This window comes from Cucurbita pepo, chromosome 3 (assembly GCF_057944985.1).
Source record: "Cucurbita pepo subsp. pepo isolate OVF chromosome 3, ASM5794498v1, whole genome shotgun sequence".
NCBI lineage: Eukaryota > Viridiplantae > Streptophyta > Magnoliopsida > Cucurbitales > Cucurbitaceae > Cucurbita > Cucurbita pepo.
In genome coordinates this window covers 4,611,391-4,848,823 of record NC_141800.1, presented here as the reverse complement: position 1 = coordinate 4,848,823, position 237,433 = coordinate 4,611,391, and the positions used below count along the sequence as shown (strand labels likewise).

Below are 237,433 nucleotides of genomic sequence, written 5' to 3'. Positions count from 1 at the left end.
ATACGTAACCGGCCAAAAGGACAATATCTGTTATAGGTAGGCATGACTTGTTACAAAGAGTATCAGAGCTAGACACTGGGTGGTGCGTTAGTGAGGACGCTAGGGCTCCAAAGGAGTGGATTGTGAGATCTTAAATTGGTTGGAGAGGGAAACGAAACATTCCTTGTAAGGGTGTGGAAATATCTACCAAGTAGACACGTTTTGAAATTGTGAGTCTGACGACGATAAGTAATGGGCCAAAGCGGATAATATGGTGGGTTTGAACGGTTACACATGCTAACCGTCTATTTGCGAATTGAGTTAGATTATCATGTTGTTTTTTTCTTTTATTTATTAAAAAAAATCATATTTATAACTAAAATTTCATAAACTTCAAATATCAAATGTTTACCATCACAACATATCGTTAAGATCAGTTACAAATTCAAATATTCTTAATTTTTTAAAAAATAGGATAGAGTTCGAATTGAGTTAAAACAGAGAAATTTTGCTTCGTTTTATATTTAATTAATCACGAAATATTTGAAAATCTTAACTTTTAACTATTTTTATTTTTAATGGTTAAAAGAACGAGAAAAAATGTAAATATTAATTAAATACCATACAAATAAATCACAGATGGTAAGTGTAATTATACAAAAAAAAAAGTACAAGTTCATAATGATGTAGTATAGAGAGTTGACCCGAGAAAATTAGTGGAAACGTTATTCTTAGTGGAAACGTTATTCTTTTTGTGAATAGACCGATATAGAGAAAAAAAAATTAAATATTTAATTATGAAAATATATATCTTTAACTAATTGAATTATATTTAGATGAAAGGTCGTTCTGAAGAAATAATTAAATGTAACTATCCATCTCAACTAATATTCATAAATTTTTATTTTCTAAAACATTTTTAATGAAATATCTAAAATTTTTGTTTTATAATTATGGATGAGGGAGAGAAAAATGAAGATATATTATTTTTTTATTTACATTTTGGCCTACCAACTTTCCATAATAATGAAATAACAAATGTAGCAATTGACCCTGTAACCCCAAAGACTTCAATAATTAATATTTAGGCCAATGTGGGGATTTGAAATGGAAAAGGTCCATTCACTCGACCACTTTGTGCGTCTGCAGCTTTGTCTTCTTCCATTGCTCTGCAACCGACAGAGTAATAGGAGGAGGAGGAGGAGGAGAAGAAGAGAGAGAATCCTCCTGCAGATCGGCCGCCGGTGAAATCCTCTATCGGCGTTTCTTTTGAGGTCCGATTTTTCTTCATTGCTATCCGCTACAGCGTTGCCATCATCATCTTCTTTTTCTTCTTTTGCCTTTTTCTGCTCTCTGCTTGCTTTGTTCCCACGGCATACGTTTTCGCTTTTACGTACTTGCGGGGAGGGAAAAATTGATTAGATCTCGTTTAGGGCTTATATTTGTTGTTGTTGTTTTCTTTGATGTATTGATTTCTTGAGAGCTCTGGAGGACGTTAAAGGAACCCTAGCGTTCCTTGGAACGTGTTCTTTTTTTGTCGATTTTGGTAGATCGATTTGGTTTGTAGTGGAAGAAGAAAAAGAAGAACGAGGTATACAGGGTGAATATGCTTTGGTTGATGACAGTATCGGGGGTTTTCTCCGCAGCAATGGTGATGATTGTGCTTGCTCCGGCTTTGCAATCGTTTCCTCCGGCTGAAGCCATTCGATCCTCTCATCTTGATTTTTACCTTCGTTTGCCTCTTGATACTGCCTCTTCCAGATCGTTGAACAGATTCTCCTTCCGAAAGGCATCTACATTTCGCAATGCCGGTCAATGCGGTGGCGGTGACTCGAAATATTCTGGGAAGTTTGGTGTGTGCGATCCGAATTTGGTTCATGTTGCCATTACGCTTGATGTGGAGTACCTTCGTGGCTCAGTTGCGGCCGTCAATTCGATTCTTCGAAACTCGCAATGTCCAGACAGTGTTTTCTTTCATTTTCTCGTTTCGGATACAAGTCTCGAGGACTTCGTTCGATCCACCTTCCCTCAGTTGAAATTTAAAGTGTACTATTTCGATCCGGAGATTGTCCGCGATCTTATCTCCACTTCGGTCAGGCAAGCGCTGGAGCAGCCACTTAATTATGCTAGAAATTACTTGGCTGGGTTGCTCGAGTCCTGTGTGAAGAAGGTAATTTACCTGGATTCTGATCTTATTGTGGTAGATGATATCCGAAAGCTATGGACGACGAGTTTGGGTGAGTGGACAATCGGAGCTCCTGAGTACTGCCATGCCAATTTTAGCAAGTATTTCACAGCGCGTTTCTGGTCTGATGAGAGACTTTTCGGGACATTTGCTGGAAGAAAACCATGTTACTTCAACACCGGCGTTATGGTCATAGATTTGGTTAAGTGGAGGGCTAGTGGGTACACGGAGAAGATTGAATCGTGGATGAAGCTTCAGAAGAGTAATCGCATCTATGAACTTGGGTCACTGCCGCCGTTCCTGTTGGTTTTCGCGGGCAACGTGGCGACCATCGAACACCGATGGAACCAGCATGGTTTAGGAGGTGATAGCGTCAGAGGCAGCTGCCGTGACCTCCACCCGGGTCCGACGAGCCTCTTGCATTGGTCCGGCAGTGGGAAGCCATGGCTTAGGTTGGACTCTAAACAACCATGTCCACTGGACTCCCTATGGTCACCATACGATTTGTACGGATACTCCTTGTGAAATCTCAGAGGATATATGAGGTCGCCGGTAAATTTCCCTGCAGGACTTTTTTTGACTTTTTTGATAAATTTTCCAATTTTAGTCCTATTTCTCGTTGTTTTTCCGTCTCTCTCCAGTTACTTTGTGCTTCTTCTTCTAACTCCATCTTCCAGGCGATGTGTATCCTATTTTACGATTTTTCCTGGGTCTGAAAATAAAAAGGGAAAAAACGGGCCATTCGATTTGTTTGTACAGACTTTGCGTTCTTTTATGAATGGATACTTGATGATGGTGTTCCGTGTATTGAAATTGTCGATAAAGCAATTGTATTTCCTGCTCCTTTAAGCTTTTGCCAGTTTAGAATGATTATATATCAAGTGTAGCCATCCAATCCTTCACACGGTGGTCTTGCCTGAAGTAAACAAGTCGTTTGTAGATATGGAATTTCCTTGCAGGTCCAACACAGATTATTTTCTGCAGCGTTCTAGCGTTCTGGCTCCATTTAAACAACATATTTCGCCCTGGGGAACTCCTCTTCTTATTAAAAGGTACGGTTACCATTCCATATTTCTCTCACTTTTAACTTATTTCAAGAGTTGCTTTTATTGATGCACCAGAACACATAACTCTACAGATATGCATCACTTTTCTCAAGGCTTTTCTGTTCAAATTGGAACTGAATTCTCAGGTTTTAAGCATATTTAGAACTTCTTCATCCTAAATATCTGTTTATTGCTTAGGTCAGAAAGTGTGGTCTACGTTTTGAGAGTAGGAAGATGGGCATCAAGAAAATATTGGGGGCATGTGGGTTTAGGCGTTATGCTAGTGTACATAAATTATTAAGAAGTTATCCCTTATTGCCAATAGTGGACAAAAGGGACCGAGTGGCTGTTTCTATAATACTCCAATGTGTGCCAGCTGGAGGACCAAATTGTAGTATTGGAAGAATCTTAAAGGTTTTCTTTTTTTTTTATAAGAAGTAAAGTCCATGGACTCTTTTGAGTTAAAGAAGCGGATTCGGTGGCAGGTGCTGGTGACTTGTTAACTACCCATTGGTTCAATGTCCTTTCCTGGCCTTACCACACGGGTGGGGTCACACCTCCATTTGTTTTTCTTTAGTCCCTCCCATTTTTTTTCTTATTATCTCTCTTTAGAATATAGCATTACAATTATGGAGCGTAGATTGAAACTTTTAGTTTATGAAATAAATGTTCCTGAGCTCTAAATATAGAGCTATGCTCAAGTTGATTCTCCCAAAATTTATATGCTGTATTTCTATTTCTTTTGCTCAAAATGTTAGCAGAAGTATGTGGAAGTATCAGATTTATCCATCCATTTCGACATTAATACTCTTTTGTCGCTTAGAAAGGAAGAAGTTGAGGAATTTAAAGATAGAACAGCATGTAGGCTGAGGGACCCATATGTGTCCCATTGTTATATGTGTGGGGACCGTTTGTTGCCTGGGCTTCTTATGTGGCTGGCCACATTGGGTAAACTTTACTAATAGTATAATATTAATTCTATACAGAATAGCTCGTACTATACTATATAATATTTTATTTGAAGTTGATATTGCAACATGGTTGTTAAATTACAAATGTAATTTAAGTACTTTTCTCCATGATTGGATTGAACTTCACTGTGAGAATAGTTTTCTTATTTTAGTCTTTTCTGCTTTGTCTTTGAATTGTGGATGGGGGCAAACATCTCTACCTTTCCTCCCTTGTAAGTCTTCTTGCTTGTGCCGTCATGCCAGGCTGTTTCTTGTGCTTATTTTAAGACAGATATATCTTAATGTTCTTTTCTTTGGCCCGTTTTCTTTTTGTTGCAATAGATATGCTTTCGGAGAAAAACAAAAGATAATCACAATCACAGCCGTCGGAGAAATCTATATCCCATAATGGACGGCTAGTAGTGGGGGAAAAAGAAGAAAATGGATGGTGTTGGGAAGAGTAGACTTCGGATCCCTTTACAGCTAGTAATAGCCATGGAGTTGATCTTGAAATGGGGGGACCAAAAATTCTACTATTCTCTGGCTTAATTAGTTTTTTTTTTTTTTTTTTTTGAGCTTTAGATTTCTCACTGAATATTCGTTGTATCTCTCTCTTCCCTCACTTTCAGGCCTGGTCTAAGTGAAGCATGGCCATTTGATTAGAACCTATTTATCGCCCATAAATGTGATGGGAGCATCTTTGCATCTACAATTTAAAGGAATCTTCGGAACTTGTGGAGGATATGGAGGTAATAGCTGTATATGTGTGTATAAAATCTTTTTGTTTTATATATTTTTAAATAATGAAAATGGTGGGTTTTCAAACTAGTTAGTAAAATAAGATTATTTTGTGTCATTAGGTGAAGCAATGGTTTTCTAGGTGGATCCAGTTTATCTTTCATGTCTTTTAGCTTCTGATCATGTGAATAACGATTGTCTTGGGTGGCTTCACGATTATTAACTTTTTTGGCATTAATAGTTAGTAAATTGATTATGCATATATCGATTGATTCTTTTTTTTTTTTTGTCGTTCTTTTATTAGAAACTGGGTTTTTATTATGAGAAATTGAAGAATGTACACAAGTATGCTAAAACACAAACCCACCAACAACTCCAAAGCTAATTCACCAAGTTGGTAACTACAAGAAGTTTGATCATCAAACGTTCATAAAGACAAGTTAAATCTAACCAATCCCAAAGATCCTCCCTAGACTTCTCAAACACTCTAAAGTTCCTAGTATTCCTCTCAAGTCAAATGTCTCATGTAATGGAGGAAAAAACTTTTCCACAAAACTCTTCGTCGTGGAAAGAAGGGTTTAGGTGCACTTCTTCGCTCTATTATGAACCAAATCAAACCCGAATGTCTTGGAAAAATTGACTCCAAAAATGGAAAACAAACGAGCAATCTCACATAAGATTATTGAGGTCCTTTTACTTCTTGCAAAGAACCCACCATTGTGGCTGCAAAACAAAAGAAGAGTCCTTGGAGACAATTCTGAGTGTTCAGTCTCCCATCAAACCTTGTCAACCAAAGAATTTCGTGTTCTTATGAATTTAAACCTTCTAAAGAGAGGAGAGCACAATGCTAGAATGGAGATAGCGAGAAAGAGGGAAGACTATTATAGAGCGTCTTGGAAGGTAGACGGGTGTCTATAACTAGTTAGAAGTTTCACGTTTGTCTAACTAGTAAATGAAGTAACACTAACAATAGATTCAAGTAAATGTTGATTAGCCTTTTGTTATAATCCTTCCAATCAGAGAGTGCGACGTTTAGATCAGGATAGAATTCTAATGTAGCATTATGGATTGGGGATGAAATAGATAAAAGGTAGCTAAGGAGTAGTAAGAGTCCTCTTGGTATAATAGTTGAGCACAAGTTAGATAATTGAGAAAAGGGTAAATCTCTATTAAGCCATTGGAGTATTATAATTCGAAATTTTGCATCTCAATTCATAAAATAGCCATCTCATACAAATATTTTAGGTGTGGTATTATTTTTGGGGGGAAATCATTGTTACTTTACTCAATTCAGTAATTCAATTTTAAACGTAGGAATAATTTAACCTAACAAAAAAAAAAATCAAGTGAATAATGAAATATGTCCCCCTTTCTTCTCCAGATTTGAATTGTTTCATATCTGAATCAACTATTTTCTTTATCTCAAGATCTAAAACGCCTCTATCTGTTTCCAAGTCCAAAAACAACTAACGTCGCAGCAATTATTTGCACCATTTCCTCCATCAGGCCTCTTCCATGACAATAATATTGTAGCAGCCAATTTTTTCTAGTAAGTCGTCATTGGATTATCATTCCATTATTTGTTCTAGGGATTGTATAAGGTATGTTTCAGCCTCCCAATCCGAGAGAGGACGCGACGCGAGATGATGATGGGTCAACCGCGACGGGCGCTGCTGGTAGAACTCCTACTTCCCCCTCGGTGAATAAGAGGAAATCCTTCAATTGTTCTTTGGATAAACTATTGGATTTTGATATGATACTTTATTTTTATCTGCTTCGTGGATTAAGCGGTGAGGGGTGGTGCCTCTCCCACTTATTGGTGGGTGGGAATATATATCTGTGTGAAGTAGTGATGAATTTTTCTTAAAAAGTTACACAAAACATGCCTAGTTTAGTCATGCGTTTGAACATCCTTAGCTGGTTTTTCTCGTCCCCAACCAAACAATGTTCTCTCAGACAGGGATGACTCCTTCAAGACGAAGAGATGCCATTCCTGTTTTGCTCCACACTTAACCAACCACACGGATTTTCTTACCTCATCCCCTTTCCCACCAAACCCCGAATAATGCAAGTTTCTTTCTTGCGATGACAAATTTTAAAACATTAGTTTTGTTGTTCTGTTCTTTTTTTATTTTTTATTTTTTTATTATTATTATTATTATTATTTGTTCTTTCAGATTGCAGAAGAGTGAGAGTGGGACTGATATGATGAAACTTAAACGAGAGAAGAGGTTAAAGGAGAGAGAAAAAAAGGAAATTGTTGCAGAAAAGAATTGGTTAAGACGAATCAAAACACAGGGGAACATCACAACTTCAGCCTTTCCCCATTGCTGGCTAAGTTCACCCATCATTGGACGCCCATTTCCCCATCGCCTTGGATGAAATTTATGACGTTTCAGAGGTAGGCGATGGCGGCGACCTGTCGGAGGAGGATTAAAGGATCGTATCCTCATCATCAGCAAGAACAAATAATACGAAAATGGTTTTATTTTCGTAATTATATTTCACAATCAGAAAATTTAATTGGAGTAGTAAATGGTTGAATTTTGCGTTTCTTGTTTCTTTTTTGTCTCTTGATAAAATGGAGTGTGTAATAATATTACTAAGTAATTTGGGGTAGTAAAAAACAAATATTAACCGGGAATAGTTTGAATTATATAGCAAGTAAAAAAAATTACAAAAGAATTCTTACCAACATCCATGGCATTAACCCCCACAAACAACCCTAAACACAATAAGCCACACAATCTATCTATACTTACTACTACTACTTCCCACAATAACAACAGGAAATTGAGGAGATTCCCATTTCCTAATTTCAATATTCAAGGGAACTGAAACTTCATACGATCTTGTACCCCAGATGGAGGACTAATGTAGACCCATAGCAGCGAAATTATGATCGATAGAAGCCCCGACCATACATAGACTATCGTCGGGACTCGGCCGCGGCGCCCCATCAGCCCTTTGGCAAATGGGTAGAGATGACACAGAACCCAGAAGCTGAAGAACACTCCCCCCACGAGCTTGCTCCATTCTGGAAATGGACTGTACAATGTCTTTGCAACTCCCACTGCAATGGCTATCATGTTCACCAGCATGATTGTGATTGGAGGGATCATCAGAAAGCTCCACTTCACAACGTATAGGTCTGCGAATTCGTCATCTCCGTCCTCCGGTGTGGCTGATTTGGATGTCAATGTGAATGAGATATCTACTCCTGCTATGACTTTCAGCAGGCCTTGTAGCACGGCGGCTGGGTGGGCGCTTGTCCCGCCAATTAGCCAGAATTGCTCGTTTCGCCACCAATCGTGGATTGTAATGCCCGACCACTTGATCTCGAGGATGGCGAGTAAGCACAATGTGATTGTGATGGCTAGTAGGAAGATTAGGAATGTCACACTGAGGGATTGGACTATGAACTGCCCTGAAAACAGAGAAACTGCAGGCAAGAAGCAGTAGACAAGGAGGAAGAAGGAAGTGAAAGGGTACATCCCAACATTGAAGTATGCTACTCTTTGCAAGAACTTCATTCTACGTGTCGCAAACAAGGCATTGTTCCTCGAGAAAAAGATCTCGACCGATCCCGTGGCCCATCGGAGCACTTGGTGAAGCCTGTCAGTCAAGTTGATCGGAGCTGTGCCTCGAAAAGCATCGCGCTTGGTAACACAATACACTGATCTCCAACCTCTGTTGTGCATTCTATAACCAGTTACCACATCCTCTGTTACAGAGCCATAGATCCATCCTACTCTTTTGCCCCACTCTGTCTTGTCTTCATAGAAGCAGGAAATAACACTGATGGCCTCAGCAACGGTGGCAGCGTCTAAAGGTTCCCGGGGCACGGCAAGAGAACCAGCCGGTCGACCCTGATTGCCCTTGCTTTGTAGTTCTTGAAGCAACCTTCCTTGAAACTCTGCAACCGGAATTGATGCAGCCAGAGAAGTAGAGTTTCCGAATCGCTTCGGCATAAGCAAGGACTCAATGTCTGCATCATCGTCGTCACAATCTAGACTGCCTCCATTGATCGGAGCGGCCATCTCATCGTCTTCCTTCTTTGATACCCTCGACTTTCTTAGTAACAGCTTACTTTTTCGAGTACCAAACCAGCCATGGTGCTCTGTAGCTCTAGGAGGACTAAACCCATACAAAGCCGTCCTCCTGAATATGCAGCCAGTCCCCACATACATAGGCCCCTGCAACCCATCAAGAGCTCTCATACTAACATCAAAAAACACAGTATTATGATTCGCATACCGATCATTCGGGTCGATCCCCTCGAATCTTTGCGGGAACTGAACATAACAAATCCGATCACCGCCCCTGTCCAGCATAAAACACATCCCTTCTCGTAGAGCCAAGGAGTTGTATATGTAGTGATCACAGTCGAGATTGAGAATGAAAGGCCCATTCGACATTATTGCGCTGGTTCGAACAAGAGCATTCATCGCTCCCGCTTTCTTGTTGTGATCGTACCTCGGCCGCTTCTCACGAGACACATAAACTAGCATTGGCAATCTGATATCCACCTCTGTTGTGTCAATCAAATTCTCCCCATCTGCTTTTGAACCATAAACTGGTTCTGCATTGGAAGGAGCTAGCATAGCCTGCAACAAGTTGATGAACAAAACATCTTAGCTTTCCTTTCGAGTTTTCGCAAACCGTTGTTCGATATGTCAAACAACTTACCTGAATTATACCAGCATGATCTCCTCTTGAGTGATCAGTATCAGGAGATACCCAAGTTCCAGGCCAGTAAGAGCCATCGGACATCCAAGTTGCCTTAGAGATCTTGATTTGTTCTGAAGGATTGCTACCCATTTCCATTTGCTTCATTTTGGCTCTAAGTTCTTCATGGGCATTATAAGCATCTGATCTTCTCCTTATAGACTCTGGCAATGAGTTTATCCTCACCTTGAATTCATCATACTCTCTCTTCACCATTCTCCTCTCTCTAACAAAATCAAGCCTCACTTTGTTCTTAAGAAAGTCACGCTTCTGTCCGAAGTAAGCCTCGGGATTCCTCGGCTCGATTCCGTGCTTTCGACAGAACGGAACCCACACTCTTGCAAAGCTGGCTGTCTCAGCTAATGCTTCGAATGTCAGGAGAGAACCACCATCATCTGATAAGTAACAAGCCAGTTTCTCCACAGGGTAATCCACAGCAAGGATTGAGAGAATTGTGTTGGCTGTTACAAGTGGTGGTTCTTTCTCAGGATCTGCAGTTGATACAAACACGTCGATTCCCGGAAGATCAGATCGACCCTTCGGGTTTCGGAGATTTGGCGACTCGAAACGATCCTTGAGAACAGAGAGGTCGGTTACTCTGTTTACAGGACAGAGCTTTGGAAGTTGATCTAATAGCCAAGATAATGCAAACCAGAGTTCACAAGTAATGGACATTCCCCATAGCCACATTGCTTCATGATTTGGATGTCTAACTCTCCATGTTAGAAAGAATCCAAGTGCTACTAGACGGATTATAATAAGCAATCTGCCAAAAGAAACAGACCCCTTTAGAAACAGAGCACACTAAATTAAACATCATAAGTTCAAATCAATACAAAATCACCTGTATGGGCTTAGAATGGCAGCAGAAACAGAGACTTTCCGGGTTAAGGGCCGCCGATTCTTCACCCCGAAGTCGGGTGGTTGCTCGAAACCATTTGCTCCAGAGCCAAACCCGTAACCGTCCTTCGGCCACACTGCATTTCCATAGCCATATGTCCCCTTGGTCTCGAAAAGCCACCGGGCATGATCGAAGTCCGGCGGGTGATTCTGAGCTTTGAATGATTTCACCAAAGACAGCCTTTTGTCAAACTTGGCATCCGCCATTGAAGGCAATGGCAAAGCTTGATCCTCTGCTTCATCATCACTAACACTTCTGTAACTCTCTTTACAACCAGGACAACGGCCATCTCCATGGCTAACACATTCCAAATGACAATCCCTGCAAATGTTGAACCCACAATCACATGGAACCGTCGTGTTCCCTTTCAAAGCCTTTTCATCACAGCCTCTCATCCCGCAAACAAGCCCCAATTTGATTGGCTCAGTCGGGTTCGCCAGTGACTCAATCACATGCCCACGAGTCACCGAATTGAAACCCCCAGTGAAAAGAGTACCAGAAATGAAGCTACTCTGCGGCTTCCCCATATTTGAATTTTCCTCAGGGAGGCTTGCTTGAGAGTCAGAAATCGACTGGTGATCTGGGGTTGGAGGAATATGAACAGTGTAAGTAACGAACTCCGAGTTACTTTCTTCAACCGCCTCATCTTTTGACATGGAAACGAACTTTCCACCACTCGACCGGCGGTTTCCGCCGCTAGAGGCTCTGTTTCCTCTGCAACTAAGAGGGGAATTTGGGTTATTTGAAATCGAAGCACGCGAAATCGGACTCGTTAAGCCCATCGATATGATTCCATTGCCGGTTTTACATCCCGATGAGATAGTTATCTTCACCGGAGAAGACGACGGAGAGGAAGCCCTGTTCACCATTTTCTCAGTCAAAACGAACAATCAGAGCCTGTAAATTTTCCCGAGAAAGCTTCTATGACCCAGAAGAGAAACAGAAAAATCAAGGAGAAGGAAAATTGTTAAGAATCCATTGCAAGCTATGGCGGATTTGGAAGTGGGGAATGAAGAAGAAAGGACGCTTGTTCATGGGGGTTTTGAGGAAAATGAATGGCACAGTTCATTCAACGGCAATATTTGCTTTAGATGATAAAAAGCAGAACATTGGGGTTTGGGGGAAAAAAGAGAATTTGAATTTTAACGGTCGAGAGATCTGGACCGTAGATTTGATGTGATCCTACGGGCCGTTCTGACCAAAACGGTCGAGTTGCTGGAAAGTAATAAAGTTTTTTTTAAAAAAAAAAAAAAAAAAAAAAGAAGGGCAGTAAAGTCAAAGATGATTGAGAAGTATTTAAAAAAGATTTTATATTTTTTGAATTTAAAAATGCATATAATAACGTCATGATTTTAATGCAAGGGATACATTTTCAAAACTTGTGGGGCCCACTCAAATATTAAAAATCTGTCATGCATTTAAAATTTACTTTATATTATATATTATATCGGTGTTGATTATCTCATAATTCAAATATTTATAAAATACTTATATTAATTACAAAATTAGAAAATTGCAATTAAATACAAAATTTGAAATTTGAAATTCAGTTTATAATTTAATATAACTTTTCTTTATCAAGCAATTGCATACTGTGTAACGTTCAAACATTTAAAACTTTGTAGTAACGTTCAAATATTTAATGTTTAATAATCATTGACCAAGTATTGAAACAAAATAAAAATAAAAAACAAAATCGTCGCCTGAGAGATTCGAACTCTCGCGGGGAAACCCCATGTACTTAGCAGGCACACGCCTTAACCACTCGGCCAAAGCGACTGTTGTTGACATAAAATCAAATTTAAAATATTTAAATATAATTATATTCCAAAATTGGGCTTTGAGTTGGGCTTAAGACCCTTATTCTTTTGGGTCATAATACATATCAGTTACGAGTGAACTATGCTCGTTATGATAGACAAACCATAATAATAATAAATTTAACGACTACCACAAATATACATAAATTACCAAAAAAAGGTATCTAATTATAATAATAATGTTTATAATAAGAATCATATATAGATATATTATTAATTCAATGGATATACAAATAAATATACAAATAAATATACAAATAAATACACAAAGTTAGAACATTATCTCAGTTTGAGGAAGTTGAGTTGTCATAATATTAATAATGATTAATTCCTTAAAGCCAATACTATTTAATTTAGTGAGATGGGGTGTCGTTTTTCCCGAATGAAGTTGTTTGTCTCTGAAAGAAAGACATTACTCACAAAAACATGGAATTAATTTAAATTATGTTTTTTTTAATTATAATTTTTAAAAATATATATTTTAAAAATTAAAGGAAAATAAATATTTGTGCTTTTTATTTATTTCAGGTTGGAAGAATAAAGAAAATTTTGTAGAAAAAAATGCACGTTGGTCAGGGAATCACATCTCTTCAATTGCTTGTTTTTGGGTTTTGCATAAAATTAAAATAAAAAATAATAATAATAAAAATGCTAAATTTCCAATTTAGTTTGTATTGTTTGAATATTATTTTAATTTGATTCTTTATAACTATAAAAGTTGTCGCTTGAAGTCATGTTTGTGGGTAGTTGAATTCAGTTGGTTGTTCATGTCATTTATTTAAAATTTTATTTTTAATAAAAATAAAATATATGTTTATTTTTAAATATTTAATTAAAAAATTTTCCTCAATTTTATATATATTTTAAAAATTACTTTCCAAATAATTCAATTCAAATAAGTTTATAATTCAATGATTTGGATTGAGTTGATCGGATTGCTCGAAGTTCTTAGTTAGTTCTTAAGTCTTACGTCATAGATTCATTTATTTGTCTCATTCGGAGTCTTATTCATACTTAGGAGTTCGTTCCTATGTTACAAGCCCTTCTCGAGTTATAACCTAGGTTTACTACTAAGTTCAACTTAGGGACATGGTATGAAAGCCATAAGTTATGTTTATTTAACCCTATTTGAGCCTTCGGTTTTCGTACTTAGTTCTTAGGGTTCTTGATTAGGTGTTCCACTAGTCTCCTCTTACGGCCGTCATCATTATCATTGTGAACTTTGTTGTCATTATCATAGACCTATTGCTAGTAGGCCCTCGAAGCACAACGTTGGCGTTCATCTTCCAATCTATAGTTCTCATCGTAATGTTATGGACATTATTCACAAATTCTCTAAAAGTGTTTAGTTGACATCCTCCTAATAAACCCCATAAAGCAAGCAATATAAAGGAGGATGCGACCCTTAATCAAGCCAACGATCATCTATCTATGCAGTCTCTTGCTCTTATTCCAGCAAGATCATGATCATAAAGTGATTGGAAACCCTCTTAACCGCACTCACTTAGGTTCATGCATTTTTACTATTCTACCCTTGTTCTACCAAGTCTCTGCCAACCTAATAGGTTCACTAAAAGGAAATTAACGAGCAAACCCCTTAATAATCCCCATAAAATATAGTTAGTTCTATAATGTTATTCAGATCATCAGCAACTATATCCAATACACGATTAGAACTTAATTTGCAAACCCTAAATCATCTCCATACAACAACATTAAACAACATATACACAAACTTTTCTTCACGAGGGACATAGTACAGTTACCTAAACACATAGATATCTAGTTCGTAGTGGCTTATAAATTTTGCACTAAACGATCATATCTCTAAGATGCTAAACTTCGGAACGACCCTTCCTCTCACACAAAATGAAAATTCATAAATCATAATAACATAAAGAAAGAAAGAGAGCATAATTAGAGGAGCAAAAGGAGAAGGGTCTCTTTATTTATTTATTTATGTTTTTTATTTTTTATTTTTTTATTTTTTTATTTTTTTATTTTTTTATTTTTTTATTTTCCTCCCTCTCATGATGTGTTAAAGGAGTGGGATGCTTTCATCATTCCTTGAAAATGCAGGCTGCCCCCACCAATATTCTTTTTTTTTTTTCTTCTTCTTCTTAATTTGTTTTTTTTTTTTTTTCCATTGATTTTTTTATTAAAATAATAATAATAATGTGGATATTATAAATAACATAAATTATGGTGGAATTTAATATATTAATTTTTTTTTTTTTTTTTTTTTTTTGAATGTAGACAACTTGGGGGATTTAGATTTGGTTATATAATTAATTAAATGAGGTTTAGGCCTTCTAATTTATTCAATATATTTATTTATTTATTTTTCTAAATCTTGTTGACAGCCAAAAATTAGAATGATTATAATGATGGATTGCTTTAGCTTTGTTAATTTCATATAAATTTGGGGTTTTTTTGTAATAAAAAATAATTGGGAATCCTTAATTTGCAAGGCTTAAAGTTAACCTCCAAAAGTTGAATGGATGAACAGATTGATATTATTAAAGAGATGGGTTTGGTAATCTTTTTTATTTTATTTATTTATTTTTAATATGTTTGTGGGATCTGAGGAGACATATGGTGGGAAGTGGGGAATTTAATAAAAGAATTATATTTAGATTAAAATTTTTAAAAATGTAGCCTCCTTTATTTTTTAAATATATTTTTTCTTTTAAAATTCTACATTTTTTAAGTGTTTGAAAAGTGGGTTCGAGTGAGAATCTAGGATAAAATTTAGAATCTATAGGTCTTTATATCGTCTCCAAACTCAAGATAGACATTTTGTTGGTCGAATTAACCCAACCAACGTGACTAACCTGAGAATAGAGTAACAATTCAATCCAACTCTACTCTACTTTTAAAATTATTATGAAGATTAAGAATATTTGACGTTTGTAACTGATGTGGGTGGTGCGTTGTGACTTGCAAATGTTTTATATTTGAGTTTTATGAGATTTTAGTTATTAATGTAACATACAGATGAATATAAGGAATATAGAATCTGTATACCCTAAAATTTATCTTAAAATAGGTAAAAAGTTACACAAATCTTTCTTGGATTTACACTAATTATATATAATAATATTTGAGAGGAAATTGAATTATAAAAAAAGTTTATGGTATGATGTCAAAGGCAAAATAATTATATTATTTTAAGAGAGTGTGACGTTTATTATTACTTTACTCTTGTTAATACTAATTATCATACCTTAACAATATTTAAATTAATATTTTAAGTTCAAATCATATCGTAAAATATAATTATCTAGTCTAAAACTCTAATTATCATAATTAAAAGGTTCGATTCATTCTCCAATTTTTAGTTTATAAGGACCATATTGAAATTAAACTAATGGATAGGGACTAAATTAAAAATCGACTTAATTTAACATAATCATAAAACTTCCCCACATTTTTGCATCTTGATGATAACTCACCATCAAGAATCACATGCAAGAAATAAGTGTAAGTGAAGGGGGGGAGGGAATATAAAATTGCTGTACCTAAGAGGAAAAAAGAAAAGCTTATGAAATGGCCAATGTGATGATGACGCGTGTGATTTTTATTTTATTTTTTATTTTTTTTCTCTTGGTGTTGAAAATGAAGTGGGCTCACTAAAGTCATGAGTTTGCACAGTTCATTTCATGAAGCATATAAAGTTAATATAAAGTTTTGAAATTTAATACAATCATATAGTATAGATATATGAACAGTACATGCACCATTTCCCCTCCCCATGTGAAGCTTATTTAAAGTTTTCAAAAGATATTTCATTCAATCATTTCCATTATTTCTTTTCTCTCTTTTAATTATTATTTATTTTTCATAATTCAACTAATTACTCGTTAATTAAGTTTAAATTAATTTATTTTCACTCCAAATATTTGAGAAAAATAAAAATAAATAAAAGGAAATGTTATAAATTGATTAACCTTGAACCTTATTTTATAACGTTTAAATGTGAATTTTACACTCTTTGAACGTTATATTGTGACCGAGGCGCGTATACACACGCGCTTACAGGTGAGAGTGGTTTATGAGAAGTGTTGATAAAACTACACCTACTCGCTTTGTTGGGAAACCGTGACACGTAAGCAGTTTGAAGGATGTGGCACCAGTTGTCAAGCTATGATTGGTCTTTCACTAAATAATTTTATTCGCCGCAGTTACGAGAGTACGTCTCCGAGTTTAAAATAAAATGAATAAATAAATAAATAAATAAATAATTGAATTGTGGCATGGGCCCACGTAAGACGCTCCATGTGGGCTCCCCATCGTATCCGAAGCTAGTAAGGTTTAACAACGAACCAAACATTTGAATTTTATGGACGTTGAACTGCAGCCTATTTGTTTGGCTTAATTGACAATAATAACCTCGAAATGCCGCCACTTCTTTTTATTGTAATTATTTTTCTTTTTTTAATGCAATTTTGAATTAAGTTCATCTTTTTGCTGTTATATATATGTGTGCGAACGAACTACATTACAATTATTTTACAATAAGTTTTGTGCATTATTTTTAGTTTTAAATTTTCTATTTATTACCACCTAGCTCAAAAGCGAGAATTCAATTGAGCCCGAGAAAATATTAAAATTTTAATTAAGAAATAGTATAATTTACTCGATGAATATCATCAAAATTTTAAAACCTATGTCTCTAAACTTTTAATTTACCTAACTATTGTCCATATCGATTCACAACCAAGTCAATTGATTGGTCAAGCACATACAAGATCGAAGCTAACCTCGATGTTACCTGACTTCGGCATGCTTCGAACTTAGCTCGAACACATGCCACTATTGGTAGGGCCAACTACATTATTAAGTTAATTGTTCTAAATTATTTTTCTTTTGTTAGAAATTGTTTTCAAAGAACCATTTTCAATTGTGAGCGAGACCCATTGCCAACCGCCTCCTAGTTTTTTTTTTTTTTTTTTTTTCTTTCTAAAGTTATCTTTTTTAATATTCTTTTTTCTCTTTTTTTTTAAATAAAAAAGTTACCTTTTTTAATATTGTTTTTTTGATTTCAACTAAAGTAATGGTCCCACATTCCTTCTCCCCTCCCGAGATTTTACCGTTTGTTTATTTTTTTTTTATTGTTTTTTCCATTTGAGGAACGTTGTAGGTCAGTTCAAGTTGAATTATTATTTTATTTCAAAATAAATAAATAAATAAATAATTTAGTAGTGGAGGAACTGAGAGAGTTCTGAACAATTTTGAACCATACCACGAGGGAATGAAATATATTTGTATTTATATTTTTATTAAAAAATTATATATATATATACATATTATCAATACAGTACATAAAATAAAACAAAATTTAAATATATTTTTTTTAAATTTTATATTCAATTTATTATGTAACGAAAATAAAGTAAGAATAGGTTTATTTAGGTATATATCTTTCGGCTGATCTTAAAATAACCATACTACTTTATAATACTTGGTTGCAGTTTAGTTGCGAGAAATATTTTAAACAATAGTTTGTTATCATGAAGTTCGATAATTCATTCTCCAAAGTTTATTCTCTTTTATTTATTTTTTATTTGCTCTCATAATCATAATAGTTTCATCCAGGAGAAATTCAACAAAACATTTTCGTAATTTTAAATGAAATTAATAGGCTTTTTTCTTTTTTTAACAAAAAAAATTCAAACGTCAAAATTTGAAATGGTTTTGTTTTATTTAATTTTTATTTTTAATTTATGTAGGCCTATTTTTTGACTTCTTCAATAATATCCAATCAGACATGCCTATAATGCGACATTTATTTATAATTTAAAAGCGCAGACTAATGGACAAAAAACCTAAGGATCTTTCAAATTATTTAAAAAATAATAATTATTATTTCCGTTTAAAAGCTGTAATGGCGGGAAATTTCTTATTCCGACGTGGATTAATTTATGTAAATTTTAATTTTAATTTATAATTTCACTTTGTTACCACGTTTATGTGTTATTTTAACTTTATGGTCAAATATTCACAAAAAACCCATTTATAAAATAAAATTTTAATAATAATTTTTGTTCATAGAAAATAAAAATATGTATTTATAAATATAGAGATCCATTATCATTTTCAAAAGTTCACAGTTTGATTCACTGCTGTAATTGTTATATATATTTTAAATGAAATTTATACGAATAGTAAAATTTAATTTAAATTATTTTTAAATTATTAAAATAAAAAACATGCTTTCTAAATATATACATAATGTTGGTGGATATTGATGGAAACATAGGGTAGAAATAGGTAGTAAAATTATTATCACTGCCATTATTAATGTTGACATTGTGCCTCCAAAGTTCCATACAATGAATAAAAAGAAACAAATTTATTTATTTGACTGATAAATTATGTTTCGAATAAATACAACTTTACGTTTCGTCTTTAAATATATGAGGATCGAAAAAATATAGATTAAAAAAAAAACTTTAATCAATTACTTTTTTTTTTTTTTTTTTTTTGTCATTTAATATATTTCTAAACTAAAATTTAAAAAATGAACCACGAAAATATGGATTCGGATATGAATAAGTTTCAAAAGAATTTTCAATTTATGAAAATATGGACAAATATGTTAAGATATTAATAAAACTTTATTCTAAAAGTATAAACGGTTTGAATAATTTAATTATATAGGTAGGCAATGATGAAATTACAATCACTTCTAATGGAATACTTTACATTTAAGTATATACCATACACGAAAACTTTCTATTTTTTTTTTTTTTTTTTTTTTTTTTTGCGCTCTAAGCTAGACCATTCTTTGTTTATGCTAATTAATTTTTAAGTAAACAATGAAATTTTTTTAATTGTACGGCAATAAAAGGAAATGGGTTTGATGTTGGATACATGCAATAATGTTGATGTCACTCTGAACATAACTCAATAAATAAAACGTTAAATAACATTCATATAATCGATAGTTCGATCTTCTAATCTCGTCGCTATTAAGCTAACGTACATTAATTATACATTAACATAATTCCTAAAAAAAAAAATTAATTGAAATAATTTAAAAGTTTAATTTTTGAGGAGATGCTTTTGATATTAAAATTTAGTTTCCAAACCAACGGCAAGTGATAATCCATCCGACCTTATTTTAATTAATAAAATATAAACAATTTTTTAATTCCAATACGCAACAGACTAATTATAAACCTTTTAAAAAAAAAAAGAAACCGACCAATTAATTATTGTAAAGTTGAAATATTCCTACGTGGCGAGATCACCCCATTATTCACGTGACACGTGGCGAGGTAATAAAATCACCACCTCCAACCTCTCAAATTTCAATTCCATTTGGTTCAAAATAAAAGAATGCCGCCTCACGCGCTTTAAAGAGCCGTTGGTGGAGGTTCGGTGAAAGGTTCGCTACTAGGTTCGGTGAAAGGTTCGCTACTAGGTTCGGTGATAGGCTCGGTTTTCAGCTTCGAAAAAGCAGAAAGCAGTAGAGAGAGTATTAAAGGCATAAGAATAACAGAGAGGAGAGAGAGAGAGAGAGAAACGCTACTCTTTCAGTATCTTTCTTTGTTCGTAGAGAGAGAAAAAGAAAGCAAAAGCAGGAAAGGTGGAAGCAATGGAGAGCTAATAACAAAGAAATATCAACAAACACCATTACCCATTAACCCCATTTTCCATTACTTACCAACAGCAGAGGATCGTCACTTTTGTGGGCACAGGAAGAACAATCCTCCACTAATAATCAGATTTGAATCCGATCTTTTTGTTTTCCTCAAGGTACCCAAATTCTGATGCAGTGTGGTGTCGTTTGGTGTTGATTTTGAGCCTCTTTTGGGGGGAGAATTCCTTTTCTGTGCGACGACGATCGTGGAATCAATGGAAAGAACGCTGTCGTTTTCAGTAGCATCGGTGGTTGAGGATGTGCTTCAACAGCATGGAAATCGTCTTGGTAATGGAGGAGGAGGCCTTGATTTGGAATCTAGAAGAGCTGAGGAAGCTGGTAACTCTGCTTTTTTCTAATCTTCTTTTTCCGAAATCTTTGGAGTCTTGTGAATCTGATGAATAACTTCGGTAATCAATTCATTGATGTTCGTTTTTCCAAGAAAAAGAGCGCATATGCTTGTATTTTGGATATACATTCTATGAACAAGAAAATTTAGAGTATCTTAATTGCTACCTTTAGAAATCGATGCTACGGATTTGCGATCCTCTGTTTTTTCATCTATTTGATCGTAATTGTGTTCTATACTGAGATTTTTTTCTGGATTGTTCAGTAAGCGTTCCCTCTCAGTATACACAATTGTTTCTGATCTATTCATGTTTTAAAAGCTTTTTGGTGTTTCTTCTCGGAAACTTATTGAAATTAGTTCATTCTTTAAACAAGCATCAAGAAGAAATGAAGCTGCCGGGTGGCTAAGGAAGATGATCGGGGTAGTTGCAGCTAAAGATTTGCCTGCTGAACCTTCAGAGGAAGAATTTAGGCTTGGATTGAGAAGTGGGATTATTCTCTGCAATGTCTTGAATAAGGTTCAACCAGGAGCTGTTCCTAAGGTGAGCCAAATTCACATTTGGGTTTATCCCTTTTTTGGGCTTTATGTGATCTTTTCTCTGTTTCTCTTTAGGTGGTTGAAAGCCCTTGTGATTCTGCCCTCATCCCTGATGGTGCTGCACTCTCAGCATTTCAGTATTTTGAGAACGTGAGGAATTTTCTTGTAGCTGTACAGGACATGGGTGTTCCTACCTTTGAGGCATCTGATCTAGAGCAAGTATGTATGAAGAAATGATGACTTAGTGGTAGAAAAGGGTGATTCGATTGACAAATTTTGTTTAATGATATTTCTTTTTCAGGGAGGGAAATCTGCCAGGGTTGTCAATACTGTTCTGGCTCTTAAATCTTACGACGAATGGAAACAAGGTGGAGGCTATGGAGTTTGGAAATTCGGTGGAAATGTAAAGCCTACCACTACTCTGTCTGCTACTAAGTCCTTTGTGAGGAAAAATTCAGAGCCATTTACAAATTCCTTGTCAAGAACTTCCTCTCTGAATGACAAATCCTTCAATTCATCCAACGCCGAATGGAACAAAACTGTTAGTACTGTGGATTCTTTCACAACCTTGTGTTGTTTTTGTTGCCTTTTTCTTACTCCTACTTTGTCAATTATTCATTGTAGCAGACTAGCTCTCGCTCCATGCTCGTTCGTGCACTTTTGACAGATAAAAGGCCTGAAGAAATCCCAACGGTGATGACTGAATGTGTTCTTGCTTCATGATTAATGGAAATTGTTCTGCTGCTAAGAGCATATGTAGTTTAGTGATCTATTTTGTATGAAATGGAGGTGTCCACAGCTTGTTCTAAACTATGTTGCTCTATCTTGTTATAGTTGGTAGAATCATTGCTAAGCAAGCTTGTGGATGAAGTTGAGAATCGCTTTTCCAGCCTAGAACAATCTTGCTCAAAAGACGTGGTTGCCGCTACATCACAAAGCAACAAGTCGCTCTTGAAATCAGCTTTTGGTGCTAAAAGGGTCTGTTGGTGATCTTTTTATGCTCACACACAGCTATCAATTGGTGTTAGTGCGGTATTTCGTGAATTTACTTACCCTGTTCACTCTTTGTATAGGCGGATGAACTTCACTCCAAAGAGATGGAAAAGAATGAAATAATCCATGAAAACAGTATGTTTGAGCAGCAATCAAAGAGCCTTCTCCTGAAACAGCAAATGATTTTCGATCAGCAGCAAAAGGATGTTCAGGTATGCACTTGTAACATGTTCTTACTAATTGTGTTTTTATTTATTGTTCATCATATTCGTACTAATTTTAAAACACTATTGTAGGAACTAAAACATAAGCTGCACGCTACAAAAGCTGGAATGCAGTTTATGCAAGTGAAATTTAATGAAGAGTTCCACAACCTCGGTAGGATTAACACAAATTTCAGTGGGGAGTAAGATAACTTTTTATCTCATTTCTTAATTTTGGCTTCTTGAATTTATGGTAGGTATGCATGTTCATAGTCTTGCTCATGCTGCATCTGGATATCATAAAGTTCTTGAAGACAACCGTAAGCTATACAATCAAGTGCAGGATCTCAAGGGTAATTTAGATCACTTGTCATATATAATTGAGTTTTCTGTGAATTTTCTGTTGAAGATTATACTATTTTGGTGTTTGTGATGACCAGGTAGCATAAGAGTTTACTGCCGAGTTAGACCCTTTTTGTCTACTCAATCAAATGGTTTGAGTGTCGTTGATCACATAGAAGATGGAAATATTACTGTTAACGCCCCCTCAAAGCATGGGAAGGGACAGAGATCTTTTGGCTTCAACAAAGTATTTGGTCCATCTGCTACGCAAGGTTGATACAATTCAACTTTAAATAGGTATAGATTTTCTAACACATAATTTGACAAATTGTTCTCATTCTATTGCAGTGGAGGTCTTCGCCGATATGCAGCCACTCGTTCGGTCCGTTCTTGATGGATACAATGTTTGCATTTTTGCATATGGACAAACAGGATCAGGGAAAACTTTTACTATGGTATGTATTAAGCTCTTAAACTTTGCATCTTAAAAGCAAGAGCGTGTGAAATTCAGATATGTGCTAAGTTCTTTCATTGTCACATGTCTAGACTGGGCCAAAAGAGCTAACAGAGAAGAGCCAAGGAGTAAATTATAGAGCATTGGGAGATTTGTTCCTTATAGCAGATCAAAGAAAGGAGACGTATCGATATGATGTTTCTGTTCAGATGATCGAGATATATAACGAGCAAGTCCGGGATCTCCTTGTCACTGATGGAACTAATAAAAGATATCCTTCTAGTTCTTCTTATTTATCCTTATGTTTGTAGTCTGTTCATGAAATGCTTTCCTTGACTATTTTTACATTAGAAATTCGCAATAGTTCTCAAAATGGACTCAGTGTACCAGATGCTAACCTTGTAAGCGTGTCGTCGACGTTGGATATCATTAATCTAATGAACCTTGGCCATAGGAATCGTGTCGTAGGTGCGACAGCTCTAAACGACCGTAGTAGCCGTTCCCATAGGTAAAAACAATCCATATATCTTGTGCTGTGGTGTTCAGAATGTGTATGGCTTGACCAGGCACCAGGCTAACTTCATGAATCATCTTGTAGTTGTCTGACGGTTCATGTTCAAGGAAGAGATTTGACATCTGGAGCCATTCTCCGTGGCTGTATGCATCTTGTAGACTTGGCGGGGAGTGAGAGAGTTGATAAGTCTGAGGTGACTGGAGATAGACTGAAAGAGGCACAGCACATCAATAAGTCTCTTTCTGCTCTTGGTGATGTGATTGCTTCTCTTGCACAGAAGAATCCCCACGTCCCTTACAGAAATAGCAAATTAACACAACTCCTTCAAGATTCACTTGGTAAGATGAAAGTTTACCAACTATTGCTACATGTGAGATCCCAAGTCCGTTGGGGAGGAGAACAAAACACCTTTTATAAGGATGTGGAAACCTTTCCCTAGCAAACGTGTTTTAGAAACCTTGAGGGGAAGCCCGATAGGGAAAGCCCAAAGAAGATAATATCTACTAGCAATGTGCTTGGGCCGTTACACTATCAATTCACATGCCAGATTGATTAACAATTTGAACTTTATCTGTAACTTTTTAGGTGGTCAAGCCAAGACGTTGATGTTTGTTCACATTAGTCCAGAACCTGATGCTATTGGAGAGACATTAAGCACGCTTAAATTTGCAGAGAGGGTTGCCACAGTCGAGCTTGGTGCTGCTCGAGTGAACAAAGACACTTCAGATGTTAAAGAGCTCAAAGAGCAGGTTTTGACATTTGATATCATTTAATCTCATGCCATGTCCATACAAGCTTTTGTTAGTATACTCATCATGTAAAGACTTAACTTCATGTCAGATTGCAAGTTTAAAGGCAGCACTTGCAAGGAAAGAGGGGGCACAACAACAACATGCTCAACATTCTGCTTCTGGGAATGAAAAATTCAAGACAAAAGCAAGTGAGATATCACCTTTCCGGCCTAAGAGTCAGGATGTAGATGTGTTGGTTGAACACGCTATCCGCCGTCAGCCTATGGGCGATGTAGGCAACATTGAGGTATTTTTTTTCTTTTTCCTTAATTGAATGAGGCATTTGCTCATATGATCTTTGTTCTTCAAGACTGTTTGTTTGCTGATGATATGCTGAAGATCACTTGATACTCCTTTATTTCTCTCAATATAAACTTAGAGGTCTGTTCCACCAATGAGCCACTTACTAGCCAAAACCTTGGGTTCATCTCCCTCTACTTTGGAATCCATAAAAATATAGTTGAGTGAAAAAAATTTGGTATATGTTAAGAATCACGAACCTCCACAGTGGTATGATATTGTCCATTTTGAGCGTAAGCTCTCAATTTTTCTTTTGATTTCCCTAGAAGGCATCATACCAATGGAGATGTATTCCTTACTTATAAAACTCATGATCATCTCCTTAATTAGCTGATGTGGGACTCCCCACTAACAATTCTTCCATCGAACAAAATATACCATAGACCCTTCCCTGAATAGGCGCCTTTGAACAGCCTCCCTCTAATTAAACCTCGACTCCTTTCTTTGGAATCCTCAAATAAAGTACACCCTTTATTCGACACTTGAGTCACTTTTTTACTACACCTTCGAGGCTCACAACTTCTTGTTCGATATTTGAGTGACATGGTTAAGTTAAGGACTGGGCTATGATACTATATTAGGAATCACGAACCTCTACAATGGTACGACATTATCCACTTTAAACCTAAGCTCTTATAGCTTTGCTTTTGGTTTCCCCACAAGCCCTCATACCAATACTAATGGAGATGTATTCCTTACGGGAGATGGGAGATATGAGAAATGAAGGATGGTGTTCAGTATTGGTGGTTGTGAACCCAAACTTAAACTCTTTCAAAAGTCTCTTTCCCCAGTAAAATTGTCCATGTATTATTTGGTTTTACACTACACTAACATGAAGTTTCACCTCAATATCAATGCTACAGCTTCATAACAATTCTGCGTTGAGACAGAAGAGGCAGAGTTTTGACATGGATGAGCTGTTGGCCAATTCACCTCCATGGCCACCAGTCAGTAGCCCTTGCCTGAACTACAGGGAGGACGATAAAGACACGGCTTCAGGCGAGTGGGTTGACAAGGTAATGGTAAACAAGCAAGACGTAAACCGAATCGAGAATCCATTGGGGGGTTGCTGGGAAGCAGAAAATGGTCACTTAAATGATGTCTTCCACCAAAAATATCTTCAGGACTCCTCCAAACTGTATACAGAACAAGGTTTCAGTATGTTAACTGGAGCTAACCGATTCAACATGGTTGGCATTGATGATATAGACGATATCGACGCTGGAACAAGCGACTCATCCGAGCCAGACTTGCTTTGGCAATTTAACCATTCCAAGCTTACAAGTATAGGCAGCGGAATCGGATCGAAAACAAAGAAACCGAATGGTGGAAAGGCAGTAAAGAGCCCAGAATTAAGGTAATAATAGCTACTAAACTAGCATATATATACTTCATCTCTTGAATATTATGACTCAACTTTAATGGAATTGTGCGGCAGGAACTTGAGTTCTTCAATGGGTCCTTCTCCTTCACAGAAGATATCAAATGGGGTTGGCGCCCTCCCAATGAACAGAAATGGGAGACAACCTGCATCTGCTGAAAACAAACGCAGAACTGGAAATAGAAAACAGTAATTCTTTTTTTTTTTTTTATTCTTTAACAAAACGTGAGGGAGTGTTGATTTCCTTTTTGAGTTTCTTCTTATTATGTTATTGCCATGTTGAAAAGAGAGAAAGGTGTTTTTACATGTCTTTCCACATATTCCCCCTTTTTTAATTGCTGTAATTAATTATTGTAACAGTGAAAAGAAGCAATAATTTCAGTTGCTTTTGTATTGGTTTATTTTCCTGGGGATTTTTAATGACAGAAACTGTATTAACAAAGCTCCACAGTGTCTTTCTGCTACTGTTCTTTGCCTTTAAATTTAATATATTTGTCGCACAACACCCGTCTATGTCTTATTGTCATAACACACTCATTTCGTAATTGTTACGAATGATTTGAATCAAGTTCTTTATGGTTACCTTATAAAATATTTAATCCCTCTTTATAAAGAACATTAATAATTCACTGGATGATCGCATGAAACTTAATCTTAATCATGAGTGAATTATGAATTTCTATATATAAAGGTTTGTCCTTTGATTTGCTGGAGTGAGAATGACTTTTGTAACTGGTTCAATATGTCTGCCATTTTAGGAATTTGACCAAATAGAGAGACAGGAAGATATTTTAACGAGATAGAATCCACGAATTCCCATAATAGGTAATTAGAAGAATAGTTCTCGGGGCGGTTCGTCCTATTTAGATATTCACGATCAAGAAACATTGGATTCTCTTTCAAGTAGGCCTTGAAATGAGAAGGAAGGCTGGAATGCCAACATGCGTCTGTTATTGAATTCACCCGACCCGATAGTATCCCATTTTTTGAACGTCCAGTGTCAAAGTCACGGAATGGGTATGTCGCCAATCCCTAAAACGGATTATGTAATGTATTTTATCTACTGGGTTACGGGTGGACATTTTACCATGAGCTAATTTTGGATTTGAACCACCATGCTCCACCCTCTCACTAGCATGAGAAAGACTTGGTTTATAGTTGAATTATAAACAAATTATTTATCATAAACCATAAGGGTAAAATTGACTTAAGCCATTTTAACCCTTCTGCTGTACGAACGAAACGTTCATTTCTAATTGTGTTTACATGGCACCTCTTTTTTTTCTCCGGTCTAAATTTTTTGGTCTCTTCATGGGAACACAACACATAAGACTTGGCTACAACTATTTATTATAATTGGCAAGGCTTGGAAGGCAACTACCCGTGCCTATCGGCAAGAACTAGGCTTAGCTTGATTAGTAGCACCCGCCCTCTTGTCCTAGAGGCTGGTCGGGCCACGAATACTTCACGGTAAGCTCAATTATTAGATTCATTTAGGCATAATTCACTTAAATAAAATAAAATAAAGAAGGAGAAAAAAAAAAAAAAAAAAAAAAGAAGAAGTTTGAGCTGATGTTTTGCTGGGCCGTCGAAATTGGGCCATCTCAGGTAGGCGCAGACATGAAAGCCACTTCCACTTTTACTTCCTCTAATGAAGTTCGTCAACATAAATCGCCGTAATCTCTCACAACACCTCCGAAGCTCTGACGTCACCTGCCATTTCTCCGGCGCCTTATTTCCGTCCATTCCTCAGTTCTAGGATTCCACATTCCGAAGCTCCGTTGTTAGTTTCCTCTCCTACTCGCAAGATCACTCTCTCATTTTTCTTTCCCCAAACTGATTTTCGCTTTTAGCTCGAAAGAATGGCGGCCGTGTATGTTTTGTCCCGGCGATCTTCGCCTTCGCACCTGTTTGGAATGGCGCGTTATGCTACTACATCATTGAGATCTTACTCCACGTCTTTTCGCGAGGAAAGGGATACGTTTGGGCCTATCAACGTTCCATCCGATAGGTTCGCTCTCTCGTTCATCTGGTTTTTGGATTTAATGAACTAATAGCTGCTTTGCGTTCGATTTTTGCGAAGGAAATTGTGTTTTGTGAATCGTAATGAGTTTTTATGAACGGTGTTGTTGTATTTTAGATTATGGGGAGCTCAAACGCAGAGATCATTGCAGAACTTTGAGATCGGAGGAGACCGTGAGCGAATGCCTGAACCTATAATTCGCGCCTTTGGCGTCCTTAAAAAGTGTGCTGCCAAGGTCCATTCATATCCAAATTAAGTATAATGTGAAGTTTGATTCTTTGTGCTATAGTTCGTGTTTTGCAACGGAGATAAACATGGAATATGGTTTTGGAAATGGATTCTGTTGTTCATCGTAAGTCTGTTTTTTCAGGTAAACATGGAGTACGGTCTTGATCCAACCATTGGGAAAGCCATAATGCAAGCAGCCCAAGAAGTAGCCGAGGGAAAGTTGAATGATCATTTTCCACTAGTTGTATGGCAAACTGGAAGTGGCACTCAGAGTAACATGAATGCGAATGAGGTTAGAAAAACTCTGTTTTAATTTTGATTGTGAGTTGTTGAGAGCGAAGGATTATTTAAGATAGTATTGCAAACGTACGTACCTACGTCGCATATTTTATGATTTTGCATGAATCATTTTCTCTGGAGAAATTATTCAGTCATATTGGAGGAAAGAAAGTCCAAAAGTACTTCAGTTATTAGGGAACATATAAAATTTCAAATTTACATCCAATGGTTATTAGGAAGCAACAAAATTGTGGCGATTGCATCGACAATTTTTCCTTTCTTTTCGATCGGATCTGGTTACCATCGAAATTCTCAAAGGAAGCATCAAAGGCTATGTCACCCTTCTATGTTGTGTCTGTGTACTTATTGACGGTAGGACGGCAGGCATGATGACACATAATACTGAATCCCCTATTATACCACACTCCCGAGGGAAAGATTTGTTTCTCTTGGGTAGTTAGCTTCGGTCGTTAGATATTCTTGAATCTATGGCGATGTTCAGATTTAATTTGCCCCTGAACTCCATAGCTAAAATTCATAGCATTTACTAGAAGTAGGCAGCTCCAAACTAATAGTTATCATGGTTGAATTTAGGATGTTGTAATAGGACAACAGGCCGTCCCCCCTCCCTTTCCTTCGTTGAGTCAAATTCATGAATATAGTCTCTTGTAAAAAGAAATCCTTGTGGATCAATAAATATATATTCCTAAAGTAATATTTGAAATGTCCCATATGAAGTGCAGAACAGAGGGTAATCTGTTAAGCAATCTTCTTCGAATGTCTCTTAGTGTATATTTTGTAAGTGGATAACTTGAATGGTAGAAAATGCGAACCTCTACTCTACAATTAGTGAACATCTTACTTTTGTGGCAGGTCATTGCTAACAGGGCATCTGAGATCCTTGGTCATAAACGTGGTGAGAAGTTTGTTCACCCAAATGACCATGTTAATCGGTCCCAATCTTCTAATGATACATTCCCAACTGTAAGCTTTTTGCTCTACCAAGTTATTTTTGTCTATGCTATTCTAACTCCGTTTCTATAATTAACCAATAAACTCTAGCAGTTTTCCATGGCCCGGCTTCTTTTTTCCATAGTAATTTTAATAGTCATACTTTATGCCTTTATTACTTTGACCATGATACAACTACTTTTACTGTCCCAATTCAGATTTTTTTTTTTCCTCCACACTTCTGATTTCTACCGTTTTCTTTTCACAGGTAATGCACATAGCAGCTGCAACAGAAATTAATTCCAAATTCATACCAAAATTGAAAACTTTACATTCGTCACTAAACTCAAAGGTTTGATGTTTAGGAGAGCTATGCTGCTGAGATTTCAATTTTATTGTTTGCATCATTACATACTGCAGATGATCCAAGCCTAATTTATTTACACAAGTCTCTTTGAGTCGTAAGGTTAGGTCATACTTGTTTGATTGCATGGACTAAGCTGAATGTGTAAAAATGGGAAAAAATTAGGAGATCATAACATGGTTTGGATCTGACTGTACCATCCTGGGTGTAGCCCGTTTTAATTGAGTTGTGTGGTAATAATGTATGTGTTTTTTTACACTCCAAACTCCTACCTTGCAGTCTATTTTCCCTTCGCACTTTCATAAGTTTTTAATTCCTTGTATTACTCTGGTATGATTCCAACAGTCCATAGAATTCAAAGATATTGTTAAGATTGGACGCACTCACACTCAAGATGCCACACCATTGACTCTTGGGCAAGAGTTTAGTGGCTATACCACACAAGTACGCCTTCTTTCTCTTTGTTCTTGTGGAAGTTTCGGTTTCTTATGTCTATTGAAAAGAAGAAAGCATATGAATAATTTTCTGATTGGTGTGCACCTGAACTGCAGGTGAAGTATGGCATTGACAGAGTCTTGCGCACTCTACCTCGAATGTATCAGGTTGCAACAAGTGAAATATTTCCAGATATTTTGTTGGTTTTTTTGTCCATTTTTGTTCTGACACTTTGAATTCCATTTGTGCAGCTTGCCCAAGGTGGAACTGCTGTCGGAACTGGATTGAACACAAAGAAAGGGTATATTCTTTTTGAATTAGTTTGAATAAGAAAAAACTATCTAGTTTTCAGGTGTTGTGCTTGAAGATCAGAAGGATGAACGTATTTCTTATTTTGAGATTGCTATTGTCTACTGTTCAGATTTGATGTGAAAATAGCTGCAGCAGTAGCTGAAGAAACAAATTTGCCGTTTTTGACAGCAGAAAACAAGTTTGAAGCCTTGGTTAGTCGTTGAATGAGCTTCATCTCCTTTTATTTTTTATTCCACAATTTGGTGGTGCCTTCCTTCACACGTGGAACCACGTTTTTATGCTAAAACTTTTTGTTTCTTACCAGGCTGCACATGATGCCTTCGTTGAAACTAGTGGGGCTCTTAACACAGTTGCTACTTCTTTGATGAAGATTGCCAATGACATACGCCTTCTGGGAAGGTTTATGCATTAGTTTTGTCAATCTTGTCTCTTTGTTACTTATTGTTTTTCTCTGTCTAATAGTTTCCCCTTTATTTCACGTATACAGTGGTCCACGTTGTGGTCTTGGCGAACTTATTCTTCCCGAGAATGAGCCAGGCAGTAGTATCATGCCAGTTAGTCTCTCTCTCTCTCTCTGTATTTGGTGGCATGTGCATGCTGGGCTTTAATGACAAACAATTTTTGTCGTTTCAGGGGAAGGTGAACCCTACTCAATGCGAGGCTCTCACTATGGTCTGTGCTCAGGTGGGTACTGTTTAGCATGGTTATGGGGAGGAATTAGTTAGTATAGATCGTCAACTCGTTGATGTTTGCTACCTTTTGTTCCCCAAAAAATTTTGGTCAATCATTCCATGAGTCCACCGCCAACGCATTCTCAGATTCTCAGCGATTAGTCTCATATACGTATTATATTGTCATTCTATAACTTAAAAGATGATATGACAATTCTTGATTTTACAGGTGATGGGAAACCATGTGGCAATAACTGTTGGTGGGTCAAATGGTCACTTTGAACTTAATGTATTTAAGCCAATGATAGCCAATGCTCTTTTGCACGTAAGTTCTATTATTATCTCTTGACCTTTACAACGTCTAGAGATTATTTTCAAATAATGATATCAGAAACTAAATTGTTTTCTGGTTGGTGCACCAACTGCTATGAGATTGTCGACGTGCTTATGGTCTTCAAATGACAGATGTGTGTGTTTATATAATATATAAATATACGTTTACTTATATACATGCACATGAACATACATACACACACATACACACATAGAAATTCTGGATTCATCGAATCTCATCTCCAGTGCTGGCTCTTCATTGGCAGTCATTGAGATTATTAGGGGATGCTTCTGGTTCATTCGAGAAGAACTGTGTGAGGGGAATTCAAGCTAACAGGGAAAGAATTTCGAAGTTACTCCACGAGGTTAGTTTTATATTAATATTTGAAAAATACTGTTATACTACACTGTTTGCATAGAAGATTTTGGCTGATGATTTTTGTGGTTCATTCGATGGCCTGCAGTCACTGATGCTCGTCACAGCTTTAAATCCCGTAAGTGTTCATCAACTAGAAAGCTCTCATTTTCCTTCAGCTTGGTACGTTGTTCGATAATATGTCATTGGCATATTGTCTACAGAAAATTGGTTACGACAATGCTGCTGCAGTTGCAAAGACGGCCCACAAGGAAGGATCCACTTTGAAGGTATGAATTGTATTTATATTTAGGTTTAAATCTTATTCTTTGAATTTTTATGTCAATTCTGTCAGTTATTAAATTTAAGTAGTTGGTTTAACTTATAATCGCCCTGAGTTGACCTAATGGTCAATAAAGACTGTAAATAGTTAAAAGCTGAGGTAGAATAGGTTCATGTCATCATGGTGGTTACTGACTATAGAATATAATATTTTAGCAAGTTAGCTTGGCAGCCATGCTCTGTGAAAATAGTCGAGATGCAGGATTGCTAATCCAAACATTTGCGGATATTGCTAACCCAAACACTCACGAATATGAGAAAAAAAATCATTGAACTTAACATGAGATAAAAGTTGAAAAGGACTAAAACTAGAACATTTGAATAATTGGGATTCAAACATAAATTTTAAAGGCTTCATATTTGATTTCGAGGGTGGTTTTTGTATGATCATGCAGGAAGCTGCACTGAAGCTAGGAGTTTTAAGCGAGGAAGATTTTAATAAATATGTGGTGCCTGAGAAAATGATTGGTCCATCTGATTAGTAAAAGCTATTTTAATAAATAGCCCTTCTGTGTTTGGATCATTGTTTCATCAAAATCATTTTTACAGACACTCTCATTCTTCTCCTTAAAAGGAAAAAGAATGCCCATTTTTATGAGGATTGAAGTGGTTAATAAAGGCACCACAGAGAATTTCTCTCAGGTTGTGCTTTGTATGTTCGGCGGAAATTGTGGTCATTCCTCTTCTACTTTCAAAATATTGTCCAGAAATTTTCTTACGGAAAAATAATTAATAATTTATTTTGGGGACATTGGTTCTTGTGTACCCATTATTGAATCTCGTTGAGATTTTTTTTCTCATTTGAAGGGGAAAATATGACATTATTAATCAATAGGCCGTTTGAGCCCAAATTATTTGCTGTCATCTTATAGTGCAAAGTAGTTAATAAACGTCAGTGTTTTCTTTAGAAATCGTCATTGAGTGCCGATTATACTGTGGATATCTAAAATGTAATTACGACTCTAAACAAGAGGAGCACCTAGTTTATCTCATCAAATGAACGTTTCAGAATGTGAACAGATACATATATATATACACATCCATACATGTATATAATTGTAAGTAATTGTAAAATGTGCATAGCTCAACTGAGGACAAACAACATATTGACAACTGAACAAAGATTTGAATGAGCAAGACAGTTGCAGGGAGTGGAGGAGAACCAATGTTCAGGCTTCAGAAGCTTGGCCAGGCTTCCTAGTTATGGTCCTTTCAGTTTGAAGTCCCAAACTGATAAAATAAACGGTGAGGCCTACCAGTCTTCCAAGATCAATGAAGCCAGTTCTCATTTAGGATTCAATATTCACAAGTTGGTCTCTTTGATCCTGCCAGATGGGGAGTATATATAGCAAGGAGCCATTGAAAACAATGACGTCCCATGTTGCCTGATTACACAGTTCAAGGTTAAAGCTAGGAATGATAATATCTTTATGCATGGGTGGACACATACGTACATGTATACAAATGAAAGTAGGGGAAATTTTCAGTTGCCACGGCCAATTTACTTGAACCTACCTCCACGGAGAAAAAAATTAGAACATCTCTAGAAGGGCAGAAACCTGCAAAATGATGCTCAATAATGACAAAACCTGGAAAACGAATCAGGTTTTTATCATCAAAATGTTGGACCTATGACGAGCAGAGAAATTTTCCTCAGACACCCACATTATACACGTGGGATCCCAATTTTAACAATTCATTTGTTCTTTCCATCATAGAAGACCATGCTCAATAAGCCAGTTTGGACGAGAACTAGTAGCAAAAACAACGGATAAAGAGCAGTAAGAGCCGTGCAGTGCTCGGGGAGTATTTCAAAGGTCCCAAGTATTTAATGGATGCAATTCAGGCATCAGATATTTTTCACACGGAACAACTTATATGTAAAAAAAAAAGGGTCCAGCAAGGCTTGTGAGAATCAAGCAATTTATAGAATAAAAAGAACCAAAAGATGGAACGATTGATAAATTAGAAAAATTATAAATGTAAATCTCTATTCGTCTGGGATTTTGATAACAAGGAAATTTGTCCAAGACAAGAAAAACAACAAAAGTGGTCAAAACCAGTACAGTAGTCGAGGATCTACGAAAAATCAAAAGTTCACTTCTTTGCTTTTTTTGATACCCTGCAAGAGCAAGAAGATTGGTTTATTATATATAAATCAGCTATCTAATTATCTCAAATTAAATTAAGACTTAAATACTTACTGAGTGGGTTGAGACGCAGCAACTGGGGCAGCGGCGGCTGGTTTTTCTCCAGGACCCTAAACGACAAGACCAAGTCAATATTCTGACATGGAGCTTTATGAATGAAGAAGCAGATTCAAGAATATGATACGTACTGAAAAACAATTTGGACTACAAGGATGAATTGATTGAATACCTGGGCTAACCGTTCCTCTCTTCTGGCAAACTTTCTTTCCCTACTAGCCTTGTTCTTTGCTCTCTTTGCCTCAAATTGATCGGATAAAGTCTTCTCTCTTGCCTTCTCAGCCTTTGATTTGTGGATGCTCTCCATCAGCACACGTTTGTTCTTGAAAACATTACCCTTCACCTTCATGTACATGTCATGGTACATGTGTTTGTCGATCTTTTTGGACTCCCTGTACTTGCGGAGTAATCTCCTCAGGACACGCATCCTCCTCATCCAGAGAATCTTGGTGGGTAATCTAGCCTCCCTGGTACCCTTACGCTTACCTATGTGCAACATACATAATTAGTGACAAAGGACCATAAAAGCACTTCACTTGAAAATTCAATGATAATTATGATGATATAATATGGGCAAGAAATGCATAGATGCCATAACATCTAATTCCCTACTATTATTATGTAAACTTAGAAATCTGTTTCCTAAATGATATACAAAATTAATAGAAATATCAAATGATAAATCATATTTACCCATAGAAAAAACATTTAACTGCAATACAGTGACAAATATACAGAAAGACAGACGATTCTTCATCAAATAGACAAAGGAGAGCATTCACCTTGATACCATTGTACATATCTGCCTACGCAACTACATATGCTTTATCGAGTAAAATCTAATAACTATATAGCCTTTGTTCTTTAGGCTGGAAAAGCACTTAAAATATAGTTTTATACTTCTTATCTTAAATTTCTCTACAAAAGGATCCTAATTAGAGCTTCCACATCACTTAATATAGTTTCCATGTCCTGCAAGCAAGACCGTCACTCTGTACAAATATAAGGGTATTCTTCACCAATCAAACTAGCAGGACTCAAAAGAAAAATACCGTATCCTGAGTGACGTCCCTTCCTCTTAGCCTCCTTCATTCGGCGAGCACGGGAACGAGAGTGAATCTTTGTTGGTTTCCTGATAATGAACCCATCTTTCACCAACTTCCTAACGTTTTGACCTGCAACCAACAAACGCCCTTCAATTAACCAAAAACAACAAATACAAAAAAGAAACCGAGCACACATACTAAATGATTTAGACTACGCATCCAGCAAAAAGCAGTATATAGTTGAAAAAGACATAGCAAAAACAATGCGTAGGGAATTAAATAATTTCATGAAACCAAAAAAGTTCAGCCGAATGTTCGTTAACGAATCGTATCCCAATCAAGCAGATCAAAATTAAAACCCAACCCAACTGCTTATGGATACTTACCAAATTAAACAACAAACTCCCTACGATATCTAGCAAACAAGAGCAACTCAATAAACAAGCAGTGTCGGGAAGGAGGATTGAGAGATTAACTGAGATGCTACATGTTTTGGAACTAGATGAAGATTCGCACAAATTCAAAACCCAACAAGTCCCCGATAAGAAAAGAACCAAACAAAATACGAAGCTCATACTGAAAAGTACAGAGAAAATGGAACATACGAGAATTCGCCATAGAGATTTCATTGACTTCATTAGGATCCAGCCAGACCTTGCCTCTGCCGCACTTGAGAACACTAGCGGCAAGCCGCTTCTGAAGCTTGAGCGAAACCATTTCTCTAAACCTCCTTCGCGCTGCTGAAATCCCAGAGAATCGCGCGATTAATTCTTGCGATATTTATATACGAACACTAGTGCGGCTTTTGCCCTAAGGCTAGGGTTTTTGATTATTGGACATTTTTGGGCTTCAAAATGACCCATTAAAACTCTTTTGCGGATCTGAAATACGGACTTGGGCTTTTACCTTTTGGGCTTCATACGGCCCATTAAAACTCTTTTGCGGACCTGAAATACGGACTTGGGCTTTTACCTTTTGGGCTTCATACTGCCCATTACATCTTTGCGGACCTGAAATACGGGCTTGAGCTTTACCTTAATGGATATTTTGGGCTTCAAAAGGGCCCATTACAACTTTTGCGGACCTGGAATACGGGCTTGGGCGTTTAACCTTAATGGATATGTTTGGGCTTCAAAAGGGCCCATTACAACTTTTGCGGACCTGGAATACGGGCTTGGGCGTTTAACCTTAATGGATATTTTGGGCTTCAAAACGGCCCATTACAACTTTTGCGGACCTGAAATACGGGCTTGGGCGTTTAACCTTAATGGATATGTTTGGGCTTCAAAATGGCCCATTACAGCTTTTGCGGACCCGAAATACGGGCTTGGGCTTTTACGACCTCTGATATTGTTTTATCCCAAGGACTTAAAAACTTTTTAAAAATAAAATTAAAAGAGAATAAATAAAATTTGAACCTAATTAAAAATATCTAAATTGTTTGCTATTTAATATGGATCTCTATTTTGAATGAGTCCAACAACTTGACCCTAGTGAAATAAAATAAAATAAATATATGTATATATAATCCACTAGCAACCTAATTGCCACTTTTTATCATCAAATTGAAATTTGAAATTGATTGGTGAAAAAAAAATTCAATCCTAAAATTTTGAATAAGTAAATACAATTAAAATAAGCTAATTAAGTTTTTAAAAAATAATAAAGAAAAAAAAGATTATTCTGGTTTTTGTGACGAATCTACTAGTTGTTGCATTTAAAATTAATAAAAATATATATATAAAATGATATTTTGACGACCATTTAACTTTAATTTCCATTGGCAATAGAAGTAGATAACATCTGTCATTTTTTTTTATTTTTTTATTATTATGGTAAGTAAACATCATCCGATATTATTTCACTTGATTCTCACCATAGGTGGATAAATGGGATGTAATGGTTGAAATTGAAAATATATTTTTTTTAATTTAAATTAATGAAATTAATTACTCTAAATTTTGTACTTTCTTCCCAAAAAAAGATTCTAAAATTTTAAAGCTTTCCATTTAAATAAAAGTTTCAATTGTCATTAATATTTTGTTTTAAAATCATTTTTGACTTTTTCAAATGTGTTTAAACTTATCTATTTATTTTCAAATTTTTAAATATTTTCTTAAAAGTAAAAAAATATTCTTCAAAATCAATGGAATGGGTACTCTTCAATTTTAAGAAAAAATTTTAAAAAATTTATCTACCCATTGTAGTTAATTTATTGTGAAAGAACCAATTTAAAAATAATTATCTGTTGATTGGTTGAAATTTATTATATTTAGGTTAGAAAATCTAATTTTTCATTTTTATTTTGTAATAGCTCAACCGGCTAGCAGATGATATTATAATTTTTCAACTTTTCGTTCCTGGCTTCCTTTTAAGGTTTTTAAAATGTGTTGCTGTGGAGAAATTTCCACGTATTTATAAAAAAGAAAAAAAAAGTTTGATTCTTCTATTTAACCGATATGAGATCTGACAATTCACCTCCTTTATGGTTCAACGTTCTCATTGATACTCGTTTATTTCTTTAATTGATTTGGGACCCTATAATCTACCCTCTTCAATTGGGGAGTCACCCCTTAAGTTGAGAAGAACTAAATATTGTTTATAAATATGTGGAAACAATTTCCCTATCGGACACATTTTTAAAATGTTGTTGAATAAATTAAAAAGATATAGTCTAAAGAAGATAATATTTACCAGCCGTAGGTTGATGTCTTTTATAAAAGATATAAGGATATATATTTTTTTTTTATTTAACTTATTACAAAAAAAAAAAAAAAAAAAAAAAAAAAAATTTGGCGGTGGCAGAGGAGTGGGGGCAGTACAAAAGTACGACACAGCAGCAGCCAGCGCGAAATCTAAAACATGAAACGTACTAGTTTTGTTTGACACATCACCACCACCGCCCACCGTTTGTCTTGACCATAGTTTTATTCTCTCTGACTCACTCCCCACGATTATAACACTCGTTCCCTTCCGCCGCCATGCAAATTCAACATTCTCCTATTTCCACCCTTCCTTTTTCTTTTAATTACAAAACTAACCCCCTCCCTTTACTCCACGTCGGCCTCCTTTTCTGCCACCTCGGACCAACCCCCCCACTCATTCAACCCACCTCAACATACAACTTTATTTTTATTGTTTATTACACAACACCAAAATGGATTCATTTCCTCTGAAATGGTTAATTAATATGTTATTATTCCTTCTGGAAATTTGATAATTCATAATACTCGGAAACCATGAACAGGCAGATCTTAGAATTAGGATTAGGATTAGCATTGTATTCTTGTTTAATTTGGTTGTTAATGAAAGATTATTGATATCATTTATAAATAAATTTGATTAACGAATCTCTTTGAAAGGGACTGAAATAATTGAAAACAATTTCATATCAACAAATTGACATCGTTCAAACGCTGAAAATTACACAAACAGATTCTGAAATTAAACAAGAAAACCACAATTTTGAAACACGAAACTCAAGGATCGACACCGGTTCCAGAATTCACAGAGGAATTCAAGAGAAGTTCTTGGATTATCACAAGTCATTCGACGAAACAGAGCCGTGAAGGCCGCCGTCGTCGTCGTCGAAGCTCCACAGATCGCCCACCACCTGTTCTTCCGCCGGATTCGTCACCGTCGACTGTCCGTCCAGGTACGGAATCTGGTAGAACTTCATGAAGTTTTCGTATGCCATTAACTCCTCTGAAAGCTTCTGCACCTCGTTCTCTTCCTCAGTAGTGGCAACAATGGCGACCTTCTCCTCCGGCTTTTCCTCCGCCTCTTCCACACCGAACTCCACGGCGTTTATGTTCTGATAAACATCTGATCTCTCTGGCGGAGAATAAGAATTCTCCGATCCAGAGGCGGATTGTTCCTCAATCACCGGCGGAATCCGGCTGCCGTTGAAATCCTTAGCCATGAAATTACCGATCTGATTCCGATCCCAGCAGAATTCTCCATACACGGAATTTTCAGGAACACTATGCAGATTATTAGCCCTAATTTGAGTGTGAAATTGAGGATTCGCATTCTGGAGATTACAGCGCGCTTGAATAGAAAACTCATCGTCTTCATTAGGGAAATTAACCTTGGCTTTCTTTCCACGGATCTTCCGAGCTTCACGATCGTAAGCTCGAGCGGCTTCCTCCGCGGTATTAAAAGTCCCAAGCCAGACTCGAATCCCCTTCCTCGGATCACGAATCTCAGCCGCCCATTTCCCCCATGGCCGCTGACGAATTCCTCTGTAAAGATTCTTCCTCTGCCTCTTCTTCGGCTTCTCGTCTGTCCAAGAAGCCTCTGAAACATCAATTTCTCAAAAATTGGAGGCGAAAAAACGACGGAAGTTACATAAAATTAAAAGAAAAAAAAAAGGTCGCGAAATCATACCGGAAGAACGGAGGGGGCGTTTGACGGGAGAAGCATCGTGATCGGGAGGACATTTGTTAAAATCGAACAAGGGGGAGTTTGGCCAAATGTCAGAGGCGGTAACGCGTTGGCCGTCGCGGCGGGGGATGAAGCCGGCGATGAAGGCACCACCACACATGACTGAAACAGAGAGGAAATAGGGATTTGATTGAAATTGAAAAGATTTAGGGTTTAGCGGATGGAGAAAGAAGAAGGGAGGGGAAGGGCGTTTTGTAGGCGCTGGTGGAAGACAGAGGTCACAAAGGCTTAGGAAGCTTCTTGGTTTCACCAACTTGCGTTTGCCTCTGCTCCACGCTTCTTCTCCTAAAATTAAATCCTTTTTAAATAATTTTAATGAGCTGTTAAATACTTGGAAACTTAATTCACTAAATCACTAATTTTACCTGCCTCATTCTTACATGTTTTTTACCCAACACTAAAATTATAAATTTAGTCTTGAATTCTTTAAAATTTACGAATTTATTATAATCTTTTAACTAAATATACAAAAATGTCATAAATTAAGTCATTTATTTTACTGAGGCTTAAGTATTAAGCATTATTGTTAATTTACTTATATTATATTGATTAAAAAAATATTTAGACGGTTAAAAAAAAACGCCTAAATATTGTTGTAAAGAGTCTTAAATTGAGGGCTACTTATGGTATTTATTAATGAAATTTTGTCTGTGGTATTTTACTGTTGAACTGAAGTTCAACGTGGGGGCAGAGTTTAACCCTATTTTACTTCAAATTATGAGTATAATGCTTATTTATTATTTGATTCAAAAGTTAATTAATTAGATAAATATATGAATTTTAAAATTTAAAATAATTGTAATTTTTAATTTAGTTTTTTTTTTTTTAATCTAAAAAGTCATTTTTAGGGAAAATACAAATGTGGCATTTGCCAACAAAAATGGACACAAATTTTGAAAAAAAACAAAAAAATTCTAATTTATTCTTTCTCTGCCCATTCCATTTTTTTAAAAATGTAAATAAATGCATTGTTTTCATAATTTTTACTTGAAATACATATTTAAAATAATATTTTGAGTATTTTATTTTACTTTTATTATTATTTTTTTCTATTTTCTTAATTTAAATTTTGAAAAATGAAACGGTTACTGAGTACATTTCTATTTTCTTCCATCGTTTATAAAAGAAATAATTAATAAACTTATCGAATTTTAGGGGGGAAAATGAAAAATAAAATTAAAGAAAAGCAAATAGAAGGTCACAAATAAGCATTAATATTCTATTTTAAAACAATATTTTCCCCTCAACATATATATAAAATTTTACTTTTTATGAGAATTAAATACTTTTCCTATTCTCACTTCTTTTTTAAACTTTATTTTTTTATTTTTTTTATTTCTGCATTAAATTTAAATATTTTTCCTATTCTCTCACCATCCATCCCTTGAGGGTCTAGCGTCTTCGAGGCAGACCGATTGTCTGGCTCTAATACTATTTGTAACAGTTCAAATCTACTGTCAGTAGATATTGTCCACTTTGACTTGTTATGTACAAACACTTTCAATTACAAGCAAATTGCGTACGTTAAACTGAAAAGGCTAAAAGGCTAGTTTTTTTTTTTTTTTTTTTTTTTTTTTTTTTTTTTTTTTGGATAAACTATTTCATTACTTTACAAAATTAACAGTGACACCGGAGTAAATGAGTGGTGCATGAATAAATCGATATGACATTTGAACGAGAGTGGCCACGAGTATAGAATGACTAATAAATACATAAAATAATTGAAAGTTATTGTCTATATCAACAAAGTGCACTTTACTTTTCGATAACTCACTTATAAGAACTTCATGATTACGTGTGTTTTGTTTTGAGCAATTATATGTTAAGTGATCTCTCTAGAAAAAACATGGTAGAAGGAAATAACTCTACTTTTGATGTCCTCCTAAGAATTTTCCTAAGATGTATATGAGTAAGGACAAAACATGCGAAGAGTAAATATGTGAGATGATCACGGGCACCGAATTCAAATTTTGAATTACATTAACGTCAATTCATTTTGGTTAGAAAGTTAAAAAGAAGGATTAAAATATTGTCAAGCGTGACAAAGAAGAACCAATCTATGAAGCCGCCTCCAAAGTTTACGTGTGTGTGATCTTTACCATATATTTTAAATTATATACTTATTCTATTTCTATTCATTTATTAAAATTTAATGTAGATTTTAAAATTAGTCTTTCACTCGCGAAAATTATTATTATTATTATTTTACAAAATTTGATTAAAAAAATATAATATATCCCAAACTTTGAATATGTTTGAATTATGTTTAGAAAAGTTTGAAAATTTTATTTTTATCATTTAAACTTTCAAATTTGTTGAATGATTTTTAAAAATTTATTAAAATAAGATAAATAAAGTGTAAAATTTCAAGATCATATATGATATTATTTATGCATTTTTCTTCTAAATTAATGTGTAAATGATTTAAACGATATTAAATATTTACGAATATATTATAGTTAGAAGAAATTACAACCAAAATGGACCAAAAAAAAAAAAAAAAAAAAAAAAAAACCAAATGAAAGTAGGGAATTAATCAAGATCTAATACAAACCTAATAATAATAATTTAAACAAAATGGAAGAAAACCAAGGAGGCCGTTGTATTAGTAAAAGGTGGGCACATTCCAAATCCCCTTTGCTTGACTCACTTTCTCTTCAAGGTGGAACTACTAACAACCTCTATATATATATATATATATATATATATCCTTAGCTAAGAACCTATACATATATATATATATATATATATATATAATCGCTAGCTTTCCGATTTTGACTAATTAATCTTAGGTATGTCCTATGATCTCACAGACAGCTAAATAATGTGATGAACACATTCTATTAGTTTGTCACTAATAAATATTAGGTTAAATTAATATAAAAAAACGTTTAAATTTTGTGCTTTGTCTAAAAATTGACTCTAAACCTTCAAAAGTTTCAATAATGTCTTTAAAACACTAAAAAAAAAATTAATTTTGGATTGAGACGGGTAGCTATTGAACTTTAAAAAGTTTACTCTCATTTAAAAAAAATACCTATATAGTTTAAAAAATATCATTAATTCCTTTCCACCTTTTATAAAAATGTTCAAAAAGATCTTTATTGTCGAATGTTTCTTTTAAAACCTTATAAATAATTTCCAAACTTTTTAATTTTATTTTTAAATTTAAAGGTATTAATCCATGGATATTTTTAAAATTAAATTTCTTTACCGGTATTAATGAAACTTTTAGAATTTCACCAATATTTTTAGATTTTTTTAAAAAAAATTGAAGGATATATTTAAAATAAAATATTGGCGATTTTCATTTAAAATTAACGTGTATATATATATATTTTAAGTTTTAAGGAATTTATTTTATTTTATTTTAAAGTTTAAGGTAACAAATGCAAATTTTATGAATTTTTTAAATTAATTTAGTCTAAATATTATAAAACATCTTATTGTGATGATATAATTCTTTTAGGAAAAAAAAAAAGACAACCTTAGCATCTCCAAAATTTAGAAATGTATTTATTTATGTTATATAATTTATGAACTAAGTATATAATTTTGACCTTTGAAAACTTGTCGTAGTCAACGCTAAATATTCAGAGATTCTTTAAGAATCAACGAGATATTTCAGTCATTGATTTGACATTTCTCACAATTTCTCTGTCTACTTTAAGTTTATTCAATTAATATATAGAATGCTTTAATTTAATTGTGTAATTACTTGAAATTAAAATTTTATTTATTTTTTCTTGTAATATAAAGCTATTTTTATTAAGATATTATACATAAAAATATTGTTTCTGTCATAAATTAGAAGCTAACGTTCAATATTTTAATTTAAAATATCAACTTTTAAAAGAAATTTTAATTCTCCGCCGCCGCCGCCATTTGGTTGAGTTTAATGTCATCGCTTTGACATGTTTTTTTATTGTTTTTTTTTTATATAAGAGAATCCAAGTTGCAACTTAGCTTTAAGCTTTAGTTAAAAGGAGCCGTAATGAATTGCAAAACTTAATTTATATCTTCCTTAAAGTATTGGGTTAATTTGGTGATGATTTTGATCTAATCATTAATTAATTAGATATTGATGACACGACCATCAACGTCATAGATGAGGTGTTAGTTTAGATAGCCACAAATAGCTAATAAAAGGTTACTAGCACGAAAAATATATTTAGAAATTTTTACATTTTAATTTTAGTGTGGTTGATGCATAATTTGATCTAAGAAAAATTAAGCTTGACCCCTACCTGTGTTATCGATCAATTACCAGTTTTGGTGCTTAAAATTAGAGAAAAATGACGAATTTATTTGAGAGTACTTTCATCTTAAGCATTTTTTTCTCCATTTTCTTATGGTCTTTGACCTTATTTGTTAGGTCAAATTTCACCCACAATACTTTTATGTATAAAAATATACCCACAATCTTTCCGTTCCAAGTGAGAAAATGAGAAAATCTTAAAATTTTTCTCATATATATTAATGATTAATGACATTTCAACATAATTGAGTAGAAAATTAACTTTTTACTTGGTTTATCCTAAACAATTCTATATTTAATGAAATAATTATTATAAATTTGAGAAAACATAAGAAAACTACGATAAATAATTTTCACACGCTTATAAAACTTCTTTAAGTAAAAGAACTCATATATATTCGAGAAAAAATGTAACACACAAATAGATAATAAATATTTTTTCAATATACTCTTATTTTAAAAAATTACATTATAATTTTCTTACTACTTTCGGCAAAATTTTGGAGAATAATAATTCTACTCATGAGTGATTAGAACCAGATGGACACTAATAAAAAATATAAATTTGGAGTTTTAATTGATACAACACGAGTTTTTCCAAAATTTTCCAAAATGTAAAATACCTTTTCTATGTTAAAAATGTTAACCACGATTAAATCTGAAACTTACCTAGAATTGAGAATCAAAAACATTTAGAAGTTAGAAATAAAAACAATACAAACAATTTCCAACCTGCAATGCGTAGCATCTGCTTATGTTTGAAAATGTATACAAACGCTTAGTAGGAGACCTGAAGAATTGTGGGTAAAATTTGTTATTCTATCCTCAATGGTATCTTTACAGAGTATAATGCCAGCCTTTACCTATTCACTCCTGTTTGTATACACACTGCCCTGAATCCACATACTAAAACTCATTCATTACCAACTTTATTTGGTTTTTTCCACATCATGATACTAACTACCAAAATTCTACCATAAAAATATTATGGAATTTTCGTTTCCTCAGGAACAAAACTTTTAAACTCAAGCCTCCATTTCTCCAATCAAGTAGTTTCCTCATAGGTGTTTTTGGAATTACCCATTCCTCCCTTGAGGAAGTCCGTATCGATCAGCACTCGAGAAATTTTTGGTTTTCCACTGTGTTTGGCCAGCTGCACCCCGTCGACCATCCCAAGACACCCAAGATTGTGTCGACCCTTGCGCACGCATTGACCTGAGAACAATAGTTATGTTGTCAGAGTTCGGAAGATGAGCGATCGGTTCGACCATAAACAGAGGTTTGTGTGAGCGCATAACAGATGCAAGAAACCAAGAGAAAGTTGATGTTATGCATTACCATACTGTCCAGGTTCCCTTCAACATGAAACAACATGACGGCTAATCCTCTTCCTCTATCCATCTCGGCCTGACCATTTTATTCATAATGACAGCTACTTAGATGAGGATAGAGCTAAGAATAAGGAGATGACGTTCAAGAAACATGCAGGAACAAAAATGGACACTCACCACGCAGGAACAAACAGTGATGCCTGCTGCTGCCAATTCTGTTGTAACCTCGCCCATTATGCCTGAAATTATAGCTCTACTACACTTAGTACTTTACAGAGTTTTTGTTAATCAATTCCCCAACAAAAGCCTTGCGCCAGAAGAAATATCTTTGAAAGCATTCTGGATATCCAACAATCACATACTATTTATACCTTATGATACAGTAGGGAGCTTAATGTGACTGACTTACCTTTTCGATCTATGCAAACAACACAAAGCCATTGAATAGAATGCCCTTCAAGACTGTGCCAAGAGGTAACCTTGCTGATTAGCCAACTATCCAAACCAGGCAAGACTTCCCTGTATAATGGTTGAATAATCCTGGCAACCCCATTACCCATCGATAATATATCTCCTTCTGCTTTCAACTTTACATTTACATAGTGGTTATGTTTGCCGTTCACTCTGGGAACAGACACCTTGTTATTTTTTGACTGAGAGTTGTCTTTAATGTTTTTCCGAGTGGATGAAATATCCACCATATCCAAAATTTTCTCCCAGAGAGGCTTTTTTATAGTGGAGACAACTGGCGGTTCTTCTGTCTCACTTTCCTCATCGGAATCAGCAATGAAGTCAGTAATGGTATCTGCTGTTATTTCAGCAGCCGACAGTGAAGCTTGTTCCCTTAAAAACTGCAAAAAGAATGAGATTGTTGTTTTTTTTTATTATTCAGAACAATTTCATTGATGGTATGAAATGTTACCAGAGAAAATAATAATAATAATAATAATAATAATAATAATAAGTCCTATCCTAATGAAGTTGAAAAAAACTTCTCCAATAAGTGTGGTTAAAGAGTAATTCAATCATGTTTACATCAAAATAAAGACAAATATCGTATGTTAAAAAATGGCTTCAAACACCTTGTTGAAGACTCTGGCATTCCATTCGTTGTGATGGGCAAAAGAGAACAAAAGCAAAAGCAATATATCCATAAGGTATAATTCATTATGACCGACCATACCTTCATAATCTTGTGTCTAGCACTTCGTGTTTTTGCATGTTGCAACCATTGTTTATGCCGTTGATAAGCTGATTTTCCAGAAAGTGCCTGCAAACAAAGAAAAATGGCCAATCATGACACCTGTTCATCAGAAGTTTAAAACTAAAATGGTGAAGTTGAAAAATGGTGGGATGAAGTTTGGAAATGTCCATATACGTATCTTATCAAGAATCTACACATACTGGACATACAGTAAACTAATGCAAGCTCGAAAACTAATTAAAAAGTCCCCTACTGCATCTGCAGACTCCATGAGTTCCAGAAAAAGGAGCAAAACACCACTTTCAAGTTAATTTCTCTAAACTCCTGGGCATTTTGCATTATTACCTAGTGGTGCAAATTTCTCTTTCAAGTTAACTTCTCTTTCTCCATGAGTTCCATAATGCCAAATGGTGCAAATTTCTCTTTCAAGTTAACTTCTCTTTCTCCATGAGTTCCATAATGCCAAATGGTGCAAATTTCGCTTTTCACTTCCTCCCCTACTATCACTATTTTTACTTACTTTGAGTGAATATCCAGAAAACCACCTATTGGTTCAAACATGTAATACCTGACCTTGATAAAACTAACATCAAATAAATAAATGAAATTAAAATATTTGAAAAGACTGCCCGAACGATCAAACTTAACCAAATGAAGGGAAAAAAACAGATGGTAAACTGTCCGATTGACAGAACACATCATGCTGCTTGAAGGAAGCTTAATGCATGATCATGACTGTACTAGAATTTAAAACTTCATATTCTTTTCAGGGAAAATATTTCGTGTAACTTTCCCAGAACACATTTGAAAATGTTCGTCACTCTTCTGAGCTCTTGTATCAGTTTCTATAGATTAGAAGACTTTATGCAGTGATTGTAGACCCAAGATGATAAAAATTTTATGTAGTGATTGTAGGCACGAGATGATAAATTTTTTAGTAGTGATTGTAGTCATGAGACGACAAGTTTTAGCTTTGGAAGGCAAGCACATGCACATCTATACATCATACCCTAAGTCAAAATCCAGAGTCAAATACAGTATATTTTGACATTGCAAGTATGTCCTAATGAGTTTTCAGATTTCACTTTTGATATCTTATTAGTGCTCCAGGTGAGATTAAAGAATATTATATTTTCTTAAGCAGCAATTGCTTTATCTAAGGACGCCAAATATCAGCATACTCTAGGCATATGCAGAAAGGAAAAAACAGAAAGCAGCTGTTTTACGCACTAAACTTGTATATATTTTTTACTTATATTTTTTGTTTACCTTTTCTTTCTTGTGGATGTCTTTTAGAGTAAATTAATTCAATCAGAGAAAAGGCAGGGATTAACCAAAAGCTAAAGAGATAGGAAAAGCTTCCAATTGTCATTAGTAATATAACTCAAAATTGCAACTTACATTATATGTGATTATCTCTACAACTTCTGCATTAGCAAGAACATGCGTAGGAGAAACGAGGTTACCATTCACCTACAATGCCAAAGTCACACATGGAAGGTCAATATCCAGTCGATCAAGAAACACAGGCATAATCCATCTGTTATGAGACATATGGAAAGGCAATCTTCCAGTCAACACTTGAAACATTACCTTTGCAGCTACCATCGTGTTACCAATTTCTGTGTGTATCATGTATGAATAGTCAATCACAGTAGCACCTTTAGGTAGATTTTTAATCTGCAGATGTAGATGTTTAAGGCCAGTTATAGTTACAAACTTAATAAGCATGACATAGAAAATGTTCTGATGTTAGCCATTTATACCTCTCCTCTTGGCGTAAAAACAAAGACCCGACTGCCTAATAAATCTCTGGTTACAGTATCCACAAATTCTCTTGAGCTCATGTTACCAACAAACTCCTCTTGCCATTCTCTTATAGCATTGAGCCAGCCAATCTGGAAGAAATCAAAGGCTTCATCCATGAAATTAACAAATCCAGACTAGTTCCTCAAAAGGCTCATCTTAACACCTTGAAAAGTCTACAACCAGGAAAGGTAAATAAATACCCTGAGTGCAATGTTTGCATCACTGAGACAGACAGCTTTCCTTCTTGAACTTCTAGAATTGGGCATAGAACTTCTAACTGGGCTAGTTACAAGCCCACCCCCACAATAGTGAGCAGCAATGCCTCTTTCAGCTATTAGGTCCATCTCCTCTGTTCTGATCTGCCAAAATAACCATTATTTTTATGAACCTCGATATGCAACCACCAACTAAAAATGATAGATTAAGCAATCAAATGTTTTTTAAAGTAAAAGTTTTAGCAAAGAGAGGTAAGCTCAAAAAATAACTTCCCTAAATGCAGTTCAGATGTGAAAAACCAATTGATACTACGTGCTAAAACTAGAATATTTAAATACCTGAACTTCTAGCCGGAACATACTCTCATAAAGGAATGGGATTACAGTTGTGTGAAGACTTTGATAACCATTAGGTTTTGGAGTTGCTATATAATCTTTCATCTGTTATAGAGAGCAGGTCAGTATTCACCAATATACAATCAGGTTTGTGTAGAACCATAAGAGAAGTTGCAGTTTACTCACAGCTCTAGGAATAGGGGTCCATATTCCATGTACCAACCCAAGAACATGATAACAAATCTACAGAAAATACAATAGCGCAAAAACGATGGTTTATTGAAGTATTACAGCAATTACAGGATAACCAACATCATTGAATTTCGTAACACCAAAAATAAACTACCTGCTGCAGGCTACAGAACGGTCCAACACCAATGCAAGGCTTTGGTTGTATGATAATGCGAAGCTGGATATTTAAAAAGAAATGCATATATCATTAACAAGAAGACATGAAACCTGCATCAAATGTCATGTGAAATATTGGATTTTAAAACAAACCTGTGCAATCTGGTTAACCTCACTGATTGAACATTGAGACTTGAGAACAGCTTTATAGATGCTGCAAAATGATAGCCAATGTATTCATTAAGATTCCATAAGAATTCTGAATTTAAATTCAGGACGCAAGATTGCTGTGTGCAAAGAGGTGAAGGAGAAAAATTTCAAGCAGAAACTTAATTGCCTAACGTATCTATGGACTCAAGTATCATTGCAGCACAGACAAACCACTGAGAAACTACTCGTCTGAGAAAAAGAAACCTTTTCTTATCTATATGTATAACCCAACCCTTAAGATGAGTGCAAGTGAAGAAAGTGGAAACTGCAAAGGAGGCATTCAAAGCTATACCTGAAAGACTCCTTACATACAGATCGAACTTCAGTTCTCAGAGTCATAAGGTCTAGGAACTGATCTTCCTGAATCTTCTTCGTCAAAATTTTCTTTGCCTACAATAAGTATGTTAATTTAAACCTTGTAGTTATAAGGAAGATAGCATTTTTAGAATTCATTTAAATATCGCCTCAATGACAAATGATTGTTAGTTCCACAGTTGTGAGAGAGACAGAAATAAAGAATTAGGTATTTCCTACTTCTTGAAAACAAAACAAAACAGTATATCAAAATCAACTAGATTCCATGCAATCCCTTCATATGCTGAAAGAACTTCAATTACCATATCTATCATTGGCTACATTGACCTGTTAGGAATTGGATCAAAAACGAAATCAATCTTTCTTCAATAAATTATTGGTGTTTGACATGTAGGCCGACTTACATCAAATGAAATATCCTAAAGGTATAGTATTGCATATCCATGTTTTTCTTGAGTTCAACAATATAGGGGCGCGATTCAAACTTCTAACCTCTTGTTTAGGGTTGTAACGCCTTAACCAATTGAACTGTGCTTAGGTTGACATTTTCCATTTTGATTTTAGATTCTTAAGTTTATGGAACCAAGGTCCTTTAATTTTTTCCACACCTTCCTTGTACCTCTACTTCTGTAATGGATCTCACATATTTACTTTAAATCGATAATCAATTGTTGATCCCAATCTTGTCTCATTCTCATTCCCATTAAGAGTGGCCTTCAATTTTTTTTAAAGGTTGAAATATCAGTTATTTAAAAAGTAATATTTAGTTATTACTTGCTATAGAACGTTCATTAGTTTGTAAATGATAAAATAACAAGATGCCTAATTGAAATAACAAGAGAAATTAATGAAAAAGATAACAGCATTACCTCTATCAATTCTTTCTCGTGTTCTTTAGAAAGGTCTGCAACTCTTCTTTTGACCTTGGAATAATCTTCAGGATTGGTATACATGAAAGAAAGGTTTTCTAGCTCTGACTGCAATCGTTATCATGGTGCCATGATATAAAAAATAATTTCAAAAGATAGAGCAATGCATCATATGATAAGAAATGCACTTTATGGAAATCAAGTAAAAGAGACAAATGTCATCTGCTTATAAAATTATTTGCAATCTGAGGTAAAGAAACACAACTTAGGAACCAACATCAACAAGTTCTAATTGCAGCAAAAATAAAATAAAATAAAATAAAATAAAAAGGTACAAGCAAAACACAAATAATAAGAATAAGAATAATAATATTAACTGAGAAATAACGGATCATACCTTGATCTGGTACATACCCAGCAACTTAGCAAGAGGAGCAAAGACCTGCAATGTTTCCCTTGCAATGCTGGACTGGACATGAAGCAAAAGTGTTAAATCTAGTACCAAATAAAGGTCAACAACCATATACTCTTAAAAGATAATAAGCAACCTGCTTATGAGGAGGCATGTGTGAAAGAGTGCGCATGTTATGCAAGCGATCTGCTAATTTGACAATGATCACACGGACCTGAAACAAAAGTTCCCTTTATTTTTTGAAAAGCTACATGAAAGAATGACGACATAGACAACAGTAATTACAGAAATATCACCTCTTCTGTCATAGCTATAAACATTTGTCGCAGATCATCAGCTTTTACATCTTGTACTGAATTGCCTTCATTCTTGCATTTCAACTTACCCAGTTTAGACACCTAAATGGAAAGACAGTGAAGATCAATCAAGAAGGTCATTGACCATGACATGCTAAGAGGGTAAAGACCCAAACATCAATAGTAAGACAAAAAGAAAAGAAAAATTAAAGGACCTTAGTCTCTCCTTCAACAATGTGACGAACAGTAGCACCAAATTCCTCTTCTATTTTTTCAAAGGTAACAACATCTGTGTCTTCAACTGTGTCATGAAGCAATCCAGCAGCAATAGTCTCCCAATCTAATTCCTAACATATAAAAACACTCTTTTCAGTCATAGACTGCAAGCTAATTTTCTTTCTACCTGAAAAAGGATACAAAGAACTTACAAGCTCCCCAAGAATTCGGGCAACCTCAACTGGATGAATAATGAAGGGCTCTCCACTACGTCTTTTCTGGCCATCATGAGCCTCGAAAGCAAGCTATACCCAAGCAAAGGGGGGAAAATGTAGGGCCGACGCACCTAAGTAGTTGTACACATAAAAAATTATGCTAAGTTTGGCTGGTACGGTAGCTCACCTTTAGAGCATTATGCACCAATTCCAGTTCCTTAGGTGACAAATAGGAGACAGTAGGCTTAAGGTCCTGAGGTTGGAGAGTAGAAATTAGCGAAACATAAAGCTAAAAGGGATATTCCATCTTGAAGAGTAAAGTATAGAGTCACCACATTCAGCAATTGACAATATGTACCTCCCACAAACCTTCAGGAGAAACCTCGTCAAAAGCATCTGAAGACAAGAATGAAGAGCAACAGAATTTCGTCCTTCTACAAATATCATGAAGCTGACTTGATTTAAGAAATCTTCCAAGGTGTACATGGTTGGTAACTAAATTGGAATACCATCCCCCAACATTCATAGGTTCAAATCTCTGAAATGTACAAAAAAAAAAAAAAAAAAAAAAACAGCCATTGTTATATATATCTATATATATATATATATATATATATATATATATATATAGGAGTTGCGCAGAAGAAATCTTTATCAAGGCATATAAAATAAAAGATAAGAGGCTGCAATAATTTGGCATTAGTTTTGGAATGATGCTAAAGTTCAGTATTTAGTTCGTTGTTTTCCAGTAACTTCCATGCAATAGAATTGGAAGTAATTAGTGTCAAAATAATTCATTGGCACTTGAAACTTGAAAAAGACTTGTTTTACTTCAAAGAAATGTTTAATTGGTATCTGAAGATTCGCTATGATACTTTCTGGCATGAAGGTATTTCTCCGCCACCTTAGAAGAGGATTTGGGTGAGAAAAACTATACCGATGTCAAAATGATAGTACTTCAACAAAATTGCTGAAAGCAACTACGAACAGTCTTCAACCAAACATAAGACTTCCACCATTCACTGTTCAGCCCATATTTTATAAAAAACTAAACAGAAACGTAAAATGGGAAAGGAAAAAGGAACCAAACATGATAACATGATAAGTGGATGACTTCCACAAATGTTCCAAGAGTGGATAAGATACAAAACTCGGTACCTTGTGATAGTGTTCCAATATAGGAGAATCTAATTGACAACGAGATAAAAAAATGTTAACATGATATAATGAATAAAGTAACCTGTTCAGTGGTCAAAATTCGTATAATTCAAGCATAACAAACCACTTACAGAATTGATTCTGCTTCTTTTGCCATTTCTTGAATACAAGAAAGAGGAGCACTGACGAGAATGAGTGGTGCTTGCAAGAAAACCCGTCAAGACCCTCGGAGCCTTCCATGCACACGAGAGAACACTGCAATCATACCGACCACCACCCTCGCCTTTCGAGAATTTACATATATTCACGCATCCTAAAGAAACTACAAATTCAGAAAATTACGCGTCAAAAACACACAATCTATACAGCTAGTAAGCCAAATTCCCCTACTATACCAAGCTAACAGTCAACAAAGACTCCCAAAAGAAACAAAATAAACCTCAAAACCTCTCAAACCACCGGACGCCTATCCTCAAGTGAAATAATCTGTTGCCATTTCCCAAGCAAACAAATACAAAAGTAAAAAGAATTCACAAGTTGTACTGGTGCCATACCTGACATCGAAGGAGCGGATGTCATCTCTAGTGGAAGAGGAAAATCTCATTGAATCCAACTAGCATTAAATTAAACAACCACTCCCGTGGTGGAAGGAAAGCGGAGCAGAAACTCAGAATCGAGGCGGCCACTGGCGAAATCTCAATAACAAGAAGAAATCGCAACGCAGAGGAATCAGAAGAAGGTGTCGGAGCTGTGAATCTTCACGCATCGGTGATAGAGAATTAAGCAAAGGGGATTGAAGCGAAGAAGGCCACGAGATAATAGTGAGGGGAAGGAGAGAGAGAGAGAGGGGGAGAGAGATGATGAGTTCAGCCAAGACCACACAAATGCCGTTCGAGGATGATTTTAATATTTTGTGTTTTTTTCCTTACTGATTTTTCCTTCTTTTTTTTTTTTTTTTTTTTTTTTTTTTTTTTTTTTTTTTATCATTTAGTTCTTTGTTAATGGGCTTAAACAATTATATATATTTTTTTTTAAAAAAATAGGGTAAAATTAATATAAAAATAATTTTCAAAGTTTTCATTAATATTCTTAAATTTTCATAAAAAAATTAAAATGTTTAAAAAATTCTTATTAAATATATAGATGAAATCTTTATTCTATACCTCCCTTACTTTGTAGATCATCTCTCTATAATTATAAAATATATGCAGGCTGTGGGATTCGAACCCACGCGCACTTATGTGCAAAAGATCTTTAGTCTTCCCCTTAATCTCAAAAATTTCTTCGGGATATATATATATTATAGATCGTCTCCCTCATTATGATTAAAAAACATGCCAGGTGTGAAGTTCCAACCCACGTGCATATAGATCGTCTCCCTCATTATGATTAAAAAACATGCAGGCTGTGAGGTTCCAACCCACGTGCATTTATGTGCAGAAGATCTTAGATCTTAAGTCTTTACTCTTGGACTAACCTGCTTCTTTCTAAACTTTAGTCTTCCCCTTAATCTCAAAAATTTCTTCGGGATATATATATATTATAGATCGTCTCCCTCATTATGATTAAAAAACATGCAGGCTGTGAGGTTCCAACCCACGTGCATTTATGTGCAGAAGATCTTAGATCTTAAGTCTTTACTCTTGGACTAACCTGCTTCTTTCTAAACTTTCATTAATATTATTAAATTTTCGTAAAAAGTACTAAAATTCTTATTAAAGATATATATATAGAGATGAGAACAATCCCTCTATGATTTAATCATAGACATGCAAGCTGTGGGGTTCGAACCCACGCGCACTTATGTGCAGAAGATCTTAAGTCTTCCCCCTTAACCTCTCGGGCAAACCTGCTACTTTCAAAACTTTCATTAAATATTATTAAATTTTCGTAAAAAGTTCAAATTTAAAAAATATTATTGAACTAAATTCTTATTAAATATATAGATGAGAGCCTTTATTCTATATAACACGAGATCATCTCCCTCTATGATTAAAACACATGCAGGCTGTGGGGTTTGAACCCACGCGCACTTATGTGCAGAGGATCATAAGTCTTCCCCTTAACCTCTCGGGCAAACCTACTACTTATAAAGTTTTCATTAATATTCTTAAATTTTCGTAAAAAGTTCAAATTTTTAAAAAATATTCATGAACTTAAATTCTCTTATTAAATATATAAACAAGAACCATTATGTATATACACCGGTCAACTATATTTCATTGATCATCTCCCTGTGATGTGATTAATGAGTTCAAATGTTCAAAAAAATATTCATAAACTTTCAACCGTAGCATTAATATCTTTAACCTTGTAATTTATTTTTATATTTATTAGTATATGAATGAGAACCGTTTATATAATTCAACAATTTTTTATTTATTAGATTTTTTTTTTCATTTCAATCGGTCAATTTAAGAACCTAAGTTGAAAACAATATGTTTGAAAATGCAAAAAAAAAAAAAAAAACAATATATATATATATATATATATATATATATAATGAGAAATTAGTTCAAGAAATACATGATAGTATTAAAAGGGAAAAAAAAATTATGTTTGAAAATGCAAAAAATGAGATGAAAATAATATAAAAAAAATGAGAAATTAGTTCAAAAAAAAAAAAAAAAAAAAATATATATATATATATATATATAATGAGAAATTAGTTCAAGAAATACATGATAGTATTAAAAGGGAAAAAAAAAATTATGTTTGAAAATGCAAAAAATGAGATGAAAATAATATAAAAAAAAATGAGAAATTAGTTCAAGAAATACATGATAATATTAAAAGGAAAAAAACAAAAAACGATGCAGGCTGTGGGGTTCGAACCCACGCGCACTTATGTGCAGAAGATCTTAAGTCTTCCCCCTTAACCTCTCGGGCAAACCTGCTAGATGTTCACGCTTCTAAATATAAGAAGAAAATATAACATAACTTTTTTTAATTCTCTCGGGAACTGGAATCATACAATATGAAACTAATATATGATATAGTAATCTAAAATATTTTATACGTGCTTGGTCTTAAGTAACTCATTTTTTCTCTTTACTAGTCCTTCAGAACATCTAGTCAGATTTTGGGTTCATCGACTACGTAGCCAAACTCTTATAAGGCTTAACCAATTTTTAATGCGTTTTTCTATTTTAAGTGAAATCACGCAAATTGTAAGTCGTACTCGTCTTTAAAACATGAGTTATACTTGAAATATCTAATCCGTCTTAAACCCAAAATTTATGTTTTAAAAGTTCATAATTAATATATATTTTTAAAATTTTAGAAAGATGGAGAGATTTTGAATTTTAGTTTTTTTTTTTTTTTTTTTTTAGAAATTAAATGTAGGGGTAAGTTTGGAATTTTTCTCAAATTCTAAAAAATTATTATAAAGACGCGCACACCTTAGTTAATTCGGAAAATTAAAAAATTTAACCATATAAAGTAGTAGTTATTACGGTTATATTCGGATTTAAACCGTTAGTTTAGGGTTTTGGTAGCATTATGATTGTGAACATTTCCCAGCAAAAGCAGAGGCCTAGAGCTGCCCAAAGGAGTGCGCAAAATAGGCTAAAGAACCGACCAGCGGGGCATTAATGTAAGTGGACGGTTCGGATTGCTCGTAATCCGATCGCTCATCTGGAAACCCGTCGTTCTGATCTGGCCCTCCGACCACCGCGCCGACGAGCACGTTAGGGTTGGGGGAATTGGAATCCATGGCGGAGAAGCCGGAGGAGCAGTCGATCTTGGCTGGATGCTCTGCAATCGACGGCAGCGACGAGCCTCTGTGGTGGATTCTCTGCGGGTAGCGGCCGCCATATCCGACCATGTATGACATCTTCAATGGATTCTCTCCCAGCAGGTAATCGATCTACAAGCAGAACCCAAAAATGATTTGAAATTTTGAAAAAGTAAAATTAAAAAATTAAAAGAAAATAATTGAAGAATAGGAACCTGTTTCTGGGCAATGGCTCGTAGAGCATTGGGTGTGATGGTGCGGCCGGCGCAGTGGGCGGTTGTGTGAGCAGAGGTTAGGTACTTGGCATAGGTTAAGAGTAGAAATGAGGTTGAGGTCACATACTGCATGTTGCTGTCACCCATTTTATATAAAAGACCTCCTACATTCATATTCATTCCACTCTATTACTCAATCGAAAAAAATCCTTATTTTCTAAAAAAATGAAAGACGCAACGTAAATCATAGATCAACTAACTCGAACTAACTCGAACTCTTTCAGAAACAAGCTCATAGTTAATAATGTTGCCCATTTTTGTTCGTTATGTATCGTAGTCAGCTCACGATTTTTAAATGCGTCTACTAAGGAGAGGTTTCTATACCCTTACGAGAAATGTTTCATTCCCTCTCCAACCAATGTGGAAATGAATTTTAATATTAAAAAAATACATAAACTAAAATAAAATAAAACGAAGAGAGACCTGGGGTGTATTGAGCAGAGGAGAAAGGAGCGCCCGGTACAAGAGAACATATAAAATTATCAGAATGTCCTTTATAATCACGAAGAGACTTCACATTTTGGATTAAGAAAGCCTGTAAAAGAAACAAAATTCGTTAGTTTTAAAAATATCGATAGAGATTGAAAGTTGGATGACCTATTTAATACAAGAACCTAACCTTGGAAAGAAGAATTCTTGCTCCAACATGCTTATTATCCCAACCAAAAGTGTTGTCAAGCTCTCCACCTCCAAGAATCTGCCCATTCTCTTGAATGTAATTCAAGTAGCTACCATTCTTTGTAGCTCTGTGTAGCCAAGCAGCGCCCCACAGCAGCTCATCCTGCCATTCTCAAACAAACAAACAAATAATCATCTAATCTTCTTCCTTCATTCTCAATTCTTCATAAAAAAATTCAGTTCCATGGTGATAATTTACTTGATAACCAGAGAAAGAGCAGTAGAAAGGGCAGACGAAATCTTTGAGTCCATTGCTGTAGGATCCTCTGTACTTATCACCAAACTCGAACACCTATGTTCAAATCAAACACCAATTAAGGTCGTTTAGTACGGTTCTTGTAACGACTCAAGCCCACCACTAGTAGATATTGTCCTCTTTGGGCTTTCCCTTTCGGGCTTCCGCTCAAAGTTTTTAAAACATGTCTGCTAGGGAGAGGTTTCCACACCCTTCTAAAGAATGCTTCATTCTCCTGAACGGATGTGAGATCTCACAATCCACCCCATTCGGGGCAAGCGTCCTTGCTGCCACACCGCCTAGTGTCTACCCCCTTCGGGGCTCAATCCCCTTGCTGACACATCGTCATGTGTCTGACTCTGATACCATTTGTAATAGTGAAGGCCACTACTAGCAGATATTGTCCTCTTTGGACTTTCTCTTTCGGACTTCGTCTCAAAGTTTTTAAAACGCGTATGCTAGGGAGAGGTTTCCACATCCTTATAAAGAATGTTTTGTTCCCCTCTCCAACCAATGTGGGGTCTCACAATCCACCCCCTTTAGGCCCCAGCGTCCTCGCTGGCACCCCGCCTAGTGTCTACCCCCTTCAAGACTCAGTCTCCTCGCTAGCACATCACCCGATGTCTGACTCTGATACCATTTGTAAGAGTCCAGTCCACCACTAACAGATATTATCCTCTTTAGGCTTTCCCTCTTGGGCTTCCCATCAAAATTTTTAAAACGTGTCTACTTGGAAACGTGGGATCAAAATTGTTGGTTTTCTTTACCCTTATGGCTCTTTTAATCAACAGCTTGGAATAGGAGGGATCGGATGTTCTGAACACTATTGAAGCAGAAGCAAGAGCAGCTGCAGTTTCAGCTGCCACATCAGAACCAGGGGAGTTCCTGTCTATTTTCAACACTGTTCTTGGTGTGTCCATGTCTTCTGGCCTCTCCCAACAAGCATGGTCCTTGTTAGCATCCCCCACCTGCAAAATGACCCGAAATCAAAATCAACCTTGTTCATATTTCCACAATAATATGATATTATTTCACACCGACCTGAACAAAAACAGTGTCCGGAAGAGCAGTGGCTTTGAGGAGATAGTCAGTGGCCCAACGAATAGCTTCTTTAGCATTATTGAGTTCATCTCTCATAACCCCACCAAACTCAACCACACTCCATGAAAGCATGGTGGTACTAAAAGCCATAGGAAACCCAAACTTCACATTATCCCCAGCATCATAGTACCCACCAACCAAATCAACCTGTTATTGTCGTCGTAAATATCCGCTCAAGTTTTTAGATTTTACGATGATTTAACATGATATTAGATCAAATGATTCGACTTACGTTCATTGTTGAGCCATCAAATAAACCGGAGTCTTTCCTCCAAGCCATCTTCTGGCTTGGAGGGAGCTTCCCGGACCTCTGGCCTTGGAAGAAGAGGATAGATTTGGCGAGCGCGTCTCTATAGTTATGAGGGCTAAAACGAGGGCGACGATGGTGGCCGACCGCGGCGAGAGAGGCACCCGAAAGGGTGAGAAGAAGGTGAAAAAAGGTAATAAGTTTGAATGAGAGAGGAGAATGAGGCATGTTTGGTTGAGGTGCAGATGATGGTAGCTATGAAGGAGTATTTATAGAGCAAAAAGGTACAAAGAAAAACGTTTATCTTTTGGGTCAGTTAAGAGTGATCATGAAGTTCATGTTTATGCCAGTGCATTAACAACAAAAAGATGTAATTTTTTTTAAAAAAATTTGAATAAACTAAGAGCTGTGGATGATATTGAAGATCTTTGAGTTCATAGACTAAATCACAAAATGGTTGGGTGATGCCCATAAAATCACTCCAACATTACCAAAATCTTCCCATCCCTTTTTTGTATGACATATCCAACACATTGTAGCTCAACCCATCTTCGATATCTATTCATATATATCCGACATGAACTATTCGGATCGAGTTTCGATTTATTTAGCAACTTCAAGTATTAACGACCACTAATGTATACTTTGGACTTGTCAATTCAACCTCAAGAGAATTGTTTCTGATGTGCGATCCAAAAAGACTTAGTTGACCTTGTAGAGAAGGGGATAGGAGAGGTAGCCTATAGACTCAAGGCTAGACCGACCCTGAGAGGAAGGTGCCCACGAGGGTAGGCACCACCAGATCTTTTAGATGAACTTAAGATTAGACGATTTGTATCTTATCATATCTACTTAAACAATTTAATTTTAAAAAACGAAAAATGGAAACAAGAAGATTCGAGGAACGAACAAGATCGTAGAGAGGTCGGGAATTATATAGAGGACAAAGAAAAGGAAGATGGGTTTGAATTCAAAGATGAAATGGTGAGAAAAAGTGGATGTTTTTGTTAGAAAGAGGGGAGGGGGCTTCCATTTCCATGTGCATCAAATAATGGTTGCTCTCTCCCACCACATGCAGAAGCATCTGCATTTCCATGTTTTCTTCTTCTCTACCTTACATGCTTCTCTGTAAAACACATATCAAAAGCTGACACAAAAAAAAACAAAAAAACAAAAACAAAAAAAAACCATTCCCAGAGTTGAGTCGAGCTCCCAATTGCAACTGTGTTTCTTACCCACAAATTTCTTCCAAATTTGAGACAAATTTCAGAGCAATTGTCCACAAATTTCCTTCAAACTTGTTCCTCCGGCTTCTAAACTAAGTTATGGCTCATCTAAACTAAGTTATGGCTCATGACCCTCGAGATTATGCTATGACCCTCGAGATTATGCTACAGCCCAGATCACCTCATGTCATACCAATTTTGTCGATATGTGTATAACCCATTAGATAAATTACATTACATAGTTCATTTTAAAGATCTGACACTGGACGTTCTAAAAATGGGCTAAAGGTGAATTCAATAATAGTTATTGACATTTCAGCTCAGGGCCTTCTGTCCCATGCGAAACAAAACAATTAGAATTAGGCTCGTCATTTTCGTTATTTCATTGTTTTCGTTGTTAAGGATGAGAAATAAATTGAAATGTTGAGTTTGATGAAACATATAAATTTTTATTAGAAAAAGACCCAAAAGGCATAAGAACATGAGATGGCAATTACCCACAAAACAGGTTTTTTATGTTTCAAAAGCTTATTTAAAGTTTTGATGAAACATATAAAACCACAATAAAAATGGCTTAGCCAGCGATTTGAATAATAATAATAATAATAATAATAATTATTATTATTATTATTATAATTATAATCAGTTCCCTTCACCCTGCGCAATCTTGGAAATGGTCAGCGCAATTTCACAGAGCTTAATAAACACGTCATTCCTCTCCGTCAGCAGCGGTGGGCGCTCGCTGCCCAACTCCGTCCCACACGTGCGGACATCCGTCATGGCTATGTTCACCCATTTCTCCAGGTCCCCATACGCCTTCACCGTCAGCGCCGCAATGGAGTCGTCCAGCTGTTGGGACGCGTCTAGGTACTCGTCGAGGCAGTCCAGGAGAGCCTCCTGCACCATCGGCTTGGCCAGGGTCGAGTCATTGAACATCACCTTGATGCTCTCCGAGATGTCCGAGGCGTTGGAGGAGGCGAAGCGGAGGGCCACCAGGGCTAGCCCCGTCTTGTCCGCCGGGTAGCTGTTGGGGTCCGAGGTCAGGGAGTCCACGCACAGCTCCTTGTGTTTGGTTTGGCTACACATTTCCTCGATTAGGGCCATCCCTTCCTCCACGGGGCGGGTGGCGTCGTGGCGCTTTGCCGCCATGCACAGGCAGAGAACAACCACAATGGCTGAGATAAATTTCATGGCTACTGTTGTTTTTTGTTTTTTTTAAATTTATTTCTTTTTTCGTCTCTTTTATTTATTTATTTATTTATTATTATTTTTTAATTTTTTTATTTTTTTATTTTGGAGGGATGGCGTTGAAGGAAGCTCTTGGAAAATTGTTAATAAATAAAGCTTTTTTTGGAGGTTAAAAATTAAAAATAGGAGGATGCCCGATTCTTCCGCTTATTTTGCTTGCATTTTGTTTCTTAACCCAATTTTAGAATATTTAGTTTTTTTTTTTTTTTTGATCCGTTTTTGAAATTATAATTAAATTAAGTTAATAAAAATATCTTTAAACTTTTTATTTATATAAAAAATATCTAAGTTTTAGATAATTAATAGCATGTTTGAAAGATACCAATTTTAAAAAAATAACATAAATATCTTGAAATTTAAAAAATATTTAATTTTTTTTATTAGTATATGGACATAAATTATTTATCTATTTGGGGTTAAAATAACTCATTTCTTTAAACTTTAAGAGGGTGTTGAAATTTATTATATTCCGTTGAGAATGAGAAATAGAATTGGGATCGGTGTATATTCTCATTAATATTCATAACTTTTAGATATGATACAAGCTAACAACTAATAATTACGCTTAAGGAAAATATAAAATAATTAAATATTAAAAATAAAATAAAATATACTACATACCCATCCATAAGGAAAATATAAACTAATTAAATATTGAAAATAAAATAAAATATACTACAAATCAAATAACAGGGAAAGAATATTAAGATATAATATCTAAGATATATTTCATAACTAATATATTCTTTAAATATTATATCTCAACATATTTATGTGTGAAAATGCTCGTAAATGAAAAAAATTGTAACACCCTAAGCTTAGGAGGTATAAACGATCCTTCTTAAGATTCAACTATATGCATGATAATTAGGTCATGAGATTTTATTGTAGACTAAGGGGACCGAGACTCTAGTCGATAAGAAGGAAAATATGCTCGGAATAGGTGTAAGAATATAATATTTAAAAAAAAAACGGTCAAAGTCATACTAGGGGTAAAACGGTTATTTTGCTCCTAATCCTAGTTTTTTATTTTTATTTGAAATTTTGATATTTAAGAGGAGAGAAAACAAATGAGAAATTGGGAAAGTTTTAAAAGGTATTTAATGAGTAAAAAAAAGAAAACATGACGAGTCCGAAATCGAGAATTTTCTAGATGTTAAAAATTTGATTGTTCGACTTTGAAATAAGAATAAACGCACGTCCCATTAAGGACTAGGACTAAAACGATATTTTACTCTTCTAATAAATGAAAAAAAAAAAAAAAAATCTCAAATTTGAAGTTCAAAAAACTCATTATTCAAGTACCATTAATTATGCGATAGATGGGCATATAATTTTGGGAATTTTGAAAGAAAGATGATAAACAGGTGAAACAATACAACAATGCAAATGGAGGTCAGAATTTGTTGAAGAAGTCATGAATGTGAGTATTGATTTCATGAGGCCTTTCTTCGTGGACGAAGTGACCAGCATCTTCTACAATAACAACTTCCTCCAGCAATGGCACGTCCCTTTTGAATCCCCCCTTATGGATATATTCCTTGGCTCCTTCAAAATGATATGTTATATCCAAATCTCCAACGATGAATTTCACGGGCACCTGAATCTGTGCTCCCGTCCATGGCCCTGTCAGCTCCCAGGTTCTGCAATAAACATCATTTCAACTCATATATCATCCATCAACCATCAACGTTATCCGCTGCCTTCAACAACGTATAGCTAACAATATGTATTTCATTTATAAGCGTAGAAAATAAAGACAAATTGTAACCCTTCAAGCTCACCGCTAGTAGATATTGTTCTTTTCGGACTTCCCCTCAAAGTTTTTAAAACGCGCGTGGTAGGGAGAGGTTTTCACACAGTTATAAAGAATGTTTTGTTCCTTCTTCAACCAAATGTGGGATCTCACAAGCACCTCATTCCGGGCCAGCATACTTGCTGACACCTTTTCCCCTCTCCAATCGATGTGGGATCCCCAATCCACCCCCCTTCGAACCCCAGTGTCTTCGCCAGCACACTATCTAGTGTCTATCCCCTTCGGTGCTCAGTCTCCTCGCTGGTACATCACTCGATGTCTGACTCTAATACTATTTGTAACAACCTAGCCTACAACTATTGTCATCTTTGGACTTTTTCTTTCCGACTTCCTTCAAGGTTTTCAAAACATGTCTACTAGTCAGAAGTTTCCACACTCTTATGGAGAATGCTTTGTTCTTCTCTTCAACTGAGGTGAGATCTCACAATGAATAAAGCATATATACACATAATATACATATACGTATACGTATACGTATACAGTAGCAACTTTAGGTTAAGTAGAAATCTAATGTTGGGTAAGTCGTTACACAAATCAACAGTTTCTTGCCATGAAAATGCATCAGAATTAAACAGAACATGCATTTAATGTCGAAACACGAAACCATTGTTGAAGTTAGAACACGGAGAAGAGTGTAGGATTGGAATGGTATTAACAGAGAACTTGGGATGTAAATAAACATGGCTTACAGGTCAAAAGCGCGATAGTAGTTCAATGCTCCGGTGAAGCCCGTCTCCTTAAATTTGGAAGCATAATGGTTGATATCCTCTTCTGTCAACCAAGATGGAAGGTTTTCTGGCGGCGGGATCGCGCGAAATCCGTACTCTTTAGGCAAGCATGGAGCATGAGTACTTCTATTAGATAGTGTTACCTTGAAGAGTTGAGCTGTGTCGATGCAGAAAAAATCTGCTTCTGCCTCCCCTGGAACCTGTTACAAATCAATCTACACTTAGTTGTTTTAGATGCCATGAATCTATTATAGAACCACAATCAATTCATTTCCAACAAAAATGATATCAGAAATTGCTCTATTAGTTAATAAAACATGGTCAATCAGTAGAACAAACGTTATTTTGATATCAAAGTTCGATATGGCTCTCAAATTTGAGGAAATTGTTGAATCAAACAGATGATGAATCAAAATTCAGATGGGACTCTCTCTAATCTGCAACTTAATGAATCAAGAGAGAATCACAAAAAAGGTCAAAAGGAATGTTCCAATGGCAACTTCTACAAAACTCTGTTCCAGGAAAGTTTGCAATCGCTTGCAGAAGAGAAGAAAAAGTTAGTAAGATTTTAACAGCTTGTAGATCTGAAATTAATTTTGTCAAAGATGAAACAGTCAAAAAGCTGTATAGAACTTTTGAACATGTTAAGAAAAGCAATATTTTAAGGTTTGATTCTTCAACAGTACAGTGATTTCACATAACTAGGGTTTCAATTGTGTATGTGAGTGAGTGCACAGATCAAATCTACACCAGAACAGTAAAACACTACAGCTATGAGCATCAGTAGTAGAAAACAAATCGATTACACTATATATCCAACTACAAGCAACTAAGATAAACACAGAGATTAATCGAAATCAGGACCAAAATCAGCCCGGAATAAAACCAATTAGATCTGTTGTTAGAAGTCAATCAAAGTTGAGATTCACCTGAAACCTGCACATATAGAAATCATCACCATACACAGCTCTGAATCGTTCGATGAAAGAAATTTCCGGATTTCTAGGGAAGAACTGAACACTCAGATTCACCAAGGCCTTGATTCTATCAGGTCTAAACAGGCAAAAGTACCACGCGATGATCGCCCCCCAATCGTGCCCTACAAGAAACACCTTCTCAATCCCAAGCTCATCCAAAGCCCCAACCAAATCGCCGACGATATGGAGCGCAGTGTAGGAAGTATGCGATTCCGGAGAGTCGGTATCGCCATAGCCGCGGAGGTCCGGTGCAATGGCTCGATATCCGACGGAAGAAAGGTAGAGAAGCTGGTGGCGCCATGAGTACCAGAGCTCGGGAAAGCCGTGGAGAAGAAGAACGACGGGGCCTGTGCCTATGGAGGCAATGTGCATTTTGATGCCATTGGTGTTGATGGTGGTGTGTTCAATCGCATCCATGGCAGTTGCTCTCTCTGTTTCACTGTTCAATCAATTTCTTTCCGAGAACTATAAATAGATCGGCGTTGAATGTATTAAGATCATTTTCGCCGGAGAAAGAACGGCCTCGTGAATCACGTGCTTCTCCTTCTTCCTTCTGAAGTCAACATTATTAAATTTTGGTTGTCGATTAGTTCATCCCCAGATTTTTTTTATTTTTTATTGTTCTTTAAAATTTATCTTTAAAAACTACATTTAAATTTTAGTTTAATAAGTACTTATTAGTATTTTTAAATTTCTAAAATAAATAAATAAATAATATATGAGAGTTGAAGGATATATTTTAACAAAAAATGAGACTTAATTTTTATTTTTTTTCAAAACACTAAACCCAGTGTTTAAAAAATACTTTTCAAAACTTTCATTAATACTCTCAATTTTTGTACAATTTCAAAATTATTTTAAATGTTTTTTTTCATTAAATACTACGTTTAAAAAAATACTAACTTTCAAATATGAGATTAAAAAGTTCAGAGATAATTTATGGAGTGAGAATAGACCATAATTTTTTTTAGAGGTAAAAGTGTTAATACTATTTTTAAAATTTCAAAGATATTTTTATTAAAGGTTTAGTTCGATTTTGAGTTATTGTAATTTTCTTTTTGGTTGACGCAATATTATTATTAACTTAGATAATTTCCATATTTATGGGTTTGTTGGAGTAGTTATTGGGCATTGATATTTCATGCTCAGTTTGAATATTGTATTATTCTATTATTTTGTTTACTGTTTATTTATTATTTTATTATTTTGAATATGTTCATATATTTGAGTAATTTTCAAGTATGTTAATTTATTTTACGAATTTTTAAATTTATTTTTCAGAAATTATGAATTTATGTCTTTGTGTCGAATGAAAAACAACTATGGAGAGCAGGAAAGCTATGAAATAACTTTCAATTCTTTTAAATATACTATGACACTTGAACTAAAGAAGGGTGTGTGAATGAATGGGGACCACATGGGAACGAGGGAGATATTGAGGATTAAAAAAAAAAGAAAAAAAAGAAAAAAAAGAAACGGGGCTAAAATAGGGTTTGGGTTGGGTTGAAGGTTTTTTTTTACCCAACAAAAAGTTGTTGGATTGGTAACTCAATCCAACCCAACCTGTATTTTCGGGTTGGATTGTCAAATTTTTTATTATTGAGATAGATAAAATATATTAAAAGTTCACAAACAAACCTAAATCAATATATAATTATTAAAAAAAACAAACAAATTCAATAAAAAAGAAAATTGTAACATATTATTTTAATTGAATATACTCGCTTATACGTCAAAATCCTAGGATCCTAGGCTATTAGAAATATATATATATATATAAATTAGAATATAATAATGTTACAACAATTGGATAATTTATTAAGCATTTGTTTCATATATATATAACTACACAAAGAAATTAAAAATAATAAAATAACACAATTTCAAAATAATAAAAAAAACATGTAATTTTCTAGCGTCAAACTCGGGCGTGAGTCTCATTAGATCGGCCAACTCTGGCAAACTCATTAATACTGAAATAATCTTAATATATTTTATATATTTTTATTTGGCTCGGGTCAAACTCAAGGGTTTTGCCCACGAACCCGAAACCGAACCGATTTAATTCAGGTTAAAAAAAATGAACCCAACCCTACCCGAAATGCTAATCCAACCCAACCCAAACTATAAGGGTTGGGTTGGGTTGGTCCGGGTTGTCGGGCTGAATGTACACCCCTAGAAACGTTTAAAAGAATTAAAAGTTAGTATCTATACTAACAAAGTGCATATTCCTTTTCGATGGTTCAATCATAATAATTCTATAGTTAACTTGTTTTAGCTAGAGTAATTTTATATTTGGTGACTTGTTGAAAATTTTCCTAAAATACATGTGAGTGAGAACAAAATATGTTGAAAGAATCCGTCTTAGTCTATGAAAGTAATCTTGAAATAATGTCTATAGAATATATATTATATTAAAAAAATTATAATGAACCGAAAATTAAACTAAAAAATCTATATATAACACCAAAATGATGAAGCAAAGACGAAAAAGATAATGTGTTGTATAAATGAATGAAGACATTCATACTAAGCGAAGAGAGCCAAAAAAAACGTGTCTTATTAATGGATAAGGACATGCACGTGAACATTATTAAGTAAATTTAAAATGGTATAAATAATTTACTTTTATTAAGTCACATTATTAAAATAATTTCACGTATAATTAATTGATTCAAATTAAAATTTTAATTAATAAGTATCACAACCGCAAACGAAGCCCGGTCTATATAAACCGACCACCCAAACCACATCCCACACCACATCCAACCCAATGGACTCCATCCAGCACATCACCGTTAAAACCAGCGGCATTAAACTGCACGTCGCCGTCGCCGGAGCCGGGCAGCCAGTTCTCCTCCTCCACGGCTTCCCGGAGCTCTGGTACTCATGGCGCCACCAGATCGATTTCCTGTCGTCCACCGGGTATCGAGCCATCGCCCCGGACCTCCGCGGCTACGGCGACTCCGACGCGCCGCCGTCCTCCGACAAGTACACCGCCCTGCACATCGTGGGGGACCTGGTGGGGATGCTGGACGAAATGGGGATTGAGAAGGTGTTTTTGGTGGGCCATGATTGGGGCGCCTTAATCGCTTGGTATTTCTGCTTGTTTAGACCGGATCGGATCAAGTCCGCCGTGATTTTGAGCGTCCAGTATTTTCCTAGAACCCCAACGCCCTTTATTCAAGGCTTCAAAGCTGCTCTTGGGGACCAATTCTACATGGTCCGATTTCAGGTAATTTCCGTGTCCGTCTACAATAGTATCATATTGTCCATTTTAACCGTAAATATTATTTTTTAAATCCATAATCAACCCTTTAATTACTCGATGTCATAATTGAACAGGAACCTGGAAAGGCGGAGGAAGCGTTTGCGTCAGTAGATATACGAGACTTTTTCAAGAACATATTGTCAAATCGTGACCCACGAGCTCCCTACTTACCTGGTGAAGTCAAATTCAAAGGGGTTCCACCGCCGCCGCTAGCACCGTGGCTCACACCTCAAGACATCGAGTTTTACGCCGAAAAGTTCACCCAATCCGGGTTCACCGGCGGCCTCAATTACTATCGTGCTTTTGACCGGTAATAATCATCTTACATCATCAGTTGTTGAGAATTATTGAGTAAAGTAGTCCCACAAATACTACGCTTATACTATGTTTGAGGTGCAGGACTTGGGAGGTGACGGGGGCATGGGCGGGGGCGCAAATACATGTGCCAGTGAAGTTCATAGTGGGGGATCTGGATCTGACGTACTATTTTCCAGGAGCTCAGGAGTACATCCATGGCGGCGGGTTCAAGAGGGACGTGCCTGGTTTGGAAGAAGTGGTTGTAATGAAGGACACCTCTCATTTCCTGAACCAAGAAAGGCCTTCTGAAATCAACTCCCACATTCATAGTTTCTTCAACAAATTCTGTTCATCTTATTCCTCTTCTATGTGTGTATCAAATAATAAGGATTTTAGACACTAGTTGTCTAAATTTCTCTCTCCTGCACTTTGAATTTAGCGGCTCTTAGTATGCATAAAAGTATGATATAAAAAGCATATTATATAAATTTGAGCATAAAATGAGTTAGTTTGATATATGTAAGAGCATGTTAAACGTTACGATCACATTTGTCGATAAATGAACGGTTGAGCTATGATTTGACCAACATTGAGAACATACATTTAGTATGATACAAAACATGTTATAAGAAGATTACTATAAATGTTTGAGCATAGAATGAGTTGAGATGATACACGTTGAATGCTATTATGCATGTTTACTAAAACTCGCATGCACTATCTTATGAACTGAAATTCATAACTAGGTATCTATGTTCAGATCGCTATGTTAAGTCTCTATTTTATATGTTTATGATGTATGCAGTCATACGAGGACAATTAAAGATTCACCACCTAATAATTAATTGTAAACTTGACTCGATTGTCAATGATTCGAATAACCATAAAATTGGCTTATGACTATACTTTGTGAGGACTATTGTGAAGTTTGCTAGGTAGCTTCCTGTAGTGAGCTTGTCACAAGCCGTAGCCTAAGAGTTTCGTTATGATTATTGTTCATAATCAATATTTAACTGCATAGAAAATTTTAAAATAAAATATTTTAAAATAATTGTTTGTACAAATTAATTATAACATTAATGTCTTATTAAAAAAAAAAAAGGTAATTTGAGTTTTTCATTTTAATTGAGTTATTCATTATTTTTGACTTATATACAATAATTTAACATTTGTGATTCAAAACGTGAAATGGAGATTTTATTATTATTATTATTATTATTATTCAAATACATTAAAATAATAAATGTAATAAGTAACTTGGAAAAAATAATAATAATAATATACGTACGAAGTTAATTAAACTCAACGGAGGAACATTAGTGGACTTTTCGTTCAAACTTGTGAGCTTTTTTTTTTTTAAATTGAAAGTTAAAGTAATTATATTTATATTTAAGAGCCGTTTTACAATGACAACCGACCTTAGCTCAGTTGGTAGAGCGGAGGACTGTAGTTGATTGCAGATTAATCCTTAGGCCGCTGGTTCGAATCCGGCAGGTCGGATTTTATTTTTATTTTTATTTTTTTCAATTTTCAATTGCCATTTCATTTTAATTATTTCCCCCACTTGATCCGGCAGGTCGAATTCATCAACGTTTTATTTATTTATTTTATTTTTTTTTCAATTTTTAATTTCCATTTCATTTTCATTATTTATTTTATTTTTTTTTCAATTTTTAATTTCCATTTCATTTTCATTATTTATTTTATTTTTTTTTCAATTTTTAATTTCCATTTCATTTTCATTATTTATTTTATTTTTTTTTTCAATTTTTAATTTCCATTTCATTTTCATTATTTCCCCGTTTGATCCCATTTTTATTTTTATTTTTTTCAATTTTCAATTGCCATTTCATTTTAATTATTTCCCCCACTTGATCCGGCAGGTCGAATTCATCAACGTTTTATTTATTTATTTTATTTTTTTTTTCAATTTTTAATTTCCATTTCATTTTCATTATTTATTTTATTTTTTTTTTCAATTTTTAATTTCCATTTCATTTTCATTATTTATTTTATTTTTTTTCAATTTTTAATTTCCATTTCATTTTCATTATTTATTTTATTTTTTTTTTCAATTTTTAATTTCCATTTCATTTTCATTATTTCCCCGTTTGATCCCGCCGGTCGAATTCATCAACGATTTACTTTTCGAAATACGTCTTTCTATAAATAGTTTATAGGAAACTAAATGAAACAGAGTAACTCAAAAAAATCTAAAAAAACTCCTAACTCCGTCGCAACATGGTGGTTTCTGTCAAAGTGAAATTGTTAATCGAACACGACTCTCCACAATATGATATTGTCCATTTTTAGCATAAACCCTCATGGCTTTGGTTTTGACTTTCCAAAAAACCTCAAACCAATAGAAATAACGTTCCTTTATTATAAACGCATGATCATTCCTAAATTAGCAGATGTGAGACTTTCATCCAACAGAAACGAAGATGGTGACATCGACTGTGGCAGTAGTGGTAGCACCGGCAACACAGACCCTCCGATTCTGACTGCCGTTAATTTCTCGACTAACCTTCTCATAGTTCTAGCCAGCAAGATTCTCATGACCCATAAACCTTACCGCCATGAAACCGAAAATCAACCCTTATCTTATATGGTATTCCGAAGAAAGATCCTCAACTTCATCTTTACAACTTGTATGGAACCTAATTTGTATCTTATATAGTATACATGACCTTTTCATAAATCCTTCTCAGTTAAAAGTATGTAATTATATTTGATATTTTAAGTATTATCTTATCGATAATTCATAACTATATTTTTATTTAATTAATTTATAAAGAGAAAAATATTTTGTAATTTAATATAATATAAATTTATTAATGAATAATTGAGGTACATGCATTTACCTAGAAAAGGGTTATTTTTCTCTCCATGATTAGATCGTGCATTCATTTAAATTTGAAATCTAATTCTTGATTTGACAAATATTTAATCCAATTAAATTAGTCTCATTTATCATTAACCATCCTTCTCTCTTCATTGCACCCTCTTTCGTCATTTTCTCTCTCCCGACTACTAAAACACGTCGTCATTATTCGGCTTGGACTTCGTTACTGTTAGGTTTGCACAACAACGCCCACACTCGATGAAAATGTAAGGAGAATATTGACTAAAGAATTTATATTGATGACTTCACGTACAGTAAAAGAGAATACAGAGAAAATAGGAAGTACATTTTCAAAGATTTACCTGGACCATATATATGGTTCAGTTTACGGTATATATAGCTTTACCAGATTTATTTACCATACTTTATCCGATATAGCTTTACTGGATATAACCGTTGACCAAACTATACAAATTGCCCCTTGCACCATTACGTGATTACGTGTTGTTGTTCTCCTCTTTCCTATAAGTAACTTTTTTTATAATTCAAACTTCGTTTCTTTTTACCTAAAAGTCACAATCAGAACCAAAGGCTTCATTGTGACATTGAAGAAGCAATATACATAGAATCGTACGTCTTCGTTCATCTATGTGGTCCTTCAATTATCATAAATGTTGCATAATTGTAATAGGTCTCGAATATTTAACTCTATAGAAAACTTTAAAACAAAAATATTTTTAAATAATCGTTAATTAATTATAACATTAATGTCTTATTAAAAAAAGGGGGTAAATTGAGTTTTTCATTTTATTTGAGTTATTCATTATTTTTGAGTTATATGCAATAATTGAACATTTGTGATGCATAACGTGAAAGGGAGATTTATTGTTATTATTGTTATTATTATTATTATACATTTAATCTAACGCCGATGGTCAATGATGCGAGACGTGCTGTAATCTGCCACCCAGTGATTAGTCAACAATTTCCACTAATTTATTACAATTTTAATTTATTACTCAACGTGATTATGGGGCAGCAAAATCAAAATGATGGAGAAATTAAAGTATATCTATGACTTTTACACATACAATTTTTCCAAAATAACAAATGGTCGAGTTTTTTTTTTTTTTTTTTTTTTTTTTTTTTTTAATTATTATTATTATTATTATTATTATTATTATTATTATATTTCTAAATAAAATTGTTTTTATAAAATATAAATTTAAATCTAACCGTTACTCCTATCGATTTTTATTATTACTATATTATATTATTATATTATTATATTTTATCGATTTTTATTATTACTAATATTATATTATTATATTATTATATTTTATCGATTTTTATTATTACTATATTATATTATTATATTATTATATTTTAAAATTTTGGTAGTTACTCGTGTACCTTTGATTATTATTATTATATTATTATATTTATAATAAATTTTAAATTTGGGTTATTCACATTCATTTTTATTATTTTTATATTATATTATTATTATATTAAAATAAATAAATAAATTTGAAAAATTTTCTAATTTATTTATTTTTAATCTCTACCTTCCATTTCTCCTACCACAATCGAATGGTCAATATTAATTCTTACATTTTACCACTTTTCTTCTCTATATGAACTCATCAACTTCCTCACACTTTTAACACAACTTCCATAAATTCTCCAATTCTCATTGTTCAAAGTCTCAATTGTTCATTTTATTCATGTTATTCTTAAGAAGGAGATTTTTTTTTATTGTATTGTGAGAAAATAGTTGAGTGTTTCAAATTGTAAATCTACTATTTGAGAGAGTTGTGGTGTATTACTACCAAATTCAAATACTTGTACCAGTTTGATAATGTGTCGTGGAAATGATTTAGTTTGCTCTTGAACTCGTAAAAAGAGCGGTGTAGCGATTTGGCTTTGATCCGTGGAAAGAGTAGAGAAAGTTGTTTGTTCAAATTCCCAAGAAGTACTTGGGGAGTGGAGTAGGTCGAGTTTGATCGAACCACTATAAAACGATGGTGTCATATTTTCTAACTCTTTCCTATTTAATTTCACAATTATTAGTATGATTTATTGCATGTTCTACTCGATTATTGTTTTGACTTGAATTATTTTATTCTAGTAATTATCATATTCTACTTGGTAAAGAGTTTCATCATTAAAAAAATTAATCACGTTTAAACACTCTTATGTTAAAACCCTATTCACCCCTCGAGGGTTGGCATACCGATCCAACAACATTAATAATTAAAATTTTATAAATTTGAAATATAAAATATTCACGCGTAACATCTTATATTAAGAAAGTTAAAATATTATATTATTTTTTAAAAATACTATTGGACGAGTTGGGTTGTAACCCAACCCAAATATTTTTAATATAAGAAAACTATTATACGAAAACAAATTGAGGTTATAAAAATCATTTAAAAATTTTGTGCAATTCCAGAAGGACAAGAGAGAGAAATGGAGAACATAGAGCACACAATAGTTCCCACCAATGGCATCAATATGCACATTGCTTCCATCGGCTCCGGCCCGGCGGTGCTCTTCCTTCATGGCTTCCCGGAGCTCTGGTACTCATGGCGCCATCAGCTCCTCTTCCTCGCCTCCAATGGCTTCCGACCCATAGCCCCTGACCTCCGCGGCTTTGGCGACACGGACGTGCCGCCGTCTCCCTCCTCCTATACTGCTCATCATATCGTCGGCGACCTTGTTGGCCTTCTTGATCACCTCGGAATCGATCAAGTTTTCTTAGTAGGCCACGACTGGGGCGCGATGATGGCCTGGTACTTCTGCTTGTTCAGGCCTGACAGAGTTAGGGCTTTGGTGAATTTGAGCGTGCATTATCTTCCCCGCCATCCTTCGATCAAATTTGTCGACGGATTTAGGGCTTTGCTCGGCGATGATTTCTACTTCTGTCAATTTCAGGTCAGATTTCACAAATTAGGAGATGATTTTTGGCTGAGAACCTAAAATCGATTGGATTATTTGAGTTATAGCTTTTGATTTAACCGATTTCTTGAAATTTCGCTTAGGAACCTGGAGTTGCCGAAGCGGATTTTGGTTCTGTTGATACAGCGACCATGCTCAAGAAATTTCTCACGATGAGAGATCCTCGGCCTCCGATGATTCCAAAAGAGAAGGGATTCAGAGCGCTGGAAACTCCCGATCCTCTGCCCTCTTGGTTAACAGAGGAGGATGTTGATTATTTCGCTAGCAAATTCTCCAAAACAGGCTTCACTGGAGGATTCAACTATTACCGAGCATTTGATCTGTAAGAATATGAACTGAACCCCCAAAACCTATGCTGTTTCCAAGATCTGTAGCTTCTTAGAATTTGGTACATGTATTTTGTGGGTACAGATCATGGGAACTGACGGCGCCATGGAGTGGATCACAGATCAAAGTCCCAACGAAATTCATAGTGGGGGATCTTGATTTGGTGTACCATTTTCCAGGTGCGAAGGAGTATATACATGGAGGAAGGTTCAAGGAAGACGTGCCGTTTCTGGAAGAAGTGGTGGTGATAGAAGGAGCAGCTCACTTCATCAACCAAGAAAGAGCAGATGAAATTAGCTCCCTCATTTATGAGTTCATCAACAAGTTCTGAATCTTCCTCCCTCTTTGCTTCACTGCAAGCTCGTTTTTCGTTTTCATGGCCGCTGCAACAGCTGCAATGGAGGTAACGGCGTGCCTTTTTCAGTTATGTGATACAAGTGTGTTGGCTTAACGCTTATTGCTGTACTTTCACTCCGTTAATTTGTCTCGACTGGATAGTGTCGATGAGAATTATTAGTTGGAACTAAGGTGATGTCACACCTTGAATACATATGATATGTTGGTAGTTGACGATGAAAGAGACTATAGAATAACTAATCAGAACACCTTAGAACTCTACGACATACCTCACGAGATAGAGCGGATGAAAGCCCTGGTAGGAATGAAGGATGAGGAACTATGAAGTTATTGAACCGAAACCCTAAATTGAGCTTTTGGATGATTCTAGTTGAACCTAGCTGATAGTCTAAGAGCATATGACTTAGTGACGTGACATCAAAGTATAAAACAGGACACATGAACTAAGAATCTACAAGCAAGCTACATTATTCCTTTTTAAATGAATATTAAGCGGCATGGTCGAGGCGAGGATGTGTACGAGCGACAGTGTTATAAAGGTCAAGATAAAATTTATCTTAGGTTTTTGGACTCTTACTAGTTTTCAAGGTCTATTTTTAGCGGTCTTTTGCTCATCCTGCCTAATGTCTTTTGCTCATCCTGCCTAATGTCTTTTATATGAAATTGTAATGTTTAAAACTAATTCATAATTAATGCATGCCATCTTAATTATTTCAAATTAGGCATAGTTTTAAAGTTTCACATCAGTTGGTGGTCGCATATGGTCCTGTATTTGGTATTTGCCTAACATCTTTTGATGAATTTGTAATGTTTAAAACTAATTCATAATTAATGCATGCACGTGTTAATAATTTCAAATTAGGCATAGTTTTAAAGTTTCACGTGAGTTGGTAGTGGCATATGGTCCAATCTTTTCTTGGTGGTGGTATATGGTCCAGTCTTTTCCAAAAGGGACCCGAGCCAATATATTTCTTAATTATATTATAATGTGCTATAAATACTCACTTAATGATTTAATTATTAGGTGATGAAGGCGCAAGTGTGAAAGAAATTTCTTTATATTTAACGATCCTATTTATCACATTTCAGTAGGAATGTAAAATGATTTTGAAAATATAGTTTTGTCGTTACACCCAAATAAGATAAAATTCACACCTCGGAAATTTAAATTAGAAAAGAAAAATAAATAATAATAATAATAATAAAATGCGGATAAGCCGTGGCTATGTCCCCGAAGCTTTCTATTTAGACCGAATGCAGCAGAGAGACAGAGAGAAGTACACGGTGGAGAAGTAACAAAACGAAAGCCATCCATGGAGGAAATCGAGCACTCCACCATCGCCACCAATGGCATCAACATGCACGTCGCTTCCATCGGCTCCGGTCCGCCGGTCTTATTCCTCCACGGCTTCCCTGAGCTCTGGTACTCATGGCGCCACCAGCTCCTCTTTCTCGCCTCCAAGGGCTTCCGAGCCATAGCCCCCGATCTCCGCGGCTTCGGCGACTCCGACGTGCCGCCGTCTCCCTCCTCCTATACGCCTTTCCACATCATTGGAGACCTCATCGGCCTCCTCGATCATCTCGGAATCGATAAAGTTTTCTTGGTTGGCCACGATTGGGGCGCGATGATGGCTTGGTACTTTTGCCTTTTCAGGCCCGATCGAGTCAAAGCTTTGGTCAATTTGAGTGTCCATTATACTCCTCGGAATCCGGCAATCTCAACTCTCAGCCTTATCCGGAAATTACTCGGCGACGATTTTTACATTTGTAAATTTCAGGTAAAAGCGATTGAATCTTCGCAGTGTTTTGTGGTTTCTGAAATTGAATGAATCTGTCGCATTAGGCTAATTGATGAATCACTAATTGTGAGATTTGGTTTAGAAACCTGGAGTGGCTGAAGCCGATTTTGGATCTGTGGATACGGCTACGATGATGAAGAAATTCCTGACGATTAGAGATCCAAGCCCTCCGATTATACCTAATGGATTCAAAACACTGAAGACTCCAGAATCCTTACCGCCGTGGTTAACGGAGGAGGATATCGATTACTTCGCCTCCAAATTCGCGAAAACTGGCTTCACCGGCGGACTCAACTACTATCGTGCCTTTGACCTGTGTGAATTTACAAATTTAGCTTGATGAAATAGATTTCTCTGTTCTTATTTTTCTAGGGCCAAGAAACCGATATTGTGTTTTTGCTGATTGATTGCAGAACCTGGGAGCTGACAGGGCCATGGACGGGAGCACAGATCAAAGTTCCTGCGAAATTCGTAGTGGGGGATCTGGATATGGTGTACAATTCTCCAGGTGCGAAGCAGTACATTCACGGCAGCAGATTCAAGAAGGACGTACCACTTCTGGAAGAAGTGGTAGTGATGGAAGGCGCAGCGCACTTCATCAACCAAGAAAAAGCAGATGAAATAAGCGCCCACATCTATGATTTCATCAACAAATTCTGATTTCTGGATGGATACTCAGCTCCTCTGCTTCTTATCCTATCAATGGCAGCACTGCCATAGCAATATCATTTTCACATCCAGTTTCTCTATCTTATCAATTTCATCACTAAAATAAGTTGAATTATAAGTTACTCTTTGAATTCTGAACATTAATTCTATTTAGTCTTTTTGTCTCTAAATTTAAATTAATTAATTTAAAAATTGTCAAAACCCTATTAGCATCCACCAACATAAGTCTCTTACTTTCACATTTGTTTTATATCATAAATTTATTTATTTATTATTATTTCCAATATTTGAGGGAAAAAAAAATTAAATCAATTTCTAATCTGTACTAAAATGATTAAAGGAATGGGAAAAAGGACTAAGGAGGTGTGAAATCAGTGAACACGTTTCACGTGTTGTCTTAATCAAACTTTCTAAGACTTTGATATCGACGTGGTTAGATATTGATGTTTGTATGATGACGCGTGTCATATGTTTGATATGCATGAAATGTTTATGAAAACATGTGACTATAATAAGTTTATGAAATGATATATCAATAATATGCTTGTGGAGTGATATGTTTATATATTGATATGATTATGATGTGTCTGTGATATAATATGACTATGACACATGTTGTGATGTGATGTGCTGATAATACGATATATGTTATGGTGTAACACGTTTGACGATATAATACATGTTTTGACATGCTTTATGATATGATATGTGCATGATATAATATGATATATCAGGATATGTTGTGTGCATGAAATGACATAAGACGATGTATAATATGAATGATACGATATTCAACCCCAATACATGTCTTAGAGGTTTGCTTTGTAAAATGATATGATACGAAGGAAAATTGAAGGGTTGCTTTACATGATTTAATGAATAAAAATGTGGAGATCTCATGCATCAGAAAATTCCTCTTTTATGATGGTAAGAACATGTACGTAATCAGGCAAAAAAAATGATCATTATGTTTATCATAATGCTGCAACTCTGGCAATAGCACTAGAGAACCGTCTGGTGGATCCATACTTTACATGTTTACATCTAACCCCAATAGTATAGGATAGTGTAGTATAGTGCTTGCATCTATCCCCAATAGTGTAGGATAGTACTTACATCTAACCCCAAATAGTGTAGGATACGCCTAAGGACATCCAAACGACAACATCACAAGTCAAGACCATGACACATGCATAAGATAGTTGTATTTAATTTCTTATACTTTAGGTTAGAATATAATGTTACTTTTAATGTTTATTTAAGTCGAGACCATGACACATGTATATGATAATTGTATTTAATTTATTAGAATTTAGGTTAGGGTGGGATGTTTATACTTTTAATGTTTATTTATTTTATTTAATATTTCACTATGTTGTTTTAAAGATGTTTTTGAACACGTAAATCTTATGATGAAGTTTCAAATGATCATTTTCACCTAAAATGATTACGTTATGTATACAGTAGCGACTTTAGCTTAAGTAGAAATCTAAAGTCGTTACATTATTTCTAAATCTTATCTTTCTACGACAAGAAATAAGGTGATCTTCTTAACTTAAAAATACATGATTTTTCTTTTAATTAATCAATGTGGAATTACTCCTCCCAGTACTCACAGAGAACAATAACATATATCTATATTCATATCAAAATTGAGGTCGATATGATGAGATATTTGGATCGGAACATATGCATGCGAACCAAGCAAAGGAAAATGAATGGTGGAAGAACGCGCTCAAAGGGGATACTGGTAGGGGACGACCGGTCCAATCTTGTTCGGTTGAAAATTATTAGGGATTTGTCGATTGATTCATAATTCTCCGACCGATAGAGGTGTACAATTGTACCTTTATGATTATAAGTAGGTCGAATTATGAGACCTACGAGGGAAATGCTTACTAAAGAGAGAATTTGAGAATGTGTCCACATCAGAATGATACAAAATATGAATTGGAACCTATGGTAAATTCCCACCTCGAATACCTATGATTTATACAACAACGATGATGAAAGAGATTAGTGTATAACAAATTAAGATGCTTTAGAACAATAAGATGAAACTTATGAGTTAATAAGCTCACAAGAGTAAAATCCTGAAAACCGACAAGATTTTAGAATGAACTAAGAACCTACCAGCAAGCTATTTGTGCTTTTTCAGATGAAGGTTAGATAGAGCGGTCGAGATAAGAGTGTGCACGAGCTAATAGTCCTCTCTAATCGACAACACAACTGAGCACTCCACATCGAATAAAACCTAATGAAATTTATATTTTTTTATTAAAATAGATCGAAAATAAATTTAAATCATTGGAAATATAGAGATCCAATTTATTTTTTATTTTTAAAAAAGAGAGTAAATAATCTCAAGCGAGGGCTCGTTTCATCAATGGCACATCCAAATTTATTCATTTTGTTCAATAAATTTTCTTCTTGGCTGCAACATCATAGCACGAAGATCGACGGCGTCAATCTCATCGGAGTAGTTCTCCGGCCGGTAGTAGCCGGTGACCGGATCTGGAACCCACGCCACCTTCTCTCTACTCCTTTCTGCTTGTTCCTCCTTCTTCATCATTCCGTCATCCCTCGCCGCTCTTTGCGACGCCGCCATTGCTTCCGCCGTATACCCACGCCTAAATGCAACGTGAAAACCATAATTGAATAACCACAAAGTGAGTCGTTGCGTATATGTATATACATATATATATATATATATACATATATACATATATATGTATGTATGTATGTATGTATGTATGTATGTATGTATGTATATAAGAAATACCTGATGAGAGCGTTAGAAAGTCCATCGGAAACGAGACCGGAGATGATCTTGACGCCGGAGAAGAAGCGAGCCATGGGGAAGATAAAAATTTGAGAATTAAATTAAATTTGAGAATTATATAGAAGGAATATTAGGGAAAATAGAATTCAAATTAAATTTACAAAATATTTATTTCCAATTTTAATATATTCCTTTTCCTAATTTGTTTTATTTCCCTTTCCATTTTGTCTTGTCCTTCATGTAATTACAATAAATCACAAATTTTATTATACGTAAGATTTTCAATTTTCCGTTTTTATTTTTTTAATTTCGAAGTTTTGTCTTTTTTTTTTTTTTTTTTCTTTAAAGAAAATTTCCTTTTCTACCGTTTAGAAATTTCTCGATTTTGGTTCGTTGATTTAACTTTACTCTTTAAATAGTTAACAAAATTATAATGACAATTTATAAAATAATAATGATATTTGCATCAAAATACATTTTTTAACTCGAAATTTAGAGTTTCGGACTTAATGAAATGCTGACTAGACCATCATCTTCCTATGTGGATTGGTGACATGTCAATCTTAACTTAGTTTGAAACTTAATTTTAAAATTGATTATTTTTGATGACTCAGTTTTAAAATTTAAAAATTTGGGTTGAGTCCGGTTGAGAATTTTTAAGACCCAATTTAATTATTCAAATTTAAAAAATTTTCAATTCAGTAATTCTTATTAAATAATGAATACGAGTTAAACATTTATTTATTTATTTTTAAATAAGTAACAACACGTTGAAATTCATTTTTCTGTCGGGTGTCAGGTTAGCTGTAGGCCCAAAAAGCGAAAGCCCAATAAGGGAAAGCCCGAACAATTTAAGCCCACAATAGCTGGCAGGCCACTCCGTCTTCCTCTTCATCCGTAGTTAGGGCTTTCGGACCGACCAGACCCCTGCGAGCGGAGTGACATTGTATGTATCGGATCAAGCCGTCGTTCTTCATGGTCGACTGTCGTTGTTTCCTTTTCGACCTCCTTAGCTTTTCCATTTGAGCATATCTATTTGGCGGACGGAGGTGAAAGAAATGGCGGAGGTCAACAGCACTGGCAATGAAGTTCCTTCGAACATGACCATCTACATTAACAATCTCAACGAGAAAATCAAGCTGGAAGGTATTCTTGAGGCGAGGGGGATGGGGGAGCTTCTTTAATGATCTGAATTATGTTGTGTTTTTTACTGTTTACTCCTTGCTGGAGCAGAATTAAAGAAGTCGTTGAACGCGGTGTTCTCGCAGTTCGGGAAAATTCTGGAAGTGTTGGCTTTCAAGACCTTGAAGCACAAGGGGCAGGCTTGGGTTGTGTTCGAAGAAGTCTCTTCCGCCACTAATGCGATTAGACAAATGCAGGGCTTTCCTTTCTATGATAAGCCTATGGTAATGTGCTTCTTAGCCTTTTCAACTGCGAGAACTTTTATGTTGTTTGTTAAATTCGAGGTTAAGATGAAGACTAAATAAGTGTTGCTGTGAAAATTATCGTTATCGTTCGTATGAGCACTTAATTAATGTAATAAAAATCATAGTGGCGAATGGGAAAGTGCCAATATATTCTCCTGAGCTACGAATTGGAATTGTGTTTGGATTATATTGCGTCTTATCTTATTAGACAGTTGAGATTTAGTTACATATGGCTTCTAAATAATGTGGTTTTGCTGATTATTGCCAAACTGATGGCCTGGTCTGCTTGGATTTTGATAGTGGATATCATTTCGACGAAGCTAAAGAACAATTATTCTTTGATGATCAAGCATGTAACAGAATATGCCCTGAGCCTTCGATCTTGAAGTGTATAGTTCTTAAATATATCCATTGTAGGCGTTTGAATTTATCGACCTGTGCTTTATGGCATTGGTTCTTAATATTTTCAACCGCAACAAGTGGTTGTCAAATGGGGCTTCTGCAAATCTTTTGAAAGTTCTATATTTGTTGAGCATTTCTTGTTTGTAAATCTGGTGGCTAATATCCATATTTTCTTTGCATTTATGAAAATGTGTCATAGGCTTTATATCTTTTTCCATGGTATAAAGTGCAGACAACTTTATATATCATTTATTCCTCTGGTCTATTATTCATCTTTTGTTAGCTGGACTAATATTTTGTGGGAGTGTGGTGTAATACAAAACTAAGTGATGTTGTTTTGCAATGGTGTAGAGGATCCAATATGCAAAGACAAAATCAGATATAATTGCAAAGTCTGACGGTACATTTGTTCCCCGGGAGAAACGAAAGAGGCATGGGGAAAAGGGTATAATTTGTCTTTATTTTCTATTTGACAATTCAAGAAAGTGAAGGAACGTGTTGTCCTATTGCTTATGTAGCAGTGTTTAATCAAAGATTTGTCCATTCTCTTGATGTGGTAGGGAGGAAGAAGAAAGAGCAGCATGATACTAATCAAGCTGGGATGGGTCTGAATCCTGCTTTTTCTGGAGCATATGGCGCAACAGGGGTAAGTATCTCTATTTAATACCTAAACATTAGGTTTTCGAAAATTCTTTATTTTCTATTTGAGCCTTCACTAACTTGCATAGTTGATTCTCCCACAAAGTCAGTTTAGGATATTATGTTCATCTGTTGGTAAAAAATGTATTCCAAGTGTTTCGCTGACGTGATTGTAAACTATAAAATCATAAAGGACAAGTAATAAGAGGTAGAACTTCACTTCTTGAGGCTAATTTTGCTTACTAAGAATGATGCTCTCTCTTCCATTCTCATTTCTCACTCTTTTCAGTAATCTGTATGTTATTCTATGCAATAGGAAGCACTTCATTCTCTTACTCCCTCCTCCTGGTAGTGAAAGTTCATTGTTATTTTTAGTTATTCATTTGGATTTTATCTGCCTTTTTATTTCCTTGCGCAGAGAGAGAAAGATATATATATAGAGAACGAAGAAACGTACCGGAGGGTTATTTGCATTTATTTCTTTTTAGGGTTATTTGCATTTATTTCTTTTTTTCATTTCATATATCACAATGTGATGATTGTTAAAGTATTGGAATTTATAATGTTACTAACGCACAGTCTCTTTCCTTCCCCCCTTCTGAAAATGGTGCAGCACTCTCAAGTCCCTTATCCAGGCGGAGTTATGGTACCAGAAGCACCTGCCCCGCCCAATAGCATTTTGTTTATACAAAATCTTCCCCAGGAGACAACTCCAACGATGCTACAAATGCTTTTCTGTCAGTATCCTGGTTTTAAGGAGGTTCGTATGGTCGAAGCAAAGCCAGGTATTGCATTTGTAGAGTATGGCGATGAGGTACAATCGACAGTAGCCATGCAAGCACTCCAAGGTTTTAAGATGAATCCACAAAATTCAATGTTGATAACCTACGCGAAGAAATAGGATATGAATCTCGTTCTTCACTGTATGGAAAGGCGCTATTATTCGATGCTCAGTACAAGAGATTATTTGTAAGATATGGTCATCTCGTTCTGGCTGGAAATTCTACTCGGCCGTGACTTGTATGATATAATCAGATCAGTTCTCTTAACCAGGAATAGAAGAGATCTCAGATCACAGCGGGATCACAGTGGTTGCCATGATTAGCCGTGAACTCATTCATCATCACATTTTGTTCTCATTTTCATAGTAGTATTTCCTTCTAGTTGTGCTATAAAATAGACCGAAAGTCGTTATAATTAAGAGATTGAAGTGCTGATGATGTTGAGATCTAATTTGGTACAGACTTTATTTTACTGAACAGCAAGCTCTACCGGACAAGATTACAACAATTCCACCGTGCAAGCACAATGAGCTGCTGCTGAAGTGTTGAGGGAGAAATCCAGTAAGTACAGCTTAATTCTTGAACTGAATTTTGTCTAGTATGTAGATTACTCGAGCCTTAGGTGTAGCAGAAGTTTACTTTTACGACATAGCGAGTTCGAGTATGGTTGATATTGTAGATTATGTATTTGTTACATTGGAGAATGAGAGTTGGCTGGAAGAAAAAAAGTTTGTATGAACAAAACATTTATTTAAGCATATGAATCAAAATAACTGTGAAAAATGATGAGATATGTGAGATTAGATTGGCCCTTATGTAGGGTTCGGCGACCCTTGGGTTTCTGATGGCTTCTGTAGGGAGTAGGAAAATGATGATCGGAATAGTGAACCCAAAGCTTATGAAACTTGGATGTAGGCCTTTTATCGTAATAAAATGGAAGTATCTTCTGATATTTGTCCTGTTAAGCTTTGACATGAACTTGTAAGTTCACATAGTTCAAAAGATGGTTGGGACTCATTTTGAAGTTAACCTTAAAGAAATCAACACACATGATTGACTTGAATTCAACACATCCTCAAGTGGCCAGTCTCATTGGAGAGGAGTTTTGAGAGCGAGGGAGATAAGAGGGCATTAGATGGTGTCGCATAAGAGAAACGTTCCAAATTTAGTAGTCATCTTTTCCTATTCTTTCCAAATTTAGTAGTCATCTTTTCCTATTCTTCGACGAAACCCATATAGTTGATCCTCGATGAACGTCACAACCAACGACCTTATAGCCTTTATTTATAATTAGAAACTACATTCATGCAAACGGGCTACATATATGTGATGAAAATTATCCTTTACTCAAAGTCACTGAAAAAAGAAAGAACAATTCAAGCAATGGAGAATGGATGGAGTTCAAAATTTCTTGATAAAGTCATGGATGTGAGTACTGATTTCATGTGGCCTTTCTTGGTTGATGAAGTGAGCAGTATCTTTCATTACTATCACTTCCTCCAGAAACGGCACATCCTTCTTGAATCCCCCATTGTGGATATATTCCTTGGCTCCTGGAAACTGGTAGGTCAGATCCAAATCCCCGACGATGAACTTCACCGGCACGCGAACCTGTGCCTTTGTCCATGATGCAGTCAGCTCCCAAGTTCTGCAACAAAGAAACATGATTTGAACTTGAAAGCATGGAACAATTGTATTGAACTAATAAGAACAGAGCAATCTGAATGGCTAAATCTACGACTTACAGGTCGAAGGCTCTGTAGTAGTTCAATCCTCCAGTAAAGCCTGTCCGCTTGAAAGTGGTAGCAAAATAGTTGATATCGTTTTCTGTCAGCCAAGAAGGAAGGTTTTCTGGGGATGGGATAGAACGAACTCCAACCCCTTTAGGCAGTTTTGGAGGATCTGATCTTCTACTACAGAGAAATTTCTTGAATAACTCAGCTGTGTCAATGGAGGCAAAATCTTCTTCAGCCTCTCCTGGAACCTGTTAGGAACCAATTCATTTTAGTTTCTGCTGTTTATATGAACGTGAAACCTTCTGGTGATTCAATCAAATGGGACTCTCTAGATAACTTAACAAATTAAAGAGAACATGATTCTTTTATATGTTTAAAAGACATATCGTGAGACTTCACATTGGTTGGAGAGGGGCCGAAGCATTTCTTGTGAGGAATTTCTCCCTCGTAGACGCATTTTGAAATCGTGAGGCTAACAGCGATACGTAATGGGACAAAGTAGATCCGTTATAAATGGTATCAGAGACAGACACTGAGTGGTGTGCCAGCGAGGATGCTGGCCCCCAAGGAGATGGATTGTGAGATCCCATATTGATTAACGAGGGGAACGAAGTATTCCTTATAAAGGTGTGAAAATCACTCCTATTAATTGGGCAACAAAGGGATGGATAATGAGGTCCCACGTTGATTGTAGAGTGAAATGAAGCTAAAAGGGTGTGGGATGGATTGTGAGATCTCAATCTCACATTGGTTTGGAGAGGGGAACGAAGCATTCTGTATAAGGGTGGAAACCGAGGCCACTAAGGGGATGGATTGTGGAGGCGACGCCTATAAAGAAAAGGTCATTGTGAGATCTCAAGTTGGTTGGATTGTGGTTGGAAAGGGAAACGAACCATTTTTTTAAGAAGGGTGATGTAAGGGCGAAGGCCCAAGCTATACACAAACATATAAATTTGTACTCTTAAGGAAGAAGGCTAATCAATCATGAGTTAGACCAATCTTATAATTAACCCTCCAATATAAGCAAGTAATACAAATTATATTCACCTGAAACCTGCAAATGTAGAAGTCATCACCAAACGCAGATCTGAAACCCTCAACAAAAGGAATTGCAGGGTTCCTAGGTATGAACTGGACGCTCAGATTCACCAACGCCTTGATTCTATCAGGTCTAAACAGGCAAAGGTACCACGCGATGATCGCCCCCCAATCGTGCCCTACAAGAAACACCTTCTCAATCCCAAGCTCATCCAAAGCCCCAACCAAATCGCCGACGATATGGAGCACAGTGTAGGAAGTATGCGATTCCGGGGACTCGGTATCGCCATACCCGCGGAGGTCCGGCGCGATGGCTCGATATCCGACGGAAGAAAGGTAGAGAAGCTGGTGGCGCCATGAGTACCAGAGCTCGGGGAAGCCGTGGAGAAGAAGAACGACGGGGCCTGTGCCTATGGAGGCGATGTGCATTTTGATTCCATTGGTGTTGATGGTGGTGTGTTCGATCGCGTCCATGGCAGCTCTCTGTCTCGATTTCTCTAACAATTATCGAGAATTGCAGAAGAACTTCCTGCAAGTCCAAGATCAACGGCCGGCACGGTGAGTAATCTTCGAAATCTTCATCCGTTTTCGTCTGATAGTGTGCGTTTCGTAGTGAACAAGATCATTAACCGCATTGAAGGTGGCTTAGCCATCTCCATGGAATGTGGAGTGAAATGACATAGTGGCCCCGCCATTACCAAGAGGGAGCATATGGGAAAATATCTTCCATTTTATAATATATATATATATATATATATATATATTTTTTTTTTTTAAAGTAAAAAAATATATTAAAGTATTATTTTAAAAAGTTATTTATTATTTCTATAATTTTTTTACAAGTTTTTCACAATTAATGAGGATAAAAAAAAAATTATTTGGGGTTTTAATAAATATTTCATAAAGTTTACTATGCATATTACTTGTATTTTGTTATTTTTCATATTTTATTCTTCCTCTATTTTTCTATTTATTCAGGCATTAGACAATTATCTAATTCCTAACGTGTGATAATAATTGTTTATTAGTTCAACATGAATATGTATAAGGTAAGAATTTGAACTTCTAATTATTTGATCGATCATTTATGTCTTGTTTACTTGCCGATAAAATATTTATTATTTTTTGAAATTAATATTTCAAAATTTCAACCGTTAAATTGCAAGGTTACTTTTTTAAACTGAGTTTGAGTTTGAGTTTTGTATCTATTTAGTCCCTACTTTATTTTAAAATTTAAAATAATTTAAATATAATTAATCAATTAAATATAAATTTTAATGTTATTATGAATGGAACTTTATATTTGTATGCATATGAATCTATTTTACTAAAATGTAAAATTTATGGATTAAATTTGAAATAAAAAGATTAAAAAATATAAAATTTTAAAGTTGTGAGACTAATTTTGTAATTTTGAAAAGAAAAAAAAAATATGGATAGAAATTACTTGTTAGGGTCCCGCGAAAATGCTAAGTTCTTTCATTTTTCAAACAAAAATAATGGTTTTCTAAAAGAAGAATTTAAATGAGAAAATTTTGAAGTTTTAATTTGCTAAAACCCTCCACTCCAATCTGAAGTTGAATTGGTTTCAGAAGCTCACTGAAAATTCTGTAAAGCTTGAAGCATTTCCGCCATTGCCAACCTCGAAAAACCCCCAAATTTCTCTCTTCTCACCTCGGAGTGCGCCTCTCTGTGATGCTTTCCTCATTTCGTTTGCTACTTCGTTTCGCAATTCCAGAGTGAAAGACCAAAAATGTTGCATGAACTTCTACTTGCTCTACTGGGTTACACCGGCGATCTGATTATCGACGAAAGAGAGCATTACAATCTTCTAGGGTTGAATCATTTACCTCCCGATGCCCCCATTTCCGGCGAGCCCACGTTCAAGCTAGCCCCTGATATCTCCTTTCTCGAACCCAGCGAAAGGTACGCCCACAATCCACTTCAATTCTGTTCTTTTATACAATTTCTTGATGATGATTTTCTATATTCCGATTCAGGGACTTAATTCAGAGGATCATCGTGTTAGGATTTTACTACAGAGAACTCGACCGCTTTGCTACTAAGTCTAGAAATTTGAGTTGGATTCGTTCTAGTAATGGGTCTTCTTTACCCAATTCTGTGGAGTCGTCTAAAGATAAAACTGAAATCCCCAGTGTGTATAGGAGGGCCATTGCTAATGGCATCGTAGAGATACTGTCTGTTTATAGATCTGCTGTTCTTCATGTGGAGCAGAAACTGTTGTCTGAAACGGTGCCAATTTTGGCAATAGTCACCCAGGGCCTCGATAAGGTTGGTTCTAAGATGATGGATGCCCTTTGTTCTGAACCTAATTTTGTTGTCAATGATTGTAAGATGATGCCATGGATTTGACTTATTTATTGATTGTATTTTATAGTTCTTTGTTCTTTTTCCACCTCTGCATCAACTCGTTCTTGAGATCGAGCGTGACGATATTCGAGGTGGCCAATTACTCAATCTTCTTCACAAACGTTGTCACTGTGGTGTGCCTGAATTGCAGACTTGCATTCAAAGGTATTCAAGTCTCTTCCTGAATCCGAGGCCGCTTTCCATATCCTATATTCATCTAAATTGTTCATTCTTCATTGTAGATCATGTGGCAAGATTAGTTTGCTAGCTACATTTTATTGGAAAAGCTTAATCTGTTAAAATTTTATTTTGTCTCTTCTCTTTTCATATCTTTCCCTCTGCCAAAAGAATAGGCTCCTTTGGCATGGTCATCAGGTAATGTACAATCAACTAGCATCATGGATGGTTTATGGGATCCTTCAAGATAAGCATGGAGAATTTTTCATCAGAAGGTAACTCTAAGAATTGTTGTATCTTATAATAGCAAACATGGGTAGATTGTAAATATATTGTCTCGGACTAAGAAACCGTTGTTTAGAGAGAATAAGTGATAGATAGTCAACCTTGATTTAATTTTTCTTGTTCACATTCTTTTGTATACATTGGGTAATTTTTTACAATCTAGAAATGCACGAGTAATTTTATGATCATCAAATTGCTCAGGCAGGATGGCAGGGAGACTGATCAAGGCTCAGCTGTACAAGTTCTGTCAGAAAAGTTAGGACGCTTATCGACTGATGAATCTTTGACTGATTGGCACCTAGGATTTCACATTTATCTGGTACGTTCATTGCCACGTCTTCTACCGATACTACAGTTTTCTTACTCAACGATCACTGCTTTTCGTTCTTCATGTAGTAACTTAAATTTGAATTGGATTTCAATGGCATTTTCGACATCTTTGTAATTTATCATGGGCTCATCTTGACTGGTTTTTCATCTCCATTTTCTATATGATACATACCATATTCTCACATATTACTTCAATGCTTGCTTACTTCGGCCCTTTTTCTTCTAATATCTATGAGTTTTTGAGTCATCTTGCATGCACATAGACTAATAACCTCACAACGCTCTTCTGATGGGCCTTTTAAATTCTGTTGAAGTGCACTAATGATTGTTGACACATCGTGTTTTGAACAGGGGTTTGAATCTGAACATAATTGCTAACCGATCTTTTCCTTTCTCGCTTTGCTTTCAGGATATGCTTCCTGATTATATTCATATGAAGGTTGCAGAATCAATTCTTTTTGCTGGTAAAGCCATTAGAGTTCTTCGGAACCCAAGCAACGCCTTTTGGTGTCAGGGTGCTGGAAACCAATCACATTCACATATGCCTAGATTACCTCTGAAGATTAAAGGAAATACAAGAAACTTTCCCCTTCAAAAGGAACCTTTTTTTGCCACAAAGTTGACTGGAGAAGAATTGCTTCTGCAATCTGAAGCTGATAAGATAGAAGCCATGCTTTTAGATCTCAAGGTTTAGACAATAATGTCGATTAGATTACCACTGGAACATGGATTGGCTTCAATTTGTTTCCTATCTGCCTATCATAACATCCCTACTTAGATAAATGGCCTTTCATTATGTACAGGAATCATCTGAGTTTCATAAGAGATCATTTGAGTCTGCTATTGATTCAATTAGGGCTATTGCGGCTAGTCATCTCTGGCAGGTTCTGATTATGGAACATGTAGTTCTACTTTTTATTTCATCCTTTTATAATTCGCTAACATATCTCGGCAGCTTGTAGTTGTGCGTGCTGACCTGAATGGACACCTCAAGGCCTTAAAAGACTATTTCCTTTTAGCAAAAGGTGATTTCTTCCAGGTAAGAGATGGACTAATATGAATTTAAGTTCTTTAGTTTATTCTTCAATTATCTTTTATTGTTCGTATATATGTTGTAGAAGACTGGTTCCCGGATTCGGTAGTCGTTAAGAAGAAACTTTAACTGAGATGTCATCTCCACATTTGTTCCCATGTCTTTGTTGTATTCATGTGTTTATATTCTATATCCTTTGCTTGATTTTACCTTAATAAAATATGCTAGAAGACCAATATCTTTTGTTGTTTGAGCTTACTGGTGTTAGAACATTCCTTATTGTTACTTCATATTATATTATGCTGATAGGATGATTGGTTATTCTAGTGTTTTCTTGAGGAAAGTCGCCATTTGATGCGTCTACCCCCTCGCCAGTCGACTGCTGAAGCTGATCTTATGATCCCATTTCAGTTGGTAATTTTTCTTGTGCAACTCGACTATGCTAGTTCTTCATTATTTATGTGATTGCATAAACTTTGTCTCCATAATTCACATACCATGCAGGCTGCAACAAAGACTACAAGTGATGAAGACAGATACTTTTCGAGAGTATCATTGCGGTAAGTTGTTGCTAAATTTATTCCAATTCTAACTATATATATACCTATACACACACACACATTTATATGCACATATAATGGGGAACCAGCTTAGCGCTTAATCGTGCCTATGGTAATCCTTTTCACTTCTACTAGGATGCCATCGTTCGGAGTCAAGGTCAAGTCTGCCCAAGGAGACCCAAAGGAAAAAACTTACACCGATGGAAATCCTGGGGGTGCTCTATCAAATATATCTTCAGATATGTCTCTTGATGGCTGGGATGGTGTTGCTCTTGAATACTATATTGATTGGCCCCTGCAGTTATTCTTTACTCAAGAAGTGCTCTCTAAGTAAGCATTGGATTTTACCTTTTTCTTTTTGGATAATGGGAGTATTAAGGGTCCACTACTTGCATCATGTACATGACCTCACTAATCTTCCCAAGGCTTTGCCTGCTTCAAGGCGAGCTCCAAGAGACAACAAGGGCTTAAGTTACTAACTATGGATCTTTTAGTCGTCCCATTTTCTTTTAAGCAAACACAGGTTACGAGAGAATATCATTAGCTCGGTTTGTGGTGATGTTATTTGCAGGGGTTTAAAAGTTCTTACAATGGAAGCAGAGGCATGTTTTTTGAGTATCCATTGTAAACTCGTATTTTTAGTGTTCTTGGGGGAGTGGGGAGCTTATGAATCCCTTTGGCTTGCTGCATCTTTCAACTGTTGACAAGATGAATGGTTCAGGTATTGCAGGGTCTTCCAATATTTATTGCGGCTGAAGCGAACGCAAATGGAATTGGAGAAATCATGGGCATCCCTCATGCACCAAGATCATGCTGATTTTTCTAAAAATCGCAATGCTCGATTTGATGGTTCGATATCTCCACAGAAAAGGCAACGTTTTAGACAGATGTGGCGTGTAAGAGAACACATGGCATTCTTGATCAGGAATCTTCAGTTTTATATCCAGGTCAGATTTAATACCTTCTATTGACTTCAATGTCATGCACTTGAAATATCGCTCATTATTTGTAAATAAGTTCGTTATTTGTCATCTAGGTCGACGTGATTGAATCTCAATGGAATATTTTGCAAGATCGTATCCAAGATTCTCATGATTTCACGGAGCTCGTGGGATTTCATCAAGAGTATGTATAGTGACTAGTTTTATATGGTTTTCTTAATGATTCGTCTATCACAGCTCGTCTTCACCATCTTTTTTTTTTTAAAACATTTTGATCAGTTGGTTTTTGATGAGCTGATCTTTGGAGGATTCAGAGATAATCTGTTGTAATAAATTGAAAACTTCTGCTAATGCATTTAAGCACCTGGTGCAGGTACTTATCTGCTTTAATTTCACAGTCATTTTTGGATATCGGTTCGGTTTCGAGGATACTGGATGGCATAATGAAGCTTTGCCTACAGTTTTGCTGGAGTATAGAAAATCAAGACAAAAGTTCAGACCCTTCTGAACTGGAGCACCTAACTGAGGTCTAGCATATAGTTTTACACAATTTTATTTCATAGCTCTTGATCAGATATTCCTAAAATGGTATAGATGTCTTATTATGTGATACCATTACATTTGATTCTAGGAATTCAACAAGAAATCAAACTCCTTATACACGATTTTGCGAAGTAGCAGGCTGGTCGGGAGTCAAAGGGCTCCGTTCCTGAGACGTTTCTTGATGCGTTTGAATTTCAATTCCTTCTTTGAGGTAAAAAGTCTCTCTTTTCTTTATTTTTATTTTCAACTCTTAAAGGGCTTGGTAGTTAGGCATCCAAGATATATAGAAATAGACCTCGTCGAAAACTTAATAACTTAAAACCTTAGTTTTCTTCTCGAGCTAGCCTCCGAGTGGGTGAAGCCTCCTCCTTAGAGATTCGTGGGATAGATAGATTATATGAGTATAATTTAAGGAGTGGAACCCTGAATAGCTTGGATATTCCAGAAGTGTTTTCGCGTATGCTTTTAGTTGAATGATGTATCATTTTTGTTGTTCTACAACAGGCCACTGCAAGAGGAGTGCTCAACGTTGTTGGACCACGTCCAGCAGCACTTCCTGTCCTAAATCAACAATAGCACCAATTTCATGTTGCCGATATTCACTGAAAACTCAGATGTGCTCATTTGTGTTCATTTTTGTAGTGTAGAATCATATATATATATATATATATATATATATATAGATTTTGGTCATGGAAGATAGGAGCACTTCGGATGGATATTGCTGGTTGAACCAATCATGGGTAGGATTGATTTTTTGTCTTTGTTGTTATTACAATCTTCATGAACGAAATTGGAGATGGGGTGAAGATTTTCAATGGAAATTTTATAGGGAATTACTTCACGTACCTGTTCTTCCTATCAAAGCATATACTCATGAACTTTGGCTATTTCTTCATAGTATGACATAAATGTCACCTAAGGCATAACTTTTGATTCAAATACAATTCAGTAAATAAGACATTTTTGTTCGAAAGAAAGAATAATAATAATAGTAAATAATATTACAATTACGATGGTGTATTCTTGGAAAAAATGGCTGTACTACGTTTTAATGTAAAAGGTAGAAAATAATAACTTGTGACTATTGTTGCATTGAAATGAGTTCTCTATATTTCTATAATCCAGAACGGGGAAGGCTAAAATTGAGATCACTGGGTTCAGATGATATCTGAAACCTTGAGAGAAGACAGCACCACAAAGATGAGCCAGAGCAACATGAAAAAGATGCACGTAACCCAAGCCCAAAGCCTTGGCCCTCCAAGTTCTGCACCTAATGTTAGACGCCTAAACACAAGCACGGCAATGCAAGCCACCGAAGTCGAAAAAAACACCAGCAATGAGAAGCTGAGGCCTGCAGCATCCTTTATCTTCAGGGGCTCTCTATACGCTATGAAATTGTATGCAGTGTTTATCAGCCATGGAACTCCAATTCCCACGTATATGTTCACTGAATTGCTGCAAATTTGTCAAGCAATACAATTGACCTTTAATCCACATATTGCTTTCAATGTTCCCATTTCTCTTCAAAATCAGGTGAGAATTTCCAGAGATGTACAGCTTTTTCCATTTTCAAGATTCAATTGTTTTCACCAACATATCATATTATGAGAAATGATGGGAAGAAGAACCCTACGGCAATGATTCCAGATAAGGATTTAAGGGAAAAAAGAACTGGAAAGGTTTCCGTCCGGTTCCCCTCTACTTCTAACTTCTAAGGGCTGCCTTTTTGCATCTATATTCCTTAAGAAGATCCAGAATAGGGAATAAGCCCTCAGATTTTCATTGTCTAATTTATCTCCTACCGTTCACACTACAATTAAGGCTTACATCCCAACTGCCTGAGAGAACCCCCTCACATAATGTTTAAATAACACAATCAGCATGACGCCTAGACGTTAAACACAAAGTTAGCAGAAAAGACTTATTTATAACATTTTAAAGGAGAGGATACAAATCAACACCAGAACAAAATTTAAAATCAAGGCCTAGAAATTTTTTAAAAGGATCGAGATTAAATAAACACACTTTGTAATTTAACCTACTATTTATATTTGTCTGGACAGACCGACCACTACATTATTCCACACAAACATTTACATATACAAGAGAATACGAGGTAAAGTAATGGAGTTCGGAGAGAACCTACCTGCAAGTAATGTTCGCAATGGCAGAGTCTGCGGTTGTCTGGCGCTCAGCAGCAATCTTACTAGCCACTAAATCTGGCCAAGAAGTTCCACTTGCCAATGCTGTAAATGCTATGACATAAGGATTTATTCCTGCGTAACACAGAAGATGAAAAAAATCAGAACACCTGCGAGAAAAATAAAATGACATAAAGGAGATGGCATTATTTCCTACGCTATTGAGTCATAATAGCCTTCACCGAAAATAGAGGAAAGTTCATATTTTTTTATTGAACAGTAAGGAGAACCTGAGACACAGCTTATTAGATCTGTGAGCTTAGTGACAATATAAGCTATCCCACTGATGAAAATAAGGGAGCAAATAAAGGCAAGCCATCCATGAGCAATGTGATAAGGAGGTACAAAGGCAAACAAAAGCCTCCACGGAGCAAGAAGCAACCGCCAGCATAATCTTGCAAGTCGTAAATAGATGTTATACTGCTTCTTTGATTCCGAAGTTTTCAACTGACAAAAGGAATCACCAAATAGAAATTTAAAATTGGTTAAATTTCTCCAGCTCATGTAGGAGGATAAACAATGCCCACTCGCATATAACAAGGATGAGTTAAGAATAATTATTAAATAAGTCTGAAGAACATTTGACAATTTTCTTCTGAGTGACAATTAGTGTTTGGATTGTTTATACATAATTCTTGACTTGTCTCGCAGGATAATTGCCATCCCATAAAACTTGGTATAAGAAAACCCTTAGAATAGATGGCAATTGAAATTTAAACTCACGGCTTTAAAAGCAGAGATACTTGCTTCTTTGACAACAAGACCAACCATACTGGTAACCAGCATTCAATTATGAAGCATAATTCCTTGGTAGGCAAGGGAAAATGATCGACTATCATAAAAGCATATAAGACATTACCGAAAGGGCATCCAAAAACTGCTGTTTCCACATTGTAAGCACGTGAGGGTGGTCTTCATTTTCATCCATCTCCAGAGAATTACTACAGGAGGATTCACCGACATCATGTCCAGGAACTTCATGATACACTAGAAGTTGGAGATATCAATATGCAGGCAAAATGGTTTTTATTTTCAAAAAAAGGCAGGTAATATAAAAGGTTGCAATAAATTTTAATACAATTTATTTCCATGAGAAACTATAATTTCATCAAGGAAAGAGAAAGGTTTCCCATCAAACAAAGGGGCAAAAATGGAATGGTATGCTCATGATTCTTATGAATATCTATAAAAAAGATTAGCATAAACTATCAAACTTGTAACCTTAACCTTACACAACAAAAGAGTAACAAAACTTCCAATAAGCAAAAGAGAAAACTCAGAAACATTCTTTGAATTGAAAGTTTCATCATCTTCCTGATTCCTAATATGTATCTTCCTGATTCCTAATATGAATAAAATAATCTCCCATCAATTCCACTCATGAGCATTTTGCATTTGGTAGAACAATGAAAATCAACTGTACAAATGTAAGTGGAGCACTAAAATACAAATTCATCTCTGTAGGGTCATATTCATATTGTTTTGTGATGGGAGATTCTCTTGCAACGTCCTTGGCTTACATCCTTCAATTTTTACTTGTAATAAACAACCAATCAATAAGCCTCACGTACAAATTCTATCAAACTCTCAGTTAGAGCCATAACTTTCTGGCCTCTGGAAACTAATGACAATTACATTCTTACCATCATAAATTTTCACTACGGAAAGATTATGAAGCATTTCAGTTCAGCCTATTTCCCAAACAACATACTGAAAAATGAATCAATTTAACTATTACCTTTCTTATCTTTATCATGGATAGAGAAAATGTCAACAATGCTTCTCTGATCATTTTCATGGGCTTGAAAGTCCTGCTTGCATATAGCAGTCTCAGGTGGCACCCATTCCTCTGGCCTCTGAGTTCTTTCCCTGGCAAGTCAGAATGGAATTTAGAAGCATATTTCCAAAAGAACCTGTCTTGTTTCCACCATCACAAGAAAAAAAAGGGAAATAGAAATAGGAAAAAGGAGAGAGATCAAGCATACATGGGAAGGGACAAGTAGGGCCATCGCTTATCTTGAGCGTATGCATGTGTAAGCAGTAATCCATACTGTAGCACAGTCAACAAAGCTTCCCAAAGAGTTATTACATTTGGAGTCCACACCTAAGAGTACAATATATATCAGCTATGATACTTTGACATAACGCAGTTAGAGTTGCTTCAACGTTAAAACTTGAGATTAAAGAGAAAATACAATACATGTGATGTCAAAAGGGGCAAGAAAAGAGTTAGAGCATCCTACCAAAGAGAAAATGTAAAGTATTACCTCCAAAATAATGTACAGCCAAATATAAGCCCAGAAAGACCAAGCAAGCTCAACTAGCCAAACTCCTATATCAGATATTTTTTTCAACTCTCCTGCCTTAGGCACTACAACGCAAACAGCATGAATGGGAAAAAGGTCGAAAGCAGCAGAACCAACCAGAGTTCCAGGTCCCAGACCTATATTACATTAAGTCAAATAATAAACAAAAATTATTGTATGGCAATAGAGTACCATCCCACACAATCAGACTTCTAGAGAGGGGGAAAAAATCAATAGTTTCTACTCATAATACAAAGCCTTTTAACCCTCATGGCTAAAAAAGTAATAATAATAGTAATAAAGAAAAGAACCCGATGAACTGTACTATAAAGTTAATTTCAAGTGTCAGGCAGAAGGCATGCATAAGCTTTTGGGCGTGAATTGGCTAACCAGATAACATTGATGAATGAAGTAAAATTTAATATATCTTTTTATATGTAAAATTCAAATTTTAAAAAAAGAAAAGAAAACAGAGTTCAGCAAGTTCATTCACTTGAAAGTCCTAGTTTAGAGCTTATGCGAGGAAAGGAAGTAAGTGAATGAACCTCCAGCATACAGGTTGCCAATATTTCGAATAGCATCAATAGTAGCTAAGGATATTTGAGGAAAGCTAGTGCCAAACGCCAGTAAGCTGATATCTGCAATTGTAAAATTCCAGACCTTCTCATATCGAACAATTTTAGTGTTGTTGTATGGATCTATCTCTACCACCTTCCTTGAGTGCTTCACAACATTTTCCATGGACCGGAAAAATCGAGCAGTAATAGCAGACAATCCGATGAAACAATATGCAAGGCCCATAAAATATAGGAATATCCGAAATGCATCCCCAAGGGAAGTTTCACTACTAAAAATTAAGTAGCTTTCACACTTTCCGGTCCCAATAATACTAGAAATTCCGTGTCTGCTTTCTACACTTTCTTTAGCTAATGGTACCATTTTAATCAACTGCCAGACACAAATCCAATAAAGGGAAATCAAATTTAATTGCAAAATATCAATGAGCCTAATAAATAAAGAGCAGCAGCATCCTTTGATGTAAAATGACAACAAATGATACCATGAGAAAAGAAACTGCAAGTCAAGAGTCCGATCAACGCACATTAGTTCTCTTGCAAGACATCAATTAGGACATGAATTACAATAAATACCTTTTCATGTACTGTGACCATCATTCAATACTCCTTTTATACATTGAACAAGAATACAACATTATTAATCAAAAAGCAGTTACTAAGGTCTCAGACAACGTCATGAATGTTTGTTAACTAGGTGTTAGTATCATGGCATCCAAAGCCTTTAAAACCCTCATTCTGTCTAAGACTATGTATCCACAATCTTTCAAATTTTATTTGCTTACTAGGAAAAAAATCTCGAGCGTGAACTACTATGAATTAGTGCTAAACCACCATCAGAGTTCAAGCCCTAAAATCAAAGGTACGCTGGGCTCCCAGCCCACTCAATCTCTCTTGTAGCATTATGCCCTATGCCAAGTAAGCTCATCTTGAAACGCAGCTCCAACTTCTACTGCAGTGGACGATCATTTTGATACAATGTTCCACTTTAGAAAAAAACTCCATCTTCCTGGATCTATCTCGTCAAATGGTGGTAATTCGTCCTTCCGCATGAAAGCTTAGCTCATCATCTTCACCCCCTCTCAGACCATTCCACTCATTTCCCCGCTCTCACCCTCCTAGATCAAAGCAACCAGCTGCTTCCCTTTCATTGAATTCCCTTGATTCGAAGGTCCACCCTTGCATGCTCAGCTTCTTGTTTCTTCAATAGCAGCTTAACTCACCCTCCACTAACATTGTAAAGATCCTTTCAAGCACTGGTATCTTGTACACTTCCACTACCATAGGCCCCAATCATTGCTCTACTGATTTCATACGGTTGTCCATTTTCTTCCCTCTTTACGTGCTCTAAGAAGTGTTGAGATACTACTTGATAAAAATTCATAGTATAGAAGAAGAGAGATGAGCCAAACAAGTTTTCAAGAAACTTTAGTCTCTCCCTAGTCACACAACTCTTGCTTTTCTTTAACGTACCCATGTACATTACAGAAGATTGCCCATCCTATCATGCTAAAGCCCAAAAAGAAACCTAGACATGTGATTTATAGACTCCTAAGTTAACTCATGCCTACCTGTCAACCAATTTTATGCATAACTTGGCTCAGGTAACTTTCACCTAGCATAAACGAAAGGGATTCAGGACTTATCCTTCCTATCATATCCACATGCCTGGAAAAATAATTTGAATACCTAGTTGGAAAACTGTTGGCTACAAGAAAATCATTCCCAAGTAATAGCCCATTTTCCAATCAATGCAGAAAGTATGCAGACGACCCATTTTATGTCGATTAACACAAACTTACCAATTCTTGACAAGTGTCACACATCAGCCATGGATGAACGCTCAATGAGCTTTGTGGATCGATCATTTTTTCAAGTAAGATCCCTGGAGGAAAAAATGTTACTTCTCCAACTCAAGTTTCAGGTCATATCATCCAGGCTCAAACATACTCTACCGACATTCTAATTAGTGTTGAACCCTGCACTATCTTGTTTTTTCTTAGTTCTTTACGGTGACATCGTAATCGATAGCCAGAATGCAGGAGAGCTAACGAGAGCATCATCTTTGCCAGTAAGTAGTGAAAGAAAATTACAGGTCGGTATTTAAAATTGGAAGGTAGTAATTCTAATCAAAGAACTAACAAGCAGTGAAATGTTCCGTCTGCATTTCAAGCAACATAACTTGTAACCAAGCCCATCAGAATTCAGAACTGAGTCAACTATCTTTAGCAACTAAATGAAAATGTCAAAAGGACGAACTAACATGCATCAAACAATCAAGCATGTCAATGAAGATTAATAAAATTAAAATAAATAAATAAATAAATAAAGAAGAGGAAAACTACAGAAACTCAGCACAAATACTAATCACAGTACATTCTCAATAGAATATCAAAGAAACGCAATGACTTAAAATGAAACCACGATCTAATCACGGAAGGGAAATAATAAATCAACGAAGATACCTCCGAAGGAAGATGTTAACAGCAGCTGAGAGTTGAACAGTAACTAAACTAAAGTGAGCGCTACAGTACTCGCCGGAACATCACCGTCCCGTGCTCTCTCCGGCACTGAAGCATCGCCGTCCAGCATCGTAGAGATGGAAAATTGATGTGGTTTGGAGAGGACTGGGAGTATCTACACCATCCATTCGATTGGAAGATTTGACATTATAAGAAATCTGATTTTGTCTCTTTCCTTTCCTCTTCCAACGAAAACGGAAAAAGACAATTTGTAAAATCAATTTTCTTTTGTATTTTTTCTAATGCAAAATTAGTAGCCGACACATTAAAGCATATATTATATAGTTTTTTTTTTTTAAAAAAAATATTATAATTAAAAAAATTAAAATCTAATTCCAAAAGATTGGGCTAAAGGACCAAGATTTAGCGAGATTTAGCCACACATGTGACTTATTGACATGGCTCAACACCCGAACACAGACGTATATGTCATAGAGGATACAAAATCTAATGTAAATAAGTGTCTTATTGACACGGCCCAATACTCGAACACAGACATAAATGTCATAAATGATACAAAATCTGATGTAAGTACCTGACTTATTGACACGACTCAACACTCGAACACATATGTAAATGCCATAGAGGATACAAAATCTGATGTAAGTACCTGACTTATTGACACGACCCAATACTCGAACACATACGTAAATGCCACAAAGGAAACAAAATCTGGTGCAAGTACGTGAGTTATTGACACGGCCTAACACTCGAACACAAACGTAAATGGCATAGAGAATACAAAATATGATGTGAGTACGTGACTTATTGACACCGCTCAACACTCGAACACATACGTAAATGTCATAGAGGATTCAAAATCTGATATAAGTACTTGACTTATTGACACGACCTAATACTCGAAGACATATGTAAATGCCATAAAGAATACAAAATATGATGTATATACATAATTTATAACACGATCCAACATTCGAACACAGACCTACATGCCATCGAGGCACGTAGAGCACAAAACTTGTCTACACTGTACACGAATTTTTTATGTTTTAAATTTTATATTTAGTCGAAATTTAATTGAAAATTTTATTTTAATCTTTTTAAATAATTGTAAACTTAGATAATATAAAAAATAATTATATTGGGTATATTGTGTAACTATTTATCTGGGTAAATTATGTGTACGCATATCCGGCGTGGGAAGTTTTTGTCCATTTATATATATTTCTAATATATTTTTTATTAAAAAAATGTAAAGCATCTAAAAAAAATTCAATAATTTTTATTCTAATTATTGAAAAAAAAAAGATTTATCTATTATTTCATTACATCTAATTTTCTTATAAAATTAGAGTTTTCTGTATAATTTGTTAAATTATTTTGTTAAAATAAAATAGTTGCATTAGACAATATATACAAATAAGATTAGTCTATATTCTTTTAACAAAAAAAAATTATTCTAATATTTTTTAATGGAATTTTATTTTAATTAGTTTGTAGTGTAAATATTAAATAAATTGTTAAAAATATATTACAATGAATTAGAAAAAAGTTGAATTTATTTTTTATCAATTCATTTTAGTTACTTAAAAATGTGAAAACGTTGTTTAAATGAAAATGTTAGTTGAATTTATTTTCACATAAATAAACCTGACAAGTTTAAATTACTAGAATTTTCACCTCTAACTTAATATAATGTAAAGAAATTAAACTATGTACAGTTTAAATTATGAGTTTGTTGATTGAATTTTAGAATATTTAATACATTTTAAACTTTTAATTTTGTATTTATACACCAAATTGATAAAAAAGATTTAGAGATTTAAGACTAATATTTATTCTTTTAACACGATTGATTCTTCTTTTTTTATTCTTTTTACGATTTTAGGTTAAATTAATAAAAATATTTATAAATTTTGTATTTAGTCTCAAATTATTATTTTTTAAAAGTTTTATTAAAAAGCACCTATAAAATTTTAAAAGTAGATTTAACACCTTTACCTTTATGAAAAAAAATTAAAAAATTCTTACGATCAATATAGGGACAAAAATCGTCTTTTGACTCTAAATTTTTTTAATGTTACCTTTTAAAATTTATGAGTGAGTATTTTTCTTATTTTTTTAATAAAAGTTCAAATGTGTTTTTTAATTTTATAAAGAAGTTTTAAAGGCATTTTTTAAATTAAAAAAAAAAAAAAGAAGAATATTGTTGTATTTTTTACTCTTAGTTAAAAAATATTTTTTCAATTTTATTATTATTATTATTATTTTGAAAGTTAGAGAGTGCTTTAAAATAAAATATTAATGATTTGAAAATTTAAAGCTACTTTTTCAGACAAAAATATATAATTCCAACCTAATTTTATTAATTTAGCCTAAATTTTAATCCCCACATTTTCTTTTATTTAAAATTCATAAACATTATTAGTAATTATAAGGGAAAAGTACTTAATTTTGTAGCCACATAATGAATAACCATGTTTAGGCTGAAAAAGTAATTTTAGTTCCTTCATACATTTTTTTATCTCCAAATTTCCTCTTAGACAAGTCAACCTCATATTCATGACAACACAAAACAATGCCCTTGAACTTCATAAACTTGAATATGAGTTCTACCCAATCACAAAATTCAAATGCCAACTATCAAATTTACGAATATGTCGATATCTCATTCAATTAAAGCTCGTGATAGAGGGATTTTACATTTTTGCCAATTTAACTAATTATTGAACTATGCCCATTTTGACGTATACACCATCTGTTGTAGCATGTTTACAGTTTATTTGCACAAATGAAATGGGAAACTTGAAGAAGAGAAAACATGTGAGATCCCATATCAGTTGGAGAGAGGAATGAACCATTCTTTATAATAGTGTGGAAACCTCTCCCTAACAGATGTGTTTTAAAATCGTGAGCCTGATAACGATACGTAACGGACTAAAACGGACAATATTTGCTACTCACAAGTTGAAGTTGTGGGCTTCTGAGAGCCCCAAGACCGAGGATCACCTCTCCAAACCCAAAAAAATGAGACCCATTTAAGACTAGTTAACTGCCCTTGTCAATAGAGTCAATTTTATCCAATATTTTTCTTTATATGTTTAATTATATTAATGAAGGAGTAAGGTTCCTTTTATTTATTTATTTTTTGACCAAAAATTAATGTTTAATTGACTATAGGTTTGAAAAATAGTTCTAAATGGTCCTAAGAATTAAAGTCGATTATTAATTAATTATCGGAGAAGTGTTCGTGACAATATTTATCGATTTTTATTTTATTTTTTATATCTTATTAAGTGATTTCTTGTTTTCCCTCTTGTCCTAATTTGCCATACATCATGTAGGGACGTTAGCATTGAATTACCCATTTTGACGAAGACAAAAAGGACTAAAATTTGGTATGGATTGTTGTGTTTGAGGTTAGGTGACCTATTGATAGATGTTGTTGATCAATAATGAAGAGTATTTTATAACGTTTTTATTACACTATTTTGAATTCAAATATGACTATAGGTTAGTTGTGGAAGACATTAATGTAGTGACTACTTTTTCAACATGTTTTAGAAAAACCCAGTTTTTTCTTGCTTCAATGATTAACAGTTCTAGTGAAAAAAATAATAATAATAATAATAATAAATCTAGGAGAAAAAAAAATGATATTAATTTTCTTTGATAAGTCTTGGTTTGATTTTTTTTTTTTAATTATTCTTATATATTTTTTTAATAAAATTATAAAAAATTATAAAACACATGTGGTACAAAATTGATAATATTTTTCTGATTAATACTCGATGGTTGTTTAGTTAATTTCGTAAAATTGCATAATCCTAAAGGTTCATCGTGCAATTCATCAGTAAAATAAGCTCGATTTGGTCCTAAACTTTAATAACATGCCTCTTATAACACATATCCAAATATACTACAATTATAATTTAATATGATATCTCAACGTATTATTTAGTTGGTTCGGTTGATATTTTGATGGTGGGTTCGAACATTCAAAATTTCATTAAAAACTCCTTAAATTTGCCATAAATCAAGTCAAGAGAGTCAAATTGGTGAAAATGACTCGAAAATCAAACTCATTTTTCATGGGACTTGTGAAATTTTCTTCCTTGTTTTGTTTTTTCAATAATATATTCGGGTTACGTTATGTCCTCCAACAAACTTGTATTTCGTTCTCAATCTCCTCCTATAAGCTGTTTTAGTTCACATATCGTAATAAAACTGGTGAAGTATGGTACATGGAAGCTAAGGGATGAAAAATTCCAAGGAACCATCCACAAACGCGAGAGGATTTAACCTCTAAACTTTCAGAACAAAATCCATCACTAACGCTACAAAACAAATCCGATTCATTTTGAAGGTCCCTCGAATGATAATTTAATTAGGAATTACTATCGATATTATTTATTTCGATTTGGTTTTTAGCATTTGGATTCAATCTTATCCACATATTTGTTAATTTCAAGAAAAAAGAAAAAAAGAAATTGAAGTTTTAAGGGAAGTAGAAATTATGCATTTTTTTTTAAATTTAATTTGGGAATAAATATTGGAGGGACGAGAAAAGATGTATATAAATAGCTTGCGGGGGACACAAGAGAAAAGGCCACAAATCTAGAAGCACTTCCCCTCGTTCCCCGATGTGGGACTCTTCATCGCTTTCAAAATCGTTTCGATTCCCAAAGCGCATCCCGATCTTTTTCTATTATATAAAATTCTAAATTCTCTCTCTCTTTCCTTCTCTCTCTCTCTTTCCTTCTCTCTCCTGTCTGTTAGCGGTTCCTTTGCCGTCTCGATCGGAAAGTTTTTCAAGTCTGTGAGCGCACTGCACGATAATTCTCTGTACCATTATCCGGAGAATCATCTTGAATGAAGCGTAGCCGATCCTGATTCTTCTTCTTCCTTCTGTCTTTCTCAATCGGCGTGCAAAAATGGAGGTCCAATATCAAGAGGTAACTGGACTCTCTCTCTCTCTCTCTCCCTATCTTACTTTATTCGGCTTCGAAATGTTCTTCGATCGCCTTTTCCTTTCTCGAGAGATTCTTTTGTTCTGTATCGGTATTAATCTGAAATGGATGGCTTATTTGGAAGGAATACTTGAGGAATTCCAGAGGAGTCCAGATTTTCACTTGCCGATGGATTCCGAGGCTTTCTTCTCCGAAGGCGCTGGTCTTCCTCTGCCATGGTTGATCTCCCTCTCTCTCTCTCTCTCTCTCTCTTTCTTCAATCGATCGGTTTCTCTCTCTAAAAAGTAGGAGGAATGTGGTGATTATGGCACTGGTGCGGTAATTAATTTCAGAGTTACTGTTTTTGGTTGAGCAGGATACGGCATGGAGTGCAGTGGATTCATGAGAGGTGATAATTACTTCTCTCTCCCTCTCTCTCTCTTTCATTATTGTTCTTCTGTTTCTGTAGTTTGGATTGATTTCAATGCTCTGCTCTCGTTTCCATTTTATTTATTCTTAATATTTTTATATTCATATCAGTCGTAATCTATTCTATAATATTTTTGGTTTTATTTTTCTTTTTGGAATCGGTGACTTTTTCTTCCTTGAAAAATGGAAATGAGGATAACTCTGACGTATGAACTTGCCATATTGAGATGGATGCTGCCACTATTTGAGAAAAATTAAATATTATCGATACTTAGCGACAAAATTTAACTGGGGAATTGGAAACATAATCAGGGATTTGATTAAATTGTCAATAACTTTTACGAAACACTATTGTTTTCATAATTTTCTAGTTTTGGTCCTAAAATTCAAATTCATTTACGAAATAAACGTATCAAATCGAAATTCCTTCTGTTCTGAAGTTTCTGTTTGGTTGCCGAACCACATGAATATTGTTTAAAAGAATGTCTACTTTTTCTAGAGACTAAAATTCAAATAAATTTAAATACATTTTGAAGACTTAAAAATATATGAAAACAAAGAAAAACTAAATTTGATAACATATTTAGCTTTTTAATTTTTTGGAATAGAATAATAATCCATATAAAAATTCACATTATATAGAAATTTTATTGCCTTAAATTCACAGATTATATATATATATATATATATGTATATCCTCCCTGTTCTCCAAACGGGGATTCTCTGTCCCATTTGAGATGAATCTTCACTGGGGCTTTGGACGTCTCTAATTAAGAACCACAAAAAGAACTTAAATTAGGCATAGATACCAAAAGTGGGGTTTTATTTAATATTTTGATGGTTGTTAGGTAATATTTATATTTCTCATTTATGAATTAGTCTTTTGTTATTTTGAGAAATATATGCATTTAATGATTTTTATGATTTTTTTGTTTCTCATTTTAAGGAACTGTTTAGCACTGTACAAAAAAAAAAAAAAAAAAGGAGAAAAAAAGAAGAAAAATTGTTTGGTTTCTTTTTTTTTTTGTTTTTTTTTTTTCAAAGACATTAATTAAAAAGTAAACTATTTTACCTTTGTTAACTTATAAAATGCATATATATACACATACATATTTAAATGACATAACAAATGTAAATATTTTGTTTTAAAAAAATGTTCAATGCCAAAACTTTCAATCTCCAGTTCAAGATTTTGAAGAAAATTGGAAACTATACTAGTTTTATTTCTTTGATAAAAAGGAAAAAAGAAAATAATTATAATTTAAAGTTTTATTTTTATTTAATTTTGAATAAAGTAGAGATTAAGATTAAAATAGTTTAGATGTTCTACAGGAGTTATTATAAAACTATGGAAATATGAAGAAGGAAAAAAGTACATTACTTGTTTAGGATAGTATTGGTAGGTGACGACGAGCATCTGTGAATTGGAAAGGCCAGGATTGTGTTCACATTGGCATTTAATTGCCAGCTGCTCGTCTGAAAATTGTTTTCATTGTTTCAGAAAAAAAAAACATAAACAATTTATTTTAAAAAACTGAACTAAAATTTATAAAACTAACAGCAGTTCTGAAAAAATGTAAACAGAAAAGAAGTTAATAAAGATATGTTTTTTTTTTATTAGCAAGAAAGGGAAACAATTAAAAATAATGATATGATTAGGTACAAGAAATGAATAATTTACTGTGAATTTTGAATTGTGTTTAATAAGCCTTTGAACTTTGGACCGTGTTGGTTTAAATAAGCCTTTTTATTTTCAATATTTCTTCTTTTTATAAAACATTTTTGGAGATATAATTGAAAATTCATACCTGAAGGATTTAAAACTTAGGCCAAGTATAGAGAGAACTTGGGTAGGTGGGGATGATAAATGGTGTTAGTTTGGGAAGGCTAACAAACAATGACAAGTGTCCAACATCAACACAATATTTATTTTTCCCTTTCCCCTTTTTGAACTAACATCTCACCAGATTTATTTTTCCTAACTTAGAAAGCAGATTCACATGCAGCCTCTAATATTGTCATTACCTTCTACCAAAAAGTTGTCCAAAACACCCAACCTTTCCTTTCATAATTGGGTTTCCTCGGAATCAAGTTCATTTTCCTTCAAATCTTTCTTGTCAACGAAAATGGAATTCATTTTCATATCTACTTCTCTCAGCAACCTCTAAGGGAGGAAAACTTGAATCAAACTACACATTGTTTAAATCTTATCCCAACTTTTAAAGTTACAAAAATTTCAAGGACTTGTTTGGTTTGGTTTTAAAGACTTGTTATTTGGAAGGATTTTATAAGCTGCTGAAAAAAGAAGTTGATTGTAGGATGAACAAGGGAAAATCATCTCTAATTTAATTGTGTTACCCACTTAACACTTGAAAGGGTGATATAGGGTGTGGGCATCGGCTGGCAACTTCGGGGTACGCAGTGTTTGGGATAGACTATGAAGGACATGGACGATCCAGTGGAGCTCGTTGCTACATCAAGAAGTTTGAAAACATAGTTGCTGACTGTTATGCCTTCTTCACTTCCATTGCTGGTATGCCAAAACACATATATATCACATCTGAATCACAATAATTCCTCATATTCATAACTTCACTGCTCAGTTTTCCCATTTCCCATTTCCCATTCAAAAACTGTTACTGAATTTCATTAGCTTTATGTTTCTTGAAAATGAAAAATAGCTTTTCACCTTAACTCCCAAATGCCCCCCTCGAGATTCTAAGCTTGTAAGTAATGGTCTACCAGTTGAGGAAGAATACAGAGACAAGTGCAGGTTCTTGTACGGAGAGTCAATGGGTGGGGCTGTGGCCCTTCTTCTGCACAAGAAAAATCCCAGATTTTGGAATGGTGCTGTTCTTGTAGCCCCAATGTGCAAGGTGCATAAATAAATGACCAACTTTAAAGCCTGTTTGGAATGACTTTTTAAGTGTTTTTAAAAAAACGTTTCACTTATAAAATCCTTCCAAATAGGCTCTTAGTCCATTTACTCGTTAGTTTTTTTTTGTTATTGAACTGTAGTAATCTGAAACTGCTTCTCAACTGCTTTAATTAAACATTAGATATCCGAGAAGGTAAAGCCGCACCCTTTGGTTGTGAATCTGTTGACAAGAGTAGAAGAAATTATACCCAAATGGAAAATAGTCCCAACAAAGGATGTCATAAACTCAGCCTTCAAGGATCCCATAAAGCGAGAAGAGGTATATGAAATGCACTAAAAGACATCGTAGAATAGGGAAAATCATTCCATTCAGCTGCCTTCCTAACCATTACATACTTGATTTCTCTTTTAAGCATGCATTTGCCAATATGAACCACTACAGCCCTTCATATTGATTTCTTGGTAATAATCTATGCAGATAAGAAGCAATAAGTTAATATACCAAGACAAGCCCAGGCTCAAAACAGCCCTTGAGATGCTAAGAGCGAGCATGAGCCTAGAAGATAGCTTACACGAGGTTAGCTCAAGACTTTATCCAAAACCATTGAGTACATTACACTACAAATTCTAAAGATTACAACACAATGTCATCTCAAAAACAGGTAACACTCCCATTCTTCGTTTTACATGGAGAAGCCGATATAGTGACAGACCCAGAAGTAAGCAGAGCATTATACGAGAAAGCAGGCAGTAGAGACAAGACCATAAAATTGTACCCAGGAATGTGGCATGGGTTGACATCTGGAGAACCAGATGAGAACATCCAAATCGTATTCTCAGACATCATAAATTGGCTGGACAAGCACGCCGAAGGGGATACGGCAGGGTTTCAACTTCAGTCGACTCGCTCAAATGGTAATGGCGTCGATGAGAGATTCAATGGCCAGAAGACGACCACATTTAGCAATCGAAAAGAGGGTCGAAAAAGTGGTAGTTATCTCTGTGGTTTAAAGGGGCGGTTGCAATCCGCGATGTAGGGGGCGCCATTGTTTATTAAAGATGCTCTCTGATTCTCTTCACATCTTCCTCTGTTAGCTGTAAAATCTTTGAGGGTTCGACTGAATAGCCCTTGAAATTACAACTTCTTAGTAGCCTTTGTAATGTATTCTTAATTGCTACCATGTATGGAAGTAGTCTACTTTATCCACGTTATGATGGGTTTGTTGAATAATTGTGTACCAAATTTGTTCAAAGTCCACAAAATTGTAGAAAGATATCAGAATCCATCATTTTCATTGTTTGGCATGTTTTTTGGTGCATCTCAAAATTCAAAAGGAACAGGTAAAGAGAAACTTTTGCCTCAATCATTTTCATCCTTTTTATTTTTGTTGTTAAGAATTCTGTAATTGATGTGAATGGGGATATGGATCAAACTTACAACACAACATTTTACTCAAAAAAAAAAAAAAAAAAAAAAAAAATCAAAAACATTGTTCTGAACATTCCTAACCTGTTAAATTTCCTTACACAGAACAGCTTCACTTTCACTCCCTTTGCTTCTGCACCCCACCACCTTATACCATCAACTTTAACCATTATACTTAACAGCAGCACAAGAACAACTCCATTTTCGCCAGTGAATTGAATTCATTCTCCTACACGGGATGACGACAACGACTACACTGTCGTTTTGGTCCCGCTGTTGTCCTTATGATCGCCAAAGATACGTTGTCTAAAGTCGGAGACCATGAGCGGGAGACCCTTACGGAGAGAAACTTTAGGCTCCCATCCAAGAAGATCCTTGGCCTTAGTGATGTCTGGCTTCCTCTTATGAGGGTCGTCCTCCGTGTTCGCCCTGTACTCTATCTTTGCATCTGGGTCAATCGTTTCTTGCACAACCTGCTCACACAACATATACATACGACGTCATTGGCACCGTAACGTTATTGCTACATTACTTAGTCCAAAGGAATTGATTTTGATTAAGAGAGGTTCATATTTTCCACCGTTTGACTTTTGTTTCTCTTAGTTTCAAAGTCTAAAAGAGAGAGTTTTTGAGCATTTGCAAGAAAAGGGTACCTTGGCAAGTTCAAGCATGGTGAATTCACCAGGGTTCCCAAGATTGAAGGGTCCAATGTGCTCTCCTTCCATTAGCCTCATCAATCCTTCAACCTATCAAACCGCCCCATCGTCTTATATCAGTTTCAAATCATCGTTCAACCCAAAAGTTTCAATATTAACACAATATGTATCTCGACTTAAACGATCACCTAAGCGAAGTAATGAAGAGAAAAGTGCTTACAAGATCAGAAACATATTGGAAACTCCTGGTCTGCTTCCCATCACCATACACAGTAAGAGGCTCCTTCCTCAAAGCCTGCATTGCCCGAAAACAATTATAACAAAACGCTGAAACGTATATGTGTCCATTGGGTCCCTTAAACTTAAATCATGTCGAGAACTTCGAACGATACTTTTGTGTAGTCTCTATCGTTAACGTCAAAGTCAGAGAAGAAAATTGAGAGAGGTTACCTGGGCAACAAAATTACTAACAACACGCCCATCATCAATGCACATTCTTGGGCCATAAGTGTTGAAAATTCTGGCAATTCTAACCTGTAAAAGTGAGAGATAATTAATAATCAATTGAAAATTTTCATTTTTTTTTAATAAATAAAAAACGTAATAATTAATTAATTAATTAATAGTATAATAAATGATTGTTACCTCAACTTCAGCTCCTCTGTGATAGTCCATAGTCAACGTCTCGGCCGTCCGTTTTCCCTCGTCGTAACAGCTTCGAACACCTGTCATGAATTCCGACAATAACAAATTTACCAAAATGCCCTTCTCTTCAGATCTAGATTCAAACATGGCGGTTCCAATAAGATTTATATTTAACAAAAATAAAAATAAAAACGTAAGTTGAAAAAGACGCTAGTGCCCTTCACGGGTTTAATCCTCTGTGACTCAGGTGGGATTAACAAAGGACGCGTGTGGTTGGTGGGGGCCCGCAAATCACGGAGATCTCTACCCTTATAAAACAAAAAAATATGCTACCAATTTAAACCCTAATGAAATTAGTAAATTACCTTCATACCCCACAAATTTATATCTAATTTTAATACCTTAAATTTTATGTTTATATATTTATTAACTTAATAAATTTGAAACTTGCTCGACATAAAATAATTTAATATATCGATAATAATAACATTTTTAATGTATTTTTTAAGGAACAAAAATACTAATACGAATTTTGAAAGTTTTTAAGCATTTTTTAAATGAGTTATTGAGTATTCTTTTAATTATGGTATTATTGTAATTTGATTTAAGGGATATTTTGGTAATTTAAGCATAGAAAAATTAACGACTTCTGAATCCAGCCGGAGTTGAATGTTTAGACCAGACCAGACCAGCCGCCGGAAAGAACGGCGCAGGTTGAGATATGTGCACGTTAGATATATCATATAGTTTAATGCTAACGTGCGCGGGAATTTCCTTTTTTGTGAAAAAGACCAATTATGAAAAAGGTAAGACGAAGAAGAAGAAACTGACCGATGGGATTGACGTTGCCCCAGTAGGTTTCAACTTGTGGGTGTTGAAGAGGATCTCCATAGACTTCACTGGTACTGGTTAGCAGAAACCTTGCTCCGACCCTCTTCGCTAAGCCCAACATGTTCAAAGTCCCCACCACATTGGTCTTGTGAAATCCTCTACAAACAAAGTTAAGGAAGCAAAACCCATATTCCCAAACAAACAACAAAACCCAATTCTAAAATTTAAATTCAGAGGATATGATTGTCTTGACGGGGTTGAATTTGTAATGAACAGGGGAAGCAGGGCATGCCAGATGGTAGATCTGGTCCACTTCAAGAAGCAGCGGCTCAACCACGTCGTGTCGAATCAGCTCAAATCTCGGATTCCCAAAATGGTGCATCACGTTTTCCTTCCGTCCGGTGAAGAAATTGTCCACCACTATCACACTGTCGCCTCTCTCAATCAGACGGTCCACGAGGTGCGACCCCACGAACCCGGCACCGCCGGTCACTACGATCCGGAGACCCTTTCGCTTCAGCCCCAGTGGGATCTTGCCTCCGGAGTTCATGACCCGGTGGATTTGGAATCCAGCTCGGTGCTCGTACGATGGCGTATTGGACCACCGGGCAAGATCGGTTGGGATCGGGTCGTATCCGTATCCGTAACCGACCCGAGAAGGGGAATTGGAAGAGGGGAAGAGGGTGAAGGCAAGAGTAGCTATACCAATGCCGACGAGGACGAAGAGGAGGCGTTGTTCCCGAAGCATGTAGTGGATCGGGCGGGTCACGGACAGCCATGGCTTTGGGGGTTTTGGGGAATATGCGTCCGCCGGCGGTTGGGTCTCGTCGTGCCCTCTGAATATCAGCTCCGATCCCATTTTTTTTATTTCAATTCCGATCGGAGGGAGTCGAAATGGAACGGAATATATGGGTTTTTCTCTTATCACGGCGGCGGCAACGGCGGAGGTGGGGTTGCCGGGAATGGAGGTCCCAGGCGACGGAGGTGAGAATAGGGGTTGTGGTTTTCCTTATGAGGGAAGTGGCTGATTTTGGGGGTCTTAAAGGGACAGACGTTAGAGAAAAGGGGCTGGATTTGAGTTTAATTACGGAAATGCCATTCATTTGAGTAACGTTTCTGTTCTGTCCCCTCTGTAAAACGCCTCCTTTGAATTTTATTCCAATTTAATCTTTTATAATTTCTTTATATATAATATTTAAAAGTTACATTTTTGTTTTTAGTTTATTTTTTAAAAGGTTCCATCAAGTTATTCAATAAATTTATAAAAATGTTATAACTAATTAAAAAGTAACTTTAAATTTTATATTTAACAAATTTTTTAATTTTCAAATTAGAATCTAATCTATTACATTATTTTATATATATATATATATATATATATATATATATATATATATAATTAAGATAGACTTTCGTATTTAATAAATTTTAAAAAATAAATAAATGGAAAGAGTTATAGTATTATATCTATTAGATACAAAATTAAAAAATTTATAGCACAAAATAACTATAACCATTAAATTTTAAATATTAAAAATTAAAATTTTATAAATTCAAATTTATAATTTAACTTTATTTTTAATGTAATTAAATTAAAATTTTGAATTTTTTATAATTCAATTTCAAAGGAATTAATTTTTACATATTTATTTTTGTTAGTGAAAAATTTTAATCTAAGCAAATAAACTGTATTTGTTACTGAAATAATTAATTTTGATTTGATTGTATTGGATGTCTTTTTAAATTGAATTTATATATTTATTATTGGTAAACTTTTTAATACTTTTTTTCTTTAATAAAGTTTTGATATTTCGTGATTGAGTTTATTCATTTAACAGATTAAAAAATTATTGGTTATTGGTGGACAAATATTTTATTATTTATTTATAATAAATAATTTGTTGTAACAGTTATTTAAAATTTATGATAAATTTGAGATAATAATATTTTGTTTTTTTAAGTTCAAAGAAATCAATGGTTATTTATTTTAGTATTTATAGTTGTGATTTGTTTTGATTTATTAATTCTAAATATTATTGAGCTAACATCGAAATAAAATTATAGCATAAAAAATAATAATATTTAATTGACAAGGGCAAAATGGTCAATTGTCAAATAAATTATTTCCAAGTGTAGAGTCAAGAGATGTGTCACCATATGTAACAAACTTATTATTAGTCATTTATTTACAATAATTTATAATAATAATCCCATGCAAATTTACAATAATGCCATCAATGAAAGTTGACTTTTAGATTAATCTACTAAACCTTCTCCTATATTTAAATAATCCTTTTATTGTAAATAATAATAATAATAATAATAATTCTTGGTTTTAAATATATTCATTTTTAGTATTTTTCTTTTTTGGAATATTTATGTAGAAAAAAACTAAAAAGTGATGCAATTATGTCCATATTATGAATTTTAAGCTCAAATTCAAATGGTTACGTGGAAAATGTAAGGTTTCAACCAATCATAGTCTCAATTTGCTCCACGTGTACAATATTTAACTTTACACCTAAGCAAACTCGAGGACTTTTCAATTATTATTATTATTATTTAAAAAATTTAGTCATTATAATTATATTTGTTCTTACAAGTTAACTCCAACTCCTATCATTGACCTATTTCAAATTTCTTTTTCTTTATTATAATGAGTTCTTCTTTTTCATTTGGAAGAAAGTGAAAACGTCACATTTATATTCAAAAGTAAAGAAAAAAAAATAATGTCTCCCTTTTTATTTGCAATTTAAATTATTTATACGTGGAACAGACTAAGCCTATTGCTAGTAGATATTGTCTTCTTTGAGTTTTTCCTTTTGGGTTTTCACTCAAGGTTTTAAAGCAATGTGAGATCCACAATCCACCTCCATTTGAGTCCCAGCGTCTCTAGCTCTTATACCATTTGGAACAGCCCAAGCCAATGTGGGATCTCTTATCAGTTGGAGAGGGAAACAAAGAACTTCTCCCTAACATACGCGTTTTTAAATTATGAGGCTAACAGTGATATGTAACGGAGTAAAATAGACAATATTTACTAGCGGTGAGCTTGAACGAGTACATTTTTAATAGAAATTATATTAAAAGAATAGAGAAAGGTTTTTATAGGGAGAACACGATCCCCGAATTTCTCGGTCCATGATTTGGAAGAATGGGGTGGAAAAGAAGAAAAGTGTTACCTTGGGAAGGGCAATTAGGTGGAAAATGAGTGCTTTGGAAGCTTTCTATGATAATTATAATTTCATTACCAAACTTAAACCCTATATTTATTTATTTATTTATTTATTTATTTATTTGATGTGTTTTGAGTAAATTATTTAATGTAATTAAAGTGGTGTAAATAAGGAGAAACGGAGATCATGTGCAGCACCACGTGCCTGCAACAAAATTCAGATTAAAGCAATTAGCATTCCAACCAAAGTTTTCTTCACTAAAATTCATCGTATCTTAAATACATTTCAAATTATAATGCTTACTTATTTATGTCTAAATGAATTATTATGTGTTTTAATTGTAAACATTTATTTAAAATTTATTAAGTTGGATTAATATTTTCGAGAATAATTATGGTCTTTTATGTAATTGAATGCCTCTTAATTGATGGGATTAAAGATACATTTTAATAATCTAATGCTCTTCATTGACTTAAAAAATATAATTTAATTAGTTATTTATAAGGATTAACATGGAATTATTCTGGATTGATTTTTTAATCTTAATTAGATTAAATAAATTTTCCTCGTAGAAATAAAAAATAATGTGAGATATTTTATGTATTAAAAAAATATTTATTAGGGGCGGGACCCAGGGTGGAAAGGCAAGGCTTTTTCTACCGAGAATTAGTTATGAAGCAAAGTTGACCAAACTATCCACGTGTCAGTTGTTTATTGCTCACGTTTCTCCCACTCCTCTTTTGAGGCGATTATAATATATAAATATATATTAAAAAAATATATTGTTTTATTTGTACTAAAGAAAAGGTTATTTGGTAACGTAGGAAAAATCCATGACCTTTCATGATTAAACTTTGATGCCTGCACTAACCTATGACCATGTGCCTATTATTTAATATAAATACAATTCAATTACTTCCGAAATAATCTTAAATTATAAATTCAAATTCTCGTAACTAAAAAAGAATTTAAATTTGATCATTCTCGATCAAAACTTTCAACTTTATCCCTATAGTTTTCGCTTGAACTCGTCTTAATTTGATACCTAAGTTCTAAGAACCCGTGAACAAGAAAATGAGAGCATATATATGAAGAATGCTAAACTAAGATACACGGAACCTCTTTAAAATCTCGAATGGAATTGGAAAACGTTTACAATACAACTGCATAAATGAATTTCGATATCTAATTTTGAGAAAAAAACAGATCGAATGAGTAAACTCATGCTTGCTCTCAAATGGACATGAGATATCTAAAGATTAAAAGAACGAATCAAAGTCGAAGAATAAATCAGAGCATCGAACCCTAACACCTTATGCACATTTCATAACCTGAAGCAGATGATGCAATACTATAGTTATAGAGCTTACTGTGTCACACTTAATTTGATGTCAAGAGTGTTGTTATCCCCCTCTGCTGATTGGGCTGCTGCTGGTTCCCAAGTCGCCAACCAAAACAAATACAGACCTCAACAAAGCCACAAGCTAATCTTCTTCATCAACTTCCTGGCCTTCGCTCTCATCTTCACCCATATCCTCATCTTCATCATCACTGCCAGTATTATCTTGATCTTTTTTGCGGTCACTCTTGTTATCCTGCTTTTTCTCACCACCTACACATCACCAAAAGGGTTAATTGAAAATACATTTCCTTCATGAAGGTTGTTTAAGACTAAAGTCCGCAAAAACCAACAGAGCGAGGGAAAATAATCAGAGCGGTGCCAGAAGGGAAAAGATATGAAGATGGGGGAGGATGCTAGGAGGGAGAGCCAAAAGTTTGTACACCAAGAAGAGGAGAACGGATATCATATAGCTCGATTTGCGAACACTAAAAGCGGTAAGAAATTTTCAAGATTACATACCATATTCACTGAAGATGATCCCACCAGAACACAACCCCTCCTCTACTTTAATGAGCTGAAGAGTCAGCCTAGGTCCAATCTCTTGAAGCTTGACAGCACTCTTGGTGGAAGCTTGGTTGACTCTACCGAGATCACTGGCCAAAGTGACTGTCGCTGCTTCATCATCAGCTTCACTTTCTGACCCATAACCAGCCCTTTCAAATAACAGACGAGAAAAATTGTAAGAAACAAATAAGGTCAAAGATAAGAAACATGAGATAGAAATAGAAGTTTAACACAACCCTTTTCATCCCTTCCCATAGTTGGATATCACATAGGGTATATACCAAAAGATTTATTGAAGGCCCTTTTTCAAATCAAATGAAAGAAAATCTTTCATAGTTCTCCTTTTTTCATATTACCCAGTATATACTTTTACTTTTCTCAATAAAGCTTGCTTTTTATCACAAAAACATAGAACATTTAGGTAATTCAATGGCAAACACTAAAAGATGTGGAAAGCAAAGTGGGCTTGATAAAAACAATGAACAATAAACCTCAAGAAGGATACAAAGTGTCTAATAAGTAATATTATAGGATCTAAATCACCAACAAAAGGTGAAAAAAACATAAACACATAGCTTACTTTGTGACAAAGTCGCTCACATCTTGAAGACTCCTAAGGTCAGGAACTTGATGATTCTGAACAAACTTTCTAAGCCTACGGGTTACCCCAACAGGTTGTAATCTGATTGAATAATGTCGAAAATCAATGAGCTTTGTGTCCTTGTTATAATTAAGCAACACAATTCTCTGGCATGATGCAAGCTTAACCTGATACATACAAATTAAATTGATGTTGAGAGGGAAAGAGGAATCCCGTACATCTGAACGTTTAATTGAATAAAAATAAAACTCACTGTATTTATATCAATAGCTGGAAAGATGTTCTGGAACATTATAGTAGTGAGCTTTAGATGCTGATCTCCAGTCCCAAAACCAGAAAGCACAATCTGCCAATAACAAAGTCAGCTGAATGATTCACCTAGCTAATTGCATGAGCATAACGAATCAAATATGGCATCACGTTTCTTCAAAAATGCTCTTTTAGCTTTTATGCTTTGGAAAACATAGTACATTAAAATTGCTCATGAAACAAAGCGAAGGGTGACGTGAGCGAAAGAAACTAATCATAATTGTCAAAACTTTTCCCTTCGAATAGCTCATCAATCATCACACTTACATCCTAGAACCCCATACGCCCAAATCTGCTATACCTTTAGAGAAGTGAGAACATGGACTCTTTGGGCATTTTAGAGTAACAAGTGCATACAAGGGGAGAAAGACTATTACCAAAGGGGGATTCTTGAAAAGGTCTTTCGGACATCTGGGGCGCAATTGTGATTGAGCAATGTCCACGGCAAGCGAATACTCGTGTATCTTGAACGTAAGAGTTGGTCCCTGAGGGGTCCTAGCAACTCGCAAATATGGTGCACTTTCAGTTTTGGAGAGTATGAGAAAATGTGTGACACCCATAGGCCCAGCAACGTTCAAATAGTCTTTAAGATTATTCCGTTTCTTCTCCTGCAAAAGCAATACATACAAGTACGAAAATAAAATGATTTTGCCATGGTATATGAGAAGTTCTAGATATGAACTTATTTCAGCAATCAGCACAGAGCATCAAATCTAAATATCTAAAGGAAGTTTCAGTCACTATAAAGAATAAATAACAATAAATTTGTACCTTAAGATTAAGAGCAGTGTAAGGAAGCATCAATTTTCTCAAATCCATTTGCAGTTGCCTAAGAGGACCAGGCAACTTCCCTCTAGAGAAAACAAAACTTTTAGGGATTTTCTCCCCGGTAACATGATCCACATTAGTCTGCTTCTTCGCCGTGATCGGCTTCACGAACCCCTTCTTCTTCTGCTTCAATAAATTACAAGAAGAAAAAATTAGTAAACACCAGAAGGTCATTCAGTCTATTATTAATATCTCTATCTTCTACCCTCGACAAAAACAAGGTGGACGCAAGCAAACAGCGGTAGCATGAGCATGTGAAGGTGTTCTTACGTTTCCAATACGAGCCATTGCTTGCCAGAAGAAATGATACTTCTGAAAGCAGAAATTTCAGAAGCTTGATGATGAAGAACCTCCGCGCTCACCAAAATCAAATACACATGTCGGCAACCCTAATGAACAAAAATTAAACAGGAGCGAAATCGGTTGATCACTGAACCGAATAGTGAAGGAAGACCGAACCGGTTTGGTATAAAATTGGTTCACTAACCGATCAGGTGAGAGACAAACGGCACGCAGCAGAGCGTGGCGACGGCAATTCAAGATCAGCGGTGGGAACGGCGGCGACGAGAAGAGAGAAGGTCAGAAGGACAGGCGGGGGCCGTATGAGTCGAGAAGGCGAAAGGGGAAGTGAGGAGAACAGTTGGAGAGAAGAGGGTTTAGGGTTTTGTGAAGAATATGAAAATACAAAGCAGAGTTGTTTATTTCCAAATTTCAAAAAATGCCATTGCAGAATTGTTTTTTTTTTTTTTTTAAATAAATAAAATTATTTGTTTATTTATTCAATTACTTCAGCCAATTTCTTCTTCTTTAATAAATTATTTTTTTTAAATTAATGGATATGTTTAATATAAATTAAAAATAAATGTATTTTATATTTAATACATTCATAAATTTTTTACTAAATTTATTTAACTCAATAATCAAATAGACACACATTTCTAAATTTATTGTTATTATTATTATTATATAAATAATAGATTACATTTTGATTATAAAAAGCTGATTAAAAAGGTCAACATGAGTAATGTAATTGAAGGTTAAAATTCTCATCCCTCATATTTGTTATACTAAAAAAATCAAATTAATTACTTATAGCGAGTCCACACAGGTAAGTTGTAATCAAACTAAATGAAAATAGAAGTCACAATATCGAAATGGATTTAAATACACAACACGAACCAAATCAATTCGAGCAATTATACGGGATGAAACTAGAAGTCACTCGACCCAAATGGTTGATTGAGTGAAACATGTAGCTTAAGTGAGTCGCAACTCTACCACGGGTCTAGAAGCCACCTAGTTAAATGATGAGCATTTCAATATTTGAATCGAGCCTAACTAACACATTAGACCTAAAGAAGTCACACTCTCATCGACCTTTGATCGGAGGCACATGCCATAACTAGTAGATTTATGATCGAATTGGATCATACAAAAGAGTTGTGTATACTAAGCTGACTTAAGAAGAATTCGAACCTTTTTTTTGTTTCACAGCTCCGTCAAGACATACAAAAGAAACTTCTTAATTTGAGAACATTTCAAGATAATTCGACAGTGGGATTCTGTTTTCTTCCCTGTAGATGTATCAAAGGTAGTTTTATAGAGTTCATGGCAGCGGTAGATCTATCTACAAAAACATCAACAATCCAGATGCTGTAAACTGCAATTTAAGCACTTTCAAAACTGGGAACCTTTACTTTGCAGTTCAAAATTTCAGGTCTCAGAGGCATACCAGCAGGTAGGAACCATCAACAGCATCAGGAGTATTCACAGTGTTCATCATTGCCTCTTTTCGATGTTTGCTTCACCTTAGGGAATCGACCATTCCACATTCGTGCTTCTTACGACGACATCTATGGTGTGATTTCTGATCTGTAAATGTGTTCTCTCCTACAATTTCTACTCTAGAATCTGCACAGGATGCAATCCCATCAATCATCTCTCAACTTAGATTTGTGAATCAGAAAAAAAAAAAAAAAAAAAAAAAAAAAAAAAAAGAAGGAACTGTATGTGCAGATCAGAAATTCAGAATTGAACGTTCAATCTTCCCATCAGCCGTTTTCGAGCAAAAGGAAGACAGGAAATTCAGATTAAACAGGAGACAGTCATTTAAGGCAGAAGACAGGTAAATGAACTTGCATGTTCTACCAAAAGCAAAGAGGCATTTATTGAGCGGACAGCTGCATTTTCTATGATAAATTATGTTGCTCATCTTCAATGAAATCTACTCTAGGACATAAATTACCTAAAACTGTCAAAACCCAAAAGCATAGATGAAAAGTTAACAATGATGTAAATGCCTAAATGAGATTATGTTCATATCCAAGACGGGTATGAGGAGTCATGAATCATGAATATAACAAAAATACTACGTCCATAAATCATCTTATCTCTAACGCCTTAATTCTACTGCAGAGTTGGTCCGAAATAGTTGTTTTCGAGGGCATTTGATCTTTAGTACAAAGAACACAGAATGATTTTGTTATTTTGTGCGATCTTTTTCAACAAATCCGCCAAAGAAACCTAAATAAGAACATATGTTAATAAGAACACATGTTAATGTCATCAGAGAAAGAATCTCCATGGAGAAAGAACCTCCATTAACTCTTTTCTTGGGAGATCCCACATCGTTTGGGGAGGAGAACGAAACATTTTTATAAGGGTGTGGAAACCTCTCTCTAGCATACGCGTTTTAAAAACTTTGAGGGTAAGCCCGAAAGCGAAAGCTCAAAGAGTACAATATCTGCTACGGTGAGCTTGGACTGTTACAAATGGTATAATAACCAAACACCGAACGATGTGCCAACGAGGAGGCTAAGCTCCGAAGGGGTGGACACGAGGCAGTGTGACAGTAAGGACATTGGGCCCTGAAGGAGGGTAAATTGGAGAGTCCCACGTCGATTGAACAAGGGAACAAGTGTTAGCTAGGACCCTTACCCAAAGGGGGTGGATTGTGAGACTAAGAATGAATATAGTTTCCCGACCATATAATGCTAAACGTCAAATCAAATGTTCATAAACCTACTCAATTCAGATGTAGATTATGCTCTCCACAAAATACATGGACAAGTTTTACAATCTAGAAGCCAGGTGACATGAATCTTAACCATCAAGGTGTCTATAATTACCTCAATCGTTAACTTACCCACAAAACAAAACGTTTTAAACAATACTAAACTTGTAGCTTAACCCATCAATCTGATAAAAATTGTGATCTTTTGAGATGAGCAGAAGAGGAAGAGGAAGAAAACGTACCTCCTAGTCGTTCACCCCATAGCAGCAATCTGGCATCCTCATCCTCCTCATCGATCTCATCACCATACCCGAATTCACCATCTCCACGATAACCAGGCTCGCTACCATAGCCAGACTCGTTCCCCTGAGCATCAAAACCCCCATTAGAAGAACCAAACCCAGAACCCAATTGATCCTTCTCCTCTCTCTCCCTCCTCCTCGAATTCTTCGCTTCACTCACATCCGACGACCAATTCGCATCCCCATTCACAAACAACTCACCGCTCGAATCCGTGCCAACTGCCATAGGGAAGTCCGAGCAGGTTCCATGAGCAGCCGAAGCCCCAACAGAGCAGCATCGTCTCGTTCCGCTTCGATCAGTACTCCGCCCGGAAACCGACCTCGATCCACGCCGTCGCCGCCGCTTCCTAGCGATCAATTGGAAGCTCGGACGCGAGTAACTGCCTCCTGCCGTAATAGAAGGCTTGTCGTCGTCAATCAAACTCAGGCCCGACATGTCAATAGCGTCGATATTGAAAGAGGTAGTTCGATCGGAGAGACAAGGGCGCTTGGTGTGCAGGCCACTGGATGAGTAGTAGGGTTTAGCGCTTGTGGGAGCGGAAGTATGGGCATCGGAATCTAGGGCTTTGGGCAGCTGGAAGGGCCTCCAACCATGGAGCTTGAGAGTACAGGAGTGAATCGATTCGCGGGAATCTAGGGCTCTGCGAGACATGAGGGGAAGAACGGAGAAGATGAATGGGAGTTGCAGAAGGGATGGAGGTGAAGAAGAAAATGGGGTTTGAGGCTTTGAGGCTTTGAGGCTTTGAGGCTTTGAGGAGGAGAATGATCGAGAATTCTGTGGAAGCTCTGTGGGCGCGAGGCTGTATTGATGGACGGGGCAGAATCTACGGCTGCTCCTTCTGCTTGTTTTCTAAGAATCTACATTGAAATCTTCACATTTGCAAATCCCACCATTTTTACTTTGTTTCTTTTTTTTTTTTTTTTTTATAAATATTTTTTAAAAAACAAAAATTTTCTCTAACCTTAAAAAAAAAACACCTATTAGACATTGTTGTCTGAGTTTTATTTTAAATTTATGGACAGATTTTTACACGTTTTTAAGGAATGTTTTGTTCTCCTCCCAATGGAGGTGGAATCTTACCATCCACCCCTTTCGAGCCCAACGTCTTTATTAGCACACCACCTCGTGACTACCCTAATCGACCAATTTATATTTAAACTTTACTGTAATTGAGATTAAAATCATGTTGGGGATAAAGTCATACATTTCATCAATTACCATTTCTCTCTCTTCTTTTTTTTTTCTTTTTTTCTTTATGGAAAGCATCCCGGTAGGAAGCCCAACCACTACATAAGTCGTTGGTCTAGAAAGAAAAAGGGTTAGTGGTGGCTATTTGGAAAAGTCGAGCCAATTGGGTGTCCGGAGAGCAAACCAAAAAGCTCAAATTTGGAGAATGGACCAATCAAATTATCCTAACAATTAATGATTTTTAAGACGTTCGATTTAAATCCATACTAATTGTTTAATTATAACTACAAATGAAAGTTTACAAAAATTAGTAAATTATGCATAACATAAATTATTTCGAACAATTAGTCACAATTATTGGATGTATTCGAATTATTTAAAATTTAAAATTAACTATTTAAATATTATAAAATTGATAAAGAAGAAAATGTTAGTACAATGAGAAACTTTTCAAAGGTAAATACTATGTGTACGTTCAAAATATAATTTAGTTTTGTATTTTATTTTATTTTTTATTGGAACAAAATGTGCGATAAGCTTAATTAGATGATCTTTTTGTTTTAAAAAAAAAATTAAGTATACAAAATTAAATAGAAAGCACCCATATTTTTAATTTTAGGAAAGGTTTAAGGGTAATTTGGAGTTTTAACTTTTTAATAATTTTTAATTTAGTAATTATTTTATGTCTAGAAAACACTTATAAAATTTTAAAAATTTCAATAATATCTTTAAACTTTAAAAAAGTCTAAAAAAAAATACATTTATCATTAGTTTTAGAGGAGGAAAACGCTCTATTTTAAAAAGATTATTAAATTTTTTAATAGTATTTCAAAAGTAATTTTGAACCTCAAAAATTTTAATTAATATTTGTAAGTTATTTTTTAATGTTTGAAAATATCATCACGGCTACCAATGAAATTTTAAAAATAATATTAACACCTTTTACCTAAAGTTTAAAATTTTGTTTATTATCAATATATGAACGAAAACGGTTTATTGACACCTCATAGATTATTTTCAAAAGTTATTTATTAAAGTTTAAAAAGTGTTTTTGAAGTTTTTTTTAGTTAAAAATATTAATAAAACTTTTAAAATATTAACTATTTAAAGTTTTAATGATATTTTAAAGATTTATTTTTTAAGTTTAAAACTATTTTTGAAATGAATGGGAAGAAAAAATATTTTTATTAATTTAATTTTATTTTAAAAACATCACAAATTTCAAACTAAGGTGAGCCCTTTGTCATTTAAAAACAAAATTCCATTTTTGCCACAGTTACCCCGGAAACCCGAACCAGACTCCGATTACATTTTAGTAACTTCCACTCGGCCTCAGCGGCTGCAGCCACACCAAACGCAACTCACAAATCAGAGATTCCGATTCAGTGGTGACCTCGAAAGGTTCAGACGATGGCGTCAGGGTGGGGAATAACCGGGAACAAGGGCCGATGCTACGATTTCTGGATTGATTTCAGCGATTGTATGTCCCGCTGCCGAGAACCAAAGGACTGTACTCTACTCCGTGAAGATTATCTCGAGTGCCTCCACCATTCCAAGGAGGTGAGACCTTCCATTTCCCCTTGCTTTCTTGCATCTATTTCAATTTTCTTCCACATTCTTATGTATAAGTTAGATTGATTGCCTGAATTGGGATTAGATATGTGGTTCCTTGTTCATTAGAGCTTTTGATGCCTAATTTGACCTCGGCTCATGTTTTCAACGTCGCATCCGAAGTCGGTTGCGTGAGATTTGGATTAGGTCTGTTTATATATGCAACTTGTTGATTGACAAAATTTCTGGAGAAATTTGAATTTATGAATACTTGTTTTTTTGTGGCTTTTGATGATAGTGATTGATTAGGGAAAGGTCATGTCATGTCGAAGAAGAAATAAGGTTTTGTGGCTTCCGTTTCCAGTTCCACATAGTTTTTCCATATTTTGATGAACTTTTTAGAGTTCTTATCAACAAGAAAGAATGTTTTAGAGAAGCATGGTGGAGACCTCAGTCTCAACCTATTACATATGGAGTTTTGTGTATAATGAGGGAGAGGGACAGGTCAACTTTATTGTTTCAAGCGAGCAGCTTGCCATACATTGCTTGTGATATAATATGTTTAGGCAAATCCAACCATAGTTCAATGTATAAGATACCAATTAACATCCCAAAGATAGTTTGGTCCTCCACTTTTGCAATGGTTTGAACTAAAAAGAAAAAGTTATATTTTGTTTAGGTGTTTCTGCTGAACCACAATTGTGTGATTTTATGTTTCTGAACGTACATCTTCCCTATGAAGATATGGATCTATATACACTTACTCTAACAACATTGAGTTTTGCCTTCTAAGTTTAATGTGAAGAGTTTGTTTTATTCTAAAAAAAAAATAGTAATAAATAAAATAAAAACGGAAGTGGGACATGTTTATGGTAAGCTGAATATATATATGCTTGATTGTTAAAAGTAAGCTTCTATGCTGTTGGAGTCGATGGCATTCTATCTATGAGCATTTTAATATGTAAACTGGTAGTCTCAACATATCAAGCTTTGCAACTACAGTCTTTCAATATTATCATCTTGGTGATGAAATCCTCCTCCCGAATCATATTTTCATAAGTTGTTCTCTGATACTCTGCCGATTTTCAACTGTTGATTTTTAGCTATTGGGGGCATTTGGATCTCTTTCCACGTCCTAAATTTCCATTTTCTTTTGTTATATCTTTGATAGATCCTTTCTTTCAATGTTCACGTTGTCACCAGCTTTGCATATGTGAAAATCTAAATAAACCTCAGCTAAATTTGTTAGTTTTTATGGGTTTAAATATGTGCAAGACTCTAATATTTGAGTGTTTCTTCAATTCAATCTATTATGTTTTTTTCAGTTATGTCCTTTACATCGGTAAATGTTAGAATTGACTTATGATAAGTTTACATTGTATGATATTTGGTGAGTTGACAAAAATTTAAATTTAGAAAAGGAATCATGGCATTTAAGTAAGGAAATTTTCTAACTTGACCTCCATATTTTTAAGAAGTTGGTAGAAATTTTGACATTTGCATGGTTTCCATTTAAAATTTTTGCCAACTCTCTAAATATCATATCATGAAAGCTTATCATCAGTAAATTTTAACATTTATGGATGAGAATGATATAATTGAAAGTATTAAATCAAAAGGAACTAAGTTGAAACTTTTTGGACGGTAGAGACTAAATTATTGAAAAATGCATAAACACTAGGGTAGTTGTTTAAATTTGTCTTCATTGTTATTTCTAAATGATTACGCCTTATGCATGTGACTTCTGGAAAGCACATGCAACTATGGATAGTTTTGGTTTACAAGAATAGTATTCAACTTACCTTCCCTTGTTGGTAATGACACGCCCTATTAATTTGGCACCGATCATTTGAATTTGAGAACTCCCGTTGCTTAATATCTCCGTGTTTGGTATCAACCCCTTGACTAGTTTACACCTGTTTTTTCCTTTATTCTTTTTCCTTCTCCAGTAGCTTCTCTCTTGATTCTACTTTAATTTATCTTGATGATAGGTGGATTCTGCTAAAATTGACTTTATTTTTATATCCAAACCCACCAAGTAACAAAAATCACAGTGCTAGGTTTTTGTAGGAATATGGTTAACTTTTATTTTCACCATGCAATCAGATGATATTTTCTGATTTTCCTGGGATGTGTTGCTTACTTGAGTCAGAAATGAATCTCAATCCAATCACTATTTTTGGTGCCACCTTATATTGTAATGTTTTAATCGTTCCATGTGTGCGTGTCTGGCTGCTTTGCTATTGCTATCACGTCATATAGATAAGTTTGTTATATCACTTGTACGTTCAGTTTGATTGCTCATGTGGAAAAGGGTAGACAGGTGGATAGTTTTAATTTAATTAATTAATTTATTTTTTTGCATTCTAAAGCCATCATGGGTTGGTTCACTAGTCCCAAGAGCAAGCGGTTATCTTAAATGCATTTGAGGTCTCAATCATGGTTCAAACTTAAATTATAGCCGCCTTCTACCTAACATTCTAGAAATATTTGTCTAGTATCCTGACACAACATAGTACTTGCGATTATTCCATAGAATTAGTCATGCACCACGTCTTTAAAGAAACAAAAAGCTGTTTAGAGTGAGTCGAGCTGGTACTTGATTCTTTCAACTACTAATTTGACCTTGATGAAAATACCAGACATAAATTGGTTAGATTATGTTTGTTGTGTTATTTTTGCTGTTGTCTTTATTAACATATAAATTAGTTAAATGAATTTGTGGAACAAGATAAAAGCAGTTTAACATGTTATGATTGTGACTTGAATTCTAATATTTATTAATTGAGTGAGGTATTCAATCATGATGATCTGGAGGATATGTTTAAAATCATAGTTTACAGAAATCGAACTTCGAAGCTCATGTACATTTTTTTTTGCATCATTTCCTTTTGCAAAATCGCGTTATATCATTCACTTAAGACAACTCTTCCATTTTTGAATAATGAGGTGTATATCTGGACATGGAGCTCAGATTTCTAAGTTGTACCTATCATATTTGTTATTTATCTCTCTACTCAATATGAATATATTAGTGAGTTGATTTATGGAAGGCTCTTAAGAATTACTTTTTTAGGCTTGATAAGAGAATGGTTTCATTGTTAACGAATAGGAACACATGGATAAACATCCAAAATGCTAGTAGGTTGATCTGGTTTTATAAAAAATGATTCTGCCCGCTTGGCAAGAATCCGTTCTAATTCCATTTGTTTGTTTGGGCCATACCTTACAGTTCCAAAGAAGAAACCGTGTCTATAAGGAGGAGAAGCGTAAGCTAAGAGCAGCCGAACGGGAGGCCAAAGAGGGTAAACAAGTTGAAGCTGCTCATGCATAGTCATAATCATCATTCTTCAAAGATTGAAGAATGAAGAATGCATGGACATGCGTTGTTATTTGAACAATTTTTGACTTGTTAATGACAGTCTTTTCTGTCTTTCCTGAATCCGGTATGAAATTCACAAGCCATAACAAGGTCAATTCATCTTATTTCCAAGTTCTAGTTTAATCAATAAGCTCCAAATGTGTGTGTCTGGGGAAGTGTTTGGATTGCTAGTCATAAAGCCACTGGAGATTCCTTTCTTATCAATGGGGTGAAGTGAATGTCCTTACCCAATGCCTTTCACCTCACCTCTCTCATAGATGGACATCTTTCAATCAAAACATGGATTTCAACACCCACCATCACCACATCTTTATGTTGCTTCTTCCCTCTTCTTTTCACCCCAACTTTTAGTAAAAATTCCTTCCTTCAAATATAAATATGTTAGAATTTCAACATTTCTATCAAGGGGCTTAATTCCTTCCTTGAAACTTCAAAAAAGTGTAATCTGGTTTTTACAAGTTTGTGTTTGTAAGTACATTTGATTTTATGTTGCTTTTAATTTTGTGTTTAATAGATATTTGAATTTCAAAAGTATTTAATAAGATATTTTATAAAATTCATTAATATATTTTCGTGTTTAATAATTCAAAAAATAAATTATTACAAAATTGAAAATGTCATTTTAGTTTGTGAAAATGGGCCATTTCAGAAAGCTAGTTTTTTAAGACTCGATTGAATATGAAAAGACATTTATGTCCCGGATCCCAAAAATTAAATTCTTTATTTTTTCCTTTTTATATTCGATTCCCTCAATCTTCTCGAGGCAATAAGAGATTGATTGAATCTCTTTTTTACTTTTTTTCAACTCTTCTCAACTAATGTTCCTATCAAATTTTCTTTATTAACTTTCTTACATTAATTATATTGATTCTTTTATTAATTTTCTTTTCAACGTATTATATTTGAATATGTTCAAAAAAATAATTATGTTTGCATCATCTCGCAAATTAATACCATTGCATTATTAGATAATAGAGTAAGCAATTCAACAGAGAAATGACCTAAAACTCTAACCCAATTGGAGCATGTGTAAAGGTCTCAAATTTGGACTTTAATTGAACCACATGTCTTAATTTATATTGCTTATTTTTTAAACTTGACCTAAAAATTCAAGATATTTAATTTTACTTATAAACTCTCCACTTTCATTCCATAATCTCGATATCATTATGCTCAAAATCTCGATGTCATTCCATAAATTTGGATCATTTTCTCTATTAGGATTCAGTGGATTCAGTCAAAATTAAAAAATTAAGAAAACTAACCTGAATCAAAATTAAAAAATTAAGAAAACTAACAAAGATTCACGCAATAAATTCAATCCATTTTGATGAACACATCATACTAAATTTTATCCAATCAGCAAAAACATAATTAAGAACATAAAAATAATTTTACTGAATGATAACATGGTGGCTAAAATAAAAAAGGAAAAAAAAAAAAAGAAAAAAAAAAGTACATTATTAATTTATTTGTAGGAATTGTCCGTGTTTTTATGATGAAAAGTTGGGGGATTTGTGTGGACGCAAAACCAGAGGGCCGTTTGTGGATGCAAATGGTGAGGACAGTCTTCACATTCGCCACCGACCGCTTCAACACACCCATACTATTCGAATCTCACCCTTTTTAATCTTTCCCAACTACAACCATTTCTTGATTCAATTCATTTCCACTTTCAGAAATGGCGGATTCTGCCTTTTCTTCCCTTCCCGACGACATTCTTCTCAACATCTTCTTCAAGCTCGAAGACGATCCCCGCTACTGGGCTCGATTGGCCTGTGTTTCCACCAAATTCTCCTCTATTATCCGCAACATCTGCTGGAAGAATAAGTGTTCCAAGGCCATCCCCTCTCTCGTTGCTGATCTTGCTATCGGCGGCTCTATTCCCCCCGGTGGATGGGCCTCCCTTCATAAGCTTGCTGTCTGTTGTCCCGGTCTCATCCATTCCGGTGTTCTTCTCGAGAATTCCGATTTCGGCCTCGGCCGCGAGCTTGGTCCTGATGAAAATTACATGAAATTGGTCGCGTCTCACCTATCGGAAACGGAAACGAAATCGAAATCCTCTACTGCTCTATTTGAGGTTAATTCTGATCTCTCTGCCTCTGCTTCTGCTTCTGATTGTGCTTGGTCTCTCTACGATGATCTGTATCTCGATACTGTTTATAATGATTCTGAAGCCTCCGATGTTCCCGACCCCCAAATTGGTGTTACCAAAGTGGAGAAAGGCGTTTTTATGGCGGATAGGGAATTTTATCTCTCGGAGAGGAGAAGAATCAGCAGGTCCATGAAATCGCATTTGGCATCTGGTGTTTGGAACTTAAGCAGGGAAGAAGGAAACAAACTGCTTCGAAGCCGATTTCGCGGCGATTCTCTGTACATTTGTGATTGGCCTGGATGTGTTCACATTGAAGAGAAGCGTAATTACATGATTTTCAGAGGCGTTTTCAAGAACTTCAAGGGATCTCATGTCTGGAGAACGATAAGGGATGGCAATAGGAACAAAATTGATGTGAATTGTGCGTTTTGTTCTTGCAACGAGACTTGGGATTTGCATTCCGCCTTCTGTTTGAGGCGAGTTTTCGGGTACCATGATGATGGAGAGCCAGTTGTTCGAGCTTATGTCTGTGAGAATGGACATGTCTCTGGAGCTTGGACGGATCTGCCATTATACACTTGATTTCACTTCTGGGTTTGCTCTAATTCCTCATTCAAATCCATAGGAACTCGAGAAATACATGGAGGCAATGTTTTGGTAGTTCTTATGTCTATACCATTTTATACCTTGATATCAATATCTTTCCCTTTTGGCCTGTTTTTCATGAATTGGACATGATCTCTGTGCTCTTATATTACTTTCTAAGAGTTTCATTTGAGTTGTACATGTTTCATTTATCTGTAGCTGCTAGGGAAAGATGGGACATAGCATAGCTTTCAACCTTGGAGGATGATGGGGCGAAAGAAGTTGGAAGTTCAAATGGAGCAATCCTTAAAAGATAAGTAGAAAGAAATCAAAACCTTGGTATTTTGTGCGTATAATCTTGTGTTTGTATATGATGAATTGATCTGTTATAGTGGGAGTATTGTTTCCCCTTCTTCATTTAATGAAAGAAATGCTCTAAGACTATGTTCTTAGAGATTTGTAGGGCCAATTGAACCAAGTCTGAATGATCTTAGTATTTGCAGGGTGAGTTTAGGTGTTTTCTAGTGAGAACAAACCTTTCTGTAAGCACTCTTTTCGGTAGAGCACCAAGTAAATAGGCTATCTAAAACTCACTCTTGTCATTGACTCCAAATACCCTGATAGTTCGACCAATGTAGTATGCATTAAACTCGATCCTTAAGTGTTTCGCTCGAACAAAATACCAAATCCAGAAGACCATCTTGACCAAATCCAACCTCATGTTGTCATCTTTTCCAAACTTGTGAGATCCCACATCGATTGGAGAGGGGAACGAGTGCTAGCAAGGACGTTGTGCCTTGAAAGGGTAGATTGTAAGATCCCACATTGGTTATAAGGGGTGGAAACCTCTCTCTAGCAGACCGTTTTAAAAATCTTGTTAAAAATCTTGAGGAGAAACCCAAAAGAGAACCATATCTACTGGCGATGAGCTTAGACCTTACAAACTTGAAAGGTTTATTTGATTTGATAATATTACCAAATGCATCGATGTTAGATAACATTCCATGTGCCTTCATCCCGTAGAAAGGTCTCTATTTGAGTAGAAACCTTTGATGATGCTTCTAGGTTGATGGGAAAACGTGCAATAGATGACTAAACAAAGTTGTAGGCATGCCACATTCAAGGCCAATGAATCTCGAGCGAGGTAGTTAAACCTTCATCGCTCGTACGTTCTACTTTAGTTTTTTTTTTTCTTTTTAGTTAAATAATTAAGAGAGATCTAGTCATTCCCGTCAATGATATATTCGTCATATCTATTGATCAAATATTTAATTAATTTTTTAAAGTCTAATTAATTAATATTAATTATTTATATGGAAAGCCGGCTGTTTGCATGAAACGCACTTAACCTCCGTCGTTTTGCTTTGTAAAGTAATGAATCACGCACAAAAATCCATTGCCTCATTAATTTTTGATAAGTTCTCCGAGTCATTAATAAACAAATATTTTCAATTTAGTCATTATTTAAATAAATAAAAAAAACTAATCTTTTAATGCTATAAATATTTTTAATTATATCATCAATAATTGTTAAATAGTAGAAAAGTCAAAATTTCGGTAATTTCATAGAAATTTGTAGACAAAATTAGGAACTTTCGGATAACCCAGTTTATCTTCTAATTTTATTTATTTATTTTTAATTATGCAGGATTATTATTAAACTTTTTAATAATAGAGACATAAAATAGACAATAATTCTCTATTGAAATAAAAAAAAAAAAAAGTTCTTGGTTTGGTTTAGTTTTAAAAGTTTTAATTATTTGCTTTATATTTAAAAAATTTACTTTTTCTAATTAATTCAAAGAATTACGAGACTGGAGAATCAAACGGTCCGGAAATTTTAAAACATCAAATTAAAAACTAAAATAAATGCTCAAACCCATCAACAAAATAATACTTTTAAATTCGTAGCTCTTTTCCATTTCACACAAACAGAGAGCTTTATTTAGTGGTTCCTCTCGCATTGAAGGCATCGCCGTCGCCATCGCTGTCGGGCTTTACAAGCTTCTGGGGCTTTCTCTGCAGATCGCTTTGAATATAAACTCTAGTTTTGATCCTCAGAACCCAAGAAGAAAGGGAAAAACATGTCAAATTTGGGTCTCATAAATGGGTTATTGTTGCTGATGCTCTTAAAGCCAACAGGTATAGGAGCTGCTGCTGCTTTTGCTGATTCTTATAGCAGATACGATTTTCCACCTGCGTTTGTTTTTGGATCTGGCACCACTGCTTATCAGGTTCTTCTCTCTTTTTCGACCCTTTTTCGGTTTATTTAGTTTGAGATAGAGGGTTTGTTTATAGAAGCTTAACAGTTGAAGTAGCCAAAATGTAAAGGTTGAAGGAGCTGCTAAGCAAGATGGCAGGACACCAAGCATTTGGGATACCTATGCTCATTCTGGTATGTGTATCACTTCTTCTTTTCTGCTCATTTATTGAACAAAATAAGTCATTTTCATGGGGCTATGACTCATTAATGAACACAATTCTGGTTTAAATGTATGGTAGGAGATGGACCTGGAGGAGACGGTGACATAGCATGTGATCAATATCACAAATATAAGGTATGTATTTCATTTTAGCTTACCAAACATGTTTGCTCTCTACACTTTCACATGTGACTGTCAATCATGAACAATTTTGTAAAGATCGAATGAGTTTTCTTATATATGTAGATACACAAATTAACTAGGACCATATGCGTTTATAAGCTATAAAGATGAAGTCGTGTAACACTCCATGCCTAGGATTCAGATTAGGATTTAGAATTTGGATATAACACCTGATGACCTCGACATTCCCCTACATCTACCTACAACATGGTCACGTTATTTATTTCTCATTTCTAAGAGTGAAGATTATCCCCACAAACCAACACGGGTCCTTTCAGCATGTTTTGTCCAGACTCACATGTATCGTAGAAAACTTTCAAAGAGGTCATTCAACATAGAATTGCTCTAAGCAAATCACACTGAACTTTGGAGTATGTTTTGTTGAATGACCCAACATGGGTTCTTTCAGCATACTTCGTCCTAACTCACAATGTGTTTTACTTGAAGCAATTCTATGTTGGGTGACCTCATGGAAATTTGCTTCTAATTAAGGACAAAGCATGCGAAAAGGACTTGTGTTGGTCCGTGGAGATTGTCTTCACTCTTAGAAGCTAAAAGTAAGTAACACGAGTGGCGAAATTGCATTCTTGTTAATTAATTTCTTAGCCCAAGCTTGGTTCATATACTCGATTAGCTTATAAGATCATGTTTGTTAATGTAGGAAGATGTGAAATTGATGGTGGATGTTGGACTTGATGCTTATAGATTTTCCATCTCATGGTCGAGACTTATTCCAAGTAAATTAACAAAAGTCCTTATGCACTAACAAAGTTGTATGCCAAAAGAAAGAAGAAAAAAAAAACTTAGACATATTTTGTTTGTTTCTCAGATGGAAGAGGAGCCATAAATCCAAAGGGGTTAGAATACTACAACAATCTCATCAATGAACTCATCACCCATGGTTGTTGCCCAATGTTTCAATCATAGCTTCTATTCTTATGCACATTTATCTTATGATCTTCTTGAATAGGAATTCAACCCCATGTAACATTGCATAACTTTGATCTTCCACAAGCACTTGAAGATGAGTATGGCGGATGGGTTAGTCCGAAGATTATGTAAGACCCGTTATTCCCCTACATCTCTATTTACCGAACACAAAATATTGCTGGTTTTCTATAACCGTGTAAGTTTGAAAACCTGCATGTCTTTTAATAACTATTAGTTTAAGATTTACTTATACATCCAACGGTTTAGAACTGTCGACCACATCGTGTTGACTGACTTTCCGAAATAATTTCTCCAAAATAGACTTAGGGTGTAACGACCTAAGCCCATTGCTAGCAGATATTATCCTCTTTGAGTTTCCCTTTCGGGCTTCCCCTCAAGGTTTTTGAGAGGTTTCCACACCCTTATTAAGAGTTCTTCGTTCCCATCTCCAACCGATGTTGGATCTCACAATCCACTCCCCTTCAGGGCTTCAGGGCCCAACGTCCTCGCTGGCACTTCTTCCCTTCTCCAATCGATGATGTGGAACCCCCAATCTACCCCCTTTCAGGATCGAGCGTCCTTATTGGCACACCGCCTCGTGTCCACCCCCTTCAGGGCTCAGCCTCCTCAAAGGGGAACGAAATATTCTTTATAAGGGTGTGGAAACCTCCCTAGCAGACGCGTTTTAAAAACCTTGAGGAGAAGCCCGAAAGGGAAAGCCCAAAGAGGACAAGTTGTGACATGTTTTAGCTATTAGATCAGCTATGTTCAAGTTGACTAATATATCGGATTTTGAACATGAATGTAGAGAAGATTTCAAAGCATACGCAGAGGTATGTTTTAGAGAATTTGGAGATAGGGTGTTGCATTGGTCAACTATAAACGAGGCTAATGTGTTTGCGTTGGGAGGATACGACTTAGGATTTCTACCACCTCAACGATGCTCGCCTCCATTTGGAATCAGAAATTGTTCTAAAGGAAACTCATCAACTGAGCCTTATTTGGTTGTGCATCATTGTCTATTGGCACACACATCTGCTGCAAGTTTGTACAAAAATAACTACAAGGTATCGTATTTCTCTTTAGTCCTCGAACTTTTGAATAATCTATTTTAGTCCTTACATTTGTTTTCGAAGCACAGGACAAACAACATGGTTTCGTAGGGATCAGCATCTATATGTTTCGATTCGTTCCTTTCACGGAATCAAAAGAAGACGCAAAGGCTGTTGAAAGAGCCTACGAGTTTCTTGTTAATTGGTAAGTTTAGGGTATCTCGGGTTAAATTGTTACAAATTTGAAAATATCGAGACTATATTGTTGCTTGTTTTTGGGTGGCAGGGTGCTTCATCCATTAGTGTTTGGAGAGTATCCTAATTTGATGAAGAAAAATGTAGGGTCAAAAATGCCAATTTTCAGTGATGATGAGAGCAGTCTAGTGAAGGGGTCTGCTGATTTCATAGGGATCATTCATTATCAGAATTGGCATATCAAAGATGATCCTTATAGCTTCATGATGGAAACTAGAGACCTTGGAGCTGATATGGGAGCAAAAGCAATCAGTATGTTCTTATGCTTTCCTCTTTTTCCCGTATGCTAAATTAAATAAGGCTAAGTTAAGATAAGTACACGACTCTGATACCATGTTAGGAACAAAAAGCCTCCGATTGGTATCATGTTAGGAACAAAAAGCCTTCGATTGGTATGATATTGTCCACTATAAGCCCTCCTAAATTTACTTTTGGTTTCCCAGAAGGCCTTATACCAATAGAGATAGTAGTGTCCCTCATTTATATACCCGTAATCTTTCCCTTAATTAGCCAATGTGGGACTCCAACAATCCTCAACAATCATCTTCTCGAACGAAGTATACCATCGAATCTCTCTTGAGGCTTTCTTTTCTTGGAGCCCTTGAACAAAGTACACCCTTTGTCCAACACTTGAGTGTCTCTTTCTCTGGAGCTCTCGAACAGACTCCCCTTAATTGAGCCTCGACATATTCTTTGGAGCTATCGAACAAAGTATACCCTTTGTTTGACACTTGAGGTTACTATGACTACACCTTCGAGACTTACAACTTATTTGTTTGACATTTGAGGACTTTATTGATACGACTAAGTTAAGATAAGAGTATGAGTTTGACACGATGTTAGGAACAAAGAACCTCCATATTGATATGATATTGCCCACTTATGCTTTTGGGACCAATAAAGATAGTGTCTCTCACTTATATACCCATGATCTTCCCCTTCATTGGCTAATTTGGTACTCCAATAATCCTTAATTATCCTTTTCTAGAACAAAGTATACCATAGAGCCTCTTCTGAGACTTCCTTCTCTAGATCTCTCGAACAAAGTACACCTTTTGTTCAACACCTGAATTCTTTCTCTGGAGCTCTCAAACAACCTCCCCTTAATTGAGTTTCGACTCATTCTCTTGAGCTCTTGAACAAAGTACACTTTTTGTTCGACACCTGAGGTCACTATGACTACATATTTGAGACTCACAACTTTTTTGTTCTAGGTTAAGACAAAGGGCAATGACTCAGATGCCATATTAAGAATAAACAATCCCTCTACGTTGGTATGATATTATCCACGAGTACGAAAAAAATATTTAAATGAAAGTATTTATTAGCAATGGTATATAGAAGGTAAGTATCTAAATAATATTTTTGAAATTAACTCTAAATTACTTTCTGATTCAGTGTTACATGAAAATGTCACGACACCCGAGGTGAGTAAATATTTTCTATTTTTAATATTGAAAATCATAAATTGCATTTCATAATATTTTGTATTTCTTATTATGATATTGAAAAGCAAGACTTATTTTGTAGAGCCTCCAAATGGTAATAGAGTACTTGAAGCAAGTTTATGGCAATCCTCCAACATACGTCTATGAAAATGGTATCTTGTGTTTCTTACAAGTCTTTGTAAAAATTAAGAGCGTTCAAATGATCCATTCAGATTGAGTTGGGTTATATTTAAAAAAAAATTAAATTTTGATCGGTTCATAGGTGACTAGACAAAAACGAAAACAGGGTTACAACTCAACCCTACCCACGAACCCACGAAGATTAAGAACATTAGTTTTTTTAAAAGCATTAAATTTGGTAATTTATTGATTTAATAGTAGTTTGTTTGGAATATGTTGGTTAGGTCTTCCAATGAAGAGAAATTCATGGTTAAATGATGAGCCAAGAGTGGAATACATGCATGCCTACATTGGTGCTGTTCTTGATGCTTTGAGGTAATCCTTTTTATAAAGACAAACTAATTACATCTTAATTAGATAATCATTTTGTTTATACATACACATATTTCTGTGTTCTTGAGCTCAAATTTTGAAACTGTTGTAGGAATGGATCAAACGTAAAAGGCTACTTCAGTTGGTCATTTCTTGACGTATTTGAGTTACTGGATGGATATGATTCAAGTTATGGATTGTTCTACGTAGATTTCGATGATCCAAATTTGAAACGATATTCTAAATTCTCGGCTCAATGGTTCTCCAACTTTTTGAAAGGGAAAGGGAAAGGGAAGGTTGCCCATTCAAATGGGGTTTTGGAGCTCAAGAACAATCAAACCACGTTGCCTTCTTCATCATACTCATCATATAAACTTTTAGAATAAATATACAAATGTTCGAATCCTTTTTGTATTATATTATTTGTCGTATGGTATTATGATGTAAAATGAATAAATGTATGAACAAATTTGAATGTTACTCGCAGTTGTTTAAGATATGAACTCGTTTGAGATCAAGTGTTATGGGCGAACTTTTAAAAAAATCTATATTAAGACTAAATATGAATTTGTATGTCTTGGAATGAAAGTATATAATGTCATGCAATACAAAAAGTTCATACATCGAGATGCCAAACTTTCTCGTCGATGTGAGCTCTTGGGGAAGATCAGCCTGTTATCCCTAAAGTAACTTTTATCCGTTGAGCGACGGCCCTTCCACTCGGCACTGTTGGATCACTAAGGCCGACTTTCGTCCCTGCTCGACGGGTGGGTCTTGCAGTCAAGCTCCCTTCAGCCTTTGCACTCGAGGGCCAATCTCTGTCTGACCCGAGGAAACCTTTGCACGCCTTCGTTACCTTTTGGGAGGCCTACGCCTCATAGAAACTGTCTACCTGAGACTGTCCCTTGGCCCGTAGGTCCTAACACAAGGTTAGAATTCTAGCTCTTCTAGTATCTCACTGATGGCTCGGGCTCCCAAAGGGAAAAATAATAAATAAAAATGACGTAGAAGAGTTCAGATTCCAAATGAATGAAAACGTGACTGAATTGGTCCCGATCACTCTTTGGGACGGAATGGAAGAGGGGAGGAGATTCTCGAACGAGGAAAAGGATCCAATGACTTCGAAAGAATTGAACGAGGAGCCGTATGATGTGCAAATCTCATGTACGGTTAGTGACAGTAAGGGTGACTTATCTATCAACTTTTCCACTATCACCCCAAAAAACCAAACTCTGCCTTAGGTAAAGTTGCCACTGCAATGCAAGTCAAATGAGGAAGTGGGGTTTCCAAATGCAGATGAGCACATCCAACGTAATAACCTACCAGTAGAAGGGAACAACATTCAAAACTCGTTGCTAATACCCTATACGTTGATGAGCAAATGGAGAAAATCTCTTCGTCTCGGGCTCACAATTGTTTAACTAATTAGTGAGGTAATAGCCTTTCAAAGTGATTATTAGTTGTTGATCGATGATCAGACATTGGGTATGAGTAACAAAACATTTCACAACGAGTCAAACCCAGATGGAGTAATATAGCACGTGAAGGTAGGAAGGCTTACGAGTCGTGAACTTTACCATGAAAAGAAGCATCGTCAATTTTGGAGACTAATTCTATGCCAATTATCGCTTTTATATCGAGGCAGAGCGAGAATTTTCCATATTTTTCAATTTCTTTTCCAGTAATTTATTGGAAATACAATAATAAGCACAATTAGTTGACAAAACCTACTAAATTTGCTCCAAAAGAAACACAGCCAAATGCTCCCAAGAGACACTGATGAAGGGCTCCTATATCTTTGCCCCATATATTGGGATGCACAGCCTTCCTTTCCTGTCATAATTTTCTTCTCATCAAAAACAAAACCCGACCTCAAGTTGCCAACGCCAACACTTTGCTGCTCGAGACATGACGTCGAGAAGCCGAACAACTTGCAAAACAGCGCACGCTTAAAGGTCTAACGAGCGGTTGGCATACTCCTGAACTAATGCCCCAAAAAGTGTTGCTCTTTGAAGCAACTGAGAAGGCCTATCAAATTCTTTTGCTTTACCTATTGAATATGAATAAAATGGAGTTAGTTTGTTATTCTAGGTGACTGGCTAAATCGTGTCGAGTTAAGAAAACTTGCCTGCGTCGATCACTAAAACTCGGTCACAATCCATGACTGTGGGAATTCTATGAGCTATGCTTATGATCGTGCACGTTCTGAAGTCCTCTCGAATGATATTTTGAATCAAAGCGTCGGTTTTTGAGTCGACTGATGCGGTTGCTTCGTCCATGAATAGAAGCTTACTACGCTTTAGCATGATCCTTCCAAGGCAAAGAAGCTGCCTTTGTCCCACACTCCAGTTTTCTCCATTATCAACAACTGTTTGAGATTGGCAACAAATGATATTACTTCATAGATTTCATAAGGGAGAAGCCATCATTCATAAACTTAAGACAAGTGAAGATGAGATTATGAGATAACCACCTGGAGAATCGAGTTTTTCGGGCTTCGAAGCCACGACATCTTTAAGTTGGCATCGATCCAAGCTCTGAAACAGTGATAACATTCGAGTAACGTTACGTTCTTAAAACAATGGACAAACCATAGAAAGAAACGATTTTTACCTTCCATATCTCATCATCAGAATACAAGCCAATCGGGTCGATATTGCTTCTAACCGTCCCCTCGAAAAGAACCGGCTCCTGAGGAATGATCCCGAGTCGAGATCTTAGATCATGAAGTCCCAATGTAGCTATATCAATGCCATCAATAATAACTTTCCCTGCTGAAGGTTCAACCAGTCTGAACAACACTTGGACCAGAGTTGATTTGCCACTCCCGGTTCGACCAACAACGCCGATCTTTTCTCCTCCGTTGATACTTAAAGTAAGACCCTTAAGGACCAGAGGCGTGTTCGGCCGATATCGAACCTGTCACTCAAGAAAAAATGGACTGAAATGGCAGAAAGAAAGCATGATCTTATGAAGAACATGTAGATATCTCAAAAGCTAACCTGCAAATTTTTTAGATCAACATTGCCACGGTATGGCCAATTTGAGGGAGGAAGAGAGTCTTTAATTTTCCATGCAGCTTCTGGTGGTATGACAGAAAATTGCTTCACCCTCTCAACAGAAACCATTTTGTTTTCAATGAAGCAGCTCATATATATGGCCCAGAACATGACAGAGTTCAAAGACAATCCATACGACAAAGTCAATCCAACATTCTCTGCAATAAGTAATGTCAGTGTTAGTTAGCAGCAATCCGACAACATTACCTATTTTTCTACGAAGAAGAACAATTCACAGTACCAGGTTTGATAATGGAGCTAGGTAGTAAGATCAAGAACATTGCTGAAATGCAGAACACTATACTTCCAAGCAATTCCAAACGGAATCCCAACCACTCATTTGATCCATTATTGTGGAAATCCATACGCAAATTATTGTTTACTCTTCTAATGTTTTCTTCACAAAACTGATCTTGTTTTCTAAAAGAGCGAATGGTCATAACTCCTTGTATGCTTTCTGAGAAGTGATGAATTACGGGCGCTTTAGTTATCGAGTCGAGACGTGTCAATTCACGAGATGTTGCAAGGTAGTATCCCTGTAAAATGAAACAAAATTAGAGCACGAGGTCGAGAAACGAAACAAAATATGCGTCGGGATATCCTTACCCGGTACCAAACGTTGAGAAATAGAAGTGGAATCACAAGGAAAACTGTAGGCCAAGCATACTGACATGTGACAATGAAGATACTGAGCACTGTAATGTACATTGCAGTAGCAATGGTTATGAAGAAGGGGATGAACAAATCAATGTTGGTCTGATCATTTGAAGCCTAAATGAAAACATGAGATAATAAAGGTTAGGAGGGACGTAATAAGTAGAATTGGATCGAAAGACTGGTTCGTGGTGGGAAAACTTACTCGACTTAGTATTCTTCCGGATGGCGTGGTGTCGAAAAACGACATGGGGGCGTGCAAGATACTAGTAAGAATTTGTGAAAAGAAAATCTGGGATGTCTTGAGTCCTATGAGTACAAAAGAAAGTGATCTTGTTAACACCAACACCACTGAAATGGCAGCGAGTGCAGCGTATACCGAAAGGAACAACGAAGGGTTGAACGTCGCAGCGCGCTCGGCTGAAGTTTCGTATGCTAACCAATAATCACCAGCCATCAATGAAGCTTGCCACACTACTGAGAGTAACAAGGCCACTATAGCTCCCCACCAGCCATAAGCCTCAGTGCAATAAAGCTTATACACTTCCAAGCTAACACTCCCAGTTTCCCTCTCCTCATCTTTGATGAGTTTTGATGAACCCTTTTCGGCCTCTGGTTGATCCAAATGGCTGTTTTCACCATTGGTTTCCCTATGCAGCGACGGCGAATGAGGAGGTTTAGGAGACGAAACTTCGAGCGTAGGATTGCAGCTATCCACAATTTCCATGGAGGACTCATGAGCTGCTACTAATGCCCCAAACTCCATACCATTCTCTACTAGTTCATTGTATTTCCCAGATTGAACAATCGTCCCATCTTTCATTACCTATCATACAAATCATCAAAAAAGAATCAAAGAAATGTCATCTAATTGAGAAAACCAAAACTAAATGAATAAAGATGGTGTTCAAGTCTTCAAGAACGTACAAAGATTGAATCAACATTGTGCAAGAAATCAACTTGATGGGTAACAAGTATCACGGTCTTGCCTTTGAGAGCTCCTCTAACACATTCCTGAAGATTCAAAGTTACAGATCAAAAGAAGATGAGTTAAGAAATTGATATTGATGGGAGGAAAAAAGGCAACATTTGTACCTTGTAAATTTCAGAGCCAGTATGAGCATCAACAGCACTAAATACGTCGTCGAGAAGATAGATATCACAGTCCTGATAGACAGCTCGGGCGAGTTGTATCCTCTGCTTCTGCCCGCCGCTGAGGTTAATACCGCGCTCACCGATCTCGGTCTGATCTCCATACTCCATCATTTCCAAGTCTTTTTCTAAGCAACAAATCCTGATAACTTCCCTGTATTTCTCTCTGTCCATAGGCAAACCAAATAAGATATTGTCTTCAATGGTGCCATTTTGAATCCATGATCCTTGAGCAACATAAGCCGTTGTTCCACAAACATGAACCTGTTGTGAAGTTTGCAATGTAAGATATTGAAAAGTAATCATTTGTGTGTTTCGAGTGTGCTTAAATGTAAACTGGTGATCATTGGTCGGTCGGCGTTGGTTTGGGGATAAAACCAGTGTGGACTACCGACATGTCGTTGGTTCAAATCGATTTCGAGATGAAATCTTGGACGGCTAGCTTATCAAACAGTTAAGTTCACATTTCTATGAGAAGAAACTATACCTTTCCTGACAGTTTATGCATCTCACCAAGAATTGCAGCCAAAATAGATGATTTTCCTGATCCCACAGTCCCAACCACAGCTGCTAGTTCTCCCTTTTGAATTTTCAAGTTTATATCATTCAAAACGACTTCACCATTCGCATCGTCGTCCCAGCTAAATCGGCCATTTTCGACCACGACAGCAACATTCCCATGACATCCCTCAGTTCTTTCAATTGAATCTCCAACCAACTCTTTGCTCAACATGAACTGATCCAACCTCCCAAGTGAGACCATCGCTTGTGAAAGCGATATCATCGACTGAGGGAACGTTCGGATCGGCTCCTGCAACAACTTGAAGATAGTTGTCATCGTAAACACTGTCCCAGCATCGAGTTTGACACCTAACAGTAACGCAGCCCCAAAGGTGAGAGTTGATACAACTGCTGGCGTACTCCACATGACTATGATATTAGCAAACATTGAATACATGAATTTAGTTAGCCATCCAAATTCTGAATCACGAAAAGCTTGAATTCTATCATTGAAATGCTCCTCCCATGCTTGAAACTTGATCACCCTCATGTAATTCAGCATCTCATTCGTTGCCTTCATTCGTAAATCGCGATTCATCATTACATTGAATTGGAACTTGTTGTTCCGATGCGAGCCCAGCACGACGAATATAAGAACACCAATAAGTGCAACCAGTGTTACAAGTGTAGCAAGGCCTAGATAAGCACTGAGAAGTGTCATACCAACACCAACTTGTAATGGCATCAACCATACAGCGTGCAATTGTAGCATCATATCAGAGAGCTGTTGGGTATCAACAGCCATGTAATTCACAATCTGACCAACCCCATGATCCTGTCTTGAAGATGATGATAGCCTCAAGCCCTTCTTATACAATGAAGTAATTAGAGTGCTTCGAATGAGCATACCAATCTTTTGAGAGTTGAAATTAAAGTGATGAGTGGTAAGAACTTCAAAAAACTTGGCAGCTAGAAGAATCAGTACAAGATAGTATCCTTCATTAGGAGAGCTACTTTTTCCAGCAGTGAAATCTACAAAACGTTGAATAAGAACAGGCCCCACGTACATGACACAAGTACGCACAATAGCAAGGAAGGCTGTAAAGGCAATTTCCTTCCAAAAGCAACGGAGCAACGTCGTTCGAACCGGGTGAGTCGACTTTTCATGAGGTTCAGGCCATTTTGATTCAAAGAGAGCTGACATTTCCTCAGCTCTATGCTGAGGTGAAAGAGTTGGAACTTGTTCTAGTTGGAGAGGGGTTTTGTAACCCATAGATAACAAGGGATTCATCCATAGCCAAAAGGCCCTCGATACAAAAGAGGCTGAAGCAAATAAAGACACGTTCGATTTACTCGAAACCGACTCGAGTGTGTCACTGTGTCCATCGAATTCTGCCTTTTCTGATACACCCACCATAACCCCTGTTGATCCTTTCATGGCAACAAATATAAGAACAGCTGATAATGGAAATGAAGCTATGGAAACTATATCATCCAAAGTCAAATTGAGTTCATCAGTTGTTCTAGTAGAGACCAAACGCATGATTGCTGATGCCATATACAATGAAATTATAATGAAGTTCATAACCCAGTAAATTCGAAGTGTAAGTGGATGCTTAGCAGCTACAAATCTTCTTTCATGGATTATTAAGATAGCAATCACTCCATGAGTCAATGCCTGAACCAACCAGAACGCCCCGTTCGCAATCCTCCATTTCGATTGATCATTTGAGAAAAATGTCAAGATACTTAGAACAAGGTAGCAGATGGATAACAAGCTAGACACAATTAGAGAGAGTTTAAACAAGATGTTGGTCGTTATAGGAGGTCTACTGCTACCTATGAGAGGTTTGCTTACATCAGAGTCCATCCGATCACCGGACCGGAGTCTAGAACATAACTTATGCAATGCAAAAGCTATGAGAAACAGCAAGAACAGGACATCAATGGAGGATAACAAAACCCTTTGAGGACAAGGTGAAAGAAAAATGAACCGTGACCATTGGAATATAGATCCAAGAGCTTGATCCTCAGAGGATGGAATCATGGAGCAAGAAGGTGAACTCAACCAAGAGGAAGCCATGGCTAAAATTTCTAAGCACAAAACACTATAGGATCATCTTCTAGTTTGGAACTGTCCAGTTATTCCTCTAATTCCCTGAGAAGTAAAAAGCAACAAAACCAAAATCAGTTCATAATGACAGCCCTTGCTCCTGCTGGACCAAACAAAGACTTTTAAAGCAATGAAAAGAGCCAAATCAACTGTAAACATGTGGAAAAGACAAGTTGTCATACAAATAAGAGGGGATATGGGGCCATCGATCTTGACAGATCTGAGGCAAATTCAAGAGAAAAATGATGGTCTGAGCTATTACACCGAGTTCATCTTCACATAAACAACAAATTTTATGGACAAAATCTTCCAGAAGAGGATAAAGATGGAGGTTTATTCCATCTTTATAATGGTTGATACAGTCTCCAAAAAGGAAATATACCAAATGTAAGCAGCAAATATTGGATTGAACTTATTCCTTCATGCTATGCTCTTAAAAGGGCAAGCGTATACATCAAGAACATTATCTGAAATTGAAGAACCATCTTAAACGGTGCATTTGGGCGATAAAAACACAGCAAAATACGATATAACCAAGGAAAGATTCACCAAACACCATATACAAAAAAAGACAACAAAGATGATGAAAAGACCGGTGGATTTTTTTACACTCAAACAGGGTAGAGAGAGAGAAAAAGTGTCTAAGCAATTCCTTGAAAACAGAGTGTCTAAGCAAAACCCATGTGATAAAAAAAGAAATGATTCGTTGAAACAGCGTTGCAGTGCAGATCATGAAGGGGGAAAACCCCATCAAGAATCCATAAAAAAGGAAACAGCTCTGTTAAACCAGAGGTTACAAGAAAACCCAACAGGATTTTAGGGGAAAACCTGAACATGAATGGAGTGAAAGAAATGGAGACTGTCTTCAAAAAAGCCAGAGGTTCAAAAGCAAAATCCCAAATGAAGAAGAAGCGAACGAGCGGCTAAAACTTGCCCGTAGTCCGCAGCCGCTCTTTAGAGTCCATCAAAATGGGTATTTAAGGAAGAGAGAGAGAGAGAGAGAGAGAGAAAATGGCAGGATCCTGAAAGATGTGCAGGGCATGACAGCGCCTCAGCCAAGCTATGAATTTGACTGGACATGGACTGGCTTGATTCTTGTGAAACATCAAAGGCCAATAACCATCTACCTCCAACTAATCGCCATTGGCGACCCAAAAGATCCTCCTCCAGTTTTCTAACAGCAATTTTATTTATTTATTAAAATTTTATTAAATATAATTTTTTTATAATATCAATATTCACCTCATCTTTCTCTCTCTTTTTTTACCTCCTTTTTTTTTTACATTTTAAAAGGGTATTTTGTTTGTTTTTGAAAAGTTAAAAGGGTAAAATTGGAAGCTTCAGAAAAAAAAAACATTTTTTTATTATGTTTTTTAAAAAACTCAAAAAACATATTTTTAACTACTAATATTATACTAGTCCATTTTTTTTATAATACCTATATTAAAAAAATATATATAAATAATCGCAAATAATGGATAAATAATTTTGAATATATATTAAATGATAAAAGCTATAATTGAGAGCAACTTAATTAATAAATCAAAGTTTAAATCAATTTTAACCTATGTATTTTGTATTTTACATATTTTTTAAAAATTAAATCTCATAAATAATACTGAGATGAATATCATAGTAGAAAAAAACATAAAATTAAAATTTTAAAAAAAAAAAGACATTAAATTGTGTTTTTATTACCTTAAAAGACGACAGTTTTAAGGTCATTCTCCAAGTTATTAATAATGTTCGTTGCCATGTATTTGTTTATGATTGAAAATTAGTACTTTTCTTAAATGATACTTCAAACCAATTAATATCACTTTTTACCCTTCACAGTAATATTTAATTTTTTTCCATATGTATTAGTAAAAGTAATTACTTAATTATGTCTACCAAAATAAATAATAATAATAATAATAATAAGCTAACATAAATAAATTAAAAAAAAACAGGATTAAATTATAAATCTTTTTTATTTTCTGATTGAACGGAAAGATCAATCTTCCAAAAAATATAAATTTTATTGATTAAACTATTTTCGTATTTACCAGAAGTCAGATATACCCTTGTTTGGAGGAGATTTAATCGTAAGAAAGAAAGAAAAAAAAGGGTAAAAAAGGGAATAAGAGAGGGAATTTACCTTGAAAGTTACAGAGAATCCATTAATGGAGGAATCTGGTGCAGAAGAGAGAGAGAGAGAGATAGAGAGAGAGAGAGAGAGAGAGAAGAAGAAGGGTTTTTAAAAATGGATAAGAGAAGGAAGAAGAAGGTGAATTAGAATTTTGTTGCTTGGAGAAGAATTTGGCGAATATTTGGACTTTTGTAATATTTTATTTTATTTTATTCATTTTCTTCTTTTTTTTTTTTTAATTATCTTTTTCGGTTGTTTGGTAGATAAGAATAGTTTTGGAGATGAATTTTCCCGATGTGGTTGCTAAGATGAGTGGTTCGCAGCCGCCCGTTACGCCTCCCATTAATTAGTTTTCTTTTCTTTTCTTTTTAATTTTTATAGTACAATAAATAATATAAATTTGATTTTAAATTTTAATACCATATTTTAGATATCAATTTGAATTGAAACTCCTTCAATTAATCCCTACGAAATCGACCCCTCTATTTTATTCAATCATTTAATGATTTATTGTTCATATTATCGATTAATAATTGATGTGAGATGACCCGTTCATTAAAGATTAATTGACTAAAATAGCGACCAAACTTACTCTATTATATCTAATTCATTTCATAAATATATGTCCATGATTAAATCCACCTACCCTTATAAATAAATATTATTATATTATTGTAGTCAAATACTACACGGATAGTACATTATTTCAATAAAATTAGGATAATTAATATATTTGCGTCACGATATCGATCAATAAAACAATCTAAAAAGATTGCGAGAATAAAACAATTCAAAAAGATTGCGAGAAGAGTTGACGGTAAGTCTAGTATTTTATTATATTAATTTAATTACACAAATGAGGAGTAGAGATTTGGGCATCATACTTGAAATATATGTTTTATTAATCGAGATATATTCAAATTAGTAGTTTAACGGAGCATTAATTAAAATAATATTATATAATATACAAAGCGCAATGAAGCAAGGTAGAAAGAAAATTAAAAATAATAATAAATCACATGGCATTCCATGTGTATTTGGTGGGTTGGCACGTGAAGCTGAAAGGGGGAAATATGGGTCCCTCCAAATTTAAAAACCATGCAAATAAATAAATAAATAAATAATCTATTTGAATATAAATCAATACCAAACTTTATATTAGGGGTCCCTAACATTACTATGAAGGAACTTTATGATAAATAAAAGCATATGATATGACATAATGTGACAATTTCTTTTTCAAACAAAGGTATATGATAAAATAGCTTTTTATTTTCAATGTGAGAGTTATATTATTAAAATGTTGTGTTACCCTTGCAATTTGGCATTTTTAATGGGTTTGAATGAGTTATTGGTGGCCTTTCAAAACTGTTCGTATCTTGAAAGCTTCCTTGAAGTGTTTTTTTAAACGGTGAAAAGTTACTTTTCAAAATGATGATATTGCATATGATAGCGCGCTTAAGCCGCCTTTATAGTAAATTATGGGACATTTTTAGTCTGGTTGAAGTAGACTTAATTTTGGCAAATGGTCATACGACCTCTTCAAGTTTTCATTGGGTTTGATTGACCTTAAATTTGACCTTACTTTCATATTTTATATAGTTGTGTATCAAAACTCATGTCGACACTTGTGAGGTTATGGATCGAGACTCTACCCAACCGTTTTATAGCCTATCACTAACACTCTTATCTACTGGAGCAGAGATGTCCATCTTCGTCTTGATTTCTTCCTCTTACTTCAATCTCTTATCTGTAAAAATTTTCTTTTTTTTTTTCAAGAAATGAGATTTTCCACCTTTTAAAAAAATACTTCTTTCCGCAATATACTTTTCTTTACAAAATAATAACACATAATACAAATATAACTTAAACCTAATTTCAATATTACAATATAATTTTCCACACTTATAAAAGTCAAACGATAAGGGGTAGAGTAGAGGACGAGAAATATATTTTCCTTTAACAAATATGAAGAAATCTCGAAAATTCTTGATCCCATTGGTTAAATAAATATATGTATTATTGAGATTTGAATTATTGTGGTCCAATTAACAGAACAAAATCACTAGAAAGTAGGGTTCATAGAACGTAAGGGATGACCTCAGCTGCCCAACATTAGTTCATAACCAATTAAACAACATTCTTTCTCGGTCTCTCTCTCAATTTCTTTTCAAATTTATTTCTTATATTATTCAACTTATACATTCTTCCACATTTATTATAATTAGAACTTTTAATTATAATTAGAACTTTTATTTTCAGACTTTCAGTCGTGAGTTTTAAAATAGAGAAATTTCCACATCGTTATAAAGAATATTTTGTTCCTCTCCCCAAGTGATGTAAGATCTCACGATCCATCCTCTTCGTGTCTTAATGTCTTTACTGACACTCGTTCCTCTCTCCGATCAACGTTGATCTTTCAATATTGGATACAAAAAGGTGCTCTTTTAAGAACACAATTATTGAGGTCAAATAATCAACTTTAAAGTTTTGACTTTTAGACCCCTTTGAAAATGTCATTATTTTCAAATAAATTTACCTGCTACAATAATACCTCAATAGTATTTCTAACTACTCCGTCTCTATCACTAATTGAATTTCTACCCTGATAAGATGATCACTATATAAGGATAAAAAAGGAAGATAATTTTTACAAGACCGTACTTTTAGAAAGATGACAAGTCAATTTATACAAGGTATTTTATAAAATTGGTAGCTCTATGGCCTACTTGATAATGGCAATTGCGTATGGCAGGAACAGGGATAGTTTATGACCGATGGATTCCACTCTCTCATGAGTTCAAGACAGATATAGTTTATAATTGGATCATATGAATAAAAGTGACATTAAGATGATCGACTTGTTTGTAATAATTATATATACGAACACAACTTGTTTTATGGTTCATCTGAGTGTAGTTTTAGACCTATAATAGAGTAATTTATAATTAAGGGATAAAAAGTTTATTAGTTAAATAGATTAACAAATTTTTATATTTGTGCCAAGCCAATCTAAACCGTCCATTATTTTCTACTTCCAGAAATTTTGCTAAATTTTATTTATTCTTTTTTTAATAAATAAAAAACAGTTGGTTGGTAAGTAGAAGCATTGGCCAATAATGTGACACGTCCTCATCAATTTGAACACGTGTAACATTTTATAACGTTGGATGATCAAATTTTTATATCTTCCCTTATTGTAATAACAATTCCATTTTATATCTTTTAATTAAAAAATTGTGTTTGATAATTTTTTATTTATTTAAAGGAAAAGGTTGCAATCTTTTGAAAAAATATATATTAAATGTCTGCCATCTAGAAAAAATATTATATTTTTCTTATTTATTTATTTATTTGATTTGATGTGTGGACAAATTATTCATAAAGTTTAGATGACTAATGTTATTAAGTAACTTAATCCTTTGTCTTTTTAAAGAGAAAACAACAGCAAAACGACAAAACAAGGAATCTTTATCAACAAAAATCAAACAAAATAAATCTCATTTTCTTGAAAATAAACCATTTTTGTCTCACATTAACATATTCCTCTATATTTATGATATTATATTATTAAAAAAAATGTATTATTGAATTATTTTATTTATGAATTTGTCACGAGCCGAATAATAGACATGTAACTTTATTTTTTATTTTACTAAAAAATAATAAAAATATCTTTACACCGCATATTTGTCTTAAAAGTTCATTTCATCTTTTAAAAAATTTTATTAATATTTTTACTTAAAATGATTAGATAGGAACAGTTAATAGTTTTAAAACTATTGAAACTTTTAATAATGTTTCAAAATTATTTTTAAATTTTAAAAAATTTCATTAATACTTTCCAATATTTTTTTTTTTTTTTTTTTTTTTTTTTTTTTTTTTTTGTAAAAAACACTTATTAAAATTTTAAAATAGCATATACCATTTACTTTTATATAAAAAAATTAAAAAATTTGATCATAAAAATACCAAAACTAGAAACAATAAATGTCGAATATTATTAAAATATAAAATTAAAAATTATCTCACGGTCTTCATAACTCTACGTGTCATTCTCGTTTCACAATCTTGTCTTTACCTAAAAAAACATTAAAAAAAAAAGTGGATGTTAATAGTTTCTGGCATTGTTCGCCCATTAAGGGCTCTTCGTCTCCAATGAATTAAGATAAGATAAGATAAGAATGTGAGTGTAATTAATTTCAGATTTTGTCAAGTTAAACTTAATTATTACATCATTAAATCAAACCTTAAAGGACACCCATAAATTTTATTTAATTTAGATATGTCAATTCATGTGATGTGGTTGAAATAAACAAAATAAAAAATAAATAAATAAAAACTCTTTTTGTGTTTTTTTATTTAATTTATTAAAACCTTTTTTTGTTTTTATTATTCATTACCTGTTACTCTTATTTAATAGCTTGAATTAAATGTGACAGAATATGAATTTAATTCAATCATATTCATTCGTAGGTTTAATGAGAATATATATATATATATATATAAATATAATATAATATAAAAGGATTGAACTTCATTTTCGTAGCAATTGTGTTTTGGGAGAAGCTTCTAGAGAATCAAATAGCCATTTTCAGCTCATATTTGGAGTTATAAACGGTAACTTTTTGTAGCGCTCCATGTTCAGAATTCGGACATGATTGTGTTACCTACTCCTCTCTTTTTAAGTGTAAATTCTATTCTCACAGATTAACACGAGTCATTCTAGCATGTTTTTGTTTTAAGAATGAACACTATCCACACAGAACACGAGTCATTTTAGCATGTTATCCTTGTTCACATGTATTCCAAGAAAATTTATAAGAGGTCACCCATCAACACGAATCATTTTAGCATGTTGTTCTTACTTTTGCATTTCAGAAAAATTTCTAAGAGATCATCGAACATAAAATTATTTAAAAAAAAAACATGTTTAATTATTTATTTTCTATGAGTAAGCCACCAAAAAGAAATGTGCACCATATGAGTATAAGTCTATCCTTAAAATCACTCTCATTTAGATATAATATCAGTTTTCTCTTTTACCAGTAACTTTATATCAGTTTTAGATATAATATTAGTTTTTATGGTAACTTTATATTTTTTTCCATTTTTAAATTCTACAGATATTTGTTGTACCACATCTTGTAAAAGAATATTACTCGTTAGTCCAACCAATGTTCCACGTCATCATTTAAGTAGCAATTTTAATATCTTTTTGAAATGTAAATTTAATTAATTAATTTAAAAAAAAAAAAAAAATTGTACACCAAAATAATGGGAGTACGAGCTAAAAAAAAAGTTGACACTATTTGAAAAAAAAAAACAAAAATAAAAAGTAAACTTTTATTTGCACCACATTTGAAAAAAGTAAATATGTTAGGGATACTTTAGGTTCCGATATGGTCCTTCAAGACACTTAATAATTTTGTTCGCCACTTTCTCGATCATTAAGTATAGGTTCGAGCTTTTTTGACCACTTCCCAAAATATTAGATAGGTTTCTACTATTTTCTCACTTTTAGATCGGTGTTGATCGACACTTCCACGTGTTCAAAAGGCATACATAATTTTCAACATTGAATTCCGTTTTTTAAATTCAATTTAAATAAAAGTACTTTTAGAAGATCATTATATAGTGTTCGAGGAGCGAGCTTTGCTCTTAAGTTCATTTTTAAGTTGGATGGGACTTAGACATGTTTAAGTGCGACCATTAGAAGTTGACTAATTTAGTTGAAACTCATAAGTCTAATATTGACTAATTCAAAATAACCCGTAATTAAATTTAGAAATATTAATAAAACCTAAAAAAAGAAAGTTTTGGATTTAAATGTTTTCTCATTATTTAAAAAGTGTATTTTTTGGTATTTGTGCCAACAAAGCTACCATCAATTATTTTTTCTCCCTTTAAAATTTTGGAAAATTTTATTATTACTTTTTGGCTTTTTTTAATGATAAAAAGTTACTGTCATGATACCACAGCTGAATCCACTTTGGTTTGGTAGATTGAGTGGTCAATACTGTGACACGTAATTCATAATTTTCAAATTTTTTTTATATGCAATAATAATTTTCGAATCATATTTTAAATTTTAATATTCTAACTTATTTATTATATTTATTTTTAGATAAAAATACATAAAGTAATATTTTATTCATGTTTTTTTTTTACAAAATTGGAAACAACTAAAGCTTCTTGTCGGGAGGGAAAAAAATAGTTTTTTTTTTTTTGTTTTTTATTTTATTTTTATAATTATGTTTTTTTTTTTTATTTAAATATAGTTCATTTTAAATTTTGCAAAAAAGAAATTGTAATTTATACCTCCGAATTTTAAGTATGTTATAAGAAAAAATTATTTATTAATATTTATAACTATTTTTATTTAGATTTATTTAAAATAAGTGAGGACTTTAATGAAGCCATTCATGTAAGGAAAGGGCAAAATGAGGCACCTTTGAACCATGTATCTTTAAGTTTGAAAGGGACTGAATTGTAATTGAACATGTGACCAATCTCATTAATAAATGATCTAGTCGACTCAAAAGATAGTTTATTTAAGACTTTTGGAGCCTCCTCGTGACTTTGTGTCAACTTATTTTAATCATGGGGTTCGTTCTTCTAGTTCAGGTAATTCAATTGGGCTTTGATATTATCCGCTTTAGTCCGTTACGTATTGTTGTCAACCTCACATTTTTAAATGCGTTGCTAAAGAGAGATTTCCACACCCTTATAAGAAATGTTTCGTTCTACCCTCCAAGCAATGTGGATCTCACACCACTCTCTAGCCGTTCTTATGAAGTATAACAATCATAATCTCGGAAGTCAACCCTTGCACTTGCTAACAGCATATACTCATGTGGCTAAATAAGTTCACTCCTAAAAAATAGTTAGAAATTCCATAAAAGGCTTTACACTGACAAACTAATAAAGTAGTATTGATATCATATGCATTAAGAATGTAACTTTGTATCTACCAATTATTTTGATATAAATGCAAATCTCAATCGAGATACTTCATTAATAAAGGTTAATTAGCGACTCTCTAATAGTCCACGCATTATATAACCTTATGAGGAGTGACTTAGTGCTCCGGTCAGCTGTTACGGTATGATGTAAGTTTTTGTCAATCTAGACGAATTTATTGCTAGAGGTTAGCATAACAACTTAAATGTCATGTGTCAGGCACGTGACAGCATATACTAGCTAAATAATATAAATTAAAAAAAAAAAAAAATAGAAAAAAAACAAATTAGGTCAATACCAGATATGTAGTAGGACATTGAAAAGAACAAAATAAAACAGGACCAAACTTAAATATTGGCCAAGTCAAAAATGGTGGCATGGAAAAAGTTTTACTTATTATTTTAGATTGAATTAAATATTTTAATCTAATAATAAATTGAATTAAAAACATCAAAATATTGACCCAAATATTTGCCATATATTTTATAATTAGATGTCTGATAATGATACGAGGGAGGAGGAGAGTCGGTCTTTTTTTTATTTATTAATTTTAAAAAGTAAATTCTTTTTTTAATGTCTTAACGACGATTAATATCCAAATATTTAATTTGAGTTATCGATAATATTAATATATTTCATCCTTGCTAATATATATGTGACGTTTGAGGCTTACGATTCGAACTAGGATTTTGAATCTAGGATTCAACATTCTCTTGTATCTCCACGACATAACTACATTACCAACTTGTTTTAAAGTGCTTATAAGAGTGAATATAACCATTCCAAAAACTAATTCGGGTCATTTTAATATATTTATTTCTCACTCTTAGGAGGTCATCCAACGTAAAATTACTAATTATTTGGGCTGAAAGCCCATATCACTTGGTCTCGGTGGTGGACACTGCATGCAGGCCCAATTGGATTAGTGGGCTTTGCATCCAACCCAATTCACTTGTAATTCCTAAACAATATTTTCATTTTTTTAAAAATGTTATAAGTTAATGAACCAAATTTTACAAATCAACATAATTTTACAAGAATTTTTTTAAAATTAATAAATAATAGATTTTACCGAAAATTTTAAATTATTTCTCGTTTTCTCACTTTCACATGGAATATTTGAACTTTTAATCACATCTTAAAAATAAAAACAAAATTTTTTAAATTAATTTTTTTAGTATAAAGAGATTTAAGTATAGAATTAGCATTCATAAGCTTAATTTTCAATAACAAAAAAAAAAAAAATCTTAATCTTTAAATAAAAAATAAAGTCTTACTCTTTAAAACTAAGGTGTATATGGGCGAGAAGAATTGGGCTTGGGTCTAGAATTCTTGGTCGTGTCTGGGGTGTACGTGCATGGCCGAATGTGCCACTGATTCAACTGGCGGTCTGACTGGGCCGGTCGATACTTCTCTAAATCGTTCATCTTCCTCGACGATGGCGACTCCTCTTGCAGTGTCAAGCGGCAGTGGAAAACAATGGGAGATTGGAAAAGACGAGCATCAAGCAAAAAATAAAACACATAAATGCATGAGCCTCAAGAATAAACTCAAAGGAACAAAATCACGTAAAACCAATAATTGGGTTAAGCTTAATGAAATTAAATAGAATGAATCCATCATTATCATGTGACGCACACATTGAAACAAGATAAGAAAATTTGGTTGATAAGACACAAATCATGTAGTAGGTCATGAACATCAATGATTAAATTATAAGCTCAAAAGTGTTGAATTTTAAAATATCAATTATCGAGATAGGACACATGAGATTAAGGAGTTAGCTAAGTAAGTGAAGCTCGGAGGAATTAAAAAGATGTGAATCCAACGTTTGAGTTATAGCATATGATATAAATGATTGAGATTAGGTGTAGAAATGGCGGTGGTTTTAATATTATTTGTAATATTTAAAAATAATGGTTAAATGAAAATTAGAATATAAGGACGAAAATAAAATAATATTTAAGTATTTTGTATAATTAAAAAAAGAAAAAGCTGAAAAAGCGGAAGTTGGGACTAAAATAGTATTTAACAGGAAAAAGAAAAAGAAAAAGAAAAAAGAAAAAGAAAAATATATATATATATATATATATATTGTTGGTCGAGTGAAAAGCCCCCGTAGAAGCGCTGTGAGAGATAGAGAGTTCTTCCCATCACAATTAAAACCTTATCTTTCACCATTCTTCTATCTCTCTTTCGGAGCACTCTCCGACTCTCAGCCGCTCCCCCCACAATTTCCTGTCAAACACAGGACGTTGTGGATTAATTTTCCCCAACGGAGCTCCATTGAATTCTTTCATTCTCCATTTTCAATTTCACAACAAACACACACAACTCGCCTCGATGGAATCGAAGGACTTATCTCAACAACCGTCGCTGCAGAACTCTGCCTTCTCAGGTTCTTCTTCGACTTACTCCTCGTCCTTTTCGTCTTCTTCCGTTGATTCCAATGTCGATATGCCCTCCCGAGAAATGGAGGTTAGTGAAATTAAAACTAGTGTTGGTGGCGATGGGGATGGTAGTGATGGTGGTGGCTCGGAAACTGAAGGGTTTCTGAGTGGGGAGGAGGAATTTGAATCTGCTTTTGATAGACCTATTCTGGAGTATCCAGAGGAAGAATCCTTCGGAAATTCCATCAAAGGGGGTGATAGTGGTAGTTCTTTTGTGAGTTGTTCGGAATTTTCGGCTCCCGAAAGTGTTAGGCCAATTGCGAAGATTTCTGTTGATAGTGACGTCGAGGAGGAGGATGAAAGCCTGGGGAGGAATGAGGAAATGGATGATAAAGTGGATGGAGAAGATTTTGTTGATAGTAAGGGTAATGAAATTGAGATTCCAGTTGAAAAGGAGGAGGCTCTCGTATCTGGCGGAAATGCGGATGTGAGTGATGTGGTGAATGAAGGGGATGCTAGTCAAGTTTACGAAAGAACGTTCGAGTTGTCGGGGAACACAAAGGAGAGTGACGTGCCTGAAAGTTCAATAGCTGAGGATGTTGGCTCTGTGTTCGAGGAAACTGCTAATGTTGGGAAGCAGGTGTCAGAGGAGGATGAATTGAACGATGTGACAGTCGAACAGCAACGAAATGAGGCTTCAAAAGGAGGAAAAGAAGCAGAGTTGAATAAAGAAAGTCCGATGACTGAGAAGCAGGCTGATGAAGGAATTGGCTTAAATGAGAAGGTGGTTGCTGAAGTTGTAGAACAATTAAAACAACAGGAATCTCCTGGTTCTTCTTCTGATGACAAAGCTGATTTGGGAGACCAAGCAAGCTCTAAGCTTTCAAAACTAGCAGATGGTAAACAAGAAGCAGAAACGGAAAAAGGAAGTCTCATGGCTGAGAACCAGGCAGATGGGGAGGTCGAATTGAATGACAAGGTGGCTGCTGAAGACGGAGAGCAATTAAAAAATTTGGAAACTGGTTCTCCTATTGACGACAAAGCTGTTCTGGGTGATGACGAAATCTCCAAGTTTATAAAACTAGCAGATGGAGGACAAGAAGTAGAAATCGATAAAGGAAGTCCTGTGGCTGAGACGCAAGCAGATGGGAAGATTATATTGAATGACATGGAGGATGCTGAAGATAGAGAACAGTTACCCAAATTGGAATCTGGTTCTTCTGTTGACAGTAAAGACGACCAGGATGATCAAGCGAACTCCAAGGTTGCAGAGCTAGAAAACTCTGAGTTTTTAGAACTAGCAGATGGGGGAGAAGAAGCAGAAATGGATAAAGGAAGTTCTGTGGCCGAGATGCAAGCAGATAGGAAGATTATATTGAATGAGATGGAGGATGCTGAAGATGGAGAACGGTTACCCAAATTGGAATCTGGTTCTTCTGTTGACAGTAAGTCTGACCAGGATGATCAAGCAAACTCCAAGGTTGCAGAGCTAGAAAACTCTGAGTTTTTAGAACTAGCAGATGAGGGAGAAGAAGCAGAAATGGATAAAGGAAGTTCTGTGGCTGAGATGCAAGTAGATAGGAAGATTATATTGAATGAGATGGAGGATGCTGAAGATGGAGAACGGTTACCCAAATTGGAATCTGGTTCTTCTGTTGACAGTAAGGCTGACCAGGATGATCAAGCAAACTCCAAGGTTGCAGAGCTAGAAAACTCCAAGTTTTTAGAACTAGCAGATGGGGGAAAAGAAGCAGAAGTGGATAAAGGAAGTCCTGTGGCAGAGATTCAAGCAGATGGGGAGATTATATTGAATGACAAGGAGGATGCTGAAGATGGAGAACAGTTTCCCAAATTGGAACTTGGTTCTTCTGTTGACAGCAAAGCTGACCAGGATGATCAAGCAAACTCCAAGGTTGCAGAGCTAGCAGATGAATTTACTGATTCAGTTTTAGATAACAAAATCTTGCATGAAAGTTCATTGGTATCAGTAACAGCTGCTGTCGGTAATCCGGAGGAAATAAAGGATGTAGGAAATAGGGAGACTGCGGATTTGGTACATGGAGCTGCCAAATTGGATAATGGGTTTGATAATGTTGGGCATGAAACGGATGATTCTGTTGACCATAATTCTTTGGTTTCGAACCCTGAGATTGACAATAACATGCTGGAAGTCAGTATTGCAGTTGCAGCAGAAGAAGCTGTGTCTCATGGAGACAGAGAAATTGCGGCTTCTGATATTGCAAAAAATGAAAATCTTGCGGCTATGGATGTAGAAGATCAGCAGCCTGATGAAAAAGACTCTAAATATGATTCTAAAATAAGAGAGGATTTGCCTGGTGAAGTTGAACCTAAACCATCTCAGGAGGCTAGGTCTTTGGTTAAAGAAAGCATCCCTGATAATGCTTCAGTGATAGACAGTGGAATTTCTGATGCTCCCAAGGCACTTAAACCAGTTTTGAATGAAGTAGATGGGGAAAAGCATCCTTTAAATGAAGAGGGTGATATTGAGGGTTCGACTGAAGGTGAGATATTTGGTAGTTCTGAAGCTGCTAGAGAATTCATGGAGGAGTTGGAAAGAGCCTCAGGAGCTGGTTTCCATTCTGGTGCAGAGAGTTCTATTGATCAATCACAGAGAATAGATGGTCAGATTGTCACAGACTCGGATGAAGCAGACACGGACGAAGAAGCTGATGGAAAGGAGTTGTTTGATTCTGCTGCTTTGGCAGCACTTCTGAAAGCAGCTAGAGATGCTGGCTCAGATGGTGGCCCTATCACTGTGACATCTCAGGATGGCTCCCGGCTTTTTTCCATTGAACGTCCTGCTGGTCTTGGCGCCTCGCTTGTAACTGGAAAAAATGCTTCCCGCCCAAGCCGCCCTCTCTCTTTTGCCCCAGCAAATCCTAGAGTGGGGGATGATTCTGAAAATAAATTGAGCGAAGAGGAGAAAAGTAAACTACAAAAGTTACAGCAGAAAAGGGTGAACTTTTTAAGGCTTGTTCAGAGACTAGGTGTTTCTCCAGATGATTCATTAGTCGCACAGGTTTTATATCGTTTTGGGCTTGTAGCTGGTAGGTCTACTGGTCAGCTATTTAGCTTTGATAATGCAAAAAATACTGCTATGCAGCTTGAAGCGGAAGGAAAGGAAGATTTAGACTTCTCATTGAACATACTTGTTCTTGGGAAATCGGGTGTAGGAAAGAGTGCAACTATAAATTCAATTTTTGGGGAAGATAAAACTCCAATCAATGCATTTGGGCCTGGTACAACTTCGGTGAAAGAAATTATTGGGACAGTAGAAGGTGTTAAGATCAGGATTTTTGATTCACCTGGTCTTAGATCCTCTTCATCTGAGCGTCGTATCAACCACAGAATTTTATCCTCAATTAAGAATGTAATGAAAAAATTTCCTCCTGATATTGTTCTTTATGTGGACCGGCTGGATAACCAAACCAGAGATCTTAATGATCTTCTGTTGTTAAGATCAGTATCCAGCTATCTTGGTTCTTCCGTCTGGAAAAATGCCATTATTACTCTTACTCATGCTGCCTCTGCTCCACCTGATGGTCCATCTGGTTCCCCTTTGGGTTATGAGGTGTTTGTTGCTCAACGGTCTCATGTTCTTCAGCAAACTGTTGCTCAAGCTGTTGGTGATCTGCGCATTCTAAATCCAACTTTAATGAATCCGGTTTCTCTTGTCGAAAATCATCCCTCTTGTAGGAAGAATAGAGATGGCCAGAAGGTGCTTCCCAATGGTCAAAGCTGGAGGCCTCAGTTATTACTTTTATGTTTCTCTATTAAAATCCTGGCCGAAGTAGGAAATCTTTCAAAAGCTCCAGAGACATTTGACCACAGGAAGCTTTTTGGTCTCCGTAGCCGTTCACCTCCTCTTCCATATTTATTGTCTGGTTTGTTGCAATCCCGCACACACCCAAAGCTACCATCAGATCAAAATGGTGATAATGGTGATTCTGATATTGATTTGGCCGACTTGTCTGATTCTGATCAAGAAGAGGAGGAAGATGAGTATGACCAGCTCCCTCCGTTCAAGCCTCTCAGAAAATCTCAGGTTTCTAAGCTTAGCAAAGAGCAAAGGAAGGCATACTTTGAGGAATATGATTATCGGGTGAAGCTGCTCCAGAAAAAGCAGTGGAAAGAGGAATTAAAAAGGATGAGAGATATGAAGAAGGGTCAACAACCTACTGTAGATGATTATGGCTACATGGGGGAAGATGACCAGGAAAATGGTGGTCCAGCTGCTGTGCAGGTTCCTTTACCTGACATGGCCCTCCCTCCTTCTTTTGATGGTGATAATCCAGCTTACAGATTCCGATTCTTGGAGCCAACGTCTCAGTTCCTGGCGAGGCCAGTCTTGGACACCCACGGTTGGGATCATGACTGTGGATATGATGGTGTGAATCTTGAACACAGTATGGCCATTGTTAGTCGATTTCCTGCTGCTGTTGCTGTTCAAATTACCAAGGACAAAAAAGAATTCAATATCCACTTAGATTCCTCGGTTTCTGCCAAGCATGGAGAGAATGGTTCTACCATGGCAGGTTTTGACATTCAAAATATTGGAAGGCAGCTTGCATACATCCTTAGAGGAGAGACAAAATTCAAAAGTTTCAGAAAAAACAAAACAGCTGCTGGGGTATCAGTGACATTCTTGGGAGAGAATGTGTGCCCAGGATTTAAAGTTGAAGATCAGATTACACTTGGGAAGCGTGTTGTACTGGTTGGTAGCACTGGCACTGTCCGATCTCAGGGCGATTCTGCATTCGGAGCCAATCTGGAAATGCGGCTGAGGGAGGCCGACTTTCCAATCGGACAAGATCAATCATCACTTGGTTTATCTCTTGTAAAATGGAGAGGAGACACGGCTTTGGGGGCAAACTTTCAGTCACAGTTTTCTGTTGGACGAAGTTACAAAATGGCAGTACGTGCAGGAATCAACAACAAACTAAGTGGACAGATCTCTGTCAAAACAAGCAGCTCTGACCAACTTCAGATTGCTCTTCTGGCTCTCCTTCCTGTTGCCAGGGCTATTTACAACAGCCTACGTCCTGGAGTTGCCGAACATTACTCAGCCTATTAGGTTATGTTTCATCTTTCTATATCTTTCTGTTCATTCCTGTCGGCATTGCACTGTAGGTTATAGATTGAGCACTTTCTGTTTTATTATTTTTGCTGAATAAGTAAGATTCTATTGATCTATAAATTTGAATCTTCGCTTTCATGTTGTTTGATTCCATTACGTATTATCCAATTTTGAGAAGAAAGCAAGGTGTGTTGTCCCATCCTTTATAGCTTCTAGTCATAATCTGTTTCTGACCAGGTCCAGAGTTAGATTATTTACATAATTGAGATTGATTATTGCTTGCTTGTCAATGGCATGTTTGGGGAATTTCAATATTTTGAATGTCAAAACACAAAGAAGCTTGGGGAATTTTTTTTACTGAAATGTTTGGGGAATTTCACATGTTTTAGATGTTCTGGAATATTGAAAACTTCAAATCCTTCTACTAGAGCCCACTTTTAGCGACTCTCGAAGTTCAAAAGAAGCTTGACGTTCTTATTTTCTTATATGGATTGAAGTCAAAACTGCATGAATTGAAAAATTAAGCCTTGTATCTGGTCTTGTCATTTACACAAAACTCTACGAACTGTTATATTGTCTTGTGTAAACCAACATGCTTTGCCTTCTCGCTAGTGTTGACCCTTTAACCTGCAACATCTTACACTATTCTTGGAGAATGTGTTCTAAAACATTATTTTTATGTTTTTCACGTTGTTTTCTTTCATGTTCTTTTATTACTCTTTCAATGGTATTTGTGTTATGCATGAAAACTGTGAGATCCCACGCTGGTTGGAGAGGGTTGGAGAGGGAAACGAAGTATTGCATATAAGAGTGCGGAAACCTCTCCCTAACATACACGTTTTAAAAGCTGTGAGGCTGACGACAATTCGTAACCGGCCAAAGCGGACAATATGTTAGCGGTGAACTTGGTTTATAACAAATGGTATCACAGCCAGACACTGACAGTGTGCCAGCGACAACGTTGGACCTCCAAGAGAGGTGGATTTTGAGATCTCACATCAAAGGGAATAAAGCATTGTTTGTAAGGGTGTGAAGATCTCTCTATAGTATGACAATGTAGCGATAGATTGAGTTTTTTAGTATTAGAGAGTTGAAAAAGATTGTTTTGAGTAATATGGGAGCGGGGAAGTACTTAGATATCTATTGTATTGTTTTCATCAGTGCAAGGAGGAGGGTGATCCTTTTTGAATATTAAGTATTAGGTAGCTTGTTTGTTTGTCCTTAAGCTTACAAATTGTCTCCTAATATTGTTCAAACACTCACTGTTCTAGATGCTTTGTGTTTTGGCATGGGAGAACGATCTTCTCACGAGCCACCTTCATCAATTCTAAATTAATTTTAGATCTTCCATTAGAATTTTGTTTTTAAAACATTAATGCAAAACTTTTCACTTCTTTACATGTGCTAGTGCAATAATTATCGCACTTCAAATTTGAGAAATTTTCGTATGTTCGTCTTTTTTTTGCTTCTTTAGAAATAATTACGTATTAATTTTATTTAGGTGATTTGAGCTAGTTTTAAATTTTAAATAGAAATAAACGAAAATAGCTTTAGAATATTGACTATAGTAGTCTAAATTAATAATTATTAGTTTGAGATTTTAATTGGATAAAATCCTTCCATTCTCTAATTTTAGTTCTTAAATTTAATAAATTTTAAATTTAGTTATTATGCTATCAATATATCTCATATTTAATTTTTTATCTACATTAAACAAATAATAATAATAATAACAATAATTTTCATGCATAAACAAATATTATTTGATTAATTTTAAGATTTAAAAAAAAAAAAAAACTGAAGTATATATATATACGTGGAAAATGAAGTGGGTCATATTCGCGCGGTTGATTCATCTTTTTGACAGATTCGTCGCTTCATCCGTTATTTGGATATTATTGAATATATTGATTTGGGGGCGATGTGAGGTTCCCAGCTCGCGAGCTGAAGTTTCCATGGCTTTGGGTATGGCTACTCTTCCTGTGTTCCACCAGCTGCTCACCCTCTCTAATCCCAAATCAGCAACCATTCTCAGGCAGCGCCTACCCACTTCCAATTCTCAGAGGCCTTTCCATGTCTCTATTCTCTGTTGCTCTTCTACTTCTCAATCCCCAGAAGCTAACGTCGAATCTGCGGAGTCCTCTGTCAATCTCGGCCTCCAGCTCTTCTCTAAAGGACGGGTGTGCGTTCTTTTCCTTTCTATTTCATTCCCTTCTCTTACCACTTCCTTTATTCTCTACTTTCTTGCTTTCTGCCAATTGGGTATTCTTTAATTCCTTCACACTTGTTCCCTAATTTGGATTTTTTTTAGTTTATTCTTCTGGGCTTGTTCTTGAATGGTCTCTTTTGGTACATAATTACAGAGTTTTCTGTGAGAAACCACTGCAACTTCTTTTGGATTTTTGATGGACTTTGGTATAATATGTGTAATGGCTACCTTGACTTTCTATGCCAATGAAGAACTCAGCCAAATTTCTGCAAAACTCTAGCTTCTTCTTCATTGGCTTTGGATATTCTGTAAGAAGTGTGTGTCTCTTTGTGTACATTTCACAAAACAATGAATGTTTCAGGTCAAAGAAGCTTTAGTCCAGTTTGAAGCAGCACTGGATATGAATCCCAACCCCTTGGAGGCCCAAGCTGCTTTGTACAACAAAGCATGTTGTCATGCCTATCGGTATGCTTAAAGGTCTCTATTTTTTTACTTATTAAAACAGCTTATTGCTCGTCACTGCATTAATCCAGGTTCATTGAAGAATATTACATAATGGACATAGTTTAGGGGAGTGTTGAATGCGTGTACTTTTATACTCTAGAATGGTTTTGAAAAACTAGAATTCTCATTCAGCAAAGATGATGAATTGTGTCTCTGAATATTTTGAGGTAGTGGGGAAGGAAAGAAAGCTGCTGACTGTCTGCGTGTTGCATTAAGAGAATATGACCTGAAATTTGGCACAATTTTGAATGATCCTGACTTGGCCTCATTCAGAGCTCTTCCTGAATTCAAGGAATTGCAAGAAGAGGTTCGTCGCTAAACGTCTCTTTCTCTTCCTTTTGCCATCTTCAACGTATTCACAGTTACTCATTCAATTATACTTCTGGATAATATGGTTTCCAGGCTAGGATGGGTGGAGAAGATATAGGATATGGATTTCGAAGAGATCTTAAACTCATTAGTGAAGTCCAAGCACCTTTTCGAGGGGTTCGGAGGTTCTTTTATGTGGCACTGTCTGCAGCTGCTGGAATTTCGCTGTTGTTTAATCTACCGAGGTTGTTTCGGGCTATTCAAGGTGGTAATGAAGCTCCTGATGTTTGGGAAACTGTTGGAAATTTAGCTGTTAATGTTGGAGGTACATTCAGTTCAGGAATATATTAATGAAAAGTTACATGTTCACTATGGTGAGGTAGCTGAAATACTAACTTTCCAATCAGCATTTAACAGGTATTGTCGTTTTTGTGGCGTTATTTTTATGGGACAACAAGAAAGAAGAGGAACAGCTTGCACAAATATCAAGAAATGAAACGTTATCAAGGTTGCCTCTGCGTCTTTCCACCAATCGAGTTGTTGAACTTGTTCAGCTACGAGATACTGTAAGACCGGTGAGTATGATTATTCATCTTACCCCTTAATGATTCCATCAATGAATGGTAAGTCCAACATTCATGTTCTAGGGTTGATCACTCACTTCATTTGCCCATTTTGCCTTCATGACCCTAACTCATTGGGTAATAGAGGCAGATACTGGGTGGTGTGCCAGTGAGGATTGCGAGGCCCGAAGGGGGTGGACACGAGGCGGTGTGCCAGCAAGAACGCTGGGCCCCGAAGGGGGTGGATTGGAGGGTCCCACATCGATTGTGAAGGGAATGAGTGTCAGCGAGAACACTGGGCCCCGAAGGGGGGTAGATTGTGAGATCCCACGTTGGTTGGAGAGGAGAACAAACATTCTTTATAAGGGTGTGGAAACCTCTCCCTAGTAGACGCGTTTTAAAAACCTTGAGGGGAAGCCTAAAAAGGAAAATTCAAAAAGGACCATATCTGCTAGCGGTGAGCTTGAGCTGTTACAGTTGATATCTGTTCAATTTATAAAATCTTCCGGAATTCCTTTGCTAATATTCCTAGTTGTGCTCTATTGCTTCTAATATTCCTAGTTATGTACATTCTGCATCCCTTAAATCAATTTACCTTGCAAGGAAGGTCATTTTAGCTGGGAAAAAGGAGACAGTTTCTTCAGCCATCCAAAAGGCAGAGAGGTTCAGAACTGAGCTCCTTAGACGAGGTGTTCTCTTAGTTCCTGTCATATGGCGCGAAGGTCGGGAGCCCCGAATGGAAAAGAAAGGGTTTGGTGCTCCAGCCCCTGCTGGTTCTGCTGCTCTGCCATCTATTGGGGTAAGTAAGATCAATCCATTTCTATCATGTCCTACATTTGTTTAAGGATATCCTTTATCCTTTTGAACTATGCTGTTGTTTGTTCATGTTCGAACTAGAAAATTCGTAAGTAATCAATAGGTTCTCTTGTTCTCATGGAACTATTGTAGGAAGATTTTGAGAAACGAGCTCAGTCTATAACTGCCAAATCGAAGTTGAAAGCTGAAATTCGATTCAGGGCTGATGTTATATCACCTGCAGAATGGGAAAGGTAAGTGTATACCTGTCTACGCATGCCTGCTTCCCGTCATCTAATTTACTTGTCAGCTTATCTGTAACAACCCAAGCCCACCACTAGCAGATATTGTCCTCTTTGGGCTCTTCTTAAGGTTTTCAAAATGCGTCTGCTAGGTAGAGGTTTCCACACCCTTGTAATGAATGCTTCGTTCTTCTCCCTAATCGATGTGGGATCTCACAATCTACACCCCTTCGGGGCCCTACGTCCTCGCTGACATTCATTCTCTTTTCCAATCAATGTGGGACCCCCCAATCCATCCCCTTCAGAGTTCAGCGTCCTTGCTGGCACACTGCCTCGTGTCCACCCTCCTTCTGAGCTCAGCCTCCTTGTTGGCACATCGCCCAGTGTCTGGCTCTGATACCATTTGTAACAGCCCAAGCCCACCGCTAGCAGATATTGACCTTTTTGGGCTTTCCCTTAAGGTTTTTAAAACGCTTCTGCTAGGGAGAGGTTTCCACACCCTTATAAAGAATGTTTCGTTCTCCTCCCCAACCGATGTGGAATCTCACAATATCTTTGCAGACACATCTTTTTTATCTTACAAAGTTGTATTTTTTGTTTTTATTGGAAACATAAACCATTCATTGATGTATCGAAATGAAGTACAAAAGATTCTCCTATACGAATTCATTGATTAGATACTCCAAAGTTGTATTATGACTTATTTTTGTTTGTTGAATTAGTTGGATAAGAGACCAGCAGAAATCTGAAGGGGTTACTCCTGGTGAGGATGTCTACATAATATTGCGATTGGATGGTCGAGTTCGAAGATCAGGGAGAGTATGTTCATATCATGAAATTCATCTTCTTCATTCTAATGGAAACACATCTTAGTATAGATCTAAACCATGTTATCAGTCAACTATTTCATTTATAACTCCCGTAACTTCTTCGTAGTGGCTCTGTTCCATGCTTATATATTCCATGTGCAAAAGTCCTTTGAGGATCATGCAGACTTTTTCCTCATTTTTGGTGATGATTTGCAGGGAATGCCTGACTGGCAAAAAATTATTGAAGAGTTACCACCAATGGACGCTCTTCTAAGCAAGCTAGAAAGATGAGATAAACAGAAACGATATGCAAATGCTCGTGGAAACTATCGATGGCATCGCTTTCGCTACTCGTTCGACTTCCACACGAACACCCAGAAGAGTAAAAGGTGTAGCTATACATTCTTAGCTAATTGTGTTTGCTATAACTGTGTTTGGAGGATGGGTGATTGAATTGATATGATCAGATGGGTCATTGGGGCAATAGATTCTGAGTTAAAAGAAACCAGTTGGTGGACTCTCTGTTTCTTGAACTTAGCTTTCTTGAACAACCACACTATCTTTTAATATCATTTTTATCACTTTCTTGGTAGGTTGTGAAAAGGGTCTTCAGATAAATTGGAATGCTTTTTGAATTTTCGAAAGTTCTACAAAGGAAATGAGAACTAAAAAGACCCCTCCAAAAAGAAAACTTGTGGCATATGTGTAAATAAAATGAAAAAACCAAAGGCATTTCCTTGAAACCCAAACACTTTAAATGAGAACAAGCTCTTTCCCTTGGCATACTTAGAATTCAACCATGGGCAACTCTTCTTCTCCACCTGCCTTTTTCTCTATGCTCATTTTCACCATAGCCTTCTTTGTCTCTTCGTCCTCTTTAATGGTCATGGCCATGAGTGGTGACCATAGTCTTAGCTGGCTCTCGACTGAAGCTCGATGCCATGGACGTTCGTTAAGTGAATGCATGATGAATGTTGAGTTTGAAATGGATTCTGAGATCAATCGTCGTATCTTAGCCACTTCAAGTTACATAAGTTACAAGTCGTTGAAGGCGAACAACATTCCATGCTCTCGACGAGGTTCGTCCTACTACAATTGCCAGCCCGGGGCTGAAGCTAACCCGTATCAGCGGGGTTGTACTGTCATTACTCGTTGCAGAAGCTAAGCAAAATTCTTCTTCTTTGCGTTTGTGTTCCTTCTTGTTCTTGTCTTTGTAACATAGAATAAATTTGAAAAAGGCAGTTGCTGTGTTTGGGTTTATTACGTGGTGTTATTAAGAAACTTATCTTTTATCTTTCCATACATTAAGCTCTACAAATACAACAAATTCTCAAGAAAAAAAAATTAAAAGATTTAACAAACATTATGAGTATTAAAATTCAAATTTGTATTTAAAATATTATGACCAGCTAACCACGGGTTAGCCACCGTTATGGGATGAGGTTGGTGGTCGCCGATGGTGCGGTGGTGGTCACCTACTATGGTCGACCGTGGTTGAACATTCACGAGGCAACATATGAGTAGTATATAAAGTAAATAGCAATTTATTAGACAAACTAGAGACTTATTAGATAATAACTAAATACACATCATTCGGTATTATATAGATGGAACTCGGTTACAATCGGCAACTTTTCTCAATGTACTGTGCACAAAAAAAAAAAAAAAAAAAAAAATGGTACATATAACATAACCTTCCTAGACTATCACTTTAAATTACAAAGTAAAGCGTTAAATATTTAGGTACAGCCAGCATTTACGAAAGATAAATTACTAACGAAGGGGTCGATGGCGAAGATTGTACCTTCTTGTTGTTAAAGCACTGGTGATTGAATTCTCTCCCACTTCTTCTGGAAGAACAAAATCAGGATCATCAGCATCTTCAGATAACTCTGTGTCAATCCATGATGACCAATTCACCTCACTATCACTTTCCCAACATATCTTATTTTGTGTCTGCATTCCGTTGATCCTTTCCATTAACATTAATAGCATGTGATGGTTTAAAACATCATAGTCTCTGCAATTTCCAAATGCGAAACGTTATGAGGTGTATTGGTTTTTCATTTATGGCTAAGGTTTCATTTGGTTTAAGTTCTGTGATGGTTTTACCTGTATGTGCAAATGGCATGTAGAAGCTGAAGAGAAGCAGCAAGCAAGAACACTGTCCGCACCGAGTTTATGATCCATGTTTTCTGGTCCATGTTGAACATCTCAAACCGTAGTATGCCTACTTCGATTAAGAATGCAACACACAGCTCTGGAAATCATGAGAATTTGGATTTGATCAGTGGTCTATCAGATTTTTGCTAACAAAGAGAAGATTTGTTGGATAGAAATTTGTGTTACCGATATATAGCCAGGGCCTAACGGTGTAAGTTTGCTTGGTGCTACTGAACATGTAGACGATGAAGATTAAAATGAAGTAAATGAGGAAAACTTTGATTAGTCGAGATTCGAGCAACATTGCATTGTGCAAGGTGAAAAGCTTCTCTAAAGCAATGAACATATTTGCTTGCTTTGATTCAAATGATTGCTGTCAACAGGGCAAGAAAAGTAAGAAACAGATTCAGACTTTGTAACATAACTCATGAAGATTCAAACATCACCAATAAACCCAAGAGCTTGAGCTGATGAGTGATGGGTTACCCTAAATTTAATCTTTTCATTAACATTTAACAGACCAAAGCATTTGGCTTAAAGAAAAAGCTTACCTGAGCTTCCAAGATTGAATTTGAATTGTCCATCAAACGATCATGAAGTTGTTGGAGTTGTCCTTGTCGCTGAAGAAACTCATCCTGTTGTTTGCGGCCATATTCAGCCAATTGTTGCAGCTTACTCCTGCAAGTCAAAATGCAAGTTAGAGAAATTTTAATTAGGTTCTAGCTTTGTTTTGAATCGTAATTTTACATACCTGCTATCCTCTAGCGCTTCTGTTTGAACTTTGCTTAAAGAATGAAGACCATTGAGTGCTGTGGATTGAGCATCTAGAAGTTCTTGTTGTTTGTCCAATGAGAGCCCTGCCATATTCCCAATATCATCAGCCGTGCTCTGCAGGTACTTCATCTTCAAAGACATTGAATCTCCCACTTTGGCTATCTCCTTTTCGATTTCGATCGCTTCTTCTCGTAAACCGTCCATCTCTCGGCCAAGGTTGCTGTAGGAATCCTGAAGCATTTCCATCCCTTCCTCCAAACTTTTTCTCAGTTTTAACTGACCTTCTTGGAGTTCCAACTGGGATGTTTCGATCTTCTTGGATTGTTCGTAAACTGCTTCAGAGTGCTCTAATACAGTGCCCATGTGATCTTCTAGTTTTCTTGATGTTTGAGCCATTTTTTGTAATTGAACACCAGTGGAGTTTAAGGAATCATAAATTTGATATGAATTTTGCAGCAGAGATTCCGATTTTTCTTCGATGGATTCTAACTTGCCTTCTGCAGCTTCGGAAGATCTCTTCAGTTCATTCACTAGCCTCTCTGTGTCATGCTTGAAAGCATGAGCCCTGGAAACAAGACCAAAATCAATTGGATAAAATGCTAACATCACAAGGATGGTAAACAAAATTAAATGGAAAAACAAAATTGGACCAAATGCCCAATCGTTTGAACCTATTTAAATTTCAGCTTGTATCAATTCAGACCTTGTGGTTCATGTGCAATTTCAATTTAGTTCCTAAATTTTCATTATAATCTCTGTAGTTTGTGGATGTTTTATGAAGTTCAACCAATTCAAGTCTTGGATCAAATTGAAAATTTTAGAACTATGAAGACTAAATTAAAACTACATTGAAATTATAAAGACCAGATTGAAAATTTTGTAACAATTCAAAACTAAATTGAAACAATTACGATTTATAATCTAAATGATCAGGTAGGATACTCACTGTAGTTGATGACAAATGGAGTTAGTTTCAAGGTAGAACTCAAGATAGATCCTATGCTCATGTTCATTCAAGTATTTGAGGCATTTGGCCATGGGGGATTCCGCATCACAAGAAGGAAAAGGAGGCCTACCAGAGTCCTTCTGAAAGCAATCGCTAAGATGCCAAGCAAATCTAGACCGTTTCTCATCTGCAGCAAAAATCTCAGAGCAGCCCGCAAAGAGATGCCTATAAGCACCTTCCCAACAAGAATTAGACGTACTCAACTTGTTCTTAGCATTCTCAATTCGCCTCACCCCCTTTTGATCATCAAAACCCTCAATTGAAAATTCCGAAACACTTCCACCCTCAACACGCTTAAAAGACCCCATAGAAGAGCCCGAAGATGAAGAAGACGAGAACCAGTTCCACGATTCGCAATTCGGCAACGCAAATAACAAAATCACCAAAAACAGAATATGCTCCATCGAAAAACCTACCGTCTCGTCTTCGTCTTCTACCAAAATCAAACAACAAAATCCAAACAAAAACCACATCAATTTCCTAATCCCATGTAATTAAGTTATACTACATCAGAGAAATAATCAACAAGCCCCAAAAAGTCGTAAATCGATATACAGAGTAAGATAACTTGACGAAAAACGTGATCAAACAGCACAAACACAAAAATTTGAGCAATTCATATAATATTCAACGATTATATGTGAATCGAATTGAGAAGTTGTAAGAAAGAGAACCTGAATTGTTCCGGTTGAGGAGTCGGAAAGTTTTTGTTGTGTTGTTTTGAGGAAGACGACGGCGGAGATTTTGAAAGGACTTTATATTTATAGGCGGGCAGTTATGAATAAGAAAGGAAAGGAATCAAAACGGCGCGTTTTGGAAAGAGGCGCGAACCTTTGTCCGTTAGTTTCTTACAACAATTTGTTTCCCTTTTTTTTTTCTTTTTATCCTATTTTATTTTATATCATAATTTTTTTTCTTTATTGGATTTGGGCCGACTTTATTGAGTATGGGCCGATGTTATTGAGCATGGGCCGGAAGCAAGTGGTTGAAGGGTGTCACTGGACTGTGAATGCAAGCAGGCCTGGATTCCCGAGCCTGCCTAGCTTCGGATAAGTGTCTACCGAGGCTCCAGTTCGGATTTTGGTTCAGAATCTAAGCCTGAGGTCTGGATTTTGGTTCATTCATGATTTGCATATTTAGATTTAGTTAAATATTATTATATCGTATGGTCACATGCATAGAAGAGAAGGATGTTGGATGATGAAAGTCCGATATCTACTAATTTAAGGCATGATCATGGATTTATAAACAAATAATACTCTCTCCATTAAAACCACAAGAGCTTATGGTTCAAAATAGACAATACAGTTGGATTGATTAAATTAAAGTGAAAATGATGGGTGTGAGTGAGGGAGTGGGTAGAAAAAGAGGAGCAGGCTCGTGGAGTGCACTCAGCGCCACCATCACCGGTATCACAGAAAGGCAAAGGAAAAGGTAAAAATGATGGAAAGCTACGAGACAAAATGAAATAATTTAATAATAACAAATTTCAAAACCCACTCTTTTTGTTTTTCACTCACGGGTTCACTTACTGTCTCCACACCACTTTCCCCTGTCTCTATCTCTCTCTCTCTCTCTGTTTTCTAGGGCTTCTCTGCAATGAAGGCATTGGTGGTGGTGGTGGTGGTGGTGGTCCTCTTAGCCGTCTGGTTTCCGGTTGATGGCGGCGCCGCGGCGGTGAAGGTGGGGAATGTTTCCAAGGTGGAAGATGCGGTGAACTTCAGGATTTATTATGGACAGTCGTTTAAAGTTATTAAGAACGCCATTGATGGCAACAGCTACCTTCTCATTCAGGTTCTTCTTCTTCTTTACATTCTCTATTTTCTAATGAATTTATAAAAAATTAAAAAAAAAAAAAAATGCAGAATAATTCTAAGATGGCTGGAAGAACAAAGTACTGCACTTCAAGGATCAAATCTTACGTCATTCCTTTGAATAATTACTCCATTGATACCCATCTCTTCCCAGGTAATTACCCTTTTCTTTTCTTTTCTTATCCATCTCCCAAATCCAATGTCTACACTTAATCTAACTTTCCCTTAATTTCTTCTTCTCTTCATGTCTTCCTCCCAGTTTCCTTCTTCGAGGTATGTATTTTCATCCATCCCTTTTTACCTTTTTTACCTTTTTTACTTTTACCATCAATTTGTGAGATTAAATTTTATTATTAATTTTAAAATATACCTTTTTTTTTTTATTTGGATATATTAAGTTGAAAATTATTTAATAAAAATTGTTTTGAGTTAAAAAATGTATTTAACGACAGCTTCTAGGGTTAGTGGGTAACTTGAAGGCCATAACGTCGGAGAGGGTGACGTCAGAGTGCGTATTGAAGCAATATGAAAAAGGGGAAATTCAGATTATAAATAAAACGGAAACCCAACAGCTGGCACAGTTTGCAGCTCACTTTATTGCTGACGTGGACCAACCACAGTCCTGCAATTTCGCCACCTTTCTTCCTTCCTCCGAGGATACGCCTTTGCAAGTAAAACCATTTTTTTTTCTTCTAATTAATTTTATTTTATACAATTTTAAAATCATTGGAATAAAAAGTAGTTTAACTTTTGATTTTTTATTTTTTATTTTTACCATTTTCTATTGGTTGGTACTTTTAGAGAGCAGAGTGGATAAAGTTGTTGGGAGTTTTTGCAAACCTTGAAGCAAGAGCCACTCAAATCTACTCTGCGGTAAGTTATTTTTTACTATGGGTTAAAATGGATTGACATTTTAACTTCCAAAAGATTAAAATAATATTTACTTTTTTAAATAATACAATGAATTTTCAAATAAAAACTTACCCAAAGTTCTGAAATGATACAACTTGACATAAAATTTAATTTATTTACGTTATGAAATTAACTTTTTAATTTTTGGGTAAATATAAATATTTGCAGATGAAAGAAAATTACATGTGCCTGAAGAACATAGCAACCACCAGAAAGAGTTTCAAACCCATTGTTGCTTGGATGGGTTACTCCGATGTTACAATCCCCACACTATTTATTTATTTATTTATTTATTTATTTATTTATTTATTATTATTATTATTATTAATTATATTATTCTTTTTGTTTTTAATTTAAAATTTTCTAACAGGGCATGTGGTCTTTCACAAAGGATGCTTACAAGCTTAAGGTAACTTTAATTGTTTCCGTTTAGTCCCTTATATTTGGTTCATGATAAGCTTATATTGTCAACAAGAGACTGAACTGAAAAATGTGAAATCACGAGAGCCTAAATTAAAAAAGACTAAAATATATGTTTAGCCTATGATATGCAAAGTTGAGAAGTAAACTAACACACGGTGATGGGATTGGAAAAGTACATAGAAGATGCGGGAGGAGAGAATGTGGATGACTCCATCAACAAAATCACGTACAACGTCTCAAATCCCGACGACTTAGATGCCTTTCATGGCATTCTATGCGTAAGTATTGTTTATGAGCTTGATTAAAATAAAAATAAAAATATGAAGAAGTTATTAAATCCCTTAATGTTATTTTTCTAGATAGACGGTAGAAGTGATCATCGATGAAACGTTTACATTAGACCCAACAGTGTACAACATGTCCACGTTTCTCGAACTGATCAACATTCAAGACCAATCTTGCCTCTCGTTTCTTTCCACTCAGAGCATCTGGCGATTCGATAAACGATTTCTCGACTCCACGACTCTCGGTAACTCTAAAATCTTTGCTTTCTTGGTTAAATAAGGTTTAAATTTTTGAATTTATATATAAATAATTTATGGTTTAATAATTAGATTGGTTGGACGGAGCAATGTCACAGCCGCAGTTGGTATTGGCAGACGTCATACACATTTTGTTCTCTATGCCCAATTACACTACCACCTATTTTAGGAACTTGGCTAAGGTATTTTTTTTTCTTTATTGTTTATTATTTATTATTAATTACTTTCTTAAAATTTTTAATTAAAAAAAATCTAATTTAGTATATTATATATATTTTATGAAAATTAGAAAAATAAAATAATAAATAAATAAAGGGAGAAATGTGGATGCAGGAGGGAGTTAGACGCATTAGTTCAGAAATGTGTGGGAGGGAGAGTTCGTCTGCATTGGAGCCCACCATCATAGCGTGTGAATGATTTTACCCTCTCTTTTCATTTCTTAATTTTCACCTTCCATTTCTATCTCATATTTAGCATAATATTTTTGGATGTAACCCTTTTTTTTATATAATGAAAAGTTGAAGAATACTGTATTTTTCTTCCATAATCCTTATTTATATATATATTAATTTGATGTTAGTAATATTATTTTAGTCAACAATTACTAAAAAATGATACTGGAACACTAAAAGAATTTTTAAGTTTAAAATGGTAAGTTACATAGGAAAAATACAATTAAGGAAATGATGTTGGTCGTTATAGTCTATAGGAATGCAAAAAAGAAAAAAAAAAAAAAAGAAAAAAAGAAAAAAAAAAAGAATTTTCTAATACCAATTTAAATAAATATTCAAGTTTTAGAAAGTTAAAAAGACAATAATAATAATGAAAATGCAATTTGAAGATTTATTTATTAATAAGTTTGGGTCCATGTGAAAAGAAAAATAGAAATTAAGAAAATGAGAGGTTGATTTAACACATTTAAAATGGTATTAAGGTTGTTAAATTTCTATTAATGGTTTGATTCTCTATCTCATATTTACATTATTTCTTATATTAAAAAAAGTAATTTACATATTCTAAAGTTATGCACGGTTTTAAAAAACCAAAATTGTAATGAAAGTTTAGTTTACTTTTATTATAGTAACATATTTATCCTCTTCATATATCATAAATTGATTTTAATTTATTAATTTTACATATCTGTGTTTCCTCCTATATATATATATATATATATTTTTTTTTTTTTTTTTTTGTTAATTTGTGGTTAAATAGATTAATTTTTTATTTTTTTTACTTCAGTTTTATCTGCTGTGGGAGGGATCACGGAGGCCATCCCTACAATGACATAAGGTAATTTCTACGGGTGTACATTCTATCCGACAACTTGGACCAACCCAACCCAAACTATAAGGGTTGGGTTGAGTTGGATTAACATTTCGGTAGGGTTGAAAACCCACATCCTGTTGGTAATCACTTACGTTGTCATAATTGGGAGGGTGGAATTGGTGTATCTGAGTTCAGTTCTTTACAAGTTCGACCAAGGAGGGTATCTCCCACCGGCTTTTGGAGCTTGTTTTGATGACAATAATGTATGTGTGAGATAGTGTGTTTAGAAAGAAGTACTTGTATGAGCTTCGTCCACAAAATCTCTTCAGAAAATTTCAATCAAATGGTGAGTACCACCAACTTTAGAAGACTTCCTGGCATGACATTGTTCTACACTGAGCTCGTTCAAGGCATCCCTCCCATCATCAAGCATTACGTCAAACACATCCCTGCTTTGCAGTCCGTGCTCGTCTTTGTCACCAATAAATCGCTTCCTGTTAGCAAGGTTCGTTTCTTTACATATAGATATAAATATTGAGATATATGTTATGACAATGTTTAGGGTTTTATGTATGTATGTATGTTGTTAACTAGGTTCCAGCCGACGAACATTTCCTCTTTCGACGAGTAGAGGTGAAGGAGATCAACGTGTTTCGTTGTGTAGTTCGATATGGATACACGGATGTACACACCGAACATGAACTATTCGAGAAGATTTTACTCGAAAGATTGGAAGAATTTGAAAGTGATCGATGGACATTGTGTAGAGATCATGAAGGATGAAGAGTATGAGAATGGATTTGGAGGCGTTGCAGAAGCATGGAAGCATGGAGTTGTTCATTTCATTGGGGAAACAGAGGTGGTTACTAAACGGGGTGTTGGGTTTGGAGATAGGATTATGATAAATTATGCATATAGCTTCTTGAGGAGAAATTTGAGGGAAACTAATAAGTCTTTGAAATTCCTCACTAGGGTATGACTTATGAACTTTAGACAACTTCATCATATTTCGATGTTTTTTTCTAAAGGCAGCTATATGTATAAAAGATAAGCTACAACGTTCTTCAATGTTTTAATTAATTGCTCATACAAACTTTAACGTTTCCGATTTTTCCATTTTTGCCTTATTTAGTTGATTGTTATTTTTATTTTTAGATATGACAAGATATTATGTTATGCATTGATTATCGCAGCAAAGGTGCAATTTTCAATGAGGAAGTTATTGCCTAAAAATAAAATAAATAATTAAATGTAATCCACCCGTATTTCTGCTAGACTTTTATTAACTAATAGAAACATTCCTATTTCTATGAGTTTCCTTGTCCTAAAACCCTATAATGCAATTTTCTTCTAATTATTTTTATATTCCTATGTCCAACTTTTTACATCCCTTGAAAACGATTTTCTCTCCAAACTTTCCTCCGAAACCTTGGGGTTGCTCTTCGGAGGAAGAATCGGGTAAGAAAGGGAAGGTTTTTGGAATAGGGTCGAGCTGCAGACGCATACCCAGCAGCTCCGGCAACTTTGCACGCGTACACAGTGCGGGTCGGCTCGCACGTGTACGAAATCGGCTCGGTTCCGTCAATTCCCGTAGCTCGACTTGGCGGCTTAGTTGGCCGGCTCAGCAACTAGGCTTAGCAGCAAGGTATCACTATAATATATCGATTCCAAGGTTTTTGGCCCTTCCGAAGCTGTTTCTGCCCTTTGTTTTACCATCCGAGGTCAGTATGGTTCCTAAATGTTAAAGACAGATTAGGTCAGAGGTTTATTTTGATAAATAGCATGAGGTTTAGCTAGGGTATGTTATGAAAGGTTCCTAAGTTTTTATGTGGTTATCATAGGACGTATTTAACCTCTGGGATTAGCTCGTTGTGAGAGACTTCAACCAAGACCATCGAGGTAAGTAACCTTACTGTTGAAGTTAGCTTACTACGTGTTGTATGATGGTGCGTGCCCTGTGGCCCCTGCATGCACCATATTTATGTGATATGATTATGTGATGTATAGATTGTGTTGAATGTAAATTGTGTATGTTATGTGGTGTATGAATTATGTTGACCGTTGACTGTTTATGTTATGTGAAGTCATGAATGAGATGTTAGTATTATATGCCATGAATATGTTGATCGATGCCATAGATACACGTAGAATTATCGAGTCATGTCATGAGATGTTTATGCAACTGGAATGTTTATGTAATATATCATGTAATGTAAGTCATGTGAGATGCCATGTGATGTAAGAAACGTAAATGCGATGTTAGCACTACTTATGTAATGCCATGTTAGATATGTTAAGGGACCTCATGCATATATGTATGTCACGTGCATTGGGATTCTTCCCCTTTATGATACGAAAGAATGAGTTACGATATTTATGTTCGCCATGATATCATGCGGGCCCTTTTCTGTTCTGTGGTGTCCGGCGACGTGTAATACGTTATGCCCGACCAAGCTAGGCCCAGGGGGTACGTATATGAGCCCGCCTGGTGGGTCCATGTACACGTACATCGGCCATGTGTGAAGGAGTACCACACATCCAACCCTACCCGGAATAGAAAAGCGCCCAAGGCTATGAAAAGTTTATGAAAAGTTAGGTCCCGCTCATATGTTGCATGTGTTTGCATTCCTAATCCCAACAGTGGGGTGACTTACTGAGTATTTCATAAAATACTCAAGCCACGTGCTACATACATTTTTCAGGTAAAGGCAAGGCGCCAATGTACGGTTGACGGCGGAGCTGAAGCCACCATAAAAGTTGAAGATTGGATGGTTTTAGGAGTTTACTTTTATTATTAGACTGTTTTAAGTTATAGAAATATTGTTTTATTTGGATTTATGTTGAATTCAGTATTGAAGGTTTAGTTTCGGAGTTTAGGTTTTGTTTTGGATTTATGAATCTTTATGAAAGACTCTTCAAAGGTTATTTATGATGAGCTTCCGCTTAAGATATGTATGTATGAGTGACGTCACTAATTAGGTTAAAGAAAATTAGGGTCGTTACAAAAACAATCCTTTTTTGCATTAGGGTATTACAAAACTGAACCCAGTGACTATATTTATCCCGTTCATTACTCATCTTGTTTACTTAAAATTAGTCTTTTGAATTCTGATTATAGTTTCGTTAATCATTATTGAAATAAAACTATGGATAGGAGTGTTTGATAATTATTGATATTTCTAAAAAATAAATGTTACTAAAAGACGAATGTGTTGTACCTAATAGGGGTGCACGTGGGGTGAGTTGAAACATTTTTAAATCCAATCCAATTATTTAAAGATCCCATGGTTTCAACTCTACCAAATCTAAATAACTTTATAAGTTAAATCATAATTAAATTAAATTAATTGAGTTTTTCTGTTCATCAGATTTTTTGAATATCCACATTAGCTAACATTTAATATCACGAATTAGTTTTGTGATTAGAGAGGTATATAAAATTAAATCTATATTTTATTTATCTATTTAGTAAATAAATAAATATATTTTAAAGCATTTCAAAAATATATTATACTACTTAGCAAAGTAACCGTAGCAGTTATTGGATCACATAATCAATTTCAGAATAGCACAGCCGACTCGTCAACACGAAAGGAGAGAAGAAAGAAAGTACCTTTAAAGCCAAAGCTTTTATGATCTCCTTTGCAGCCTTGCATTTTGCTGCTTCCTCCCGTGCGACAGACCATGATTCTTCGATCTTTTCTCGACATTTCTGAATCTTCTCGTCTCGGTCGTGACATTGTGTAGTTCAAGGTTCTTTTCCTTTAGGATACAACAAATTTAGTGAAAAACTCCTTTAGCCAATGACAGCATAAAAAGCAATACATGTAAGAACAAATTGACATGGTCAAGATGTGAATTAAATCTGCGTATTAGACTAAGAAATGGAAGAAGTAGATCACGAACCGCAAAAGCACATTTCACAAAAGCACTCCACTTATTATATATCGGTTTCGAGTATTCGAGTATTTGAATCGTTTCACCCACATCTCGACTAATCTCGAGAGCCAATTGTGTGATCCTATCAATGTTGTATATCCTTATCATGGAAAGGCTGAAAGGACATGATATGAATCAAGAGACATCAATCATACAATATACTTCAATGAAGATGTAAAGAAAAGGTTGTCAAAATTATCAAAAGATGTTTCTTCATGCTATATTGAAGAAGAATAATGAAGTTTGATTGTTGTAAATTTTGGGTGGATTAGTAATTTAGAGTTATTGTATTTTAAGATTTTTTAGGTGACATTCGGCTAATTATGACCATAAAGTATGAATGTTACCCGTCTTTGAATGTCTTTAATTCTCTCCTTTTGAGGCTATATAAAACCATGTATGTTGTATTTGTAAGAAGACTTGGAAAATAGAGTAAAAGAAGTATTTGTGCTCTTCTTTAGCCAATGGCTAAGTTCTATGTAGTTTTTAGCCAATGGCTAAGTTCTATGTAGTTTAGGTGGCATGTAGAATCATTCAAGCTCGACATGATCAATCTTGCTTGTGGAGTGATTCGAATCTCAATCAAGTGTTCTTGCGTTGAGATATTTGATCAACAAGAATCATTCAAGCTAGACATGATCGATCTTACTTGTAGAGTGATTCGAATCTCAAACAATGTTCTTGCCTTGAGATATTCGATCAACAAAGTAATCCGAATCTTATTCCACAAGGTAATCCGAATCTTATTTCCCTTGTAGTTGATTCCTTATCTTATGAGGACAAAGATTTGGGTTTGGCTCTACGCCTAGACTTCAAGAGGAAAGCACCCTTCTTCATAGACAGAATTGCCTTCAAAATAGAACTTCAAATCATATTCTAATAGAGAGAAAATAAAACAAAACATCACATTCTGCAAATTTGAAGATTATGATCGTTGTTTGTGATTAGCTGAACCCATGACAATTGCAATAACTGCCTTCCTGGCTTCCATAAATCCATGACAATTGCAATAACTCAAGCAATCCGGGCCAAGTATTCGGGTGCTCGACTACCGGGGATTACAAGGGCATCATAACTTGATGGATACAAGCTTTCAAAATCTTATGTCTTGGCTTCTCACTGTAAGTTTGATCACCTTCAAAATCATGAACAGTAGAGCATCCACCGAAACTCCATAAGTGCTTAGCGCTTGAAATGGGACCATCGCCTGCAACCGAAACCAAGTGGATTTCTACGATAAATAATAATGATGGGAGAAGAAGAAGAAGGACAGACATTAGTAGAGTTCAAATCAGACTATAGGTTTGCTTATAAATTTATTTGGATTTGGTAGAGTTCAAATCATTGAATATTGTTAAAGATCATGTATTTGTTTAGATTGCTGTCAGTTAATATCTAATTAAATCTCAGTTAGGAGTTAGATCTAGTTTTTTATTTGATTTAGTTTTGATTTGAATAGATTTTATTTTGATTTGTTTACTGGTTTTTCTACAGATTTTTAGGTAGATTTTCTGAATATCTTTTGTATTCTCTGTATAAATATGGAGCATTCTTGCTCTTCATACTTCAATCTTCTCATCAATCATTCAATCAATCCCTATTTCACTAACAATTGGTATCAGAGAGCTATCTTCTTAAGGGATCTGTGAGATCAAAATGGGAGGAGAATCCAGTTTTTCCGCTATTGCACCACCAATTTTCAATGGAGACAATTATCAAATGTGGGCAGTTCGTATGGAGACTTATTTGGAGGTCTTGGATCTTTGGGAAGTAATAGAAGAGGATTACGAGGTTCCTCCGCTTCCAGCAAATCCTACTGTAGCACAAATCAAATTACAGAAGGAAAAGAAGACAAGGAAATCAAAGGCGAAAGCTTGCCTATTTGCCGCTGTATCACAAATGATCTTCATGCGAATAATGTCCCTCAAAACAGCAAAGAAAATCTGGGATTATCTCAAGGCCGAATTTGAAGGAGATGAGAGGATTCGTGGAATGAAAGCCCTAAATTTGATTAGGAATTTCGAGTTGCAGAAGATGAAGGAGTCAGAGTCGGTGAAAGAGTACTCTGACAGACTTCTCAGTATTGCCAACAAGGTGAGATTGCTTGGTTCTGTTTTAAATGATTCAAGGATCGTTGAGAAGCTGCTAGTCACTGTTCCAGAGAAGTTTGAAGCCACCATTACTACTCTGGAGAACACCAAAGACTTGTCAAAGATTTCTCTTACATAGCTCTTGAATGCTTTACAAGCACAAGAGCAAAGGAGGTCTATGAGGCAAGAAGGAGTGATTGAAGGTGCCTTACGTGTTAAGCATCAAGACAACAGCAGGTATAAAAACAATAAAAATTTCAAAAATCAATTGACGTATGGAGATTCATCTGCCAATTATCAGAAGACAAAAGAAGGAGGTTTCAAAAAATCCTATCCACCTTGCCGCCATTGTGAGAAGAAACGTCATCCATCATACAAGTGTTGGAGAAGACCTGACGCCTTCTGCTCCAAATGCAATCAACTTGGACATGAAGCTGTGATCTGCAAAGCCAAAGATCTGGTGAAAGAAGTAGATGCACAGGTAGTTGATCAAAAAGAAGAAGAAGAAGATCAATTGTGTATGGTCACTTCTTCCTCAAGCAAAGAATCAAGCGAGAGCTGGTTGATTGACAGTGGGTGCACAAATCACATGACATATGACAAGGAGTCTTTTGAGGAATTAAGAGACACCGAAGAAGATAAGAGAGTGAGGATTGGCAATGGTGAACACTTGGAGGTCAAGGGTAAAGGCACAGTAGCTATAACAAGTTATGAAGGTACAAAATTTATTCCAAATTTTTTATTTGTGCCTGATCAAAATATCTTAAGTGTTGGCCAGTTACTTGATAAAGGCTATAAAGTGTTGTTTGAGAATAAACAGTGCTTGATCAAAGATGCTAGTGGCAAAGACTTGTTCAATGTCAAAATGGAAGAAAAAAGCTTTGCTCTAAATCCGACGGCCTTTATATCCAGAGTTAGTGCCACTGAGATTTGGCACAAAAGACTTAGACACTTTCATCATCGAGGTTTGCTTCAGATGCAGTCAAAGAAGTTGGTAGAAGAACTCACTGACATTGATGATGACATGCCTCCTTACCGTGCTTGTATTTTTGGGAAGCAACATAGGCAACCCTTTCCTAAACAAGCATGGAGAGTCTCGAAAAAACTGCAGCTGGTTCATATTGATCTTTGTGGTCCTCAGCGAACACCATCATTAAATGGTAATCTTTATTACATTGCTTTTATTAATGATCTAACGAGAATGTGTTGGATATTCTTGCTGAAGCAAAAATAAGAAGTTGCGGGTGTATTTTGGAAATTCAAGGCCAAAGTTAAGAATGAAAGTGCATGCTTGATTCAGACTATAAGATCAGATAATAGCAAGGAGTACACTTTAGAAACTTTTAGCAGGTTTTGGGAAGAGGCTGGAATTGAACATCAATTGACAGCACCATACACTCCTCAACAGAATGACAAGGAGGAATAGATTCATAATGGAGATAATGAGATGCATGCTTCATGAGAAGGATCTTCCAAAACGTTTTTGGGAAAAAGCAGGAAACACTATTGTGTGTTTGCAAAATCTAATTTCAACAAAAGCTGTGAAGGACTTGACACCATTTGAGGTTTGGTATGGTTATAAACTTTCTTTAAAGTTCCTTAGAGTATTTGGGTGTCTTTGCTTCACTTACATTCCACAGGTCGAGCGTGATAAGCTTGACAAAAAGTCAGAAGTTAGCATCTTTGTTGGGTATAGCACTATATCCAAAGTTTACAGAGTTTTTGAACCACACATTAGTTGTGTTATTGTGAGCCAAGATGTTCATTTTGCTGGAAATGAGCAATGGAATTGGGAAGAACTGACGAAGGTGAATCTGATTTCTAATGCACCAAACAATTTAATCTTTGGTAGCATGTTAGAAGAGTCTAAAGATGAACGACAAGATGCTTTGGTTGATGATGCACCTATCCGAGGAGGAGCTTTCAGTGATCGAAAAAAACAAAATCTGGGAGTTGGTTGATCGACCTCTAAACAGAAAAATAATTTGAGCAAGATGGGTGTTCAGAAAAAAGCTTGGAGTTCACAACATCTAAACAAGAAGTGTTAAAGATCATGTATTTGTTTAGATTGCTGTCAGTTAGTATCTAATTAAATCTCAGTTAGGAGTTAGATCTAGTTTTTTATTTGATTTAGTTTTGATTTGATTAGATTTTATTTTGATTTGTTTACTGGTTTGTTACCAGATTTTCTCCAGATTTTTAGGTAGATTTTCTGAATATCTTTTGTATTCTCTGTATATATGGAGCATTCTTGCTCTTCATAATTCAATATTCTCATCAATCATTCAATCAATCCCTATTTCACTAACAAATATTCAAATAATTGGATTGGATTTAAAAATTTCTCAACAAACGTCCCTATTAGATGCAACACATTTAGCTTTTAGTAACCGTTATTTTCTAGAAATGTCAATAATTATCAAACACTGATAGTTTTAATTCAATAATGATTAACAAAATAATAATCAGAATCCAAAAGACTAACTTGAAGTAAATAAGACGGGTAATGAACGAGACAAATATAATCATTGGGTTCAGGCAAAAATGATTATTTTATGAACGATTAATTAAAACATTGAAGAATAGAAGAGCTTTATCTTCTATACATATATTTGCTTCATAAACAAACATCAAATTATGATGAAGTTGTCTAAAGTTCATAAGTCATTCCAACTTTGAGCATACGTTTGTGAGGAATTTCAAAAACTCGATCAGTTTCCCTCAAATTTCTCTTCAAGAAGCTATATGCATAGTTTATCATAATCCTTTCTCCAAACCCAGCACCCGGTTTAGCAACCACCTCTGTTTCCCCAATGAAATGAACAACTCCTTGCTTCCATGCTTCTGCAACGCCTCCAAATCCATTCCCATCCTCTTCCTCTTCTTCAACTCTTCCATTGCCGTTACACAATGCTCGTCGATCACTTTTGAACTCTTCCAATCTTTCGAGTAAAATCTTCTCGAACAGTTCATGTTCGGTACGCACTTCCGTGTATCCATATCGAACTACACAACGAAACACGTCGATCTCCTTTGCCCTTACTCGTCGAAAGAGGAAACGTTCGTCCGCTGGAACCTAGTTAACAACATACATAAAACCTCAAACATTGTCATATATAACATATATCTATATCTATATCTAATATCCACTCCGAACCTTGCTAACAGGAAGCGATTTAATGGTGACAAAGACAAGCACAGACTGCAAAGCGGGCACGTGGTCGACGTAATGCTTGATGATGGGAGGGATGCCTTGAACGAGCTCAGTGTAGAAAAATGCCATGCCAGGAAGTCTTCTAAAGCTGGTGGTACTCACCATTTCATTGAACATTTCTGGAGAGATTTTGTGGTTGAGCTCATAAAAGTACTTCTTTCTAAACACACTATTCCACACATACATTATTGTCATCAAAACAGCTGCAAAAGCCAGAGGGAGATATCCTCCTTGGTCGAACTTGTAAAGAACTGAACTCAGATACACCAATTCCACGCTCCCAATTATGACAACGTAAGTGATTACCAACAAGATGTGAGTTTTCCATATCATTACCATTATCAATACTAGGAAGGAGGACGTGAGTGTCATCACAAACACCACTGCTATTCCTGTTTAGAGCAAAATTCTTTATTTAGTTAGTGCTGGTCGAGTTAAGTTGAGTTGGGTTGGTTTGAGCGAGTAAGTTACCGTATGCATTGCCTATATTTGTAGTGTTCTTGAAAACTAAAGTAATACAAACACAAGCCAACATGAGAAGGTAATTGATCTCAGGAACATAAACTTGGCCTTCATGCTTAGCAGAAGTATGAACCACTTTAACTCTTGGGAAGCATCCAAGTGAAAGTGACTGCTGAATTATAGAAAAAGTTCCTGAGATCATGGCTTGGCTTGCTATGATTGATGCTAAAACTGCCACCACAAACATTGGCCAATACAAACTTCCTGCCAATCATACACATAGGATGATAAAGTTGAGTTAATTATTGGGATGAAATCGTATGAACTTTGTGAATGTTTATACCAGGAGTGGACTTGTAGAATGTGTGTGAAACTAGATCACTATGCTTGCGAAGAAACGAGGATTGGCCTGCATAAGCGCATATTAGAGCTGGGTAGGTCACTAGGGACATGCTCAGCTGGATCGATCGGACGCTGAAATGGCCGACGTCGGCGAACAATGCTTCCGTCCCTGTATTCGTCGTGTTGTTATAAAGATTGTGTGGTCTCTTCTTCATGAAAAAGGGTAAGGGTAAAGAATATAAGAAGATTTAAGAACCTGTAATGCAAAGAACAACGCCGCCGAGAGAAATCCAAGCGTCCTTTTTGTTCCTTTGGAAATAATAAATAATGTAGGCAGGATTTAAGGCCTTGATCACAGTTGGGTCGTATTTGAAAAAGTTGTAAACACCGATTGCAGCAATGAAAGCAAACCAAATGAAGATGATTGGGGCAAAAGTGTAGCCAACTTTGTCGGTTCCTAATCTTTGAGCCATGAACAGCAACACCAAGATGACTACTGATGCCCAAACAATCCTTCCTGCCATATCATTTTTGGTTTATGATTTTAAATAGTTTATAGTTTCGTCCCAAAAAAAATTATGAAATACCAAATTTATCTTTTGAAAATAAGAAATAAAAAACTAATTTGTTGTAAAATCAGACATAATTGGTATAAATAAAGAATTGTATTAAAATAAAATGGAATCTTTTTCCTTTTACACTTTTTTTTAGAAATATTTTAAATAAAATTATGGAATATGTGTCACTCTAAATCTGTTTTAATTATTTCTATTTAAAAAAAAACATTAATTTTATACAATTGATTTATTTTGATTTACAGTTTGTAAAATAAATAAATAAATAGTTTGGTCTGTGTGATAATTATAAAAAGATACAGTAAATAAATAAATAAATAAATAAATAAAGGGTGTGAATTTACCTTCTGTCATTGCAGGGGTTGCCTCCGTGATCCCTCCCACAGCAGATAAAACTGAAGTAAAACAATTCAAAATTAATCTATTTAATTTATAAAATGTTAAAAATAATATTGCAATTAATTTGTAATTTAGAAGGGGAAAAAAAGGGGGAAAGGGAGACCTGAGATACAAGGGGTGAGGACGCCGTCGCCGATAACCATGGCGGTTCCGAGCATCGTCGCAAAGAGAAGAGAGACCTTCGCAAAATGGCTGTTCTCCAGCGCCGACTGAATCCTCGAAGCTCTCTTCTGTCTCCGATTCGGCAAATTCAATTGGTAATTGGACACCTCTCCATCCTCCATCTCTGCGTTTGGAATCAGCCCTACTTTCGCGTACCGGCAAATCAGAGAGTACAGTGCGAAGGTTCCGCCTGGAAAATCAAAATGAAAATCAAAATCAAAATCAAAATCAAAATCAAAATGAAAATCCGATTCCGATTCCGAATCACCGAAGAATTGAATGAGGATTTTACCATCGCCGTTGTCGTTGGCTCTGAGGACGATGAACACGTATTTGATGACTGGAATGAGAGTTAAGGTGTAGAAGATCAAAGACATCGCTCCTAAAACGTCGTCCTCGTGCTTGATTCCCTCCGGAAAGATGCCGGCGTACACGTAGAGCGGCGAGGTTCCGATGTCTCCGTACACTACTCCGATGCTCTGGAATGCTAGTTGTAATATAACACTCCATTTCTTCTCCTGCCAAATTGATTTTAAATTATTATTAATATATGGAACTGAAAAAGAAGAAAAGAGGAGGAGAGAAAAGAAGAGACCGACGTCGTCCTCGGAGTGAGCGCGACCATGGAGTTTACGAGACTCTAAATACAAGGAGTCGTGTCGCCGGAGATTCTGCCACGACATTTTCCGCTCTTGAGGAGTCGGAACATCGGAACCAGACGGCGCAACTTGTTCCTCTTCTATGGCGACGACGGCGGAAACTTCCTGTGCGCCACCGGAGATCCGGTCAGCCATTGGTGGAGAAATTAAAAAAGCAGAGAGAAAATGGAAGATGTGAATTAATTGCGGGTGTGATAATTATGTTAAGAAGAAGAGTATTTATATGAAAAATTAGAGAAGCTGATTACAAAAAATAAAACTGTCCCTCCCCCTCTGTCATTCATTAAAACAGTCCAATATATTCTGTTCAAATTAATTCTTAAACTTAAAACTTATTATTTTATTTTTCACATACTTAAATTAAATATTATAAACTTAAAATTATTTTATTTTTGTGACGGGGCAATTCTTTTTGTTTGTTAAACAAAGTAACAAAATAAAAAAACAAATTATGAAAAGAACCAACCAATTTAACCACAAATTAACAAAATATAGAAGGAAACACAGAGATGTTTCTATAATAACGTATGAATTAAAATCAATTTATGATATATGGAGAGGACAAATATGTTACTATAATAACAGTAATTAAATAAATTAAAATAAACTAAACTTTTATTGCAATTTTATTTTCAAATCTGCATAACTTTAGAATATATATATTACTTTTTTACTGTAAGAAATAATGTAAATTACAGAGAAATTTGAGAATTAAACAATTAATAGAAGTTTTTATTAAATTTCAGTAGTTTTTCATTTTTTTTTTCTTCGTTTATTTTTCATAATTGTATGATGATTGCTGTTGTCATATTTGAGGAATTTTTTAAAATGGTTTTGTGTTTTAATTTGAAGTTTTAATTGAAAAATTTTAACATTTTGTATATATAAATTGATATTTATCTTTTTTTTTAATTAAATAAAAATTTTATTCTCTCAACTTTTAAATTTTTAAATTTTTTTAACAAAAACAAAAAAAAATTAAAATTAACATACAATAAATATTTTTACAAAAAAAAAAAAGATAAATTTTCTGAATGACATATATAAATTTAAAAGTTTCAGATGAGAATCATAATTATTACCGACAAAATTGACACAGACTTACCATATATATTTTCTTAACCCATATATTTTTCATTAAAAAAAATACTCCAGAAGTCAAAAGCAGTTGATTTTCGAAAAAGAAAGTCAAATCCGATTTTTTTTTACACGTGGATACTCATGTTTGACCAAAACTCACGATCGACCTATGTGCGGTTGTCACGGAAAGGAAATGATTGGTTGCTGATTTACCAAATAAATCTTCCAAACGCGTTTTCATTATTATTATGCCTTTTTTAACTTTGTAAAACTCCAATATTTATTCATAGTTGTATTTTTTTTATTATATATTTCTTCTGACCTAAATTACCATTTTAAGATTAAGTCTTTAGTTTTGAGTTCGACTTAGCTGACATAATGATTATACGAGTAACGGTTCTTATTTTAAAAAATAGAGATGACATTTAACGATAAATTTTTGATGATGTTGAAGAAACATTGTTTTCAACAATTACTGGCTAAAATAACATTACTAACGACACATTCGAACTAGTTCACAAAGCGATTATATGAGTAACTGCTGTTATTTTAAAAAATAGAGATGGTCTTTAACGATGAACTTTTGATGATGCTGAAGAAACGTCGTTTTTCAACAATTGGTAGCTAAAACAATATTACTAACGACACATTTATATATACTCTATTTAGATCAACCTTGTCTTAATTTTTATTAGAAAATTCATTTTTGTGCATTTCTTTAGAGTATAATCTATACTATGGATTAATCCCCTCATTTCCTTAATTTGTATTTTTCATTTTTCATATTTTTTTGTAGACCAATTTATTACCAAATAAATCTTTAAAGAGGTTTCCATGATTGTTATTATTATGCATTTTTAACTTTAATATTTATTTAAATTGGTATTAGAAAATTCATTTTTGTACCTTCTTTTAGAGTATAGTGGACACTCCATTTAGATCAACCATGTCATTTAACTTACCATTTTAAGCTTATGTGTTCGAATTAATTGAGATAGCGATTAAATGAGTAAGTGTTCTTATTTTAAAAGATAGAGATGACCTTTAACCGTAAACTTTCGAGATGCTGAACAAGCGTCATTTTTAGCAATGGTTGGCTAAAATAATGTTAGTAACATTACATTAATATATATAAAAGGATTATGGAAGAAAAATATATTCTTCTACTTTTCACTATATAAAAAATATATATGTGTGTATGATGTCTGCCAATACCAACTGGGGCTGTGACATTGCTCCATCCAACCAATCTAATCATTAAACCATAAATTATTTATATCTAAATTCAAAAATTTAAACATTATTTAACCTACAAACCAAAGATTTTAGAGTTACCGAGAGTCGTGGAGTCGAGAAATCGTTTATTGAATCGCCAGATGCTCTGAGTAGAAAGAAACGAGAGGCAAGATTGGTCTTGAATGTTGATCAATTCGAGAAACGTGGACATGTTGTACACTGTTGGGTCTAATGTAAACGTTTCATCGATGATCACCTCTACCGTCTATCTAGAAAAATAACACAATACCAAAAATAACATTAAGGGATTTAATAACTTCTTCATATTTTTTATTTTTATTTTAATCCAACTCATAAACAATACTTACGCATAAAATGCCATGAAAGGCATCTAAGTCGTCGGGATTTGAGACGTTGTACGTGATTTTGTTGATGGAGTCATCCACATTCTCTCCTCCCGCATCTTCTATGTACTTTTCCAATCCCATCACTGTGTGTTAGTTTACTTCTCAACTTTGCATATCATAGGCTAAACATATATTTTAGTCTTTTTTAATTTAGGCTCTCGTGATTTCACATTTTTCAGTTCAGTCTCTTGTTGACAATATAAGCTTATCATGAACCAAATATAAGGGACTAAACGGAAACAAGTAAAGTTACCTTAAGCTTGTAAGCATCCTTTGTGAAAGACCACATGCCCTGTTGAAAATTTTAAATTAAAAACAAAAAGAATAATATAATTAATAATAATAATAATAATAATAAATAAATAAATAAATAAATAAATAAATAAATAAATAAATAGTGTGGGGATTGTAACATCGGAGTAACCCATCCAAGCAACAATGGGTTTGAAACTCTTTCTGGTGGTTGCTATGTTCTTCAGGCACATGTAATTTTCCTTATTACAAATAGGGTTGGTTATAGTGATTGATTACCATTCGTGGATGTAAGAGAATTTCGTTCTCTTAGAACCAATCACGTAAATTTTTGTGTTTCTTTGTTTAATTTCTATGTGTGAGTGTATGAATACGCTCGATTTTGCTTCCGCTTCTGCTCCAACAATTGGTATTTGGTATGGATTATTGTTGTTGTCGCATTTATGGACATGAAGAAAGTATGGCTTTTTCCTAATTGGTGCTAATTTGTTGTGCAATGTAGGCTGTCTGGGCGGGACAAGTCAACTGCGTGTTGTGATCCACCCTTGCCGAGATTAATAGGCAACATAATCTCACACTGCATAGCATTAGAGACCACATGGGAGCAGAGGAAGAAGGAGCTATGGGACATAGTGAAAGGAGGATAAGAACTTGTAAACTCTGCACTGTGAGAGCTTGATGGATGTTATCTCCTATATTTATTTATATTTATTTTGCATGAATTTTGTATGATGATGCTAGATGATAGTTGTGTGCACACTCAATTAATTTCCATGACCCACCGATATGGTGAAGTCTAGGGATTTGTGGTTAAAGTGACAAGTCGCTAAGGTATAGACCTAACATTTCCCCTAGTAGTGTAAAGACCACCACGGCATACGAACCATCTCTAGAGTGCCCTTAGGCTACATGTGTGTGATTGGTGTCATAGCTTCGTGGGGGCCAGGATTTCCTAATCATAATCCGACTGCTCTTAGCTATTTTAGCAAGCAAAACGTGTGCCCACGTCATATAAACCATTTGCCTCGATGGGTTAAAGGGGGTAGCTCTCCCTGACCAGGGGGACTGTCGTGGGCCTAGGGGGTTGCAGCTCACTTCCTAGGTATGATACCAGATAGTCTCAGAGCCATGCTGAGGTAGCTACTCGTAGGACACCAGTCATAACACAAGTCGGCATAAGGGAACTTTAAAAAATCTTTATTTAAATAAAAGGACAAATAATCAAATGATCACCTTCAAAATCATGGACAACAGTTGAACATCTATCACCAACCTTTTTTTTTTCTTCGGACAAACTACATCATGGCAACCACGAGCTTGAAACTTAAGTAGGTATCTTTGTTTACAAAACACATGCAATTTCTAATCAATTTATCAATCTATATACGTGAAAAAAAGGAACAAATAATCAAACACCAGTCACTACACAAGTCGACATAAGGGAACTTTTAAAAATCTTTATTTAAATAAAAGGACAAATAATCCAAGGAGCTAAAACAAAAACTAGATGTCCTAGAGCTAAAGTAGAGTCCGTGGGAGTTTGATAAGATTAGGACGCGATAAAAGCCTACAAGTAGGTGGCTTACCGAGTATAAGTTTATACTCATTCTTGTTATATCTTCTTCAGGTACGTGAGGCATTGAGTCAAGAGAGGGGGCGTTGAAGGATGTGGATTGTCACAGAGGAAGCGTGTCTCGGGGCGTCAGTCCGGTCTTACTGATTAGTACATTTGTCCTTCATGTTTTCTTTCCTTGTTTAAAACTAGTCATCAATGTCCTCTTTGTATTGAAACGCTTTTTCTTACGAAATAAATGATTGATTTTTTAAATAATGTTTTCCTTTGAATTTCTTGCATACACACTACACGTCATAGTCTTAATAAGTCACGAGGTTAATCTTTTCGGGTCGTGACATTGATGTCTAGTGGAAGAGCTAATGAGGGAGGAGAAAGATATAGAGATACTAACTCAACAGAGAGAGACTCACTCGACATGAACCTGGATCGAGTCCAACAGGAGGCAGTGAATTTACGACACACGATTGAGATAATCACTCGTGATAAAGCCGAAATGGAGGAGGCAAAAATGGAAGTGGAAACTGTCGTTGTGGACTTGCGAAGGGAATTGAGTAAACTGAAAGAAGCTATGACGTCTAAGTCGAGCGTGGTTGAGAACGGGAGAAATGAGGAGTTTATTTCTCACCTGATTATATTCATTGATATCAAAGATGGCGACGGGATCGAAGCGATAGTGTGCTTGCAGGAGAAGGCAATGGAGGTGTTTCAGCAAAATCAACCGTTTTTCTCATTTTGTGAACTCAAAAACTAGCAGCGGAAGGTAATGTCTTTCGCAATGGTGTATTTGGTAAGTCATAATAATAATTCTCATCCTCATTGTAAACCCACTTGGTTGGTTTTAAAACAACTCAAGAAGTCAAAAGCAGTAGATTTTCGAAAAAGAAAGTCAAATTCGTTTTCTTTTGCACGTGCGTAGTCAATGTTTGACCAAAACTCACGAGCGACCTATGTGGGGTTGTCACGGGAAGGAAATGATTGGTGGCTGATTTACCAAATAAATCACTAAAGTGAGTTCCATTACTATCATACCTTTTTTAACTTAAAATTCAAATATTTATTTAAATTGCTATTAACAAATTAATTTATATTTTTAATTACATATTTCTTTAAAAAATATTGTGTTTCCATTATTATTCTGCCAAACTCGAACATTTATTTAAATTGGTGTTAGAAAATTCATTTTCGTACCTTTCTTTAGAGTATAACCTATACTATGAATCAACTATCCCATTTCCTTAATTTGTATTTTTCTTTTAAAGTATTTATTGTCAATCCAAATATTACTAAATAAATCTTCAAATTGAGATTTCATTATTATTATTATTATGCCTTTTTAACTTTGTAAAACTCGAATATTTATTTAAATTGGTATTAGAAAATTCATTTTTGTGCATTCCTTTATGATCAACCATGTCATTTCCTTAATTTGTATAAACCATGTCATTTCCTTAATTTGTATATTTTTTATTACATATTTCTTGTGGACTCAACCTACCATTTTAAGCTTTAAGCCTTTAATTTTTTAGAGTTTGAACTAATTGAGATAGCAATCAAACGAGTAAGTGCTCTTTACTAATTGAGATAGTAACTAGATGAGTAAATGCTTTTATTTTAAAAGATAGATATAGCGTCTTTAATTTTCTAAACCTAATTAGTGACGTTATAGTTGGTATCAGAGCTCTAGGTTATAGATCTTGTAGATTGGCTTACGATGTAGGCCTAACGTACTTCCATAGTCCTCCAGCAAACGTACCGTCACCGTCAGGTATGCCTTTTTTTTTTTTAAAGAAGTGAAGCTTTTTAGTTAAATGATGTATGCAGTAGTGAATGTGTATTTTGTGGTGAATGATATGATATCCATGTGTTATATGTTGGCATGATTTATGGTATGTCATGTACTGCTAGCTGTTATGATGATGCTATAGTTGAATGTATGAGTGATTTAATGTTTATAGAATCTAGTAGATAAGTATGTGACTTAGTAGTTACGTGCACTGTTTAGATGCCACCTAGAACTCGATGAGGAGGTCTTAGGGGACGACCCCCACTTAGGGGTAGAGAAGAGGAAGGGTACGTAATGGGAGACGAGAGGATTCTGTAGAGCAACCTATTCCGCCACCAGCGACACCTCAAGCTGCACCGGATCCTACAGCTGCCCTAGTAAATGCATTACAAACTGTGATTCAAAATTTGACTACCAACCAGCAAGCAAATGCTTCTACACCAACTATGGAGGCTAGGTACTTGCGAGATTTCAAGAGGGGTGACCCTCGAACTTTTTAAGGGGGCATCTGAAGATCCAACGGTGGCACAGATGTGGTTGAGGTCCATTGAGTCAGTATTTGTGTTGACCAATTGCACTGAGGCCCATAGGGTGGAGTGTGCTATGTTTATGCTGCATGATGATGCGGAATTGTGGTGGCAGGCCACCCGCGACCTTATAGTCCCGAGGGTGGTGCAGTCTCGTGGGTGGAGTTCAAGGATGCCTTCTCTAAACAATATTACCCAGAGGATGTCCAGTTGCGAAAGCAGCAGAAGTTTACCTAATTGAGTTAGAGGGGGCGTACTGTTACTACCTATGCCAAGGAATTTTCTAAGTTGAAGCTTTTTGCCCCAGAATTAGTGAACACGGACTACAAGACAGCTCGACGATTTGTACTGGGGTTAGATACGAAGATTCGTAACACTGTTGATGCGATTTCGCCTACCACTTACGCTACAGCCCTGAGAGCAGCTAAGGCTATGGAAGGACCTGATAGTTCGCGTGAACCCCCTTCATCACTAGTGGGACAGAAGCGACGCCACGACCAGACTGACCGAAATGAATTGTCGTTTCCACAAATACAGAGACGATCCGATAGACAGTGCCTGAATTATAGGCGTGAACAGCAGGGCAGTGAGAACAGGTCAGAGAGTAGGCCCAAGTGTAAGGATTGCGGCAAGAATCATTGGGGCCAGTGTTTGGCTCGATCTGGAGCCTGTTTTCGATGTGGAAAAGAAGGGCATTTCGCTAACGACTATTCTGGAAGTCGTACTACTGAAGCTGGAAATCAGCAGAAACCATTATGCATCGCGAACAACCCCCATCAGAACCGTCCGCCAGCAAGAGCTTATGCCTCTACCAGCAAGGATACTGAAAACCCTGATACAGCGGTGACAAGTACACTATCTGTTCTTGGGCACCTTGCTTTGACATTGTTTGACTCAAGATCTACGCATTCCTTTATTTACTGTTTTTGTTAGTCAAGCAAAGTTTGTATTAGAGCCTTTATTGCATGGATTTTCTATAGGCTCCCCGACTGGGATGAATATGATTGCTGCTTATAGAGTAAAGGATAGTCACGTATTAGTATCAGGAGTTAAAATAGAAGTAGACTTGATAGTACTTGATATGTATGTGTATGATGTAATTTGGGAATGGATTGGTTAGCGAAAAATCATGCTAGCATAGATTGTCACAAGAAAGAAGTGGTGTTCACACCACCGTCCAAGACCAGATTCAAATTCAAGGAATTCAAGGGCACGAGACTGGGTACTGTTCCAGAGGTTATGTAAGTGATGAAAGCACCACCGTCCTGGGTACTGTTCCAGAGGTTATATAAGTGATGAAAGCACCACCGTCCAAGACCAGATTCAAATTCAAGGGCGCACCACCGTCCAAGACCAGATTCAAATTCAAGGGCACGAGTCTGGGTACTGTTCCAGAGGTTATATAAGTGATGAAAGGTATCAGTAACGACCCAGATCCATCGTTAGCAGATATTGTCCTCTTTGGGCTTTCCCTTTCGGGCTTCCCCTCAAGGCTTTAAAACGCGTCTGATAGGGGAAGGTTTCCACACCCTTATAAATGGTGATTTGTTCTCCTCCCCAACCAATGTGGGACATCATAATCCACCCCCCTTCGGGGCCCAGCGTCCTCGCTGACACTCTTTCCTTCCTCCAATCGATGTGGGACCACCCCCCAAATCCACCTCCCTTTGGGGCCAGAGTTCTTACTGCACACCACATCGTCCGGTGTCTGGCTCTGATACCATTTGTAACGACCCAGAACCTCTCGGGCATCCTGACCGTCATCAGTAGTGATCTTGCCGCCCCGACGATGGTCTGGTTCTGGCGCTCCACCACCCCTTTCTGCTGGGGGAGTAGGGCGTCGTTAGGTGCCGCTGCACGCCTAGCTCGTCGCAATACTTGTCGAATCTCACCGAGGTGAATTCTCTGTCTCGGTCTATGCACAACACTCACATCTTCTTCCCGTATTCGGCTTCCGCGCGCGCTTGAACGCATTTAATCGCATCCGCAGCCTCATTCTTTGCTTGCAACGGGATCAACCACATGAAGCGGCTCTTTTCATCGACTAGCAGGAGGAAGAGTCTTATCGCCTGGGGTCGCCGGCTTGATGGGCTCGCAGAGATTGCCATGTACGAGTTCCAATCTCTCCCCGGCACGGTAGGATGCCTAAGACAAAAAATGGGTGTGCTTCTATTTGCCAATGAGACACCCGTCGCACAGCCTATTCACGCCTTCGATTGCCGGCAAACCGTATATCATCTCCTCCTTGTGTAGTTTCTGTAGAGAAGGAAAGCTCAGGTGCTTGTACCTTGCGTGCCACCTCCAAGTTGCTTCTTCGGTCCTGGCTGAGAGGCTGATCGGTTGTTCTGTCTTCAACTCTAGAATTTAGAGGCGGTTTTTTGGGCGCTGAACATGCGTGAGGAGCCGTCATCGATCGTCGCATATCTTGAGCAGTCTGCGCTTGATGTAAATGTAGCAGTCGACCTCATTGAATTGTGTAAGGACTGGGATGACTCAATGACTCTAAAAAGACGGGTAAATTTTTCTCGAGATAAAACAAAGAAATTTAAAACATTATATTTACATTATATCAAAATAAATTTTATACATGAGTATTTTAAAACAGAACACAATGTTAAAACACAAGTTAAGGGACGACACAAAAAGGGTTGAGGACGACGAGTGAGGTTAGTCTATGGCACCTACTCCAGAGTCTACTACCGTTCTCGACTAGCTCCTTATTTCTTGAAAAAAAAAATGGAGAATAAGGAATGAGTACAAGACTCAGTTAATGTCAAGACCCGATTTTCAAGGCTTCGAAAATCAGACTGTGAACCAAAAGACGAAATTGAAAACAAACAAAAAGAAAATAGAAGAAAAGAAAAGCAAAGTAAAAAGATAAAAACTCCATTTGATTAAAACAAGAGAGAGAAGATTTGTTTCGAAATTATTACAAAGGAAATTACAAATGTAAACTGAAACACAAAAGACTCGAAAGACTGACAAGGGACTGACGCTCCGGAACGACCCCCTCTGTGACCGCACAGCTCTCGAACGCTCCTCCACCTCGACCGGCATCTAAAAAAAAAAGGGTAAAAAGGAATGAGTATAAAAATTATACTCAGTAAGCCACTTACTTGTAGGCTCTCGTCGCACCCTAAACTTAACAAACAACCACGGACTTTCCTTTGGCTCTAGAACATCTGATTCTGGTCTTAGCTCATTAGGGCTTCCCCCTTGGGACTTGCCCCCTTCGGGCTTCTTTGGTTCTTAGACCTTCTATTTATACCCCTAGAGTTCCTTTTATGCTAACCTGTGTTGGACTGGTGCCTTGCGAGTGGCTACCTCGGCATGGGTATGAGATTACTTGGGATCTTGCCTAGGAAGTGAGCTGCAACCCCCTAGTCCCATGGTAATCCCCCTATATTTGGGAGGGCTACCTCCCCTATTCCATCCAGCTAAACGGTCAATTACGACGTGGGTATCCCGTTTCCCATACTAAACGGCTATCGAGCAGTCGAGTCCTGATCAGGAACCCGCTGGTCTCCCACGAAGCTATATTACCATCCACACACAAGTAGCCTAAGGGTACTCTAAAGGTGGCTCGTATGCCGTGGTGGTCTGTTAGCCTACTGGGGAATGTTAGGTCTTATATCTTAGTGTCTTGTTACTCTAACCGCATATCCCTAGACTTAATCATAAATGTGAGTCATGGAAATTAACTGAGTGTGCACACAACTATAATCCAGCATCATCATACACAATTCATGCAAAGTAAACATACATGCTCAACGGGGCGATAACATCCATAAACTCCCGGAGCGCAGAGATCACAAGTTTCCGTCTCCCTTAAACATATACATATAAAGCGGAAGCTTAAAACATTATTGCAACACTCAGATAATTCTCAAAATACTTCACATAATACACCCATACTCTTAACAACCAAATTACATACATTCAATCATGGAAGGCTACCACCGAAGGTAATTAAACTAGCATGCATGCATAACCAAGCGACTCCTATAAGTATTTCTTCCTAAAGTTCCGTGTGGTGACTTACTCGATTGACGCGTGTTCTTCGTTAAGCATTTCTACACCAATAGAGTGTCCACAAATACTGAATTTTCTCATTTAAACCCTCACGCGCTCACACGCGCACGGCCACGCGCGCTGAGGTGTTGCCACGTGGCGCCCGATGAACGGTCAGCCAAGGTCGAGGTCGTTTGGTTATTTAGGTTCTTTTATTCATCATCATTTTTCTCTTCGGCCTCATCTCGGATTTTGGTCTCAAAGACCTTCAATAAAATTGAGAGAGATCGACTTTCAAGGTAAACTTAGATTTTAAACTTTCAATTGAGGCTCGGGTTTAGATTTTAAACTATCATCTAGCATCATCATACAAAATTCATGCAAAATAAATATAAATAAATATAGGAGATAACATCCATCAAGCTCTCACAGTGCAGAGTTTACAAGTTCTTATCCTCCTTTCACTATGTCCCATAGCTCCTTCTTCCTCTGCTCCCATGTGGTCTCTAATGCTATGCAGTGTGAGATTATGTTGCCTATTAATCTCGGCAATGGCTGCTCCACTCTCTGCCATAAGTTGATCACAAGATGCCGTTTACATTGCACAACAATGTTTATTTTTATTTAAAATTTTTGTGGTTAAATTGGTTGGTTATTTTCTTTATTTTGTTACTCTGTTTAACAAACCGAAAGAATTGCCCACATCCCAAAAAAAAATAAAAAATAAAATTAATTTTATAATATATAATTTAAGCAAAAAAGGTAGGTAAAAAAAATAAAATAATTAGTTTTAAGTTTAAGAAATAAATTGAACAGAATATGTTGGACTGTTTTAATGAATGCCAGAAGAAGGGGGAGGGTCAGTTTTATTTTCCCAATCACCTATGAATTGCGCCTCTAATTTTGCATATAAATACTCTTCTTCTTTACATAATTATCACACCCGCAATTAATTCACATCTTCCATTTTCTCTCTGCTTTTTTAATTTCTCCACCAATGGCTGACCGGATCTCCGGTGGCGCACAGGAAGTTTCCGCCGTCGTCGCCATAGAAGAGGAACAAGTTGCGCCGTCTGGTTCCGATGTTCCGACTCCTCAAGAGCGGAAAATGTCGTGGCAGAATCTCCGGCGACACGACTCCTTGTATTTAGAGTCTCGTAAACTCCATGGTCGCGCTCACTCCGAGGACGACGTCGGTCTCTTCTTTTCTCTCCTCCTCTTTTCTTCTTTTTCAGTTCCATATATTAATAATAATTTAAAATCAATTTGGCAGGAGAAGAAATGGAGTGTTATATTACAACTAGCATTCCAGAGCATCGGAGTAGTGTACGGAGACATCGGAACCTCGCCGCTCTACGTGTACGCCGGCATCTTTCCGGAGGGAATCAAGCACGAGGACGACGTTTTAGGAGCGATGTCTTTGATCTTCTACACCTTAACTCTCATTCCAGTCATCAAATACGTGTTCATCGTCCTCAGAGCCAACGACAACGGCGATGGTAAAATCCTCATTCAATTCTTCGGTGATTCGGAATCGGAATCGGATTTTCATTTTGATTTTGATTTTGATTTTGATTTTGATTTTGATTTTGATTTTCATTTTGATTTTCCAGGCGGAACCTTCGCACTGTACTCTCTGATTTGCCGGTACGCGAAAGTAGGGCTGATTCCAAACGCAGAGATGGAGGATGGAGAGGTGTCCAATTACCAATTGAATTTGCCGAATCGGAGACAGAAGAGAGCTTCGAGGATTCAGTCGGCGCTGGAGAACAGCCATTTTGCGAAGGTCTCTCTTCTCTTTGCGACGATGCTCGGAACCGCCATGGTTATCGGCGACGGCGTCCTCACCCCTTGTATCTCAGGTCTCCCTTTCCCCCTTTTTTTCCCCTTCTAAATTACAAATTAATTGCAATATTATTTTTTAACATTTTATAAATTAAATAGATTAATTTTGAATTGTTTTACTTCAGTTTTATCTGCTGTGGGAGGGATCACGGAGGCAACCCCTGCAATGACAGAAGGTAAATTCACACCCTTTATTTATTTATTTATTTATTTATTTATTTATTTATTTATTTACTCTATCTTTTTCATAAACAAAATTTTTTTTAAAAAAATTCATTATTTATACCAATTACGAATGATTTTACAACAAATTAGTCTTTTGTTTCTTATTTTCAAAAACTAAATTTGGTATTTCATAATTTTTTTGGGACGAAACTATAAACTATTTAAAATCATAAACCAAAAATGATATGGCAGGAAGGATTGTTTGGGCATCAGTAGTCATCTTGGTGTTGCTGTTCATGGCTCAAAGATTAGGAACTGACAAAGTTGGCTACACTTTTGCCCCAATCATCTTCATTTGGTTTGCTTTCATTGCTGCAATCGGTGTTTACAACTTTTTCAAATACGACCCAACTGTAATCAAGGCCTTAAATCCCGCCTACATTATTTATTATTTCCAAAGGAACAAAAAGGACGCTTGGATTTCTCTCGGCGGCGTTGTTCTTTGCATTACAGGTTCTTAAATCTTCTTATATTCTTTACCCTTACCCTTTTTCATGAAGAAGAGACCACACAATCTTTATAACAACACGACGAATACAGGGACGGAAGCATTGTTCGCCGACGTCGGGCATTTCAGCGTCCGATCGATCCAGCTGAGCATGTCCCTAGTGACCTACCCAGCTCTAATATGCGCTTATGCAGGCCAATCCTCGTTTCTTCGCAAGCATAGTGATCTAGTTTCACACACATTCTACAAGTCCACTCCTGGTATAAACATTCACAAAGTTCATACGATTTCATCCCAATAATTAACTCAACTTTATCATCCTATGTGTATGATTGGCAGGAAGTTTGTATTGGCCAATGTTTGTGGTGGCAGTTTTAGCATCAATCATAGCAAGCCAAGCCATGATCTCAGGAACTTTCTCTATAATTCAGCAGTCACTTTCACTTGGATGCTTCCCAAGAGTTAGAGTGATTCATACTTCTGCTAAGCATGAAGGCCAAGTTTATGTTCCTGAGATCAATTACCTTCTCATGTTGGCTTGTGTTTGTATTACTTTGGTTTTCAAGAACACTACAAATATCGGCAATGCATACGGTAACTTACTCGCTCAAACCAACCCAACTCAACTCAACTTAACTCGACCAACACTGACTAAATAAAGAATTTTGCTCTAAACAGGAATAGCAGTGGTGTTTGTGATGACACTCACGTCCTCCTTCCTAGTATTGATAATGGTAATGATATGGAAAACCCACATCCTGTTGGTAATCACTTACGTTGTCATAATTGGGAGCGTAGAATTGGTGTATCTGAGTTCAGTTCTTTACAAGTTCAACCAAGGAGGGTATCTCCCTCTGGCTTTTGCAGCTGTTATGATGACAATAATGTATGTGTGGAATAGTGTGTTTAGAAAGAAGTACTTTTATGAGCTCAACCACAAAATCTCTCCAGAAAAGTTCAATCAAATGGTGAGTACCACCAGCTTTAGAAGACTTCCTGGCATGGCATTTTTCTACACTGAGCTCGTTCAAGGCATCCCTCCCATCATCAAGCATTACGTCGTCCACGTGCCCGCTTTGCAGTCTGTGCTCGTCTTTGTCACCATTAAATCGCTTCCTGTCAGCAAGGTTCGGAGTTGATATTAGATATAGATATAGATATATGCTATATACGACAATGTTTGAGGTTTTATGTATGTTGTTAACTAGGTTCCAGCCGACGAACGTTTCCTCTTTCGACGAGTAGAGGCAAAGGAGATCGACGTGTTTCGTTGTGTAGTTCGATATGGATACACAGAAGTGCGTGCCGAACATGAACTATTCGAGAAAATTTTACTCGAAAGATTGGAAAAGTTCGAAAGTGATCGACAGGCATTGTGTAACAATGATGGGAGAGTTGAAGAAGATGAAGAGGATGTGAATGTATTTGGAGGCGTTGCAGAAGCATGGAAGCAAGGAGTTGTTCATTTCGTTGGGGAAACAGAGGTGGTTGCTAAACCGGGTGCTGGGTTTGGAGATAGGATTATGATAAACTATGCATATAGCTTCTTGAAGAGAAATTTGAGGGACACTGATCAAGTCTTTGAAATTCCTCACAAACGTATTCTCAAAGTCGGAATGACTTATGAACTTTAGACAACTTCATCATAATTTGATGTTTCTGTCTCAAGGCAGATATGTATAGAAGATAAGCTCTTTATTTGTCTCGTTCCCGGTTTTATTTTGTAACTATTTAGATTCAACTTTTCTCCTTCTTTGAAAACGACTTTTGCTCTCCAAACTTGTTTCTGTTTTCGAGGGCGTCTGAGATTACGGAAAAAATCGAGAGTGTTAGCGGGGAAAACGTGTGAATTGGTTCGCTGGGTGGTTTTCTTGTTCGGTGAGTTCTCGAAATATTAGCTTGCTTACAGGATTACATGGAGGACTACAAGGTAACTGTTCCATTTCAATCCTTTCAAGCTCTTGGTTGTCATGTTGATGCAGTTTGTCCCAAGAAAAAGGCGGGTGATAGACATCCAACTGCTGTCCATGATTTTGAAGGTGATCAAACTTACAATAAGAAGCCCGGACATAATTTTACATTAACGGCTGATTTTAAAAGCTTGAATCCATCAAGTTACGACACCCTTATAATCCATGGTGGTTGAGCACCTGAATACTTCGACCCTGAATGCTCAAGTTATTGCAATTGTCAAGGAGTTCAACAGATCTTATCTACGGCTGGTGTTCTTTAGGTATTGATATGATCCTACTTGAGTTGTCTGAAAAATTCAAAATGTTGATTTTTTTTTTTTTACTTTGGAAATGAGAATGAAGTAACAGTCGCTCCATCATGGAACCACATGATTTAATACGAACCAGTTACACCCGACAAACTTGTTCGGATTTGAAAGTTATTATAAGATACAAAGGCGATATATTTTCAATATGTCTCTGTTAATAATAATAACATTATTGATTCTTCCTCCACTGTTTGTTCATTCCCAATGATTCATACTTCTTGGTTACTGGGGCAACTTGGCCCAGCCATCCTCAGTTCATCTCTCAGTTGATGACACTTTTGGGTATCCAAGTAGCATTTTGATCATGGTTTAACTAGGTGGGTTCATGTTCAACTTATTACAAGTGCATGCTATGAAAAGAATGAAATAAATGTCGCATAATGTGATGTCTTGCTTATACCAACACTTCTCTATATTTTGTTTTTTCTGAAAGTGATGTGTTGTAGCTTATGTTCCTATTGGATCTGTGATTTTTAGCTTAGCTTATATGAATGTTTACTTTTTCCAAATTATCATCATTTCCTATTCATGAACACTGCTTTTAAAAGAAATTCTCCTACATCCAAAGTGATAGTTAATTACTATGATCAAAGTGTTTACAAGTGTATCTCCCATACTCTCACACTATAAATTCTCTCTTACAAAGTTCCTCTAAAACAAACCTTTAGATAGGCATAACAATATTAATGTTATACATGAACGCACGTAGTTCGTTTTATAATTGAGAACATTAACGATCCACTTCCTTTTCTTAAAACCAACCACGTGGTTTGAATTATTATTATAACTTACTAAATACACCATTGCCAAAGACATTGCCTTCAGCGGTTAGTTTTTGAGTTCACAAAATGAGAAAAACTCTTGATTTTGTTGAAACGCATCCATTGCCTTCTCCTCCAAGCACACTATTGCTTCGATCCCGTCACCATCTTATGCATCAATGAATATAATTGAATCCTTCGCAGGCAACTCAGGGACGGTGACCCATATGGGCTTCCAGCGTCCAAAATCTACCTCGTAAAATGGAAATTTGCACCAGCTGCTACATGAAATCACCGCCACATCCCCTTCATTTTTTGGCCTCTCCATTGATTGTTTCGCATGTAATTTGTAAAGCCAACCCCATTCTTCATCCCTCTAATCTCTTGGGAACTTCTCACAAAACTCCTTTAGGTTTCTCTTTATGTCTCCCACTATGTCCCATACCTCCTTCTCCCTCTGCTCCCACCTGGTCTCTGATGCTATGCAGTGTGAGATTATGTTGCCTATTAATCTCGCCAATGGCAGCTCCACTCTCTACCGTAAGTTGATCACAAGATGCAATTGACTTGTCCCGCCCAGACAGCCTACATTAGACAACAAATTAGCACCAATTAGGAAAAAACCATACTTCCTACATGTCCATAAATGCCACTCAATACCAAATATCAATGGTTGGAGTAGAAGCGGAAGCAAAATCGATCATATTCAGACACCCACAAACAGAAATTAAACAAAAAAAACACAAAAATTTATGTGGTTGGTTTGAAGAGAAGAAATTCTCCTACATCCACGGGTGGGAGCCAATCACTATTACCAATGCTATCACACTACAAAATTCTCCTACGTCCCCCATCCAAAATCCGCCTCGTAAAGTGGAAATCTGCACCAGCTGCTACATCCATACTTCCTACCATCATTACCTATCATCCATGTCTCAAATGATTCTTTGATCCATGATTTTAGATCCGAACTCCCTTCTTCATCTCTGTAGTTCCTCGGCAACTTCCTGCAAAACTCTTCGAAGTTTCTCTTCATGTCACCCACAACGCTCCATAGCTCCATCTCCCTCTGCTGCTCAGCCGACGTTGATGATGCTCTGAAGAATGATACTATGTTGCCTGTCAATGTCCCCGGCAATGGCGGCTCCACTCTGCTCCGTAAGTTGATGAACTGCAGTATACTTGTCGGTTCTCTTGAAAAACCCCCTTCTCAAAACGAAAAAGAAAGTGAGAAATTCACTTAATCTCGTGTTAGGATCACACAATAACGCATACACTCGATGAACACAATGAACATAACAGAGACACCAAATTGATTCCATGGAATCTAAAGCAACTTATTGAATCAAGAAAGAGATCAAAAGGAATTGTAACGCACCTGAGAGTGCATTTTTTGCAGAAACCATAGCTTTGTAGATAAAAGCTGTGAGAACCTGAACGCGGGTTGGATTCTCTACTTTCTTAGAAACCATGGCTTTAAGAGCATTAATCTTTGAACCCTCAAACACCATTCTTCTCGAACGAACATTTTCTTCCCGTTTCTTACTTCCTGAACCTTCCCCCTCTGATGGGTCTCCCCCGCCGTTCAATTCCGGCCTGAACAAACTCGCTGCATGAAACAGAGGACACACCACCGGGGGATCGCTGCCGCCGGAGATGCGAGCGATAGAAGCCCAATCGTTCATGAAGTTGGCAAATGTCGCCAAATCCGCAACTTTATGAGCCAAAGACACATACATTACTTCACCTCCGCATTCAAATTGGGTCAACTGAATGGACAACAGAGGATCGAATGTTTGGACCTTTCCCTTTATGTCCTCAAAGCAGAGCAATTTCAAAATCTCGTCATGATGCAAATCGAAGGTGTTCATAACTTCTGACATTGGACACCGGAGCTTTGCCTCTAGGAACGTGGCCCCCATGTCGTTGCAGTCGATGAAGTTTCCTCCGTCTCCAAGGCGGCCGGCAAAAGGGTAGTAGAAAGTCAAGGCCTTTGAGAGGCTGTCCTTCAGCAGCCGGCCGCGGCAGCCGGAGGAGCTGACAACGGCGTTGTTGTTGGTGTAGAAATAAAGAAGGGGTGTATAAACGTTAGGGGTATGTTGATCAAACCAGGAAAGGGTGAGAGTTGTGAGGTCCGGTGGGGTTGAAGATAAGGGCTTGATGGTTTCTTTACTCACTATTTCGAGTTCCATCACTTTGCTTTGAATGTGTTGAAGCTCAATTTCTTAGTTGAAGCTGCAGATTTGAATTCAAGAGAGAACATAAAGGGGAAAGTGTTTAATTTCTATTGGTTTATTGGGCACAAGGATAAGATTTTATCCAAAAAAAGGTAGACTTGGATATTTATTTTCACAATGTTTCTTTTTGTTTAATCTATTTGTTTTAGTATATTTGAATTGCGGGTCCTATCTAATAATTGGTATTAGAGCTAGGATGCCGAAATAAATAGTCACCATACAAAGTCAATCGAGGAGATGTGACAACGATAAGGAGCGAAAGAGAGGGGAGTGTAACGCTCTATTACCTGTGACTCACGAAGAGTAACGATGCAACATGTTCGATAAAGATGTATGTTATCTTACATGCACAAGGCGTGTGGGACGCCATTGAGATGTGACAAAGTTGAGGAGCGCAAAGATAGGATGACTCTTGCTGTCATCTACCCAGCAGTCCCTGAGGACGTCCTTCTCATGTGGGCAAAGAAGGACTCAACAAAAGTAGCATTGGGAGACACCGCAAACAATGCATGTGGGTGTGGAACATGTCAAGAAAGCAAACATGCAGACCTTGAAGAGTGAGTTTGAGGCTATCCATGAATGACATTGAGTCAACAAGACGACTTGTCATGAAGTTGATGATGATCGTCAACAGCATACGTTCCTTAGGCGACAAGCTAGAGAAGATATCCGTCGTCAAGAAGTTCCTTCAAGTTGTTCTCCCTAGATTCATGCAGATAGTTATCTCCATCGAGCAGTTCACCGACCTCAAGAACATGTTGATTGAAGAGGTCGTTGGTCGTCTTAAGGTCCATGAGGAGAGGCTTCGTGGCTTTGACGACAGTGAGGAGGAGAAGCATCTCTTACTCACACAGGAGGAGTGGATCGCACAAACGAAAAAGAAAGGTGCATCTAATTTTTCTTTTTCACGTGCAAAGGGACGTGACAGAGGAGGTTGTGATAATACCTCATAAACCCATGACAACTCAAACCCCTAGAAGAACAAGAGTATGATTAAGTATTACTCTAGTGGAAAATATAAGCATTATGCGGCATAGTGCCTCATTGATATTGGCCTAGAAAATGCCAACATGTTGATGCTCAATAAAGAGAAGGTTATGGAAACCTCCTCGTAGATGGAGAAGACCAAATGGAGACTAACATGTCGTATTTAGACAATGGAACGAGCAACCACATGACTGAAGATCAAGCAAAATTCATAGAGCTTGATGAGAAATTTATTGGAAACGTGAAGTTTTGCGATTGATCAATTGTACCAATCTAAGACAAAAGATCCATCTTGTTCTAGTGCAAGAACAGCGATCAACCTTTATTAACCAAGGGACATTTCATCCCAAGTTTGAAGACTAATATTATTAGTCTTGATCAAATGATAGAAGTGTTAGAATTGGTCAATCCATTAGAATAGCTTGAAGTTAGTCATGCCATAAGAATAGGCTTACTTCGTTAGTTTCCTATGAAATCGGATCTATTAGTTAATCTTTTGCCAATATAAATAGAATATGTCCTCAATAGTGTGAGGCACAGTTTTGCATAAACTTGATATGGTATCAGAGCCGAAATAAGATCCACGAGATCCATAGCCTCTGCTGTTAGACATGTCAATCCCAAACAACACAATGTCTTCTCCGTCGATCAGTCAGGTGATTAGTGTTAAGCTTACACAAGAAAATTATCTACTGTGGTCCACCCAAATCCTTCCCTACTTGCGTAGCCAAAACCTTGTTGGTTTTGTGGATGGATCCATGCCTGCACCAAGCCAGACGATCGCCGTTGAACCAAGTGAAGAAACAGGGAATCGCAAAATTATCATCAACCCTGAGTTCACAGTCTGGTACCCCCAGGACCAGCTGGTACTCAGCCTCATCAACTCATCAGTCACTGAGGAGGTTCTCAGCACGATGGTTGGAATCACCACTGCACGAGAAGCCTGGATTACGCTGGAGCGACAATTTGCTTCCACATCTCGAGCAAGAGCAATGCAGATCCGTATGGAACTCTCTACTATCCAGAAAAAGGACATGACAATTGCTGACTACTTTCGTAAAGTAAAACATCTTGGTGATACACTTGCTGCCATTGGCAAGCGAATAGAGGATGAAGAACTCATCGCCTACATGCTGCAAGGACTTGGTCCAGATTATGATCCTCTAGTCACAAGCATTACAACCAGAACAGATGTATACACTGTCAGCGACGTGTATGCTCACATGCTGAGCTATGAGATGCGGCACTTGCGTAAGGGTACATTTGAGCAACTTTCATCTGCTAACAATGTCAATAGGATATCCATTCGTGGAGGTGCCAATGGAGGTCGAGGTAGTCGCGGTCGTAGTCGTCAGTTAAATAGTGGTCATGGACAATCAAGGCGTACTGTGAACAATCCTGGACGTCAACCATCAAAGACACAAAGCAGCTCAGGCATTGTCTGTCAGATTTGTGGTAAGCCCAATCACGATGCTTTGCAATGCTGGCACAGATTTGATCAGGCATATCAAGCCGAAAATAATCTCAAACAAGCAGCTTTGGCAACCAGTGGATACACTAGTGACACAAACTGGTATGTTGACACTGGAGCCACAGATCATATCACCAATGACCTAGAGAGGCTTACCACCAGAGAACGCTACACTGGCACCGACCAAATTCAGGTTGCAAATGGCGCAGGTTTGTCTATCTCTCATATTGGGAATTCATTAATTTCTGGTTCATCTCTTGTTCTGAAACATATCCTATATGTTCCTAAAATCAATAAGCACCTAATTTCAGTACAAAGACTAGCATCTGATAATAATGCTGTTGTAGAATTTCACCCAAACTATTTTTTGGTTAAAGACCGAGTCACGAAGAAACTCCTGCTCCACGGTAGATGTAAGAATGGCCTATACGTTCTACCGCATAATTTCAGTCAAGCCTTGCTGACAGCCAAACTTTCGAAAGAACAATGGCACAGAAGGCTAGGGCACCCTGCATCTCCAATTACCATTAGAATTCTACAAGATAATAATTTAGCTATAGATACTAATATTCCCTCTTCCTCAATTTGTAATGCTTGTCAATTAGGGAAAGCACATCAATTGCCATTTGGTTCTTCTCAGCATGTATCTACAGCACCCCTTCAATTAATTCACACTGATGTATGGGGTCCATCCATTGCGTCAGTAAATAATTCCAAATATTATGTTTCCTTTGTTGATGATTTTAGTCGTTATGTTTGGATTTACTTTCTGAGATGCAAATCTGATGTTGAGTCTGTGTTCCTTCAATTTCAAAAACATGTTGAAACTATGCTAAATACCAAAATTCGCTCCGTCCAATCAGATTGGGGGGGTGAATACCATCGGTTACACAATTATTTCAAATCCACAGGCATTGAACATCATATCTCCTGTCCTCACACACACCAGCAGAATGGGTTAGTCGAAAGAAAACACAGACACATTGTAGAAACTGGCCTTGCTTTACTCGCTCAAGCCAACATGCCTCTATCCTACTGGGATGAAGCTTTCAACACAGCTTGCTTTCTTATAAATAGAATGCCCAGCCGAACCATACAACAAGACACACCACTTCATAAATTGTTTGGTAAAAGTCCAGACTACTCCATGCTTAGGGTGTTTGGCTGTGCTTGCTGGCCTAATTTAAGGCCTTACAACAACAAGAAACTGAGTTTCAGAACTACTAGATGTATATTCTTGGGTTATAGTTCTTCTCATAAGGGATATAAATGCTTAAATAGAAGTACAGGACGTATTTACATCTCTAGAGACGTGGTTTTCGATGAAAATATTTTTCCTTTTGAAGAATCTAAGCCACCAAACAAAACCACAAATCCACATCATCCTGTTCTACTTCCAGCCTTAGCCAAACTTGCTAGTTTTTACACTGAAAATGCTCTTACAGATATTGAACCAGTTGTTAGTAATTCCCATATGAATGATGGTCAAACTGATAATATTGCTAGTGACAACTTGTCTGGTGTCAGCTTATCTTCTGCAGATAATACAAGAAGTTCAGAGGAAATTGCAGAATATGAAGCTGAGAGCAGTTCGATCAATGCTCAAAACCAAACTCATGAACATGTGTCTGATCAACCAACTGAAGCAGCTAGTCAACATCCAATGCGAACAAGGTTGAGAAATAACATTGTACAAGCTAAACAATTCACTGATGGAACTATCAGATATTCAGAAACCTCAAGAAAATTCGCAAGCGCTGTAACTATCACAACTCCGATCATAGAGACTGCTACTGAACCTCGAAACCTGCAGGAAGCCATGCAACATCCAAGATGGAGAGGAGCAATGAATGATGAGCTCTCAGCGCTAAAACGAAATGCCACTTGGGATCTAGTTCCACCCAAACCTGGAATAAATCTCATTGATAGTAAATGGGTGTATAAAGTGAAAAGAAAAGCAGATGGGTCAGTTGAAAGATTAAAAGCAAGATTAGTTGCCAAAGGATTCAAGCAAAGATTTGGTGTTGATTACACTGATACTTTTAGCCCTGTGATCAAACCGTCAACAATCAGGGTCATTCTTTCGCTAGCAGTAACCAAGGGCTGGAATATGAGACAAGTTGATATCCAAAATGCATTTTTGCATGGAATTCTGAAAGAGGAAGTGTACATGCGACAACCACCAGGATTTCAAGACTCAGCCAAACCAAAGAATTACATATGCAAGCTCAAGAAAGCCCTTTATGGCCTGAAACAAGCCCCAAAAGCTTGGCATTCAAGGTTGACTGGAAAACTTATTGAGTTAGGCTTCAAGGCTTCAGTAGCTGATTCATCTCTTTTTATTCTCAAAAACAGAGAGATAACTATCTATATGCTCATCTATGTTGATGATATAATTATTGTGAGCTCCTCTGATCAAGCAACCGAAAGGTTGATTCAGAAATTGAAAATAGATTTTGCAGTAAAAGATTTGGGTGGTCTTGAGTATTTTCTGGGTATTGAAGTCAAGAAAACACGAGATGGTATCATACTGTCACAGAGACGATATGCCTTAGATTTGTTGAAAAGAGTAAACATGGAAAAATGCAAACCTATGTCTACACCAATGGGTTCTGCTGAAAAATTATTCAGAGAACAAGGAATACCCTTATCAGCTGAAGAACAATTCAAATACAGAAGTACAGTGGGAGCACTACAATATTTGACAATGACTAGGCCTGATTTGGCATTTGCTGTCAATAAAGTGTGTCAATATCTTCATACACCTACTGATGCTCATTGGGGTGCTGTGAAGAGAATTCTTCGTTATGTTAAAGGCACACTAGCATTAGGAGTGAAAATTCAGAAATCAACCATGATGTTGTCGGGGTTTTCTGATGCTGATTGGGCTGGTTGTCCCGATGATCGACGTTCAACTAGCGGCTTTGCTGTATTTCTTGGAGCAAATCTAATCTCATGGAGTTCCAGAAAACAGGCTACAGTGTCAAGATCAAGCACCGAAGCAGAATACAAGGCCATTGCGAATCTTACTGCAGAAATGATTTGGATCAAGTCATTACTGAAGGAACTGGGCGTGTATCAATCAAAGGCTCCTCGCCTCTGGTGTGACAACCTCGGAGCTACATATTTAACTTCAAATCCAGTATTTCATGCTAGAACGAAACATATTGAAGTTGATTTTCATTTTGTTCGAGAACAAGTAGCACGTAAAGCAATGGAAGTTCGGTTCATTTCATCAAGTGATCAAGTAGCTGATATCCTGACAAAACCACTGTCTAAAACTCCTTTTACTACACATTGTAACAATCTCAACATGTACAAGACTTGTTGGGATTGAAGGGGACTGTTAGAATTGGTCAATCCATTAGAATAGCTTGAAGTTAGTCATGCCATAAGAATAGGCTTACTTCGTTAGTTTCCTATGAAATCGGATCTATTAGTTAATCTTTTGCCAATATAAATAGAATATGTCCTCAATAGTGTGAGGCACAGTTTTGCATAAACTTGATAAGAAGAAGATAGCAGAGTGGAGTTTGTCGGTTCATTCCTCAAGATATTTGATAGAAACAAAGCCCTATTGATGAAGGTAAGACGGTTAGAGAAATATCTGTGTAAGATACTATTGAAAGACCATTAACATCTTTCAAAAGTATCCACTAAAGTTGGCAGCAAAAAAGTGGAGAAGAAACCAATGGATTAAGAGTAAAAGGAACTGAAGAACAGATCTAAGAAGAAACCAGAGGCCGCTCCAATCAACGTGAAACCCATTTCAATATTACACACAACATTTAAAGAAGTGAAAGTGACAGAAAGAACAGTACAACACGACCAAACGTGAAACCCATTTCAGCAGGCTGCTGCAGCTGCTCTATTTTTTGAGCTCACAAAATGAGAAAAACTCTTTATTTCTCCATAGCCTTCTCCTCCAAGCTCACCATCGCTTCAATCCCCTCGCCATCTTTGGTATCCATCAATAAAATTAAATCCTTGGCAGGAAACTCAGGGACACTCACCCATACAACAAATTAGCACCAAATACCAACAAACCATACTTCCTACAACTAACCAAGTCATCATGGATCCTACTTATACACCCACAAACAAAAATTAAATAAAAAAATATAAAAATTTACGGAGTAGTGTTTATAACTGTATCTCTTACACTCTCACCCTACAAAATCTCTCTTACAAATTTTCTTCCAATTACTTTGAAGCAAAGACAAAATAACAATGACTTCAAACAATGTTAAACAAACATTTATATAAGCATAGCAATATTAATGTTTATGGTGTTGAGAATTACCCACGATTGAAATATGTCGAAACAAATAAAGCGGAAGAACAAAAGCTTTCAAATAGAGAACCTTAATCACGTATGCTTTATTAATTCTCCTTTTTTTTTTGTTATCGTCGTCGTCGTCGTCGTCTCCTCAACTTTTAAATCAATAAGACTCATCTTTGTAATAGATCTCTTAAACTTAAAAATCAATAACTATTAAATATTCTTAATTAATCTCCTAAACTTTCAAATTACTAACTACTAAAATAATTGCTTTAGGTTAATAACTTTTTGCTAAATCAAACTTATTAACTCACACATTGTTCATATATCAAAATGAGAATATCGACAAAAAATAGTTATGAACAAAAGAGTTAATAATCAAAATAAATAAGAATATAAACCCTCGTATACATTTTCATGACAATTTACAAGAATCTAAACTAGTTTGAACGTACCCGTGACCGAAGATTTTGTCGAAAGGACAGCATTATAGATTAACGCAGCGATGAGCTGAACATGAGTTGGGTTGTCTACTTTCTCAGAAACCATAGCTTTAAGAGCCGCAATCTTCGAACCTTCAAACACCAATCTCTTAGAACAAAATTTTGAAAAGGACAACGGAACCTCCACTCTTTCATTCGTTCCAGAAGTATCCTGGCGGCGAGATGGGTTATCGCTGACGTCCAACTCAGGCGGAAAACAGGTGGCGCCGTTGAAGTGAGGATTGACAACCGGCAGATCGCCGTGGGTGAAGCTACGAGCAATGGAAGCCCAATCCCTCATGAAGTGGGTTACGGAGTGCATATCCGAAAGTTTGTGATTGAAGAACACACAAATCACTTCTCCTCCACATTCAAACGGGGTCAACTGAATAGACAACATCATAGGTTTGACTTCTTGTTCCTTCTTATTCATGTCATCTAAAAGAAGCAACTTCAACATCTCTTCTCGTTGTGAATCTTTGTCATTCATATCGTCCGTCATCGGACACCCGGCCTTCGCCACCAAGAACGTTACACTGATGTCGTTGCACTCGATATAGCTACCATGTCGTTCTAAATTACAAAAATGTATATTAATAAAAATATCCATAAATTATTTGTTTTATCTTAAAAAAAATTTCAAGATCAAACACTTAAACACATGGGTAACAAATATTGTCGTAAAAGGTTTTTAAACCGCGTCTGTTTGGGAGAAATTTTCATACATTTATAAAAAAAAAAAAAATGCTTTTCTTCTTCCCAACGGAGGTGCGATCTCACAATCCAACCCCTTTCGAGGCTAGCGTCCTCACCTATACTCGTTAACTCTTATAAATAGAAAATGAGACTCAATATTTTGACTAATATTTTTTATTTATCTAAGCTGTTTTCTTTTACTCGTATAACTATCTGATTTAGTTCATTCATCTGAATAATGAAGATATCTATTCATCACTCCTTTTCTAAAAAAAAGGGGAGAAGTTTATGTCTCAAGGAATCACACCTAGAGATATTGATAATAGAGATAGAGCTAATGGTATTTCATAACTAATTGATTGAGCAGCAGCTCGTAGACCACCTTTCCCTTCTCCAATCTATGTGAGACCCCCTAGTTCATCCGTTCGAGGGCCAACATCCTTGTTAGCACACTATCTTATATCTATTCGTTTGGGGTACAACCTCCTCACTGGTAAATCGCCCGGTGTCTAACTCTAATACCATTTGTAACCATCGAAACTCACTACTAGCAAATATTGTCATCTTTGTACGTTCCCTCTCGAACTTTCACTCAAGATTTTTAAAACACGTCTAAGCAGGGAGGTTTTCACACCCTTATAATTTCTCATTCAAATGTTATAAAGTTAAAAGGGTTATTTGAGTGTTTGGATGAGTAAAGGTTGAATGAACAGACGACAAAAGGGTTTTACTAAGAAAAAGCTGTAAAAATTCACCGGGGTGTGAGAGATGTTTGGAGGCAGGCGTGAGGTGGAGTCTGCCGGCGAAAGGGTAGTAGAAAGTAAGGGCCTTTGAGAGGCTGTCCTTGAGAAGGCGATGGTGGCCGGAACCGACATTGTTGCTGTTATTAAAGAAATAGAGCATTGGTAGGTAAACGTTAGGGGCATGTAGATCAAACAAACAGAGGGGCACATATCTGAGCTCCGGTGGGGTTGAAGTCAAGGGCTTGATCATTGAACTTAATTTTATAATACGTTATGGAATTAATGTAATTACATTTGACAACATAAATTTATCAACCCACTTTTTGATTGATTAGGCATATGAACGATAAAAAAAAAATAATAATAATAATAATAATAATTCCGTTTACAAAAACAAATATATGGGATACCTCATATAAAAAAGGCATACACATGACAAATACCGAACTATTAGACCTCTATAGCCTCACAACTCCGGAATGCTCCCATCATAGATATTAGGCTATTAGAAGATAATCCTTAAATTGGGTAGCTTACACAAGCTTTTGTTGGGTTTGAATTATGAACTTCTACCTGTGAGGGTTTGTTCTCTTATTTGCAGGGGTGAAATGGTTGTTAGAGTAGATGTAATATGTAAGAACTAAGAACATAATTTTACAACATGAAATTCACTTCAGATTAGTTTTAGGATTTGAACCGATTTGAACCAATAGAAGGATACTCTCTCGCTCGAGAGAAGCTAATGTTTTAGAACTTAGTGTGCAAGAAGTTATCAAAATTATAAAAAGTAGCTAAAGTTTATTAAAGGAATCATAATTTACAAATCAATGTTAAAATATATAATTTGTATTAAGAATCTTATTCGATTATTCGTCAAAGAGACTAAGCCAATAACATTTTTAAAAAATTTGACCTTTTTCTCTCTCTCTCTCGACTATAAATCTTGGGTATGGAACAGCTTCTTGAAATAAAAAATGGAGCTTGAAATATTGTGTAAAGAAACCATCAAGCCCATAACTTCAACCTCGCCGGAGCTCAGAAATCTCCCCCTCTCCCTGTTTGATCAACAATCCCCTAACATTTACATGCAGCTTCTTTATTTCTACACCAACAACAACGCCGTTGTCAGCTCCTCCGGCTGCCGTGGCCGGCTGCTGAAGGACAGCCTCTCAAAGGCCTTGACTTTCTACTACCCTTTTGCCGGCCGCCTTCGAGACGGAGGAAACTTCATCGACTGCAACGACATGGGTGCCATCTTCTCCGAGGCAAAGCTCCGGTGTTCCATGTCGGAATTTATGAACAACTTCAATTTGGAAAGGGAGGAGATTTTGAAGTTGACTTTTGCCGTTGACATCAATGGAAATGACCCAACATTCAATCCTTTGTTGTTGATTCAGTTGACCCAATTTGAATGTGGAGGAGATGTGATGTTTGTGTTCTGCTCCCACAAAGTTGCAGATTTGGCATCGTTGACTAATTTCATGAATGATTGGGCTTCCATTGCTCGTAGCTCCGACGACGGCGATCTGCCGGTGGTGAGTCCTGAGATTAACGGGGTCAGGTATTTCCCGCCGGAATTGGATGCCGGCGGTGACTTATCTGGTGGGGAAGATTCTGAAAGGGTGAGACGAGATGAAAATGTTAGGTCGAAGAGATTGGTGTTTGAGGGTTCGAAGATTGCGGCTCTTAAAGCTATGGTTTCTGAGGAAGTGAAGAATCCAACTCGAGTGCAGATTCTCACTGCTTTCATCTACAAAGCAGTCCTCTCCGCTAAATATTCAGCCACAGGTGGGTTAAATTTGGTTTGGATCAACTCTAAATTGGATTTAATATCGATACGAACATTTTAATCTTTCGATAAACGAAAAAAATCTTAAAAAATATTCAGAATCCAAGACCGGTGTTATAATTTATCATTAAGAATAGGTTCATGCATCTGGTACACGCATACATTTATTTGGTTTTATAGATCATTTTGGTTCTTTAACTCTAATTTATTTTATTCATATATATATATATATATATATTTTTTTTTTTTTTCATCTCTCATTTTCATACCTGAATTAAGATAATTCATATATGTTATAAAAGTTTGCCTAGCATTTTTGAGGTATGAAGTTATTGTCATTTTGTATTTGTCTGAAGTTTCCTGTGCTAGAGATTTTGTATTGTGTGAGTGTTATTTTGAGGTATGAAGTTATTGTCATTTTGTATTTGTTTGGATTTCTTTGTGCTAGAGATTTTGTATTGTGTGAGTGTGTGATATACACTTGTAAAGTTAGAGTGATTAACTATGTTGGGAATTGTTGGGAGGGAGTTTCACATTAGCTAATTTAGGAATGATCATGAGTTTTACAAGCAAGAAATATATATCCTTTGTATGAGGGGACAAAACCATGAGAGTTTATACTCAAAGTTGATAAGATCATACCATTGTGGAGATTCGTGATTCCAAACATAGTATCGTAGTCATGCCCTTAACTTCGTCATGTCAATAGAATCCCCAAATGTGGAACATAGAAGTTGTGAGCCTCGATTAAAGGGAGACTGTTTGAAGGCTCTATAGACTTCGGGGAAGACTATATAGTGTACTTTGTTCGAGGGGAGGATTGTTGAGAGGGAGGGAGTCCCGCGTGGGCTAACTTAGAAAATGATCATGAGTTTAGAAAATGAGGTTTTTTTTTATTAATTTCTAAACGAGGTTTTTTTTTATTAATTTCTATTTGTGGGTGTGTGAGTGCCACCTCGGTTACAACAAAAAGATCCTCACTTTTGTCTGTGGTGCTAATTTGTTCTACAAAGGGAGTCCACCCGCGACAAGTCTGCTGCAGCTGATCAACCTACGCACGAGAGTGGAGCCACCATTACCGGAGACATTAACAGGAAACATAATCACATTTTTCATAGCATCATCGACGGCAGTGGAGCAGAGGGAAATGGAGCTATGCAACATGGTGGGTGACATGAAGACAAGCTTTGAAGAGTTCTGCAAAACATTCCCAAGAAACTACAGAGACGAAGCATGGAGTTCGGTTCACAAATTACACGCCAAAGAGGCGATGGAGACGTGGAGAAATCCAGGGGAGCGTAGTGTGTACACATGCACCAGCTGGTGCAGATTTCCTATGTACGAAGCTGATTTTGGATGGGGAAAACCTGAATGGATCACTGTGCCTGAGGCTCCATGGAAGAACATGATCTTGTTGATGGATGCCAAAAATGGCGACGGAATTGAAGCCATGGTCAGCTTGGACAAGGAGGAAATGGCGGCCTTTGAGCAAAATCAAGAACTTCTTTCATTTTGTGAACTCAAAACTGCACACAAATGGTGGCTTTCACCAAGTGCGTAGATATTTAATATTTATAGTGATTTAAACTTAGAGTGTCGTGTTAAAGATTGTTGGGAGTTAGTGTCACGTTACCTAATTAAAGAAGATGATCATGAGTTTACAAGTCAGTAATACATCTCTATTGGTGGGTATTGCACCGTGCATTTGTGTAACAAAATCTAATGAAGATTAGAGCGGTATACCAGTGAAATGAGAAGGGAGAAATTTTCTCTGTTCTTGTCTCCGCCACCTATTTTAATCTCCACGTCGCGAAATTATTCATTTATTTTTGTGGGAATTATGCAAAGATAGGGACATTTAAAGGAGAGTGGGTAAATATTTTTTTGACTGTTGTTACAAAACTAGATTCCCACAAAATTTTTACGGGAAATCCCTATCCCGATCTCCAAGGAAAACCTGTAAGATCATGTATCGCCATTTGCAGCATGCTACCAATTTAAATCTATCTTAAGAAAAATTTAAATAATATTTTTAGACGAACAAATTTTTTTTTTTTTAATTTTACGCATCAATAATTTTTAAATGACAAAATTCAACGCATAAAACACAAAAATCCGAACTTTTTAAGATATTAGAGATAAAAGGCCAACATGACGACACATAAGACACTAAATACACATACTTAGTCCAAATACCAAAAGACGAAACTAATTGTTGAGTTAACCAACTTGTGATAAATTATTTGAAGATACACAAAACCCAAGATTCATATTTCAAGCACCACAATAAGTTTTGAGGGCAGATTGAGCTCTTTGCCCAGCTTCCGTGTAGTAGAACTGAAGGAACTCAACATGATCAAATGGGTTGAACAGCAAAGGATGTTCTTCATCCACAAGCTCCTTTGGTGCCTTTATCATATACCCTGCTTTTGGTATTGAGAATAGCCCAGCTGAGTACCTTGCTTTCTCTCCACTCATCACCACTCTATGATATGGAGAATACAATCTTCCGTTCGTCCAAGCCTGCATTAACGACCCATCGATCGATCGATCAAGTATCGATCTAACTCGAACAGAAAACTAAAAACAAAATTGTATCGTTACTCACGTGGAAGGAATCTCCGATCATGACAACGAAGGAGTTCGGGGACGGTTGGAAGCTAATCCATTTCCCATCTTTGGTCTGAACCTGCAAACCCTCAACATGGTTTTGATATAAAATGGTTACGATGTTCTTATCGGTGTGGGAGTGAAGGCCAAGCTGTGTGTCATTGCTTTCGGGGCCTTTGTATTTCATCACTCTAAGAAGATAGTTTGTTGAGTCCAAATGTTCCTCCATGTATTTTTCAACTCCCAAGCTCTCTACAACCATCCTCCTCACGATTTGGTCGAGTTCTGATAATTGTTGTGAATATGATTCGATAACTTCGCTGCCAAAAATCCAAAATTTAAACAAGAAACAATAAGAACATTACTGGGATCTCTAACGGAATTTGTTCGAGAATTATTGGGAGAGAGTCCTACTGTAATATTCCAAGCCCAACATTAGTAGATACTGTCCTCTTTGACTTGGAGAGGTTTCCACACCCTTATAAAAGATGTTTGGTTCTCCTCTCAATCCTCAATCAATGTGGGATCTTACAATCCACCCATTTGGGGCCCATCGTACTCACTAACACTTGTTCTCTTTTTCAATCGATGTGGGACCCTCTGATCCATTCCCTTCGGGGCCAGCGTCCTTGCTGGCACACCACCTCGTGTCCACCTCCCTTCGAAGCTCAGCCTCCTCGCTGGCATATCGCTTAGTGTCTGACTCTAATACCATTTGTAACAGTCTAAGCCCACCGCTAGAAGATATTATCCTCTTTGGCTTTTCTCTTTCGGACTTCCTCTCAATATTTTTAAAACGCGTCTGCTAGAGAGAGGTTTCCACACACTTATAAAGTGTGTTTCGTTCTCCTCCCCAACTGATGTGGGATCTTACAATCCACCTCCCTTTGGGGTTCAACGTTCTCGCTGGCACTTGTTCCCTTCTTTAATCACCGTTAGACCCTCCAATCCACCTCCTTCGTGACCAGTGTCCTTGCTGGCACACCGCCTCGTGTCCACCCCTTTTCGGAGCTCAACCTCTTCAATCGATGTAGGACCCTCTGATCCACCTCCCTTCGAGGCCAGCATCCTTGCTAGCACACTCCCTCGTGTCCACCCCCTTTCGGGACTCAGCCTCCTCGTTGGCACATCGCCCGGTGTATTGCTCTGATACCATTTGTAACCGCCCAACCCCACCGCTAATAGAGGATAATCATGTGTTTATAAGTAAGGATTATATCTCTATTGATATGAGGGCTTTGGGAAAACCAAAAGCAAAACTATGAGAGTTTATGATCGGACAATATGATACCCACCATTACAGAGAGTCGTGGTTCCTAACAGAATCCAATATGAATTCAAAAGAAAGAATATACAAACCTGAAGGTTGGGTTTCCTTGAGGCCAGAAGATATTGGCAAAGCTTTGGACCTTTTCAGGTATGGTGGAGTCATCCACGCCCATGCTTTCAAAAAGTGGAGCCATTGGGTACTGTCCAACGTAGCCATGGAAGGGCTTTTTAGAAACATTTCTGAGCTTGGTTTGCAAAGGGAGGTTGAAAAGCTCTTCAAGTGCTTCGAACAGCCCCTTTCTAACCTCATCGGCCACTTTGTCAAAGGAGGCTTCGAAGCACCCAAACTCCTCGAGTGCTTCCTTCACTAGTGCTTTTGCCAACTCCCACTTGGGGCTGCCTGCTTCTAGGTCGGAGAAATCTATGTGGGGAAGCTTTAGAGAGGGTTCGCTATCCATAATTTCCTTTGCTCTCTGTGTTCTGTTGGAGAGGGTGTGGAGAAAAATGGTTCGTTTTGTCCCCTTTTATACACCTCATTATTGCTACAATAATTACTTTTTTAACTAACAAGATTTTGTTATAAAAATGAAGTTTCATGTGACCCCACACCCATTGAAAATAAAATAACTAGTGTTAGCAAGGACGCTGGCTCCGAGGAGTGGTGAGACCAACATCAGTTGGAGAAGGAAACATAGTACTTTTATAAGGATGTGAACACCTATTTCTAGTAGACCGTTTTAAAACTTCCGAGAAGTCTGTAACGGAAAGCCCAAAGAGACAATATCTGTTATCGATGGGCTTGGACTATTGCATTTCAACGTCTCACGTGGTTAATTTCATTCTCTTCCTTAGTTTTCATCTCTAAGTGTTAATGTCGGTTTAATACGGTGTTTTTGACAAAAAGTATTCTTTTCGATTTCTATACATTTCACCAGTCCACCGAAAATTTCTTAGACTTGTCTAGAATCGAGTTCTAACTCTTAAAATTAAACTCAAATATCTTGATCATTGTCTTTCGGGAGTTTTACGGGAGTTCTTCAAATTTTTCATAGTTGAAATAATTTTTGTAAGCGCTCCACAATTTAAGTTTGTGAAAACACATTTGGTCTTTGCAAATATCGCCCAAAGAGTTTCTCTAAATTGCTTACTCGTCTTCAAATGATAGTGTGATCAAATGCGACAGAGTGGTCCAAAGTCATGAATTAATTAAGTAATATCACCGTGTGTGGTATTACGTCAATTCTTTCAATTTAATTATTAAAGTTGTTTCACTAAAATACACATTATTATTACTATATATATATATATATATTATATATATATATATACATGCATACATGTGGGTCTCTTTAAATTTTAATTTTTTACAATATAAAGTTTATTCATGAGACGAGACCGATAAAAATTAGATTTGTGGAGTTAGATTTCCCTTAAATAATTATTTCTTGTTTTTTTTTTTTTTTTTTTTTTTTTTTAATTTAAAAAAATTGAATTCACGGGTACTTTAAATGTTAATTCTCCTGATAGAAAATCTACATTATTATTTTCTAAAACCTCCGGATAGAAAAGAAAATATTAACTACAAAATTATCTAATTATTCTTATCCTATGTTGAAACATATTAAATGATCTAAGTCATTAATATATAAATTTTGAAATAATATTTATATGGTCTCGACCTCAGGTAAGCTTACGAAGATTTTTTTCTACCACTCCCTTTCCCATTTCCCACCTAAACCGTTGGGTGGGTCCTACGGACCCATCTCCACGAGAAAAATGAGACATCCCTACTTATAACACTGTACATCAATTTGATTATTCTACATCATATTTGCTAACGGTTTGTCACATTATCTAGTTGGCCTTATATTGTGGTCCATAGAGTTCTTTTTTTAATTAAAATAATATAATTAAATAAGAAAAAACGTCCAAATTATTGATGTATTTTATTATTTGGGGTTATTAGACGTAAATCATATTATTCAAGCTCTGTTATTATAGGTAGATTGTGGACTATGCTATTTGCAGTAACATAAATCATAACATCTTCAAGAACTTCAAGAACTTTATTGTTAACTTTTTAATTTATTTCTTATATATTAATTTTGGATTTAAAATATGATCTCTAAACTATAATCATATCTATAAGATAAGAATATATACCATCGTGAAAATCTAGTTATATTTATATAAAAGGCATCAATAATTTATTTAGATTTCACCAACTCCATTTTTTTAATGATTTGAAAAACCTGATTTGTTTTTATTATGCTCACGTATTTGTATATTTTTAATAGAGCAAAACCACTCCTACTTTTATTATTAATTTTAAAATACACTAAAATCTTAAAAAATATTTTGTTTTAAAAATACCTTTAAATTTTAGTGCGTTTTAATAATATTTTAAATTTGTAGTTGAATGTTCACAAGCTTGAATTTTTACATAAAAAGGGCAACATGTTGATAATTTGTATCATAATCTTGAAGGCAACCGCTAAGAAGGAAAGAAAGAAACATATACATTATTAAAAAAATTCTTTATGATTGAACAATAGTTCAAGCCTAAGTCCAAGCCCACGCTAGCCAGTATGGTTCGTTTTGGCTCGTTACGTATCATCGTCAGTCTTACAGTTTTAAAATGCGTTTATTAGGGAGAAGTTCACCCCTGAGGATTAGTATCATCGCTGACACACCGCCGGTGTATGGTTCTGATATCATTTGTAATCACATTAAAAAGTAGATATTATAGTCATCAGTCTCACGATTTTTAAACATGTCTACGAGGGAGAGGTTTCTCTATTGTGGTCCCATCATCTTTGTTGATACAGCGCTAATATTTGACTTTGATATGATTTGTAACAGCTCAAGCTCATCGGTAGTAGATATTGTCCGTATTGGCTCGTTACGAATCAATGTCAGCCTTACAATTTTAAAATACGTCTACTAAGGAGAGGTTCTACAACCTTAAAATCATAAGGCTGACGACGATATCTACTATCACTGACATGTTATAGTTTTTAACTAGAAGTCTTCAGTTAATTTTGGTGATCGAGAAAATTGGTGTAAATTAAGAAAAAATAAATGGACATGAATAGCTTTTAAATTGATTATTTTCAAACTTCAAAACCTTAAAATATTGATTACACTAATAAGAGGATTTTTTTATTAAAAAAATATGAAAAATAAAGGGTTTTAATTATTAATGCAATTTTTAAATCGAGTAATAATTTTTGTCAATATACTACCTTGTAATTTTTTAATTATTTTTTTAAGGTTTAAACATATTATTGGAAGTTAAAATATTTTTTTCCTTTAATGAAAAGAAAGTAAAGTATTCTAGAAAAATATTTAAAATTAAATTAAAAAATTTGTGGTCCATGATTTGTGCATTAAGATATTGGTTTGGGCTATTAGAAAAAAAAAAGATAATAATAATAATCGTTGGTTGATAAAATAAATTTTTTATATTTTAAAAAATAAATAATAATTTATCCCTTCCCATCATTGTTTGCAATAATTCATTCAATCATATATATTTATTTATTTATTTATAAAAGATTAAAAATATTAATGTAACGATCTTAGATTTTTTTGACCTAGAGTTGCTACTGTATACATAAAGTAACCATTTTATACGAAAATAATCGTTAGAAACATACTTATAAAATATTGTTATAGACTTACATGTTTAATAAAATGTCTTTAAAACAAACCAATGGAAAAATTAAAATAGACATAAGTAAAAATAAAATAGAAATATACTATAGTTTGCGAAATTAAATACAATTATCTTATACATGTGTCATGGTCTTTAAAGTTGCGTTGTCATCGTCAACCGTGCAGGAGAGCTTTGGTTTTACCTGGAAAAATAAAATAGCACGTGACTTGAGTATTTTTAAGAAATGTTCAATAAATGATTCAGTATTGAAGTTAGATGCAAATACATACCATCATGAATGAGACCTATGGTTTAAATTTGTATTCTCTTAGGTGACTATCCTAAGCAGGTAATTGAATATGTATTAACTATTCTACACATGGCTCATATTTACAAATATGGACCTACTAATCGGTTAGTACACCTCTTAGGCCCCTTTCCTTGTTGGACTAGCATTCTCTCGTGCTCTTGTTGAACATCCGATAGAAATAGTGACCGTCATAGTATTATGATAAACATAATAATCATTTTCCTTTTCGTAATGTATGCGTGCGTACCAATCGTAGATAGGGAAATTTTCCAATGCATGAGGTCCCAACATTTTTCATTTATTAATTCATTTAAATCAACTCCTTCCATTTTCCTACCTATCATATCATTTTATAATATAACCTTTAAAACATATATCACGGTAATATGTTTACATTGTATCATTCCTATCATACATCGTATTATGTCACATCATGCACATTTGTCCTTCAATACATCATATCATATCATATCATGCACGTAACATATCAAGTATATTATATGAAAGTGGGTTGTCTATGAATCAGTAGTGAACCAAACAGTAAAAGCTCTTTCCCATGGAGGCTTCTATAATAATAATAATTAATTTTATAAAGAAATATAAAAAATAATAAGAGAAAGCTGAACTTGCATACCTGATGATGCCTATAGATGATGGACGAACAAGTTTTTCTTATCTTCAATTTCAAAGTCTAATGTCTGCGTAAGGAATACGAGAAATTTTTGGCCAATCTTCTCCTTTTTCTTCCTCGCACCTCTCTACCATTTTGGGGCTACCCCAAATTCTCAAAAATTGTAAAGATTTGAGGTGGTGAATCTCTTCCGGCAATGAACTAAGGTTTGGACAGTTGTAAATGGATAGTTGGGAGAGTGATGTGAGGTCACGTATCCATTCTGGTAGGGTTATTAAATTTGGACATGAGCTTATGCGAAGGTCTCCAAGAGTCGTCACATGTTGAATCCCATTAGGCAAACAATCCAACTTGGGAATTCCTGAAATGCATAAAAGGTAGAGATTTCGAAACTCTTTCCATAGTACATCATTACTAGGATGTTGTGCAAAGGCAGAAGACATGTTTAAGCTTTGGCAATCTTCTATTTCAAGAACCTCGAGATTTGTGAAATGATAGAATAACTCTTTTGGCAGAAAATCAAGATCATCAATCTTACTAAGGTGAAAATAAGACACTTTAGTATGAGTAGAAGAAAACTCTTCAACACAATAATTGACCGTCCTTTCAATTACCACATTAAGTAGTTGTGAACTAATTGCACTCAAATGCAGTGACTTCAGAGGTGCTTGCCAAGGAATTGAAACCAAATGAGGACAACCATCGATCTCAAGTTCATAAAGGCAAGACATTGTTATAGGAAATGATGCAATGTTTGGCGAAGCTTCGGATGAATTTTCACTCTTCCACCATCCTTTTAAATTGTGCATGTCTACGATGCTTAATTTCTCAAGGGATGGAAATAACATTGATGAAGAATGATATTCATTGTTGTCGATGTAATCAATATTGGGTAATGATTTAAGACCCAAATGCTTGAGAAAAGGAAATTGATCAAATTGTGGGAGAGCTTGCAATTTGAAGCAATCTGAAAGCTTTATGCTGACCAAGTTAAAAAGAGTATTAGAGGATAGCCAATCACACAGTCTGACTTCTCGATATCCGCATATGTGTATTTTTCGAACGTTTGAATGTGGTTGTAAGCATTTCAAAACCTCTTTGCACTCGTTGTCCAAGACATTATTCATATGTTGATCCTCGGAATAGGTCCAAATTAACTTTAACTTTTGAACACCCAACTTCAATCCCAAGTTAAAAGAACTCTTTTCCAAATCATCAGTTGTACAAACTTCCAAACCTTTAACAGTTAACGAGCCCTTCAAGTTGTTCAGTCTATTCAACTCGCTCAAATCACAACCAATATCTTTCTTTAGTACAAACAAATTCATTGTTTGAAGTCTAGTGAGTTCACCTAGTCCTTTTGGAAGATGAGTCAAAGCATTGCAACCATGTAAATCAAGATGCTTAAGGTTGACACATTTTTTAATATCTTTCGGCAATTCTCTTAACCGGGAACAATGTTGAAGGATAAGTGTTTCCAAATTGCGCAATTCAGCAATAGAATCTGGGAGGAACTTTATCTCCCAATTACTAATAAGGCTTAGATACCTCAACTTCATCCAATTTTTTGCATCTCTCGGCAACTCTTGTAAATGCAGACACCCATCAAGAATAAGTGTTTCCAAGTTGTATAATTTAGTTATGGAATTCGGAAGAAACGGATGTTCATATTGACATACCTTTAGATATCTTAAATGTTTCAACTTGCCAATAGATTTGGGCAATGCTTTTAAAGTACCACAAGAGCTCAAATCCAAACTCAACGTCCTTAATCGCAAAAACATTGAAGGGATTGGGTTAAGGACATTTTGGCCCTCCAAACCTGGAGCATCAATAATTAATGTTCTTAAATTTTTTGCCGCTAACAATGATTGTAGGGACTTCAAGTTTATACCAAACTGACCGGAAATATTGATGTGTCGGGTACTTTCAGTGATGACTCTATCTTTCTCATCCGTAGAAATATATTCATTTTCTACTCTTGAACAAGCAAGTTCATGCATCAAGTCATGCATCTTAAACTGTATTATGTCACCCATTTCATTTCTCGTGACGTCTTGAAAGAATGACTTTGATAATAATTCTTTGAAATAATCTTCACCAATATTATTTGATTGAACGAAACCTTGCGCCACCCATTGCTTTATCACTTCATCCTTTGGAATATTATAATCTTTGGGAAATAAAGCACAATATAAAAAACATTGCTTCAAACTAGTTTGGAGATGGCGATAACTGAGCTCCAATATTGATAGCAAGAATTGTGTCTCTTTTGTTTGCTCCAAAACTCGAGAAAGCTCCATTTCCTTGAAATCCAACCAAAGATGATGGTCTGGTCCCTTGGCATATAAAAGACGTCCTATCGTTCTTATTGCAAGAGGAAGGCCTTTTAACTTTACCACAATCTCCTTCCCAATTTCGATTAGATCTGAATTTTCAAGTTCTTTTTCTAATCCTTCGCCTCCAAAAGCCATTTTTTTGAACAATAGCCAAGCATTTTTGTCATCCAATCCTCTTAAAGTATAACATGGAGTTGCGTCAAAAGTATTTGCAACTCGTTCATGACGTGTTGTGATCAAAATTCTACTACCTGATGCACCACCCGTTAATAATCTTCTGAGATCAACCCATTTCCAGTATTCTTCATTCCACACATCATCCATGACGAGTAAGAACTTTTTCCCATCAATATGCTTTCGAAGTTTACTTTGCAACAATTCCAGTTGAAGATTTTCAGGTTTCTTTCTTGTTACAGACTCTATAATCTTTTCAACAATAACTTTCACATCAAACTCTTCAGAAATACACACCCACAGTTTCATCTCAAAACGTTTTGTGGTGCTTTCATCATTATAGATAGATTGAGCAAGCGCAGTCTTACCTAATCCTCCCATTCCAACGATAGCAATCACAGCAATATTCTCCTTGGTATTAGGATTTGTATTTAAGAGAAGATCTATAATTGCTTTCTTGTCGTCATCCCTTCCCACCACTTCATCATCACATATAAAAGAGGAAGTCTCTCGACTCTTCCTCAACTCATTATCTCGAGTATTTACAATAAGCTCAGAGAAATAGAATTGATTTTTATCATCATCAATATCTTTCAATTTCTCTCTGATGTCTTTAATTTTGTGACTCATTTTATATCGGAATGCAATCTGATGAGGTATAGAGAAAATTTCACGTACCTCTTTAGTCCATCTTTTACCTTCGGCCATAACTTGGCGCCTCAAGGTTTCATAACCTAACTCGTCAATCAAGTCATCCACATCGTAGAAAGCCTGTTTAACCCTTGAAATCCAATTCTTCACTTGATCGCTGTTGGATTGTTGCTTCTCTGCATCAAGAAGCACAGCTTTCATGGCTGAAATAGTATGTTTGAGCTTGTCAAGCTCATCATAGACCCCCCAAAGCAATTGAATCTCTGTGATAGCAAGAGAACCCAATTTAGCTACAAGGGATGTCCCAACATCGAATAGGATTGACTCCGCCATTTCAATGGTTCCAACAAGTTCCAATGAAATTTCTTCTTCCTCTTCTTCTCATACTTATTGAAGGTGTAACAGCTTGAGGCACCCATAAATGTCTCTAATACTCTCAACCAATCCAAAACCCTTTACAAAGTTATTCGTATTCTTCAAAATCTCAAATCCATTTTTATTTTTCATTACTTTTTGACCCTAACAAAGATAATTATTCTACGTTTATTTAAAAAATGTTTATAAATTAAAGTGCTTACAAAAGGAGACTAGGAAGTGGGATACAGAAATATACAAACGACAACTCCTAACGGTGTCATAGAACTGACGCTTTAGAACGTTTCTCTTCTATGACCGCACAACTCCCAAACACTCTTCTATCTCGATCAACATTCATCCGTCGTAGATTATGAAAGTAGTATATGATGAGTATAAATATGGTCAGTAAACAACCTATTTGTAAGTTCTAATCGTATCCTTGACTTAATAAGTTATTCTGAACTTATTCTGAACTTTTTCATCGAGCTCTAAGAAGAAATTTGGTGTCAGAATCTACACCAATTTGGCCGGTCAAAAACTCAATCTACCTATATTGGACCAACTTTTGTGGCTATAGCATTTATTTTTTTCAATTCACTTTCAATTAACAATTTTGGAATTAGATTCTCTGCCAACCACTTTAAGAAAAAAAGAATTAAAGAAAATTCACTTCCAATTAACAATTTTGGAATTAGATTCTCTGCCAACCACTTTAAGAAAAAAAAGAAAAAAAGAAAATTCTATATATGTTGCTTAAAAATTCTATATTAGATTCTCTGGTCTTTCTCCGAGCCCAAAAGCCCAATTCAGGATGGGAAAAAACAAGTTTTCCTCCGCCAGGATTCGAACCTGATAGTTGAAGGGATTAAACTTGATCTTCCAAGAAGATTCCAAGAAAATAAAAGATAAAATGAAAGAATGACTTTGCATACATGATAATGTCTACCGCTATGGATGAACAACTTTTTCTTCTTTTCAATGTCTCAAAGTTATGAAATGTCTAATATGAGAAATATTTTGCCAATCTTCTCCGTCTTTTTCCTCTCTAATCAATTTGGGCTATCTCGAATTCTCAATAATTCTAAAGAGCGGAGGTTGTGAATCCCTTTCAGCAATGAACTCAGCTTTGGACAACGGTAGATCATTAGGTGAGAGTGTTGTGAGTTCACCTATCCATTTTGGTAGAGTTATTAAATTTGGGCATGCACCTATGTAAATGTCTTGAAGAGTTGTCACATGTCGCATCCCATCAGGCAAATACTCCAACTTGGGAATTCTACAAAAACGTAAAGACTGGAGACTTCGAAACTCTTTCCATAGTACATCATTCATAGGATGTTGTACGAGAGCATAAGACATTTGTAAGCTTTTGCAATCTTCTATTACAAGACGCCAAAGATTTTGAAATGATATAATAACTCTTTTGGTAGAAATTCAAGATCATCAATCTTACTAAGGTAAACAAAAGATAAGTGTTCAACACAATAATTGATGGTCCTTTCAATTACCACAGTAAGTAGTTGTGAACTAATTGCACTCGGATTTAGTGACTTCAAAGGTGCATGCCAAGGAATTGAAACCAAATAAGGACAATCATCGATCACAAGTTCACAAAGGCAAGACATTGTTATAGGAAATGATGTACTGTTTAGAGAAGCTTCCGATAAAGTTTCACTCTTCCACCATCCTTTTAAATTGTGCATGACTTCGATGCATAATTTCTCAAGGGATAGAAAAAATATTGATGAAGAAGGATATTCATTGTTGTCAATGTAATCAATGTTGGGTAATGATTGAAGACCCAAATACTTGAGACAAGCAAATTGATCAAATTGTGGGAAAGCTTTTAATTTGAAGTAATGTGAAAGCCTTATGCTGACCAAGTTAAAAAGGGTATTAGAGGATAGCTATCCGCATATGTGTATCTTTTGAACGTTTGAATGTGATTGTAAGCATTTTAAAACCCCTTTGCACTTATTGTCCAAGACATTCGTATGCTCGTCTTTGGAATAGTTCCAAACTAATTTTAACTTTTGAACACCCAACTTCAATCGTAAGTTAAAAGAACTTAGAGTGTCGTTAGTGTTAGAAGATTGTTGGGAGTTAGTCGCACGTTGGTTAATTAAAGTCTTAACATGAGTTTACAAGTAAGTAATACATTTCCATTAGTCGGTATTGCACTATGCATTTGTGCAGCAAAATCTAAAGAAGATTAGAGTTGTACACAGGGTGAAATGAGGAGGGAAAAACCTTCTCTGTTCTCGTTCCCTCCCGCCACCTATTTCAATCTCCACGTCGCGAAATTATTCATTTATTTTTGTGAGAATTATGCGGAGATAGGGAGATTAAAGGAGAGTGTAAATTTTTTTTTTAGTGTTGTTACACAACTAGATCCCACAAATTTTTCACTGAGAATCTCCATCCCAATCTCCAAAAGAAAACCTTAAGATCATGTGTAACCATTTGCAGCATGCCACCAAAAGACATGGTTTATATAGTTTAAATCTATCTTAAGAAAAATTTAAATACCTTTACACGAACAAATTCCTTTTTTAAAATTTTATTCATCAATAATTTTTAAACGACAAAATTCAAGGCATAAAGCACAAAAATCCAAGCTTTTGAAGATATCAAACATAAGATACTGAATACACATATTTAGTCCAAATACCAAAAGACGAAAATAATTGACGATCAGTTAAGCAACTTGTGATAAATTATTTGAAGCACCACAAAAAGTTTTGAGGGTAGAATGAGCTCCTTGGCCAGCTTCCGTGTAGTAGAACTGAAGGAACTCAACATGATCAAATGGGTTGAACAGCAAAGGATGTTCTTCATCCACAAGCTCCTTTGGTGCCTTTATCATATACCCTGCTTTTGGTATTGAGAATAGCCCAGCTGAGTACCTTGCTTTCTCTCCACTCATCACCACTCTATGATATGGAGAATACAATCTTCCGTTCGTCCAAGCCTGCATTAACGACCCATCGATCGATCGATCAAGTATCGATCTAACTCGAACAGAAAACTAAAAACAAAATTGTATCGTTACTCACGTGGAAGGAATCTCCGATCATGACAACGAAGGAGTTCGGGGACGGTTGGAAGCTAATCCATTTCCCATCTTTGGTCTGAACCTGCAAACCCTCAACATGGTTTTGATATAAAATGGTTACGATGTTCTTATCGGTGTGGGAATGAAGGCCAAGCTGTGTGTCATTGCTTTCAGGGCCTTTGTATTTCATCACTCTAAGAAGATAGTTTGTTGAGTCCAAATGTTCCTCCATGTATTTTTCGACTCCCAAGCTCTACAACCATCCTCCTCACGATTTGGTCTAGTTCTGATAATTGTTGTGAATATGATTTGATAACTTCGCTGCCAAAAATCCAAAATTTAAACAAGAATAAAAACAATATGGTAGCAGATATTGTCCTCCTTCGATTTTTCTATTCGGGCTTTTCTACAAGGTTTTTAAAACGCGTCAGGTTTCCATACCCTTACAAAGGGTGTTTCGTTCTCCTCCTCCACCGATGTGGGATCTTACAATCCACCCCCTTAGGGGCCTAGTATCCTCGTTGGCACATTGCCTCAGGGCTGGTGACTCGGCCTCTTTGCTGCCACATGGTCTGGTGTCTAGGTCTGATACTATTTGTAATAGCTCAAGACCGCTAGCAGATATTGTCATTTTGGGCTTTTCCTTCCTGCCTTCCTGCCTTCAGCTCAAGGTCTTTAAATCACGCCTGCTAGGGAGAAGTTTCCACACCCTTAAAAAGGGTGTTTCATTCTCCTCCCCAACCGATGTGGGATCTTACACCTACCCGGGCTAATTAAGGGGATAATCATGTGTTTATAAGTAAGGATTATATTTCTACCCATATGAGACTGTTTGGGAAAACCAAAAGCAAAACTATGACAAGTTTATGCTCTAAGTGGACAATATCATATTATTATGGAGAGTGGTGAATCTTAACCGAGTCCATTCAAAAGACATGGTTTATACAAACCTGAAGGTTGGGTTTCCTTGAGGCCAAAAGATATTGGCAAAGCTTTGGACCTTTTCAGGAATGGTGGAGTCATCCACGCCCATGCTTTCAAAAAGTGGAGCTATTGGGTACTGTCCAACGTAGCCATGGAAGGGCTTTTTAGAAACGTTTCTGAGCTTGGTTTGCAAAGGGAGGTTGAAAAGCTCTTCAAGTGCTTCGAACAGCCCCTTTCTAACCTCATCGGCCACTTTGTCAAAGGAGGCTTCGAAGCACCCAAATTCCTGGAGTGCGTTCTTCACTAGTGCTTTTGCCAACTCCCACTTGGGGCTGCCTGCTTCTAGGTCGGAGAAATCTATGTGGGGAAGCTTTAGAGAGGGTTCGCTATCCATAATTTCCTTTGCTCTCTGTGTTCTGTTGGAGAGGGTGTGGAGAAATATGGTTCGTTTTGTCCCCTTTTATACACCTCATTATTTCTACAATAATTACTTTTTTAATTAAGAAGATTCTTGTCGCAATGTCTTTTGATGTCAGCGGACTTGCAATTGTGCGGCACTCACTTTCCAACGACAAATGAGCTTAAGCCAATTCGTTCTTGCGTCGCCTACGGCCAAGCGACGTATGCTCGAGCCTTTGGCCTCGATTTTAAGAGAAGGTTTTAGACAACGAGGGCAGAGAGAGATTTTCGAAAGAGAGATTTTTTAAAGAAACGTTATATAAGTAAGCAAGAGAGAAATAACAACGGCTTACAGTATATAACCTTGGGTAGGGAGGGGCAGCTTTTGTTATAAAAATGACATTTCAGGTGAGATCCCACATCGATAGGAGAGAGGAACGAGTGTCAGCGAGGATGCTGAGCCTGAGCCTGAGCCTCAGAGGGAGGTGTATTGTGAGACCCATATCGGTTGGAGAAGAAAACGAAACATTCTTTATAAGAATAATAGACATATTTTTAAAACTTCGAAAAGTATGAAATGAAAAGCACAAATATGATAATATCTGCTATCGATGAGCTTGGGCTTTTGCATTTCAACTTCTCCTACCTAAAACTTTCGAACAATTCAAGTGTTTAATCTCATTCTCTTCCTTAGTTTTCGTCTCTCGGTGTTAATGTCAGTTTAGTAGGGTGTTTTCGACAAAGTGTTATTTTCGATCTCTATGTATTTCATCACTCCGCAAAAAATTCCTTCGAACTGTCCAGAGTCGATTCATGACTCCTGAAATTAGACTCGAATGTCATGATCCTTCGGTTTTCAAGAGTTCTTCAAGTTTTTAGTAGTTGAAATGATTTTTGTAAGTGCTTAACAATTTAAGTTTGTAAAAACATATTTGTTCTTTGCCAATATCACCTAAAGAGTTTCTCTAAATTACTTACTCGTCTTTAAATGATAGTGTGATCAAATGCAACAGAGTGGTTCAAAGTCATGAATTAATTAAGTAATATCACCGTGTGGTAATACGTCAATTCTTTCAATTTAATTATTGAAGTTGTTTCACTAAAATACACATTATTATTACTATATATATATGTGGGTCCCTTTAAATTTTAATTTTTTACAATATAAAGTTTATTCATGAGATGAAATCGGGATAAAAATTAAATTTGTGGAGTTAGATTTCTCTAAAATAATTATATCTTGTTTGTTTTTTTTTTTTTCATTATTATTTTTTAAAACCTCCTGATTGAAAAGAAAATATTAACTACAAAATTATCTAATTATTCTTATAATATGGTTGAAACATATTAAATCATCTGAGTCATTAATATATAAATTTTGAAATAATATTTATATTGTCTCGATGATCTCGGGTAAGCTTATGAAGATTTTTTTCTACCACTCCCTTTCCCATTTTCCACCTAAACCGTTAGGTGGGTCCCACGGGCCCATCTCCACGAGACAACCCTACTTATAACTCCGTACATAAATGTGATTATTCTAAGTTTAACGCATAAGATTTCTACACCATATTTGCTAACAGTTTGTCACATTATCTAGTTGGCCTTATACTGTGGTTCATAGAGTTCTTTTTTAATTAAAATAATATAATTAAATAAGAAAAATGTACCTGGCCTCCAAATTATTGATGTATTTTATTACTTGGAGTTATTAGACGTAAATCATATTATTCAAGCTCTGTTATTATAAGTAAATTGTGGACAATACATACGATTTGCAATAACATAAATCGTAACCTAATCTCATGAATTATTTCCAGAACTTTATTGTTAACTTTTTTTTTAAAGTATTTTTTATATACTAATTTTGGAATTAAAATATGATCTCTTGACCTTAATCATATCTATAAGATAATATTATATACGAGAGTGAAAATCGAGTTATATTTATATAAACAGCATCAGTAATTTATTTATATTTCACCAACTCCATTTTTTAATGCTTTGAAAAGAAACACATGATTTGTTTTTATTATTCTCACGTATTTGTATATTTTTAATTGAGCAAAACCACTCCTACTTTTATTATTTATTTTTAAATAGTTTAAAATTTTAAAACATATTTTATTTTAAAAATACCTTTAAACTTTGGAGCGTTTAATAATATTTTAAATTTATAGTTGAATGTGTGGTAACACGTTTGAATTTGTATATAAAAAGAGCAACACGTTGATAATTTGTGTCATAATCTTGAAGGCAACCACTAAGAAGGAAAGAAAGAAACATATACATTACTAAGTCTAAGTTAAAAAAAAAAATTTAATGATTGAACAATAGCTCAAGCCCAAGTTCAAGCTCACACTAGCCAATATTGTTTGTTTTGGCCCATTACGTATTATCGTCAGTCTTACAGTTATAAAACGCGTCTATTAAGAAGAAGTTCCTCCCTGGGGACCAGTATCATCGCTGACACACCACCGGTATATGGTTCTGATATCATTTATAATCACATTAAAAGATAGATATTATAGTTGTCAGTTCCACGATTTTTAAACATGTCTACTAGGGAGAGATTTCTCCATTGTGGTCTCATCATCTTTGCTGATACAGCGCTAGTATTTGACTTTGATATGATTTGTAACCGTCCAAGCCCATCGTCAGTAGATATTGTCTATATTGACTCGTTACATATCATCGTAAGGAGATATTGTCTTAATCAAAAGAAAGTAAAGTATTCTAGGAAAATATTTAAAATTAAATTAAAAAATTTGTGGTCTATAATTTGTGCATTAAGATATTGGTTTGGGCTATTATTTTATCCCTTCCAATAATCCATTAAACAACCAAAAAATAAATAAATAAATATATATATATATATATATATATATATATATATATATATATATATATATATATATATATATTTTTTTTTTTTTTTTTTTCTTTTTTTCAATTCCTCTTATTTCCATTCTAATTCTTTTAGAAGTTTAACCATATTTTTGAAAGATATAGTAGCAGTCTTCATTCCTAGATTAATAGTAAGATAATTTTTTATAAAATGTTAAAAATATTAATGTAACGATCCTAGATTTTTATTGACCTAAAGTTGCTACAGTATACATAACGTTGTCGTTTTATGCAAAAATAATCGTTCGAAACATAATCATAAAATATTATCATGAACTTACATTTCAATAAAGTATCTTTAAAACAAACAAATGGAAAAATTAAAATAGACATAAGTAAAAATAAATAGAAATACACTATAGCCTACGAAATTAAATACAATTATTCTATAGATGTGTCATGGTCTTTAAAGTTGCGTTGTCATCGTCAACCGTGCAGGAGAGCTTTGGCTTTACCTAAAAAAAAATAGCATGGGACTTGAGTGTTTTTAAGAAATGCTCAGTAAGTGACCTATGATTGGGGTTAGATGTAAATACATACAATCATGAAGGAGACCTATCATTTAAATTTGTATTCTCTTAGGTGACTATCCTAAGCGGGTCATTGGATATGTATTTACTATTCTACACACGGCTCATATGTGCGAATATATATGGACCCACTAGTCGATTCGTACACCTCCTAGACTCCTTTCCTTGTTGGACTAGCATTCTCTAGTGCACTTGCCGGACATCCGATAGGAATAGTGACCGTCATAGTATTATGATAAACATAATAATCATTTTTCTTTTTGTAATGTACGTGTGCGTA

The 237,433-nt window shown here is 35.7% G+C and overlaps 37 protein-coding genes, 2 long non-coding RNA genes, 5 other non-coding genes and 3 pseudogenes across 65 annotated transcripts; 20 read left to right on the top strand and 27 right to left on the bottom strand.

The window, feature by feature from the left end:
* The first annotated feature begins 1,248 nt into the window (after window positions 1-1,248).
* On the top strand, window positions 1,249-2,971 carry LOC111789842 (putative galacturonosyltransferase-like 7). Its single transcript, XM_023670550.2, has one exon. It carries the CDS (start codon window positions 1,586-1,588, stop codon window positions 2,687-2,689), a length of 1,104 nt encoding a protein of 367 aa, XP_023526318.2. The 5' UTR covers window positions 1,249-1,585; the 3' UTR covers window positions 2,690-2,971.
* A 252-nt stretch (window positions 2,972-3,223) lies between these two features.
* On the top strand, window positions 3,224-7,451 carry LOC111789843 (uncharacterized). Of its 3 annotated transcripts, none has more exons than XR_015420366.1 (3): window positions 3,224-3,755; window positions 4,503-4,909; window positions 7,076-7,451. It is a non-coding gene; the product is annotated as an uncharacterized LOC111789843 (long non-coding RNA). The 3 variants fall into 3 exon arrangements; XR_015420365.1 differs by having other exon boundaries at window positions 3,224-4,393; XR_002814388.2 differs by having other exon boundaries at window positions 3,224-4,909.
* An 80-nt stretch (window positions 7,452-7,531) lies between these two features.
* CSLD5 (cellulose synthase-like D5) lies at window positions 7,532-11,610 on the bottom strand. The gene is made up of 3 exons (XM_023670549.2): window positions 10,471-11,610; window positions 9,588-10,392; window positions 7,532-9,505 (listed from the first exon to the last, which is right to left on the bottom strand). Exons 1-3 carry the CDS (start codon window positions 11,394-11,396, stop codon window positions 7,724-7,726), a joined length of 3,513 nt encoding a protein of 1,170 aa, XP_023526317.2. The 5' UTR covers window positions 11,397-11,610; the 3' UTR covers window positions 7,532-7,723.
* A 614-nt stretch (window positions 11,611-12,224) lies between these two features.
* TRNAS-GCU (transfer RNA serine (anticodon GCU)) lies at window positions 12,225-12,306 on the bottom strand. The gene has a single exon. It is a non-coding gene; the product is annotated as a tRNA-Ser (tRNA).
* A 7,550-nt stretch (window positions 12,307-19,856) lies between these two features.
* Window positions 19,857-26,301, top strand: LOC111791419 (kinesin-like protein KIN-14I). The gene is made up of 18 exons (XM_087122552.1): window positions 19,857-20,334; window positions 20,719-20,885; window positions 20,957-21,100; window positions 21,183-21,422; window positions 21,506-21,574; window positions 21,716-21,859; window positions 21,955-22,086; window positions 22,171-22,252; window positions 22,335-22,430; window positions 22,518-22,691; window positions 22,768-22,874; window positions 22,966-23,146; window positions 23,222-23,381; window positions 23,472-23,725; window positions 23,973-24,136; window positions 24,228-24,425; window positions 25,342-25,835; window positions 25,917-26,301. The coding sequence occupies exons 1-18, from the start codon at window positions 20,211-20,213 to the stop codon at window positions 26,050-26,052; spliced, it is 3,066 nt and encodes a 1,021-aa protein (XP_086978678.1). The 5' UTR covers window positions 19,857-20,210; the 3' UTR covers window positions 26,053-26,301.
* Window positions 26,302-27,491: 1,190 nt separating this feature from the next.
* On the top strand, window positions 27,492-32,929 carry LOC111791680 (fumarate hydratase 1, mitochondrial). Its single transcript, XM_023673126.2, has 18 exons — window positions 27,492-27,642; window positions 27,713-27,870; window positions 28,000-28,117; window positions 28,253-28,402; window positions 29,263-29,373; window positions 29,609-29,692; window positions 30,050-30,148; window positions 30,256-30,306; window positions 30,391-30,440; window positions 30,561-30,642; window positions 30,756-30,850; window positions 30,939-31,005; window positions 31,085-31,135; window positions 31,352-31,447; window positions 31,722-31,820; window positions 31,920-31,949; window positions 32,035-32,100; window positions 32,548-32,929. Exons 2-18 carry the CDS (start codon window positions 27,722-27,724, stop codon window positions 32,632-32,634), a joined length of 1,485 nt encoding a protein of 494 aa, XP_023528894.1. The 5' UTR covers window positions 27,492-27,642; window positions 27,713-27,721; the 3' UTR covers window positions 32,635-32,929.
* A 1,161-nt stretch (window positions 32,930-34,090) lies between these two features.
* LOC111790031 (large ribosomal subunit protein eL19z-like) lies at window positions 34,091-36,170 on the bottom strand. The gene is made up of 5 exons (XM_087122357.1): window positions 36,011-36,170; window positions 35,412-35,534; window positions 34,532-34,845; window positions 34,357-34,412; window positions 34,091-34,274 (listed from the first exon to the last, which is right to left on the bottom strand). Exons 1-5 carry the CDS (start codon window positions 36,120-36,122, stop codon window positions 34,250-34,252), a joined length of 630 nt encoding a protein of 209 aa, XP_086978483.1. The 5' UTR covers window positions 36,123-36,170; the 3' UTR covers window positions 34,091-34,249.
* A 2,606-nt stretch (window positions 36,171-38,776) lies between these two features.
* On the bottom strand, window positions 38,777-40,127 carry LOC111790030 (ethylene-responsive transcription factor ERF073). 2 transcript variants are annotated; one of them, XM_023670796.2, is made up of 2 exons: window positions 39,795-40,127; window positions 38,777-39,689 (listed from the first exon to the last, which is right to left on the bottom strand). In XM_023670796.2, the coding sequence occupies exons 1-2, from the start codon at window positions 39,949-39,951 to the stop codon at window positions 38,944-38,946; spliced, it is 903 nt and encodes a 300-aa protein (XP_023526564.1). In that variant the 5' UTR covers window positions 39,952-40,127; the 3' UTR covers window positions 38,777-38,943. The 2 variants fall into 2 exon arrangements, with proteins under 2 accessions (XP_023526564.1, XP_023526563.1); XM_023670795.2 differs by having other exon boundaries at window positions 38,777-39,704; window positions 39,795-40,126.
* A 4,773-nt stretch (window positions 40,128-44,900) lies between these two features.
* On the bottom strand, window positions 44,901-53,903 carry LOC111790029 (putative GTP diphosphokinase RSH1, chloroplastic). Of its 5 annotated transcripts, none has more exons than XM_087122470.1 (25): window positions 53,598-53,902; window positions 53,175-53,365; window positions 53,044-53,072; window positions 52,244-52,423; window positions 52,073-52,138; window positions 51,883-51,975; window positions 51,670-51,801; window positions 51,455-51,556; window positions 51,295-51,372; window positions 51,144-51,215; window positions 50,747-50,854; window positions 49,855-49,952; window positions 49,506-49,566; window positions 49,351-49,413; window positions 49,191-49,247; window positions 49,008-49,109; window positions 48,654-48,812; window positions 48,411-48,542; window positions 48,238-48,324; window positions 48,046-48,117; window positions 46,624-46,710; window positions 45,850-46,291; window positions 45,618-45,679; window positions 45,448-45,516; window positions 44,901-45,324 (listed from the first exon to the last, which is right to left on the bottom strand). In XM_087122470.1, the coding sequence occupies exons 2-25, from the start codon at window positions 53,281-53,283 to the stop codon at window positions 45,220-45,222; spliced, it is 2,565 nt and encodes an 854-aa protein (XP_086978596.1). In that variant the 5' UTR covers window positions 53,284-53,365; window positions 53,598-53,902; the 3' UTR covers window positions 44,901-45,219. The 5 variants fall into 5 exon arrangements, with proteins under 5 accessions (XP_086978596.1, XP_086978597.1, XP_086978598.1 ...); XM_087122471.1 differs by having other exon boundaries at window positions 53,175-53,356; XM_087122472.1 differs by lacking the exon at window positions 53,044-53,072 and having other exon boundaries at window positions 53,593-53,903.
* A 910-nt stretch (window positions 53,904-54,813) lies between these two features.
* TRNAL-UAA (transfer RNA leucine (anticodon UAA)) lies at window positions 54,814-54,896 on the bottom strand. The gene has a single exon. It is a non-coding gene; the product is annotated as a tRNA-Leu (tRNA).
* A 961-nt stretch (window positions 54,897-55,857) lies between these two features.
* TRNAL-UAA (transfer RNA leucine (anticodon UAA)) lies at window positions 55,858-55,940 on the bottom strand. Its single transcript has one exon. It is a non-coding gene; the product is annotated as a tRNA-Leu (tRNA).
* A 540-nt stretch (window positions 55,941-56,480) lies between these two features.
* LOC111791173 (endoglucanase 17) lies at window positions 56,481-59,644 on the bottom strand. Its single transcript, XM_023672414.2, has 8 exons — window positions 59,301-59,644; window positions 59,009-59,215; window positions 58,735-58,935; window positions 57,932-58,024; window positions 57,674-57,835; window positions 57,478-57,589; window positions 56,995-57,158; window positions 56,481-56,911 (listed from the first exon to the last, which is right to left on the bottom strand). Exons 1-8 carry the CDS (start codon window positions 59,541-59,543, stop codon window positions 56,579-56,581), a joined length of 1,515 nt encoding a protein of 504 aa, XP_023528182.1. The 5' UTR covers window positions 59,544-59,644; the 3' UTR covers window positions 56,481-56,578.
* Window positions 59,645-60,969: 1,325 nt separating this feature from the next.
* Window positions 60,970-61,820, bottom strand: LOC111791607 (putative invertase inhibitor). Its single transcript, XM_023673000.2, has one exon. The coding sequence runs from the start codon at window positions 61,730-61,732 to the stop codon at window positions 61,184-61,186; it is 549 nt and encodes a 182-aa protein (XP_023528768.2). The 5' UTR covers window positions 61,733-61,820; the 3' UTR covers window positions 60,970-61,183.
* Window positions 61,821-63,051: 1,231 nt separating this feature from the next.
* LOC111791602 (epoxide hydrolase 3) lies at window positions 63,052-65,865 on the bottom strand. The gene is made up of 3 exons (XM_023672996.2): window positions 65,263-65,865; window positions 64,295-64,533; window positions 63,052-63,432 (listed from the first exon to the last, which is right to left on the bottom strand). Exons 1-3 carry the CDS (start codon window positions 65,725-65,727, stop codon window positions 63,186-63,188), a joined length of 951 nt encoding a protein of 316 aa, XP_023528764.1. The 5' UTR covers window positions 65,728-65,865; the 3' UTR covers window positions 63,052-63,185.
* Window positions 65,866-68,026: 2,161 nt separating this feature from the next.
* Window positions 68,027-69,298, top strand: LOC111791603 (epoxide hydrolase 3-like). Its single transcript, XM_087122665.1, has 3 exons — window positions 68,027-68,533; window positions 68,656-68,891; window positions 68,981-69,298. The coding sequence occupies exons 1-3, from the start codon at window positions 68,084-68,086 to the stop codon at window positions 69,279-69,281; spliced, it is 987 nt and encodes a 328-aa protein (XP_086978791.1). The 5' UTR covers window positions 68,027-68,083; the 3' UTR covers window positions 69,282-69,298.
* A 993-nt stretch (window positions 69,299-70,291) lies between these two features.
* Window positions 70,292-70,378, top strand: TRNAY-GUA (transfer RNA tyrosine (anticodon GUA)). Its single transcript is given in 2 exon segments — window positions 70,292-70,328; window positions 70,343-70,378. It is a non-coding gene; the product is annotated as a tRNA-Tyr (tRNA).
* Window positions 70,379-74,148: 3,770 nt separating this feature from the next.
* Window positions 74,149-75,632, top strand: LOC111791600 (epoxide hydrolase 2). The gene is made up of 3 exons (XM_023672994.2): window positions 74,149-74,663; window positions 74,771-75,009; window positions 75,099-75,632. Exons 1-3 carry the CDS (start codon window positions 74,199-74,201, stop codon window positions 75,343-75,345), a joined length of 951 nt encoding a protein of 316 aa, XP_023528762.2. The 5' UTR covers window positions 74,149-74,198; the 3' UTR covers window positions 75,346-75,632.
* A 968-nt stretch (window positions 75,633-76,600) lies between these two features.
* LOC111791604 (epoxide hydrolase 1) lies at window positions 76,601-77,992 on the top strand. Its single transcript, XM_087122203.1, has 3 exons — window positions 76,601-77,149; window positions 77,253-77,485; window positions 77,584-77,992. Exons 1-3 carry the CDS (start codon window positions 76,685-76,687, stop codon window positions 77,828-77,830), a joined length of 945 nt encoding a protein of 314 aa, XP_086978329.1. The 5' UTR covers window positions 76,601-76,684; the 3' UTR covers window positions 77,831-77,992.
* Window positions 77,993-80,121: 2,129 nt separating this feature from the next.
* LOC111791608 (protein SENESCENCE-ASSOCIATED GENE 21, mitochondrial) lies at window positions 80,122-80,696 on the bottom strand. Its single transcript, XM_023673001.2, has 2 exons — window positions 80,622-80,696; window positions 80,122-80,469 (listed from the first exon to the last, which is right to left on the bottom strand). The coding sequence occupies exons 1-2, from the start codon at window positions 80,693-80,695 to the stop codon at window positions 80,241-80,243; spliced, it is 303 nt and encodes a 100-aa protein (XP_023528769.2). The 5' UTR covers window position 80,696; the 3' UTR covers window positions 80,122-80,240.
* Window positions 80,697-81,520: 824 nt separating this feature from the next.
* On the top strand, window positions 81,521-84,664 carry LOC111791605 (U1 small nuclear ribonucleoprotein A). Its single transcript, XM_023672999.2, has 5 exons — window positions 81,521-81,767; window positions 81,855-82,027; window positions 82,802-82,895; window positions 83,011-83,096; window positions 83,703-84,664. The coding sequence occupies exons 1-5, from the start codon at window positions 81,680-81,682 to the stop codon at window positions 83,988-83,990; spliced, it is 729 nt and encodes a 242-aa protein (XP_023528767.1). The 5' UTR covers window positions 81,521-81,679; the 3' UTR covers window positions 83,991-84,664.
* A 459-nt stretch (window positions 84,665-85,123) lies between these two features.
* Window positions 85,124-87,259, bottom strand: LOC111791601 (epoxide hydrolase 3). The gene is made up of 3 exons (XM_023672995.2): window positions 86,655-87,259; window positions 85,617-85,855; window positions 85,124-85,519 (listed from the first exon to the last, which is right to left on the bottom strand). Exons 1-3 carry the CDS (start codon window positions 87,117-87,119, stop codon window positions 85,273-85,275), a joined length of 951 nt encoding a protein of 316 aa, XP_023528763.1. The 5' UTR covers window positions 87,120-87,259; the 3' UTR covers window positions 85,124-85,272.
* Window positions 87,260-88,156: 897 nt separating this feature from the next.
* Window positions 88,157-93,728, top strand: GCP4 (GAMMA-TUBULIN COMPLEX PROTEIN 4). The gene is made up of 16 exons (XM_023672461.2): window positions 88,157-88,571; window positions 88,646-88,937; window positions 89,044-89,180; window positions 89,369-89,467; window positions 89,679-89,796; window positions 90,217-90,495; window positions 90,611-90,691; window positions 90,763-90,846; window positions 91,168-91,254; window positions 91,345-91,400; window positions 91,536-91,730; window positions 92,122-92,347; window positions 92,437-92,525; window positions 92,715-92,868; window positions 92,973-93,095; window positions 93,389-93,728. Exons 1-16 carry the CDS (start codon window positions 88,399-88,401, stop codon window positions 93,458-93,460), a joined length of 2,265 nt encoding a protein of 754 aa, XP_023528229.2. The 5' UTR covers window positions 88,157-88,398; the 3' UTR covers window positions 93,461-93,728.
* Window positions 93,729-93,755: 27 nt separating this feature from the next.
* On the bottom strand, window positions 93,756-100,687 carry MHX (magnesium/proton exchanger). Of its 2 annotated transcripts, none has more exons than XM_087122643.1 (9): window positions 100,435-100,687; window positions 97,940-98,342; window positions 97,356-97,531; window positions 97,074-97,192; window positions 96,827-96,957; window positions 95,948-96,063; window positions 95,319-95,535; window positions 95,034-95,163; window positions 93,756-94,342 (listed from the first exon to the last, which is right to left on the bottom strand). In XM_087122643.1, exons 2-9 carry the CDS (start codon window positions 98,331-98,333, stop codon window positions 94,045-94,047), a joined length of 1,581 nt encoding a protein of 526 aa, XP_086978769.1. In that variant the 5' UTR covers window positions 98,334-98,342; window positions 100,435-100,687; the 3' UTR covers window positions 93,756-94,044. The 2 variants fall into 2 exon arrangements, with proteins under 2 accessions (XP_086978769.1, XP_023528234.2); XM_023672466.2 differs by having other exon boundaries at window positions 95,948-96,075; window positions 100,435-100,685.
* A 4,360-nt stretch (window positions 100,688-105,047) lies between these two features.
* On the top strand, window positions 105,048-110,196 carry LOC111791206 (caffeoylshikimate esterase). Its single transcript, XM_023672459.2, has 8 exons — window positions 105,048-105,407; window positions 105,547-105,640; window positions 105,778-105,810; window positions 108,217-108,363; window positions 108,576-108,706; window positions 108,890-109,027; window positions 109,187-109,285; window positions 109,371-110,196. The coding sequence occupies exons 1-8, from the start codon at window positions 105,387-105,389 to the stop codon at window positions 109,743-109,745; spliced, it is 1,038 nt and encodes a 345-aa protein (XP_023528227.2). The 5' UTR covers window positions 105,048-105,386; the 3' UTR covers window positions 109,746-110,196.
* On the bottom strand, window positions 110,062-113,290 carry LOC111791205 (UDP-glucuronic acid decarboxylase 2). Its single transcript, XM_023672458.2, has 7 exons — window positions 112,508-113,290; window positions 112,267-112,414; window positions 111,436-111,515; window positions 111,241-111,324; window positions 111,011-111,085; window positions 110,788-110,880; window positions 110,062-110,607 (listed from the first exon to the last, which is right to left on the bottom strand). Exons 1-7 carry the CDS (start codon window positions 113,123-113,125, stop codon window positions 110,386-110,388), a joined length of 1,320 nt encoding a protein of 439 aa, XP_023528226.2. The 5' UTR covers window positions 113,126-113,290; the 3' UTR covers window positions 110,062-110,385.
* A 3,239-nt stretch (window positions 113,291-116,529) lies between these two features.
* Window positions 116,530-119,763, bottom strand: LOC111791204 (peter Pan-like protein). Of its 2 annotated transcripts, none has more exons than XM_023672456.2 (8): window positions 119,574-119,763; window positions 119,357-119,475; window positions 119,030-119,212; window positions 118,636-118,866; window positions 118,203-118,295; window positions 117,929-118,116; window positions 117,304-117,497; window positions 116,530-117,054 (listed from the first exon to the last, which is right to left on the bottom strand). In XM_023672456.2, exons 2-8 carry the CDS (start codon window positions 119,372-119,374, stop codon window positions 116,927-116,929), a joined length of 1,035 nt encoding a protein of 344 aa, XP_023528224.2. In that variant the 5' UTR covers window positions 119,375-119,475; window positions 119,574-119,763; the 3' UTR covers window positions 116,530-116,926. The 2 variants fall into 2 exon arrangements, with proteins under 2 accessions (XP_023528224.2, XP_023528225.2); XM_023672457.2 differs by having other exon boundaries at window positions 119,030-119,209; window positions 119,574-119,762.
* A 460-nt stretch (window positions 119,764-120,223) lies between these two features.
* Window positions 120,224-123,264, bottom strand: LOC111791698 (uncharacterized). 3 transcript variants are annotated; one of them, XR_015420435.1, is made up of 3 exons: window positions 122,342-123,251; window positions 120,819-120,997; window positions 120,224-120,660 (listed from the first exon to the last, which is right to left on the bottom strand). XR_015420435.1 is itself a non-coding variant. In XM_023673156.2 (2 exons), the coding sequence occupies exons 1-2, from the start codon at window positions 123,051-123,053 to the stop codon at window positions 120,891-120,893; spliced, it is 819 nt and encodes a 272-aa protein (XP_023528924.1). In that variant the 5' UTR covers window positions 123,054-123,250; the 3' UTR covers window positions 120,224-120,890. The 3 variants fall into 3 exon arrangements, 2 of the variants coding, with proteins under 2 accessions (XP_023528924.1, XP_086978783.1); XM_023673156.2 differs by having other exon boundaries at window positions 120,224-120,997; window positions 122,342-123,250; XM_087122657.1 differs by lacking the exons at window positions 120,224-120,660; window positions 120,819-120,997 and adding an exon at window positions 121,039-121,337 and having other exon boundaries at window positions 122,342-123,264.
* A 1,595-nt stretch (window positions 123,265-124,859) lies between these two features.
* LOC111790205 (NADH dehydrogenase [ubiquinone] iron-sulfur protein 5-B-like) lies at window positions 124,860-128,646 on the top strand. Its single transcript, XM_023671054.2, has 2 exons — window positions 124,860-125,150; window positions 128,374-128,646. Exons 1-2 carry the CDS (start codon window positions 125,001-125,003, stop codon window positions 128,473-128,475), a joined length of 252 nt encoding a protein of 83 aa, XP_023526822.1. The 5' UTR covers window positions 124,860-125,000; the 3' UTR covers window positions 128,476-128,646.
* Window positions 128,647-130,019: 1,373 nt separating this feature from the next.
* On the top strand, window positions 130,020-131,672 carry LOC111790204 (phytochrome A-associated F-box protein). The gene is made up of 2 exons (XM_023671053.2): window positions 130,020-131,275; window positions 131,423-131,672. Exon 1 carries the CDS (start codon window positions 130,205-130,207, stop codon window positions 131,198-131,200), a length of 996 nt encoding a protein of 331 aa, XP_023526821.1. The 5' UTR covers window positions 130,020-130,204; the 3' UTR covers window positions 131,201-131,275; window positions 131,423-131,672.
* A 143-nt stretch (window positions 131,673-131,815) lies between these two features.
* On the top strand, window positions 131,816-138,485 carry BGLU11 (beta glucosidase 11). Of its 4 annotated transcripts, XM_087122534.1 has the most exons (14): window positions 131,816-132,347; window positions 133,173-133,437; window positions 133,535-133,598; window positions 133,706-133,761; window positions 134,471-134,546; window positions 134,639-134,710; window positions 134,780-134,867; window positions 135,548-135,806; window positions 135,881-135,996; window positions 136,078-136,298; window positions 137,445-137,473; window positions 137,577-137,646; window positions 137,899-137,989; window positions 138,099-138,485. In XM_087122534.1, the coding sequence occupies exons 2-14, from the start codon at window positions 133,288-133,290 to the stop codon at window positions 138,370-138,372; spliced, it is 1,566 nt and encodes a 521-aa protein (XP_086978660.1). In that variant the 5' UTR covers window positions 131,816-132,347; window positions 133,173-133,287; the 3' UTR covers window positions 138,373-138,485. The 4 variants fall into 4 exon arrangements, with proteins under 4 accessions (XP_086978660.1, XP_086978662.1, XP_086978661.1 ...); XM_087122536.1 differs by lacking the exon at window positions 131,816-132,347 and having other exon boundaries at window positions 133,297-133,437; window positions 133,522-133,598; XM_087122535.1 differs by lacking the exon at window positions 131,816-132,347 and having other exon boundaries at window positions 133,297-133,437; window positions 133,513-133,598.
* A 1,112-nt stretch (window positions 138,486-139,597) lies between these two features.
* Window positions 139,598-147,763, bottom strand: LOC111789852 (ABC transporter C family member 14). Of its 3 annotated transcripts, none has more exons than XM_023670560.2 (12): window positions 147,606-147,763; window positions 143,339-145,510; window positions 142,795-143,115; window positions 142,627-142,713; window positions 141,905-142,525; window positions 141,652-141,816; window positions 141,287-141,581; window positions 140,989-141,203; window positions 140,600-140,905; window positions 140,460-140,523; window positions 140,115-140,354; window positions 139,598-140,036 (listed from the first exon to the last, which is right to left on the bottom strand). In XM_023670560.2, exons 2-12 carry the CDS (start codon window positions 145,433-145,435, stop codon window positions 139,936-139,938), a joined length of 4,512 nt encoding a protein of 1,503 aa, XP_023526328.2. In that variant the 5' UTR covers window positions 145,436-145,510; window positions 147,606-147,763; the 3' UTR covers window positions 139,598-139,935. The 3 variants fall into 3 exon arrangements, with proteins under 3 accessions (XP_023526328.2, XP_023526330.2, XP_023526331.2); XM_023670562.2 differs by lacking the exon at window positions 147,606-147,763 and adding an exon at window positions 146,294-146,429; XM_023670563.2 differs by lacking the exon at window positions 147,606-147,763 and adding an exon at window positions 145,648-145,805.
* Window positions 147,764-156,671: 8,908 nt separating this feature from the next.
* Window positions 156,672-162,185, top strand: LOC111789738 (translocase of chloroplast 159, chloroplastic pseudogene; annotated as a pseudogene).
* Window positions 162,186-163,914: 1,729 nt separating this feature from the next.
* LPA1 (tetratricopeptide repeat (TPR)-containing protein) lies at window positions 163,915-168,070 on the top strand. 2 transcript variants are annotated; one of them, XM_023672808.2, is made up of 9 exons: window positions 163,918-164,227; window positions 164,618-164,721; window positions 164,932-165,067; window positions 165,163-165,394; window positions 165,487-165,644; window positions 166,240-166,431; window positions 166,581-166,681; window positions 167,392-167,488; window positions 167,695-168,070. In XM_023672808.2, exons 1-9 carry the CDS (start codon window positions 164,003-164,005, stop codon window positions 167,767-167,769), a joined length of 1,320 nt encoding a protein of 439 aa, XP_023528576.2. In that variant the 5' UTR covers window positions 163,918-164,002; the 3' UTR covers window positions 167,770-168,070. The 2 variants fall into 2 exon arrangements, 1 of the variants encoding a protein (XP_023528576.2); XR_015420382.1 differs by lacking the exon at window positions 166,581-166,681 and having other exon boundaries at window positions 163,915-164,227.
* Window positions 168,071-169,053: 983 nt separating this feature from the next.
* GEX1 (gamete expressed protein 1) lies at window positions 169,054-172,160 on the bottom strand. Its single transcript, XM_023673339.2, has 7 exons — window positions 172,096-172,160; window positions 171,362-171,854; window positions 170,393-170,980; window positions 170,193-170,319; window positions 169,828-170,014; window positions 169,591-169,738; window positions 169,054-169,498 (listed from the first exon to the last, which is right to left on the bottom strand). The coding sequence occupies exons 2-7, from the start codon at window positions 171,823-171,825 to the stop codon at window positions 169,252-169,254; spliced, it is 1,761 nt and encodes a 586-aa protein (XP_023529107.2). The 5' UTR covers window positions 171,826-171,854; window positions 172,096-172,160; the 3' UTR covers window positions 169,054-169,251.
* Window positions 172,161-172,955: 795 nt separating this feature from the next.
* On the top strand, window positions 172,956-175,695 carry LOC111790009 (plant/protein). Of its 3 annotated transcripts, XM_023670769.2 has the most exons (11): window positions 172,957-173,215; window positions 173,287-173,389; window positions 173,495-173,508; window positions 173,688-173,906; window positions 174,037-174,108; window positions 174,316-174,402; window positions 174,518-174,556; window positions 174,744-174,848; window positions 174,934-175,099; window positions 175,185-175,294; window positions 175,446-175,695. In XM_023670769.2, exons 1-11 carry the CDS (start codon window positions 173,021-173,023, stop codon window positions 175,527-175,529), a joined length of 1,194 nt encoding a protein of 397 aa, XP_023526537.2. In that variant the 5' UTR covers window positions 172,957-173,020; the 3' UTR covers window positions 175,530-175,695. The 3 variants fall into 3 exon arrangements, with proteins under 3 accessions (XP_086978159.1, XP_086978161.1, XP_023526537.2); XM_087122033.1 differs by lacking the exon at window positions 173,688-173,906 and having other exon boundaries at window positions 172,956-173,215; XM_087122035.1 differs by lacking the exons at window positions 175,185-175,294; window positions 175,446-175,695 and having other exon boundaries at window positions 172,956-173,215; window positions 174,930-175,093.
* Window positions 175,696-184,940: 9,245 nt separating this feature from the next.
* LOC111791829 (potassium transporter 5-like) lies at window positions 184,941-188,428 on the bottom strand. The gene is made up of 9 exons (XM_087121909.1): window positions 188,161-188,428; window positions 187,854-188,079; window positions 187,503-187,751; window positions 187,345-187,395; window positions 186,682-186,942; window positions 186,427-186,594; window positions 186,093-186,347; window positions 185,565-186,013; window positions 184,941-185,483 (listed from the first exon to the last, which is right to left on the bottom strand). The coding sequence occupies exons 1-9, from the start codon at window positions 188,353-188,355 to the stop codon at window positions 185,058-185,060; spliced, it is 2,280 nt and encodes a 759-aa protein (XP_086978035.1). The 5' UTR covers window positions 188,356-188,428; the 3' UTR covers window positions 184,941-185,057.
* A 2,045-nt stretch (window positions 188,429-190,473) lies between these two features.
* LOC147793078 (uncharacterized) lies at window positions 190,474-191,434 on the bottom strand. Its single transcript, XM_087122814.1, has 5 exons — window positions 191,357-191,434; window positions 191,197-191,235; window positions 190,905-191,009; window positions 190,636-190,801; window positions 190,474-190,550 (listed from the first exon to the last, which is right to left on the bottom strand). Exons 1-5 carry the CDS (start codon window positions 191,426-191,428, stop codon window positions 190,474-190,476), a joined length of 459 nt encoding a protein of 152 aa, XP_086978940.1. The 5' UTR covers window positions 191,429-191,434.
* A 6,517-nt stretch (window positions 191,435-197,951) lies between these two features.
* LOC147793077 (uncharacterized) lies at window positions 197,952-199,228 on the bottom strand. Its single transcript, XR_015420281.1, has 2 exons — window positions 199,124-199,228; window positions 197,952-198,138 (listed from the first exon to the last, which is right to left on the bottom strand). It is a non-coding gene; the product is annotated as an uncharacterized LOC147793077 (long non-coding RNA).
* A 792-nt stretch (window positions 199,229-200,020) lies between these two features.
* LOC111782660 (potassium transporter 5-like) lies at window positions 200,021-203,315 on the top strand. The gene is made up of 9 exons (XM_087121977.1): window positions 200,021-200,284; window positions 200,366-200,591; window positions 200,706-200,954; window positions 201,063-201,113; window positions 201,355-201,615; window positions 201,703-201,870; window positions 201,950-202,204; window positions 202,289-202,737; window positions 202,819-203,315. Exons 1-9 carry the CDS (start codon window positions 200,090-200,092, stop codon window positions 203,242-203,244), a joined length of 2,280 nt encoding a protein of 759 aa, XP_086978103.1. The 5' UTR covers window positions 200,021-200,089; the 3' UTR covers window positions 203,245-203,315.
* Window positions 203,316-204,430: 1,115 nt separating this feature from the next.
* On the bottom strand, window positions 204,431-205,349 carry LOC147793076 (17,18-epoxy-17-hydroxycur-19-ene N-malonyltransferase-like; annotated as a pseudogene).
* Window positions 205,152-206,935, bottom strand: LOC111791712 (17,18-epoxy-17-hydroxycur-19-ene N-malonyltransferase). 2 transcript variants are annotated; one of them, XM_087122077.1, is made up of 3 exons: window positions 206,031-206,935; window positions 205,468-205,858; window positions 205,152-205,237 (listed from the first exon to the last, which is right to left on the bottom strand). In XM_087122077.1, exons 1-2 carry the CDS (start codon window positions 206,842-206,844, stop codon window positions 205,494-205,496), a joined length of 1,179 nt encoding a protein of 392 aa, XP_086978203.1. In that variant the 5' UTR covers window positions 206,845-206,935; the 3' UTR covers window positions 205,152-205,237; window positions 205,468-205,493. The 2 variants fall into 2 exon arrangements, with proteins under 2 accessions (XP_086978203.1, XP_023528950.2); XM_023673182.2 differs by lacking the exon at window positions 205,152-205,237 and having other exon boundaries at window positions 205,340-205,858.
* Window positions 206,936-208,976: 2,041 nt separating this feature from the next.
* Window positions 208,977-209,112, top strand: LOC147793075 (small nucleolar RNA Z247). Its single transcript, XR_015420517.1, has one exon. It is a non-coding gene; the product is annotated as a small nucleolar RNA Z247 (small nucleolar RNA).
* Window positions 209,113-213,123: 4,011 nt separating this feature from the next.
* LOC111791823 (acyltransferase Pun1) lies at window positions 213,124-215,800 on the bottom strand. The gene is given in 4 exon segments (XM_087122807.1): window positions 213,124-213,255; window positions 213,257-213,365; window positions 214,085-214,684; window positions 215,563-215,800. Coding segments are annotated over 4 exon segments (987 nt in total). The 3' UTR covers window positions 213,124-213,215.
* A 724-nt stretch (window positions 215,801-216,524) lies between these two features.
* Window positions 216,525-218,900, top strand: LOC111791822 (acyltransferase Pun1-like). The gene is made up of 2 exons (XM_087122805.1): window positions 216,525-217,338; window positions 218,353-218,900. The coding sequence occupies exons 1-2, from the start codon at window positions 216,525-216,527 to the stop codon at window positions 218,898-218,900; spliced, it is 1,362 nt and encodes a 453-aa protein (XP_086978931.1).
* A 532-nt stretch (window positions 218,901-219,432) lies between these two features.
* On the bottom strand, window positions 219,433-221,711 carry LOC111791346 (putative 2-oxoglutarate-dependent dioxygenase AOP1). Its single transcript, XM_023672634.2, has 3 exons — window positions 221,309-221,711; window positions 219,948-220,269; window positions 219,433-219,862 (listed from the first exon to the last, which is right to left on the bottom strand). The coding sequence occupies exons 1-3, from the start codon at window positions 221,674-221,676 to the stop codon at window positions 219,614-219,616; spliced, it is 939 nt and encodes a 312-aa protein (XP_023528402.1). The 5' UTR covers window positions 221,677-221,711; the 3' UTR covers window positions 219,433-219,613.
* Window positions 221,712-224,831: 3,120 nt separating this feature from the next.
* On the bottom strand, window positions 224,832-229,415 carry LOC111791538 (disease resistance protein RGA2). Its single transcript, XM_087122792.1, has 2 exons — window positions 225,821-229,415; window positions 224,832-225,078 (listed from the first exon to the last, which is right to left on the bottom strand). The coding sequence occupies exon 1, from the start codon at window positions 229,312-229,314 to the stop codon at window positions 225,871-225,873; it is 3,444 nt and encodes a 1,147-aa protein (XP_086978918.1). The 5' UTR covers window positions 229,315-229,415; the 3' UTR covers window positions 224,832-225,078; window positions 225,821-225,870.
* Window positions 229,416-232,036: 2,621 nt separating this feature from the next.
* On the bottom strand, window positions 232,037-233,742 carry LOC147793074 (putative 2-oxoglutarate-dependent dioxygenase AOP1 pseudogene; annotated as a pseudogene). The gene is made up of 3 exons (XR_015420490.1): window positions 233,344-233,742; window positions 232,395-232,714; window positions 232,037-232,309 (listed from the first exon to the last, which is right to left on the bottom strand). The product of XR_015420490.1 is annotated as a putative 2-oxoglutarate-dependent dioxygenase AOP1 pseudogene (transcript).
* Between the last annotated feature and the right edge of the window lie 3,691 nt (window positions 233,743-237,433).

What these genes read in the sequence shown, in the direction of transcription:
- LOC111791538 (XM_087122792.1), bottom strand. Translation starts at nt 229,314, where the DNA reads ATGGCGGAGTCAATCCTATTCGATGTTGGGACATCCCTTGTAGCTAAA.
- LOC147793078 (XM_087122814.1), bottom strand. Translation starts at nt 191,428, where the DNA reads ATGTGCCTGAAGAACATAGCAACCACCAGAAAGAGTTTCAAACCCATT. An exon ending in AGGATGCTTACAAGCTTAAG is followed by an intron (nt 191,010 to 191,196) that starts GTAACTTTACTT and finishes GGATTGGAAAAG; the next exon opens with TACATAGAAGATGCGGGAGG. An exon ending in TCTCGACTCCACGACTCTCG is followed by an intron (nt 190,551 to 190,635) that starts GTAACTCTAAAA and finishes TTTAATGATTAG; the next exon opens with ATTGGTTGGATGGAGCAATG.
- LOC111791608 (XM_023673001.2), bottom strand. Translation starts at nt 80,695, where the DNA reads ATGGCTCGCTTCTTCTCCGGCGTCAAGATCATCTCCGGTCTCGTTTCC. An exon ending in CTTTCTAACGCTCTCATCAG is followed by an intron (nt 80,470 to 80,621) that starts GTATTTCTTATA and finishes CGTTGCATTTAG; the next exon opens with GCGTGGGTATACGGCGGAAG.
- LPA1 (XM_023672808.2), top strand. Translation starts at nt 164,003, where the DNA reads ATGGCTTTGGGTATGGCTACTCTTCCTGTGTTCCACCAGCTGCTCACC. An exon ending in AGCTCTTCTCTAAAGGACGG is followed by an intron (nt 164,228 to 164,617) that starts GTGTGCGTTCTT and finishes TGAATGTTTCAG; the next exon opens with GTCAAAGAAGCTTTAGTCCA. An exon ending in GAGTTCGAAGATCAGGGAGA is followed by an intron (nt 167,489 to 167,694) that starts GTATGTTCATAT and finishes GATGATTTGCAG; the next exon opens with GGAATGCCTGACTGGCAAAA.
- LOC111782660 (XM_087121977.1), top strand. Translation starts at nt 200,090, where the DNA reads ATGGCTGACCGGATCTCCGGTGGCGCACAGGAAGTTTCCGCCGTCGTC. An exon ending in AACCCCTGCAATGACAGAAG is followed by an intron (nt 201,114 to 201,354) that starts GTAAATTCACAC and finishes ATGATATGGCAG; the next exon opens with GAAGGATTGTTTGGGCATCA. An exon ending in ATTCTACAAGTCCACTCCTG is followed by an intron (nt 201,871 to 201,949) that starts GTATAAACATTC and finishes TATGATTGGCAG; the next exon opens with GAAGTTTGTATTGGCCAATG.
- LOC111791419 (XM_087122552.1), top strand. Translation starts at nt 20,211, where the DNA reads ATGGAAAGAACGCTGTCGTTTTCAGTAGCATCGGTGGTTGAGGATGTG. An exon ending in GCGATGTAGGCAACATTGAG is followed by an intron (nt 24,426 to 25,341) that starts GTATTTTTTTTC and finishes TCAATGCTACAG; the next exon opens with CTTCATAACAATTCTGCGTT. An exon ending in GTAAAGAGCCCAGAATTAAG is followed by an intron (nt 25,836 to 25,916) that starts GTAATAATAGCT and finishes ATTGTGCGGCAG; the next exon opens with GAACTTGAGTTCTTCAATGG.
- GEX1 (XM_023673339.2), bottom strand. Translation starts at nt 171,825, where the DNA reads ATGGAGCATATTCTGTTTTTGGTGATTTTGTTATTTGCGTTGCCGAAT. An exon ending in GAAGCGCTAGAGGATAGCAG is followed by an intron (nt 170,320 to 170,392) that starts GTATGTAAAATT and finishes TTTGACTTGCAG; the next exon opens with GAGTAAGCTGCAACAATTGG. An exon ending in CATGCCATTTGCACATACAG is followed by an intron (nt 169,499 to 169,590) that starts GTAAAACCATCA and finishes TGGAAATTGCAG; the next exon opens with AGACTATGATGTTTTAAACC.
- LOC111790030 (XM_023670795.2), bottom strand. Translation starts at nt 39,951, where the DNA reads ATGTGTGGTGGTGCCTTCATCGCCGGCTTCATCCCCCGCCGCGACGGC. An exon ending in ACGCCCCCTCCGTTCTTCCG is followed by an intron (nt 39,705 to 39,794) that starts GTATGATTTCGC and finishes TTGATGTTTCAG; the next exon opens with AGGCTTCTTGGACAGACGAG.
- LOC111791603 (XM_087122665.1), top strand. Translation starts at nt 68,084, where the DNA reads ATGGACTCCATCCAGCACATCACCGTTAAAACCAGCGGCATTAAACTG. An exon ending in TTGGGGACCAATTCTACATG is followed by an intron (nt 68,534 to 68,655) that starts GTCCGATTTCAG and finishes ATAATTGAACAG; the next exon opens with GAACCTGGAAAGGCGGAGGA. An exon ending in TACTATCGTGCTTTTGACCG is followed by an intron (nt 68,892 to 68,980) that starts GTAATAATCATC and finishes TTTGAGGTGCAG; the next exon opens with GACTTGGGAGGTGACGGGGG.
- LOC111790031 (XM_087122357.1), bottom strand. Translation starts at nt 36,122, where the DNA reads ATGGTTTCGCTCAAGCTTCAGAAGCGGCTTGCCGCTAGTGTTCTCAAG. An exon ending in GAGAGGAACGGTTAGCCCAG is followed by an intron (nt 34,413 to 34,531) that starts GTATTCAATCAA and finishes CTTGTCGTTTAG; the next exon opens with GGTCCTGGAGAAAAACCAGC. An exon ending in GCTGCGTCTCAACCCACTCA is followed by an intron (nt 34,275 to 34,356) that starts GTAAGTATTTAA and finishes TTGCTCTTGCAG; the next exon opens with GGTATCAAAAAAAGCAAAGA.
- LOC111791607 (XM_023673000.2), bottom strand. Translation starts at nt 61,732, where the DNA reads ATGAAATTTATCTCAGCCATTGTGGTTGTTCTCTGCCTGTGCATGGCG.
- LOC111791680 (XM_023673126.2), top strand. Translation starts at nt 27,722, where the DNA reads ATGGCGGCCGTGTATGTTTTGTCCCGGCGATCTTCGCCTTCGCACCTG. An exon ending in ATTCGTCACTAAACTCAAAG is followed by an intron (nt 29,693 to 30,049) that starts GTTTGATGTTTA and finishes TGATTCCAACAG; the next exon opens with TCCATAGAATTCAAAGATAT. An exon ending in AGGAAGGATCCACTTTGAAG is followed by an intron (nt 32,101 to 32,547) that starts GTATGAATTGTA and finishes ATGATCATGCAG; the next exon opens with GAAGCTGCACTGAAGCTAGG.
- GCP4 (XM_023672461.2), top strand. Translation starts at nt 88,399, where the DNA reads ATGTTGCATGAACTTCTACTTGCTCTACTGGGTTACACCGGCGATCTG. An exon ending in CCATGCTTTTAGATCTCAAG is followed by an intron (nt 90,496 to 90,610) that starts GTTTAGACAATA and finishes CATTATGTACAG; the next exon opens with GAATCATCTGAGTTTCATAA. An exon ending in TTTTCGAGAGTATCATTGCG is followed by an intron (nt 91,401 to 91,535) that starts GTAAGTTGTTGC and finishes CACTTCTACTAG; the next exon opens with GATGCCATCGTTCGGAGTCA.
- LOC111791604 (XM_087122203.1), top strand. Translation starts at nt 76,685, where the DNA reads ATGGAGGAAATCGAGCACTCCACCATCGCCACCAATGGCATCAACATG. An exon ending in TTTACATTTGTAAATTTCAG is followed by an intron (nt 77,150 to 77,252) that starts GTAAAAGCGATT and finishes GATTTGGTTTAG; the next exon opens with AAACCTGGAGTGGCTGAAGC. An exon ending in TACTATCGTGCCTTTGACCT is followed by an intron (nt 77,486 to 77,583) that starts GTGTGAATTTAC and finishes GATTGATTGCAG; the next exon opens with AACCTGGGAGCTGACAGGGC.
- CSLD5 (XM_023670549.2), bottom strand. Translation starts at nt 11,396, where the DNA reads ATGGTGAACAGGGCTTCCTCTCCGTCGTCTTCTCCGGTGAAGATAACT. An exon ending in GCCATTCTAAGCCCATACAG is followed by an intron (nt 10,393 to 10,470) that starts GTGATTTTGTAT and finishes TTCTTTTGGCAG; the next exon opens with ATTGCTTATTATAATCCGTC. An exon ending in ATCATGCTGGTATAATTCAG is followed by an intron (nt 9,506 to 9,587) that starts GTAAGTTGTTTG and finishes AACTTGTTGCAG; the next exon opens with GCTATGCTAGCTCCTTCCAA.
- LOC111791829 (XM_087121909.1), bottom strand. Translation starts at nt 188,355, where the DNA reads ATGGCTGACCGGATCTCCGGTGGCGCACAGGAAGTTTCCGCCGTCGTC. An exon ending in AGCCAACGACAACGGCGATG is followed by an intron (nt 187,752 to 187,853) that starts GTAAAATCCTCA and finishes TTGATTTTCCAG; the next exon opens with GCGGAACCTTCGCACTGTAC. An exon ending in AACCCCTGCAATGACAGAAG is followed by an intron (nt 186,943 to 187,344) that starts GTAAATTCACAC and finishes ATGATATGGCAG; the next exon opens with GAAGGATTGTTTGGGCATCA.
- LOC111791204 (XM_023672456.2), bottom strand. An exon ending in ACACTGCTCTTAATCTTAAG is followed by an intron (nt 118,867 to 119,029) that starts GTACAAATTTAT and finishes TTGCTTTTGCAG; the next exon opens with GAGAAGAAACGGAATAATCT. An exon ending in TTTTCAAGAATCCCCCTTTG is followed by an intron (nt 118,296 to 118,635) that starts GTAATAGTCTTT and finishes TGTTATTGGCAG; the next exon opens with ATTGTGCTTTCTGGTTTTGG.
- LOC111790029 (XM_087122472.1), bottom strand. Translation starts at nt 53,647, where the DNA reads ATGAGATTTTCCTCTTCCACTAGAGATGACATCCGCTCCTTCGATGTC. An exon ending in TGGTGCATAATGCTCTAAAG is followed by an intron (nt 51,976 to 52,072) that starts GTGAGCTACCGT and finishes GCTTGGGTATAG; the next exon opens with CTTGCTTTCGAGGCTCATGA. An exon ending in ACGAGAAAGAATTGATAGAG is followed by an intron (nt 49,953 to 50,746) that starts GTAATGCTGTTA and finishes TACTTATTGTAG; the next exon opens with GCAAAGAAAATTTTGACGAA.
- LOC111791601 (XM_023672995.2), bottom strand. Translation starts at nt 87,119, where the DNA reads ATGGACGCGATCGAACACACCACCATCAACACCAATGGAATCAAAATG. An exon ending in TCTACATTTGCAGGTTTCAG is followed by an intron (nt 85,856 to 86,654) that starts GTGAATATAATT and finishes GGTTCCTAACAG; the next exon opens with GTTCCAGGAGAGGCTGAAGA. An exon ending in TACTACAGAGCCTTCGACCT is followed by an intron (nt 85,520 to 85,616) that starts GTAAGTCGTAGA and finishes TCTTTGTTGCAG; the next exon opens with AACTTGGGAGCTGACTGCAT.
- LOC111791602 (XM_023672996.2), bottom strand. Translation starts at nt 65,727, where the DNA reads ATGGATGCGATTGAACACACCACCATCAACACCAATGGCATCAAAATG. An exon ending in TCTATATGTGCAGGTTTCAG is followed by an intron (nt 64,534 to 65,262) that starts GTGAATCTCAAC and finishes GATTTGTAACAG; the next exon opens with GTTCCAGGGGAGGCAGAAGC. An exon ending in TACTATCGCGCTTTTGACCT is followed by an intron (nt 63,433 to 64,294) that starts GTAAGCCATGTT and finishes TGTTTATTGCAG; the next exon opens with AACCTGGGAGCTGACAGGGC.
- LOC111790009 (XM_023670769.2), top strand. Translation starts at nt 173,021, where the DNA reads ATGAAGGCATTGGTGGTGGTGGTGGTGGTGGTGGTCCTCTTAGCCGTC. An exon ending in CCGAGGATACGCCTTTGCAA is followed by an intron (nt 173,907 to 174,036) that starts GTAAAACCATTT and finishes TGGTACTTTTAG; the next exon opens with AGAGCAGAGTGGATAAAGTT. An exon ending in ATTTTAGGAACTTGGCTAAG is followed by an intron (nt 175,295 to 175,445) that starts GTATTTTTTTTT and finishes ATGTGGATGCAG; the next exon opens with GAGGGAGTTAGACGCATTAG.
- LOC111790204 (XM_023671053.2), top strand. Translation starts at nt 130,205, where the DNA reads ATGGCGGATTCTGCCTTTTCTTCCCTTCCCGACGACATTCTTCTCAAC.
- LOC111790205 (XM_023671054.2), top strand. Translation starts at nt 125,001, where the DNA reads ATGGCGTCAGGGTGGGGAATAACCGGGAACAAGGGCCGATGCTACGAT. An exon ending in GCCTCCACCATTCCAAGGAG is followed by an intron (nt 125,151 to 128,373) that starts GTGAGACCTTCC and finishes CATACCTTACAG; the next exon opens with TTCCAAAGAAGAAACCGTGT.
- LOC111789842 (XM_023670550.2), top strand. Translation starts at nt 1,586, where the DNA reads ATGCTTTGGTTGATGACAGTATCGGGGGTTTTCTCCGCAGCAATGGTG.
- LOC111791698 (XM_023673156.2), bottom strand. Translation starts at nt 123,053, where the DNA reads ATGTCTCGCAGAGCCCTAGATTCCCGCGAATCGATTCACTCCTGTACT. An exon ending in ATGGGGTGAACGACTAGGAG is followed by an intron (nt 120,998 to 122,341) that starts GTACGTTTTCTT and finishes CATCCTGTGCAG; the next exon opens with ATTCTAGAGTAGAAATTGTA.
- LOC111791205 (XM_023672458.2), bottom strand. Translation starts at nt 113,125, where the DNA reads ATGGGATCGGAGCTGATATTCAGAGGGCACGACGAGACCCAACCGCCG. An exon ending in TCAACCCCGTCAAGACAATC is followed by an intron (nt 112,415 to 112,507) that starts ATATCCTCTGAA and finishes AGAGGATTTCAC; the next exon opens with AAGACCAATGTGGTGGGGAC. An exon ending in GGGCAACGTCAATCCCATCG is followed by an intron (nt 111,516 to 112,266) that starts GTCAGTTTCTTC and finishes AATTCATGACAG; the next exon opens with GTGTTCGAAGCTGTTACGAC.
- LOC111791206 (XM_023672459.2), top strand. Translation starts at nt 105,387, where the DNA reads ATGGAGGTCCAATATCAAGAG. An exon ending in TGGAGGTCCAATATCAAGAG is followed by an intron (nt 105,408 to 105,546) that starts GTAACTGGACTC and finishes CTTATTTGGAAG; the next exon opens with GAATACTTGAGGAATTCCAG. An exon ending in ATCCCATAAAGCGAGAAGAG is followed by an intron (nt 109,028 to 109,186) that starts GTATATGAAATG and finishes TAATCTATGCAG; the next exon opens with ATAAGAAGCAATAAGTTAAT.
- LOC111791712 (XM_087122077.1), bottom strand. Translation starts at nt 206,844, where the DNA reads ATGGAACTCGAAATAGTGAGTAAAGAAACCATCAAGCCCTTATCTTCA. An exon ending in TGCAAAAAATGCACTCTCAG is followed by an intron (nt 205,859 to 206,030) that starts GTGCGTTACAAT and finishes CGTTTTGAGAAG; the next exon opens with GGGGTTTTTCAAGAGAACCG.
- LOC111789852 (XM_023670560.2), bottom strand. Translation starts at nt 145,435, where the DNA reads ATGGCTTCCTCTTGGTTGAGTTCACCTTCTTGCTCCATGATTCCATCC. An exon ending in CTGGCTCTGAAATTTACAAG is followed by an intron (nt 142,714 to 142,794) that starts GTACAAATGTTG and finishes TTGAATCTTCAG; the next exon opens with GAATGTGTTAGAGGAGCTCT. An exon ending in TAGCTCCATTATCAAACCTG is followed by an intron (nt 141,204 to 141,286) that starts GTACTGTGAATT and finishes TACTTATTGCAG; the next exon opens with AGAATGTTGGATTGACTTTG.
- LOC111791600 (XM_023672994.2), top strand. Translation starts at nt 74,199, where the DNA reads ATGGAGAACATAGAGCACACAATAGTTCCCACCAATGGCATCAATATG. An exon ending in TCTACTTCTGTCAATTTCAG is followed by an intron (nt 74,664 to 74,770) that starts GTCAGATTTCAC and finishes AATTTCGCTTAG; the next exon opens with GAACCTGGAGTTGCCGAAGC. An exon ending in TATTACCGAGCATTTGATCT is followed by an intron (nt 75,010 to 75,098) that starts GTAAGAATATGA and finishes TTGTGGGTACAG; the next exon opens with ATCATGGGAACTGACGGCGC.
- MHX (XM_023672466.2), bottom strand. Translation starts at nt 98,333, where the DNA reads ATGGTACCATTAGCTAAAGAAAGTGTAGAAAGCAGACACGGAATTTCT. An exon ending in TGGCAACCTGTATGCTGGAG is followed by an intron (nt 97,532 to 97,939) that starts GTTCATTCACTT and finishes AATGTAATATAG; the next exon opens with GTCTGGGACCTGGAACTCTG. An exon ending in ATTGCGAACATTACTTGCAG is followed by an intron (nt 94,343 to 95,033) that starts GTAGGTTCTCTC and finishes ACAAATTTGCAG; the next exon opens with CAATTCAGTGAACATATACG.
- LOC111791173 (XM_023672414.2), bottom strand. Translation starts at nt 59,543, where the DNA reads ATGCCTCATTCTCCTCTCTCATTCAAACTTATTACCTTTTTTCACCTT. An exon ending in TTGATGGCTCAACAATGAAC is followed by an intron (nt 59,216 to 59,300) that starts GTAAGTCGAATC and finishes CGACAATAACAG; the next exon opens with GTTGATTTGGTTGGTGGGTA. An exon ending in CAAGAATTCTTCTTTCCAAG is followed by an intron (nt 57,590 to 57,673) that starts GTTAGGTTCTTG and finishes TTTCTTTTACAG; the next exon opens with GCTTTCTTAATCCAAAATGT.
- LOC111791605 (XM_023672999.2), top strand. Translation starts at nt 81,680, where the DNA reads ATGGCGGAGGTCAACAGCACTGGCAATGAAGTTCCTTCGAACATGACC. An exon ending in CGAGAAAATCAAGCTGGAAG is followed by an intron (nt 81,768 to 81,854) that starts GTATTCTTGAGG and finishes TTGCTGGAGCAG; the next exon opens with AATTAAAGAAGTCGTTGAAC. An exon ending in GAGCATATGGCGCAACAGGG is followed by an intron (nt 83,097 to 83,702) that starts GTAAGTATCTCT and finishes AAAATGGTGCAG; the next exon opens with CACTCTCAAGTCCCTTATCC.
- BGLU11 (XM_087122534.1), top strand. Translation starts at nt 133,288, where the DNA reads ATGTCAAATTTGGGTCTCATAAATGGGTTATTGTTGCTGATGCTCTTA. An exon ending in CAATGAACTCATCACCCATG is followed by an intron (nt 134,711 to 134,779) that starts GTTGTTGCCCAA and finishes CTTCTTGAATAG; the next exon opens with GAATTCAACCCCATGTAACA. An exon ending in TACGAGTTTCTTGTTAATTG is followed by an intron (nt 135,997 to 136,077) that starts GTAAGTTTAGGG and finishes TTTGGGTGGCAG; the next exon opens with GGTGCTTCATCCATTAGTGT.
- LOC111791346 (XM_023672634.2), bottom strand. Translation starts at nt 221,676, where the DNA reads ATGGATAGCGAACCCTCTCTAAAGCTTCCCCACATAGATTTCTCCGAC. An exon ending in CAAGGAAACCCAACCTTCAG is followed by an intron (nt 220,270 to 221,308) that starts GTTTGTATATTC and finishes GATTTTTGGCAG; the next exon opens with CGAAGTTATCGAATCATATT. An exon ending in TGATCGGAGATTCCTTCCAC is followed by an intron (nt 219,863 to 219,947) that starts GTGAGTAACGAT and finishes TCGTTAATGCAG; the next exon opens with GCTTGGACGAACGGAAGATT.
- LOC111791822 (XM_087122805.1), top strand. Translation starts at nt 216,525, where the DNA reads ATGGAGCTTGAAATATTGTGTAAAGAAACCATCAAGCCCATAACTTCA. An exon ending in CGCTAAATATTCAGCCACAG is followed by an intron (nt 217,339 to 218,352) that starts GTGGGTTAAATT and finishes TGTTCTACAAAG; the next exon opens with GGAGTCCACCCGCGACAAGT.